Source organism: Anser brachyrhynchus, assembly GCF_964034855.1.
Source record: "Anser brachyrhynchus genome assembly, chromosome: 19".
In the NCBI taxonomy this organism is placed as follows: domain Eukaryota; kingdom Metazoa; phylum Chordata; class Aves; order Anseriformes; family Anatidae; genus Anser; species Anser brachyrhynchus.
The window spans coordinates 10759574-11032903 of NC_137712.1; the positions used below are offsets into that span (position 1 = coordinate 10759574).

Sequence of the window (273330 nt, forward strand, 5' to 3'; positions counted from 1 at the left end):
ATCATAATTACTGCCAGTACAATGAAAAACTGGCGTGTCAAATACCAGCTTGTTAGAAAGGCAAGAGTCAATGCCCTTTTCAGAGGATTACCCTGAATAAAAACAACCTATTCCTTTTGTCCCTTTTTATATTTAAAAACTGTACAGTTCATTTAACTAATTGAACGTTTCCTTAAAAAAATCATCTGCTATAGAAAAGTTTGATTAGGTCCTGCTCAACTTCTTCATACTTTGGGGCATTTTAGGCTGCCTAAACAGAAAAGTTACGGTATAACCAGGAGTCAACAGTTGCAACCTTACAAGGTATCTACCAAGTGCACTGCCAGCAAGGAACTTCAGAGGTTATTTACTAAGATGCTTAAAGGCAAAGTACAAAAACCCACCCAAATACTCATAATTAAGAGCTTCCTGTGCAGATATTAGAAACAGAATAATGCAAGTCCACAGCAGCCTGGTTGTCTAACAGATGGCATACAAGCAAGACCAGCATTGCGACACAAAGTGGCAAAGTGAATCTTGATTGGAAAACAAATTTATCAGCTTTCACAAAAAAAAAAAACAAACAAACTTTTGAACACCTATTTCAATAAGCATTTGGAGAAATGCTCTGCATTAAGAACTCAGCAGCTCACATTCTTCCAACTGCAAAGCAAGACTAACACCTGGTACTAACTTATCCACTTAGTTCTGCAGGAAAATCACTTGACACTCCTTAAGGAAAAATGAGAAAAGAAATCAGATTATACACGACAAAACATCTGGAAAGAAAAACAGGCATGTACTCTGCAACTCAAATCCTCCTCCCATATTATTTTACTTATTACTTCATAAAAAAAATCATAGTGATTCTTGGTTTGATGGTATCTCTTTAAAAACAAATAAATAACTCAAATCACCAAATATTAGATCATTTAAGCGTATCTGCACATCACTATTTGCTATGCTTACAGGGAAGCCACGAAGGCAACCACATCCACACACGGCTGACAACCTGAGCTCCCCTACAGCTACTCTATATACAAAGGTTTTGTAACAAGAAAGCCAATTCAGCTTTCTAAAAATACCGGCCGCTTACAGCACGATCTGCAGCACCCTTCTCCGACGGGAGCGGCACACTACAGCTCGCCTGCACGCCGGGATCCCAGATGGTCCCTACACCGTGTTCCAGTTTCTGGTGCGCTGGTTCCTACTGAGTAGGTATCTGCAACATCCAAGTGTGACTGTGCTCTGAAAGCAACTGGAAGGGAACAGGAGAAAACTAGAGAGTAGACAGTGATTCATTCCAACCTTTACTTTGTTTGCCTTTTTTTTTTTTTTTTAAATATAGCTTCCATGCAGAGTTCTCCAGAGCAAGTGCTGATGTTGGAGCCTGCCTCCTGGCCTTGGCACAGCCACAGATACTTCTAGCCACATGGGAGGAAAAGCTTTTGCTACATGACTTTTTTTTAAAACTTTTAGGCCAACAATGTGTTCTCATCTGCACATTACAGTTAATGAGTCCTATCAAGAATTTCTAACAAAAACTGTACATGAGTTTACAAACGTATTAACATATAAATAATGAGAAGCTTCCTGCCTGGAGCCTCCACAGTAGTCTTTTTGCTTGAGAATATAATACTGGAAGGGTAGACCCAATCCCTTTCCACAGCACCAGTCAGAGCCGGCTTAGTCCAGTCAGCTGTTCTGCTCAAGCATCACAGGGATTTTCTTCTTCAGTGCCTCTGGCTTCAATAAGCAGTCTGTCATTACTGTGCAAAAGCAAGAGTCCAATGCCTTTGAGAAGGAATCCTGCTGCTAAGAGGCCTGTGCCACCCGGTCATCGCTCCGGTCCGAGCTCTTGCTGGAAGGTCCGCTTCTTCTCCCGACAGTGTTTCTTGTGAGCAGGCCAGTCCTTCTGCTGGCATTGTGACCCGCAGTACCTTGCTACCTGGCATCGGCCACAAATGTTGAATTCACGTAACTAGGAAAAACAACACAGTGTTAGTGAGCCTAACTGAGCACTCAACAAATGCTGAGCAGGCCAAAATCATTATCACAAAAGCAAAGCCCTTCTTATACATAGATAAGGATGCGTGTCTGACAGAGGTACAGCCCTCAGACACCTCATTCTGTACAAGCCTTGAACAAGACCTTATGATGCTTCATCTCATCTACCTACAGAAAAGTAGCAGAACCAGCTTTCCTCCCACTGAATAAATGCCATTCAACTTCATCCTCTTCTTATGAAGGGCCAAGCATGGGTGGTGGGTTTGTTTTTTTTTTTTTTTTTGATTCTACTACTGCCCAAAGCCTTACAATGCTTTCTCCTCATAGGAGAAAGGAGCCTCATACAGCTCCTTCAAGTTCCAGGTCACTAGACACCTGGAATGCTTCCACCTGTCTCTTCATACACATTGCAGCAATTATACTCCTCCCAGTAAACCGCTAGGTCATTTCTTGTTCCAGTTCCAAACAACGTTCTCTCAAACTGACAATTAAAGTCTCATCTTTCCTCCACAAAGCCTTGATAAAGTACTTCTTTATTGCATATTCATGAAGAACTTCTAAGAACCTTAATCATACAAGATTCATGCCAAAGAAAACCTGACCTAAAGAGAACTATTGTCTTTAGCAACTCAATGGACTACGCAAAGCGTTATATTTTAAGGAATAAGCCCCTGGATGCACGAGGTAGCCTGAGCCACTACATGCTTACTTCCAACATTTTTGAACACACCTGTTTTTCAATCATTGTGCATGGGGGGTAGTGACATTCATAATATGTGCATGAGTTCTCTTCCTCCTCCACAACATCCCCATTAGCGTTGTAATATCGTGTTACATTCAGTACAGGAAATTGCTCTTCTATAGGATCTGTAGGAAGCTGTTGGATTGCCAGCCAATACAGACTTTGTTCCCTTTAAAAAAAAAACAAGTCCACATTCAGTCCATACATTCATAATAAGCATACAGGGAAAATAATTCCGATTTCGTTAACAGAGTAGGTAAGGTTAACACAAATCCTTTGAGGGTTACTCTAACCTAAAAAAAATATTTAAAAGTATCTCATGAAACTTACACCAAGAAATTTGTATCACGCAACATTGTTTCTGGGTAAATGGCTCTAGGTCTGTTCTGTGCTCTTGAACCCCCAGAACCAGGTGAGGATAGCATCACTGCTATTCAGTACCATTCACTACATATTCTTAAAAGCATTGTAACAAGCTCTTACGGGCACTGCAGGTGTTTCAAGAGAAGCTTCTAGTACAACACAGAAGTTTCTAGTATGGTCTGGGCCTCTCACCAAAAAAGAGCATAGCTGGGTTATATCACCACAGGTGAAACAAACCCACCCTACCATTAGTTTGATGCACTGTGAGTAACATCAGTGCAGTGCAACACGTAGGAAGTTCCCACGATCTACAGCGAACGATGACAGAAGCTGTTCCAAGGAACTCATTTTAGTTTTAACCTAACTAAACTATTCCAAATATAAGCATTTTGCAGCTGCTGGTTTTTACAGGCTGCGTTAGTATGTCAGTGCCTGAGGATGAGACATACGAGCCAGTAAAAACTGCAGACTGAATTCAGCATGCCCAAATGCCACCACTCAAGCAGAAGGGAATGCAGGTTTACTATTTTACTGCGGTGACATCTGGCAGAGCAGGACCTCCACATAACACCATGGGGTTAGATTATCTCTTCATGGCTAGCATGGTCAGCATTAACTCTGGTCCCCAGTAAGAACGCTGAGACAGTGATGCATAGGCAGCCCAAGGTCAAACAAAGAGGCTCTGCCAAGATGAACACCGCTACATGAAAGAGACAAAATAATTTATTTTTTATTAGTATTTTTTCGATGGTGTCCCCCTGCCAAATATTGACATACCTTTGTTTACTAGAGATATCTTCAGCTTTGGGTTTCCACCCCCAAGGAACTAGGCGCAGATTGTCTAGGCGGTTGTCCACGGTCACTGAGTTCAGATGTACCACCTGAAATCCTGGAGCAATGCCTCCCCGGTGTCTCTCCCTGGAGGAAACAAAACCAGCTTGAAGCTCAGTGACGAAGAAGACTCCACAACCAAAAGTAAAGAATGATACCAATTCCAGAAGACATGCTGCCTTCTAGGCTGCTGCCTGGTGTCACTGAAATAGGAACAGTAAAACTCAGGTTGTCAACAGACTGCAGCGGCTATTTCACATGTATCAGCTCCCACAAGAACGAGATTTGTTCCAGGAGATTATTTCCATTATAAATGAGTTGATTCTGTCAAGACAATCATGTCAAGACAATCAATTTTAATTGTAAGAATATTGCAACAGAAGTTCCAGAAACTACCGTTCAAGTTTATGCAACAGCACCTACGTACTTGTTTCAACAGCGCAGACTTGAAAGGAGCTAATAGTTTTATTATTTTAATAGGATTTTCTATCAGACGTTTACATGCAAGTTTGGCACAGGTGTGAGTCAGTTTTTCATTTACTAAGGATGTCTCTTAAGCAACAGGACAGGGGTTTCACCAGTGGGTAGGCAAATGTTCCTTCTTCAGACTAATTATGCACAACACACAGAAAGCCTGCAATGAATCCACAATTGACAAGGAGACATCTACTGAAACTTACCCAAACCAAAGCAGGACAGCTGCACATTAAGTCATACCAATTTTTCCCTATTGCCTTGTAACAGATTTCATTTCCCAATCCACCTACTTCTCAGCTCTCCTCTCCCTATTTAAGTTTCAAGCCCACTGTCAAATGCTCTCGTGCTTAGGCCAGCCCCCATACTGCTTCTTGTGGGGATCCCCATCCAAATACAAGGTCTGCACAGAAATTGCGCCCTGGTACATCTGCTACGCCACAACTAACTTTACAGCACAACGAGAACATAACCAGCGGCTATCAAGAAGGGTAACGTCAAACTGACAGCACTCTCTGAAGGTTACCCAGCATTTCCTTCGAGGAGACCGCTCCAACAGCCACCGACAACTTTACCCAAGCCTCATTCGGATGCTGCTTCCAGCTCAGTGCTGGAATATAAACCAGGAGGAGCTCTCCTGTTTGAAGTTAAAAGGAATAAAATCCTTCATTTGGGAAAAAAGTGTGCACTGTGGAAAGGAGTCCGCTGAAAGGCCCTAGAGGAGGGAGAGCTACTTTTGAGTTGTCGAATGCTCAAAGGAGATCAGAAGCCCCAAAAGCTCAAAGTGAGAAGCACGAAAGCACACCAGCTCAGACAGATGAAGGTAACCACTGATCGGATACAGAGACGGGGAAGGCGTTAATGTTCGTTAGACCAAGACTAGGACAGAGTGCCAACAAGAGACAGGAGGGATAGATACAAATGAGAAATCTGGGAGGAAGAGACTAGCACAGAGAAAGAGCAAACTGGAAGAAGGAAGGGGGGAGACCAAGACCAAGTTCAGAAACTTTTTTGAAATGGATTGGAGAACAAGAGTTTAAGAAAGGTCCAAGCTGCGGAAGGAGAGGGTTACAAGAGATTGTCAGGGACACCAGTACTCCGTGTGCCTACCCCTGCTCCTCCAATGCCTGCATCTGCACCCATGACCCCCCCACACCCCCAAAGTAAATACCAGTAAGATCCACAAGCAGAGCCTGTCTTCCTCTTTGTATAAATCCACATCTACATCGCTGTCAGTTCTTCTACTACCTCAAGTGGCAAAAGTCTCAAAGGGAAAGCAGAAATTGGCCTTGCCGATGACCAGGAAAAGCGTTAGCCCAATAGCACTTGACTGAGATGCCACAATTAGCACTAGCAAATTCAGGACAGTCCCTTTTCTCTGTGCACAATTGAGCAACCTCTGGATGCACAAGCACGTGTCACTCCTCTCCCTCAAACTGTGCTTCACAAGCGTGCAGCATGGACTACCTCCGAAGTTAAGCAGAAATGTGCAGTGCAGGACAGGCCGATGGAAGAACCCTGCCTTCTCCCTTGTGGCTGGGAACACAGAAGATGGGTTCATCAGGCAGCCACCTCTGCCAGGGCCACAGCTTCTGCCTCCCCGGCACACTCAAGTGCCTACAGGATATCAGCAAAGCCACTTAAAGCAAAACTTTTCAGAGAATTAACCGTACACTGCGGTTCTTCTTCCCCCTCGCTAACTGGAGAGCTGAGGCCTGTAACAGAAGTGCCAAGCACAGGCAACAGCAACTCGAGTCAACGGGAGCCCTAACTGCGGAGGTTTCAGGCGCTATAACTGTAAGTACACACACACACACATATATATATATATAAAAAGTCTTGGATTTTTTTGGACACAGCTAGTGATACGTCTGACTAATCTCCTAACACTTCCATTCCCCAGGGAACATTACTACACCCAGACAAAAGATGGCAAGCTAGGATCGCTAACCAGGGAGCAGGGCGGGAAGGCGACAGGCCAACTCTGCAGGTACCCAGCCAGAGACATTCACATCGTGCTTCAGAGGGGCTGAACGCGCACCCTGAAAACAAAACAAGCACAAGAGAGGCTGCAGAAAGTTCTTCCTGAAAGAATATTTGTAGCAAATATGGGTGCATTTCAGAGAGTGGCTCCCATCTCATACTGCAGGTCACTCTGCACGGGTTGGCAGGAGAGCTTTGGGGGAAGAGTGGGTGAAAGTCCCCATCACCGCTGCAGCTTTGGTAGCAACAAGCTTCCAAATGTGGAGGCCTTACTACATGAACAATAACAGCTGCTTAACTAAACTGAAATAAAGAAAACAGCTTTACTTGCAAAAGTATCCAACACATGCACACTCATTGTATCTCAAGCCAAAGGACAGAATCAGGCTTTCAGAGCAAGCACATTTTTTTGAGGGGGGGGCAGGGAGGCAGTGAACATGGGACACACATGGGATTGGTGGGGGAAACACTTAAGTTACACAGTCAAACTCTTCTACCTGCAGTAACTCAGTTTCTTTGCTTTTACCCAGAAAGCCAGGCTGGCACCAGCAGAGCGCACCACTACTGCCCAGCTCTCCTGCCTTTTGGAGGCCTCCAAAACCTTGATCACTGCTCCAGCTCACAAAGGGAAGGACCTTCCACTAAAACACTTCAGGTTTGCTTTCAGAACAGCCCCCAGCACAGGTAAGTAAAACCGAACAGCGTGTGTGTTCTGTTTAGGAGGGCCGGTAACTACACAGCACCCGTAGCCAAAAGGCTTTCTAAAGATACAAGGAATACTAAGCTGCCTTGCGTTACCTTGTAATTAAAGATCACAGCAAAACGTACATCCTCAAAGGGATCAAACTGACTTACAGAAACAGTTGAAATACTCAGTATTTCCTAGCAAACGCGTCTGACTTTGCAGCTTCAGACCTGCAGATCTGCTTGCACGACAGTTACACCCTGCCTCTCTGACTTACAAGAAATCCCTACTGCACAAAATCTCTGTTTTTTAACACACCAGCATATGCTGAAGCACGCACATAATTTTAATTACCTAACTGAACACGTTAGGTTTATTTCCTAATGTAAGTAAAACTAACCAGAAGAGGCAATGACTGGGCTGTGTAATAAGCAAACTGCTGGACTGTCATCACCTACACAGCCTGCAACAGTCAGCTGGAATAATTTTCAGGTACTGTTAGTGCTACTTGCAGACTGCAATTATTACTGTATGAGGTTCACAGTTAGCAGAAGCTGACAGTCTGATTTATCCCGCATACTGTAGCCAACCTCCTAGTAATTTTCACCAAAGTTATGTGTACAACAAGATTAAACATTAACAGATGCAGGTTAAAATCCTTATTTAATGAGCAGATTAAAAATAATAATAATAGTCCCCGACAGTCTTCCCGACTCCCTCCCTCTTGTACGGGGACTAAGTCGGGGAAGAAGAAATAACCTGGAACAACGAGGAAAGCACAGCTAAATCTTGGGCACTGTGACTTCTAGTTGTAGTTTACAGAACTTAATAGAAAGCATGCTTATTTTCTCAGAAAAGACTTTTTAAGACAAATAACAGATCTCTTCAGCATATCCCGTCTTTTCTACAAAGCCACGAAGAACACGCTTAGTGCACCGTAACAGCTCACTGGATGACAGTCGGCCTCTCAATCTCAACGGCAGTTACAAAGGATTACAAGCAATGACTCTTGGAACATGGGAAATAAGACATAGCAGCTGACAGGAAACAGAAAAACTAACAAAAATCCCTAAAGTTTTAGCTTATCAGAGGTTCCCTCTCTCCAGTGGCCTGTCACTTCTCAGACTTACCTGCTTCTCACAGGACAAAAGAAGCCCAGAAGATAGGTCTCCGCCCGTTAATTTAAATGGAGCCAGTCTCCTGTCCACCTCCAACTGAAGCATTTCTCAGGTCTGAGCAAGGGTCCCTCTGAATAATACTCACCTGTAACCGTTTTCCCTGGCAATACTGTTTTTACAGAGCCTCAATAAGACTGTATCAAGATCTAACAGCACCCACTGCGCTTGGTTCTAACAGAGAGCAGCTGCAAGCCTCCTGAGAAGACTTGAAATACCAAAAGCAGAGAAAGACCCCACATACACGACGGGGGCAGCAAGCTGCACCCCGTGGTTGGCTCTCCTCACGATACCCACCAAAGCAGCTCATGCAGCAGGCGGCCGGATCCCCTTCCACGGTTTTTATCAAATGCATAAGCAAATATTTTAGCACCATTTCCATCAGCATCTACCTCCATGCGAGCCTAGAGAAAAGGGAAAGGCTGTGAGAACATCCAATGCCAAGCAGAGGAGCACGGGCTCTTTTGGGACAGGGATAAGGGAAGGACCCAACATTTCACACTCGTCTCCTACAGATCACTTGACCGCCATGGAATCCCAGCTGTTTTGGACCTCCAGCAGAAACAAACCTCTACTACTGCGGTTTGGGAAGACGTAAAGGGAAGGGGAGGACGGAGGCTCTGCACAGCAGGAGTCCCGCTTGGGCTAAGACCAGTGGGAACTTAGTGGTGAGCCCGTGGGGCCATCATCAGTCCTCCGCACCAGCAAACTGCCACGGCTTCGTGCCTGGTGCTGCCCTACACCAACCTCATTAGGGGTTGCTGGTGCAAGCAGCAGTCCTGCCCTCCTTCCTCGTGCTAGCGCTAACGCTCACGGACTGACCCGTGCTAAGGACCAGACCCCGTTAGCGCACTTGTTGCGGTGATACGTGCTGGCAGTGAATCACCCCCAGAGAGGAACGGGTGAGCTCGGTGGTTTCTGGCAGCGGCGCTGCCGCAGCACTCGGGCTGCTGAGCACCGGGCGCTGAGCACGGGGCGCGCCCTGCTCCGACAGGGCCGTGGTTTCGGGGGGCTTCGCAGTCGTGAGCCCTTTCCCTTACTAAGTCTCAGCAGAGGACGCTTCCCCCTGTCTACAGACATCAGAAAAAGTTCCCCGGCCCCACCACGCGTTACCCCAGGAGACGCTCCCCGCCCAGAGCTACGGGAGAGGGAAACCTCCCGGCTCCGGCAGGGCAGCGAGGGCTTCGCGAAAGGTGCGCGGGGAGCGGGCTGGGGGCGACAAAAGGCTGCAACCGGGGCTGCCGCCGGGACCGGCCGGGGGGCCTCGGGGGGACACCGGGGGGGGGGGAATACGGGGGGTCGGGGGGACAGCGGAGGGGCCCCGGGAGCCACCCGCGCCCGGTGCTCACCTCGAAGGAGTAGCTCTCCACCAGCGGGATGTCCTGCTCGTCGATCAGCGTGTACTTGGTCTGCAACACACAGCGCGCCCTCAGCCAGGCCGCCGGGCCCGGCCTCCCCGCCCCTCCCGCGGCCACCGCCACCGCCGTGCCCGGTCCCGCCCGGTCCCCCCCGGTCCCTCCCGGTCCTCCCCGGCCCCGCTCCCGGTGCCCTCCCCCCGCGGCCGATCCCGGTCCCGGTCCCCGCTCCCGGTCCCGCTCCCGGTCCCCGCTCCCGCCCCCCGCCCCCTCCCGGTGCCCGCAGGCCGCGGCCGGGCTCGCACCTTGCCGGCCACCCGGCCGAGCCGCACGATGCCCAGCTTGAAGTCGGTCATGGCCGGGCCGGGGCCGCCGCCGCCGCCTCCGCGCCCCCCCCCCCCCGCGCTCTCCGCCCGGAGCGGGCCCCGCCGCGCCGCTGCCACGCGCCGCCGCCTCGCGCACACCCGGGGGGCGGGGCGCCGCGACCCCGCCCCCCTGCGGCCGCCCGGCCAATAGGAGGCCGCGACGCCTCCGCGTCGCTCTCGCGACGCCGCCGCCTCGTCCAATGGGCGGGCGGCGCGGCGCGGGATCGCGTGGGGAGGGAGGGGGAAGGGAGGGAGGGAGGTGCGGGGAGCGCGCGGGAGAGGAGGGAGAGGGAGGGGGCGGGGGAAAGGGGACGCGGGCGCTGACGTCACGTTCGCGGGAAGCTTTGTGCCGCCAACAGGGGCGAGAGCGCGGGGCGGGGGGGGCCTTAAAGGGGCCGTGCGCCGAGGGGGCGGCGGCTGCTGCCCGCCTCTGACAGGCGGCCACCCGGGGCCGTTGCCTGATGTTAAAAATAAATAAATAACCCCGAAACACCCCCAAAATAAACCCAAACCACCACAGCCCCGTGCTGGAGCGCGCTCACCGCCCGCAGGGCATCTCCCAGGGCCATCTCCCCTCGTTTCGGGGGGCTCCCGGGGGAACTTCTCCTCACCGCGGGGGCTCCCGGGGCCACCTCCCCTCGCCTCGGGGCTCCTCGGCCGCCCGGCTCCCGGCAGCGCCCAGGCCTCAGCGCCGCCGCGGCCCCAGCCCGCCGTGGCCGCGCTGCCCCCGCCGCCACCCGCACCCGGCCGCAGCGACGCTGGCCAGGGCCGAAAGCCCGGTCCCGGTTTCACAAGCTGAGGGAAGCCGCTGCAGGGTGCCTGCCCCCCAAAATGCTGGGTCAAAACGCAAATAAACGCGTGAAGCAGGCGGGGACGGGCCGTTTGCCATGCGGTCGCCTTCGGGCAGGACGGGACGGCCGTGCCCTGAGCACACGAGCAAGGCTGCGGCCGGTGACCCGACCGTCCCCGGGAGACAAACGTTACATCTAAAGGCAAGTCTTGGGGAAAAAAAATGAGTCCTTCGTTCCTGTGGTGGAGCGGTCCCACAGATGCCTCGAGATGGTAAGGATGGACCCAAGAAATCAGACAGACAAAGGTGCGTGGAGCAGTCCGCCACTAGCTGCTTGGCCCACGAGATGCTGGGAGAACCTGACTGCAGCCCCTCGGTTGGGACCACCTCGACCGCCTTCGTCGTGACAGCTAACCGGATACACGAACCTTCAAAGTACGACGTGCCAAAGTCTTTGTGGTTAATGAGAGAGCCAAGCAGGACATTGGATTTGAAGCAAAATGCACGGTAAAAAGAATATTTTGCTTTTTAAAGAATCTGTAAGGGAGAAAAGTTAGTAAAATCCACGATGAAGTACTCTGTTAGCTAGAAAGGAAAAGAACACGTGCAGTGAATTAATGAACACACCGGTTGGTTTATCGGGGGGTGACTTCATTACTGATGATTGTGAGTTTTGATGATTGTGACCATGCTGCTGATGGTCACGTGGGTTCTCATTCACCAGAAGGGGAGAAGAGGTCGTGCCGGGAGATCAGAGCGGTGCTGGTGATGACAATTTCTCTGAGGTTTGCCGGGGGTGGGTAATGAGACGAGGGGCCCCGTGTGGGGGCTGCAGCACCCAAGCAGCATCAGGAGAGCTGGGGGAGCGCAGCCCTCACAGAACACGGCTGTGAGGTCGCCCACAGGCAAAGGGCTCCCCACGGGCAGCCCCGCGATGGAGAGCCACCAGCAAATGGTCAGATACTTGGCCAGCTACTGCAGGAGTCAGTGGCAGCCGACGTTTCATGCCCAGCTCTGTGAGTAATTTTGGGTGCATGAGAGGGGGTTACAGCAGTTTGGGTTCATGACTTCAGCCTGGGGGATGCTATGTGGCTTCCTCTCCCCCCAAAATACCCACAGGGCTGGTAGGACTAGCTCCATTTTGGAGGTTTGCTGTCAGTAGTGCTTGCATTTATCTTCTGCGCGGATGCCAGCCTGCCTGAGCCCTCAGTGAAGCGCGGGGTGCTGCTCTGCTCAGAGGTGAGCTGTGGGCACGAGCTGCCCAAGCCCCATTTCCATCCAGGGTTCTGTCTGCAGCTCCTCGAAAAGCAGGCTCCTCCTTTCCTTCATGCTGGAAAAAGCTCCCTTTCTCGTTGAGGCTTTTTTTGCCCCTTTTAACACTTCCCACATCACCCCATTGGCACAGTTCCTTGCCCTCAGGGACAGGGCAGAAGGACACAGTGACCCCAAGGCCCCAGGAGATGTGGCAGGAGGTGATGGACGGAGACCACCTCCTGGTTTGGAAAAGGGAGAGCCACCAGGACACCGCTGTGCTGCTCGGATGGGACCCGCACCCCCCTGAGCACAGGCCCATGGCTCCCGTCCTCCCCACAGGCGATCCTGGATGCGGCCCTCCTCCGCCCCCATGCCCACAGTAATGAGCTCTCACTTTCACCGTGCACACTGGTATGGCACATGCCACGGGCAGAAGCTGCCCCACAGGGCTTCAGCACGCCACACTGAGCCGTAACGAAATTCAGATTTTCCATCCTAACATTTTACAAAGCAGGAAGATGTGAATTCCAAAGATTTGGCTCTTCAGGGCCCATTTTATCTCAGGGAAATAACACTCAATTCTCCTTAAACTGCTCAAAGCTCTTGTGCCACCATAGTGAAGGTCTCCTGGGAAGGGCTTAGGGCTTCTCAATGTCCCTTTCCCTCTTTTCTTGTGAAGGTGCAGATCACTACAGTGGGAAGAGACCCTGGCGTCAGAGCACAGACCCAGTTATTGGGAAAATGGATTTAAAATATGGAGCTAATGTAGGTCGTTACTATCTTTAACAAACCCTTTGCCTCCTTTCTAAGAAGCCTGGGTTGGGAAAAGATGAATTATTGGCAGGGTAGTGCCCTGCTTCCAAGTGCTGCGTGGCTTCTACCAGAGCACGTGCCCTAAGGTAGCATGGGAAAGGTTACACATCCTGCCCCCAAGAGAATTTCCCTTCAGCAAAAAAGTCCTTTTTCCAATCATTTCCAGGACTGTCAACTGAGGGAAAGCCAGCAGTGTGTGCGCTGCGACACTGGACAGGCCAGGGCACTCCTGAAGCTCTCAAGCTTCACACCAGTGGCAGCTCCACTAACACCAGGATCAGCAAACATTTCAAACCTGTTTAAACTAAAATTGCTCCTGAAAGGGGTGCTGCAGTCCTCTGCCAGGCTGTCCTCCTCTCCAGCAATGTATTTGTGCAGCTTTGTCATGGAACTGCTGCAAGCTGCGGCTGGAAGGGACCCAGCCGTCTGCTGAGCGTGCAGCCAGCCTGCCCAGCGCCGTGCCCAGCTGAGCTCCCCACATCGCCAAGGATGGAGACCCCACCACATCCCCAGTGCAGTCTGCAGCCACTCAGAGATTTTTTTTCCCTCATACCTAACTGAGATTTTTTGGAAGCTGTGTCCCTAGAGGGGCGGGGAACACGCAGGGTTACAGACCGTGAGGAATCACACCTCACTTCAGAGAGCACCAAGGCTGTGCTCCTTGCTTGGAATCCCCAAGCCAAGAAATTAAAGATAGCGAGTGTCTGGGTTTTCAGCCTTGTTTCTACTTTACTCCCTGGTTGCCTCAGAAAAAGGCCCCACAACCAGCTGGAGAAGGAGCAGAAGAAAGAGCAAAGGCACAAGCTCTCCTGCTTCTGTCAGCTGAAGAGGCTGCAAAAAATCCTGCACGCTGACAGCCACGGGTTGGGATGTGCAGTTTAAGTTGATACCTGCCATGAGTGTTTGACTTGACAGAAGTTATTTATTTATTTTTGTCATGTCTTTCCCCATTTCGCTACAGCCTGTCTGCAATATCTGCAGCCCCCAAGTCGCTGGAGCGATGTACCCGCATTTCACCAGGGAACAGCGGACAAAGCTGGATCTTCTCAGGAACCGTAAATACATCGGTCAGCCCAGATTCCTCCACCCGCACATCCTCCCTCCAGCAACCGCCTCCCCTCTGCTAAACTGCCAGCCCAGCCTGTCTCCAAAGATCCTGGCACCTCCCTTGTTGCTGCTCCCCATCCCACTTCTGCCCACGAGCTCAATGTAAAATTACAGAGCTGTTGCTCCATTAAACATTTCAGGCAGCAGAACTACGGTGGAAAATGGACATGATTAGCAGTTTCTTTTGGCTGGCCTTGATGCTGACCTGGCATTCTGGATTTTGCAAGGACAGGCAGGCAGACTCCTCCTTTCCCAGGGTCCACTTTGTGAAGCTTTACCTGCTTTGCTACCAGGTGCTTTAACACAGAAGCAGAGCAGATAAGAGGTCTTGTCGAAGTAGCAGTTAGTTTGTTGTTGAATTATGCACAAACGTGATTTCTGAAGATCCCACTGCTAACATACTGTTATTTATGTATATATGCTATTATGTACATATGCTAACATTTTATGCTGCACAAGCAGCACGAGATGCATTCCTAGGGCATGACTGCTGCATGCTAAGAGGCAGCGTGGCCAAGAAGCTGCATTTAAACCAGAGCAAACACAAAGGTTTAGTTTCTCCAAATCAGCTCACAGTTGCTCTGCACCCAAGTAGCCTTAAACTACAGCTGCTTAGGAATTGTGCAATGTTTCCTGTACTGGAAGGTAACACGGTGCTTGCACATAGTTCAGAAACAAGCCTTACAACAGCAGTGGCTCAGTGCACGCAGCACAGGAGCTTCCCAGAAGTCTAAGCTAGCTGCCACCTTCTCCCATCCGGTTTGGGCTGGGATTCGTTTGGAGGCTTCAGTTTCTTAAGTTTTTCTCCCTTTTTCAGAAGCTCCAGGTCTCAGCACCTGGTGCATGATGCAGCTGCAGCCACTTCCCTGGTGCAGCCGATTTCTCCCTCCTGCAGCACTGGCTGCTCCCAAGGGACTTGGGCAGCTCCTGGTGCTCGAGATGCCATTCGATGCTTTTTAGCAGCCCGGCCGGTACATAACACCATGCTCGCTCCCAGACACCCCAAGAAGTCATCCCCTCCCACAGTCACCACAAAACACGCTTCATACAGCTCTGCTTGCCATAGTAGAGCTCCAGCCAGAAAGTTTTCTTCTTGGGCTTTAAGCGCTCTATAACTTAAGAGTTATTTGCAGAAGTGAAAAGCCAGTGGCAAGAGAAAAGCTGATCAAGTACCAACACTGCTTTGTGGAGGAGGGAAATGTACCTTCCAGAACACTTTTCTGAGAACAAGGCCCTTCCAGCTCAGCACTCTGGGAAGAATTTGATTCCCTTTCTCTCCAGAAAAACGGATCTAAATTAACAGGACTCCCCCCCGGCCCCCCAGGATGCTGTTAGGGCTGAAGTGAAGTGCAGTCATAATACCCCAGAGTCAGCTAAAGCTTTGTTACCAGGCTGAATTCACTTCACTTCTAAAAGAGCTTTCTACAGCCTGAAAGATCATGCATCATCCCTTGTGCTGTGCCACTCCAAAGGAAAACCAGCCTTTGCTGGAAACAGAACAAGGCTTCCCCAGCATCTTTGGAGAATTTTGGTTTCACCCACACCCTCCAGCAGTACCACAGTAACAGCTCTGCAGTTTTCAGGTGTGAGAGCCAAGTATCGAATTCTGCAAAGTACAATGACTTCTAGCATCAAGCCTGAAACACAGGAACCGCTCCAGAAAACCGTGGTTAAATTACATTATAGCTGAGCTTCGAAGAGGTTCTTAACACCTCATCAGATGGGGTGGTTTGGATCAGCCCCCCCGGGGGGTGTTTGCAAGGCCTTCCTCCTTAGTTTTGCCAAAAAGTACATCTCATTTTGAATAAGCAAGGCTAAACCTTTCACTTCCCTCAGGTTTTACAGCATACCTCTCCTCCACCCCCGGTTTTCAGCCAGGTTTCAGGTTGTTCCTTGGCAGGCAGTAAACTGGATTTACAGAACACTCATACAAAGGGAAATACCAACACAAACTGCTTATTTTTCTTTCAGAGACACCAGGACCTGGAACATATGATGTAGAGAGGGGCTACCGAGCTTGCTTACCCAGCTCCCCCAGCATCACCATTCAGGGAGTCAGGAGACCCAAGAGACACGAAACCGGCCCTTTTACAACTTTTTGAAATGGAGAGAACCACAGGATTCCACTCCTAATCAAAGGGCTTGCTCCTCTTCTATGGTGAAGAATGCACAAAAGTTCACGTAATTCTATCATGTACTTGTCCTGGTCACCAAAAAAATCCTGCCTCTGCTCCAAGGCAGAAGAAAAAGCTGAGCAAAGGATCCCATCTGTCTGCAACAGAAACACTCACAAATTCACCTAAGCCAGATGTTCCTAGTGTTGGCTAAATGCCAGGCCACGCTCCACACCATCAGGCACAAATGCTGAGCGAGGAGCTATGGACTTAACAAGGACAGGCCCGGACATCCAGCCACATGTAGGATTTTATTTCTAACAGGGACAGAGCATTTTCATCCCACAAGCGCACACAGCTACTCTTAACTCAGTTATGTGGACAGGCAGCCTTAGGCACAGCAGCACACCCGGCTGTGCTGGCTCAGGGGAAGGGGGCCCCGTTACAACCCCGCTTACCCTGATGAAGGGCACTACCTGTAGCTGCTGGAGCCATGCATCTGGCACTGCAAGAGCTCACACTTCACACGGGACAAGTTAGCAGTTTGCCCTCTACACCACATGGGAATGTTTGCTCAAGGCAACTCTACTTCTGTAAGCTCTGTGTTGCTGCAAGGAAATGATCTCAGAAATGAGCACCCTACAGCTTCCAGTTTGTGCAAGAACCGTCACCGTGGTACCTCCGCACAGGGCAGGCAGACCCTGGCCCAGACCCGCTACGCACAGCATGGGACAAGGACAAATTAAGCCAGTCACACTGTTTACAGACAGCTTGGTGTTTTATTAAGCATTTAAGGTGTTACAAAAAAACCTTAAGGAACCTTCATTCGGCAACTTTTCTGCACTCTTAGCTCTGTTGAGAAAAGCAAATACAGCTCATTAGTAAAGAGCCCTTTAGTAAATAAATTAATACAGCAGTTTCAGCTAGAGATGGATACTTACAGCTGGGCACTCAATCACCCCGTTATTGATGTCATCAATGACATCATGTGGGTGCCTGCCATCAATGCTACAGCCCACAGACTGGGCAGTTCCAAGAATCTCCTTAATTGTCCCTGTAGTTAGAAGAAAGCTCATCAGTGCTTTAAAACACAGGAAAAAGAAAAAAAACAGTAGAGAACTCAATTCTAACACCCTCAGCTGTCTCACACTCCTTCCCTTGGAGGTCTGCAGCCACAGGGTTCAGAACAGGACAGCAGGCAGCTGAAGCCAGTTCTGGTGTGCTCATTTCCAGAAGCATCCAGAAAAGCCCTTTATGTCTGTTACAAGCAAGCTTGGCGCCCAGCTGGTTGCTGCCTACTACTCAGCCTCATAGAGTGATGAGAGCAGGTGCTGTAGCCAGGTCAGGAATGCTGAGGTGAGTCCTGACACACACCCATACCCTGCACTGCCTCCATCAGGAGGTAGGAGGCTGGCTGTGAGGCTGTTCATGTGCTAGAGCCGACAGTTCGGTGTCAGAGCAAACAATGTGTACAAGGAGCTCTAACACCAGAGCCATGGGGCCATCCCAGGAATCAAACCAGAGCCTGAGACACTCAGATCAAGCAGCAGGACTCAGTACAAACCCCTAAGACCAGCACTTACCTGACAGCTCTCGAGCCAGGGATCTGTGCCTCATCTGCCGAGCAATGTTCACTATCTCATCGAAGCTGACACTGCCACTGTGCTTTACTGTGAAGCAAAGCAATGGCACAGTAAGCTCACTGAAGCACAGCACACTTCCAGCTCCCCACACTGTTAGAGAAGCACCATTCCAGCACTCAGACACACAGAGACCAGAGGTTACTAGGTACAGTGGCACTGCCATAAACACTCCTGTTCCCAGCCTTCGGCACAAAGTTACCCACAAGAATAACTCTGTTTCCTAGGTTGGCATTTACTATCAGCTCACCTCTGGACTGTACTATCACTGCATTACAAGGCAGGTACAGTGGCGGGTGGCTATTCTAGTTGTCTTGAAGGTATACAAACTTGACTGTACACAAGTGTACCCTGCTGCCCAAGATAGTTCCCTGGCACTTGTCGGCCAGTTTATGCCAAACAATCTAGAGGCAGGTATATGCTCCCTCTTAGCACCAAATGACATTCAGAACTAAAACCAGAAGAAAACTTACTGTTTTTCTGCTTCTTCCTGTCACGGGGAGGCTCCTTCAGAGCTTTGATAATCAAGGCAGAGGCAGAAGGAACAACTTCTATCTGAATGAAAAGAGATAGATTCTTTTTTCCCCTTATCTCAGCAGGTAAATAATGCAAATACTTGACCTAGCAGTCAGTGTCTGGAGAGCTAGCTGCCCAGAGCACTGCATTTCAGTTAGCTCAGTGGTTAGCACGCAGCCGGGTGTACCAGCCAGCACGTGGCCTCCTCCCGTGAAGCAGAGGCTTGTTCCCAGCCGTTCGGCACAGGCCTCTCCACAACCAGAAGAGAACTGCTTCCTGGGCTGGGGCTTCCTCTCAGCTCACCACTGGAATATACCAGCCACTGAATTCAAGACAGGTATAGTGGCGGGTGGCTGCAGGATGAGTTCAGGATTTTTTTTATTATTATTTCTGTGCTGCTTGACACGTTTTTCTAGGTCAAATGCTTTATATGCATACAGAACTGCTGCGTCACTAAGGCCAGGAGCACTCAGAAGGATGAGACAGCTACATTTCTGCCAAGGTCTTCCCCAGAAGACCCCCACACAGCTCGCCATGTGGAACTCATTTTATCTACCTCGGAAGGATGAAGGGCTGAGTCGACCCTGCCGGGATTTACGCTTGTGGTTCGGGCAAGCAGAGCTCCTTCCTGCTCAGCGCTTGCACCACGAAGCCATCCCTCGTGGCATCGAGTACCTGAGCTTGCCTGTTCTGGATGGTGAGCTTCACCGTGATCCTCAGCCCCTTCCAGTCGCCCGTGGCCTTGGCAATGTCATCGCCGACTTTTTTGGGGGACTGCGAAGAACGGAGACGTTAGGGACACAAAAATAACGCTTGGATAGCAGCAGGGAGCACCGCACCTCACCCAGCCGCCATGCCCGCAGCTCCCCGCACCTCACAGCCCCCCGATCCCCCCCCGTCCCCCTGTCCCCGTCACGTACCAGCCCGAGGGGTCCGATCTTGGGGGCCAGAGCGGAGGTGGCGCCGACCTCCCCGCCGGTGCAGCGCAGGTACACTGCGGGCACAGCAACGCCTCGTCAGACCGGGCCTCGTCAGACCGGGCCGCGCCTCCTCCCCCCCGCCCGCCGCCCCCCGGCCCGGCACGTACCGACTTTCACCTCCGTGGGGTCGAACTTGGGCGGCATGGCGGCGGCGCCGGGGAGCGGATGGCGGCAGATGGAGCCGGATCCTGACGGGGCGGCGGAAAGGCAGCAGGCGGCGCGGGGGCGGCGGATATACCCGCCGGGCTCTCGCGAGAGGCGCCGCCCGCCCGCAACATGGCGGCGGGGGCGGTGCCATGGCGGGGGTGGGCGGTGGGAGGGGCGTCATGGAGGGGGAGGTGGGGCGCGTCATGGCGGAGGGGAGCGGTGAGCGGGGCCGGGCCGGGGGGCGCGGGGTCGTCGGTCCCCCGGGTCTCGGCGGCGGGTGAGGGACCCTCGGGGGTCTCAGGGCGGGGATGGGGTGCCTGAGGGGCGGCTGCTGCCTGCTGCTGCTGCTGTCCGCGGCTCGGGGCCGGCGCTGAGGAGAGGAGGATGAAGGAGGAGGAGGACGAAGGATGCGGGGGCAGCGGGCGGAGGCACGGAGGGTGCCCGGAGCTGGGGCAGGCGGCCCCGCACAGCCCCGGCGGTTCTGCCCCCGGAGGACGCAGCCTGCCTGCCTTCAGCTGCCTGCCGGCCCCCGCTGTGGCACAGCGCCATGCCGCCTCTGTGGGGCCCGGGGCGCTTTAAAAGTCAGGGTTTGGATTGGACCTTTTCGTAGAGCCGTGCTGCTATTCGGTTGCTTTTTTAAAAAAAAATTACAATTTTGTCGTCGTTTTGCTCTCGACGTCCAAGCAGCTGCGGGCTGTAAAACGCACGGTGGGCATTCCCCAGCCCTGTCTCCTGCCTGTGCCTAGGCAGAGCTGTGCCTGCAGAGCCCGGCTGCTGGCGGCCTTAGGGCTGCAGTTCGCGGATGCTCACCTGCTGCAGGGTGGGTGCTGTCCGGGTACCTGTGGGTAGTTTTCTTCCCATGACTAAAATAAATAAAACTGCAGTGCATAAGTTGTAGTCACATGCCAGCTTCTCTTCATTGACTGACAAGTGCCTGTCTCACCGGTCTGCAGGGCCAGTGTCACAGGGAGGAGCAGCTTTGCTGCCTGCAGATTTGATGTGTCTTTTCATTGAAGCAAGTTTTGATGTTTAATCCATCTAATAAGTCTCTGATCCTTCCTCTTCTGCCCAAAGCGGTTCTTTCCCCGTTGGACTATGTATCCTTCAGCCTTCATCTCTTTGCGTTTTCTTGGGTGAAAATTAAATAATGATTTTCCACTGTCTGTAGGATTAATAAAAGATACCTAGCTGTAACAGAGAAAGGTAAGAAGGGTCAAAGAGATGTATAAGTCCTCAGCAAAGTGTTCTTCAGCAATGTTATTGTTACCTTGCTGCATGTACCCTTGTCCTGGTTTCTCATCTTTAAATTTCCTTCTTTTGTTTCCGTCTGTGATGTCGGACCTTTGTTTGTGGCTCTTGATTGCATTCCTGGATTTCCTAACTGCATCTCCTGACAGTTACCTTCCTTTCTTGCTTAATCTTCTGATTTTTTGCTCTTACCCATCCCTTCTGGCTTGCCTTGACTGGTGAGCCTGTTGACTTCATGGTGAGACAGTGGGAGAGGCGAGTGGGCCCCAGTGAGCGTTCCACAGAATCGTAGCATTGGAAGGGACCCGCAAGGGTCATCGAGTCCAGCTCCTAATTTGGGCATTTCAGTAGTCCAAGCTTATTAAGAAGGTAGCAAAGTGGGATGTCAGGGAAAGAATCGTGAAACTGCTGGAGTCTGATTCTAGCACGCTGAAGTAATTTTTTGCCACCTTCTGCTGCATCTCTTGGCTTGTTGTGGTAGACAGGTATGACAGCAGTACAGTGAAACAGGGCAGACCTTTGCCTCCTTGTTTCTGGAATGAAATGGTGGATAGTTCCTTGAAGGCATGTAGGCTAAAGTTATATCTTGCTTTAACAATAAGGATTTATCTACGTAAAACTCTTAGTTTTTGGTAAGGCTCCCCTTGTGTAAGGAACAGCTCTGTATCCTGTGGCTACATGCTTTTCAGTGTAGTTTGAGACCAATTTGTAGCTGCTGAGCTGGCAGAGAACAATCTTTTTTATGTGTAACACGAGCTTTAGTGAACACTAAACCAGCTCCATTGTGAAGCTGTGCCATTTGCTGGTGAACATTTGGGGAATGTATTGGTGAAATATTGACTCTATTGTATTGATTTTAAAATGATGTTTAAAAAAGTTATTAAAAAAAATAAAAAAAGCCTTTCAGTGCAAGTTTCGTAGAGTGTGTCTTGACTTGGGCTTTTGGCAGCTATAGCTCCTGCCTCGGCCGTGCAGTGCTGATCCCCACGTACCCCGGGGCTTCCTGCCCAGCCGGTAGCTCCCCCCTTCTGGGCTCACTGCTGCAGTTCTGCTCTGCTCTGCCCTATCCCACTCTTACTCCCAAGCCGGATTCAGTCCCACCTGTGTCAGCTCTCTGTGAAGCCCTTGTCCAGCAGCACTCCCAACTCTGACTTTCTGCGTTGCAAGTTTTTGCCCAGTCTCCCCATTTTTTGTCCAGCCTTATGTTTCTGCTGGTCCTTCAAAATCTGCCAGCACACTCCCTATTTCTCCCCTGCTGAGTCAGAGCCTTTTTCCAGAATCGACTCTGGTTTCTGTTACCCCTTCATCCACCCCCAGTTGTGATTTCAGGAGGCATCTTACCGCAATCTGCTCTTTCCTCTGCTGGTTCAATTTCTCTTTCCTTCACACTTGCATCAGCCCGCATCTTTGCATACAGTCTGGCTGAATTAACAGAAAAACATTCTCCAGCTCTCAGTCCCATGGTGACCCATTTTGGGGAAGATCTGACTGCCCTGTAAGCCCTGGCCAGGGGCGGCAATTTGGTCATGGGTAGGGCTGCAAAGGGCAGGAGGAGCCCAGCGGGGTGCCGGAGACACGCAGCCTGGGTGAAGCGTGCGAGTCCAGGGGAGGCAGATGGCTCACCCCAGCACGTCTGGGAGACAGCGATCGGCTCTGGTGTGTAGTCAGAGTTTTTCTGAAGTTAGGTTATTTTGGCTTTACAGGCAGCACTTAGACTATTGGAAATCAATTTTGCTTTATAAGCCTATTAAAAATGTGACATTAAGTTGTTAGGTATTTAGGCAGCATCTCCTCACCTCCCTGGGTGACTAAAATAGGAAAAGTGTTGCCATGCAACTGCTTCTGTGCAGAAAGCAAATGAACCAAGTGTTTTGTTAACTCGGGATAACCCCTGCCCTAAAGTTTAAGGTCCTGGCCTCTTACAGTGGAGCTGAGAAGCAAAGCAAGCTTAGCTTGGGTGTCCTGACTCCTGCGTCTGTTCGGAGCCCCAGGGAACCAGCTGCGTGATGTGCCAGAGGGGGCCCTGCTGTAGCCAGTGGTCGTGAAGTCCCCTTCCAACAGCTGCCTGTATTCTGGTCTGTGTTAGGGTCTTGCCTCGTCTCACCTGCCCTGGAAGGTGAAGGCAGCCACGTTGCTCTCAATTAGGAACTGTTCACATTTCTAACCTAGCTTTATTCTATATTATTTTGCAATTGCTTATTATTTTTGTGACTCACGTTAACACTTCTGCTGTGGAGGTGTGATGGCTCTGCCTGTTTGATCAGACCAAAGAAAGGCCTAAACAAGGACAATTGCTGGGTGGTGATTTTCTCTTTTTTTTTTTTTTCTTCACTTACTAGAGCGCAGTTCTGTAGTCCAGGTTCCCTGCAAACACGTGCTTCAGGAACCACTGGCCTTTATTTGTGCTGATAGTTTGTGCCATTGAGACAGAGCTGTAGTCACAGCTAAAGATGCCACTCTTCTTCCGTAAGAAGAAACCCAGTGATGATGCTCGGAAGCGCCTTGAATACCAAATGTGCCTGGTAAGCAATGTCGACGTCTCTTCTGCTCTCTGCACCTAGTCCTGGTGAGTCGGTAGGCCCCCCACATTACCAGTAATCATATTACTGATCCCACCAGGTCTGCAGGTCGTGTTCCTAGCAGATGTCAGAGAGTTCCTGCTTTCCTGGTCTGCTCATGCCTTCCCCTCCACATGTCCCCACTGTGCTACTTCTTTCCCTCTCTGCCCGTGTGGTTCTATGTAACGTCCACCACACCGCATGCCTTGTAACCATCCAGGACCTCATCCATCCTTTCTCCTCCATGCCACTTCACTATGACAGACCTCCCAGTTTGCTTTTCCTAGCAAGGAGCCTGTGCCATCTGCTTTCCCACCATGCTTGGCTTTTCTTGTGCCCGTCTTTTGCTTTTCATTATTATTTCTACCTGTCGTTCAGAGGACTAACTTGTTAGACACAGCTGGGGAGAAGCGCAGCTCAAAGACAGTTCTGGTTATACTGACAGTTTTCAGTTGGTGTCATCACTGAGTTCACTAACTGGAGGATTGCAGATGTACTTACTGATAAGGTACAAGTCTCCGTTCTCTGTTGTTCTTTCCTGGTTTTCTGGTGTCTCTGAATCCCTAGAGATTTGTCCGCTGATACATGAAATTTGGAGTGGTCCACATGTGGTCCACATCTAGTAAGAGAAGTTATGAGTTCAGTGTAAGGTCTCAAAGACAGACAAACACAAAGATTTTTCCTGGACTAGCATTTGGCCAGGATTCTCTGGGGTGGATCCTCAGCAGGTTGCTGTCATGCCAGTCAGGTCAGCAGAACTACCTGTCTGACAGCAGCCACAGGTTTAAAGCAATCTTCTTTTGAATTATTATCCCTATTCTGCTGTAGGAACATTGCACAGACCAGTGCTGTGTTCTACCCCAGAGGCAGCTCTCTTTTAGGAATGACAAAATTATTCCTGTTGGGTGTCAGTAAAGTAGTTTGGAAGGGAAAGCTCTGTTACGTACCAATAATTAAAACAGTTTTACTGTATTTATTCAGTTTGTAGGCTTTTTGTCCAGCTCCTGTGGGAATGGAGAGGGATAACTTCAACTGTCTATTCTAGGATGAGTTCTGTATTGCACATACGTAGTCTTGGGTCAGAATATCAAGTTCTGAAAACCTACTGGAGGCACTACCACAAGCAGGTTGTATTGCCTCATACAGCATCTTGTGTTCTAGGAATAACTCCAGAGATGTAATGCTGCTCACAGCTAGATTTGTCCAATTTCATTGCTGTTAGCAGCTGCGTTGGGTCTGTCTGATAAGAACATGGAAAGCCACTTTTGTCCAGAAGCAGTGAATCCTTGCTTCTTCTTAAACAGCAAAGTTGGCTCTGCAAGTCTACTGGAAGCAGGAAGGCAACAGCGGTTATTTTGTTTCTCCATGCAGTGTGGAAGGTCCATCATCGGGGTGAGACACGCCAATGACACAAAAGGCTCTTCACAGGCTAGGAGGGCACCGCTGTTGCTCGTAGCGAGTGCGTCACTGGTGCTTGAGAACCCATCATTTCCTTTCTGTGTGCTTTCAGTTAAAATTGCAGAATTAGGGTGTGATTTGGTTCTTCATGCAGAAATTCATTCATAGCACCAAGAGTTTTTTTTTTCCTGCAGTTTGGCTTCCTGGTTGCTTTTGATTGCTGCAGTTGTAGCAGCACCCCCTTTGCTCCTGGTGGTTTCATCAGGTTGCATATTTGCAGCAGAGAACTGTAATTACATTTTGTAGGGAGGGGCCAGTTGAGTAGTTCTGTCAATATGCAGGAAGAAGCCATTTATCTGCATGTTCTGACTCTCTGGATACACATCTTCTCTTTCCAGGCAAAAGAGGCTGGTGCCGATGATGTTCTTGACATATCTAAGTGTGAACTTTCAGAGGTATGTTCTCTACAACTTCCGATACTAGCTAACAGGTCTGATTTCTCAGTCTACTCCTTGTTACCAGACATCAGATTTTGTATTATGTCTACGAGCTTCGAGACAGAAATGACCTTGGGCCTGCTTCATTTCTTACTATGTGTGTTGAGTTCTGTCTTTCAGGCATGGGCTTCCTCCTCTTTTTTGTCCTATCCTATTTGATGTTTCCACACTAATTCTGTGTTGGGAATCCTTTTTCATTTGACAAAATGGGAAGGGCAGAGCAGTCTCAAACCCTCCTTGGTATGACAAATTATGCTAGTCACAAGGGACTTTTTTTTGCAAAAAGCTAACTGTTTCTAAGTTAGAGCTACGAAGTCTGCCACTTGCACTTATTTTCTCTGTAAGTGCAAATCCCTGGTTCCAGGTTGCTAGTTGAGGATGGAAATCTCACTTCCAGTTTGGCTTCTGTTATTGTAGCCAACTAAATTAGAAACGAGCTGGCTGCTGGAGTGTGAGTGGTTAGTGACAGATTGCCAGGCCTTCAGTGGAGGTACAGTTTTGTATTCTGGCAGCTAGGCAATCCTGTTAAGCAGAAGCCCATTGCTATTTGACTCTCAATTTTTGTTTATTGTCCTGTGTTTCTAAAACGTTTGTACCTGTGCACCCTTTTGTCACAGGATGCCTTTGCCAAGCAAGCTAATGGTTATTGTATTGCTCTTTGAGGAGAGATTTGGGATCATCCAGGAGAGTATAGCTGTCTACTGTGCAGCATGAAATGGCTTTGCTGTCTTTGGGATGTTTTGTTCCAAGATCAGAAGCCAATGGCATCTTGTGTGTAGGTTTGTGAGCTGTGTGGGACAGTCTGTAAGCCAGTCTGGGTAAAAGGGTGGCAGACAGCACGTGTACTGAATTAGCTCCATTCATAGCTGCAGCTGGTGTTGGATCCCAAGCTGCTTCTTTTGGATTGGTACCCTAAAACGCTGTCTTGCTGTTTCTTTTAGCCTTTGTAGTTTAATAAATAAAGCAAGCCATGAGTTTGGCCTTAAAATTAACTCTGAAATTAGAGCCAAGGCAATGATTTAGCCAATAGCAGTTCCATTCTGCAGAGCAGGTGACAGTGCTCACAGCCCTGGCTGGCACTGGCAGAATTTGCTGGAATATCACTTTTCTGGTTGCCCCTCTCCTGCAGAGCCTAGCACACATGAAGACACTCAGTCCTGATGTTGCTCACCTTTGTCACTTAGCCCACTGCAGCGTGTTTGCCAAGGTTACAAAACCATAGAATACATTTATGTGATGACTAAGGGAAAATATGCCTGAACTCTTGAGTCATCTGTACACTGAATATTAAGTCATGCAGGACCTGGACTCCTGCCTAAGCCTCAGTCTGTTCTGCGCCACGCTGTCATGTTGTGGAGAGCCACTGCAAGCTGCTTAAATGGAAGCTAACCAGCAAGCACTGGCATCCTTGGCCAAAACAGGTGGCAAAAAATTTTAAGTATCATGTGCATTTTCATTAAAGTTAATTATTCAGAGTTTACAGGTGAATGCTGTAGAAGTGCTTAGAAATATAGTATCTTGTGAAGTCTGATGGGACTATTTTTTAATTGTTTTCAGGTTCCTTACGGGGCCTTTGCAACTTGTAAAGTCTTGCAAAAAAAGGTAATGTTACAACCCAGTATTGTTAGATAGTTCTGTTCTTATGCTTGAGTATTACTGTTATATTTGAAATAACTGTATTTAGTTTTTTATGTTGTTTCAGAAGAAGTTTGCTTGTGATGCATTTAGCCATTTGTACGATACTAAATCAAGAGCAATTTGGGCAGAACTAATCCTCTGTGTGTGTTTTAGATATAATTTCTTTCATGAAAGATGAGATGATTAGTTCTGTCTTAGCCTATCTAATGATGTTTCTCATGAAAATAACTAAGCTCTTGTTTAGATCTCACGTTAAATGTTTGACCTGTGAAAATGCATTTGCTATTTTACTATTTTAATATTTTAGATGATACAGAATAAGATACTGAACTCTTATGCAACCTCTGCAATTAAATCTTAACAAATGTGCTTGTCCTAGACTGTGGTGTCTCTTGTGCTCATGTTTCAATGGGATTTTTCCTCCTCAGGTGCTGATTATTCATACAAATAATCTTACATCTTTAGTTCCAAAGTCCTGTAGCCTTCTGAGTCTCATAACTGTGAAGGTAATTGTAACTCTTAACTGCTAATTTGCAACCTCTTTTCCTTGCATTCTGGCTGCATTAAAACACACCCCCCCCCCCAAAATCTTCCTGTCTGACTGTTGTTCCCAGAAACTGGTAACAAAATGTGAAACCTTCCTTTCGTGGGTTTACAGATCAGCCACCTCCAAAGTAAACAGATAGTGGTAGCTGAGTGCTTTGTCTAAAATCATAGGCAGTCCCGGGCTTCAGTTATCTTCTGCACTACCTCACACTTCCCCCCTCAGCAGCCTCTCACAGCGGTGGTCCGTCTTGGTGGAAAAGCCAAGGGTGGAGTGTGTTGTGGGGTGGATCCCTCTCTTTCCTTCACTGGTGGGTCACTTGAATGTGAACAAAACTGATGAAGGGGGACAGTGTGTGACAGGGCAGCGTCGCTGTTCCTGTCATATAAATGGTGAGGGCTTCCAGCTCCACCACCCCTGTGCTGTGGTTCCACAAGAGGCAAGGTCATTCCAGCAGATCACTGCCCCCCAGAGTAGGATATCTTCAGCAGTAGTCCTGCTCTTTCCCTGTGCCAGTGCTAGTGTTGGTATTTCCATGTGCTGGTCTTTCCATGGAGCAGTTCAGCTCAATGACCCTGCAGAAAACATTTTTTTTTTTTTTTTTCTGCCAGGCTGGTTTCATGGGGATAATTTAGCCACTTGGCTCATCCAGTTTTGTGGAACAGTTCCCTTGGTGTCACTCCTCTCCCTAATCATCTGTTTCTTTTTATCAATGTATGGAGGCTGGAGTTTTCATAAGATCTGCAAGAATTAAGAGTTAAGTGCGTGTGTCTCGTTGAAAACTAAAGCCACTTTTTGAAGCCCTATTGGAAGAAAATAACTTTCATTGCTTGATAATTCATGACCTTTCATTCTAGCACCTTAGCGTCTTTCCCCAACATTGTCTGGTGAAATTATCTGCTCTTCCAGGTTCTAGATCTGCATGATAACCAACTGGCATCACTTCCTGTTGAAATTGGTCAGCTAACATCTCTTCAGGTAAAAGATTGGCTGTATCCCAAGTGTCTGTAAAAGGCACAGCAGGGACAGCATGAATATGGGGTTCCACTGCTATTTAGTTTATAATTAGCTACAATTTAAATGGTGATTCTCAAAGTGTCAGATCTGTGTCATTGACTTTATTGTCACTGTGTTGAACTGGCTTGTTGGAGAGGGAGACCAGGAGAAGAGCATGCTGAATTATATAGCCCCTGCTTAGTGCAAGGGCTGTTAGTCCGAATAGCTCACACTGTGCCAAGCCAGGGCTGTGAGCAAGTGGAGCTGGAGTTTCCAATCCAGTTGGATTCCTAAAATGTTCAGATTTTACCATTCTCCCTGGTGTGATTATGTTGAGAACTCAGCGCAGTGTGTCACAGTGCACCTCTGAGAATCCCCTCTGTTTGAGGGCGCACCTTTGGATGCATGGCATCACCACTCAGTCACTTGCTCTCCTGTGTGCACTGGGCTGGGGGAGTGTGGCCTGGGAGGAAGGGACACTCAGATTTCCACTTCCTGCATCTGCATTCAGCACCTACTTTGGCTGTTGGCTGTTAATACGTGCAGTAGCTAGATGTATCCGTATCCAGGGTTCTAGAAAATCAGAAAACTCTCTGGGTTTTCAGCCTACGGATCTAAGCAGTATTAATAGACATGCGTTTTTCCTTGTCAGATGATTAAGGGTTCATTCTAATAGCTTTTTCATTCTTATAACCTAGAAGGCAATATCTAAAATGACTTTCACATTGGCCTTCTGGGCCTGAAGGTAGTCCCAACAGCATAGATGTATAGAAAACCTGAGAACTGTATAAAGAATATCTTGAATATCTTTTCTGTTAATACCTTAGGTCCTAAACCTTGAACGGAATCTCTTAAAATGTCTTCCACAATCTATAGGAGATCTTGCCCAGCTCCAGATCCTCAATGTGAAAGGTATGGCATGTTTCTTCTTGGTGCTCTGGGCAAAGCACCATTTATTTTCTGGGTTGTGTTGAGCTGCATTAGGAATTATACTTTTGAACCAAGGCAGGAACCAAATGGTTTACATTATGAATGTTAAGGAAGAACATGAGACAGATTTCAATTCAAAAATTTCTGTGAGTTAGTAGGAGTAACTATGGTTGTTTGACTGCTTCTTAACAAATATACACACTATCTGCCTTGATTTCCTGGCATATGGTTCAATTCACGGCTCTTGGGTCAGCCAATTATCATCAGATGATAATTTCATTCATCCCACTGCCTTTTTTCAAAGGAGAGTTTGTTCGGTCATCATGCCTGATCTCAAGAGCCAAAAGCTTCTGTGTGTGCCTGCATGTTGCCAGCACTTTAACGTCCAAGCTAACTCATTTCTGCGATGAGGGCTGCTAAGAGGGCTCAAGGCACACGTCTTCCTTCAGAAGCATGAGACCTATACAGAGCTGGGCACCCAGAGCTCACTCCTGTGAGCCTGTGTAACCTTCCAGGTTTGCACAACCCTAAAACTAAGGTCACAATTGTATCTTTTTTTTAAGACTCTTGGACGTTTTCCTGATACACCATGCCATAAATCTGGGAGAAAAAGGAGCCTTTGTTACAGGGAGTTGTTGCTGAAACAGGGAAAAAGATGGAGGGCAAGGAACTTGGAGGTGTGGCTCAGCTTATTGCTGTATCCATCTGCAACATCTGGCCTCTGACCTCTAAATTTGCAGTCCCACATTCAGTTCCCTTTCTCTTGTCTCTGGGATTTACACTGAAGGAGGGAAGGCTCCATATTATGAATATTCTCCTAATAAAGAGCACAGGTGGAGTCTGTCGCAGTGACCTCAGCCGAGAAGGCTGTTTTGGCTTGTGGAAGTGCTGCTGGATCTGTGCAATTGGGCTGTGTACAAGTCGATCCCATTTACCTTGGTTGTCAGTGGCGGCATTTGGAGTCCTGGTGTGCCCTGTGACAACCCCATCCCTGTAGCAGAGTACAGAAAGCGGCTCACAGGTGTCTCTTACAGATACAGTTTGGTGTTCCAGTAGATGAACGTGCTGGGTGCAGCTTTGGCAAGGTTGCATGGCACTAAATGACTTTTCCCCCCGTAGGCAATAAGCTGAAGGAGCTGCCTGCAACTGTGAGTGGCTTGCGGAGTTTGCGCACTCTGGATATCAGCGAGAACCTCCTGCAAGAACTGCCCCGGGTGCTGGCTCACATCCGCACGCTGGAGGTATGCACCCAGCCAGCTGTCTCTGTGTCTCCCCTTCCCAGCTGTTTGTTCTGCTTCAGGCTGCCTTCCTTTGTACTTGCTCTATACAACAATAAATTTAGCATAGAGAATAAATTTTTAGGGCTTGGGCAGCACTCATTGTAGGGGATTGTAACTTGGCTATATGTGGTTCATGGTGTCCAAAGTTAGTTTTGCATATTCTTCTTGCTTTGTTTTTTTCTGATCACTTCTTGCCATGGCTTAACCATGGCAAAAGTAATCCATAGGGAATAAGCCTCCAAGTATTTTCTGCCACAGCTGCCTCTGAGAGCACAGACTGTGCGTGTGGACTCAGATTGACTCAGGCACTTTCCACCGAGGCTGATTCTGACTGAGCAGATTTTCTGAGATGTTTCTGATGAGGTTTTTGCCTCTGTTACCATGATAGATCTCTGACTCACTGTCAGCCTCCGTAGGTTTCTGGATCCCTGGAGAGCACATTCAAAATGATACAAGCATCAGGATTTTTATGGATTTGTTACCTTCTGGCTGCCAAACTTGTCAGCACTAAACTGTGCAAATGTCAGGCAACAGGGCTGACTCGGACACCAGCACTGAGGGTAGGAGTGCTGTCCTGTCTTGAGCACACATCAGGCTTCACTTCTGCTGTAGGCAGTCTTTGAGATTAGGGATCTGTTCAGCTTGCTTCCCTGTGTTTGATGATAAAGGAGTTCCTTTTTGGGCTGTCCTGCTAAACTCTGCTCAACAGGAGGCAACATTAGGTCCTTTTGTTGGCCACAGGAGAACAAAACAGAAGATGGTCCTTCCACTGGTTCTTACTGGTGCTCCTCTTCTCCCAGTGCCCTTTTTGCATCACCATTCTACCTGTGTGTCATGCTTAAGGGCTCCGGCACACAGCAATGTAGTAGAAAATGCATGTAATTGAGAAGCACTGTGCTTTTTTGTGCTTAAAGACAAAATAGACATGTCTGCATGAGGCGGATGTTCCACTGAAGAACCAGCTCAGAATTTCCTAAATCAGGGACAGCGGAATCACCACTGCTCTGAAAGTTGTTAAACACCCAGAAAAAGTTCAATATAACCTTGCATTTATGTCAGTTTTTGGGGTAATGTGAAATTATCACTTCGTAAGTGAAATTCTGGGGACTTGCAAGGCAAACTGGTTCCGCTACCAGCAGAAAAGGTGATCTGGCAGATTTTCTTTCCCTTTTAATAAATCTAGACATTCAACCGGATATGACATTAAATATTCCATCTACCGCTCCATGTTCTTTGAGAAGTCTTAAAGCTTTGCAGAGGAAAACAATAGCACTGTTAACACGCTGAGACAAATGTTCTGTGGTTTGGTTGTTACTGGGTACAAGTCAAATCTTGCAGTTCACTTTCCTGGGTCCCCAGCCTTGAAGCAGTTGGACTCCGGCTGGGCTGTGAGAATAAACTGGAGCTCTGTGTGTTCTGTTTTGGAGATGCTGACCCTGGACGCTTCTTCCATGACCTACCCATCAGCTGATATTTGCAGTGCAGGTACAGAGTCCATTCAGCAGTTCCTCTGCAAAGGTAAGCAAGAAAAGTCTGTGGATGCTGGTGAGAACTTGGGGGACTGTGCTGTGCTCTAATTAGGTGTTGTGGCATATTCAAAGGTTGTGTTTACAAAGCACAAATATCAGGTTAGCTCTGCTTCAGGTGTTTTCTGATGCTCTGCACATGGGGCAGGCAGGTCAAGGAGTTACATGTAAGTCCTTGATGGCAGACAGCAAAACCGGAGTCTTTCACTGAGGCTTGCTTCTCACTTGCAAACTGAAATTTATGATGGTTTTGTTAAAACATCAGAACAGTTGGGTCATGGACTTTCTGAGTGACCGTACAAAGTCATTGCATCTCTCTGTGCTTTTGTTTTCTCGTTTGTATTTTCTCCAGTGGGAGGGTTAGGCATTGCACAGATACAGGTGACCCTGCCTTGGGACAAGGAGGTAGACTCAGCAGTCACTTGAGGTCCTTTGTACCCTCATTTTCTGTGAGAAAGGGCGTGGGGGCCTGTGGGCTGATGTGTTCCTAAAAGAAAGATGGAAGCAGATGGAAAACTCAGAGGACAAAGACAATGTACTGTGAGTTTATAAAACACTGTATTTAATACAGGCAGGAAGGTCTGGCAGAGATTTTGTGCAGGAGAAATGCTTTGTCAGACATTGTCCTAATCCTTGACATAAAAGGATGGTCAGAACTTATTATAGTGTGGGCAGCAAACTCTCTTTTGCAGCTCCATCAAAGTGAACATGCCTGTACCTGTGTAAAGGAAGCTTTTCTCTCCGAGTAGGTCAGCAGAGCACTGGCCCAGCTCCAAGTGCTCAGTCTGTTTCTGGAGGGAGTTCTGTCCTCTGATTTTAGAAGTGGGAACAGCACTCCCAGCTTCTGTGCTTCCCTTCTCCACAACCTCCTGCGTGCTGTTGTTTAATTGCCTTCCCGGTGGGAATGGGATGGCACTATCTCCTCTCCCAGCTTCTTGTTGCTAGACCTGAGCTGAAAGCTCTTGTAGCTACCCATCGATGCTGGGGGAGAGGGAGCGCAGCTGGAAGCTGTCTCACACATAGGCCAGCCCTCAGTCGTGCTGCCAAGGTCTTTAGGCACCAAATGTCTTGTTTTGTGTCTGATCTCTTCCAGAGTGCGGAATTGCATACTACCCTCCCTCACAGTACGTGCTCCCTGCGCTGGAGAGCGATGGAGGAGAAACGTCCGTGGATGGGGTGGACAGGACAGTGCAAAAGTACTTGGAGGAGGAGAGCAAGTGGCAGGTGAGGCTCTCTGCAGAGAACTGTCTCCATCCTTGGAGATATTCAGAACTTGCCAGGGCAAGGCCTGGAGGAATCTGCTCCGACTTTGAATTCAGTGCTGTTGTGAGCAGAAGGTTGTAGTACAGACCTCCAGAGGTCTCTTCTGACCCATTTTTTTCTGTGATTGTGCATATTTTCTGAGCTATGTCAGTTTTAATCATTATCTTGAAAATGACGCATCCAAGGGACAGTAATGACAGTGTGATACAGTGTGTGCAGCATGGTAACACGTTTTTAATAATGTCTTGAGGGACAGTAAACTGCAGAAGCACCTTGTGATTCGCAGCCAAGTGCTGGATATTGCCAGCCCTTCCTGGGAAAGATGAGGCTAGGCCTCTAATTTTGACAAGCTGTGTTAATTCCTGTGCTATTTGTCAACTACAGAGTAAATTTCTCTGCCCCTGGAGAAACATAAATGACTGGGCTTTGTGGATATGTTAATCTTCTTGTGCCTTTGGTTGATGTCTTTACTCAGTTAGGGGAAGATATAAAGTGGGCTAATAATACCTACAAAAATTTGCTCCTGGGAGTAAATATCTGCTGTTTATTTTTCAGAACAAATTCTTGGACTATGAGAAGAAGAAGGTAAGGAAGGACCTTTGCAAGTACTTTGTCTGCACAGTAGGGCCACTTCTATGTCTTGTTTTCCATTTCTTTATCTGTTTTTTCAGCCAAAACAATGTTTTGAGAACTGAGATCTTGCAGAACTCCCCCCAAACTTGCTCACTCCTCGCTGCAGAACACAGGCAGTAGTGTGGGGAAATCTGTGACTGAATTGTCTGACAAATACCGCCAGTGAGCTGCAGAGTCTCTCATGAGCGAGCAGTTCCAGTTCTCTCTGTTTCTGTTGTACGGGTTGGTGCCCTGGGATGTTGGCTTTGTGACTATCAAATGAGTTGTGGGGAGTTTGGAGACTGTCATAAAAAGAACAGCAATCTCTGCTTCACAATTTTTGGGTTCCTGAGGACAGAATATTTCTGTCACCTACTTAAGCCTCCTGTTTTGCCATTTGTCTTTCTCTCTCGTAGTTGAGAGGATTACTGTGCGTTGTTTTACATTGCCAGAATTTGTTCTTGTTTGAGAAGGAGCAGAGCCAGCAGTCTTCTGGTTTCTGGCATTCATCTTTCTTCTTACTCTTCTCAGGAAAAAAAAATGCAGGAGAAGCTCGAATTTGAGCGGCGCCTGAACATGGGGCAAAGAGAACATGCTCTGCTTGTTCAGCAGATCAACAGTCAAAAGGATGAGATACTGCAGACAGTGAGAGAGGTAGGTCTCTTCAGGGCAGGCACTCTGGCCCTGCCACTTGCTGAGGCAGGGCTGTGCTTGTTGCCATAGAGAGACTCAAAGTGGAGTGGTGTTCCAAGTGTCCAAGCATGCAGAAACTTACCCTCTAGAGACAGCAGCTAATTCACTGCATTCAGTGTTTTTCTTCCACTTTCTCTCTGAGGTTATTAGGGACACTCTAACAGAGACTTGACAGGTGGGAGCAGTGATGTTTGGCTGTACAGATTGGAGTACTTCCATTTTTCATCTTTCCCATCTATAGTTCTTTGGCTTCACAGGTTCTCTGCATCTCCTTGAATGCACCTTGAAATGATTCCTCATTTCATTTGGGATTAGGCTGTCCCAGCTGGTGAGAGTTCTCCTTTTCATAAGATCTCCCAGGATCTGTCTGGGTCACTGCAACCAAATTGTCCATTATCTGGCCTTGTACAAGACACTGCCTTTCCTAAACTGACCACCTTTGCATTTTTATTTATTTTTATTTTTCGCTTTGGCCTAGGATCAGATGAGGCTGGAGAAGGGTCTGACAAAGCACCAGCGCCATTTGGAGGAGGAGCGCCTGAAACTGCTGCAGCAGTTGAAACAAGCAGAGCAAGGCATTGCCAGCCGTATCCAGAAGCTGATAGAGGACAATCAGAGGTAAGGCAGCCCCAGGGTGTCCTGCAGTGAACTCTGGCCCATGGGGGCTCATGTTATTTTGTCCCACTCAGAGGTGTTCATTCCAACCTTTCTGAGTTTTAACAGAACTGATCGGTCCTGGTACTTAGGAGATTGGTGAAGAATTGAGGGTAAATCCCTGATATGGGATGTTCTCTTTCTGCATTCACCATCCAGCCTGCAGCCTTTGGACAGACCTTCCCAAAGGGCCTGCAGGCTTGGCTACAGAGCCAGGCTGTCCCGGCGAGCCTGTGTTGGACAGACAAACCCAGTGAAGTTGTATGGACCTCTCTGATGTCCTTGCTGTGGATACGGTTATGTTTCTTTCCCTTCTCAGATGGATTAGCTACACTGGTTTTGGCTGTTTGCACTGGGGTCTGTGCTCACAGGTTTGCAAATAAAAATACCAGGATCAATATCTATAGATGGTGTGTTGCTGAACTGACAAAATCCCACTTAAAGAAAGTGGAATTTAGCATCACAAAAAAATGTGTCACACATATCTGACCTAGTGGGTGGCATCCCTGCCCATGGCAGCGGGGTTGGAGCTAGGTGGTCTTTAAGGTTCCTTCCAACCTGAGCTGTTCTATGCTTCTATGATATCTGTGCTGCTGAATTTTTGCAGTGCTGTGGAAAAATTCCTCACGGAATGTACTTATTTGAACACTGGTTCTTAGGTACCACTGACCTAGATACGCTGAATCTCCCATTGTGCTAGTGCTGACACAAGGTTACCAGCCTGCTTAAGGCTGCTCTTTGTGCAGAAGCAAAGTTGTTTTCTGCCCCTTGGGGGGAACAGGGTGTGCTGCTCAGCCAGATGAAAATCTTTTGTTTTATCTTTTTTTAGGCAAAAACAAAGTTCAGACATTCTGAAATCATTGGAGAATGAGAGGTAAGTATCTTGAAATAAAATTTTCCAGAAAAGGGATGAGGAGCTAGAAGGAGGGTTGAGATTTGTTGCAGAGCCACCAGTATGAATTCGCTTTAAGCTAGGGGAAGTTCATTTCAGACCTGCTATCTGAAAGGTTTCCTGCTGCTTTGGCTGAAGCAGCTGGTTCTGATCACTGCTGGAGGCAAGATTCTGGACTAGATGTGCCTGAGTTCACTCAGTTTGGCAAACCCCATGAGATGGTGATTGCACCTTCTTTTCATCTCAAAAAGGTCCTAGCTAAGTAGTTTGGGAACAAGCCCCTATATTCCACTATCACGGACCAACAGAAATCTTGTATCTGTTGGAAAGCAAAGCATCTACAAAGGTGGCCCAAAAATGTGTACAGGCTGGGAGGAATACACCAAAGCCAATGCTCCCATTCAGCCAACACTTTGAGCTAGCTTTGCCTCCAATACTGGTTTTCCCCAACTCTCCCCCGCCTATATGTTATCCCCTCCCTTCAGCCAAGTGTTTGTGCTATGACACAGTAAACTGACCTGGCTGAAAAATAATCTCATTGTATGGCAGATAGTTTTTCAGTCAAACCAGTTCCTGATCTATTAAGTGGTGTTATGTATAATTGTGCTGGAATAAGAATGAGGAGGTGGGGATGGAGGCCAGGCTCCTGCTTTCGGTGTCATTACTCACATAAGTCAGCTTTGAAGTGACCGTCAAGCCTCAAGGGAAAAGAAAGCCAAACAAGGGGCTGGCACTGTGCTTGGTGACGGTGTGTGGACGTTGCACTGATGTTCTTTTTCTCTTTGTTGACTTTCCAGACCCTTGCTAGGTCTTCTGGGATCAGCTTTCCAGTACAAAAAGCAATTGTTCCCATGGTTTATGATTTCTCCCATAGACTTAGAGGACCTTTACCAAGAACACTTTGAGTCTCTGATGGGCGTGTGGCTTTCCTGCACAGGTTGCTTGGTGAATCTGCCCAGCCTTTGGGCTCTGAGCCGGGTGGGCAGAGGAGGAGTGAGATAGTGCTTGTTTGAAGGAGAGGCTGAATTGTTCTTGTTTACTTGCTAGAATAAGGATGGAACAGCTGATGGCAATAACACAGGAGGAGACGGAGCAACTGCGCAGAAGGGAAGTGGCCTGTAAGTGTGGATGACTCTTTGGGGTGGTAAAAGGTACTAGAAAGACACGGTTCCTTTGGAGGTGCACTGAATAGGTGATAACCACATGGGAGATGCTCTGTTACACACACGTCCTGGGATGTTGCTCGGTGCAGCAGGGCAGAGTGGCAGGGGGCAGCACGTTTACCATAGCTGATCCAGTGCTTCCACCTGCAGCTCACTGCTGGGTCTCCGAGATGTGAGCTATGCTCCTGGCGTAGTCAGAGCGTGTTGCACGAGCAGTCTGAGACTGAACGTAAGCCATCCCGTGTGCACGCAAAGTGCTTCATATTTTAGAGCTACCAAATGGATGTTAACTGTTCACGTTCATGAGGCAGGAGGTTTACCAGGAGGTAAGCAACAACGGAACAAGGGAACCATTTCTGCTCCTTATGAACAGGAACAGATCTGATGGGGTTACAAGGGAAATGGTGTGTGTGTTATCACACTAAGGGACGGATTGTTCGTGGTGGGACAGGCAGGGCTGCAGCCCATCTGAGGGTCAGTGGCAGTGACTTGGCTCCTCCGAGCACTGAAGAGATGCAAGCTCAGGCAGAGCGGAGTTCGCTCATCTAATTTCCCAGTAAATAGCTACGATTCTGGTAGCTGAATGAATCTGCTTGTAAGTGAATGAAATGGAAAAAACTAGGAGAGGTTGAAATGAGAGAGAAGGCACTGTTAATTGCAGGTTATTGTAGCAGCAGTGGCAGATTAGTGTCTGTTCTAGACACCAGCTCCTGTTTCAGACTGACAGCACTTCTGTCTCCCAGCTGCCATGCAACAAATGCTGGCCGAGAGCTACAAGAACAAGCTCATCCAAATGACCTACGAGTCTCGTCGGCAAGACCTTGTCAACCAGGCCTGCTCCAGGTACAGTGGCAGATCTCTGGGGCTGGAGGTAATGTTGTTGTAAAGTCCCTTTCTTGCCAACAGTCCCTGGTGTAATTCCCATATAAACAGCCAGGAATTCCTGCAGCTGCTGGAATGCAGCAGGACAGCTGTACGTGAGCAGGTGACAATACAATTTAAAGAAACTGTCAAACTTGATTGAATGAGCCACCTTTTAACCACAAGAAAATGCCTGTCAATCATACTTTGAATTAACTATCACATTTTTGCACTGTTTATTTTACCTTATACATTCTGCTAAATATGGAGGTCTTTTTTGTTAGCTAGGTCAGTGTCAAACTGTGGTACAGAAATCCTTTTGTCACTTCCCAGGATTGTCTACAGGATAATGTTCCTGTTTTCATTGCATTTAATAACTTCTCATGGAGAAGATAAGAATTATGGTGCAGGACTTCTGTTAGCAGCAGCCAGAGCCTTTCATTTGTTGCACTTAGTGTGGCGTTTTGATAGTTCTCCTGGACAAATTACAGAGAAAATTGGGATTGTCTTTTCTTCAGATCCAAGTCCAGTTCCTCTGAGACAAGAGAGCTGAGATTTTTTCATGGTCAATTACAGAGTCACCTTCTGTTTCTTAAAAACTTGACTCTGTTCTAAAATGTGGTGTTCCTTGCAGGGTCTTTGGGGAAGTGAAACAAATCAAGAATTTTGGAGGAAAAATTTTTGAACTAGTGGAGTTTATCACCCACAAAGCTATGAGACCTTGAGTCCACTGACACATGAAAGTTGAGACATGTCACTTCAGGAAATCACTGTGTAAATGCCCTGAGTTTCATTCCCATCAGCAATGAAATGACAGGTGGAATTGAGCAGTGTTACAACAGGATACCTAAAAATCTCACACTTCGCAATATGTGGAAAAGGCACAGAATATTAAAAAGTCCTCTTGACTTTAAGCATTACATGGAGGCTGTTTGTATATATGTGGATCACTTTTCATTGCTATAGGTGCAGAGAACATTCTGGCTCTTTTTATTTGTAAGAATGTGAGAAATTTTAATCTGGCAGTTTCTGGCAAACACTGAACAGAAATAACCTCATACACCTGTGTCCTGCCCAGCAGAGGGCAGTGGGCAGGCACAGTCCTGCATGCAAGTGCAGCAATACATGACCACATCGTCTGGGTGTCCTTCATCAGCACACCCTTTCCAGTGCAGAATGCTGATGTGCAAATTCACCATCCGAGCAGCTTGCTGGGGCAGCTACAGCCCCTGTTTGCACTTCGAGCTGTGCATATGCAGGCAGTGGTGGTTCTGCTCTGGCTAAGGCTGTCGTGCAGGTTTGCTTTGGTTGTAGGGAAGGTTTTATATCAGAGCATTCAGCTGTGCCGAGTCATGGCTGTTCACCCTTGTTCTGTAACAAATTCCTCCATTTCTAGATTCTCTGTTACCCACTTTTCCTCTTGTTTGTATCAAGAGTCTCAGACCCAGCAGTAACTCCATGACAAATACATCTTCTTGCAGCCTGGCTGAGATGGATCAGAAGTTCCAGCAAATCCTGGCTTGGCAACAGCTGGATCAGAACAAGGCTGTTAGTCAGATCTTGCAGCAGGTAGGCAAGAGAGCAAATTGTTTGCAGGGGGGCTCGAAGGAAAGCAACTGCACGCAAAAGCAGGATTGAGTGGCAGGCATAGGAGCAATGGTGGCAGGACTGGGCTGCTTGCAGAAGTTGTTTTATAGGACAGACACTATTTGCTAAACTTTGAGACTGTCTGGTATTCTAACAAACTGACTTTGTTGGTTGAGAGAAAAATGTATTTATTCTTTAACCAGACAGCAACTTTTCATAAAGGACAGCGGCACAAGTCATCGGAAGCAAAGCTGGTCTGATGATTAATGTAGAGGATTTTGATACAGAAGTCCTGTCTTTATGGCAGATTTCTTGTGTGACTTTAGACAAGCTGCCTATGCCTGTTGAGGCATTTACAAAGCATTTGCTGCTTTTGAATACTTCCTTTTGAACATAAGACCACTTCAGCTCATTTTTCAGAAGAGCTGGCAAGCCACGGCCTATTACACAGACCTAGCAGCCTGGCTGCTGAGTGCTGCTGAAAATGAGAGGTGAGGTTCTTGTGCAGCATTCAGCTTGTGTGTTTGAAGAACATGACTATGACTTCTTTGTCCAGCTGTAAAGAGGGTTTTACCTTTTGGGACTGTGAGGTCTGTCATGGTGCAATGTGGATACTGTCAATGCAGAGTAAGCGCTATTTAGATGTATGTGAGCCACTGCAAGGTAGCAGAGTTTCTTAGCACATCTGCAGCTGAATGAACAACCCTCACTAAGCAGGATGTTGTCTGTCCCTTAGAGTGAGATGCAGAAAGCTGCCTTTGAAGCTCTCCAGCTGAAGAAGGATCTTATGCATAGACAGATCAGGAACCAGGTGAGTCAGCAACAGAGGGAAGAACAAACAGCTACTCAGCTCATACCGTCATTTGATGAGATCCTTCTGAGGAAGATCGAAGTGCTGTGAGCACAGAGCAGGGTCTGAAGGAAATGAGCTCTTGTATTTCTAAGAGCTCTGTAACAAAGCATTGGGCAGTGTTGGCTAAACTACAGTTTCCCACTTCCATAGGAGATAGTATAAAGGCAGATTTTACAGTTGGGGAGGTAGTGGAATCGCCATTGCTTCAGCCATCTCAGCACTAATGTGGATGAAATGCTGGAGGGGGTCACTAGAGGACAGACCTGCCTTGGCTCCGTAGGGATGGTCTGCAATTGCAATTACAATTTCCTTCCGGTTTCCGTAGCCTTAGCAGGGCTGCTGTCTCCACATGAGTCCACTGCATCTCCATCCAGCATATGGGAACTGCACCTTCAGCCATAAGTTCACCTTTTCTTTCCCATTCTCAGCCTGCCTTTCTGAGCTCCATTCTGCAGAAGGTGAAATGCAATAGTCAGGGGGAAGAGCAAGAGCTGGTGGGGAAAGTAGCAGTGGTTGATGCGTGGAGATGGGAAGCTGGTTTCTGACACAGTGCTCCAGGAGTCTTCCCTCTCTTGATCTGACACTAGGAGAAAAGTCTCAGGTCTGGAGTTGGTAGATAAGCTTAAGAGCTTTGATATATTTAGTCATTCAGTGACCAATCTTTGCATTGTGCTAGAAGCCTGTGGATTGTGCACAGACGATCCAGGAGATGATTCTAACAACTCTCCATGGCATGAGTTCCATAAGAGCCCAGCAGTTTGCTTGCACTTGCTTTGGAAACAAAGGGCGTTTGTGCCTTGATACCACAGGGCGGGCCTTTTGCTATTAAAACACATCCCATCCCACCAACATCCTGCACAGCCAGGGAAAGGGCAGGAGCCTTGGGTGCTGCCTGCTGCAGAGCCCCAGTGTCAGCAGGAATTTCGTGGTAGGTGGTGCACATGAAGCAGCATGGCCTGGGGAGAGCAGATAGCCTGGCAGCTAGGTGAGCTGGGCTCTCTTCTTGGCTTTGCTGTGGGGTCTGGGGCAACTCACTTCACCTCTCTGTGTCTCAGTTGCCCTGACTGAAAGAGCATGTATCATGACGGGATTTGCTGAAGCATCTAAAAACCAGGACCCTGCCCCCAGTCCATCTGCAGTTTGATCAGTGGTGCTGTGTGGATTTTGATAACCGGTTGCTGCTTTCCAGAGTGGCTGCAAGGTTTGGCTGAACAAGGTGGTTGCAGTGTGCTTCTAGACTTGAACAGAAGGTGTTTAGAGCAGAGAGGCAATTAGAGAGTGGGGGACATAGCTCTTCAGGCACGGGATGAAGAGCAGCCCTAGAGCATGTGTCATGGAAGGGGACTAGCAGGTTTCCCGAACTTCTGGGCAGCTCTGCAGTGTTGTCCTTCCGAGGGCAGTAGTTAGACCTCATCTTGAAAGGGCATAAATTAAAGTCATTTCAAATGTCAGTAAAAATGTTTCATCTTCTGTTTAGATTAAATTAATAGAAACAGAGTTATTGCAGTTGACACAGCTGGAGTTAAAGAGGCAAGAACTGGACACAGAGACGCTGCAGGTATGTAGGGCTCTGGGGCTGCCCCACCACCCTCTCTCTGCTCTGGGATCGCAAAAGCTCAACTTGCTTCTCTTGCTCCTTGCAGTTTCCAGATGGTTTTATGCTTAGTCAGATGGGCACTTACCCACAGGACACCAAAAATCTCTCTTTGTCTTGGTAACATGGAAGCATTGCTGCTGCTCTTAAACATCTTGGCGAATTTTCAGGGAACAAATAACCTGCCCCGATAGAAGTGGACAGTTCTAGGTTTGCTGGGTGGGGAAGGATTTTGCGATCCAGTTGTTGGCTGTCCCAGAAACACATGCCTGCTGAGCATCCCATGTCTTCTCACATAGCTGTGTGGTGTTTTGGTTTTAAATACCCGCCGATAGTGGCTGTCAGCTCTTCCCCTTCATTTCTAAGCCATGCCTCTCAGGCTGTTCCACCTCACCATCCCACTGTTCAATGGGTTGAATTCCTCCCCAGTCACTCATTAAGAAATCTCAAGTTTGGCTTAAGCAGCTTGGCTTTAGATTTTGTTACTATGCCTTTGCATCAGTTTTTGTGTTGTGTGGACTTTCTGCCAGGCTAGGTCACCTTTTTGGTCAGCCTGAGAAAAGGAGGATCTGTCCTAGTACCCACCTGCATGTCGGTTGGAGGGCAGCACAGTATGTTTGCTGCTTCAGCACCAGACACCAGGAAATAAGGCATGGGACAGCTTCATCTGTCTGCATCCCCTTTGCCATTTGGCAGTCTACAGCCCAAAAGCTCCTGCTGTGATTGAACCCTTACTGCTCAGGCAGTGCCCACAAAGTGCCTCGGCAGAAGCATTTCTGCAGTCACGTTCGATACCTGCTGTGCAGCAGACTGTTGCTCCTCCTCTAAGATACAGGTGCTTTAGTAATGAGCTTGATAAATCATTTAAAAGCAGGAAGAACCGTAAACAACCTGAGAAAGGAAGGTGTTTGCACTGTTCTCTTGCAAGGTCAGTTTGGGAGAGAGCAATCCTGATGGGGTGTCCGCAGCATGGGTGGGTGGGAGAGTTATTCTCAAGATTAGCTGAACCTGCCTGGGTTTTTCTCCCGGAGCAGCTCCCACTTGTCATTAGCCAGCTCCAGGGAAGAGCAGTTTGCTTCCTCCTCCTCCTGAGAAGTGAACTGCAGCGCTCAGCACGTGTCCGGGTTCCTGGGGAGGCTGAGCAACTGCACTCGTCTCTGAAGGCGAAGCCCTGAAATAGTGCAGTGCTTTGCACTGCTGTACATCTTACTGCTTTTGAAGCTAAACTACCACTTTGGGGTAAAAAACTTTCTGCCTCAAGAGCAGAGCTTTGGTGGGTTTCCACCAGTGCAGGTGAACTGGGCAGCTGCTGCTCCTGGCTGGGAGAGGTGAGCATGTGGCGAGCGGTGCTGCCTGCTGCTGCTCCTGCTCCCTCTGCAGAGGTCCCCGCTCAGCAGAGCTTTCCTGCCTCTACCAGGGCAAAACATCTCCGATCAGCTAACGGTGGCCTCTCAGCCATGAGAGGCAGGTGTTTGTGTCTCCTACTCAAACAGAGGGCCAGGCCCCTGTGTGGGGTACAGGTAGAAGTCTTATTTCAGTTGCTGATCAGCCAAGGTTTCCCCAGACCACTCCTGGAGGTCAGCCTTCTTAACAGCCTCCTCGTCCCTTTGCCCGCGGACTTCTGAAGTCCTTGTGGCTGATGCCTATTGGCCTCTGCTCAGTCAGTGATCTTCTCTGCAGGTGTGAGTTTACTTGGACTGAACCGTGCAGAGACGCCCCATGGCCATGAGGGTGTCTGAGGCTCCTGAGTCAATTCCCCTCTCCTCGGGTCTCAGTAGCGTGGCTGCGGAAATGGCTTCCCCTTCCCTGGCACACGGAGAGGTTGCGACCTTGCCTGTGCTGCTTACCTGCAGGCTCCTAGACCTGAAGGGAACCATGAACAATTCTGATGAGCACCACTGAATGAACTTTTAGCGGAGTGATGAACTTTCAGTGGTGTGCTGCAGGCCAGCACGGTCTGGGGCTGTCCTGGGTGCGCTGAGGGTTGGCACTGCTGGCTGGTGGGCAGTGCAGGGCCAGAAGAAATGGGTCTGCCGTGCCAACCCCTGCGAGAGGATTGAGGCCATCTGCTCAGCTATGCTGAGGGCCCCCGGAGTGCAGGGCTTTAACATTTGCTGTGACTGTTCTGGGCATGGTGAGTGCTTTGCTGGCAGTCAGGGCCGGGAGGTTGCTCGCACTGTTGTGGTCTGGAGGTGTGGATGCCAGAGTCCTTCTGTTGCAGGGGGTGATCATGGAGCAACGGCAAGCACTTGGTTACCTGCTGCAGCAGCTGCTCAAAGAAAAGAAGCAAAGGGAAGAAGAATTGCAACAAATACTGGTAACGAAGGCCCCTTGTTATGTGCTGTAGGCAAGGAAGCACGTGGGCTGGCTGCAGGGAGAGAATCCGTGGGTCAGCATGGGGGTAAAGAAGAACAGGGGAGGGCTCCAAGGGGCCGTGTTCAGATCCAGAGACCTCTTTTACTTCACAAAGTGATGATGTAAGCTCTTGGGGCACAGTTAGCCCCAGTCCCTGGTGCAGCATGAGGTACTGCCATCAGAAATCTACCCCATCTGGAAAGGAAATCACAGGGGAGGATGAGCACAATCCTGCAAGGTGTCTGCATGGGGCCTTGTCATTTTGAGGACCTCCAGACTCTCCTGAGCTTCAGGAGACCAGGGCAAAATTCTGCACCCCAAAGAGGGATGCAGAATCCTAGGCTGGATGTGGGATGTGGGGATCAAAGTGGGACCAGCCCGCAGAAGGCCCATCTTACCCTACTGGTGCCCATCTTACCTTACTGGTGCCCACAGCAATGCTCCGAACCAGCTCTGCGCAGCCCAGGCTGCTGCTTTCCCCCCACACATACAGGTCAGGCTGCTCTAAATACCACTTCTTTCTTATCTCAGGCTGTTGAATGAACGAGTTTGTTTTTCAGCTGGAAATGGAGGCAAAGAGTGAAACCAAACAGGAGAACTACTGGCTGATCCAGTACCAGCGCCTGCTGAACCAGAAGCCACTCTCCCTGAAACTCCAGGTTGCTTCTGCATTTAATATTGCCACTGTAGCTGTGCACAACTAACATGGTGCTCTGCTCATAAGGGAGCAGAGCAAGTAAAGTTCTGTTTCAACTAAACCCCCAAACAGCTCCACTGGGCTCCCCGAACTCACATGCAAATCCATCTAAGCACTACAGCTCATCTTGGTTTCTGGTACTAAGCCAGGGACCTTGTGCTGTGAAAATAGCTGCAGGGGTGGCCCCAAGGAGGTTGATCTGAGCTCTGCCCATTGTGCAGACCAGCTGGAGTTGGCAAAGCAGCTGGTGCTGCAGACATCAGCTGGCGAAATGGTTGCTTCATTCTTCCTAAAACACGGTGTTTTGAGTTGTGCTCATAAAACATCTGGGGCCAGAGCTCCTCCAGCTGTTGGGTTTTTGAGCTTTAGAGTCTCTGGGGAAGCAAAATGCTGCGAGCTGGGCCTTGTTCTCGAGAGCAGGAACGTGCATGTTGCCTGTCCTTGCTGCCAGCCTTGCGTGGTGACAGGCAGCAGTGTCCCCGCGCCTTTTCTCCAGAGCGAAGTCTGGGAGCTTGCCTTGTGTTTTGCAGGAGGAGGGCTTGGAGAAGCAGCTGGTGAACCTTTTAATCGAGCTGTCAGCTGAACAGTACGTGCCTGTCTTTGCACACCATCGAATATCTTTGCAAGTGCTCAGCACCATGACTGCCAGTGACCTGGAAAAGGTACGAGACAGCAGATACACGGCACAGGGCAACACTGACTCTGCACTGGGACAGAACCTGCCTTTACTCTGAGCGTGGCTGTGCTCAGGGCTGTGCCCACAGCAGGTCCTGCAGGTGGGAACGTGAGCGCTCCTCGGGTGTCACATCCGTGCAGGGAGAGGTGCCAGTGCTGCCCTGTGCCCTGTCCAAGTAGGTGAAAGCTCTCCCAGAGCACTGGCAGGGTGAGCTGTAACTTAGCTCTGTCTTTCAGTATATGTCCCTCAGAGTTTGCAGTGTCCTCCTGGGGATGTCTCCTTTCTCAGCCCCCTCCGTGCTTTCCCGTCCGAGTGCTAACAGCCCTCCTCTCGCACTGCAGGTGGGTGTTACAGAGACTGGCCTGCAGCGTGCCATCCTCAGGCGAGCTCAGGACATCCTGGCTGTGGCAAAGACGATCCCAGGTAACACCGGCTCTTTTCTGCCTGGTCCTTGGCGTGTTGTGTGGTAGCAGCAGGCCCCCGATCCTTGAACCTGGAGATGTGCAGGGCCAGGTGCCTGCTGTGGGGAGCAGAGCCCTGCGAGGCCTGTGTGCGAGCGGGAGAGGCAGGGAGCGCAGCACCACCAAGCTGGTCCCCTTGGCTCTCGTACTCAGAGCCCTGAGCTCCCATCAGCTTGCAGCTGCCCCCATGAGTGCGCAGTGGGTGGGAGGTGGAAGTGCTTCTGGTGCTCAGACCTGCTGGTGCTTGCAGAGCTGCTGAAGACGGTGGATGCCGAGGTGCCTGCAGCCCCAGAGCCCAGCGCCCCCGAGGAGGAGGCTCCGAGCACCGTGGCCCCGACTGCTCCCCCGCTGCGGTGGGATGAGAAGTCCGAGTGCGTTGTCTGCATGGAGCAGGAGGTGAGGCCCTGGCACATGCGTGGGGCCAGAGCAGGGGTGGAGGGGGGGGCCGGCCCAGATGCAGCGCTTGGCGGCGTTCTTCCCTTCATGTCACCAGTGCTTTCTTTGCACAGCACAGGTGCTTGTGCACAAACAGCGCTGGGCTGTGCCCAGGGACGCAGCGCAGGGTGCTGGCTCTGCCTCCCACCCTGTAACACCTGTGGGTGATGCCCAGCTCCTCCAGGACCGTTTCCTCCTGTGCTTTGCTGGGGTGCGGTGGTGCTGGGATGAGTGTTATGGGGCAGCAGCACTCTCTGTGTCCTTTCTGCTCTCTCTTCCCACAGGCCCAGACAGTTTTCCTACCTTGTGGCCATGTGTGCTGCTGCCAGACCTGCGGCAAGCAGCTGCGCGCTTGCCCCCTGTGCCGCAAGGACATCACGCAGCACGTCCGCATCTTCTACAGCCGCTAGGCAGAACGGAGTAAGGCAAGGCTGCCCAGCACCACCTTCATCACCCCTTCTCAGGACCATGCTCCTCTGTATCAGTATTAAATACACTCGCACAGCATGGCCAGCACTGCCCTCTCCCTGCACGCAGCCCTGGGCTGGCTGCTGGCTGCACCCTGGGCCTCAGCTGCTCTCCACATTCCCTGATGGTTCATCACTGGGTGATGAAACTGGGCAAACTGGTGCCCCCTCCTCTCTGGCTGATAGATTTGCCTTCAGAAATGCCTCTTGCTCAGCAGGGATGCAGTTAGTGCTGCCTCTGAAGCCCCTGGGACTCTGCACTCCCCTGCTGTGGCCGCGGCACTGCTGTGCTCCTGCGTCAAGCACTGTTGCCCGAAGGTGGGTGAATTCTCCTGCAGGAGGACTCGGCCAGGGGTCTGCAATGCTCTGGGATGCTAACAGTGCCTTGCACTTATGTCATTGCCAAAGGCCTGGGGCTTCTGCACGGGCAACCTGTGGGAGTGTGTCTGGGGCAGCTGGTGGGCTGCAGCCACGTGCAGCGGGTGACGGGGCAGAGTGAGGCGCTCCCCGTCCCCGAAGTCATGCTCCCATGGGAGGGGAGTCTGCAGCAGCCCCAGAACCAGGACTCGAGGGACCCGCTCTGGCCAGAGGAGCCCAGTGGGATTCCCTGTTGAAAACGCGCTGCAAGCAGGAAGCGTTCCTGCCACCTGAGAGCCAGCACGAGTCCCGGTGGGCTGGGGCTGGGCCTGGCAGAGCTCTGCCTCACGTCTGTCTGTTGGCATTCGGATAGTTCGCCATTGTCATTAATAAGTAACAGTCCCAGTAAGTCTCTTGTCTCTTGACCTTGACGTATAAAATGCAGAGATAAGCCTGGTCCCACTGCAGCCCTTCCCCCAGGAGAAGCTATTAAAAGGCAGCTGGTTTCTGCTGGTTGTGTGCTCCCTTTTTCCTGTCACATGCCTGGCTGTCCCAGTGTCACCTCCTCCTGTCCCACGTCAAAACGGGGAAGAATTTGAGGATCTTGGAGCAGCTCTGATGACTTCCAGGCAGCCGGAGACCTCGGACACCTCTGCAGGGATCACGTTGTATTTGCTGTGCCGGGGCAGACCGTCCCTGTGCAGCACCCGCGGCACATGTGCGGCCTGGCAGAGGGGCCGGGTGGCCACAGCCACGTGTGCCAGGATAGCCCAGCAGGGGCAGAGCCGCTGGGGCCGTGTGGCCCTCGCTATCTTGGCACAGCCGTGTCCTTGCTGCAGCCTCTGTGCTCGCGTTGAGCTGCGGCCACACAGCTGGCAGGAGCTGGCACGTCCCTTCCAGGGGGAGCTTGCCCCTCTTTGGGCTTCTTGTAGCTATGGTGTTTGGGGCACAGAAGGACGGGTGCAGGTGCTCAGTGTGTCCCAAGAGGAGTCAGGTGCCAGCCTGCCTGGATGAGGCTCAGCGAGGCAGCGGGAAGGCCGGCAGGTCCTGACTGTCCTCTCCAGCAGGCACAGCGCTGCAGGGAGCCTCCCTCCTGCCCCGGTCCCCCGGGGCGGCCAGGACCACGCCAGGCCCCTGTGTCTGGCTGCAGAGGGGTGAGAGACCCGGTGCTGCATCCGGGCAGGGAGGGGAGGGCAGCAGCAATGGTGCAGCCCCACCGTCCAGCTGGTCTCGCAGAGGTGGACGCCCATGTCCCCAAGGCAGCGGTAATCAGTGACAAGCTCTGGGGCAAGGTTCGCTGCCTGCCCATAAACAACCTGTGCTGGACATGCCTGGGAAGCCGGGGGGGCAGGAGGAGCTGCCCACCCTTGTGCCCCGATGCAGGCAGGATGCTGGGGCACCGCGGGGCTCGGCTGCCCTCCTCTGCCCACCCGTGCTGGGGCCACCTGGCCAATTCCTTGCTGGTGCCGCCAGCCTTGGCCACGGACCCCAGAAAACCACCTGGGTTCTGCTGGGCTGGGGCAGGGGCTGGGGCAGGGGCACACTGCTTGCAGCTGGAGTCGGTGGGTGTGGGCAGTGCCGGAGCTCATAACGAGCTGGGTTCAGCCCCTTCCCCAGAACCAGCCCAGCCCTCCCCATGTACACCTTCAGGGCGTGCCAGGCACCTGAGGCCGTGCAGGGCTGGGCTCGCTGGGGCTCTGCTGGCCTTTCTGGCTTTTGCTTGCTGTGGGTCTTTCCCAGTAACTCCCAAAGCCACAAGAACCGCCCCCCCCCCGGCCATAGTGCAGCTGCTTGTCCCTGGGGCACCGGCAGGGCCAAGCTGCCCTTCGTCCCCAGGGCCACCACAGCCCCACGCGGTGCAGCGCCGACCCCCCTCAGCTGCGTGTGGGGACACCGCCATGGCCTGAGCAGCCCCTGGCAAACGTGAGCGACGTGCCCCAGGTCAGGCGTGAAATGAGGCTGAGCACAAACAGCTCCGGGCGGGGTGCACAGGGGCTGCTTCCTCCTGGTGAGCTCGGCCTAAACCAAAATGATGATAATGAAATGCCCAACACATTGCATTTAGGAAATAATTACAGTATCATGGCTCTGTAAAGGAAAAGGAACTTTAAAAAAAGCGTTCTGTCTCGCGAGTCACAGGGCCATGGGCAGAACATGCAGCCACCCCCAAATGCTGCGTGGTCGTGCATTGGGGTTGATAACCCATCCACTGCGCACACCTGGTGGGACCTTCGGGGTCCAGCCCTGCTTTTGGGATCACCGGGGCATTTGGAGCTGCTGGGGCAGCCCCAGGCCCCCACCGAGCCCCTGCCCCGGGGGCGGCTGCGGGTGCTGGAGGAGGAGCGCGCCGCTCCAGTGCCGCCGGGCACCCCGGGGCCGGGCTGAAGTTCAGCCACGCTCAGCCCCCGCCTAGTGGGGCACGGCCGTCGCCCGCCTCCAGCCTTCAAAAGCAGGTGTGGCCGCGTCGCGCTGCCTGGGAGCGCCATGGCGGCGGGGACGGAGGCCAGCGGGGAGTGCGGGATCTGCTACGAGGCGTACCGGGGGGCCGGGGGGGCCCGGGCGCCCCAGCTGCTGCCCTGCCGCCATTCCCTCTGCCAGAGCTGCCTGCGCAAGCTGGTGTGCCGCGCTGCCGCCGTCGCCTTCGTCAGCTGCCCCTTCTGCAGGATGGTGACGCTGGTGCCGGAGCTGGCCTTGGGTGGCTGTGGAGCGACACCGGCCCTGGGGACCCCGCGTGGCGCCCAGCTGCCGCCCAGGGAGGAGGAGGAGGAAGAAGGCAGCGGTGCCCCCGCAGGTGCCCACCGGGCCCCGGGGCGCTCGGTGGCCATGGAGGTGGCGTGTGCGGCCCACGCGCCCGTCTTCACGGTGAGCGGCATGGTGTCCCCCTGCGGCTTCCGCCGCAGCCCTGAGGCGCCGGGAGCCTTCGTGCTGGGGCTGCCGGGGCGGGGGCTGCTGCTGGACACGCAGCCACCCCTCGCCTCCATGGAGAACCTGCGCCTCGGCTTTGCTGCCGGCATCCTCGTCCTCATCGTTGCCACTTTCTTCCTGCTTGTCTTCCTCAAGTAGGTCTGGAGCGGGAGAGGGGGCTCTTGTCCGGCACCGCAGCCCCTGCTGGGGTCCCAACTCGCCTCCAGGCAGCCAGGACAGACCCAGGTGGGACAGGGGCTTCAGGCTTAGCCCCATCGTGCGCTTTGGATCTCAGTGAGACAGGAAGGGAGAGGATGGAGGATGGGCTCAGCTTCCCCCAGGATCCAGCTCAGCTGTGGGGGGGCTGCAGTGCACTCAGCCGTGGCCACTAGCAGCACCGCCATGGGCCCCAAGGCATCAGCCTCTTTAAAAATTAACTTATGTCAGAGCTTGCCTTCACCCCCTGGGGTCTGGCCGAGCTTGTGTTGTGCTTACGACTTTCCTGGAGCCTCTGGACACACTGGTCACAGCTCAGCAGGAGTCGCAGCTGCCTGCTGTGACAGTCCCCAGGACTGGAAAACACCGGCTGCATCCACACTGGGGACCTGAGAGAGAGCCCACGGCCTGCGGGCAATTGTCCCCATGGGGGTGCTTTGAGCGTGTGCGCTCTGCAAGGTGGTGAGGATGATCCATAGGCAGCTGGTGGATACCTTGGTGCACTTCAGCCGTCAGAGCTGGCTGCCATCCATCCCGTCAAGGACTTCAGGACAATGTGAGAGGGGATGGGAAAGGTCCTGCGTTGCTTTCTGTTGGTAAGACATTGTTAAAAAGCAGTTTTTCAATGCTTCTCCTCATGGTGCACAGAGTGGAGCCACAAAGCCTGGTTGGTGCGGGTGTACGCAGAGAGAGGCGGAACCTGGGGAAGGGCACTGCCCAGGAGAGATGAAACATTAAAGATGTACTAAAGGTTGGTCCAGAGCAGTCTCCGGTCATTTATCCACCTGTCTGAGGCAGAGCACTTTGCACCAAGGGTGTTCAGGAGCACAAGGCGCTGTCCCACTCCCAGAAGTGAGGACTGGAGGTGATAAGCAGGGCCCAGGAAAGGAGAGGGGTGTCCCCACCTGCCCCCAGGGTCAAGCCCCATCTCCACCCAGCACCAAGGACTGGAGCCCATCCTGTCCCTCCGCTCTCACTCACCCTCCCTGGGACACGCACCTCTGGCCCCAGACCAGCACCCAGAAGCCAAACCAGGCCCTTCCGAGTCCCTCTTGAAGGTATTTGGTATTGGACTGGTCAAGCGACCCAAGAGCCTGCTGCCCCTACAGGGAGCCCAGAGATTTCTCCCATTCACTGCTCCAGCACCTCACACTAGAGGAAGGTACAGAGGACAAACACAACTCAGCTTAGGTGCTAAGGCTTCAGCAGGAAGAAAAAAAGGGGTAGGTATGGGTGAAGGCACAGGAAATTGCCACCACATAGAAATGCTTGCAGCTGCTTTAAGCCTCAGTTTCTGCACCCCAGTCCCTACAATGTGACATCCTGAGGAGCTGCAGCAGCCAGAGCACAAAGGAAACTCCTTTTGTCCCCCATGAGAGGGGTTTAACAGTAAGAACGGTCCCAAAGGAAGAGTTTTTAGACCAAACTTGAATCCCATGTAAGTCAGTATTCAAGTGCGTACAGATAGATGCATCCTGACTCAAGTAAAGTCCAGGCAAACAAAAGATACAGGTTTAATTGCACTTTATTTTTCAAGAAGTGAAATGCAAATCCTCCAGGTTGTTTATCTGTATCAGAAAACCAGAAGTGGAATGTGTTAGTACTAGTCAGGACCTGCACTAGGACACTGCCCCAGAGAGGGCTTCCAGAGGCCCCATCAGTATTTATGCTCAGACCTGCACATGGGAAGGGAGCCCCAGAAGGGGGAAGCCCCAGAAGGGAAGGAGGCCCAGAAGGTCAGGGTTTCACACCCTGTCACGGTTCAGCACTGAATAATTATCCTGTTCTTTGATTCCTGGAGCAGCTTTCAAGGAAACTTAAGCTAAAGTTCACCCTGTGACACAAGCGGCCCCGTGGCTGGCTGTCTCACAGGCTTTGGGCTCCGCGCTTGGCCATTTGCCACATACAGAGGGCAAAGCAGGGACAGGGACCTGCCAGACTGCTACCCTGACGCACAGGAACACCCAGTACTTTTACTCTTTTTTCCCCAAGACAATGGCATTTAAGAGGGCAGAGATCAAACTCACTTTGGAGAGGACAAGAGAAGGCAGTGGAAACTAAATGGTGGCAGGATTATTTTAAAAACTTCAATTTTTATTAACAGAAGAGGGTGGTGGTGCTATTTGTTTTAGAGACACTGTATGAACTGCTTCTACTAAGTTGCATCAGGTGCCAGTGAGCCTAGAAATAAAGAGTGCCATGAGAAATCCAACTTGGCTGCCCAGCTGTCTGTCCTCACTGCTCTCCCCTCTAGCTCCACCTAGACAGAGAAGTTACAGGAATTTACACCCCAAGCCCTGGCTGCACAGCAGAGCCCAGGTCAGGCTGCTTTATATGTGCCCAGCCACCATCAGGTTAACTTGTGCTATGCTCATCACACCTAAAGCAGCAGAGAAAAAGGCACAGGAGAGGGGTTTGGCTGCCTACAGTAGCTCTTCTCTGAAAAAGAGCACGTTACACATCTGTGTTGCTGCTTTCTCTGGCAGTGCTGCACAACCCAGCAGAGAAAACCTCACCTCTGCATGCAGACAGAGAAGAGATGAGCTGTCCGCACAGGCTGCGCACTGAATCACTTTCGTGAGGCCTCGGTGAGCCTCAAGCTCCTCTGTAAGCCACAGCTGGGGATCTGGCTCCTCACAACAGCAATTACCAGGTGCTACCTGTGGGCTGGGAGCAGCGGCCCAACAGAGCCCGACCTCCAGTACCACTAAAGGGTGCCTCCCCCCAAGCAGGCTGCAGGCCAGCGAGCCCACGTGTGCTGCTCTGAATGTACAACAGCACCGACCTGAACCTGTCAGCCCCTGGGGTTTCCAGAAGCTGCCTGTGCAGAGCCTTCAGCCTCCAGGAAGCATCCGCCTGCATCTCAGCTGGAGATCCCACAGCACTCTAAGCCTATGGAGGTGAGGTGGTGCAGAGGCGTAGAGCCTAACGCTGGGGACTAACAGGAATATTCCAAGATCATCACTGGGGAAGGAGAGGAAATTTTAGTCTGACTTTTATGAAAATAGTTACCTACTGCAGGGTCCTGCCAAACTCGTTCTTCTGAAGCACTTTACATAGCTCATATTTGCATAACGTTTCAGATTAATGAATCAACGGTTCGCAGAAGTAGGACAGCAATACAAACATGCAGAGAGACTGGTCAGCTCCTGCAGCTTGTCCCACCCTCTGCGCATGTCTGTCGGGTCAGAACGACGGGTCTGAGTGCCCAAGAGTGCAAACCAGAGACACTTGCTCTCAGGCCCTGTCAGCTTGCAGTACAATAGCCTGGGAAGTCCCTGGTTGTTCACAACTGTCCCTTATCTGCAGCTTGTTAAGTGCTAAGTGCACAGGAAGAGGCCGTGCCCAGAGGAGAGGGCACACAGGCTCACCAGCCAGCTCTTCATCCCAGCCAGTCCAGATCATCATCATCGTCATCAGCAAAGAGCGGAGCAGGAGGGGGACGCCCCTTCATGCTCTGGAAGTCAAAACAGGGAGAAATTTGTCAGTCTTAACAGCTTCCCAGTGATTAGTAATTGCTATGCAACCCAGGCTCTGAGATCTCATCAACTTCATGGAGCCTCATTATCAATGTTTTTGTATTTCTCATACAAATCTTCCAGGAGATGCCTACAGGCTAAAGGGATAGGAGAGAGGAAGACTAAAAACCTTTCAGTTAACCTGTGAAGAGTTCCTAATGTCATGCCAGCAGGAGTTTGTTGTCACTACCTCAGCCCATGCAACTCCAAGCTCAACAAGAAACAAATCCAGACACTGAAAATTTATACAGAGAATGCATCGAAGCTCCAAGCTCAGCAGGCAGGAGCCAGTGAGCACCTGCTGCCACAGGAAGGATTTTTCAGGGAAAATGAATTAGTTTAGTGTAGTGGAAAGACAAATACATACCACTTCCTCCTCATCCTCCTCTTCAGAGGGAACTTGAGGCTTCAGTGGTTTACGAGATGTTGTTTTAAAGAAGTTGTCATCCTCAAAGAGGCTAGAAGACAAAGAAAGAACAGTTTACGAAGAAAGAACAGTTTACTTGCAGACTATGGGATCTTAGCTTCCTTTTCCACGTTATATTAAGAATGATGTAAAAGCCTCGTCACCCAGACAAACTGCTTACGGTTTTGAGGCACGTGCTACTTGCCAGCGCAGGACAGTTCAGTAACGGGGCCTGGCAGCCATCTATAGCAGATCCCAGAGGGACGGCACACACCCCGCACTCAGCTGGGAATCGTTCACAAGGGACAATGGCAACACCACCTCCAGCCAGCTACCAGCTGGTTCTGCAACTGCCTCCCCACAGAGGGTGCCCAGGACAGCCTGCGCTCCGACAGCAGCCGGTTGTGCCTCCCAGGACTAGCACCGTGATGGCACTCCAGCCCTGCACGCATGCTGTGCCAGCCACTGGTGGGGCTGAACCCTTCCCTCGGTGCTGCCACACCAGTCCAAGCTGATCAGCAGGAAGACAGGACTGTGGTGACCCCCGCAGTCATACCTTACCTGGAATCTTTTTGCCTGGGGCTGGAGCCCAGTTCCTGCTGTTGTGGGATTTCTCTGATGGCAGCTGAGCGTTCCTCTGCCGTGGATACTGAAGCAGGCTCCTGGTCAGAACTAGCTCCATCTGACAGGTCTGTGCAGTTTCCTCCTTCACTACTTAAGGGAGGGGGCTCTAAGCCTCCCACAAGCTCCTCTGCCTTCTGCTCTGCAGATGGCTCCTCTGGAGGCACAGCCACATCCACTTCTCCAGACCCGGTTTCTAGAACAGAAGGTTCCGCAACTTCTGCCTGCAAAGACACTCTGGAGGGACTGCGTTCAGTCTCAGCTTTCTTGATGGGGCTGCTCTCCTGCCTCTGCCCAGCTAGGACAAAGTCCTCATCCACCTTGGGAACAGCCTGTTCTGCAAGCTCAGGCTGCTTATCAGGATTTAGGCAGGACTCTGCTCTGGAAGAGAGGGACTCCTGAGGGACCTCCTCCTGTTCCGACACCCCGTTGCTCTGTGCTGTCTGCTGCTCCTCAGGCATCCTGGCCCCGGCAACCAGAGGCGCAGATTCACCTTTCTGGTCACACACCGGGGAGCCTGTGCTCACTTCTCCAGGACCAGCTGGGCAAGCAGTGCCCTGTGCAGGGCTGTGCTGCACAGACTCTTCGTGGTCTTTCTTTGCTCCAAGCGATCCCTCCAGCCTCCCTGCTCCAGGTTCTTCTGTTTTACTGTCATGCTCTGATTTCTCCTGCTGCTTGTTGAGTAGCTGCAGTGTTACAGTCTAAGAAATTGAACAGAAAGAGTGTAGGTTATACACTAGACAGACAAGCCATCACAGATCCCTGTATGTTCTCCTACTGCCGGGCTGCTTCGCCACCCACAAACTTCTGCTTCAGCTGTTTCAGATTCACAACACTTTTTTTGTTTTAGCCAAAGCCTTAATTTCTCACATTTACCACCTCATATCCCTTACTGCTGTTATACCTTAATAGTGTTCATGACAACACCCAGAACTGTCCTGCCACTGTAGGTCTCTTCCAGTTCAAATTCACCCCGAAGAGACTGAAATACCCCATTCATTATTTTCTTTACCTGGAAAAGAGTAAGAGGGAAAGAGATACAATTCACTAACATGTGAAGCACTTGATTCAAGAACAGATACTTCTTCCAATAAACCCAAGCAAACACATGCTGTTTCAAACAATCCACTACTTTTCAAATCAGGAATTCCAACAACAAAGCAGAACGCATCACGTCATTTAATTCAGAACCATTACCTACACAGCAAACCCATTCCTCCAAAATGGAAGCAGGTTGTACAAACCCAAGGCAGGCACTTCTCCCTTACTACTTCAAGTTATTACTTCAGATTTTCAATCTAAACTTAAGATTTAAGGTTTTAAACTAAAAAGAGCAACAGTGGTCATCAGGAAGATGTCCTTTGCTCCTCTATGGACCCTGTTACCGGAGCCATGGTGCTTTTTTTAATGGAGAAAAATGCAAAGAAAATGGTAAGGCTGTTTTTATCTGTTTTTCCTTCTCATCTCTGCTCAAAGAGAAATAATTTGGGGGTAAATAGATCTGCTCAGAAAGGAGAAAATTTTTATAGTCAAACTCACTTCTTCTGTGAAGTCTGCAGGTGAAGATCTGTCCTGATCCTTCTCCAGTTCTTGGATGCGTTCTTCATAGCGAGCCTTCAGTACTGCTGCATCAGACTGCAAGGCTGAATACTGCCAAAGAGAAACAAAAGTTAGAACAGCTCCATAATGAAATTCAATTCAATAGTAAACCTGGTAAACTTTTTTTTAAAGCAAGGTGCGAATTGCTGAGTGTGGACTCAAAAGCAGGGCTTTTATAGAGTTGCAGAAGACTTTACTGAAAGTAACACCAGCAAAGTAAAGAAATCCAAATATAGCCAAGCACAGACAGACACAGCCAAATCCTTGGAGATGCACAACCAACCATGTAATTAACTCTTCCAGTTCACATAATACCAAGAATGGGCATGGCATTATTAAGATGCCAGTGAAAGAAGGGCTAGGTCTCATCATTTGGCCTGTTCTGGTTTGCTGGAAGCAACACAGAGTTTTTCCTTCCCTCTCATATTCCTGAACTCATGTTCTTGTTATTTAGGACACGTGTCCTGAGGCTAATCATTACTGCACTACAATTTTCATTCAGCTGTGTTATTCCCTTCACCTTCTCTTTGATAGACTCCAGTTGTTCCAAACGTTGCTGAAGGTCGGACAATTTTTGCTCCTCTGCTTTTTTCAAGTGTTTTAGAGCCCCAATCTGAAAGACAAGAACTAGAGCCCATCAGTTTACAGCCCTTTTCAATGTCACCAAATTCAAGACTATTTCAATAACTGGTTTTGAGCAGAAATATAACTGTATAGACAAGCAGAAGAGACTACAGCTGTTGCTTTAGTTTGTCAGCGTTGACATCTCAGGCCTAGCTCACTCAAGGGTTGCAATAGCCAGCTCACCCACCCACCAACCCGGTGTAACAGATGCAAGTCTGGACACATCCTGTGGACTAGATCAAATTCCGCAAGCAGTCAAGAAGTTCGAAGTCAAGCCACAATTGGGTGGCAGAGGACTTGGTTACAGTCACTGGTTACTCAGCGCTGTATTCCGGCAGTAAGGAACAGCCCTTTACCTTCTCTTCCAGCTGGGACACCTGCTGCTGCAGAGAGTCTCTCTGCTCACACACCTCCTGGTACTGCCTGGCGTGCTGCTCCTTGGCCGAGGCCAACGTACGTTCACATCTGGCTTCCCACTGGGATTCCAACTCTGCCTGTATGAGCGATAGCTGCCCATCACGTAAGAGATCATTAGAAACAAACACATTTGATTGGTATTTGCATAGCTGCCTGAAAGCTTAGGGCCCAAACAAGAGGTGGGAAAGCAACATCTCCTGCCCTAGGCTGCAATGCCTACACAAAGACAGCAGCCATCATCAGCTCCTGCCCACACCTCTCAGAGTTCAATTCCAGCCACAATTCTGCAGGCTGGCCTAAAGGGCTGGCCCAGACTTCAGGTCTCTTGGCGTATTTCTAAGCAGTCTTCCACTCATCAGCAGTGATGTGTTCATCTCTACTGGGAAATGAATTTGTCAATCTGAGGAAAGGAGAGACCTCATTCTCTTTAAGACAGTCTAAAGATGCTGTGTGCCAGTCTGCATCACCGCTGCATCAAAACTTTGCAGCAAAGTCAGGAGCCTGTGACTCAAGTCAGAGAATGACTGGGACCCAGCAGCCTACTCAAATCATGCCCTTCCTTAGAGAGACATCAGTGTAAATCCTGGAGTCAGAAGTAGTGTCACACACCAAGGATATTTCAGAAAGACAAAAAAGTGAACCCTATGTTAAAGTTCACCCTTAAAAGCAAGTGGCTAATGTTTTCATTCTTTCACTACCTGAGCAGTTTTCGTGACTATTTTCTACCTATAGATTCCTTCAAGTTTTCTAGACACCCATTGGAGAAGCTCCCACAACTCCTCACCTGCTCTGCTGCTGCCTGGTCAGTCGAAGTCCTCGCCTTTTTCAGCAACTGTCGAAGCTTGTCCAGTTCCTGCTGATACGACCTGCGTATTTCTTCCATCTCTTCCTCTGCTTGAGCTCTCTCTGAAAGGGATTTCTTTTTCCTCTCAGCAAGATTCTGCAATACAGAACAGGACTCAGGCATAGGCCAGACTGCACAAAAGTAGCTTCTCTTCCTTTTGCTTAAAGAGCTTGTTTGAAGAGAGAATCATATTTCAAAACAAAGCTGAAATGTATTTTATAGATAGGAAGGTTAGCATACTATCAGGTAAGAAAACAAAAGGTCATGTAAACACAGAGGATCCACCAGCACATGGATCCTTGTCTGCAGATGATTCACTTAACCTACACATTTACAAGCAAGATCAAGTTTTGTTTTATTTGTTTATTTTTAAGTAGAGAGCTGAAATTGTGAACCTCTCTGCAAGGCTGGCACAGGACATACCCTTTCAAGAGTCTCCTTTTCTACTTTTAGGTCTGCCAGCTCTTCTTCCAGTGCAGTAATCTTCATGTCCAGGTGTTTACGGCTCTGCTTCTCAGCTTTGAACCTAGTCTGAGTGTCCTCAGAGGCTTCTTGGAGCTCTGCAAAAAACACGCTTTACCATGGGTTTCAGCACTACATGTTTCAGATTATGTTTCAGATTAAGACTGATAGAAATGAACAGTGCATCTCTTGCACAATGAGAAAACCTATGGTTTCTATCTGCAGCAGAAGCCTGAATTTATTAAGAGCTTTTTCTGTGAAACGGGACCGTTTATACCTCAGCCTCCATCCGAACTTTTTAAACCAATAGAAAATTTAGCTCCTCTCTAAGATGTTAAGACAGTAAGGCCAAGAGCTTGCTTCTACAAAAGGAACCCCTGTAACACACCGACTTTGTTCATCAATTCAGCCCACTGTCCTGTTAGCAGCAGCAAGGATGCACATACCCTTCAGACATTTCAGTGCATTTATATTCTTTGATACCCTTGTGACTGACCCTAGGGAAAGCAGGAATAAACACCCCAGAAGAAAAAAACCCTATGACTTACAGAAGTGGAAGAAGAATGACATTAAGGAGCTCTCACAGAACAAGCACAAGTCTTACCTGCTAACTGTGCTTGCAGTTTGTTGAGCTGTGTCTCATGTCGCTCTGCCTCCTGCAGAGCAGCAGAGAGCTGTTTCCGCAGGTCCATTTCCTTCTTTTTGTGGGCAGTCAGCTCCAGTTGCAGTTGGGAAACCTGTGCTGTGGCAGCTGCTAACTCCTCCGCAACTTTGGCCTGTATCACAGAGCATGGAAAAAGGGGGAAGAAAGAAAATAACAGGGTAAAAAAGCATGAGGAGGCACCAGAACTGTTCTCACAGGAAGAACTGATAAGGTACAGAAGACCTTATCAGGGCAAGTGCTGAGATCCAGCTCCTAGAAGACACCTCCCTGTTGAAGAGGTACTAATAACCTTTAGCCGTGTTACCAAGAGTCGTTCAGCTGTAACCTGTCCAGACTGACTAGAGAGTTATGTTAGGCCACCAATAACCGCATCATATTAACTTACGTCAGGGAGTTTTCCCAGGAAAGCTTAAACATATTTTTAAGACTATTACCAGTGCTGGTGGCTCTGCTCAGAGTTGTCATGCTATGACAGTATCTATGCAAGTAAAAGCCTGGACTGTAAGATCTAATTATTCTCAATAAGCTTACAAATCATTGAAAAGCCCCACAACACAGGCTTGTTCCAGCTAAATAAGCACCTTCTCTCCCAAGCACACAGCATGTAGTCACCTTGAGGTACCTGCATGTGTAATGCTGCCATTTTGGAGCGTGGTTCTCACAGTAATTTGTTAACCTGTTTAAATTTAGTATTGCTCAAAGTCAGTGACTCATGGAAAACCAGGTACTGATAGAGCTTGTTAGACTACTTGCAAGCAACATGTTAGGAGAGGCTCAGGTCATCAAGACAGACGCAAAAGCTGTTCCCGTTCTTGTTGTGTGGGATACACAAGATTCGGAGGATGCTCTGCAGAGACAGAACTACATCTGTCAGAAAATCTCTCTTGCTGCAGGGAACACCTGAACAGATCGTACATCTATGCTTACATTTGGGTTCCTAACAGGCTTTCATGGTTTTTGAAACCAGTAAGTTCTCCTGAACTGAAGCTTCTCTCAGAGAGATCTCCATGAGAAAACTACAGACTATGACCACCACCTTCTGGCAGAGAAGAGCCGTAAGCAAAATGTTTCCAAACATGGCAAAGATGCATACGTGCTGACTTCGAGAGCTGGGATTCTACACCATTAATTTTTAAGAACCATTTTGACAGAGACTGTCTAAAGACAGACCTGCTTTCTTCTTATGTTTCCATAAACATCTCATCACATTTCAGGATATTGACTTCTAGAATGCTAAAAACAAAATAAAACCCCACAGCATATCTAAAGGCTATTTTAACACCTGCTATTATTTTTAAGGGCACGCAAAAAAAAGTAAAGAGGAAATTCTATGCCAGGAACTATTATTAGACTTACATTTCTGCAGGGAACACTTCATGTCTATACTAGCTCAGCTCCAGCCTCCAACTTTCAAGTAGTGAAAATGTGTGATCCATACTTGATCTGATATGATCACATCCTATTTCTCCCACAGAGGAGGTGAAATGAGCAGCAATGTGACAATGTTCTTCAAAAGGGCTCCCCAAGAACGAGGGGGCCAGTGGCTACGCTGCCAGCTATAAAGCCTTTCTCTGAGTGGAAGATCTGTGCTAATTTAAGATCTGAGGCAATTCTTCTAGCCAGTTCAAGAGGAAGCTGGGCTGGCACTATCTAGGGCACAATCAGCTATCATCTACACAGTCAGCAGACACTGCCTCACCTGGTCCCAGCCCCGATCCACTGGCAGCATGTGCTAGGAAGAGAAAGCAGTGACAGGAAACAGGAAGAGTTAAGAACACAACTTGAAAGGCAGAGACATTCATCATCATCAGAAAAGCTAAATGCTTCATTACAGGAGCCTGATACATGCCAGAGAAGCACTTAATTTTTTCCAAGGACTGTAAAAACTTAGAAAAGCCTGGCTTAAAAAGAAAGAATCTAAAGAGATCCTTACAGATATATTGCACACCACGTGGATTACAGAGGAGCAGTCAGCAGACTGGCAGTCAGCAGGTCCTACACGTGACTACTATTTTGTTGCAGTAGAGAGTGCGGAGCACTACCAATCGTTACGGAACATAAGCCTAGATTGAAAGCTGTGATGTGCTCTGCCAGGGTCAAAGATCCGTAACCCCAAAGCAGCAAGTTACTAATATTTTTCACAGAGACCCTGTCTACAGATGCCTGGCCTTTATTATGAAATAAATGGCAAGTCCCAATTTTTACATAAAGAACAGATAAAACAGTTTAAAATTCTCTTCCTTGTTTCTCTTACCAAAAACTACACGTGCAACTGTCCACAGCAGCAGTCATAGAACACACTATGTTAGATAAAAGACAGAGGAAGGAACATCAGGCTTCAGATTTACAGTCAATCCTCCCTCAAAGCTAGGGAAAAGTTTCTCTAGTGCAAGTCACGGCTTTTCTAGCCTAGTCTAGCCTGAAGTCTCTTCATGTAATAGTATTGTCACCTAGGCAGTGTCTGCTCAGTCAAGTGGAGTCCTACTGCAGGTGATGTCCAAAAGATTCCTGAAGATTTTATCTTATACTTCTAGAAGACGTTCTCTCCCCAAGTTACTTTTCGTGCAAGCAGGATGTTGTGCTCATTGACAGAAAATAATTGTATTTATTGTTTCAGTCTGACTTGGTTAGAATCTCTTACGCTCCCAGTTATAGGTATGCAACCTGGGCTCTCAGTGGAAAAATATAGTCGACCTTCATCTGCTCATATCAGCAGATGTGCATCAGCCATATACTACTTTATTTTTACCCTACATACAGACTTGCTAGCACACTTTTGAGAGCAGCTGTTTCCATCACACTTAGGTGCACCAAGTCATGGTTCTCATGCAGAGCAAACATTTTTATTTGTACTGGAGAGATGCACAGCTCAGCAGGGGAGCACACTGCAAGGCTCAGCCTAGTATAATTTTAAGCTGCTAGAGAAAGCATAGAAGACACCATGCAATTACAGATCTCAAAGCTGGCATACCAGGGTTAGGCTGTTATGAGTGCACTTCACAGGATAAAAAGTTGATTTAACTGGTCTAAGAAGCTCTCTCTCAGTAGCCTCTTACTCAAAAATACAATACTTCATGCTAAAGACAGTGTCTTTTGATTGCTATAAAACATGTACCAAAACCAGAATGAAGAAGCCCTAGTAGGAAATTATTTTTCTTATAGCTACGCTCAATCTTTATGCCAGTTAAACAGAAGAAAAAACTCCTCAGAAACTCTCAGTACAACTAAGTAAGTGATGTGCATTTTCAGCCAAAGCCCCACGGCACGCACAATACCTCAACATGTTGGCCATATACCTATGAAGTTAAAAGAAAGACACTGTTCTTAAACTAAGAATATTTAAGCTGTGAAAGCACAAAGATCTAAATACTCTGTGCTGCTTTTATCATGAAAGCCGTTAGAACATCCCAATTTTTTTTCAAAACTGCTTTCAAAACATCATTTGAGAACTGCAATGGCCTTGTAGAAGATCTGACTTGACTAAAGAGATTTCAGCAGGTTTTACTGCAACAAGCCCCCTTCCTGGCTGCTGACAGAAATCTATGCTGTCACCATGGTTTTACCTTCTCTTGCTCTGCATGCAACACTCTTGCCTGTGTGTTTTCATTCGTTGTTTGCAGTGAATGGTTCCTCTGCTCCATTAGCAAGTTACTTTGTTCGACGTATCTGTGAACAGTTGTAGATGGAATGAGCATTTATGTAAGTAAGGACACGGAGCAAAAGGTGATCAGACAAAAGGCAGTACTTCAAACCAGCTTTCATTAATGAGAAGTCCCAGATGATTCTGCACAACGTCCTGCACCAGGAAGTTATCTTAAAGTGGAATGGGTGTGCCTGGCTTTCAGCCCAGATTATATCTGTTCAGATATGTGCTCCACCTCCCTGATACTAGTTTAATGTTCCTACCGTAGAGTCAAGATTTTTGAAAATCTGGTAACCACTGGCCTCTGCTATTTCCCTGAAGAAGTTATTCCCCTTCTTAAACTTAATGGAATACAACACTGGAACTAGGAACACAGCTTCCTGTACAACTCTTTCCATTTTACTAAAAGGCTAGCAAAAGCAAAATAACTCCTAGGAACAGAAAAAGCACACTCAAAGAAGACGGCTCAAGATCTTTCCCTTTTACATATTCACATTTACTGTAAATCCTGACTTTGGAGATATACCCCACAAAAGATAAGCCATACAAGGACAGAGAGGGCTAAAAATAACATCAGTACAAAAAAAATCAGAACATCTCCATCCTAGAGAAAGGACACCCCCCAGTTATGCCTGTGGGTGTAAGCTAGATACCCTTTGCAAATGCAGACACACCATATCCTTTCACTCCTTACCTCTGATTTCGCTCAATCAGCTCGCTGATCTTCTCATTCTGCTCCTCAATCCGACTGCTCTTCTCAAATATTTCTTGCTTCAGTCTCTCATTCTCCTAAAGTACAGCTTAACATGAATATTCAACTTACTCAGACTTCCTTACAACACCGCCTAAATCTTTGTCCTGTACAAATGGAATACAGCGGTGAGGCTTATCACCTCCTGTGGCAATCACAGGCCATCACAAAAAGGCACCATGCTAAATTCAGCAGGAATCCTGGAACAAGACAGGGGTTGCCAAGCCATGTACTTAGTAATATTGCATCTGGTTGACTTTTTCACCCTCAAGAAAAAAAGATTGTAAAGCTGCTGCCTAGAAAAACTACAAAGCAGAAGACAGGTAGCAACAAATAGAAGTAGATGGTTCTTGCAACATGGTACGTCCTCTGTGGAACTCCCTTCTGCAAGACATGGTGGGTTAAACGCGTACCAGTTTAAAAAGAGACTGAGTTTCTTTCACATGAACTCTCTGTCAAGGGCTATTAAATACAAACATATAAACTCTGGCTCCTAAAGTCCCCAAACTAACTGTTGGGAGGTCAGAATAGCACATGTTTGTGTGCCTACATGTGTGCTGTGATGTAAATTGTTGTATATCACATGCTTTTCCCTAATCAGCTGTTTTTGGCCACACAGAAATAGAACACAAGGATGGATGTACATTTGGGCCAAACCCATATAGGTATCCTCATTAGGAATAATACAGTGGGCTCCAGTTCATGGAGTAAACAGTCACGTAAGGCTGCCTACACTTGCCTGGATTATACGTTGGATGTTGCTCATGATCATAGAGGCTTCCATAGTAACAGAGGAAATACCAGGCAGTAGTGAGGTGTTACCAGCATTTTGTTTCTTCAACTCCTCCACCTGTAGGGATAAATCAAGCCAGATGAAATGAATTTATGGATGTAGGTAAGAGTCAGACATCTGCCAATTCACCTTTCTGTCTGATGAGCTCTAGGGCACATGCTACGACATCATCCTGCACCTGGGACGGGGAAACCCTGGCTGCACATACAGACTGGGCGATGAGACGCTGGAGAGCAGCCTAGAAGAGAGGGATCTGGGGGTCGTGGTAGACAGCAAGTTGAATATGAGCCAGCAGTGTGCCCTGGCGGCCAGGAGGGCCAACCGTATCCTGGGGTGCATCAAGCACGGCATCGCTAGTAGGTCAAGGGAGGTGATTGTCCCGCTCTACTCTGCGCTGGTGCGGCCTCACCTCGAGTACTGTGTGCAGTTCTGGGCACCACAGTATAAAAAGGACATGAAACTGTTGGAGAGTGTACAGAGGAGGGCTACGAAGATGGTGAAAGGCCTGGAGGGGAAGACGTACGAGGAATGGCTGAGGTCACTGGGCCTGTTCAGCCTGGAGAAGAGGAGGCTGAGGGGAGACCTCATCACAGTCTACAACTTCCTCGTAAGGGGGTGTCGAGAGGCAGGAGGCCTTTTCTCCATTAACACCAGTGACAGGACCCGCGGGAACGTGGTTAAGCTGAGGCAGGGGAAATTTAGGCTCGACATCAGGAGGGGGTTCTTCACAGAGAGGGTGGTTGCACACTGGAACAGGCTCCCCAGGGAAGTGGTCACTGCACCGAGCCTGTCTGAATTTAAGAAGAGATTGGACTGTGCACTTAGTCACATGGTCTGAACTTTTGGGTAGACCTGTGCGGTATCAAGAGTTGGACTTGATGATCCTTAAGGGTCCCTTCCAACTCAGGATATTCTATGATTCTATGAACTGTGACATCTCCTGAAGGGCACTGAAGCTCTCCAAACAAAATGCATATGACATTTAAAAAAAAATAAGCAAAACACCTTCCCCAAAGCTAGTATTAACTTTTGCATAGTAGCTGAACTGCTACCACTTTAAGGTCTGATAATATTGGACACTGGAATTTTCATTAAGTTAGGACATGCTTACAAGCTTAATGTAGGCATTTAAACAGAGCCAACTCTCCAGACTATGTTTGGAGAGCACATTGCACCAACTTTGTTAACAAGCCTGTCTATGTCACACATTACCTTTGCAGCCAGATGATCCATTTTATCTACTACTTTGCTAACAGCCATTCGGATTTCAGTGTTATGTTGCCGAGCTTCTGTCATCAAAAAGGAAGTAACATCCCCAGGTGCTTGAATGGAAAGGAGAGAGAGAACTACAGTCACAAGGGAGAATTTTCTGCATACAGATGTACCAAAAGCAATGTTTAGCAGTTTGCAGCCTATCAGATCGGATGACCACTATTTTCCCTCACTGCCCCACACACCTGCCCTCCCCACTCCCCCGTCAGCCTAACATTTCTAGATAGTTATTAGAAACTAAACAGTTACTGTTGTTTTTACAGTTATATTCACAACTGGAAGCATCAGCTATAAAACACCTTTAATAATACATAATCTTGGGAATACACCTAGATATTGCCTCCCCTTTCACACTGCTCAAAGTTCCTTTAGCTAAGAAAAAGTATATTTACTGGGAAGTATTTCCCCCTCATTGGTATTAAAAATAAGGACTTGTGAAACAGTACAGCATTACAGACAGTAAAAGCGTATGTGACCATTGCTGCCCAGATCACCATTATAAAGAGCTCACTATTGGTATTAAAAGCCTCTGTAAAGCATGTACTTTTTAAACATACCTTGGTAAGGTGTGGGATACAGCTGGCCTACAGGCTGGAGCTGAGAAGCAGATGTAGCAGTTTGGGGGTAAGCAAGTGGCATTCCTGGATATGGCTTGCAGAACAAATTCAACAGATAAGAATATATTGTGATATTTTCTCCCCCTCATACTTAAGAGGTCTTCATGTCTTTTTTAACCCCAAAACAAGGATGACATTTGGAAAGAAAAAAATAAGAGTATGGAGCAGAAAGTCAAATTACACAACAGTCATAGTAAAGGAAAAAAACAAAAGCACTCTTCTTTAAAGGCTTAGGTATGTGTTCATATTACAGCTTAGTAAGTTACCTTCTTCACTGAAGCTTAAGCAAAAGCATGTTACCCTGTGTTTGTGGCAGGCAAAGACCGGCACAGAGACAGCTCACTGGATGTGGGGTACTTTGAAGTTGTGCTAACTTGAACATGAGAGTATTTCTAGGTAAGGCTCACAAAGTGCAACACAATTTGACTGCAACTTCCCTTCTCAGTGCTCGTCAGAAGCGGCTAAAAAGATTGAAAAATGCTAGGAGTACTTCACTCATTAACACATTAAACACCTATCAGTTTACTCTCTCAGGAAAGCAAAAAAAGTATCTTGAAACTTGGAACAAGTTGTATTAAGATTTCAAAACAGGGTTAAACTTTAAAATAAAATAAAAAAATACATCCAAATCACTGTGAAGCTAAAACTTCACTTTAATGACTTGTTTCTATTTACTCAGAAAAGTTCATTTTTTTCTACTTACTTGCCACAGCTCCTGCAATTTCAACATGAGGAAAACAAAGCCAAAGCAACACGCCAGTTTTTCTTTACATACTGTTTTTATTCATTATCAAATGTTTTCTCAATCTGTACCTTTCCAAAATAGTGCTTCTACATGGTATAGACCACTATTTGATTTCCAGAACCTCCTGAAAATAGGTTAAATAACTAAAAAAGTGTATGATAATAAGCCTGGATTTATACTTCATAGAACTATCTGTACAATGGCTTTGTTCCAAGTCTTCACTATCTGTTCTAAAAAAACCATGCCTAGTGTGTGTTAAGCCCCTAAGAAGTTTCCTTGTTAGCAAGCAGGTCACACCACAAGCCTTTTAGAAGGATTATTCTTTTGCTGGATGAAAAGTGACCTGCAAACATATTAAGTGTGCAAGTGAGCTCTCACAGAGAAACAGACCATGACTGAGGAAAACCTTAACTAAAATACTGCAGTTTTCACCTGCCCTACAAGTACTTGGAAGTTTGTTTTAGTCACTACAAAAGCTGATATTGAAAAAGGCTAGTTAATTCTTAGTTCATCTTTAAGAAGCCATCAGCATACAAAAACCCTTTCTAATCAAAATCTAAGAGGCACATGACTGAAATTTGAGAATGCCAAATAGTCTCAGGAAGCAGCCTAGGATTCTCATCCTTACGTGTTGCTACAGAGTCCTCGCTCCCAGCAATGGAGAGGACAAGAAGGACTTCTGAGAAGAGACGGAAGTGCTAATATTCTCCTCGATTCGATTTTGGTACCTGAAAGCCCTGTGATCCGCCAGGCAGAACTGAATGGGGTTGGATTGTTGCAGGTATTAAAGCAGCAGAAGATACCGGAGGCACAGAACCAGATGCCTGAGGTACTGAAAGGGAACAAAGAAATCCAGGACATCAGAAAGTAGCTAGAGATAGTTTACCTTCTCATGGTTAACATCACTAAAAAGACAAAAATTTAACACAATCCCATCTGCAGTCTTGTGAAAAATCAAATGCAGCCAAAGAAGAGAGTTGTCTTTCACAGAAATTTCACTCCTAACCACAAATTCCATTTAGGTAAACTTTTTCCACTCAAAGATGCTCTGAATTGACTGACACAAGATGTTACTCAGGCTGACTCTGAAGACTGCTCAGCTGACCAGTAGCTGACATTACTACTTTATCATGGAGAGACAGGTCAAGTCCATGCCAGGACTGCTAGCCTTCTAATGCTCTTCGCTATGATTTCCATCATTTTCAAACAGAAGATTTTTCTGTCTAATGGAAAATGATTTATAACTGTTTCATTTACAATCCATAGAAATCTCAGATGTCCTAGAAATCTCAGTGCCACCCCAGTACACACAGTGACGGGATGACAGGGCAGCTCACACACTTTGCAGCGTGGCTGCTTTTCCTCAAGCAGCGTACACAAGATGACAATGCAGATGCACTCCAAGGGCTTTGGTATCATGCTTTATGAATTAGTCTACCAGTGAAGCTTTGGATCAGCAACTCTTACTAGAAGCTATCTATCAGTTCCTACTGCAGTTCCTGACAGCAATCCTCTACTCAAACAGCCCTTGTATTTGAAGCCTGCAACAAAGATAAATTTCTCTATACAAAACCCAGCCTCACCAGCATATTACCTTGTGGTGACACTGTAGGCAGTACAGCATGAGCTGGCTGTGATGGTCTCATGGAAGATGAAGCTACTGGCTGCGATGCCCCTCTCTGTGTATTTGGATCCTAAAAACATTTCTACGTATTAAAATGAATGTTAAAGAACAAATTAACATTTTGAACTCAAGACCACTTGAGACTAGGTGTTATCCAATTAACCCATTTGAACGAGACAGGAATACTGGAATTGTTAAAGTCTTTTGCCATAGAAATAGAACATGCATTCCCTGTGTAAATAGACATTGCTATGGATTCTACTTTAAGGAAGTCACATAGCAAGTATTAAAAAAGAAGGTCACACTGAAGTCATTAATGTACCTCTATTTCTGAGTCACTGGAGTCAAGCTGACTACCTGCCGTCCCAGCAAGGAAAGGCAGCATGGGCTGTCCCATTTTAGCCATCCGAGAAATTAACTTCGCCTTTGCTACATTTGGATTCTGAAAGAAAATGTTTACAATTACTTTTCCTTTGCCTCTTAGCCCAGTAATTCCAGACAAAATAGAAGAGTCTAATCCTGCTAAGCTTAAAGGCACTGACTTCACACTTAAAGCTCGCCTATACAAACCTGGTTCTTTCAACCAGAAAGTTTTTTTCCACCCAATCACTGACAAGCATGCAAGATAACACTACAGATTTGTTAATCTGGCTTACTTCATATACTCTCCTTCTGGGCTGACATTACTGCCATTACATAGAAAATCCATCCCTGCACAAAACACAGCAATAGTAAGGAAGTGATGTGGAAAAGTGTTTTCTGTTAAGAACAGTTTTTTCTAAATTAAGCAAGATGTTCAGCAGTCCTTCTATCCTCAGACACACAATCTTATTTTCATGTAGCTAAATAAACTTATGTTGAGTGTCCCAATTACTCTTTACTAACCATTCTAAATTTGTCCATTTATCTGAGAAGACAACTGGCTTTGTGAGTATCCACATGGGCAAAGTAACCTCGTACTCAAGAGTAGGAACTGGGGCTGAGGTTCATGTTCTGCTAACCCCTTCAAAAACAAGACATTAATCTACTGCTAATAATGCGAACATTGAAAATACCTTGCATGACACTATCTTCAGCAATACTGAATTCAAAGTTGAAATTAACTAAGCTTCCCTATGTAAGGCTTCAAATTAGTCAGGAAATAAAACACTTACTGCTAACTGTTCACTGATGGAGTTTGACTTGGCCCGAACAGCTGGCTCCCTGAAAAGCCAAACAGATGTGTTAATATTAGAGATCAATCAAGATGCAATTTAGGATTTAGTATTCTGCGTTTATAAATAAGGTCAAATACAGCTCCCCCTGCAGAACTGTTTTCTTACATTTCTTTAGCTTACTTTTGGAGATACTTTGTAACATTACCTGTAGATTTCAGAATGTTATTATAAGGAAGTTGTACAGCTGTGGAATATCTGATTACAGAAAAACAATTTTGTCAGTTCCAGTAAGGGCCACGTGCTTGTACAAACAATTGTATCCAAGTCAAATAACAAACTACTTATTTGTGTCAAGAAAACAACAAGCAGTTAAACTTGAAAACTATTGCCTAAAAAGGACAACTGGCCCATTTAGTTAAAGAAACAAGTGTCAGTGTAAAATTTGTAATTAAACAAGTTAGCCATGACCCAAAACAAACTTATAACTATACTGCCACCTGAGATGAGAAAGCTGTTGTAACAGTACCTATACAGCTTAATAATGCTAGATCACAGTTATACTGTAGATCACTAACATCTTTCAAGTGTGCCCATTTCGATTTCTTTAAGTCTGGAAGTCAGCATTCGAGCAGAAACCCTCCCGCAATACTCATCACACAATACTCATCGGCGAGCATTCCTCTGCCACACTGATGGCACTAAGTTTGCACATAGAGGACCCACGTTTGCCAAGTGATGTGTTAGTACAGCATTGTCTCTGATGTTTAAGAGCATTACCATCTTTTAATGCAGCAAGTTGTTTTTAACCATGCTCCTGCTTACCCAGGCTTTGGAGGTATCGTAGATGGAGGCAATAAAGCAGTATCTGCAGAGAAGCCATCTGAATTGGGTACTGGAGAAGGTGCAGGAGAATCCCTTGAGCTAACACTCTGTCCATCTGAACCAGAGCCTTCCTTTACCAGCTTCACCTTAAGAAGCACATAAATAAGACTTATTCCGGGCTCCCCAAAGGGGTTTTCAGCAACTTACTGACTTCTGATGACTACTCCTTTGTCAAGTTTATTCACTTCAAGTAAGAACATAAAACTGAGTTGGAACTGGAAGAGCTGAGTCTTTATAATTTGTCATTCCTCACAATTTAGAGATTTTTGAAAAAATTGACCCATAAATAAGACAATGAAGAGATCCCAGAACAGTTAGAACAGACACGTCTTAGTAAACAGCCTAGACGGATTTGTGTTGATTTTTTTTAAATTTTAATTTTAAAAAGATATGCATCTTCCTGAGGTATTTGGTTTATAACAGTTTCTGAGCTATAGATCTCATGCCAACAGCTGGTTTTTACCTTGCAGACAGATGCCGCCACCCAACAACCACAAAGTAGATGTAAAATAAGTACTTGAGAGGAGACACTCACCCGCCTAACCTCCACCTCAAAAACTAAAGTAGAGTCTGGAGGGACACGGCCAGACACTCCCTGAGTCCCATAGGCCCAGGCTGGAGGAATAATGAGATACCGTCGTCCTCCTTTCTTCATCCCCACCATTCCTTCTTCCCAGCCCTTTGGTATTCAGAGACACCAGAAAATAGAAAGCAAACAGCTTGATTAGTGACATTACAGTTTCTTTTAATTACACTGATTAAGACAACTCCTCCGGTTATAGGAGATTTCAGAAGACATATGAAGAACTGCTTGTAAAATCTTACTCATTATAGTGTGCAGCATTAAAACTGTATCTTGTGTTGGGTCATAGAGGCCTATTACAAGTTACAACATTAAATGAAGCATGAAGATGCAGACTCTGACATGTTCATAATAAAACCAAACAGATATAGCAATCTCTAACATGAAGGCTGTAGGCTTCCAGGTCTCCATACAGTTCCAGAACCCTGGTTCAAATTTTACATGCCATAACTTAAGCAGCTACCACAGATCACACTATCTTGGAAAAAAACTACACACTGCATGCAGAAATTCTGCAGTTGCACGTAGCTGGCAGGGGATACAGCGGCAATTTCTCTCAAAATTCAGGGAAAGAACAGGATTCTAAGCTGTTGAGAGATCAATTCCTAATTGCTATGGTTAGAATTAGAAAGCACCCACAGAAAACAGTTACAGGCAAGGAGGTTTAGAAGTCAGAGCAATGCAAATTATTAAATAGATGCAAGCATTTAACAGGGTGACTACCGCAGCCAGACAACATTAATAACAAGAGGCATAGTAAAAAAAATAAATAGAAAAATAGCACACCTCTAAAGAACAACTTATTATAAGTCAAATATGAATTATTCAGGTGATGGAAGTGACCTGAACAAGAACATCTCTGATTCACAACCTGATTTTACTGAAAAACAAAAGGGAGTACCTGGGCTGAAAAGTTGTTACATGGTCAGTATACTTGCACTTTGACTTATAGTGGGAAAAAAACCATTCTAGGCAGTGGTATTATCTTTTCTGAAACCATTCTACTATTTGTCAGTTGTCTTGACCTTTCCATGCCCTTCTTCCAGACAGGATAGAGGAGTTATTTGACCTTCTTAGTCATATGGTCTGAATTTTTGGGTAGATCTGTGTGGAACCAGGAGTTGGACTTGATGATCCTTATGGGTCCCCTTCCAACTCAGGATATTCTATGATTCTATTCTATGATTCTGCTTCTGAGGCACAATGAGTGGGGAGAACTAATTTTTTTCTCAAACTTAAATTTTCCTCTTTGGTCTCAGTGGACCCTGTTTCTAAGTAATTAAGTTACGTCTAGAAAACAAAACAAACACACCCCACACCAAAACCTGCTCTTGAAAATGGGAAGCTTCCTATTTTCAAAGCTGGACAACTTCCCAGCATTGCCACGGAGAAGGAGACCTGGCTATCCTGTGCAAATTAAGAAAACACACCACTTTGAGTGAGTCACCATTAGTGTTTCCTACCAAATGAAACATGTAACAGAAAGAGCATATAAGAATCCTGATCAAGGTCTTCAGTAATTCAAAGATTTGAGACAATTTTATTATAATGAAATTCCAGAAGTTCTACCTTGATGACCTTTCCAGATCCCAGCTTAAGGCGCAACAACTTGTCCTTGTTAATGTTTGAGTCAAATACCTAGAGAGTTGAAGAACAAACAAAAATCACATGGATTTCCCAACTCTTGAAAGATTCTGAACACTACTTCACACACTTCATAAGCTTCTATGATTTCTTATGTACTATTTCCCTTCCTGCTACCTTCCAAAATTAACTCGAAACAGAAAACAGAGCATGGCTAGAGTTTCTAGTCTATTGCACAGTACAATTTCTTGAAGTGAATGACAGCTGGAGACTGACTTTAAAATTGCTTCCAGCTTGATGGTCAGTACAGGACTGGTCCAACTAAAACACACTATGCAAACAGAACTGTCTAGACATTTCGTACATTGAACTCAGACATGGGTGGCTGAATAACTCCTACAGGAGATTAGAAGTAAGCTCTGCCATGTGTATCACTGGGTTTATGGAGATAAGCATGCCAATCTCTGAAAAGCAGGCCAAGAAAAAGAAACAAAGTACCCCAAAGATGAAAAATAGAAAGCCTTTTTTTAACTGCTAAAAGATACAACTGAAGGTGGATGCAAATGAAAAACCCTTTGCTACAAATCATAGTAACAGTTAAACCAGAAGTGTTTTAAAAAAGGTAGTGCTTTGGAATATCGAAGTATATCTTTTGCCTTTCTTTACAAAGGAACCGGATAGGACACAGATGCAGAGGTCACAAAAACAATCTATTTATCATTTGCAGATGTGCTTTATGACATACAGTCCTCTTCTTATCCCTTCACCAAGCTGTTTCCAAAGGAGCATAAGTAGCTTCACTGGCCCTTGTCAGCGCTTTGTTTAGTATTAATGTCAGAGCACCTATGAAGTTAAAAGCATTTCAATCACCTGAACGGTAATGGAATCCCTTATTATTCTACAGGTAATACACTTGACCTCAAAAAGTTGCCATAAATGACTAAAAAACCTTTAAAGCACCAATACTATGACAGAGGTGGCAGGTTCCTTCCTGAGACAAATCACACACACACATTAGTAGGTGGCAGAAACATCTTTACCTGTCCAAGCCCATTGTTCTGGAACAGCCAGCCTGTATAGGCAATCTCCAGAGAGTCCCCTCCTTCGACTCCCTGCCCTTCTCCAAGAAGGAGATCCTGGTAGAGGACTGAATCGAGCACTGGGGAGCTGTTGCACTTAGCAATGCACACCTGCAAAAGGAAGGCTTATCAGCATCTCTGGCCATTAAAAGACAGGCAGTTTCCACTGTGACTCACTACAAATCTGATGCATTTCTTACCATACTGATCAAGCCCAGATTATAGCTGCATTCAAGAGGTGTTTCATGCTCCCTTGTGCTGAATTTTGCTGAGCTATGTAAGAAGGAAATACCCTCTGCTCTATAGAGCTCTATAGAACTGGTGGTTTTAAAGCAAACTCGAGCAGAAAATCTACCAGAAATAACAGGCTCCCTGTCTCCAGGAGGCCTGTAGCTAATGAACAAACCTCAGCCAGGCTCTTCACAAACCTGCCTCAGTCACCATTATGCAGATGCTCAAAGCTGAACTTCAATGGAAAAGTAAAACTTTTTCACCTTTCAGCAATAACGTGCTCTTAGAGGTACATCTTCATTTGCCTGTAGTTCAAACAGCAGGCAGCAAGTCATACCTCGCACAGAGCGAGCAGTTACCTGTTTACCGAAATCCATCGCTGCCTTTTCTGACTCAAACATGATTGACCAGTTTTGTCTCTGATCATCATAGAAGGTACTGTAATTGTTGGGTTGAACCTGTGGGAAAGGAAATCAGTCCTACGTTATACATGAAAGATGTATTCAATTAAAATAGAACATCATTAAAAAAAACTGCATCCAACAGAAGCTTAAAATAAAAGCTAATGAGATGAAGTAGAGGTAAAAGAAGAATCCTGCCACATTACCACCCAAGTTGAGAATGCAGATTATTTCTGTGCTCGTTATAATGGAAGAATTGTTATAACTGAAATACTTGAGCAAGCATTACGTTCTTCATAGTTGCTGCAGCTTTAATGCAACGGTTCTTTGAAGCTAGGCTCTACTATACTGACATTACCTGCAAGAAATCTCCTTTTCATAAGCTTTGATTACATTTAGACTTCCATATTCAACCAGAAGAGTCACTCAGTACTTAATCCTAAAAAATTCATTTTACCATTAGTTGGCTACATAACCCATTAATCTTTTAAAACACACTGATAGAACTAAAGAGCAAGCTAGAATCCTGCTCAGAAATTTGGACTGAAGTTCTACTATTTCAGAGCAGAATTTCTACCTATCAACCAGGAAATTCTGTATCGCCTAACGACAAGCTAACAGCAGCAAATCAAAACACCATTTTTATGTAAAACCAGAAGAAAACAGAACTTCCTGAGAATTTACATTTTAAGGCTTACAGTGTTCTAAGTTGCTCTTATCATCAGGAAAATGCTGAGTATCAGGTTTCAGAGAGGAAGCACTTCCTCACCATCATTTCCATCTGCTTGCTCAGCTGTATTCTCTCAGCCACTTAACTATAAATTATTAGCAAGATGAATTTTGTTCTGTTGTAGAACTGCAAAACTCAAAACATTTCAGTGATCTAGAGGCACTAATACAGCTCCTAGAGCATTCGTACTTCCCTTTGGAAATCCACTGATTTCGTAGGGCTCTGCAAAAGGCAGACGTAAGCCTCTTGTGCAACGCATATTAGGAGAGCAGTACTCCCTGCCACCGTGACACCTCTTGCTATGTCAGTGAGGTGTTTGATCCCAAAGGCTATAATCTAAGACTTCAGAAAACATTTCACACCAAACAGAATTTGATTCTGAACACCACAAAGCACTGGATGCTTTTCTAATCCAGGGTCTTACCGTGAGCACGAAGCCTGGATGGATCCTTGCAGATGCGATCTGTTGCTGCTGACTGATGTAAAGGAGAATCCTGTACTGGATTCCATAAAGAATCGTGCAGGAAAAAAAAAAGCAGACAAACTCAATGCTTTCAATTCTAGATTTCAGTGCTTTGTCATATTCTGAGCCTAGCACTACAGTATTGCCAAATACAGCTTGTAGCATCAATCTTCACAGCAAAAGTACTTAACGCTGTACTTAACATAATGTTGTAACACCTATTAAAGATGCTTGAAAACATGCGAGCTTTATTCCTGCAGATAAACAAAGTGGTTCAAAAATAATTCTTGTGCATTAAGCAAGATGCTTCAACTAATTCCACATTTTCCCCCCTTTGCTGCGTAAAAAGATGGTAAACTAACCCTTCAACAAAAAGTGCATGATGCGCAGGAATAATACGATGTAAAAGACAGAGTAATAGTAAATTGGGGTTTTCCAAGCGCTAAGGAATGCAGAGGTAATGCTGCATTGACATGTTTGGCTCCACTTCCCTTTCTGCACATGTAGCAAGGCTTCTTCACTCAACAGCACCACTGCCAGAGACCTGGCAGTAACCAGCGACCTGCTCACAGCTGCGCAGGTTGCAGTAGCACAAGGGCTGCCTTGAAGGGCTGCCTTGCCCTCGTTCTGCTGTCTCCATCTTTCCTAACTCCCCCATGAACGGCACACCTGAAAGCTGCTCGGGTAGTAGCACACCAAAACACTTTTTTTCCATCTTGCCAAAGCAGAAGGAACTTTGTGAGACAATGGGCATAGGAAACGCGCTATAAATAGCGACGTCAAGGATGGATCAGAATATCCAGTGTATGCTTTAAATACATCCCTTTCCTGGGCACTCCAGTGCCATGCTCTTACAGGAGTACTTGGGAAGGAAGGAGTGGGGAAGAGAGATTTTTGCTACCAAAATAACAGGACTTCACCAAAGCATCTCTGTACTACTAAAAGGTCTTGCTTCATATCAGTTTCCATGTGCACAGATTTATGATCCCATTGTCAAAGAGGTTCCAAGCAAATACCAAAAATCACTTCCAAAAACACACGCAGTACCCAAGTCACTGCAAAACATTTTGGGCTTAAGTGGGAAGAATTGTAAAAAAGAAAGATGTCAGCAAGGTAAACGACTGAGCCATAAATAATCCCAGGAGAGAAGGCAGGCATAAGCTGCAGTGGAACTAAAGACCTCCAACATCAAAAGCAACATTCTGGTGGGCTCAGAGAAACATTGCCTCATACCAGCGTACTCTTGGCATGAAAAATATTACAGTGAAGTGTTTCTCACCTCTTTAGTGGCATGGTTCCCCACTACAGCTGCTCCATACTTGCCTTGCTTCAAGTACTGCCCATTTGTACTGGAAGACAAGCGAGATATTCAGCTGCAGAACTGTCCCGTCCCTGCCTCAGGTCTCTCTCTACCATCGCCAAGCTTTTCCTCTTTAGAGTTCAAGTCCCTTTCCCCACGCTCAAACGTTAGGCAACCTTTCTTAGCTTGAAAAAACTACAGCTTCCTCGCTGCCCACAGACTACAGGAACACACATTGTGCAGTTTGAGTTGAAAATTGCTCTTTGCATGGACCCAGGACAAGTAAGCCTTTCCACAACAGCACTCTCAGACAGAAGTTTACTGCTGTCATTCTATGCTCATGCCTCAGTTTTCCACAAGCAATGAGACACAAGCATCTGACAGAGCTGGCCAGAAACAGTGCAGATGTCAGGCCAGCACCCCAGGCTGCAGTTCTCTGTAAGGCAGAGACAGAGCACTTGCTGTTTATTTAACTACATAACCCTGAACCGCAGCACAATAACTGAACTTTCCTGAGCAGAAATTTTCATTGACTTGTGTGTCTGTGAGATGTAAACGCTACGTCCATAAGATGCCTCTTCCTGCTCATCCAAAAATATCTTCCCTTATGATTAGGTCCCAGGCCCCCAGAGACACAGGCTCTAAGAGGCACTGCAGAAAGCCAGTGCCGCACTTACTATCGATAAGCATGAACCGCAGTGGCCACAAAGACCGACGGCGCTCCTGAAGCTGCTGGGGCCACGGGTGCCTTCTGGGCCGCCTGACCTGCTGAAGAGCAAGAAGGAACCTTTCTTGGTGACACAGAACTGCCACATTTACTGGCCACTGACAACGCCACTAAACATTCCTCCCGCCAAGGAAACGTAACTCCAGAAGAGAATTTGAAACAAACAAAGAATGGTTGTCCAATGTCACTGCAGGACACCAGTAACCCAGGTGTACAGAGAGCACTACAGGAAGATAACACCATTAAACAACAGCTCAGTGAGCTGCTTGCACTGCTGCTCCCCACAAGGACGCGTTCAGCCCGCACGACCCATGCTGCGTGGCTCCCTGCCCTTCCCGGGGACCGAGCCCCGCTACTCACCAGCTGCTGCTTGCCCCTTCTTGGGCTGCTTCGGTGCCGTGTACTGGAAGAATTCATTTCCCTGGCTTGAGACTGTCTGGTCCAGCCCAAAGAGAGAGGCCAATCTGGCACTAGAAGTAAAAAACGAACTAAATTCACCTTATTAACCCAGGCTTTGTGGGTACGGACCGCCATTAGTTGGAAGTTACATCACACACAAGGCGCTTGCCATCACTTTAGGCATAAAAAACCGACGCACGTTAAGCGGCTCAATAGCAACCACCGCATTTTGGAAAAAAGCAGAACTTTTAGGTGAAGAGGCCGGGCGAAGCAGCACCACTGCGTTTCGTTTCCCCAAAACCCAGCGTAAGGGACAAATAAGGAACGAAGCAACACCAAAAAACAAATAATAGTTTACTTCAAAGTAACGAGTAGGACTGCCTTTATATTCAGCAGGTCGCTGTCACGTTACTGTAACAGCACCGGGCACACCGCCGCCGCTCCCCGGGCCCCTCCCGGGAGCCGCCGCCCGCCCCCAGCCCCCCGGTTCCGGTGGTCCTGGCAGCCCCGAGCCGCCTCAGGCCCCCCCCCCGCCACCCACCCGCCGCCGGGCGCCAGGAAATCGGCGTCGTCCTCCTCGGCCGCACCGAACATGGCGGCGGCGGCGGCTACAGCTGCGGCCCAGCCGGTGTCGTAAAGGGGGCTGGGGCCAGCGCGGCGCTTTACGGCCGGCGCTGAGGAGGGGGCGGGGCGCTCCGGTACCGCGGGCGGGGGGAGAGGGAGGGGGCGGGGCTTAGCGGACGAGTCCGGGCAGGGGGCGGGGCGAGGCAGCCGCGTCCTCGTGGCGGTCGCGCGGTGAGTGACGGGGTTCCGCGCGCGCCCCCCCCCCCTTAGCTCCCCTCAGGGGGGTGGGCGGGCCACGGGGGGGGGGCGGCGGTATCGCCGGCGGGGGGGGGCTCGGTCGGGGTCCGGGGGGTCCTGGGGGTCCCGGGGGGTCCCGGTGGGGGCGGTACGGGGGGCGGCGGGGAGGGCTCTTGGCGATGGCTCTTGGCGATCCCGCGGCGGGTGCCGGGTCTCGGAGCCGCCCGCCCCTGCCGGAGCCGCCCGAACCGGGCCCTGCAGCGGGCACCGAGCCCCGGTGTGCGCCCAGGCGGTGCCCGCAGACCGGGCACGGCGGCCCCGGGGACCCCGCGGCTGTCAGCGCCGCTGGGGGGCCGCTCGGGGGGCGCCGGGTCCCCCAAAGCCAGAAACCCCAAACCCAGATCCCCCAACGCCAGAAACCCCAAAGCCAGAAACCCCAAAGCTAGGTGTCCGAAACCCAGATCCCAACGGGGGTTTGTTCGTGGTGGGAGTGCGGCGGGACCGGGGGTGGCGGCCACTTCAGCTCTAGGGGAGAAGACCCGCAGGAGCATTAAATGCCCTTCTCGCTGAGGGACGTGTGATTATTTTAGAGTGAAACCTGCAAAGGGACAAACTATGCTTCTATTTAAAAAACACACACACACACGTGATAGATATCTTATAAACAGTTCGGTGTTAATCGCTAATAGAAGCGGAACTTCAGGTGGGTGGGCTTCTTGCGTTTCTGAAGTGAAAGGAGAATTTGGTGCTTTGCCTCCTTTGTTTCTGTCAAGTTTGTAGTCAGGATGTATTTTTTAAACAGTGAAGGCCTGTATGGATAAGGCCTAGTGATGCACTAGCATTTAATTTTCAAGTGACTTAAGAATACTGGTGTTATTAAGTCCTGTTGAAAATATATTATTATTTTTTTTTAGTACAGGGCTTAATTTAGATAGCAGGAAGACTTAGGAAGGTAAAACATAACAGTTCCGGTACAATCAAGGATTTCTGTCCCGCGAACAACCCCTGAGCTGAGAATCCAACGTGCTTTCCCAAACTGGGATTCGGCACAGAGTCTTAATTTCAGCGAAGCGGGGGAAAGTCTCTGGTAGAAATGCGTACTGCAGCACTAAGGCAAGCCTCATTTCTAAGCCTAACCTTAACCACTTACCATTTTTTTTTAATTTAAGCTTTGTTCATCGCCCTCTTCAGCAAATGAGTTTCCAGCGGGCTTGTGGCTGCACACAAATTCACAATCATAGACCAATTTTTCCTGTCCATGCTCAAATACTAAGCTTCAGAATGCTTACTAGTGTTGTATTTTGTGCAAGGGTGGACTAAACTCTCTTCGCAAGTATTTATTAGTTTCTTTTAATCTGTTTGATCTTCACTTGCCTCTGCTAGAGCCTGAAGTAAGTAAAGCTTCTGCAGTATTTTTGTGCGTAACAATCGTGTAGGCTAAGTTAGTTAGGATCGTGTAGGCTAAGTTAGGATTTAATTTAATTGCTCCGATTCTTACTACTTCTGATGTAACATTTTCTGAGACTTTCTGCAGGGTTTGGACTATGTGTTACTTTTCCTCAGCCTTCCTTAAAACGTGGGGCATTGAGAATGATGTGTAAATATTAGTGTTTAAATGCGTGTTGGCTTCAGAGCAGCGTGAATACCTTGGTGAAGCCAGCTGCGGCGGCTCTGCTGCATGACACAAAATTAAAGTGATGCTTTCTGTTAGGTAGATTGAAATCTGCGCTATGCATTTTTTACTTCATTCCCTGCTTTCCCCCCCCCCCAAAAAAAAAAAAAAAGATAGAAAAGGACAATATTCCCAGAGGGGCTGTACACTCCCACGCAACTTTGTCTTACGAACTGCTAGATTTTATACAGCTGTTCTCTACTGAAATTTTGCCAATTGTTGGAAGTTACAGAGAATTATTCTTATTTCTTACTGGATTTCTAATCTAGAGCAGCTTTTGAGATAGGTGGATAATTACAATAATTTCTCCAGGCTACGGTAAAGATGAAGAATTAAGTAAGCTTTTCAGGTCACTTCTGCATGTGTGCTTTTTTGTTTTAAAGGTGTGGTCCCTGACAGTTATTCTGGCTTGCAGTGGTGCAAGGACAAGAAGGTTTCTCTTCTCTTCTCTTCTCTTCTCTTCTCTTCTCTTCTCTTCTCTTCTCTTCTCTTCTCTTCTCTTCTCTTCTCTTCTCTTCTCTTCTCTTCTCTTCTCTTCTCTTCTCTTCTCTTCTCTTCTCTTCTCTTCTCTTCTCTTCTCTTCTCTTCTCTTCTCTTCTCTTCTCTTCTCTTCTCTTCTCTTCTCTTCTCTTCTCTCTCAAAAAAAGGTTTGGAAGGATTCTTTTCTCACTCCCACTTCTACAGAGCAACTTCCAAGTTTTGGATGAGTGAGACTCCCTATTCCTGGATGAGAGTTTTACTCTCGAGAAGGGAAGGCACTGAGAATACTAATCTTTAACAGTCTTCTAGTACAAATAAAGGAGAAGACCTGCCGTATTCGCACAGTAAGTCTTCAGTCAGTGCCCTAAGGAGCTTCCTTTCAGCTATCTTGTTTTTCAGTCAGACGTTAGGTCAGAGGGAAGACAAAAGTTTTTTATTCTTTGAACTAAAACATACTTTTTCCTTTCCTTTTTGGCTTCTGTATTTGCTATAAAGATTCCTCTGCCCAGCAGGAAAATTTCATGTCTCTGAGACCTGCATTCTCCACACTTGACTGAAGGTCACCCTGAAAGTTAGCAGTAATCTGCCTCAGAATTTTGCAAAGTTGAGCTGAAGCAGACTGCCAGCATGAACTTCTCCAGGAATCTGCCAGGAAATTGCTGGAGTCTTGGCAATTTTTCTTAGGGAAGGATGAAAAAGACTCAATCTAGTTAATGTTTTTTTGTTGTTGTTGTTTGTTTGTTTTTTCAAGAAAATCAAATCTTAGTTAATAGAGTACTATTGCCTTTTGTTTCAATCCTAGTTTCTGGAAATATTCCCAGTCAAGTCCCAGGGGACTCAAGACCAATGATTTTTTCATTAACCTTTTCTTCAGCTGAAAGCTGGAATCTGCTAATGCAGAGAATAATGGAACTAGTTATTGCAGACAAATTAAACTGCTGTTTTGTTGCACTACAAATTAACTTTCTAAACCCTTTCATTTTTTGGTCCTGGAACTTGACTTTTCTGGTCTAGAAGCCAATCTAGATGGGGGAGGCTGTGATAAAATATTTTCTTATGTCTTTCCTTCTCTGTTGCTCCAGTCGTGGTTGCCATCTTCTCAGCAAGGATTTCACAAGATGTCTTTTACTCCCTCTCTCTCACCAGTTCATATCTGCAAGAGTCCTTTCCATTTGAGCAACTGATTGCTAGCTGGAACAATTGCTTATATGAAAAAATATTTTAAATTTAAATCTGATTTTTTTTGCTCTTTCACTGTGCACACATATAAAATTACCAAATCCCACAGTCGTTTTACCACAGGTGTGGAAGCCATTTATAGTCTGTTTAAAAAAGGTCTACGTGCATACAATCCATTCGCTCTAATATTGGTGTAAATTAATATAGCTGACCGTGGTATTTCTGGATAACGGACCAAAATGTTGCAAGTGATTGAGCTTCTTCTGTTCTTACTGGATGCTCAGCACATCCCGATATCGGGCCTGCGAAGCTGGGAGAACGCCAGGAAGAGGATACAGCTGTTGTACAGCGAAGAGCGAGAGCACCAAGTGCTCTCCGGTGACTTCAGGGAGCTGCTTCGCTTCACAAAGCCATCTTTTCCCATGCACGCTCAGTAGGGATCAAAGATTCAAATCTCATTCCTGTGCTCAAGGAGCATGAGCTTGGAAAATGAGCTTTTTGATATGTTGAGCTGATCTTTTGGCTAACTTACCCAAGAGAAAGCTTGACGGTGTTAGCTTTTTTCTTTTTGGAAGACTTAATGTGTCTCCTCTTGGTGGAAGGTGTGCGTACACTTAAACTTACAGGCTTTTCTTTGTTATAGGTAATTTAATTGGACTTGGATTTTTAGGATTAGGTACTTTCAGGCCACCTCCAAGATGCAGTGCACTTCCTCATCTTACAGGCTGATGCTCGGTAGCCTGCCGGCTAGCCTGCTGCTTTGTGAGCTTGGAGAAGCAGCTGTTTGAAAAGCAGAACCTCATGGCGAGTGGCTTCAGGCTGCTGAAGGAGGTGCTTGTCCCTGTGACCCGGCCTGCTTCTTGTCTGATTTCTTTCAGACACTGAACATGCTCTGTGTGGGATAGCTGAGCAGCCCGTTGCGGGCTTGGTGTCGTGAGTGCCCGGCCTCAGTGCACGGTGCAGCCCGGCAGCTCCTCGCAGCTCCCGGCTGGGTTTCTCCGTGTTGTGTCTGGACAGAGGCAGTGCTGAGAGCCAGGCATCTGATTAATCAGTTACTACCTCAGTTAACTTTTCCTGCTCTGAAAGGCTTTGTGCTATAGAGATTTGACAACGTATTGTCACAGCTTGCCTGCGTTTTCCAGCTTGCATCCTTTACTTGGGAAAGAAAAACACTAACAAATGGAGCAGGCTCAAAGGCAGTGCTCCCCGCAGGCAGGCGATCCCAGCTCATTCTCCTTCAGCCCTCAGGACGTGACAGCAGCGGCTGCTGTCAGTGCAGTGCTCCGTGGGAGGGCAGCAAGATACCCTGCGGGTTTTCCGATATGGTAAGTCAACCTTTGGACATCAAAGTGATAAGGGAAGTAGCAGCTCAAGCTAATGAGGAACACACCCAGCCATGGAATATTATGGAAGCAAAATGCAACTTAGAGCATTGGTCTGGTTCTCTTGGTTGCCTCTTTTATGGCTCCCATGTTTATCTGAGCTCCTGGTCTAATGGACTTCATGAGAGACTGAGTCATGATTTCTGGGTTCTCTGCCAGGAGAGTTTTATACAAATCAGGTTACCATTAGCTTTGGTGGCCCTCATGAACTTGGGATAAGACATTATCTCACAAGGAAGTACTGAACCTTAATGTTTAAGGTGATGTCAGGTGAGACTCAAGGAGGCCAGAGAAATAAGCTACAGAAACTGTCAAACTGAAGCCTATGCAATTTAAAGGAAAGAGTTCCTCGTGTTCCTGCTGTGTGTTTGGTTGTACTTGTAAAGCCATTTCTGTGTAGCCGCCTTCTTCATACAGAGCATAAACGCAAAGTGATGTCCTTAGTTATAAAATATCGTGCTCTGTGCATAATAAAGTCTAATACTCTTTTTTAGTGGAGAAGCAAAACGGGCAGAATACAAAATAGCTTAAAAACGCCTTTTGGCAGTCATACAACTTTCCTTAGTTTGCTGAATTAAGTAAAACTTTCCAGTGCATCACCATTGTAGGATCATGTGCGCTGCTTGCCAGCTGATTCCTTTTCATGCGGCTCTTGAAACCACTGTGCCTACAATACGGGCATTTGTATTGCAGAGCCCAGTAGAGCTTCTTGAACTTTTTCTTCTTTGTCACATTTATTCTTCCATCGCAATTGCTGATGCCAGCTACTAATCAGAGAGGTCAGAGAGTCGGTGTTTGACTAGGACATGTCATTGGAGACTTTCTGCACATTTTATCATGTATCTGCCTCATTGTCATCTTTTGCCACCCCTCTAAACCCCTAGAAACTGACCTATACCCCTGAAAACTTCACATTTCTTCTTTGTGGAATAGCTACTAAATGAACCTAAGCTTGTTCTGTTACGATATCCAAAAGCAAGCAAAGCACTAATTTCTCTGGCAAATTAAAATCTGAAACACGTTTTGTGCAGTGTGTTTGAAAATCATCTCTACAGCACATTTAATCAGTCTTAGAAGGGCAGAGTTCTAAAATCTCGGTGCATTTTTGCAAAGGTCTTGTGAGGAAAACTCGGGAGTTACTTTAGCTATCGTGGAGCTTTCTGTGAGCATCCCAGCCCTTCATCTGGTCCTGACATGATTGACTTCTGCCTTCTGTGGGCTGCATAGGCAAAGCAGTAAATATTTATCTTGGGTCATATGAAATCTTTGGCTGTAACAATAGGGATTGTCAATATTTTGTGAGAGATGGTTTCACCCAGAGTAGAATGTAGCCCAAATCCCTGCTGCTTCAGCCTTTATCCCTGGTTTTGCCTACGTAGGAGAAGCTGAATTCCCCACTGACCAGATTGCAGGTAATAGGTCTGGCTTGAAATTGGCTGTGGATCAGGCAATAAACAGGTTTAAAGCGGAGTAAAAGTGATCATAGTTAAATCCAAGCAAGTAGTTAATGATTAGCCTTCTTGTAGATAATGATATGCATTCTGCTTGTCAGCATTATCTGAAAGTTTGGAAACTTTGATCCATCTCAGGATTGTAGCCCATTTGGAGAAGACTGGTCTCCTGGAGGCAGTAGATGGAAAATCTGTCCCTGGAATAGTAAGTACTCAGATTCTTTTTTTTTTTAAGCTCTGAATCATTTCTACTTTGGATTAGCAGCTCTGTGGCAGCCCAAGGATTTGAGAGCTAGATGAAAAAGGCAGTGTTAAGGCTTATTCCCAGGGTGGTTTATTGTCACTCAGAGCTAGGATCAAAAATCTGTTGATCGCTATTACTTCTAGCTTTCTATACCCTAGAGGTAATCCTGTCAGAAGAGAGTCATGAGACCAAGACTACTTGACTCTTCCAAAGGCAAGTCCCTTCCCAGAGCACGGCTTGGTTTGACGGCCCTTTCCTGTTTCTTGATATCGCAGATCTTTTCCTCTGCTGAGGTGACAAAGCTTCAAGGTGGGATTGTATTTTTGCATCCCCCAAAGTCAAAACGTGGAGGTGCTCTGTTCTATGGACTAGGGCTATGAATCTGTTTCCCTAACTCTTACAAAGATTGGCGTGACTGTTTGTATGTCACACGTTCCATCTTCTTGCTTGTATCTGAGATGAGAGAGCAAGAGTAGGAAAGTGCCTCTGGAGATGTATATTTTGGTCTTAACCATCCGCCGGATCAGAGATCGACATCCTGGGCTTAATTAAAAGCATAGTAGCATGGATTTTGCTGATGGTGACATATATTCCACCTTGCATTTTGCTGAAAAACAGCTTCAGGCTTCTCAAAACAAACCAGTGTTTTGGACAATTGAAGCCCCAAATAATTTGTTCCTCGGCTCTGGTAGAGCGAGCTTTTGTTTGGAGGCAGAGTCATAGACGGTGGCACAGAGTGAAACGAGCAGGCATGCGTTGCGCTTCTGTAAGCAGGGAAAACTAAATATTTTTCTAAAAGTCTGTTTTGCAAACTGTTAGTTGTTTAGTGAAAAGTCTGCCATGAAAAGGTGACCCTGACATGCCAGACCAGGACTCGGAAACCCAAGCGTGTTCCCGTGTGAGCTGACATCAACCACGCGTGGCTGTTGCGGCAAGGTCTGGCACAGGCTGCAGCGTGACAGCTCCAGGGGAGGCGGACGGCTGAGTGGCCGCCTTAAAATGCTGTGTCTGCATACAGACACGCACCTGAGGAGCAACTGCAGGCAAACAGCCATTTAAGTGTGAGAAGAAAGGGAGGAGAAATTAGGGCGAAATGTGCTCCTGGGATTTTTATTCAAGGAACCTTTCACATGTGGTAGAAGCTAATGCTCGGTGAAGGTGTTGCCCTGCGATGAGTGTGTGGCTGTACTGGAGATGGAAAAACAAGTATGAATTGCTTACATGGGTATATCTCATGTCATATGTGTGGAATGGATTCCTAAAACTGGATTTATGAGGACTTCTGGAGCATGCTTTCCTTCTTGTCCAGATTCTCAAAACATAGCCTGAAAGTCGATTTAGAACTTGTGTGGCTGCTGGCTCTTTCTGGCTTAAGACGGGCTGTGATGGTGAAAAATATCCAAAGGTGAAAACCAAGCCCGTTTTCCGTGTGTGCAGGTTTGTGTCTATGGCTAAGTTGTTGTCAGCTGATCCATTCACTTAAAAGTGTCTTTGTTCCCACTGCAGGGCCTTAGACATGGCCTGAGTTGACTGGAGGGAAGATTTTTCTGCCGAAGGATTCCCAGGACGAAATGTTCAAGAGCAGGAGCTTTTTAGTTAGACTGCTGATCTGGATCCACGTCCATCAGTCGGAGAGCCTTCGCTCTCCAGAGCATGCAGCAGCTCCTCACCATCTCTGCGAGACCTGCTAAGTCCTTGGCACGTACAGGGCATTAAACCACACACGTTGCTGTAGCGCCTAGGTGGTGATGAGGTGCTGACCAGGCAAGCTGCTCTAGCTGAGCAGGGAAGTTAGATGAGATGATCTCAGGAGGTCTCCTAGGCCTCAGCAGTTCTGTGATGAAAAATTTCAACCACAGGCGCTCCTGATGTCTCATCAGGAACAGTAAGGTCAAGTAGAGGAAGATCTGTGAATCTTCTGAATTGCGTTGACGGACTTTTGGCTTCCTTTTATGATGCTATTCGTTTTATTACCTTGTGCATTAGTTCTATCTGCATGAGACAAAGGTATTTATGATCTCGCTAGATAACATCTGTAATCTTTCACCTGTATTAAAGGCCAGCTAGTGCACTTTTAGGGCACGGTGAGTCACACGGCATTTTTGCAACTGCAGAAAATTTTGCTTGCTTACTTGAGAATGTGCTTGCTGGCTCCTAGTTTCATTGTGTGTCTCCTGAGATTATTTTACCATTGTACAGGATTTAAGACTAGAAGGCACCATTTTAGCTGGGTCTGGTCAGAGCTGCTAATAGTGTTTATACTGGTGTGTGTATTCCCACTTCAGCAAACCATGTAGCAGTGCTTTATCAGATATCAGCTTGCAAGCAGTACCTTGTCCAGTGTTTGTTAGGGATTGATTGCATCCGCGTGTGGCCACTGAATGGTCACAAACAATGATACAATTCCTTACCCTCTGGGCAGGGACACCCTTTTTGTGTGAGGCAAGCTCTCTCCTTTTCATACATACCAGTGCTGCAGGTGGCATGAACCTGCAGGAATCTGATTGCTAAATTAGTGAACACAATGGAGAAAGTTGCACACAAAAGGTTTTTTTATTATTTATTTTTTCAGATGTGAGTTTTGCCATCATTAAATTAAAAAAAATAAAAAAGTCTCTTGTAAATAGAAGAATCCATGCTAGAAGCTGTCCTTGATTAGGACGTATAAAATAGGAAGAGGGGTTGAATGTCAGCTTCTTCAGAGCTGGGATCAGGAAGCAGAAGTTATTTAATATCTCTGCCAGAATAAGTTTTCAAATGTAGATTGTGGTTTTTTAGACTAAAAAGTGTTTGAAGTGTATCGCGAGGCACGGGCCCTGCTTCAGTCCCTGAGCACGGGGCGAAGCAGCAGGATGTGTCCGGCTCTCAAGCCGCGTGGATCGCATCTCACTGCTCACCGTTCCCGTGCTCGGTTGTGTAACATCTCTGCAGAAACCGCTGCCGAGGATAAGGAAGTGTCTATTTATTCAAGAAGTTGTGCAATGTTGGAAAGTGCGGGTCATGTGGCACCGCTCTTCTTTCTTCTTCCCCGCTGCCGTCTTGTTGCCCTCCGCTGGCTCCAAGGAGGGCTGGGCCGCTCGCTTTGGCTGACAGCAAGCACCGAGAAGTTTCTAGCAGAAGGGTCCTGCCTGAACGTCAGGCACAGTGAGAAGGCGCTCAGCTCTGCTGGCGTCCCACCAAGGCCTGTTAAACCACTGGGATTTAACCTCTCTGCCTTATCTCTGCTTAAACACAGCTCGGTCCCTGGGGCGAGGGGAGGCCTCCAGGTTTCTGTTCCCTGGGTGTTGGGCGTTTTGTGAGATGGGGACGCGTTTCTGCGCTGCTGTTTCGTAGCCTTGATGATCTGAGGAGGAGAGATGGAGCTGTGATAAAGTGCCCTGCCAGACTGCAGTCTCGGGATAATTGCTTCAGAAGCCTTCGGCATGCACAGGGAGTGCTGAAGAGGTTCTTCGGCAGATGCCTCCTGGGAACGGCCTTTGATGGAAACTTGTTGGTACTAGCTTTGCGTTGGTGCCGGTGCTGGCTGTAAGGAATCCTGGTGGAGGAGCCCTTTAGCCTGGCAGTTTTGTGAAGAAACGGTCACGTAGCATCCTCTGTCAGTTTTTGGCACTTGTGATCCCGTGGCACACCCAGATGAGCGAGACAGCCTTGGTAAGGCAGCTGCCCTGCTCCGGGAGCCGTGGGGCTGGCGCTGATTCCCCAGGCCCTGTGTCTGTGAGGTGCCTCGGTCTCAGGCACGTCTCTGCTCTTGGGGGCATGTTCCTGCTGTTCTCCGGGCACGTCTCTGCTCTTGGGGACCAGAAAAGGGGGGCGACTGCCCCGTGCAGCTTGGCAAAAAGGAGAGGAGTAAACAGTGCAGAGCGAATACAGGACATGAAAGGTCGGTGATGGAAGAAATAGAGAAATGAAAATGGGTGTGGGTCGGTGCTGCCTACGTACAGAAGGGAAGAAGCTGCTCGGGAGGGGCGCGAAAGCTCTGCTGGCACCCGACGGCACTTGCACCTCCTCGCTTTGGGCTGGCCGGAGGAGCTGCGGCTCTGCCGGGGCTGGAGCGGTACCGTGAGGGAAGGGGAAGGCTCGGCGCCCTCAGAGGTGAGCAGGCAGATTTTGAGCTACTGAAGAGATTCTGGCTGCCTTTAAATCTGGCCACCTCTGTCACCGAGTCGCCGCCCCCTGGTGCGGCATCTCCCCTTTTCTGAATGCCGACTGAGATGTTTGTTGGCGTGTGTTAGCAGTGAAAAAACAACGCGCCGCTGACAGCTCTGTCCCTGGCCTCTGCTTCTGGTCAGTGGGTGAGCGGCTCTGGGCCAAGGCGGCCGGGCTTTGTTTCCTGAGCTGCACTTTTGATTTGCTCAGCTTATAATAGTCCCGCTGGCTGGGGTTGCCAAAGAAGGCCAAGGCTGGGATGTGCTCGGATCCTTTAAACTGGCCCACCAGGGGCTCCACATTAATTTGGGATCACTCAGGTTGAAAGTACTGGTGCTTTATCAGGAAGGTGGAAGGTTGCTGGTATACTAGAATGCTTCAGTTGATACTGTTTCTCACGTCTTTTTCTCCAAAACTTGTCTCTGCCTCCTGCCTGGCTGTCCTTTGTGTGGCTAAGAGCCGTGCATGCGTGTGCGCACAGCTCGCCAACCATCGGCAGCACCGTGATGGTTTCAGCATCTGTCCATCACCCAAAAATAGCTCCCTCGAGCCAGTGTTTTGGGGCAGATGTGTGCTCAGCGGTGTCTGCAAAACCAGCACCTGTAGACAAGGCAAGTACTGCGCCGTGTTTTGCAAGCCTTCATCCCGTGGTGCTCGCAGGAGCTGCCAAGTGCAACTCCAGCGGCTCTCCCGCTGTCGTGCCCTTCCTAAGCTTTTGCATTTCTCAGTGCCAGGACGATGCTCTATTTTCAGCTGCATGACTGTGGTCTAGGCAGGAGTACCCGCTGCTGTCTCCTGAGTCCAAAAGCCTGTCGCACACCTTCAGAAATGTTTTCACGTGTCGCACGGCGCAGGGGACCGCAGGGAGCTGCTGTGCTGAAGAGGCGGCGATCTTCTCCGTGTCCCGCAAAGAGCGGGGTGGCGGGGAGCAGGTGGAGGTGGTGACCCCCAGGTTGGGCCCAGCACGGAGAGTTCTCTAAGATTGCAGTCCTGCGTTCAAAAGAAACCTTAATGCAGGTTAGTCCGTGTGAGAGTGTGTCCTGGATTCTCCTGTAGGTGCGGGGAGTTCCTGCTGCTCCCTGTGCTGATGGGCCCCCCTGCATTGCTGACCTAGGTTTGTGAGAACAAGGCACAAAGCCAGGAGTGGCAGCATTAGTGCTGTTGCCTCGTGCTAAACATGGCTGAGATCTTAGTGGAAGGAAGCTTACCTGCTCTGCTGATGGGGCTGAGAGGTGGCCAGCACCAGCAGAACTTCAGCCTGGTGGGGTTTGGGGCTTCGCTGTGAGGCACCAGAGGACCGCTGCTGGTCCTGATGCGAGGTGTGCGTGCTCCAGGTGCGTGAACGGGGCCGTAACCGGCAGACTTGGGTAGCAGAAGCGAGGCTGCAGCCAGGAGAACGTTGGCAAGGACTCCTCAGTTCTGCCGCGCTGCCTGCGGTTGTCCACCATTTATCGCTTTTCCATCTCTCGCAGTTTCGGTGTGGCTGAGCAACACGTTTGTCTGGGGAGGAGTCCCTCTGTTGCTCAGGCTGCCTAACACAACGTTATTTTCTCCATCTGTACAGATCCCTTGCTAGCATTTCTTAGCTTTTCCTCCACTGTTGTGGGTTTTACAGTCAGTGTTTTTGCTATGCAGGATTGTTTTTGCTGCCTTCCACTTCACTGGGCCCATTAGTAATGGCATGGGCAGACTGATACTCTGCTTCATGCAGTCTGGTGCATTGTCCTGTAAAGAACAGCTTGTCCTCAGATCATTTTTTTTTTTTCGTGTTCAAAGATTTAGAGATTTCCTGGGGAGTCTGCATAAGCTGAGAGCTTAGGACTGACCTTCCCCTTGCAGGGAGGCAGATCAAGCAGGGTCTCTAACAGAAGGTGATCAGACAAGTTTGCTATGAAAATAAACTCCCTGAGAGGGACGTGGCTGGGGCCATGTTAAGAGGAAGAGCTGTGGCTCCTCCTTCAGTAACAGGGATCATGCTGGGGGAAGGCAGTCAGTTTTTACCTTCGCTGTATGTGTGGGTCTTGCTTTGGTTCAACACAGAGCACCAACACTGATACTTCATCAGCTTCTGCTAATCTCAATTTTAATTAAAAGTTGACTGATGTATATAGGTGCTCTGAGCTGCCAACTGATTTGCAGCTCCAGGAAGTCTGTGCGAGCCAGCATCCCAGCGGGAATCCGTGCTCCAGTGTTGGACCACTCGTTTTTGTGATGTGCAGGACAGTAACGTGACAGCTTCATCAGGAGGGTGCAGCCTCTGTCTCTTGGCGAAAGAGCAGCCCTAAAACGAGAGCGACAAATAGGTATTGGTACAAGTGTGGAATGTGGGAAAGAAACTTAAGAGTTGGAAAGAAAAAACCAGACAAACGGTGGCAGCCAGGAGCCCTGAAGGATAGAGCTTTGCAGCTCAGATGAAGTGTGAGAAAATTAAAAACAGCAAAACGACTGCGCTTTAGGCATGGCTCTTTGGGGGCTTTGCAAAGACCCCCCCCCGAGTCCCCTCAGGCACTGAGGAAGGGGCGTGTACTTGCAGAGCGTAATCATTGCCCCCAGCCATGGGATCTGGCTGTTCTGCAGAGAGCCTGAGCTGAATGCTGGATTAATTGTTCACCCTCGAAGCTCCCTGCGTGGGTGGCACAAGGTTTTGCTTCGCTCTCCCTGCATAACCTGCCTTAGTCAAGGAGTTTGTCGGGGTGGTCTGAGAAAGGTTCCACCTCAGCCTGGGCAAGCCGTCTGTCTCAGGCACGGTTCGTGAACAACGGAGTGATTTTGGGGTGCTGGGTGCTGTGCTGAAGTGGTTCCAGCTGGGGTCCTTGGTGGAGGTGGTGGCGGAGGATCAGTTCTCCCACGTGGCTTTCTCCCCTCGCTGCAATCTAACAGCCCCCAAGGTTATTTTTAAAAGTCCTTTCTTCCACTTGTGCTTGGTGTCTGCTGAAGAACCGCTCTCCACGTGCTGCTGGTCTGCTGCATCTCCCTCCTCACGCCCTTGCTGACTGCTTCCAGCCTCTGCGTGTTGTGCTGCCCAGGCGCCGTCTCCTCCTGAAGCTGCATGCGGCGTGCTGCTGGTGGAGCTCTTCTTCTGCCCATCACATCCTGCACTCCACCCTCTGGTATCTTGAGCTGGACATCCTCCAGAGTGCCTGTCTTCTTCCTTCTAAGCCTAGTGAAACCCACCTGCACCAACAGCTCGGCCACGGGCCTGGTGCTTGCAGGTGGAAGGTGCGCTCTGTCACGCAGCGAGTGTCTTTCTGCTTGACTCCGCTGATTCAATCCGCAAGCTTCTCCTGTCCTGGACAGAACCCAGGAAATCCAAGCTAAGGCAGCCTGGCAAGCTAACCTTCATATCGGAGCTCGCCTCCTGAAGCTGTTCCCTTCTCTTCCTTGCTCCTTGTCTGGACCCCTTCTAGCGTGTTGAGCTTTTAGGAAGCCCTAAACTTCTGGTGAAAGCTCCTGGGTGGGACTCTGGGGTAGTGACACGGCTCCAGGCCAAGCCACGCATTTTTGCTGTGACCTTGTGAACATCGCTTACATTCTTAATGCACAAGTAAGAGCTCATTCTGCTGGAGTTGTGCAAGGGGAAAGAGGCATGCAGTTCGGAGGTATGGGGGTCAAATGCAGCTGGGGGAGGTGGGGGCTCAGCCCCTCCTTGGGCATCCGAGTTCAGCCTGGGGTTGCTGAAACTGCAACTAGGAGAGCTCCGAGGGGAGTTTTGGCTTTGGAGAGCAGCGGTGTGTATTTGTAAAGCACATTGCAGTAAATTGCAGACCAATCTGTTTGATCCCCCTGTCTTTAAAGTGTGCCCATACAGCTTGGCACAGGAGGGCTCTGGCTGGCGTTGCTGGGTGCTCTTGTAGTAGGAACAGGTGGAATTTGGCTGTCCCGTGGCTGTCCCCCTGTCCCTTTAAGCAGCTCTGAAGCTAAGCCTGGGATCCTGGAGGAAGAGCAGTAAGTCCACAAGTTTGGAAAGGAAGCAGTTAAAGTTGTCAAGTTTGCCAGGAAACAGAATGAAGTGGAAGCAGCGCGCGGGTCCTATGCTGACTAGCTCAGACCATTCGGTGGTGACCACGGCTGGAGCCAGGGAGTGGTGCTGGAGCGTGTGCAGACGCTCGGCTTCCCATCCCACCTCCAGTTACAGCACTTGGGAGGAAAAAAAAAAACAGAAAAGGAAAAGATTGGGCTTGAGGCCACGAGCTCAGAGCCAGTGTAACTCAAACAGTCTGCCAGCTGGAGTGCCGTGAGTAGAGCACTGAAATTTGGGTTGCCTTTTGCATGACTCACGTCTTTCGTATGTAGCGTTCCTTTGTGTCATGCAGGACGGGGCTGTACATGATGTGCAAGCAAGAGACCTTTGCCTTTTCGACTTGCCGTTTTTAATCTTTTTCCCTTGGCTTTCTCTCGGGTTCTTTCGTTTTAATTGCCAGTAAATCTTACCAAATGTTTTTCACCTCTTGTTCAGGAGGAGAGAAGGAACCCCTGACCCTGTTCTCGCTATCAGAAACGCTGTTGGAGACACTTAGGTAAGAACCACGCAGCTGTGCTCGGGCAGAAATCCGGGGGTGCTGTGCAGGAGCTAGCCCTGTAGGCAGGGCTGGCGTGCTTGCTGCACTGGGTCCCAGCAGCCAGAGCAGCCTCTGTTGAACAAATAATTAGTGTAAAGAAAACTGAAGAGGTGTATTTCAAGGCTTTTGGGCAAAATCAGGGGAATTAGTTTTATTTCTTGCTTTTTCAGAACTGGCATGGGAAAGATGGGGCACTGTTTTGAAGGGAAGAGTTTGCTGCTGGAAGGGGTGTTCGTTCAGGGCTCCGTCATTAATCCTGTTAGACTTCTGATTTGGAAAGTGGCTTCATTCCTTTTGAATGTGACTGAGGAAGCTCTGTTCATGCTCCGCGTTTCAGACTGAGCTGACTTGCACAGCGCTTTCTGAGAGCTTGGCAGATCCTTCCTTCCCATAGCCTGTCCTGTTCGTGTATCCTGTATGTTGTTGTGTCCTCTGTGTGAAAAGGTGTGTCTCCCTTGGGTGTCTGGAAGGCTGTTTGCCGCAGAAAACCGTGATTTCCTATGAATTGACAGGATTCTGGATTAACTGTTTCCAGAGCGGAGCCACAAGAGATTGAGAAACTATTGTAGAGGTTATAACGGCAGTTGTCTTGTGGCTGAGATCTGCTTGAGAAGCCTGCTTTGTGTTTGGCTTCTCACCAGGTTCAGCTCCTTTTCCCACTCTTTCTGTTGTGCACTGGCACTACCCGTCTTCCTTCCCTTCTGCGTGCCCCGGAGCCACTGCCATGGCTTCCCTCTGTGCGTGAGGTGAGGCAGCGCTGGTGAAATGTTGGCAGAGGGATAAAGTAAATCCCAGTGCTGAACCTGAGCGAACAGTTTGTTGTTGCCAGGTTCTGTTCCTGCCTGTAGGTTTCTGTGGTTCCCCGGAACCGGCCTGGTTTGCTGAGCTGCCCCAGCGGCACTGCAGTGGAGGGGTACAAACCTCTGTGCGAACAGAGCCTGCCTGCGTGCTGAGCTCCGTCCTGCTGAGATGACAGCTCGAAGCAAGAGAGGTGCTGCACGTAGCTCTGGGCCTTGCTGTTTTCCCTAAGAATTTAAGGGGTCGTGAAATGGAGGCTGTGGTTTCTCTGACCTGGGACGGCAGCACCTCGAGGGAAAGAATCAAGCCCCGGGAAGAACTTCCTCATTCCTCTGCCCCGTTCCACCCTATTTGTTTTCTTATGTGGTAGATGACTGCAGAGGGGAAAAAAAAATTCCTTGTATGTGCGCGTCCCTGGTAACAGAGCAGCGTGGAGGCAGGTACACCGAGAGGTCTTCAGGTGTGCAAACACCGAGCAGTGCCGGGGCCTGGGGCAGCCGCTGTCCGTTCCTGGTCCCCTGCCCAGGGCGTGCTCAGGAACGCGCCCCAGCGCCTCCCTTTCCCTCTGTGCAAACATGTGGAGCAGGCACCGGCTGGGAGATCAAGTCACCCATTCAGACAAAAATACCTGCTGCTGAAATGCCGGGTTTGTTCAAGGCTAAACCTATTTAGAGAGTTTGCTGTAACAGAAACCAGGGTGTGTTTGTTTTTTTCCTAGGTATGGCACCAGGCTTGTTAAAAAGGGTGACCTTCTTTTCGTGACAGGCACAGCTCATGTCACTCAGCCTGTTTCTTGGAGCCTGCAAAAGCAAACCAGAGATTTGCAGCTTGAAATATTAGCATTAATCTATTGCTCCCGCTGTCCAGATACTGCTTTTTACCCTGAGACAAGCGTAAATAGACCTGTTAAGATGTAAAACCCAGAGGCTTACTGTACCGGGTTGTTCTGCTGGAAGTGATTTATTTTTAAACAGCGTTGTGTCCGCACATTGGTTATCTTTAGTAACAGAAAGACGGCTGAAGGGTCGGTCTTGGCTATTTTCTCTTGAGTAACTTAATCCCCCACGCTTTTCAGGATCTCACAAAACATCTTTCAGGGCTGGGTAACCGCGGTGGGGGGCGGGCTCGGTGTCAGAGCACCGGGGGGACTGGGGGCAAGGAGCCACGCAGGTGAGCAGCCAGCACGCTCCGTACGTCGTGCAGCGGCTGCCCAGCCACGTGCAGCTGCTTGAAGTACTGGCCTTGTCGTTTGCAAGGGTAATACACTGTAAATACCTAGAGAAGACGTACGCTGTTTCACTCTTTGTGAAGACCGGTGGCAGTAAATCAGTGAAAAATTGGACCCAAACCAACCACGAAGGGAGTTTTGACCTGGGAAGGAGCCAGGGCGTCCGTGGAGTGCGCTGGGACCTGCGGAGTCTGGTGGCAGCGTAATGTTCTGAAGTGAATGAGCGGTGAGATTGGGCTGCAGTCACCGGTGAGAATGCCAGAGCAAAAGTTATGGAGCAGTCAGCTAAAAGGAGGAGGAGACGAGATTTTGGCCGGGGGAGAGGGGCGGTTCTTACATTACTTCATTCCTCTTGTGGCACGCTTATCTTTGATCCCATGGTATAAACCACCTTGGCTGCTCTTCCTTCTCTGCTGCAAAAGATATTTTGAAGCTTGTGTGCCTTGGCAGAGGATTCCTTTGCAAGCGTTTGTATTTTGGGACTTCAGTTCTAGCTCTTGAACATTTACTCTCAGAAACAGTGAGCTTTAAAGCTATACTATGTGAAAATCACTCTGTTTGCTCTGCAGGCTTCCTTCAGTAATGCCTGTGTCAGGTGAGCTGCTTCTTGCATTAGTCTCTCTCTTTTTTTTTTTTTTTTTCTTCCCTGAACATTTTTCGAAGCTCTTTTTCTGGTCTCAGTATTTAAGCACAGGTTGGAGGGGGAGGTAAGTGGAATAGCCACGAAATACTAGAACTATGGGCAGGGAATACGTTCTGCTTTTAGCCAGTGCCAGTAGCTTATACTATGAGTTATTTTCCAAGCAAGTTATTGTGAAGGAGTCTGGTGCAGTGAGAGGTATGCTGCAAACTTTCTCTGCACAGAGAAGCAGAAAACACCTGAGCTGTGTGTTGGTGTATGGCTGATACCAGCTGACTGGAGCGCATACGGGTGCTTACTCGCATTCATTAATTTCAGTGTTTGCAGGGAGTTTTAATTCTTTCTCTTGCTTTCCTCCCCAGCACTGCTAACTTAGCTTCCTTATCTCCCACAAATCTTTAACTTCCCTCGTTGCCCTTCTGCTTTAACTCCGAAGCCTTCTGAGACCACCTCCTGTCACTGATGTCCACAAGGACACACCGACTGTCATGTCCTGGGCCACCAGTGGTCCCTGCACAGCCCTGCCGTAAGGTCACTGTCACAGACCGAACCAGCTCCACCGTCAGCTGGCTGCCGTTTGGGTGTTTGCGTGCTAGTTCTGCTTTCAGCTTGGAGAGCTTGTCTAGAGTTTCACTTCTGATTTCCGGTCTAAATATATTCACACCTATCTGTTCAAACACCAAATGTATTTTAGTTTTCTAAACTAAAATAGTTAGTTCAGATTTTTAGAGCTTTTTAATAGTTTAGTTTTTTAGAGCTTTTTAAGCTCTTTTCTCTGTTATAAATGTTCCTGATGATTTGTCTAGCAGGAAGTCCTCCTCTTCTCTTTTTTTTTAAATAATTTAATCAGATAAAGTGTCTGTATTTTGATTTGATTTCACTTTATTTTACTTGTGGACTGGACCAGGAGGGTACGGAGTGCTCCAGGCAGGATCTAGCACAGCAGCATCAGTGCTTATCTTCAGTGGTATCTCACCTGGACTGTGCTGGGGCTGTCTTTGCCGGGATCATCACTCTGATGAATCCTGTTGTTTCAGGACTGACTGGTATTCCCGGGTTGTTTTCACTCCTGTTGCTGTTTCCGCTTGGTGAACTTTCAGTGCACACCAAGAATTGTTTCTGGTTCCATCCCAGGTTGTGCTGGGTGCAGAGTGCAGAGGCCTTGGGCACATCTAACCACTAGGTGCATTTTTATTTTTAACGTGGCATGGCCAGACGTACCTCATTTTCAGTAACCTGATTAGGGATTTAGACTGGCAGCCTTCTCAATGTTTTTCTCATTGTGTGTAATGTGATTAGAGGGGAGATGTGACAAAGTAAAGCTCATGGAAATGAAATCGGATCGCCTGTGGCTATTGTAGACCTTTGCCTGGCAATAGGTCTTGTACCACCTAACGTCGTTTCTTGGTTAAACATGTTCCCAATAAAATGCATAACTGTCAATTAAGAGAAATACTGTAATCTGATCCTTTAGTATATGCAATTTAAAAAGGGGCACCAGATATTTTTGCCTCTTGCATGACTGCAATTGAGAAGAGACTTCTTCCCCTTACAGATAAGAAATGTGCCTTTATGCTGAGCACTTGTCTCCATGTGCTACCTCAATCACATTAGGCTGCCCTTCTGGCAAGAATGTTGAGGATGGTGCAGTCAACACAATGATGTAAAGCTGAGAGGGACACACCTCCTTTAAATGTTCCTGCTTGCTTTGCTGTATGTTCTTTGCAGTCAGAGTGCAGGACCATGAGGATGCTCCAGAAGTTTATCCAGAGACAGTTATTCTCAGGCGATACCTTGGCGGCTTAGAGTATTTTCTCTTGCAGCAGCAGTAGAGAAACCATCCTCTGTTTAGAAAAGTGCTTCATATAATTTTTCCCCTTTGTTTGTCTCATTTTTCCACATGTCTTTTTGATTATCTCTGTAGTAAAGATGTCTCACGATTCCCACATGAACAGCTCCATGTTGCCAACCATGCATCCTGATCATCACCACACTACAGCAGCCTCGGGACATGATCATGGATCTGGGATGATGATGATGGTGAGTAGCACAGTCAGCATGAACTGGAGTGTTTTTCCTTGTCTGTGGTTCAGAGTAACTTGTCATCTTGAAGACTGTGGTCTTCAGAACTGGAAATTTAGCTTAGCTTTAGAAGGCATGAATCAGTCCAGTTAAACCCAGGCCCTGCTGTGCTCTCCTGTGGTGAGAGTGGTAGGAGGTGATAAGCAACATGAAATGTATTTCAGAGCTGGGGATCCTACGGGAAAGTGGTCTTCCCTGCAAAAACCTTTCTAGCAGCCAGCCAGGCGTCAGCTCTCTGGCAAGCTAATGGCAGAAATTCAAAGTGAGCATTTTCCTGCAAGAAAAAGAGGCGGATGCAGTTTGCCTGGGTTGTTAGCTAAAACCGTAACGGGCACTGAGAGGATTGCACGCTATTACAGTGGGTTGTGCTGACCTGCAGGCAAGCAAACTCGGTGCCCTTTTTCTCCTGAACTTTAGGCACGCGCTGGGTTTGGGGAGCAAACTGCTACCAGGGCTCTTTGCCACACTGGCAGTAAGGGTGGGCTGATCCTGAGTCCTGCTGCGCCAGCTGGCTTTGATTTAAGCAAGTTCAGGCTTGTGCACGCTGGCATCACTGAAGCTTTGTAGTTCCCATGATGACCGTAGGATCTGTGTCATTGTGTGTAGCCTCCTTCTAGGGCCTTTATCAGCTCTTCCTCCCTTGTCTAAATACTTTTGGAGTGAGTTTGAGATTATTAAAATATAGCTTAAGCTTTTAAGGGAGGGGGGAGAGTGTGCATTTCAATCTAAAATGGGGATGTACTCAGAAATGCATTTTGTAAGCCTTCAGTTAAAGTTTGCCTGGCAGCCATATGCCCCAAATAGCAGCACTGCTGCTACTTCTATTGCAAACAGTATCACAGCAGGAGAGGAGAGGATTAGAGAACCCTTCCCCTTCTGAACATGGCCCTGTACAGAGCCCAGGAGTGCCGGTGGAGCTTACAGTCCTGCATCATCACTGATGACATCTCTGGAAAAGGGTCTCAAGAGCTCCTCATGAAGCTCTCCGTATAATCTTACAGCTAAGTAGTGACATCCTCCAATCTGTTACTTTCTGTATAATTACCATTTCTTTACAAGTGTCACTTGCTTATCTTAACGGATAATTACAGGACCATGCCTTATCCTGCAGCTGAGAAGTCTGATTAAGTGCACGACATTTTGAGTTGACATTGCTCATACAATGGTCAGGGAAGGAAGTAAATAGGTAAAGCATCCTGGGTAATAAACTGGACACATGCTAATGAATGCATATTCCCATCCTCACTTGCACCAAGTATCAATACCTGTTTCAGCTGTGGTTTATGGAATTAGGCTGTAACACTCTTTGATTTGTGGGGTTTTTGGCTTAAATGTAAAGATACTAAATTAATTTTAAAAACTGGTGTTTTATAGTCACTCTGCTCTGGGGCCGTGAATGTTTGTTGTGCTCAAAACATGCTAAGCTGCAATGTGCTTACCTGGATGGGAAGATGACACGTACTGCAGCTGAGCTGGGATCACTGGTGTCTCCCCTTCCCACAGCATTCACTGTCTAGGTCCAGAAGCCCTTGTTTTCACCCAGGGGGAGCTCTGGTCCTTCTCCCTGTATAATACTAGTTATCGTACATGTATTTAGGCCTCTCCTTCTCCCATAGAGTATTAGGGGGTTCTGCAGGGAGACGATAGTATGCTGGCACAGTGCAGGATTGGGCCAGAGGATTCAGCTATACAAGCCCTTCCCCGTGTGAGCTCATACGAGGTTGGGAAGGAGAAGTAAGTGCCCTGTACCCCAACCCATGAGTAGTCACGGGGAGACAAGGGTGAGCTCCATAGAGACATCCCCAATCCCTGACTACTACTGATACTGATGCTGAGGAGAAAATGAGCTCCAAAAGCAAAGAGAAGGCACTTTTCCTCTGCAGAGACCTTGAAGGAATATGCCTTTTGACTAGGGGCACTACCTAAAAGAGCTAGAGATGGAAACTGGAGCATCTTCAGCCATGGCTAACTTGTGTCAGTTAAACTAGATCAACTACAGAGGTTTTTTGTGTCTATCTTGTGAACGACTGAAATGATCTAAATTCTTGGTATAATACAACAGCCTTTGATAAATCTTTTGTGAGCTCCATCTCAGCGTGGACTATTCAGGCTCATTTTGATGTTTTTTATGTCTTGGACAGGCAATGACTTTCCACTTCAGCTATGAGAATGTGCCGTTGCTGTTTTCTGGACTTACAATCAATACTCCTGGAGGTTAGTAACGCTGTCTCGTCCATTCCAAATAAAATGTTTGTGGTTGATGAATGTTGCTGGTATTACCTTTTATTATGCCAAAAATATCCAGACACGCCACAGCAAATCTGTTTTAAATGGCATCTGTGGGGTGAAAGAAGGAGGAAGATGTTCATGTAGTTTGAGTTTTACTAGTCTTACTAGCTAAAGTGACTGATGGTTTCATTTCATGTATGAAATTCCAGTTGGTGTGTGAGTTAAATTCACATTTACCACCTGTATGTGTGTGCACAAGTGCCCTGCTGGAGGCCATGCAGGGTGGCGTTGTTAAATCACACGATGTCTCTTCTGACATGTTTTAAAGCAAACATCTTGTGTTCCACAGATAGAATAACATTTCCTCTTTTGTCAGAAATGGCTGGTGCTTTTGTGGCTGTCTTCTTCCTAGCCATGTTTTATGAAGGCCTTAAGATTGCCCGAGAATGTCTGCTTCGTAAATCCCAAGTCAGCATTCGCTACAACTCCATGCCAGTGCCAGGTCCCAATGGCACTATCTTGATGGAGACGCACAAAACTGTTGGGTAAGAATCTCGCTTCATTATGAGACAAATCTCTGCAGCACCTGAGAAAGGCAAAAACTGGGACAGAATAAACTTTCTCCAGTCAGTATAACTCTTTGTAAAGTATATTAATTGCAGACTTGGACGTTGCTTGACAGTTGAATCACTTGGCCAGCCTTCAGGATGGAGGACAAAAGAGAGAAAGCAGCAAGGAGGCAGATGAGCTTTTATTATTATTATTTCTTTCCAAAGCAGTAAAGAACACATCTGGGGAGCTCCCAGAAACAAAATTTGGGTGTTATCGCCAGCCACCCTGACACAAAATCCTTAGAATCATCCTGTTGACAGCTAGTCAAAGCCTCTTCTCAGAGGAAAAAAAAAAAAAGGAAAGAAAAAAAAGGCCATTTTGCTTATTAATGGGGTTAAAATAAACTTTAGTTTTATTTCTCATCTAAAACTTTTGTCTTCCCAGCAAGTACCGTATTTCATTCACTGTCAGTCAGCTCTGTGGGGAAAAAGAGTTCCAAATGACAAATGCATGCAAAAGTTTATGTCCAGCCTGCTTTATCTCCTCCACCATTTCATACCCACCTTGGCATCTCATCAGCCTGAGCTATGTTTTCCTGTAAGGAATGTGCATTTTCCCATCCGCGTCTCACGGATGCTGACTGTTCTTTGGGTTTTGTGTTGTCAGGCAGCAGATGCTGAGCTTCCCTCACCTCCTGCAGACAGTACTGCACATCATTCAAGTCGTGGTCAGTTACTTCCTTATGCTGATCTTTATGACGTACAACGGATACCTCTGCATAGCTGTGGCAGCAGGGGCAGGGATGGGCTATTTCTTCTTCAGCTGGAAAAAGGCAGTTGTTGTGGATATCACTGAGCACTGCCATTAACACTGGACGCTGCCCAGATGCCCCTCCATCCCACTGCTCTCTTGAAATGCAGCCATCATGAAGACTGGATCATTCCTAAGCTGAAAGAAAAGATACAAAGAAAATCAACTGGAGTTCACCACAAGTTCCTAGCTGGGGTGCAGGGATGTGAGGAGCTGGAATATGCTGCTCCCCCATGCTGCAGGCAGGCAGCTGGTTTGACTCTTGAGGGTCCCGTGGTAGCCGTTGGCTAGGATTTGCTGTAGTCTTAGATTTTGCCATGATTGAAATTAGTTGGCTGACAGAAATGTAGAGGTTATTCTTTTCTTTTTTTTTTAAACATTTTGTTTTTAAATTGTAAATGCACATCTGTGAAGGTTTTATGAACAGTAGGTAAAGATCAGAGTTTCCAATGGAGCCTACATGTGTGAATGGCTATTCTAATTTTTTTTTTTTTTTTAATATGCACATAATGCCAGGGGAGGAGATCTTCCTGGCATTGTGGCTTTTGGGGCCAATGGCACCTTCTAATGCAGAGTTCCATAGGACTGAGCCTCTGAGGAAGACTTGGTGCTGCACATCAGACACACTCAGGTCTGTCCTGGCAAGAGAGTACCTTGACCCCAGTGCTTCAGGGGTCCAGGTGAGTCTGTCCTCCAAGCCCATCAGAGTATGACGAGTGTTGCTAGTCTTCTGATACATCCAGTGGTTTTACTCAGCTTCAAGTGATAACATTTCAGTTTGGCTGCTTTCACTTCCCAATCATGGAAATGTGTGGAGTAGATGCAGAACAAGAATTGTGTATTCACGGGGCAAAAAGATTTTAAATAGACCAATGAACCCATACTGATTTCATGTTGGATGGGTCTAGAGCTAGACTTCTGGCTTACTAAAACTAATTCTGTAAATGAAGCAAGAGCTAAATGATTTCTTGACACTAAAGGCTAACATGTCTGAAAGGTTGTTCCTTGAGTGAAATGAAAAAAGAAAACAACCTTGTTTCTGTGAAAGAGAGATTTAGGAAAGTGAAGAAAGAAAAGATAGGATTACAGCAGCCTTCAGTTAATTCTCAGGTGAAATTTGGAGCAGCTTGGGCTGATTCAAAAAATATTCCTAATGCAAATGACTCCTCTTTGTCTTAATAATCATGCTGTGACTTTGTTAACTTGGAAGTGCAGGAGTTGAGAGTGCCAGCGGTGGATACATGTAGCGCAGTAAAGAACTTCCCATTCGGTGCTATGAGCTTTACACATTTCATGGGCAAAACAGGATAGCTTCCTGGATGGGTGATGTGCAGAAAACACTTTGGGTTTTCCAAGGAGCAGTTTTGGTTTAGCACTTTTATTACCCTGCTCCTTGTTGTAGGGAATGTTGTGCAGTTAGAATATGGCGCAGAGCTGGAGCCTGTTCTGCCCAGGATGCTCTCTTCTTGCCTGTAACTGGCTGAAGGGAAGGTGGTGAGATTTCCAGAAGGCCACTGAAAAACAGACACCATTTTCAGGCTGATGACTAGGATGTGCCACATGAACAGGGAATGCTTTTGAGTTGAAAGTGTCTGGGCACACTCAGTAGCAGTTTGTTGTTTTTTTCCCCTCCAAAGACGCTACTAGTCGCGCTGTTAAGAGTAGGTACGTAAGGAAAGCTGATCTTTGTGAAGACGTTCCTCTGGCCTGTATGCCTTAGGGAGCACAGCCCTTTCCTGTATGTGTGGATTCTTCTCTGTGCTGATGCTACCGCCAGCAGAGCTCGCCCTCTGAATGGCAGCAGGAAGCCTGTTACTGCTGCTGCCTGGCGTCCTGCCGGGTCTTGAATTGCACCACCTAAAGTCAACCTTCCTGTGGATGACGCCAGGTGTTTATTTGGTCATCTTGTTTTCTTTGGGCAGTGCAAATATAGAGCAGAAGGAGATGAATTAAAAGCAAGCTCAGGCTTCTAAATAGCTTCTTTCAGTAACAAATTTGCTTCTGGGTGAAAGAAGTAAAGCTATTTTCATGGAAAAATTGTGGCAATCTCCTGATGAGAGACAGGCTAAGCTCTTCCCCGGTCAGGTCTTTGAAGGGAGTTGTGTCTGTAGCAGGCTGCAGAAGTCACAGGTAGACTGATGCCCTCTCTCTGCATCAGTCACGAAGTGAAGATCTTTTGTGCCCTTTGGGAGTCATGTTTCTCTGTGAGAGGGGAAGACAGACCCTTCCAGTCCCTATGGGAGAGCTGCGAGGACATCTTAGTGCTTGTCAGAGAAACGTGAAGCAGTTACGTGCTGGAGTTGGCTGTATGTGTTTTGAAAGCTTTACGCTGCAGAGACCTCATCCCTGAAGGGTTTCAGAGCCGATGTTCCCAACACCTCTACATTTGGTCTCTGGAACAAGCTGGAGCTGTTGCTGTTACAGGGATGTGTGGTTATAGGGTACAGTGGCTTTGTGTGTTGACGCTAGGTAATTCATATACCTCTTGCTATGTCTTTCTCTAAAATAAAGCCTGTGCTTGGCCTGATCTTGCTGTCACTGGAGCTTTTTAGCCACCTTTCGCATTCAAGTGACCAGATGTGAATTCTCTGATTGAAACGATCAGACAGGTGACTTGAGGATCATGCAATTGCTGTGGCTTTTACGATACAAATTCAGTTCTGCATCACTGTACATGTAACCTCCCTTGAATTGTTTCTCCCTTGTGGATGAACACCTCTGTTTTCGAAGAGTCATCCCTGCCCACCCCGTTACATGGCTTTCTCCAGCGCGCAGAGGGAGGTGACGCTGACTTAGCAGGAAACTGGGCTGAAGTCTCCAAAGCCCAGCAGGTGCCCCAGCTGCCTTCCAGCAGCTTGTGAGCATCACAGCGTGAACATCAGGGGCTTTGGGGAGAGGTGCACAAGGGAAGGCCCGAAGAGGAGGGGGTTCAGGAGAGAAGATGGCACTCTTACAGAATGTGCTGTCTGCAGTGGGGACTCTTGCCCGTAGCTCTGCCCCCTTGGCACCCAGTGGAGAGCTGTGCCCTCTGTGCTGCTGAGCTTGCTGATGCAGGGAGGCACAACTGGGAGAGAGACATCTGTAATCCCAGCTCTGGCCGTGCTTTCTTTGGTTAAATGTTGACAATCCAGACAAGCCACCTACCTCCCCGTGTCCCAGCCTCCCTCTGGTCCTCCAGCTGCCACCAGCTGCCGTGCTCTTGGCCCAGGCTGGTGTTTGCCTTCCCAGACTGAGCAAAACCCGGCCTCCCGGCGATGACTTGCGCTGACTGCTTTTGCTGCAGTCCCAGCCTTTATGCTGGCTGTATTTAAGTTGTCCTGATGTTAACACTAAACTCGCATCGAGCAGTGCTTGGAGGGAGGTGAGGACTCTAATGATTATTAGACTTGAGTAAATTAAATTCATATGTCAACACATGTAGCATGCTTAGAATGTGATGTCCTGTGTCTGTCTTTGATCGCACCCTGATATTCAGTCTCCACACGCTGTGCCTCTGGATTATCATCTTGGAAGAAGTGCACAAAGTATCCAGGCTGCGTTCATCAGCTGGCTTCCGTTGTTTTTCTTGGAGTGCCTTTTCAGTTGGTCTGGAGCCAGTCCCAACAGATCCAACAGGATGTATAGTTTTGTTTACAGTGGACTGTCACTTTTGATTTTACTCTTGCTTTTTGTGGAGGTAACTTGTCTAATGTTACTGTGTTATCAAGTCTCCTGTATATAATTAACCAATAAAATAGATTGCATTTTACTGTGGTGGATGTGTGCTTTAGAAACAATCTTCAGTGCAGAGACTACAGCTGAGGTGAAGGCCAGCAGCTTTTACTGAAACATTCAGAACGCAGCTCCAAGAGTAAGCATCTGCTTTACCAGCGCCAGAAAACTGTGGCCTGGACTGCCCCAGCCCCTTTTCTCTGGCACGACTCTTCTGTGCCTGCTGTGACAGTGCGAGTGAGCAGCAGGGGACAAGTGCCCATCTTCCTGTGGCTGGGGAGCAAAGTAAGGAGCAGCATCCTCTGAGCCTGCCCCTGCCATGATCAGGAAGCCCTGAAGGTGCTAGAATGGCAACGTGGGAAGCTACTGGTGTGAGGGTAATCCAGTTGTTCCAGTCCAGTTAAACTTAGCAGAGCGTGGGGAAAGCTGAGCTAGAAAGTGGGAATTGATGCCCCTTTTATCTGCTTTCTGGTGCAGAGGGAGTCAAAGGATGTGAACTTTAGGGAGCTGTAAAAACGAGCCTGCTTGGTGTATAGCAGGTGTCTGTAGACAGCAAGGAATAGCAGTCCCCCAACCCACAGTATTATTGTTGACTGTTTTCATCCACTCATGAGAAATGAGGTTCTGGGTTGGTTTTTCTTCCCCACTGCAACCAAAGGATGTTTGAATGGCAGAGTAATCCCTGGTAATTCTACGTGGTGTTAGGACTGCTAGTCCGGATTGTGACTTGCCAGTCTGAGGAACAGTGTGAAAAGTTTGAGGCTCTGTACGTTTCCCCAGCCTGGCCTGAAATTTGGCACACCTACAACATGGGAAGTGTGAAGTTAGTGCCAACATCATCCCAGCAGCAGATGCAGGATGCTGCCCTCCCACGGGCCTGGCCGTGGCACGGGGTCATTTGAGCCGAGCGGCGTTTCACAGACCGGGGGCTGCCTCCCCGGCCTTTGCAGGAAAAAACAGGGCAGCGTCTACGAGACCCTTTGCCTGGGGGACCCAGATCCGCGACACCCAGGGCCTTTATTCAGAGACCGTCAGACGCCAGAGGCTGCCCCGCGCCCCCAGCGGGGCTGAAGGGGTCGGGCACCGAGGTCCGGGTCCCACCGGCCCGGTGCGGGAAGGGCCGCGCCACCCCGGGGCCGCATTCCCGGTGCCTCCGGCCCAGCCTGCCTGGCCTCCCCAGCGGCGTGCGTGACTTGTTGGCCTACTAATAAAAAAAAACCAAAGACATTTATTTAACACAAAGCAGCCGAGGGGCGCTCACGGGAGCGCTGAGGAGGGCCCCGGGCAGCCCCCCCCGGCTCGGCGCCGGCCGCTAGAACTCGAAGGTGCCGAAGTGCGCGGCGCGGCCGCCGGCCTTGGGCTGGGGCTTGTAGCCGATGCGGTCGTTGATGAGCTGCTCGCGGCTCTTGTGCTCCGTGCCCAGCGCCAGCGCCGTGGCCGCCGCCGCCGCCGCCTCCTCGCCGGCCGCCGCCTCCGCCTCCTCCCGCTGCTTCTTGCGGCCCTGCGGGGGGGGGGGGGCCGCGTCAGGGCGGGCCGGGGGCCGGGATCAGGGACCCGGGGGCCGGGATCAGGGACCCGGGCCCGTCCCGTGGCGGCCGCCCCCGGCGCGGCCCCGCTCGCACCTCCAGGTCCTTCCGGACGCCCTCGAACTCCTCGATGTCGTCCAGCTTCAGCTCCAGCCGCGTCGGCTTCCGCCGCAGCATGGCCGCCCCGCCGCCGCCACCGCCCCGCCGCCGCCGCTCCTCCCGGCCTGCCCCGCGCCGCCCGCCCCGCCCCGCCCCGGCCTCCGCCACCGCCTCCAGCGCCCGGCCCGCCCCGCCCGGAAGCCGCCGTGAGGCGCCGCCGCCGCCGCCATGGCCTCCGCGCGGGCACCGGCGGCGAGAGGCGGAGCGCGGCCCCCGGCACGGCCACCTGCACCGCCCGAGGTGGGGGCCGGGGCCGGGGCCGGGGCCGGGCCGGGGCCCTCCGGGGCTCCCCGCGTGTCTGCGCCGTGTCCTGGCCGCGCCCCCGGCCCCGTAACCGCGGGGCTGGGGCCGGGGCCGCGCCGCCGCCCGCTGCTCCCCCGGGAGGGCGCTGGGCAGCGGCGGCTCCCCCGTCTCGGCCGGGGCAGGGGAAGGGAGAGCTTCGCGTCCGAAGTTAAAAACACAAAAAACGGAGCCTCAAAGGCTTGGTCCGGGGAGGTCCTGGGGAGAAAAAAGGGGGCGCGATGCGGCCCGAGCGAGTTGCGCCTCGTGGTGTTCCGCTTCTGATCCCGGCGCCTGAGGCACGGCCTCGGCCTGACTGCCCGCACCCAGCCCCTCGAGCGGTGCCAGGGGCTCCTCGGGGCGCTCACGGCCTCCGGCAGAGCTCCCGTGCTGCTCCCCGCCTGCTGCTCAGCCAAAATGTGCCGAAGGGGCCCTAAAACTCTGCCTTTCCCTTGCAGGCCACAAAGAGCAAACCGTCCGAAGAGAGCGATGCGCCGCCCGCCAAGAAAGCGCCCATCTTCTATGGCAGCTTGGAGGAGAAGGAGAGGGAGCGTCTGGCGAAAGGAGAATCGGGTCTGCTGGGGAAAGAAGGGATGAAAGCTGCGATCGAGGCTGGCAACATTAACATAAGTAGCGGTGAGAATGCTTAAACACTTTTTTTCCCCTTGCTCTTGAACTTGACATAGCCAGAAGTCTCTCTGATCAAGTTTGAGCATAATTCAGGGTTGTGAAGGTGAGACCTCAGCCTTGACTGTCTTTTTGTTTGGGTCTGCCTCTTGGAGAGAGATCCCTTGTCCGGCTGCTGTTTTCAATCTGATGGTTTTGTTTTTGGTTCAGGTGAGGTTTTTGATCTGGAAGATCATATGAGCGAGCGGCAGGCAGAAGTGTTGGCTGAGTTTGAGCGCAGGAAGAGAGCCCGGCAAATCAACGTGTCCACCGACGACTCTGAAGTGAAAGCCTGCCTGCGAGCACTCGGGGAGCCCATCACGCTCTTCGGAGAAGGTCCTGCCGAAAGGAGGGAGAGGTGCTGTGCCCACCCTTGTCTGTTGCAAACAGGGAGCACTCGGCTGTACCCAGTTTATCTAATTCCTGATGTTTTCCTTATAGTCGGCATGCGATGAGCGCTGCCAGTCAGTGATGTTACATTCCTACCTGGCAAGAGTTGTGAGGAAAGAATGGCACTCAGTGAGTGTTTGTGAGATTAGATGAGAATTCGCCGAGTGAATGTGACCTAATATCTTTCTTTTCAGATTAAGAAATATCCTTTCGGTGGTTGGCACAGATGCGTTAAAAAAGACTAGAAAAGATGACGACAGGTCAAAAAAATCCAAAGAAGAGGTAACGTGTTCTCAGTGCTGAGGGAGATGTGTATGATAACCTTTTGGGTACCTTATTCTGATGGTCTCCAATATGTCCAAAGCTTTTGGGTTTGGTCGGTCTGTGGATTCTCACGTCATCCCTTCTTGCTCCTTCTTCTGTGTCGCCCATTCTAGCAAAACTGGCGATGTATTATCTGAATAGGGAACGTGAACTCTGGCTTGCACTCCAGACCGAACTCTATGTTGTGTACAGCATATGAATCAGGAGATTAGATGTTTGGACTGTTACATAGTATAGCAAGTCTGTTATTGTTTGTCTTCCTACTCGGGGAGAAAAAACTGTTTCTGATATACTGCATCTGTTTCTGGCTTTGACTTGTCTGTCTTTCTGCTTCTCCTTTCTCCTTCCTGAGTCCATTTTTCCCTTACTGTTTTGGGAGGTTGATGGAAGCGGAAGTCACATCAACTGACTGGAAGAGCAGTATCATGGTAGCTTTTTCTTTGGCTTTGTTCCTTGTCTTACAGTATCAGCAAACCTGGTACCATGAAGGACCACGCAGTCTGAAAACAGCAAGGCTGTGGCTTGCTAACTACTCACTTCCCAGGTAAAGAAAAACAACGTGAATGAAGGAGAGATACAGCCTTTTGTAAGATCTAACTGCTAATCCCGCTGTGGGTAGTGCAGGAAATTTGAGATCAAGAGTGGGGAATAGACTCTGGTAGACAAATCTTAATAGTGACTGACTTTGTTAGCCCAGTATGGGGGAAGTGAGGGTTTCCAGCAGCAGGGCAGGGAAAACTTAGGGACTTGTTACTCCATCTTTGCTCTTCCCAGGGCAGTGAAGCGGCTAGAAGAAGCGCGACTGCTCAAAGAGATTCCAGAAGCAACCAGGACATCGCAGAGACAGGAGCTGCACAAATCCCTGCGAGTAGGTTTGGCATCTACTCTGCTGCCATTTTTAAGACTTTGTGCTGATCTCTAAAGAGATCAGAGAAAGATCAGCTGCCTGGAGGTGCTGTCCACATGCGTGTAGTTTGCTGTGCTTTGCCTGTCTCTGTTGTAGATCTCTGCATTTACTCTCTTTTCTGATGATATGCATGTTCTACCTCTGTTCAGCGATTCAGAGACCTACTTTTGTTGTTCCCCCATGTTGCAGAGGGATGAACAGACACCCCTGTGTTGCCTTGTCACTTGTCTGTGAAGCTAAAGAGATTGCTTCCTGGGTTTGTCACAGGTTCAGCTGGCTAGGAAGGGACTGCTTGTTTAATTCTTCCTGTGCCATGGTCATTATTCCATAAAAACATGGGAAATAATAACCAACACGGTAACGGAAAATGTCTTTTAGAATGATCTTGACACGTCCTTTTCAAGCATGTTAAGTCCGATTCCTAACTTAACAGAATGGCTCAAGCACGCAGTGTGTTGCAGCTCTAATCCTGTTTATCCCCAGATGCATTAGCTGCCAGAGGATTTGCCTCTCCCCTGTGAGCACCGCGCTGCCTGCCCTACTTTTTCTGGTTATGTTCCTTGGCTGAGGTGTAGAAAGAGGCCCAAACTGCAGTGAGGTCCCCGTCAAAGCTGTAGTCGCAAAGCAGGCCTGCAGGATTATTAGTGGCGAGTGCAGTGGGTGACACGGTGAGCACTAAGCTGTGCCACCGAGCCGTGCTCGCTTCCATCGGTCAGACTGTCTCCGTGGCCCTCCTGCTTGAAGCCGGAGTGGCTCTGAGGTAGCTCCTCCTTTTGGAAGTGACTTTCCAAAGTGCCCTGTCTGTTCCTTTGTATGTCTCTCGTCTTCCCCTCAGTTTTTGGCCAGGGCTTTCCCTAGGTCGTTTGTAGTTTACTTACTTATTGTTTTCTTTGCATTTGGTTGCAGTCCTTGAATAACTTCTGCAGTCAGATTGGAGATGATCGCCCACTGTCCTACTGCCACTTCAGCCCCAATTCCAAATTCTTGGCTACTGCCTGTTGGTAAGTGTTTTGTTTTTTTTTTTAAAAAAAAAAAAAAGCACATGTACTTTAGGGGATGAAGCAGCACAGCAGGAGCGCAGGAGAGGGATGTTACTGTAGGCCTGTACATTGTGTGAGTTCAGAAATGCATTTTCTTCCTACTCAGAGCTGCATCTTCACTCCACTTCAGAGCTTTGCAAGAATTTGAATCTGAGCCCATTAGTCCCAAAGCATGCTGGTGTTTTACCCAGCGCAGAACCTCTCATTGTGTTCTTGCAGCTCTGTGTTAGAAAATTTGTTTGATATTCCTGTCTACGCTGACTTCTATTTCTTGTGTTCAACAGGAGCGGACTTTGTAAGCTCTGGTCTGTGCCTGACTGCAACCTTGTTCACACCTTGCGAGGTAGAGCAACTTTCATTGAAATTCTTTGCTTAGTTCTGTTCCTCTCTGGGCCAAATCCCCATACCTGTATTGTTTTGTAACTCAAAAAGTTGTGTTCCTTGGCCATATTTTATTCTAACGAGAGCATTACTCAGGCTTGCAGAGTATGGACACGTGTCAGATAATCCAGAGGAAGTCCCGACCCTTCTCTTAGAGAAAAGAGTTTGTTTAAAACCAGTTTGTTATTTCTCTTTCTGGATGATGTTTTTGTTTTACCTTGTTTAAAAACCTGGATTGAATTATTTTGAGCCAGGTACTAGCATTCTTGGCCAGACAATGTAGTAAGAGTGAGGTTCTTTGAACAGTGAACAGAGGTTTGAGTAAATACAATCTCTTCATTCGTATGTTGAATTTTCACTGCATTTTGAGGGTTGCAAATCTTGGTGTCTGATACTCTTTAAGTGGGCGCTGCTGGAACTGCAGTTTAGCTGTGTGACTTCACCCAAAATGGGAGGACACAGTGAAAGTACGCTCTGGTACCTGCCTAACAAGATCCTGTGGCAGATTCTGAATTTTGATTTTCCTTTCTGTTAAGGACATAACACCAATGTAGGAGCAATAGTCTTCCACCCCAAAGCCACCGTCTCCCTAGACAAGAAGGACGTTAACCTGGCCTCGTGTGCAGCTGATGGTTCTGTCAAACTCTGGAGCCTTGAAAGGTTAGAATGACACTGGACATGCACAGTTGCAGCATTGGTGCTTTGGGGGTTGAGTTATTAAACATTGGTCATTTACCATCCTCCTGCAAATATAACCTTTTCTTGTAGTTATACCAGTGCAATCCCTGGCCTTGGTATATGCCATCTTCTGTGGCAGAAAAAGAGATCACCCTGATAGGGGAATCAAGGTGAGGGGAAATTGTCTGGAAAGAATCAAGTCAGAATGGCTGTTGGGCATTAGCAAACTGCTTCGGGTGATGGATGTGTTTTTCATTCTAACCTTTCATTTGGGAGGGAATTTCTCCTCTTTGATATTAAATGAACTTCTGGGTTATTGGAAAGCACCCATATGCGGAGAGTTACTAGCCAAATACGTAACCATGCACAAAGATTCATCCTGTAAGAAAAACCTTTGGCTCTGTGCCATTGCACAGTGTAGTTTTAGAAAACGTGGAGCATCTATCTCAAGCCTGAGAAGAGAAAAGTGTGAGCCGTAGCATCTGCTGTGTTTGAAAAGTGGAGCCCTGCAGTGCCTCAGGAAGAGGCAGGCAGCTCTGAGGTCCTTACTTCGTTATCTTTACCTGAGAGCCACGGTTTCTAATTGCAGAAGCATACTTGTGCCAAGCAACAGCTGTTTCTTAATCCCATGTGACCACATCTCTATTTGGTCTGTTGGAAAGACGCTCTTAATGCTGTTCAGATCTTCCGCTAAAGGCTGCTGAGCTGCTGCTGTAATTCTGGGAAAATAAATGTTTGCTCTCTCCTGCCTGCCCTGGGTTTCATCAGAATAGCAGGGTTGGGATGAGGTGGTACGGGATGTGTTCTGTGTAGTCACAGTAAAGCTCCCTGCTGTGCACTCTGAGCTTCGTTTCTGCTGTTGAGACTTTCAAATTGCTAATAACAAGGACCTTGATAATTTTTGAAACCAGTTATCCCAGGAGAACTTATAACTGAGGATATGAGTGTGTATAAAGGGGTTAGACTTAGAGCTTTAGCTGGGTGAACAAAAGGCAGAATTTAGAGTCACTGTAGTCAAAACTCGACTTTCCTATCTGGGCAGTGCTTAAGTACAAGCTTTCTTGACATCGTAGCTGCAAAGGCCTGGCTAGAGCCAGCCACCCTGACCAGCGTCTGATGACTTCTGTTTCTCTTTTCCAGTGATGAGCCAGTGGCAGATATTGAAGGTCACAGCATGAGAGTGGCACGTGTGATGTGGCACCCCTCTGGGAGGTTCCTGGGTACTACCTGGTATGGAGATTTGGTTTTTTTGTTTGTTTTTTTTTTTTGCTTTAAGATATTACTATTTGCTGTCAGTGAGATTCCTGAAAGACCTCCTTTCTCACTTGAGACCCAGTTGGTCTCCAGTTGGAAATAAAGCATCCACAAAGTTAGTGAAATATCCTGTTGTTCTCCTTGGAGACTTCCAGCTGCCAGAGAAGCAGCCCACTGGCTGCTGCTGACTCGTGAGCGTGGGATGGGAGATGTGGTGGGCAGACACGAACACTGCTGAGGGAGAGGGAGACTGTGCTGCCCTGGAGCTGAATGGTGCACAGGTCATCTGAAAAGCTAATTCCAGAAGCAGAAATGGATACTACTGCTAGGGGGATTTCAGTGAGATACCTGTGTTCTGGCAGTCGGGATGATCCTTGTAAGCAACACTGTTCCGCTCTATTCTCTTTTCCTTCAAATTCAGCTTTAAAGGCTTTACAAAGTTAACCAAACAGTCCCTGTTCTTGTATTAATCATCCTGTGGCAGTTACTAATAACTGTTTTTTCCTCTTCCCTTTTGTGTGGCTTTCTGAGGCCACCTGGACTCCACGCTGTCAACTCAGAAAGCAACAGCATCTGAGCAGGGCATGTGGTTTTTGTACACTGCATCTCCTAACCCAACAGATCAGCATTGCCCATTGTGTGATCCCTTTGGGGTTGAAGAATGCCACGTTTACGTGGACCTAGGGAAGCCCCCTGCTCCCCCAGGGTTGTGCTGGGGATTTCTGAGGTTTTGGTGTGGACAGTCTCATTCCTGGCATGTTTTCCTATGCGCAAGAAACGGTTTTGAACCAGCCAGTGTGAACGTGCCGACAGCTGTTATGCGCGTGCCCAGTTCAAACAGGATTATGTGCGCAGATCGGGAGTATGGAAAAATATTTATTTGGAGAAATGCTTTGTTTTTGTAGCTATGATCACTCGTGGCGCTTGTGGGACTTGGAAGCTCAGGAAGAGATTCTCCATCAGGAGGGACACAGCAAAGGGGTCTATGACATCGCCTTTCACACGGATGGGTCTCTTGCTGGGACTGGGTGAGTTTGCTTTGCATCAAGACCGTATGCGAAGCACTGTCGAGGTTTTGGTGCTGACTGATGCCAAGTGCCCCGCTGCTGGTGAGGCTGAGTGTGTTCTGGCAGTTGCTGAATCTGATGGGTGATGTTGGTCGGGTTCTCTCTTTTCAGTGGACTGGATGCTTTTGGTCGCGTGTGGGACTTGCGCACGGGACGCTGTATCATGTTTCTGGAAGGTCACCTGAAGGAGATCTATGGACTTAATTTCTCCCCAAATGGGTAAGAAAGGAGTTTGCGTGGTTTACGTGGGAGCTCTGAGTACAAAGCTTAGCTTTCAACGCTTTCCTGCTTGGGACCTTGGCAGCTACCATGTCGCAACTGGCAGTGGTGACAATACTTGCAAGGTATGGGACCTCCGCCAGAGGAAGTGCATCTACACCATTCCTGCCCATCAGAACCTGGTGACTGGGGTGAAATTTGAACGTAAGTACCTCCTGTCTGTTCCTCATCCCTGCCTTCCCTGAGCTGAGGCGGCAGGGGATGGGGCAGTTCCGAACCACATCCTCAGATCAGGAGGGTCTGTACTGGTTAGTGGTAGATGATCTGTCACGGTTTTCTTTGCAAATCTCACTTCTCCCTTTTTCTCATCCTTAACTGCAGCCAATCATGGCAACTTCCTGCTGACCGGCGCTTACGATAACACGGCGAAGATCTGGACTCACCCTGGCTGGTCCCCTTTGAAGACGCTGGCGGGTCATGAGGGAAAGGTGATGGGACTGGATATCTCCCTTGATGGTCAGCTGATAGCGACGTGCTCCTACGACAGAACCTTCAAGTTGTGGACAGCAGAGTAGCTCAGGTGCTGATGGTCAGCTGGGACAGAGATGTTAATGGCTTTGAACTAAGACTTGTTTTTTTTTTTATATTAAATTAAAAAAAAGGCTATTGTAACATGCATTACAATGGCTGTAGTCACTGGCTGTGTCTTTGTTTCCTGGTTGAGGTGGTTTTGAAGCATCTGTTTTTCAGGGCTTGGTTGGAGTCAAAGCTTGGATGATGTTCTACTTTTCAGGACTCTTGTTTTATGCTGCAGATACTGTTTCTCTGACGTAATTTGGAGATGAACCATCTGCTTCCATCTCCATCTGGAGATGAACCTGCTTCCAAGCTAGGCTCACAAGTTTTCTCCAGTCTGTTTTCCACACCTGTAGGTAGCCACACAGCACTTCATGGATGGTGTGCTGTACAGCCTCGATACCGTTCTTACCTTCTGTTTTCCAGGATGCTTTGATAGGAGTCTGTGGCTTCAAAGTTAATTTGCATTCAAAAAATAAAAAGAGTTAGCTGTCAGTTGTTGGAGGAAAAAAGTTCCTCTGCCTCTGCAAGATAGTTTGAACAGAGAGGTCTGTATGTGCTTTGCTACTGCACTTGCAGTAGATGTTAAAGGCCGAGGATTTTTCTTTTCCATACGCCATCCCACTCCTAGCTCCTTGAGCTGTCTCACAAATTGGGTCTTTCAAATCCATGGACGTTATCTCCTGCTGAAGTTTTTGCTGTGTCTCACGAGGTATGATACAAAGAAGGCTACTTCAGTGCAGGATTGTCTTGTTCTAACTTACACTGTGAGGAAACTTCCTAGTTGTTGTTTGTTCCTTAAACTGAAGTTTTGCAAATGTGGTCTGGAAAAATCAAAAGATAATTTGCATGTGCACCCTGACCCCCTGTAAAGAGCTTCAGAGGAAAAGACCAGACATTCATCTCCCCTCTGTCACCTGGAGCTGTCCCTGTTCCTCGGGAAAGCAGACACCCCATTGTTTTCAATATTTGCAGTGTACTTGGGCCCGTGCTGTTTCAACACCAACAGCAAACTACTCATGGGTTATTTTTCTAGCAGAGCTGTGTGCCTTCTCCTTCCAGCAATGTGGTGGCACCTGCCATGTGCTGGGTGCTCTCATTTGCTCCCAGCGAACATGTTAACAGGCTGGAGGCCAGGAAATAGCACAGAAAAATATTTAATTGAAATCTCTCCTTGTATAAGCCTAGATACATGGCTCTGTGTGCTCAAGCACCTCTTGAAGAGTCTGCTAAAGGGACTGTCCGAGCCCAGAAGCACGATCTCCCAGCTGCAGAGCCAGGGATCTCCCTGTCCATAAGGACAAGCTCCCCAAGGGCGTACCTCATCAGGTTGTCATTCATGGGACAGCCTTTGCCCAGCACTTAGCCAGCCTGCTCCCCCTTGAGGCAGCAGCATGTTTCTGGCTGGCTTAGGATGAAATTTTGGACACCAATGAACGATTTGCATTTACACACACATTGTCCCTGGGGTATAAATGCCAGTGCAAGATTTCTGTCACACAGTGTTTGCCTCCACTACACAGGACAACGAGCTGGAGCAATGAGAAGGACGATGCATTCCCTGCTTGATGCCCTGGCAGCCTGCGGTGCTGCCCGTTGGCTTAGCCAGGAACCAAACTGGCCACATGTGAACAACCTGCTCCACAAACAGGAGCCAGATGTGCCCTGAGAGCCTGCTGCATCACAGCAATGTAAATACGTAGATTATTCAGCCTCTGGAGGCGCTGCCATGAGTGGGCTCAGCGAAACAGAACAGCGATGCTGATTTAAATCTCATCCAGGGAAGAAGACGGAGATCCCTGATTTCTCATGCTGACTGATAAAGGCCAAGGTGGTTGTTCTTTTTCCTCCCATTACAAACAGCTTTCCTGCTGTAGGGCAGCAGCGCTCTGATGAGACCTGAGAAACACTGCAGGGATGGTACACGCTTTCTCATAGCTCCTCGGTCCTCTTCTGCTAGCCCACTTCATGTCTGCGTGGAGGTTTTGCAAATCAAGCACCCAGCGCTCTTGCAGGAGTGAGAACTTGGCCTGAATGCATCTACGATTTGGCTTTTCTTCTAGACAGCTCTAATTGCTTCCCACCACCTACAAGCTGTAAGCAGAACACCCCCCAAGCTGCCCCCCCCAGCTCTGCAGGTGCGGCGTTGTCTTGTGCCTGCAGTCAGGGGAAGCTGACGGGGAACTGGCTCCCTGTGGGGCAATCTGCAGGAAAGGTTCTTATGGTCAAAATACTGCCAGCTCCTCCAGGTCGGCACCGTTTCTCATCCGCAGTGAGTGGATCCCTGAGTTAAAAGTGGCGCAGAGCAGCGTGGAGCTGTCGCAGACGGCCAGCGAGGCCAGCGGTCCCGCTCCCTCGAGGCACGCAGTGGCCAGGCAGGCTGGGGAGGCAAGAGAGAAGTCACTCAGGACGTGCGGTTTTCCAAGATAGGGAACAACCACCCCGAGCTCCCACCTCCTGGCTCTGTCCACGTGTGGCCATCTGCCCGTCTGCTCGCCCCTCGGTCGGCAGCGAGGGAGGTGAGCCACGCGTGCACACCCCGTTGTGCCGGGTGAGCCCCCATGGGGTCCCTGCGGGCTCTGCCGGGCAGTGGCCAGAACAGGGATCCAGGCTGAGGCCGGGCACCTCCCCGGAGAGAAAACCAATACGGACGGACAGACAGAGCTGCAGGGCTCACGTGGAGGCATTACAACGTGCCTTTTTCTTCCAGATTGCTTATGATCAAGAAAAATTTTTTCCAAGGGTTTTGATGAACCCCTCACGCAGTTTTGATAAACCTCTAAAAGAGGGGAAAAAAAAGTAAGATTTAGAGTATTCAGAGCCACATCAGCCTTTCTGTTTGTGTCCATTATTAAGAAATCCTGACGTGGTATTTATGCAGGCACCAGCCCCATGGTGAGCTGGTTGCAGAGCCGTGTGACAAGGACATACAGGCAACGGCCCTTCGCAGCGACGTACGCCTGTCAGACAGCACCTGAACTACAGCTGACAGCTGAAGGTCAAAAGAATCGAAGCACAGAGCTGCTGCTGACCCCACGGCTGTCTCAGCGTGCACAGGCACCAGGGTAAAAGGCGAGGTGAGTGAAAAGAGAAGGTGAGAGTTTTACTGTGGGACAACATCAGGTTTCTACTTTTATTCTATTTTAAATAAGTGTGCGTGAAGAGGTGCTTAGCACAGTGCCTAATGCTAATGATTTTTGCTGGACCCAGCACACAGCACGTCTGTGAACCCAAACAGCTTCCCGAAAGGGACTGTCTCTGCCCTCTGCGCAAGGCATTAGATAACAAACCTGCTGCTGTGTCGGGGCTTGGCAGGTAACCAGCCTTTGTGTCCAGCTTACGTGAGGACTTAGCCCTCACCAAATCCTCCAGCAAGCATGCTAACCCCGAAATGCCTGCAGTTCCCACTCACAGGGTGATCACAGCGAGGGCAGCTGCTGACAAGCCCCCAGCAATGCAGCGCAGTCTGTGCTTTGCAACTTTCCACCTGTATCTGAGGAAAGCCCTGGAGTTCCACTGCCCTTTTTCATTTTTATCATTTGCATTTCATTGCTGAACTTGGACACCTTTCAAAACCAGCTTGTCATTGCTTCCTTTTGGTTAGAGGAGGACACCCACCACCTCCAACCTCATGCACCCAAATGCCCTCCTGTGCCGGAGGGCAGACAGAAGCCCCTGGCACAACACCGGTTGCTCTGCTGCTTATCTCCGCCCTGCCCTGTGGCTGCATTTGATTAAAATCCAGAGGTTACAGGCACACACAGGTGTGTTCTCATCACCCCAGGGAGACAGAAACCAAGGAAGCAGTTTTGTTTTCCCAGGGTAGCTAGCACACAGTCAGTGGGCAGCACCCTTCCTCACCTGCAGTGGCTTGGTCCCAGACCTTCACTTTGCTGTCGTACGAGGATGTGGCAATGCTGGGGGCGAGAGCAGGGCCCCGTGGAAGGAAGACACATGAGGTTGTGGTCTGGAAATGCCCTTTGTACTCACGTACTCGGCTCCTCGTCTGCCGCAGGTCCCACAGCTGCAAGGCAACAGGCAGTGCTTAGAGCTCAGGCTCCGTTACTGTCACTTGCCAACATGGAGCTGCTTTATGAAGAAAGGGAGGAGGCTAAAGAGCTCCTTGCCAATCCTCAGAGTGCAACACCTACTGCCTCTATCCCCTGCTTATGCTCACAGTCCTAGAGCACTTCAGACCCCAAAGGATTTTCACCATTTGTCTATTCAAACACATCCCTGCAAACTGAAACAAAATCCCAGTGCTTTAATGAGGAAAAAGACCTCTTATTGCAGAAGACTCACCAAAGAGACAGGCAGGAAGGAACTAAGCTCAGGCCTTGCTGGTGACAGCAGAATAAGGCCAAAGCAGTGGGATGTGTGCTCTGCTGCAGGCAGACCCTTGGAGCACTGATCTGCTGCCCTCTGCTGTGTGCGGTGGAGATTAGAGAAAAATCAGAAAAAAGCAGGACTTGCTGCCCAGCCAACTCACGGTTGCTTCGCAGCCCTCCCCAGCGAAGCCGCTGCTGCTGCTGAGGACGTACCGCCCGTCCTGGCTCACGTCGCAGCACGTCTGGATGTGCTGCTTGCCTGGAAACGTGTGTGCCACCCGCAGCTCCCGGCTGTCCCACATCCTGGAAGCAAGGAGAGTGGGGAAGGAGGACGGGGCATTACTGCCACGAAGGGCTTCCCTCGGTGCCCTCACTTTGCCTTCGATCTCATCCACCACGGGGCAGTCTCCCTCCTTCCTCCCAATGCTGTCACCGCATACTTGCATTTGTCTGTCCCACGCCCTGAGTCCTGAATCAATATTTAGCCAGAGCAGCTCCGTGGAGCTCTGAACCATTTTTCTTTTTACACATAGTTGCTGCCCAGTGCTGCTTACGGCCACGGGTGTCCCCATGCCATCCTTCCCTGGCAAGAGACCACCCTCCAAGACCCAGGTGAGCTGGAGGTGGCTTCTGGCTACACCAGGACTTTATGAAAAGCAACCAACCAACCTCTTGTGTACCGACATTTTCTATAATCCATTGCCATGTGCCCCAGGTTGTAACTCCCTTCTCTGTGGCCACCTGTAAGACTTACTTGACAGTTTTATCCTCTGATGTCTGGATGACGTAGGGCTCCCCAGGAACCCAGCACAGATGTGTTACCTGTGGAGGGGAAGGGATGAGCAGCATGCGGCCCACCTCTGCGTGCAGCCCAGGCTGACATCTGCCTGTAGGTACACAACCACAAAGCTCCCCTGTCCTCGCTCTCCTCCCGCTGGGTAGTGAGCAGGAAATGACGGATGAAGGTTTTTCTGTTTCCCACCAGTGCTGTTGGGACCAATGCTGGTCTGATCCCAGAGAGGTGGCTGGGGTTTATTAGCAGGCAGAGAGGCACCAGCAGCTCAACGGGGCACGGTGCCATGGAAATAAGGGTACCACAGGCACCAGAAGATACAACTCCACTCCCTAGCTGGTACAAGAGGGAATCAATAAATAGCCACATGTCTCTTGGTATCTTTGTGCTACGAGAGGTGCTGTTTCCTGGAGGAGAGGGTAACTAGCCCCAAGCTTTGATCTCCCCAAACATAAAGACAATCTGTGCAGTGCCTCGAGGGCTTATTGTAGTGCCAAGCTCAAGGCAAATTCACTTTACGTGGCTTTACTCGTAAAGTACCCGAGTAGGCAGCGAGTTGCTATTACAGGATGCAAGCAACCAGCGGCTCCTACCAGGTTCCTGGAGACAGCAGCTCTGCCCAGACACCCTCCGGTCTCTACGTCCCACTTGCAAACGGTGTTGTCTCGCGAGCCTGTGCACAGCTGAGTGGCATCTGCAACCACACGTAAACATAGGAAAATTGTCAAGATGATAAACTGTGAAGAAATAATTGTTTGGGGAATAGGAGTGTGCTGGTCCTCACCTGGGCTCACAGCCAGTCCAGTAACAACCAGGTCATGTCCTGGGAAGTGCTGGCTTGGCCCTGAAGTCCTGTGAAGCTCCCACATCATTACTGTCTTGTCCCGGGACGCACTGAAGATTCTATTTGAGTCGAGGGCACAGGTGACCTGCCGAGGACCAGATGGGAGAAGTAGGTTAGCCTTCTGCCCAGCCCAGCCGTGTGCAGGGAAAGCACAATGCTGCGCCATCACGTCAAAGTCTAAGACATGCATAGATGTGATAGAGAAGAGCCTCACCTTCATGCTGTTTTGCAAATGCTGCATTGCTCAGTGCTCACACGGAGGACCTGTGACTCCTGCTTGCTCCTGCTCTGCTAGATCCTGGCCACAGGCAAAGCCCAGTGCGGCGGGGCCTGGGGCTCTGCCTTGCCTTGCTGTGAGCCCCAGACCGGAGAGGGCAGGCAGCAGCTGCAGCTCCCAACAACATGCAGCAGAGGAATGAGGACTTTACCCCATGATGGACCTTGTTTTAGATTTCTGGTACAAGAAGAACGTCAATAGCACTTGGCTATTTTTCATCTTTAGTTCTGGGGCAATAATGACACTGAAAGGCTGCGTCTCTCTTGCCCTGAAAGCTCAGAGAAGGTCTCTGTTTTGCATCCCCCTCCCCTTCAAAAGGAATTTTTCAAGAAGAGGTTAGATCACTAACTTGATTCGTCACCTCCCTTCCCACTCTGAACTAGCACCTTCATGAACACCATCAGACCTCTACAGAGCTATCACTACTCGCGCTTTCCGCACAGACAGTAGTCACGAGACATCAGGATTTAATAAGATCTGTGGAAGGAAAAGCCCTCAGCATCCCCCCTTGTCCTCAGGGATGCCCTGAACTGGAGATGTGGGCTGGAGAACATCTTGGTACTCATCTGTGACACTTAAAAGGAAAAATGCTTGCCTGTTCTTGGCCCAGGCAGATGAATGCCAGATCCCAGCTCGGTGCAGATCCCTTGTGTAGCACTGAAGGGCTGTCTTAGATGAGAAAGACTGAATACACACCGGCTCTTGGGTTCACAGGTATAAATTTCGCTCCCAGGAGTCGCAGGAGAACTGTTTTCATGATGGACCCCAGCTTCTCCCACTTGTGAGGGGATAAAACTCCCAAGGTGCTCAGGGTCACTCTGCCCACCTGGCACTCCACAAGCTGTGTACCTGAGTGGGCTTCATCTCCCAGACAGACTCACCAGAAGCAGACAAGGGTGCAGGACTGTCCCAGGAAGTGGCTGAAGAAGGCTTCCAGCCAAACATCAGCCAAAACTTCAGAGGGGAAAGAAGCAGTGAAGCTCCGAGAATGGATTCTTAAGCCCCAAAGGTGCAGCGGAGCCACAGAGGCAAACAGAGTGATGTTACACTGAGCAACAGGAGCATTGCCAAGGAAAATCCATGGCTGACGGAGGAGAAAACCTCTCCTGTCCTCGAGGACAGTCTGTTTTCCTGACCCCTATAGCACAGTGACAACAGATGCTCCTGAAAAGAAGTGATTGGTGCTGAGGTTGGTTAGAGATCATGGAGCTCAGCTGCATGCTGTCTGGAGGCACTTGTTCCACGACTGCTAAATGCCTCCTCTCCTCCTGCTACCTTCTCCAGCACAAGGGCAAGTCCAGGGGAACAGCGCAGGTTGTTGGCTCTGTACCGAACCTGGACAGTTTCTGATCACCTTCCCTGTGACCACAACTACAGGCAACACACATATTAACCTGCTTTCCCCAAAGCAAGTGGAGAAGCTGGCTGAACTCCCCAGCTCCTGCACAGCGGGAGGTCAGGGATGACATGGGGACAAGCCCAGGCTGCAGACAGGCTCTGTGGCAGTCGCTGGCTGCGGCGGGTTAGCTTCCTTTCCAGGTTGTTATAGTAAGGAAAGAAACTGGAGGCTGAGCCAGGCATTTCTGCGCAGTGCCTTTGTGAGTAGGCAGGGTGGTAATAAATGCGTCTGTCGTTTTCTTGGTTTCTTCTTCATCTTTCCACAATCAAACTGTGAGTGATGGTGAGATCTGCTGGGTTAACAGCCTCACACCCATTCTCCTCCGCCTTGAGTGGCAAAGGGGGTTCCCAGCCTCCACAGCCACTTGAGCTGGGCAATGAAGGAGCCTCCTGGTGAGCACAGGGAGAAAAGGAAATGCTGAAGACCGATTTTCTGACTTGGGTTCTGGCACCTGATGGAACGGTGCAATTACCAGGAAAGCCTGACTCCAGCAGATCGTGTCAGCTCTGCTCTGCGGGAAGGGCACCTCCACAGACACCAACTGTAGGAGGGGGGCATGCTATCAACATATACAAATTGTTGTTGGAGCAAAAAATTGCTCCAATTTTGGATGTATTCTCAGAGGAGTAAGCAAAAGCACATTCCTGGCACAAAGGCACCTCGCTGCTAAATTTGAATTCCAGCTTTGAAGCTCACGTGTGCTAAAGCTTCTGAAAGAAGACGTTGGAATCAATGTAATGCTGCAAAATAAGCCTTTTCCCCCATCCTGTTTTCAGAAACAATTAATTTTATGGGAAAAAACTTCCTTAAAAAAAACCACAAAACACAAAAAAACAACCAAATAAGCCCAGTGCACAGTCACTTTGAGCAGTGGGACGAATGAAATGTGAATTCTGAGTTCTTCCTAGGGCAGCACCACCAGCCCTCTTCATCCCTTCAGCATCCCAGAGCACAAGGGAATACCTGGCTACTCCCAGCTGGGAGGCGCACCGGCCAAGCCATGCACAGCACGTATGCACCCCTGCATGTTTGCTCTCAGAGTAGCGTATTTGGTTTTGTAATCAGGATGCTGGATGGAAAATTAAAGCCCCGTTGTTCCTGGGCACAGCTGTTTTGTAGAATAACAAGTTTAGTGGGATGAAACCTGAAGAAAAGAGAAGAGCATCTCTGAATCAAACACTTGACCTAGTAATTAATTCTGAGTTTTTGCCACGCAGTCTCTTGAAGGGAAGATAAGCAAATAGCCAAGTGTCCTGGTGCCCTGTTTGCTCTGGCTGCAACCAGTGCTTTTTTTCTGGACAGCAAAGTATCAGCTGGGAGCTTGGGAAAAACACCTAACACATCCTGATACCCAGGTAACTCTGACAGAGCAAAGTGAACCCTCTGTGGATGACAAACCGTGCTCCATCATTCCTGTTTTCCCAGTTTCTGGCAGGTGCAGAAGACCCCAGCCAGACTCAGTTGATGCTCACCTTGGTGACTTCATGCTCATGGCCAACGAACCGCCTCAGCACAGCTCCAGATCTCCAGTTACAAACAACCACGCTCTGCAGAGAACCAGGGGAAGGAAATCATCATCAGCAAAGCAGGACAAAGAAGGCTCATGCACAATCTTGGTTTATTTTATACTCAGACCTGTGCACAGACCAAGACTGAAGAGGGAACAGATACTTTTGGTTTTGAGCTCCTACAGCCAATACAACTCCCTTTGGAGCCTGTCTTTTGTCAGGTAACATCAGAGAAGGGTTAGCTCATTGGTTCTAAGCTTGGGTGAAAGTATTTGACATGACCTGACCTCTGGAGTACGTTATGAAATTTGACCCAGTGTGCTTCAGTGTGTGCCCTCATTCTAAGCTCATCTTTTCTTTCTCAATTCAGACAGATCGCTGACAAAGTTGGTAGCAATCACAGAAACATGTAAAACTCACATTTAAACCACATCCCCTTATTTTTCTAACGTCTCTGCCAATATATTTTCCTGCCCGTGACTGCGTTTTGTGCCCTGTGGTGGGCCAGTACCATACCTTATCCTTTCCTCCTGACACACAGAGGTCTGCTTTGAGAGCAGCCACAGAAGTGACTGCATCGGTGTGCACGGGGTTGTGCTGCTGAACACCTCTGCCAGGTCCTGTCTTTTCCACGGAGCCATCAGCCCTGCAACAGGCAGAGGGACAGTGGCAGGAGCTGCAGTGCATTTTAAGGCAAAGTCAGGGTGATGTTACCCGCTTGGACTGAGCTTTAGGAGATTGTGCCACTGACTGGACTGCAGAATGACAACATCTGACTTTAAAAAGCTGAAGGGAAGCTGTCAACAGACAAATGTGTCTCCTGGACTAGGTGAGATGGAGCGTGTCTATTCTATATCTTGAGTTGCTAAATATTTGTGTGTTTGCTCACTCCACACCAGCGCAAAGAAGAGAAGAACACCGCATTTCAATTTTTCCAGTCTCCACTTCCATGAATGCCTTTCAGGCTTTGCTGCTGTCCTGGCAGGCCCAGCACTTCGGCTCTTCCAAACCAGCCTTGCCAGGTGCTTCTAGTCCCCCGCCACCCTGCGCTCTCGGCTGATCCTCCAGACAAAGATCGTCACTTTTGCTGCCAGATAATTATTGCATCTTACCGATGAAAACTGATGGCAGTCTGAAGAGATGATGAAGCAGTTTGGATATTTGGGCTAAACAGCCACTCCTAGACCTTTTAGCCTTCAGAGAGAGCTCTGCCTTAGCAATCACAGAGCATAACCACTGGTCACATTTACACGTTCAGCCACTCCTGTGAGCTGTATTTTAGATTTTAGTCCCCCAAATAAGCTAGGCAGAATTTAGAAGCAAGGGTCAAAAATAAATTATAATTCATAAATTCAGTAATGAAGCAAGTGAACCACATGCTTGCTATATTCTCCATTCATATACATGGTTTATTAAGACATGATCATCTGACATTGCTTTACCTGTATTTGGTGCTGTGGAAGCTGATTTTACTCTGCAGTTTCCCCATCCCACTGCTGAAGAGCACGGCTTCAACTACGGCCAGCAGCACTGAGCGTCACTACATCATCTCAGGGGCTTGCTGCTGGGACGTGACCTGAGGGTGAGGAGACACAGCATTACCAGGAATACAGAGAGATTTTTGCTTCTTGCATACACAGGATAAAGTGCAGGTAACACGGTATCTACATCTTAACTTTGCTTAGAATAAGAGAAAAAAATCTCAGCGTAAGGGATGTCTGGAGCTCCCCAGTCCAACCTTTTGCTTAGAGCAGGGCCAGCTGCAGAGATGTGGTTACTGGGGCCTTTCAGCTGAGCTTTAAGAATACCCAAGCGTGGTGAGGCCACAACAGAGACGGAGCTGCTGCCTATACTTCTTTTTGCGCCTTACTCCTCCTCTTACTCCAGGTACAGGGACTTCCATATTCCTGGGAGATCCCAGTCTCCACAACTTATCCTCAAGGGTCATGTTCTGGGAAATTGGCTGGCTTGGGTGTGACACAACCCCCACTGATTAAAGACACCAGCTACGGTCACAGATGAAGGGCAGTCACCAGCGAACCTGTTTCAATGACAGTGAATTGCCATGTACAGTAATTGGATTCTTCTTAGATCAAGACGTATTAATGGGATTTAGTCTGCACTAGGTGTACGCTAACACTCCCATCTTCTGGACAAGTAGTATTTTGCGAATAAAATATGAGAAAAAAAACACCCTACCCACTTGAGCTAGTGAAGAAAACACATGCTTCAAGTCTCTCCCACAAAATCTTGAGAACCAAATACTGGAAGCACTAAGCAAGAGGGGCTGGTTTTCTACAATACATTCCCTTTCTAGTTTTATCCTGACAGCCTTTGTGATTAGCAATTAGTAATACCCAGTTAATCTCCGCCTGTTCTATCCATGGGTTCGCATCAAAAGATGCAAAGAACAATAAATGTCACAGAACAATAAATCTCACAGCTCAGGGGCAGCGTTAATTTGATAATTTTCTTCTTCTGATCAGATTGAGTTTCTGGAGTGTTACAGTACATTAAGAACAAACATGATTTTTCTGTGATAATAGGAAAACATGGGAATTTGTTTCTCCTGCAAAATAAAATTTCAGGAAAAAGCTAAGACTTAAATCCTGATTTTTTTAAAGTTACGCTGATATTGCAAGACAATAGAATCAGCTGTGTAACCCAGCAGGAAAGACACAGCATCAGAAGTATCTTTTACCATGATTTGCATTCAAATGCAGCATATTTCCACAAGAGAACAACTGCAAATGCTTTGATTCATCAGCTGCTTTTTTTTTTTTTTTTTACTAGGTTTGCCTCACATGAGGCACCCCAGCTCGGTGCCTAACAGCAGCAATAATAACGCGCAACGATTCCGGAAGTCTGAGAAGTCAGATTTGGTTCGTTAGCCGGCTGTAACAACCCCACCGACTCCCATCGTTGCACTCGCACCGGGCCGGGGAATCTTTCCCCACACCTGCGGTCAGCTTTCCAGGCGCACGGCCCTCCCGATCCGGACTTCAGGGGTCGGAGCAGAGAAGCTGCTGGAGACCCCGGGGGGCTCCGAGGGCAGCGGGAGCTGCGTGGTGCCTCACCGCGTCCTGCCCGCTGCAGGAACGAGCAGGTTTTTCGGACTCCTGAACGAACGAACGGTAGTTCTTTGGCAGGACGCGCGTGTCAGGTTTTATTACTTGGCAGGCTTTCCTAGGAGCTTATCATGAACTTGGTCAGTCGCAAATCTTTGTAGCGCAGTGCTGCGCTGCGTTCAGGGGCCCTGCAGCAGGGGGTTCGTACAACGCTACGCCTCAAAGGACCACATTTTGCACCGGCGAATCTCCCGTCCTCCCTTCCCTCTACATGCACTGCTTAAAAGAAATCAAAAACATTTTCTACTTTTTTTTTTTCCTCCCCTAAATACCCCTTACCTGAGGCTGCTCCGACACCGCGGTGACATCCCCACGGCCCAAGGGCGCTGCGACACCCCCAGCAGCAGGCACGGCAGGGCCGCTCGCCCCATCCCCGCGGGGCGTTAGGCGGCCCCTGAGAAGAGCCTTACCGAGAGGTGACTGCCAACACCGGGCAGCCGTAGGAGCGGCCGATTCGGGTGAAATCCCGGCCGGTTTGGCACAAACCCTCGGCTCCCCGTGCGGCGAGGCCAGCCGGCGGCAGGCTCCGCGCCCCCACGGCCGCCTCACGCGTTCACCCCGCTGCCAAAGCCGGCGACGGGGCGCGGACACCTCGGGGCAGAGCCCGCACCGAGCCGGGGGCCGCTTCCCCGAGGAGGTGCCGGGGCCGAGGCTCGCTCACCGGGGCCGGGCCCCCCGCTCCGGCGGCTCCTTGGCGACGGCCGGGGCCGGGCGAGCGGCGGCCCCGCCTGCCAGGAGGGGCCGTGGGGCCGCGCCCCGCCGCGGGCCGGGCCCGGGGGGGCTGCGCTGGGAGCTCGGGGTCACCCCCCCGGGGCCGCGCCGGGCCGGGAGGGGCCGGGCCGGGCGGGGTCGGGATCGGCAGCGCCCGCCCCGGCCCGGCCCCGCGGCCTCCCGCCCCCCGCACCTGCCGCAGGTGCCGGCGGCGGCCGCAGCCGCGCAGCATGGCCCAGCGGGCCGGGGGGGCGCCGGCCGAGAGGGCGGCGGAGCTGCGGGTAAGCGCCGGGGGCACGGCTCGGCTCGGGTCAGGGCTCGGCTCGGGTCAGGGCTCGGCACGGCCCCGCCGAGCTGCAGTGCCGGGCCCCGCGGACAGGCGGCGAGCGGGGCCCGGGGCGCCGCGGCTCCGGCCTGGGCCCGGCCGAGGCCCGGGGGGATCCGGTCCCACCCCGGCGCTGCCCGGGGTCGGCCGCGGGGGCTCCGGCGGGGTGCGGGGGGCCCGGGAGGGGTGCGGGGACCCTGGCAGGGTGTGGGGGTGCCGGGGGCGTGGGGGTGCGGGGGGTGGTGGCCGGCCCCGAGCACAGCCCGTGGCTCTGTGTTTCAGAACAAACTCGTGGACCAGTGCGAGCGGCTGCAGCTGCAGAGCGCTGCCATCGCCAAGCACATGGCCGAGGTGCTGCCCGCCAAGAGCCAGAGCGTCCTGGTAAATCCCTTCTCTTCCCTTCCCTTCGCTCCGGCGCGGTGGTCCCCGGGGGGCTCCTCTGCTCCTGGGGCTTCTCCTCCTCCTCCTCTTACAGCTGCTTCACTGCTGCACGTGGAGGCCGAGCGCCGCGGCGTGTGTGGAGCGGGCGGCACGAGCGTGCTGGCTGTCCAGGCACGGAAAGGTGGTGCGGGTGTGTGCCCGCCCAGTGGCTCAGGCCGTCTTTTCCGGGGAGCTGCGCCGTGTCGCCGAGCACTTTCCATCGCAGTGCCCCACGTCGTGTCTGCTCCGCGAATGCCTTCCCTTTGGGCAGTGCTGAGATAGCACTGCTGAATGCGCCTCTGGTCTGCGCTCCCGCCTGGGGTAATTTTGCAGGCTTCAAGATCTGTTTCTGTTATTTGAAGTTTTAAAAAAGCCAGTACGCGCCGGCGATTCCTTCTTCATTTGCCAAAAAAATAGAAGAAATGTATTTGTGCTGGTGTGCTGCCGTCTCACATTGAACTAGGACCGGTGTCTCAGAGCCCTGTTTCTGTTTGTGCCTCGCTGTCACTGAGGACAAAGACAGTTCTCGTGGTCAGCTCCTGTTTCTTGCTAGTAGTGAGTCCTGGAAGTTCAGAGGAGGGATGGCACTTTGGTCCCTGGCAGAGGTTGTCATTACATGCCACAGTGATTAGTGGTTACTGCACATTTACTCTGGTGGCTGGTTGGGCCTGGAGGCAGTCAGCAGGTTTGGGCCTGGTTATCCCATTCACCTCTGTTTGCATCACGATGGTTACTGTGGCTTGGGCTCATTAACAGGGTAATCTTAAAAGCTGAGCCTACAGAAAGCTGGCGGAAGCTGTTGGTGCTCGTTTGGGTTGAAGCAAGACTGATATTTCTCCTCTCTCCTTGCTCTGGCAGACTGCGGCCAATGGGGCACGGGAGTTGGTCATCCAGAGGCTGATGTTTGTAGGGAAGGTGTGTGAAAATGAAGAACAGCGGTTGCTGGAGAACGTGCACGCAGAGGAGGAGCGGGTGCACCAGAGCATCCTGACTCAGCAGGCGCACTGGACTGAGGCTCTGCAGAAGCTGGATGCCCTCCGAACCTACCTGGTGGACATGATCACCAACCTGGATGACCAGGGCTTGGTGGTGAGTACCCCTTCTCATACCGAGGGACAGGTCCGTCAGCCCAGAAACGACCTAGACAATGACCTGGGTATTGTGAGACTTAAATACGGTGTTCAGTAGCTTGCTGCAGTGACAGCAGGAGATGGGATTGGGCAGGACCTACGTATGCAGGTCTAGCTCAAAGAAGCTTTTTCAACTGTTCAAGAGAAGCCCCCTTGTTTTCTTAGTGGTTCCTGAGTGTCTGCTCTGCCTGGTTTCACCTCTGCTTTGAGTTTTTTTTTTCCCCCACCTTTGCAGCAAGGTTTAGCTGTCAGGACCATTAAGGCTTGGATCTCCAAGCTATTGGCTTGATGCTGCCCACTCAGGTGCCTTCCAGGCTTGACAGCCAGGACAGCCGGAGCAGTTAGACTGGGCCATCAGCTTTCTAGTGTTCTGTCTAGTTTTAATAAAAATGTGATCCTTGGGAGCTCCTGCAGCTCTTCTTCAAAGCCCGACCTGTTGTCTGGCATACCTCTGTGTGGGGTATTTATCATACAAAGCAGCCTGTGCTTGCCTTTGCTCGGTTGCTTTTCTGGCTATTAAGTTGTCGTGCTTTACTAGGTGACTCCTCTCAGGTTAGATGCAAGCAGGCAGGCATTTTACCTCCTCCTCCTTGCTCTTAGCTGCTGCTTTTCACATCTAACTTTGCGAAGAGGGTGGCAGAAGTTCTGCCTGGAAGACAGAACTGATCCGGGGACAGAAGGTAGATGACTGTCCCTTCAGTGGTAAACACGATGTCTGTCCTGCCTCGGCATCTGGTGGCTGCGTTGTGGCCTCACTGTCGACGGTGGAGGCTGGAACGCAAGGTCCATCAGGTATCGATGGGAGAAAATCATGAGGCCTTCTTCTTTCTCCTTTTACCACAAAATGGAGGGGAAATAGAGCTAATACATTCTCCACCTTGGGTTATTGGTGTTGGCAGTTGTGTCCATCAGGAGTAGATACGTGTCATCTCACAGGAAAATGAAAAGGCACGTAGCGTGCCCTGCAGCTCTCTGTTTTAGCAGGGCTCAAAAATTCTTCTCCTCTGATATTTGGGCTGAACCTGGGGAATGGACCATTGTCAGCAGGTGTAGAAACAAGTGGGATGGCTCACAAGGTTACTTGTGTCTTGGCTTTGGTTCTCTATCCCTTGCTGCACTTTTGCCATCTACTGAAAGCTTTCAGGGTTGTTGGCTGCAAGCACTGGATGTTCTTGCAGTGCCCCAGCAGGGTGGGGAGGAGGGAGGGATGCAGAAGAGAGCCTGACACACAGGTGGGGCTGGGGTTTTCACACCTGGGGCAGGGCACAGCACTAAGAGTCTCCCAGATGCAGACAGCCTGGTGTATACCAAAGGGTCCGGGGTCTGATCTGGTTCTTTGTGGTTCCAGGGACCTTCTACCTGTCATAGGTCTCCCCTGTGTTTCCCTTGCACCAGATAAACCAGCTGCGTTCAATCTTCTGCTCACCGCAGCCTGCACGCTCAGCAGAGCCAGGGCAGGCTGTCTGGAAGCTCCCACGCCCCACTGGAGCCTCCGTCACCTGCCCAGTCCCTGGCTCAGCAGAACAGAGCTGTAGATAGAGGGAAGGTGCATCACTGTCAGCCATTCCCACTCATTTTCTGAGTCAAGGAGTGAAAAGTGCTGCAGCCAAAGAAAATGGATATTGGACACTCCCTGAGGTCAGGGCTGGGGTGAGGGGTGTTTTATGTGGGTCAGGAAGGAGAATGGTGCTCCCTGGGGCCCAGGTTTGCTATGTCCCAGCCTGTGTTTGGGATTAATCTGTGGGGTTAATTAACTTCAGCTGTGTTGACTCTCTCTCTCCTTGTCCCCAGCGTGCAGAAAAAGAGATCTTCGAGAGGTTAGTACCTGGCCGCTCCTGGGCCTTTTCCTCACCCCTTCTCCAAGCTTGCCTGCACCTTCTGCGTTCCCGGTGTGAGCAGCGTGCCATAGCTCTGCCAGCGGTGACACCCGCTCTTTCCTCCCTTGTGCTGCTTTTGCTGAGGACAAGGACAGAGCACAGAGATGCCAACGTGTCCTCTGGTCTTTGCTTCACATGCTGCACTGCACCAGAAACGCTGGAGACCAGGATGTGCGATGGCTCTCCAGAGGCACCGGCAGATGCCCTGGCACTTGCTCACAGGAGACCTCCAGCTCCTCAGCAAACAACACGGGGCTCCTAGCGAGATGGAGCAAGCCGGTCCCTGGCCTGGTGGCAGGAGGTAGGATTGGGTTGTCCACCCGAAGAGCTGGCGTGCTCCGGGAGTATTTCTGCCTGGAGCCGGCCTGTAGAGAACAATAAACCTGCTGCAGCACATCACTGGCAGCCAGTGCCAGAGCCTCAGCCTTCGCTCGCAAACATGAATTCATGTGGTGCTGGAAGCCACAGGAACCCAGCAGATCCTTAACCTCCTTGATACGGTGCGTGAATTCTGGAGTCCCGCCTCGCTCTGCTCTAACAGTCAGGCTTTGTCCACAAAAAAACTCACAGGGAAACCTGATTCCCTCCCTACAGCCTGTTCATTATTTTCCTCTTGTATCTCGATGGCCGGTCTCAGAGGCATTTAATCTGTGTGTGCTGAGCGAGGAAGCTGTTGACTCAGGCTAATGGTGCTGTGTTTTAAAACACTGAAGTCCTTTCAGAAGGGACTGTGATCAAAGCCAACCGAAAGTATCGCTGAGGAGGAGAGCTTGTCTAGAAACCCCCACTGTAGTTTCTCTGCAGCAAGTGCCGCCCTTGCAACTGCTCCAGCTCATATTTCTGAACTGCTTCCCAGTGATCTCTGTAAAGACCTCTCAGACTGTCAATTAAGCACTAGACTTCAAAATAACTCTTGCGTTTCTTTGCTAGGACAGAGGTGGCGGAGGGAATCTTGGAGCCGCAGGAGTCTGCGAAGTTAAACTTTAATCAGCAGTGCGTTCAGAGTCCACTGCTGCACCGGCTGTGGGCCTCTGCTGTTCTCTCCTGCATCACAGGTCAGTGTCTTGCTCAGGTCTCATCCTCTCTGGAGATCTGGATTTCTGCAAGCTCATTCGATTTTTGCCTGTAGAAACATCCTGATGCTGCGTCCTGCCCTGGCAGGTGGAGGACCTGGTGCCTCCTGCCCCCTCTGCTGACCCAGGCCCTGCAGGTTGCTTGGCGCTCCCCAGCCAGGTGGGCAGCAGCAGCAGCTGTAGGGGGTTCAGGAGAGGGGGACAGTGGCTCAGAGCAGCTGCTGGTGGCGAAGAGGAGTAGTGGAGTTTGAAAAGACCATGTCTTTTATCGTCTCCATTGCACAACCTCACTTGGTTTCGTTTCCCATTTTCCTGGATCACTTGGTGACACCAGTTAAACTCCTGCTGCCATAAGGAACTTGGCCTTTACTGCTTTCAGCATTGCCCTACTGGTGGTTTTAAAAGGGGTTGAAATCACCTGTGCGGTGTTTGTAAGGCACTCTATAACATGCAGGAGCGAGAATAGAGCAAATGCAGTAGCTTTCTGATCATAAGCAGACCCTGTGGCTGTGCACAAGCTGGTGGTTTGCTAGGAACGTTTGGGGTCTGTGGTCTGGCTCAGCTCTCGCTGTACAGCCGACGTGGCGTCAGAGGCGATTGCCAGGCCAGTGATGTGCTCTGCGTACGGTTTTACCAAGGTACTGCCAGCTCTGAGCAGTCAGAGACAGTCTTCTTCATCAGCGATCTGCTTGAATTGCTGATTGTGAAATGTTTGCTTCTAGTATTATTTACAGGACATCAGTAGAGCGTTTCAAATGTTTGTTTTTTTTTGTTCCTCAAAGGAGGTGACAGCCTTCAGAATGTGAACAGTTTTGTCCCATGTGTCTCCCCGTCAGCAATCCTTTGGGTGATCTTCCCAAAGCTTAAGTGATAACTTTTGATTTTTTCCTGACCTTGCCCTTGACATCAATGAGTGGTTCCCAGTTTTTCCCTCTTTTCAGGTCCCTTTAAATGTGTGTGCTTCTGACTGGTATTGCTCTAGGGTTTTTAAGTATTGGCTTGGGAATCTGTGCACACCAGACAATGCCAGCATTTTTCTTCCACTGCAAACTCTGGTGGTGTTCTCCCTTTGCAGTTAATTCAGTTTGCTGTTTTGAGTCTTTGATTACTGGCATTCATGCAAAATCCTGCAGCTGTACATTGCCAAAGCTAAGCAGGTTCTCAGCAGATGTTCAGAGCTGTCAAGGGAAGCAGGGAACCTTCCCCTAACCCCTTTGTTGTGACGTGATTTTGTTATGGATTCCTTTCCCAGTAATGTCCTTGTCAGATGTAGTGACCTAAAGTCACTAGGTCCTAGCAGCGGGTGCACTGTTGGTGCACTTATTACATGGAAATTTCACTCTGATGCCTTTTTTTTTGCGTGGTTAGGTGTAACAAGTCACTGTCATATGTTGAGGGTGTCTGCCTTATTGTTGCTGTCTCGCTAGTCCATAGTCCACCCAGGACATAGCCTTAAAAATTTAACATTAACTGCGGTGGTCCTAGCTTTCATGAAGACACCGTAATGTTACGTTTTACTTAGTGCTCCCTCCTCCCAGAGACAGTTGAATTAGTGACCATCCTGTTTATCTGCTTTAAAAAGGTTAATCCCAAGCCTTGGCAGTTTGTCCCTGTAGGCTCTCAAAAGCTCGGGACCCAGAAGGTACCAGAACCTCCATTTCACTTTTTCAGAAATAAAAGCGAGTCCTTTGATGCCTTCACGTGGCAGCCAGGCCTTTATCGCTGACGTTTGGGCTTGGCAGCTTCTGCCTTCAACGTGGAGCTCACATAAAGCCCCTGGCACTGTTTGAGGAGGGGTCTGGGCTCACAGCCAGCAGCCCCGGTCCTTCCGCGGCAGGCACTGAATGGTGAGGCCGGCCACGAGCAGCGAGCCCTTCGGAGGTGAGACATCTCGCCCCTCTCTGCCTTCAGAACTCGCAGGCTGCAGCCGTCCTGCTGGCTGAGGTGCTGGGCTCTTGTGCGGTGACGTTCTGCGGCCTGGGGGCTCTGCGTTCATCGTGCTGCCTGCATCTGGGCACAAGGGTTTGGGTTCCAGGTGGGTGAGTTTGGAAATAGGAATTCTGATTTTTAAACGCAGTAAAATGTGCTGCAACTAACACGTAACTACTTAACAGACGTGAACTTACCTACTCAGTGTCCATCGCTTCTGAGAAGTGGCAAGGCCACTCTGAGGGTACCGTGCTGAGGGAGTGACACAAAGAAAGTAGATTTTGAGGTGAGATGACTTCCTGGGGGAGTTGTTTGTCAGAATATGCAGGAGTATCCAGAGGGCAGTTTTAATAGTGACAAAACACTTTGAAGGAGGAAAATTCACTGATCTGAATTATTCTGCTGCTAGGCCAGCGCTTCCCCTCCCTCAGGTGCTCCTCTGGAACCACGTCTCTGCAGCGAAGCTACGCGGGTGTGATCAGGGCAGCCCTGCCCTGGGTGGATGAGCACCAGAAGGCAACGCTGTACGAGGATGGATGCGCGTTGCACAGCACCAGGTTTAGTGCCCTTCTCTCAGCGGGAGCTGAAGTTTGGTGCTGCTCCCTTTTCTGTGAATTCGCAGCAGCGCCTGGCTTCCTGGAAAGCCAGCCTTCGAGCAGGCAACGCGGGCACAGCGTGAGCTGCGGAAACCTGCGCTGAGCGCAGGGTGGCGGGCAGGCGTGCTGCAAAGCGTTTGGCTGGCACTCGGAGGAACAGGCCGTGAGCAAGCGAGGCTGTGTGCTTCAGCTGGAGGGGGTGCTGCCTTAGCTCCTCTTCCTGCTCCCCATTACCTGCGATAGCTCCCGCCTAAGGGGCAGGCCTCTCACATTGCGGGTGCGTGGCACGTCCCTGGTGTGCAGGTTGGGCTCAGGGACGGCCGCGTTCAGGGTGCAGCCCGGTGGTTTGGGTCTCTGAGGGCCTCATCCTGCCGGCTGCTGAGCGCCAGGCAGAGGGTGATGAGGAAACGGCAGGAACGGGCTTCGCGTGGTCGAGATCTTCCTGCAGCCCAACCCAGCGGGACGGTTGGGAGGGCGAATGACTCACCGGCTCCAGCCCTGCTTCTGTGGCAGTTGAGGACATAAAAACGAATGAGTGAGGGTGGGGAAGGCAGGGCGAGGAGGGGCATCTGCAGAGAAACTCCATCTCCCTGGGAGTGGGCAGGGGTGAGTCGCCTGGGCATCAGCCTTTTCCCTTTGCTTCGGGATTTTATGGGGCAGGGGGGATATTGGAGCAGTTGTTCAGTGCTCACACCCTGCTCGCAGACTGCTGCGCGTCCTGTGGGGAGGGGTGGCGCAGGGGGAAGCGTGTGGCCCAGGCAGGGCGAGTGGTGCTGGGTGCTGACCCTGAGGGTGCGAATCGCTGCTTTTGTCCTGTGAATTAAGGACCTGTCCTCGCGTCACAGCAAAACTGAGGCAAGTCGCAGCCCGGCTCATCTCTAATGCCTGGTGCCTCTTCCTGAGGCTGCTCCGAACGCAGTTAGGGCCGACGGGCAGTGCTGGGTGGATGAACAGCTTGGGCTGAGTGTGCTTTGGAGGAGGGAAGGGATTTCCCAGCCCAGCCCTCCTTGTTCCTGTGGTACTGGCTTTGCAAGTTTTCCCAGGCAGCAGGCGGCCCTGACGCACCTGGCTCGGGGAGGAGCCGGCCCCCACTCAGCACCCGGGCAGGGGCACTGCAGGGAACAGGGCTGAGGTTTGGGTTGCCCCTTGCCACGCGTGGAAACTGCTCCCAGCCTCTGCTCGGATCACTGTTCTTCGTTGGGATGACCCAAACCACGGCTTGGCCACGCTGCTGAATTGTCTTTTGTGACAGGATAAGAGAAATGTGTGCGACTGCGAAACATTTAGCGCATGGATGGAGAGGCAGCTGGGGAAATCTGAACGCGGCAGAGCCACAGAGGTGGCTTTGGCAGCCTGGCCGGATGGGGCAGGGCCACCAGGCTGTTGCCTCGGGCATGTTTGTTGGGTTTAACGAGTGCTAATTCCTCTCTGGGTTTGGTCCCTGGCTCCCAGCTGGCTCCTTCCATCCTTTCCCAGGCCACGAGAAGTGGCAGTATGAGTGCTGTCCTTGTCACCGTGTCACCCTGCGGGAGCAGATGGATCTGCAGGGGCGATGCTGATGGCTCTGGCTGTGACTGCTCTGGGGGGTTCGGGCAGGGGCAGCCCGCTCTGTGCTCACTGCTCGCTTCTCTCCCAGGCTCTCAAGAAATTCACATTGACGAGAAAACTGTCAGCCCCCACCTGAGCCTGTCGGAAGACAAGAAAACCCTGACCTTCAGCCCCAAGAAAGCAAAGCTGGACTTGGACTGCCCCGACCGATTTGACCACTGGCCCAACGCTTTGGCTACCGCAGCTTTCCAGACAGGGCTCCACGCGTGGAAGATCAGCGTGGAGAAGAGCTGCGCCTACAAGCTGGGGGTTTGCTACGGCTCGCTGCCGCGGAAGGGGTCTGGCAACGAGGTCCGCCTGGGCTTCAACGCTGCCTCCTGGGTTTTCTCGCGCTACGACAAGGAGTTCAGGTTCTTGCACGCAGGTCAGCCCCAGCCTGTGGAGCTGATCAAGTCCCCGGCCGAGATCGGCGTGCTGGTTGACTTTGCAGGAGGGGAGGTGCTCTTCTACGACCCCGACTCCTGTGCCATCCTCTTCTCCCACAGGGAGACCTTTGCGGCACCGCTCTATCCCGTCTTTGCGGTGGCGCACCACAGCATCTCGCTCGTCCAGTGAGCGAAGCGTTGCGCTCGCTGGCGGGGCATGAATAGATGATTGTATGTGCAGGGATGGTATATGCAACACACAGTGCCTTCATGTGGTGAGAGGTGCCCAGGCTGGGCTACCAGCTCGCGTACAGTGGTCAGAAAAGACCTGCCTTCAACCTCTCTGTTCTCTTGTTTTACAACAGCTTTCCTCCTCCTCGAGGCTACCCCACACCTGATGCGTGCCCTCCGGGACCCCACTATTACCCTGTAGCAGGGACCTTTGGGGAAAACGAGCATCGGTCCCTGTGTCCTCTCCACACAGTGCCAGCCTTCCCGAGCCCTGGGGGATGCCACTGGTGCGTGCAGGTGTGTGAGCCGACGGCCCTGAGCGTTGCAGCTCAGCCACAACCCCCCTGTGCTGGGAGCAGACTGCGCTGCCGCTGTAACGTGCTGCTGACGGCACTGCTTGGGCCAAAGGCTTTTGTGATCTCCCCTTAGCTTCAGTGCTGCTGGCTGGGCTGCCGGGCTGGGAGAGGAGCTGGGTGGTGCAGAGCTCCTGCTCTGCAGCAGTGGTTACTGCTGAGCCCAGCTCATTAGGGGGGGACCTTGGTCCCAACACTGCATTTTGCTCGGTGTGGAGCTAGGAGTGCAAGTGGGGGAGAGCCAAATTGTGAAAACAGCTGTGCTGCAGCATGGGGTCAGCGTAACGCCTGGCTCTGCCAGCCCTTTTCAGGTGAATCATTTAATTCCTCTGCAGAACAAGGTCTTCTTTCCAACCCTGGCAGGGGGAGGAGCACAGGCAGGGGGCAATTCATGCTGCAGGAATGAAAAACCTTTTGTAAAGGTTTAAATTTGATGGTGGGGTTAAAAAATAAAAATGAAAATCAGGGAAATAAGGTAAGTATGAAGAAACAACAGGGAGGAGGCACATAGCAAGGGACACTGTTGGGGACACACTTGGAAGGAGGCGCTCCGTGCTGCAGGAAGGATGCCACCAGGTGGGGCTGTCACCCATGGGGGACCCACATGGGAGCAGAGACACCCCAAGAGGACTGTGGCCCATGGAGGTTCCCATGCCAGAGCAGAGGAGTATAAAAAAACTGAGCTGCTTGTTGCTCACCACAGGGGTGGGGAAGGCTGTGTGTAACGCAGTGAAAACGGGTGGTTGCCATTAGGAGGGGAGAGAGGTGCTGGACTGACGCCGCTGTTGGGTGAAGGGGAAGGAAGATGTTTTCTTGGTGTTTAGAATTTGTCATCTATTTCTCAATGTCCAAATTAATAATTAAAAGTTTTTTTTTTTTTTTGGCAATACATTAGACTGAGGAGACATCCCCAACTCCAGAGTGCTTTGCCTGCAGGAGGGCTGTGACTGCCTTCTGCCATGGTTCCAGGGGAGGGAGGTGCTGGTGAGGTGGCAAACCTGAGGGCCACCGGGGTGTGGAGGGTCACAGTGTCCTCTGGGTGGACTCTGCTGGCTGCCTGTCACCAGGACAGGAGCGGCCACAGCTCTGCGTGAGCAGGGGATGACTGGGAGGGATAAATGTTGATGTCTGCCTCCATCCCTCTAGACAGAATTGGCTTTCTGGAGTGTAGAGATGAAGGACTCTGGGTGAAATGCATCCTGTGCTGCTCCCAGTCCAGTCCCCAGCTCCAGCAGGGGAAGACACCACCACTGACCCTCTCCCATACAGCATTTTGAAAGAACGCAGCAGGAGTGCTGAGCGTGCCAAGTATACTTTATTGTATTAACGACACTATTGCTCTGTGGGCAATGCTTCTCCCTGCACTCAGAAGTGTTTGTTTCTTTTCCTTGTCCCAAACTGCAGCAAGAAATCACAGCTATGAGTGGTTCACTACTCAGCAGCAGCACCGGTCCTTCCCCAAAACGCAGCTGTTGCAGCTACCCCTTCTCGATGAGGGCCAGCAGGTGGCTCAGCGTGGGCAGGACGTGCCCCGGGGGCACCTCTGGCTGCCCACCCTGCCCGGCGGTGCGGAGCAGAAAGCTGTGCATGCCCACCTCTCGGGCGGCCCTGTAGTCCCTGGCGTAGTCGTCCCCGATGTGAGCCGCCTGCTCGGGCAGGACCCCGGCGAGGCGCAGGGCTTGCTCAAAGATCCTCCCGTCTGGCTTGGTGAAGCCCGCGGCCTCCGAGGTGAGCACGAACTCAAAGTGGCGCCGCAGGTCGCACTGTGCCAGGATGTCTTCGAGCCGGTTGTCGAAGTTGGAGACCACCCCCATGCGCAAGCCGCGCCGGCGGCACCGGCTCAAGGTCTCGCTGGCTCCCGGCAGCAGCTCCCAGTTGCGCGCGCTGCAGAAGTCCCGGTAAAGGTTTTCGGCCATCAGCGAGAGGACTCGGTCTTCGTGCACGCCCGCGAGCCTGAAGGTTTGTTTCACCACGTCCAGCCACCAGCGCTTGGAGCTCAGGCCCTGGCCCTGGCCGTAGTTGGGGAAGCGCCTGCTCTGGGCGCCGTACGCCTCCCGGAACGCCTCGCCGAGCGCCTCGGGCTGCAGCCGCACGCCGTGAGCCCGGGCCTCGGCGCAGTAACTCTGCCCCACGGGCTGCCGGAGCCGCAGCAGCGTGTCCTTCACGTCCCACGTCACCAAGCGCAGCCGAAGCATCGCCCCCGCTGCGAGCCACGACTAAGGGCGACCCTACGCAAACACGGCGGCGGCGGCCGGCAGCCGGGGGCCGGCAGCGCGCACCGGGGGGCCGCGGGCACCGCCTCCCGCCCGCATCGCCCGGGGGGGGGGGAGGGGGGGAGAAGCGCGGCCCCGGGGAGGCGGCGGCAGGGCCGAGGTGCGCGGGGGGGGGGCTGGGGGGGGAGCCGGGCCGGGCCCGCACCTACCTCCTCCGCGCTGCCCGGGGCCGGCTCCGCCCCGCCGGGAACCGCCCGGCCCCGGGAGCCCGGCCCCGGCCCCCCCGGCCACGGCTCCCCCCCCGGTCCCGCCCGCCGCGCTCAGGCCCGCCCCGCCGCCGCCTCCTCCTTCAGCCAGCGCAGCAGCTGCGGCGCGAAGTACGTGATGATGGCGTCGGCCCCTGAGGGAGGAGGAGGAGAGGGGCCGGCAGCCGAGCATGGAACCGGAGCCCGACGCCCCCCTCCCACCCGGCCCCATCCCGGCCGGTTCTCACCTGCTCGCCTGAAGGCGGCCATCGCCTCCAGCACCGCGGCCTTGAGGCCGAAGGCCCCGGCCTGGGCGCCGTGCCACAGCATGGCGAACTCCCCCGAGACGTGGTACACCGCCAGCGGGTGCGTGGCGTGCTGCGGGCGGGGAGGTCAGCGGGGGACGCCCGCCGGGGGCCCTTCGGCCACCCAGGGCACGGAGGGGCGGCGTCCCCTCCCCGAGCACCCAGCTGCCACGCCAAGTCGCATCCCCGTAGGTTTTGAAATGATGATGCTGGCCACCCCCCAACCTGCTCCCCTTCCTCGGGGGTTACCCCGAGCCCCCCGTGCCTGCAGGAAGCGTGCGGGCCTTACTCTGTCCTTGACGTCCCGCACGAGGTCCAGGTAGGGCATCCCGGGCTTCACCATCAGCATGTCTGCTCCCTCACGCACGTCCCGGTCCTGCGAGGAGAGCACGCGCGCGATCCCTGCAGCTCACGACACCAGCAAGCGCCCCGTTGGTTTTCCCAGCAGTTTTGACCCGGTGTTTGCTTTTCCCAGGGGACCAGGGCCACACAAGGGTTGGGTGAGCCCCTGAAGGCCACAGGAGCCCATGGACAGGCTGTGATGGAGGAGCTGGCGCTGCCCTCGCCAGCTGCCTGGGGAAAGCCAGGGCTGCGTGTTCCTTGTCCAGGGACATGTCCTTGTCCCCCCAAGCCTCAGCAGGAACAGCACACCCAGCTCCACGGCTCCGAACACGCAGTCCTCAGGTCCCTGCTGTGCACCAGCTCTCTGGTGAGCTGGTGGGCACCACAGCTCTCGCTTGTGGAGGGCGAAGCCCCTCAGCCTTTTCAGCTGGCGCGCCTCCCCCCTCCTGCCTCCAGCTCGTCCCAAGCCCCTCTGCAGTGCTGGGTGTAAGGTTTCTTGCCTGGGCGCCGTGTGAGGGTTTTCCAGTCCCCACAGCGACAGAACCGTGAGGTTTGACTCACCACAGCTCGCAGCGCCAGGCCCCTGGCGCCTGGCGGCAGCTGGTAGCATCGCCGGTCTCCGAAGGCGGGTTTGGATTGCGCAGCATCCCTGGGAACAAGGCAGAGGGCAGAGATCGGTGCCAGCACGGCTCCCTCTGCCTCTCACCCTGCACGGCTTCGTGTGTGAGGACGGGCTGGGTCAACAGCCAGAGCAGCTGCTCCTTCTTCCCCATCCACACCAGGACGTGGGGACAGCCCCAGCAAGTGCAGGAGCCGTGCTTCCAAACCCAGAGGGCTGGGGTGAAGTTACTTCAGACATTTCCCTTTTGCTCTTTTCCGGGCCAGGTCCCTCAGGGACTCTCTTGGGGCCATGCCTTTCTTGGGATGTCTACTAGCTGGATGAGCTGAGGCTTGTCCCGAAATGCACCCTTTGGTGCTCCTGTGACCCCCCTCCTTGCTGCTCCTGGCAGCTGCAGGCAGCTCCCTCTGCCTGCCAGGATGAGCAGACGCAGGGGTGGGACAGGAGATCACCCAGGAATTCACCCAGCACTTTCCCACCAGCCGGCCTCTCCTGGGCAAGGTACGTTTGTTCCTTCTTACACCGAGGAAGTAGGAAGAAGGTGCTCCAAAGCAACCAGGTAGGCTCCAGCCCCGGCTCTGGCTGAGCCCCATTCCCAAGTAGCGAGCTGGGACACACCTGGCCAGCCTGGTGCTGGCTGGGGCCGTTCCCTGCAGAGCCTCACCTGAAGGGACCGTAGAAGCATGAAGCAAACTTGGCGCTGTAGCTCATCACCGAGACCTGCGGAGAATGGAGCCATGAGGGCCAGAAGCTCTGTGCTGCATCCCAGCTCTGGGGCAGTAGTGATTCCCTCCTATGGCTGGTTTATACCCTGCCCCACATCCTCCTTCTGCTGCCGCAGGCCTGGCACCTCGCTTGCCCGTGTGTCTGGCCGAGGACCTTCCCATCCTGCACGCAGCACTGGGGCAGGAAAACGCCTGCGGCATGTCACGAGCACGGTGGGGGGGTTCACTTCTTCCACCCTTTGCCCAGGTCACTTCGTGGCGCGGCCCCCCTGTTGGTGTTGCTCCTGACAGGTCCCACGCTCACCTTGTTGCCCATGTCACTGGAGATCAGCGCCTGCTTTATGGCCGCGATGCGCCCATCCATCATGTCCGAGGGGGCAACGATGTGGCAGCCTGCGGGGAAAGGCCGGAGATACCGAGACCCGCCCAGGGCTCTAACTGCCTGCAGGAGGCGACCCCAGACATCTCCTTCTTAGGGCCAAAGCGAAGGGTCTGGGGTCCCTGCAACTTCCTCAGGGGTGGCATGTGGAGGGCAGGTGGAGGCTTCTGCAGCCCCGAGTGAAAGCACTCCCACTGGAGCCAGGGCAGGGTTTGCTTTTGGGCCAGCTCTAAGTGAGAGGGGGCAAGTTTGCAAGAGCCAAGCGTGGGTGCTGCTGCCGGGAGACTGCTCACCTGCTTTGGCGTAAGCCAGTGCCACTTCTGCTAGCCGCTGGCAACTGATCTCGTTCTGGATGGTGCCGTCTTCACGCAGGATGCCTAGGGGACAAACCTGGAGTCGGGCACTGGGCAGCACAGCTGGGCGACTGCCTCAACCCCCAGGGTGGGAGCACGGCTCTTGGAGCAAGCTCTCGAGATGCTCAGAGCAACAGTGGGGAATCCGTTAGAGAGCTGGGTAAGGAGGGGCGGCGAGCAGGAGGCCAACGGCACAGCCCCCGGGAGCTGGACTCAACGTGTGGGTGCTCCAGGGCAAGGAAGGCAGCGATGGGGGACCTGGGCAGGTGCTCAGACAGATTCAGGGACAGGGAGCGGGTTCTTTATCCACATGCGCCTCCCACCCTGTCCAGCTGCTGCCAGAATCCAGGAGGTCTCCCAGACTTAATGCAAGCACTGGGAAGTCTTGAGGCAGGAGCTGGCCTGGCCCCACCAGCACCCAGAGCTCTTCAGCAGAAAGCAGCAAATCCCCGGCGTCCCAGTCAGGGGAAGGTGCTGCTGCGGGACGGTGCCTGAGCAGCGCCCTGGGACCCAGGCTGAGTGCTCACCGCAGTGCCCGTGGGAGGTGTAAGGGCACAAGCAGACATCGCAGGCAATGAGCAGCTCTGGGAAGGTGGAGCGGATCTTCTTGATGGCCTGGATGGCAGGTGTGTCCTCCGCATCAGCGGCAGAGCCTCTCTCATCCTGTGAGAAGAGAAATGCCTCAGGACACAGAGCTGAGGGCCTCCCACCAGCCCCTCCATGGCAGCAGACCTGCCCAAGAAACACGCTTTGAACAGCGAGGCCGTGTACCACAGAGCGGTGAGATCACCAGTGGTGGAAAAGGGCGACAGAGCAGTGACACCAAGGTGAGCGCAGGTCTTGGGGCCACCCTGCAGCAGCTCCCAGTGCCAGGCAGGGCCAGGAGAGGGAGCACAGGACGCGCTCCTCTCGAGCCACCCATCCTGCTTGCGGCAGTGCAGAGCTCTCTGCTCTCCTCCACCCTGCAGTGTCACACCACGTGTTTACAGGGACAGAGCAGAGGCACCCAGGGTTTCCGGGAACATTTCAGGTGTTGCTGTGGTCTCCCATCCCCATCCTGCTCTGCACAGCGGGGTACCAGTGTGCCACAGCCCCTGAGCTGCCCGTGTTTGATATGGAGACCCCCCTCCAGTCCCACACCGCTCTCCCCCCACCCCGTGGCCACCCCCAGCTCCCTGCCACCACCTGCTCACACACACTGACCTTGGGGACCTTGCTGGGCACCCCGAAGATAAGCACACACTTCAGGCCGTCCTCGACAAGGGGCCGCAGCATCCCTTCCAGCTTGTTGACTCCGTACCTAAAAAGAGCAAAGGGAAGTTCAAGAAGGCCAAGTGCAAGGTCCTGCACCTGGGCTGGGGCACTCCCAAGCACAAATACAGGCTGGGTGGGGAATGGAATGAGAGCAGCTCTGAGAAGGGTGTTGGTGGATGAGAAGCTCAACGTGAGCCAGCACCGTGCGCTTACTGCCCAGAAAGCCAGCTGTGTCCTGGGCTGCATCAAAGCAGCACAGCCAGCAGGGCGAGGGAGGGGACTGTCCCCCTCCGCTCTCGTGAGACCTGACCTGGAGCCCTGTGTTCAGCTTGGGGCCCCCAGCACAAGAAGGACAGGGAAATATTAGAACAAGGCCATAGGAGGGCCATGAGGGGCTGGAGCACCTCTGCCATGGGGACAGGCTGAGGGAGTTGGGGTTGTTCAGCCTGGAGAAGAGAAGGCTCTCGGCTGACCTTACAGCGGCCTGCCAGTGCCTAAAGGGGGCTACAGAAAGCTGGGGAGGGACTATTTGCAGGGTGTGGAGTGATAGGACAAGGGGTAATGGCTTTAAATTAAAAGAGGGTAGGTTTAGATTAGACACGAGGAAGAAATTCTTTACCATGAGGGCGGTGAGGCCCTGGTGCAGGCTGCCCAGAGGAGCTGTGGGTGCCCCATCCCTGGCAGTGCCCAAGGCCAGGCTGGATGGGGCTGGGGGCAGCCTGGGCTGGTGGGAGGGGTCCCTGCCCATGGCAGGGGTTGGAACAGGATGGGCTTTAAGGTCCCTTCCAACCCAAGCCATTCTGTGATTCTCTGGCTCCATAAAGGGAGGCTGCCAGGCACCAGCAAAGACACCGCGAGTGCCCCCAGGGACAGCACAACCCCCCCGGCCTAACAGTGCTCGGCCACCCAGCCGGCCGTTCGCAGGGCCCTGCCTGCAGGGCCGCTCCGATGGACCTGGGCTCATCACTAACTCGGGTGCTGGTCTGTGAGCAGCGCCACTCCGCAAGCAGCAGCGGGAGATAGAGGGGAGCTGGTGCTGGGAGGAACAATGCAGGACCTTATCTGGGGCTACGGGACAGTTATCTACCCGGCAGGGACACAGAGCGGGCTGAGCTCTGCTCTGTCTCTGCTCTGAAAGGACAAGCACGCCCTGCCCTTGAATCCCTTATCTCCGCTTTCCTGTTGCAGCCCCGAAAGCCAAGTCTGGGCTCAGCACGGTGAGCTGGGCAGCAGGCGCAGTGCCTGGCGCGGCTCAGAGCACGCGCTCCGCCGCGCACTCTGCTTGCACAACCGTGGCCACGGGCCCAGGGCCAGCAGAGCAGAGCCGTGAGCAGCGAGGTGCTTTGTACGACTTGGCTGAGGTGCCCGGTGCCCCTCCCACGCCGACCCACCTCCTGCCGCCCCGCAGCAAGGACAGATTTGGAAATTCTGCCCTACACAAGGGAGATCCTGCCCACCTCCCGACTCCCGACGGGAACATCCCCCTCTGGCCTCCGACCAAGCCTTGCCAACGCCGCAGCGAGCGAGGACAGGAGCTGACGGAGCAACAGGACCCAACGCAGGACAGGAGCCGTGTCCAGCTGCCTCTGGGCTCCCCGTTCTCTCCCAACTTCTCTGCATGCCCAGCCCACACCGTGCGAGCGCTCTGCGACGTCGCGGGGCCCTGGCACCCTCCCTGCCAGTGTCGGTATTTTCCAAACATCCCAATCTGATTTCTTTCTCTCCTGAAGCAGAGGGATGCTCCCACCCCTCCAGCTGCTGGGGGGTCCCCAAGACAGGGAATACGGGGGGCTGGGAGGGTCACCCCTGGCCCATGCTCATCTCAGGCCCACGTCAGCCCTGCTCGTGGCAGGGGGCACGCAGCGCCATGCGTCTGTGCTCTTACCTGGCTTGTCCAGGGAGGCTGGCGATCGGCTCCACCGCATCAGGGCTGTCACTGCAGAAGTCGGATGGGACAGAGATGTGAGCGCTTGGTGTGAGAAGGAAGATCGGAGGTGTGCAGTGCCCAGAGAACCCAGCCCCCATCCCAGGCTTGTCTACAGGGAATCTTTTGGGGTGTCTGAACCCATCCAAGCGCTCAGGGAGCGCCCAAGCCTGTAGCTCTATGTGCGGTCAAGCTGAGCTTGGTTTGTCCCTAACCCAGAGACCAGGGCTCACTCACGTGACAAAAATTGGGTAGATGAGGTTGGAGGCATCGAAGGTGGTTGCTGTGCACTGCCAAGAGCGCAGCACGGGGTGGAAGTAGCCGCTGTGAAGGAGCGAGTCCGCCTGCATCTTGGGAATTCACGAGGAAGCCGAGAAAGGAGACTCTGAAACGCCAAAAACATCAGGTTAGTGGCCGGGTGCTGGTAAGGAGGAGGAGGGGGCTGAGGCCGGTGACTGCGAGGTGAGTTAAGAGAGAGCGTGGCAGCCCAGCGTGGTTCTGGTCGGTATCTGGTGAGCTGCAGCGGGGCAGCAGCAGCGAATTCCCCAGGGCATCTGCTTCCCAGGCTGCGGGGGTGAAGCAGGAGCCTCTCGCCCTGTAACCCAGTAAATACCGTAACACCTTGTCGGTGCCCAGCCGCGGGCTCTGTACCACCTCTGCACGGTCTCAGGGCTTGCCCAGCGCTGCCTGGAGCTCTGTTTCAGCTTGTGGAGCTGGAACAGCGATCTTCTATGATGAGATGCTCTTTGCTTAATTCATTCTACTTTTGCTTAGCTCTGTGCGATTGTGCGATACAGCTGTGTGACACACAGACAGCGGTCGAAAATTGGTCTGTGTAGCACAAAGTAGTCACGGCCACAGTGGGAAAGGGCAGTTACAGGAACGTATGGGCGCTGGGTGAAGAAGAGAGGCACGGGATGGCGCTGGAGCCACGAGGCTATGAACGCCGCGGTTACACAACCCCAGTGCCCACTTACGTACCGCCTGATAAAGAAATGCAAACGTGGGAGTTGGGCAGAGGTGCTTACGGGGTAACAAAGGGCAAGTAGTCAGCATGCACAAGCCAAATTCTAGCTGTGTTATCATTGAAACTTCTTCCTTTAATGCTTTCCTTTTTTTCCCTGCAATAACTAGGTCTCACTAATAACAGCTGTGACTACATAAGTCAGATTTAAGCTTCACAACAATAAATCCTTTGCTTTGCTTAAGCCACGCTGCCTTTTGCCCACAGAAAAACCTGGGGGGTACCACAGGGCTGGCACCAGCGCACCCAGAGCCGGGGGAAGGAGCTGGCGTTCCCCAGGGACGAGGCGCTCGGCGCGGCACAGGAGCGGCTGCTGCGGCCAGGACGGCCTGGAAAGCACAGCCGAGGGGCAGGCCGCTCCTTCGGGGCGGCTTCGAGCACTTCTGGCTGAGCGCAGCTGCTGTGAGCCATGGGATAACCCCAGCAGCGCCAGCACCTCATCCAGGCAAGGTCCTGCAACCACCCCGAGCGGAGGAGCCTCGAGTAGAGGAGCCGGAGGGGCGGCAGTGCTGGCCCCGGGGCAGCAGCGCAGGATTTAGGGCCCCCGGAGCACGGTGAGGGCGTGGGGCCCGGCCAGCTCCCGGGCAGAGGTCATGGCCTCCCCCAGCTCTGCCTCTGCCCAGGAGCCGAGGTTCAGCTTCAGGAAACAAACCAACCGTGCAGCACGGACTTTGTTTTGAGAGCTTGAGGGCGGAGAGCTGGGGACTGGCTTCTGCAAGCAGCAGAGGTTCCTCCTCAGCCTGGCGGCCCTGGGCTGACTGCGGGACCCATCCCGGGAGCAGCCCCCGTCCCCAGTCCCACCACGGCCCTCCTGTTTTCTGCCGTAAATCCAGGAACCAGGAGGGATTTCCCCAGCAATAAGCCTCACTGATCCTCTCTCTACCCACGCCCACCGTGCCCGGCTCTCTGCAGGACACAGAAACCTCTGGGTCTGCCCGCCAGGACCGTGGTCCAGGGAAAGACGTCTTACACGGGCACTTGCTACAGCAGGCAGCGACAGAGCTGGTCAGGAGATGGCTCCGTTCCTCTGCAAAACCTTTAATTTGAGGTGTTCACCTGTGCTACGCTGGGATAAGCTCAAGACCCTTCAAACATTCCCACACAGAGCCAAGTTCCCAGTCTGCAGCAGACCGCCCCACTTGTAACAGGGGCATCACGTTCAGGCCGGGCTTGAACCGAGCCCTCGCATTCCTAGCTTGGGGATACAGAAAGGGCACCTCTCGCTTACTTGCCAGCTTACATACATGAAAGCACTATAAAAAATTACAGCGGTGTTTGCGTGGGATGCAGACGAGCTGACGGCGCGCTGGCAGCGTCACGGCGCCCCTTAGGAAATAACTGAGAGACCGGGGCTGCTGCAGCCCGTCCCTGCTCGCCGAGAGCCCCCGGGCGCCGCTCGGGCAGGGCTCCAGGCAGGCTGGCAGTGGGCAGCCACCGGGAACAAAGGGTTCAGTGAGCAAAATGCACCTCGAGAATCCAGAAAATGCTCCGGCAGTTAATCCCGTGGGAGGCAGGGGAGGGGGACGGGGTGGGATGGGAGGCAGCCGGCTGCGGCTGTGCTGTACGGGACAGATAGAGGCCACCACCCTTGGTGGGGAAGGTCCCAAGGGCCTGCGGAGCGGGGATAACAGCCGCAGCTGGGGGTACCCCGCTGCCTGGGGCCCCCTTTGGCAGAAGCTGAGCCGCTGCATGCCCCGAAACCGCCCGAAAGCCAGGGCAGGGCTGCGGCGGGCAAAGGAAGGGCAGCGCGAGCGGCTGCGAGGTGCGGCCCGGCCGGGAGATGTGTCCCCATGTGCTGACGGCCCCAGAGCCACGCAGATCCCCGCACGGCTCCCACCCTGCTGCAGCTTAATTAACAGCCACTAACAAAGGTCAAGGCGTTAGGAAAGATTTCATCTTCTGTCTGGAAACCAGTGCACTCTGAGATGCCGAGGGAGCATCCATGTGGGAATCGGCAGGGTGCCACCACTCGCTGCTTTGCACCTTCCCCACGGCCCCAAAACCCGGTACAGGTCCCTGCGGGGCACAGCCGGGCTCGAGCTCTCACAGTGCCTCAGTGCCGGGGTCCTGGCACCAGCAGTGGGCTCAGCACCGCGTGCCAGCTGGGTGCCTGCCACCGGCTTCGTCATGAAGCACAGCCACGGAACGGCCCGAGCTGGAAGGGACCCACAGGGGCCATCGAGTCCAACTCCTGGCTCCACACGGGACCACCCCACACCAGCCCCTGTGTCTTGGAGCTTTGTCCAAACGCTCCTTGAGCTCCAGCAGCCCGGTGCCGTGCCCACGTCCCCGGGCAGCCTGTGCCAGCCCCGGACCACCTGTGGGTGCAGAACCTCTCCCTAACACCACCCTGACCCTCCCCTGTCCCAGCTCCATGCCGTCCCCTCGGGTCCTGTCACTGTCCCCAGGGAGCAGAGCTCAGCGCCTGCCCCTCCACTCCCCTCGGGAGGAGGCTGCAGGCCGCCAGGAGGCCTCCCCTCAGCCTGCTCTGCTCCGGGCCGCACAAACCGAGCCCCCCCCGGCCGCACCGCGCCCCCGGCCCCTCGGCCACCCCTGCAGCCCTGCTCGGGGAACGCTGCAGGGGGACGCGGACGGGAAAACCGCCGGGCGCCGGGCCGGGCCGGGCCGGGCCGAGCCGGGAGGGCGCTTCCCGGCCGCGGAGCGCTGCAGCAGCCCCGGGCACAGCGGGGGGGCACCGGCACCGCCACCGGCACCGCCACCGGCACCACCACCGGCCCGGTGCCGCCGCCCGCGGGCTCCCCTCCCCGCCGCCCCGGCCCGCGCTCACCTGCTGCCGCCGCTCCTGCCGCGCGGAATTCGCCTGGCCCCGCCCCCTGATTTGCATAGCCACGCCCCGCCCCCTCCTTCCCGGGGAAGAGGCGGGAAGTCTCGCGCGGCGGGGCGCGGGAAGGCGGCGGCCGCGGCCCCGTGCGCGCTCCCGTTCCGTCCTGCAACCCCCCCCCCCCCCCCCCCCGCCGCTGCCCTCGGCCCTGAGCCCAGCCCGTCCTGTGGAAATGAAGGAGGCAGCGGCTGCAAAGAGTCTGGCTTTTATTTAACTGTCGGTCCCGCCAGAGCACGCGTCCCACACAGGTACGAGAATATAAAAAAAAGCTAGAAGCACCCCTTCGTTGTTAGACCTCGGGAAGACGTTGTCAGTGCGGCCTTGTCTCCTGTTACTGACTGTGTGCCAGTGGAAACTGGATGGCAGAAGATCGCTGGTGATTCAGCTCTCTCCGGGAGCTGGGTCTCTGCGCGTTGTCACTGTGCCATAAAACTGGCAAGGCTGGGGAGCTCTCAGGGGGGTTCTGCATCAACTTTATAAAACACAGGACGTACTACTCCTCCCACGTGCTCCTGTTTAAGCTGCACATCAGCAAAACCGGGGGGTTTACTTAAATGTACCTAAAATGTTCATTTCCTTTGCTAGCTCTCAGTTAAGTTGAAATATTAGGTTTATTAGTCTTGAAAAAAGATCGGTCAAATAATAAAGCACTGCGTCCAAAAGAAGCTTATTCTAACAGGTAATTCTGCTGGTTTGACCCCATTTTCTCGATGGGGATATGTAAAAAATTCACAGACTTGAGGCTGGCCTTCCTACATAGGACTGCACTGCCCTCGCTGCACTCCTGGAGGTAGGCTGCACACCCTGAATGTCTTCTGAAGTAATTAGTCCACTCCAATTCAGGAGGAAAAAAAAAAACAACACACTGCTATTCTAACACTACATTTAGACTTGCAGAAAAACCACCGACCTGCCTGCAGGAACTGCAGCTCTGCGGAGGAGGGAGGTGAGACCACCAGATCCACTGCTGCCCTGCAAACGTCCCACGTGAGCCAGCCTTCCTTTTACTATTCCTCATACACACTTTTCCAGTTAGTTTTGCTTCAGATTTTTCATAAAAAAAAAGTAAACCCTCTTCATCTCCAAGGGTTTTAAAGACACAAAACAAGCACTTTTGGTATTTAGTTTGCATTGTAAGTACGGTGAGGTTTTTTGATTTAGATTCGTTTAGGGGAGAAAACCAGCTCAGTTCGCTGGCCCTTGTACAGCTGTGCTGCGTTGCTGCACACAGCTGGTAAGGCTGAAAGACAGAGCATCACTGTCAAAGAGCAAAAAATAGAAGGCACAGGCAGAATGCAAGAAACTAAAGAAAAAAAACGTTACATAGACGAAAAGCTTAAGCGGTCAGCTTCTAAGGCTCTTAAGATCATCGTGTAGTCTCTAAGCCCCAATGGGTTAACAAAGATTCAGCCTCTGACTTGGCTTAACGAGCTTATTCAACAATTCTCTCAGGTTCTCCTGGGCAGCTTCTATTTTTTTTTTCATTCTATTTCAGAGCCAACCCAGCACAAATAGCCCATTGCTGCCGGCTCAGAACCTGGGGAGGCTGCCAAGCCCCCTGCGCGCAGGGATGAGGTGGTCCACCCGCTAAAAATGTTTTAGCCAAATCCTTTATATACAAGCTAAAGTCAAAAAGAGATGGACCCCAAAAGAACAGTACAATGCTCTACTGGAAACAAGAGGGGACACAGCAAGATTTCTTTACAGCGTTTATATCCCTACAAAAACCCAACCCCTGCACGTCTCATCAGCAAGCTCAGTTGTCCACCTCCTCCTCCTCGTTTTGTTCTTCTTCCTCCATCCTTTCATCATCATCATCATTCTCTTCCTCTCGGCTCTTATCTTGTTCCTCTGAATCTGTCTTTTTGTCTTTATCTTTTCTTGCTTCTTTCTTTCCTTTCTGTTCACGTCTGTAAACTAAAAAGAAAACAGTGAAAAACTGCAAGCCAGCCACTGCATGAACATTACAGTAGCTCAAGTCCAACGTCCACTAGCTCTCCAGGCTTAAAGCAGGAGCAGTGAACTCAGAGCAGCAACTCACCCTATTATTTGAGCTGTGCTGACCAGCTCCATAGGAAATCACGTTAAGTTTCAGCAGAAAAATGCTGAAAAGGTCGCAGGAGTTCACATTTACAGGCAGCACCTAAGACTTTCCTTAGATAACATAATAGGGGATTGATACCAGATGAGACTTTCTCAATCCTCATCAGTTGTGAAATAATGTTATCCCAGTTCTGCTAAGGTGCACATTATTAATCCCCAGGCAACCTGCAGTGTAGGATGCTGGGCAAAGAAAAGAGAAACAAGACAGGCAAGTAAGTGTTGCTTGTCCAATGTTCAAGGAAAACAGGACTTGCTGCTGCTTCATTTCCCTCGACACGAGCTGAGGACGATACCTTCCAGGGATTCTTTCAGAGGGCCTACAAATCGCTGAAACTCCATTTCCTCCATGGCAGAGAGAACATCGCCAGCATTCAGGGTTTTCCTCTTCCCCTTCATGGCAAAGTTATTTGCACTAGGCAAAAACAAGAAGAAGACAGATAATTGATAACTGTCATCAATTTATTCTTGTTTATCAAAGACACAAACAACTTCAAGAAAGAAAATCTCCTAAATATTCAGGGCTTTTAAATCACTTACTATAATAGTTTAAGATGCCCTCTCGCTTACACTGCCTGTTAGTGTTTTCATCTAGTTGCATTGCTTTCCCACATCTTTAAGTTTTCTGCTTGCGTGAATCTTTTCTATGAATAGCCGGGGGAAAGAAGGAGAAAGTCTGAACACGGGCTACAAGGCAGTAATTCCAGAAAGCCATGAGTACTCAACACCAGAAAAGCAACTGCTGGCAGAGCATTTTCTGGGCAGACGCCCACCCGCATGCTCCCCACCCCCCAAAGATGTTGCTGTATCCACGTGGCCAGCTCCAAGGCTGACTCTGCTGGCTCACATCTGCCCAAATGCAGCCACATGGCGAGCCTGGAAAGTCAGCCAAGGGTTCTTGCCTTCATCAAGCTGTAAAAGGCAATCCAAACCAAACTATGGCAATCTGGTGGCGTGGATTATGCTAAAGATTATTTTATTTAGTCTGACAGTACCAACACACAGACTGAAACAGATCTCCAGGACAGCCAGCATAGAGGTGAGTTATAAACCAAGTGCTCTGGTTATGCGATGCAATAAATTCTTACCAGGATGTTGCATAGAGCACGAACACGCTTGCTGCTCGAGATATCGCACTCCGAGCTTCTTTGGAAATGTTCACTCCATCAGGAAGCTAGAAAGCAAATTCAAGTTTTATCAGCAGCTGCTGTAAGTGACTTAAACTTGCCTAACGCACGTGTCGGTTCTCTGACAGCATTCAGAGCACTGAGCAGGACTAGAAACTCTGTGCTGATCTCAGACGCTACCGCAGGAAGTTTGATGCCAGCCGAAGGCCCCCAGAAACGCAACTGTTTTCTCTCAAGCACAATAAGCCGTGCAGAGGCAAAGACACTTCGGCCTCAGCAGTGGAGGCGGCCACCACCTCACCTGGTGACCGCCACGCTCCCAATACCCTGCGAGCCCCCGAGCTGCTCGCTGACGGCCCCAAACCGAACACCCCCCGCTAAGTGACCGACGTGGGGAAGGCCCCTGCCCAGGCAGGGCGCGGCCTCTGCCCTCTGCCCGACAGGGCCGGACCTCCCCGGGCCTTTGGGCGGCAAACCCGCGGCACGGGGAGCCCCGGCGGGGGCGGGCGGGCTGTGCGGGTGTCCGTCTGTGTGTGTGTGTGTGTGTGTCCGTCTGTCCGTCTGTTTGTCCGTCCGCCTGTCCGCCCGCAGCCCCCCGGCCGGCACCCACCGCCTCCTTGATGATGCGCGTGATGACGGCGTTGGGCAGGTTCAGGTCCTCCGGTCTCTCCGCCATCCTGGGACCCCCCCCTGCAAGGCAAGGACGGCGTCACGGGGAGCGCGGGGCGAGCCCAGCCGGGCCGGGCCGAACCGAGCCCAACCCGGCCCGACCCAGGCCCGGCCCGGCCCGGTCCCGGCCCCGCGCTGCCGCTCACCTCCGCCCCGTCCCGGCGTGCCCCGCGGCCCGCCCCTCCCGTCCCGTCCTGCCCCGCGCCCGCCGCTGCCTGGCGACGAGGAGGCGCCGGAGGGGCGGGGCGGGGCTGTGGGGGGGGGCTGTGAGGGGACGGAGCTGGGCGGGGCAAGGCGGAGCCGTGGCGGCCTGAAGGAACCTGGGGGGGGAACTGGAGGGGGCCCGGGGGGGCTGAGGGAGTTGGTGGGGGCCTGACCCGATGGGGGCCGGGGGGGCAGAGGGCGAGAGCGAGAGGTGTGGGTCTGGTGCCTGTGGGGCAGGGCTGGTGTCTATGGGACAGGGTTGGTGCCTGTGGGGCAGGGTTGGTGCCTGTGGGGCAGAACAGGTGCCCATGGGACAAGATGGGTGTCCGTGGGGCAAGGCTGGTGCCCATGGCGCAGGGCTGGTGGCCATGGGACAAGATGGGTGCCCGTGGGGCAGGGTTAGTGTCCGTGGGGCAGGGCTGGTGGCCGTGGGGCAGGACAGGTGCCTCGCCCCCTCCATGGCTCCCTGCCTCTCCCTGCAGCAGGAGCCCCCACTGGGCCTCCGCGGCACCCCCGGGGCACCCCCGGCCTCACCCCCTGGGCCTTCGCCTTGCGGCCGCCAGCAGCAACAGTGAGGAGCCTCCGGCGGGAGCAATTCCTGTGCTGGCACCTGGACCTGGCACAGAATCACAGAATCGTCTAGGTTGGAAGAGACCTCCAAGATCATCTAGTCCAACCTCTAACCTAACACTAACAAGTCCTCCACTAAACCATATCACTAAGGGCTACATCTAAACATCTTTTAAAGCCCTCCAGGGATGGTGACTCAACCACCTCCCTGGGCAGCCCATTCCAATGCCTAACAACCCTTTCAGTAAAGAAGTTCTTCCTAACATCCAACCTAAACCTCCCCTGGCGCAACTTTAGCCCATTCCCCCTCGTCCTGTCACCAGGCACGTGGGAGAACAGACCAGCCCCCACCTCTCTACGCCTCCGTTAAGGTACCTGTAGAGAGCGGTGAGGTCTCCCCTGAGCCTCCTCTTCTCCAGGCTGAACAACCCCAGCTCCCTCAGCCGCTCCTCGTAAGACTTGTTCTCCAGACCCCTCACCAGCTTTGTTGCCCTTCTCTGGACTCTCTCGAGCACCTCCATGTCCTTCTTGTAGCGAGGGGCCCAAAACTGAACACAGTACTCGAGGTGCGGCCTCACCAGAGCCGAGTACAGGGGGACAATCACTTCCCTAGACCTGCTGGCCACACTGCTGCTTATACAGGCCAGGATGCTGTTGGCCTTCTTGGCCACCTGGGCACACTGCTGGCTCATATTCAGCCGACTATCAACCAATACTCCCAGGTCCTTCTCTGCCAGGCAGCTTTCCAGCCACTCATCTCCCAGCCTGTAGCTCTGCTTGGGGTTGTTACGCCCCAGGTGCAGGACCCGGCACTTGGCCTTGTTGAACTTCATGCAGTTGACCTCAGCCCATCGCTCCAGCCTATCCAGATCCTCCTGCAGAGCCTTCCTTCCCTCGAGCAGATCGACACACGCACCTAACTTGGTGTCATCTGCAAACTTACTGAGGGTGCCCTTGATCCCCTCATCCAGGTCATCGATAAGGATATTAAAGAGGACTGGCCCCAGCACTGAGCCCTGGGGGACTCCACTAGTAACCGGCCTCCAACTGGATTTGGCTCCATTCACCACAGCGCGGGTGTCGGGGCGTGCAGGGCACATGCACTGCCTTCAGTGAGGCCGTGCCGCCTGGCAGACCCCTGCCCCATAACTGTCGTGCCTGGCCTCAACTTCTGTTCTGTTAATTTCACGGGATTTTCCCTCTTTCGATAACCTGATGAGGTAATTAAGTAAACTCACAGTGCGAGAGGGTAATAGGTTGGTCGTAGCACCGCGCTGTGTTGGGGTGGTGCTTGAAGCTGGGAGCGGTAATTGGCAGTGCAGCCTTTTTCCCCAGAAAGCATGCATTTTCCTGTGGCAGGGGCAGTATCGTAATGGGGATAGTTTGCGGGCGTTCGTGAGACAAGTTTATAGGTAACGGTTATAGCTTGCATTCCGTGTAATAGCATGCTGGGGATAGCGCGTGGCATTTGGAGCACACAGAGGTCAGACCTGAAGGAAGGCTTGTGTGCGTGACAACTTGATTACTTTTCCACTTATAGTGATTGAATTAATAAAAGGCTATCACTGTACATTCAAATCACGTCTCTCGAGTCTCATTTCCAGCACGCTTTGTTCTGCTGTTAACTCTACGGTCACCCTGTGGCTCTCGGAGGTGAGGTGCTGCAGCAGGTGTTGCATTACTTTTTAATGAAATAACAACTGATTGAGCTGGTCCGTTTGTAACTGTAACAGACGGTGCTAATGCCGGCCTTGGACAGGCTGTCGACTTGCTGTTGTTAGAAGAGTCATCAGAAGCTTGGTTTGTTTTCTGTTTTGCCAGAGGGCGAGGTTGTTTCCTATATGCCTAATTTAAGAACAAAGCAAGGCAGAGTTGTGTTATTGTGTGGCGGAGGGGGTAGGCTGGAGTTAAAACGGAGATGATGCTGGCCCAAAGCCAGGGGCACGACCCAAGGCTCCTCTGCTCGTGAGCAAGGCTTGTTACGACGGACCCTCTTTCTTGGATGCAATGGTCACTAACAGAATAACAAGAGTGCGTGTGCTTCACTGTAAGCTGTAATTCATGAGCTGTAAGTCATGTTTTATATGTTTTATACGTGATGAGACCAGAAAAGGTATTTGAGTATGGAAGCTCTGGAGCCGTGGGATGTGATGCCAGCTTGTCAGCCTGTGGTGGCCTAGGATGGGTATACCTGAGGAGAACCCACAATCTGATTCCCTACAGTTTTGTGCTGTTAACTTTATTTTACAGTGTATATATCCTCTTTATTTATTTATTCATGTTTCCCGCTAAATTAATTTGCACAAATTTTCTGTTCTGCAGACTGTTGAAACAGATGATACCATCCTCCTGCTCTCCCTACCAGGGTGGTTGCAAAAATGATGCCTGCAGGTGTGAGCCAGTGGGGTGAAGCCATATGTGGCATGGTTACTTGAAAATATCCGCAGTGCTGGGATACACCATAGAGAATTGGAGAGGAATGTGCTTAGATCTGTTTAGAAAACTGATTCAGGTTTTACAGCCTTAAAGAGAAAATAAAGTTATAGTTAAATTCTTAATTTCACTGAAGGAAGGAAAAGAGCATTCTTACTCTTGGAAGAACTAACTTGGAATCCTCGTGAAGTTAAGGCAGTTCTTGTTTTTCACGTGAGATAGTTGGTCGAGTTGAACACTTCTCCCAGATTATTTTGGTTTATTTTTTAAGATGGAAATGATCATTAGGTTGCCCAGTCTGACCTATATAACAGGTGTCTCCACCAGAATTTATCTCAATAGCTTGTTCAAATAAAGAATCTCTTTGGTAAGGTAAACTTGACTCCTGACCTCAAGGAGAAGATCATTTATTGCTTTTCTTGGCAGGTGGTTTCAATGACTTGTTGTGAAGTTTAGGCGCTCAATTTTCAACATGATTTTTTTCCTCATTTATATACATAAAACCTCACTCATTAATGATTTAATTCTACGTGAGAACCTCAGCAACTTGCTTTGGTTAGGTCTTTGTAAATGAGTTCTGTATATCAGACTACCAGGAACTTGCTTTACGAACTCATTGATCACCGCTTTCCTAGTGATTGCCTGGAGGTGTGATCTCCGATTTAACCAAGTGATTCATCAGTATTAGACAAATCTTGTGGTTCTGTCCTTAAAGGGTTTTCTTCTGGCTGTCCTCAAGAATTGGATCACCACTGACAAATAATCAAGAAGAAGGAATTGCTGTGCTTGCCTTCTGTAATTTCTCAAGGTAGCGCTGTGCACAGGAGTCTGGCTGTTGTGGTTGCAGTAACCTTCGTGCTCTTGGAAGGGCTGAGGGCCTGCAGGTCTCCTGCGTGGCTCAGCAAACACCGTGGTGTGGGAGATAGCAATTTCTTGCTTTTCTAGCATGTAGGCCCTGGGAGTGTGGTCTGCATAAAGAAAAATTACAGTTGCTATCAGGTGAATTCTTGTTTGCCTAGCTGGAAATGCTGGCTGCTGTATAAATGGGGTCAGTACACCAACGGAGCTGCTGTGGCAGTACACTGCATAGTCTTTAACCATTAGGTCCCCAGTGCTCCTCTTAGGTTTGCTTTACTTTTCTCAGATTAATTTCTGTCACCAGAACTTGTGAACATCTCCCTGAGCCAGTCTTCGAGGAGATAGAGCAGATGTTCCAAATGTCACAGGGCTCTTTCCACCTCTGCTGCACCTCTGAGCTTCTAAAAAAGCTCAGAAGAAAACACTAATGTCAGGTGAATTACTCTGAACACCCACCTTCTGTGAGTTTTAAGCCTGTGGTAAGGGTGGGCAGGAGGCTGGTAGCCTGCTTGTTTTTCTCAGAATTTCACAGAAATATTACGTCTATGTTTCTGTTGCAGTGGACAGAGAGCTTACCGAGTGCCTTCTGTACTGTGCGGAGCACACCGTTAGTATAGATGGTCTTGAATCTTGCTTAACTTCTGTGAAAATGATACTTCAGTACCATCGTGACCAAATAAATGATTTTAAAAAATTACAGACTATTCTCATGTAGAGTAGTTACCGGGGAACAAATATATAATTTCCATTATTGTTGAAGCCCTGCTGTGATAGATGTGATACAAGGAATGCAGGTCCTGTAATATTGAGGCTGTCAGTGACTCAAATGACATCTGGTTTAACCTTTTCCCCTTCTCAAAACTGGGGAGGAAATATGCTGTAAAGTGGTTCACGTACCCGCCGAAGCTCCGATCCATGCAACCTTTGCTCTGTGCGCTGAGCACAGCCCCGCTGGTTCTGCCAGGGTTGCTCTCAGGCTGCAAGGTAGGTGTAAGTAAGGCTCTGTTAGTCCCTGAGCCTGCAAATTGTTGAGTGTATTCCTACCCCGGTAGGCTTGTGAACCAATTCACACCCCTTCCCCCTCAATGACACGAACCCAAGCCCGTGTCTTATTGCCTCTGTCGGTGCTTGTAACAAAGAGGAGACCAAATGTTCACAAAGCTGAAGGCAGGCACACAGCTCAGATCAGAGTGACTTCAGTGGTATGGGATATTGTTACAGGCATTTGTTTTTACTAGTTTCTAGTTTAAATTTGTCTTATCTTAGAGACTGTCCCTGGCTGCTCTGCTTTTTTCGTTTGTTCGTTTTTGGTTTTGAAAGCAAATAAGTTTATTATTTTTATTTTTAATATCTTCCAAATTGTCAAGTATAACAGTCCTGAAATTTGATTCCAATGTTTCCAATCATTCCTTTTTCTCCATTTCCTATAGAAAAAATAGCTACCGCAAAGAGGAGCCCAGTTCCCAGTGCAGCGTGCTAGCACGTAGGTGCCACTCACACACTTCTCTTCCAACCTCAGGTCTTGTAAGGGTAGATCACCTCTGATTAAGGTTCTCAGATCCAGTTCTTTCATCCCTGAGATATCATTCGGGGATCCTCTTTTACCATAAGCCAATTCAGTGGTTTTGACTTTGAAAAATGACCAGCCTGAAGTTCTGCTGATTGAATAGATGTTCCTATCTGACCGAAGAAAGATATTTGGACAAATTATGTGTACAAGCTAAGGAGCTATTTTCAGCTGCATGTACCAATTATTACATTAATGGTAACTTTGTTAATTCACTTTGGAAGGTTAATTCACTTTCCTTTCAAAGAGGAAACCTGTAGGGTAACCTCTGATTTGCCTTTCATACTGCTTGCTTGCATTTGTTTCGCCATGAATCTTGCTTCTGTTTGTACTGCAGCTCAGAAAGACCTATTTTTCCAGGCCTGAACTCTGCAGCAGGGTCAGACATTATCTCACCTAGACAGATGAACCTCGTGCTCTTTAATAGCATTGGAAAAGTGAATGTTTTCAGCCTGGGGGAAGGAAGAACCCCTTGCTGACTACAGAGAACAGAGCTGTCACGAAGTGAGGTATGTAATAATCAGGCTATGCTCTGCTAATTGATCCAGAAGGCAAATGAATCTAGAGAGGTGGCTTAAGGTGGCCACGTTAAGGCTGAACTAATGGTATGTCACCACCCAAATGGGACAGTTTTCGGTGACAGTAAGCTGTTGGACCTGCCTGGCAGTAACACACACCTTCATTCCTGGGGTTCGGTTTCCAGGCCAGAAAGAGTTCATTTTCCGCTGGATCAGTGAGCTAAGCTGGCTCACGGAGGGGTCGGGTAGTGCCAGACGCTGGGCGAAGCAGCACGAAGCAGAGCCCAGGTGCCCAGTGCCTGCCAGCTGGCAGAGCAGCTCAGCCGCCGAATGTGAGCACAGCGTCGGGCTCTGCACACAATTCAGCTCAGGAGACGGGCAGTAACTTTTTAAGCTGTTTCGGCTTAATTGCTTTGGTCCGTGTGACCACACCAAGGCAAAAATCATAATTCCCGTGGACCTTTTACTAGATTAAAACTTATCTTTTATGAGAAATGTTTTAAAGACTGAGGTCGATCGTTATATCATTTTTATTGCATTAAACTGAATAAGCAACAGCTTAGTACTTAGCATTTGTCCAAAGCCAGTAATCCACAGCAACACTGCAGGCTCAGAATTGGCTCAGAAAAACATACCTCTAGAAGTGTCTAATTATGCTGTAGCTATATACTAGCTGTGAATGTTAAGTTTAATCCCTAGTGTGATAAGGATTCTCCCCTGCTGAGAGGTGCAGATTTGCAGGAGCATGGTGCCTCGAGTGCATCCTGCCTACGGTGTGAGCGGACACGGAAGCAGCTTGGCAAAGGCAGCAGCGAGGACCACGTGGGGATACGGTGCTGGTGCCGTGGCTGGCTCACGGATTTGAGCTCCAGTGGGACACGCAGGCTCCAGGATGCGAGCAGAGCCGGTGAGGTGTTTCTAAAGATACCCTTGCAGCAGGGGAAACCTGTCTCTTGGTCCCAGATTGGAAAAGGATTTAGTAATCAGCCAGTCTGTGGCTCTGCTGGTTCCTCACTGGCATTTTTCAGGGAAAGACTGCTGTGCTTGCTGCAGAGATGGTGTCGGGGAACTCCTGCTACGCCCTGGACTCGATGTCTGCTGCAGACCCCAGGGAGAGAGGGTTGCAGCAGTTCCACTGCTGGGAGAGTGCTGAGGTTTTGCGTCCGCCCGTTATGGCAGACTTTGGCAATCCCAGCAGGATTACCCAGAAATAGCCTTTCTGTTCCTAAAAATCCTCTTGTCGTCTGGGAAGGCAGGTAATTTTCCCAGCCTGATTTAGTTTTGTTGTTTCAAAGCCAGCTTTAACCTTGGAAGTTTTCTGTGAGTGTGTAGCACCGTTTTGCCTGGCATAACTGTGCGAGCACATGTTTGGATTTGAATATCCAGCCAAAGGCAGATCCTAGTGCTGACAAACTGAAGTTTGTGACGGAGAACTGTGTTAAATTTTAAAAGAAAGTCATTAACTCCCAAGCCAACCAGCTGAATGTGCAGTTTGCTGGGGACTGTAATAGAAATGCAGGTTAAGGTCAGTCTCCAGGGGTCTGAATGTTAAGAGGGAAGTTAGAAAGAGTTGGTAACTCGCTGTTGGGAGCCTCCAAAGAGCGGGGCACGTCTCCACTGTCTCTTCCTGGCACGCAATTTAATTTGTGACTTCTAAGTCACAACCTCTGCTCCCTTTGGACATTTCTGCGCTGTTTTTTCCCCCTCCTTTTCAGCAGTGCCAAGGTCAAAGGCTCGTGGCAGCTAAATCACAGCGTGAGCGCCGGGTGCTGGTGCTCGGACGTTGCTGGGGCGAGGGACCGTCCTGCGTGGGAGCGATGGAGCAGCTGGGAGCGCCGCTGCTGGCAAGTGAGTGCTCGGGTGGTTCCTCCGCGGAGCGCGCGGTGCTGCTCTGCCTGCTGTGCGAAGCGTGCGTTACAAGCGGGCAGGTGCCTGGTTATCACCGCCGAACCACATCCCGGTGCGTGGAGGAGACGAGGAACCGTATCTCCCGCAGGCCCTTGGTGGGGTGTCGGAGACGCCCAGCTCCTTGTGGGACTGCGTTTGCCAGCGGCAGACCGTGGGGCTTTCTGTTAGTGCCATGCGCTGCAGGATGGAGTGGGCTTGAGCCTGCTGGGTTTGAGAATTAGGACTGATTTTTGCAGCTGATGAACCTCAATCCCTCTGCATGTGTGGGGCTCCCATGGCTTTGAACCCTCAGAGTCCCACAGGGACTCTTCACCTCTTCTGTTATTTTGTTTGGATGGGAAAAAACCTCTCTAATGGGATTCTTTTACCCAAATCTGTGAGACCGGCTGCTTTAGAGAAACTGTGCATTTATTTTTTTACTGTCCTGTTTGTCTTTCCTTTGGCCTTTTAACAGCATTTTGCAATAAATACAGGGAGAGGGGAGACTTTGTGTGAGCCTGGGGAGCTCCTAGGAGACAGGATGGCCCCGTGAGACACCTCCAGCTGCGTGTGGCCCTGTGCCAGGGACTGCTGCAGGCTTGGCGGTGCTGGAGAGGAGCAATGTAAGCTGCGGTCTTGGTGCTGCCGTGGGGATGTGAAGTAGGCAAGGACAGGGCAAAACTGGGGCTGGTGCGCGCTCTGCTTGTGTTAACAGAGATTCAGGGAGATCGCTGGGGCTGTGGAGTGGGTCCCTTGCTTGTTTCCCCAGTGGGACTGCTTGGTGTTGTGTGTTCTGTGGGTTGAGATGTGCTGTGCTGGTCACTGATAGCTGGGATGCTGTTCCCTGAAACATGCAATCCCACGTGTCTTTTTTCAAAGGACTAGTACATTTGTTGGGATAAATTCTCAATTTGGATGGTTCGCAGATGGAGATCACCAGGAATGTCAGCAAACGGGTTCAGCTGAACAAAATGAGGGGAAGAGTTTTTATAAGTGTGAAGGGAGAAATGTTCTGAAGTGCCTGTTCCCCTTAGAAATCGCTCTGTATCCCTGAGCAGTGCCCGTCCAACCTGATTGCTGGTTCCTGATTGCCCAGGACAGAGCCTTGACACCATTTACCTGTGAACTGCGTGTGGTGCTCCAGCATCAACAAGGCTTCTGGGGGACGCGGTGAGGGATGGATGCTGGGGCTGGTGGCAGGGTCCTTCTTCAAGCCTCCCGTCCCAGGGGGTGACAGCAGCTCTGCCTGTGACCCAAGGCAATCGGGAGGCTGTCTTCTGGGGACCTCCATCTGTGACCTTGCTGTTGGAGCTGTAAGAAAGGGGCTTTGAGTCTTCACGAGGTCTGTCTGCACCCCCTGCGGCTGGGATGATGAGGAGTCCCCGGACCCTCCCTGTGGGGAGGAAGGGAGAGCTCCTGTAATGCTCCGTAACGTCAAGACATCTGACTTGGTTCCTCTCCCAGGTGCTGCCTGCGAGGACTGAAGGGGTTCATCCCCCCAGCTTGTCTGCTTTAATCCCTACCCACGCAAAGCAGCCGTGCCAGATGTGGGAATCCAGGTACTTGCTAGGGCAGAGATGCTTTAATCGCTGAGCCCCAAGAGCTGGGTCAGGCCTTTCTCCACCTGCACCCACTGTGCTCCACCAGACCTGGCCCAGGTCCGAGCTCGCTGCTTCAGGTGCCTGTAGGAGAGGCAGGAGCCAACAGTGCCGGCTCCCCCATGTGTCCCCAGGTCACAGGGTCCTGAAGGACTGGGGAGCTCCAGAGGCTGCAGGTAGCACGGGGAGCTGTGGGGCCTCCAGGTAGCCAAAGGAGTTAAATTGGTGGCCCAGGCTGCAGGGCCTGGACCTGTGTCACTGGGCTGCATCTCCTGCTCCCCTCACTTACGTCTGACAGCGTCAGCCTCACTGGGAAACAGGGATCTGGCTTTCCTCTGCGCTCACATCCTGCAGTGTCATGGGAAAGGACAGGTGTGGGGGAGCTGCAGAGAAACCATGGAGCATGTGGGAGCTCCTGGTGCTGTGGCTCTGCCTGTCCCACGGGGTTTCTGCTCGCTGAAATAACCTCTGCTGCTTGTGCACCCTCTGCGTTTTATGTAGGGTAGCAACTAAAGAAGAAAACACATCTTTTTAGGGTCCTCTTCTTCATCCCACTCTGATCTCTGGGTCCCTGTGGAGGGGACAGGGGACAGACCTGGAGCCTACTGAGTGCAGGAGGGCTGCTCAGGTGCTGTGCTGTGCCATGCCGTGCTGTGCCATGCCAGCAGATCATCTGTGGATGGTGCCTGGTGCCTCTTCCTCTGTCAGTGGGGATGGATGTGGATCCCTGAGCAGGTCAGTGGCTCCCACGCAGCCCGTGTGGACTCGGCTCTGGGGCTGGTGCCATGCTTGTGGCTTGTGCTGCTGTGTGCAGAAGGGATAAGGAGGCACCTGGCACCCTGCCACTGTGGGGCAGGATCTCTGCACGGGAGCTGCCCGCAGAAAGTCCAGGACCTTGCAGGCTCTAAATATCTTAGGAGGCAAGTAAAGCGGTGGGCGGCGTTAGCTGGCTGCTTGGCCAGGCGCCTTCTCAAGGCCTGTGCAGATTGCCAAGGTTTGGGCTGAGCCCTGTGGGGGGCAGGCAGCTCAAACGGGGCTGAGCTCTTTGTCTGGGGCCTTTGGAGACTCCGGGCAGTTATCTGTCTCCTCCTGATGCCCAAAGGGGCTGTGATTTATGGCAGTGGTACAATAGGTGTCTGTTGGCAGTGATAAATTGGGCTGTCCAGAGAGCATCCCTCCCTTGCTCACTCTGTTCCTTCTGTTGCTTTTCCTGCAGTTTCAGACAGTTTTACTGGTGTAAATCCAGCTGGACCTGCCCAGCACCCCTGCCAGAGGGGAAATTCCCTGGTGGGGGAATTAACCTGTGACTCTGCAGCTCAGGACATCCCACGGGACGTTAGCACTGCCTCTGCGTAAGGGCAGCGTAAGACGGTTGTGCTGCACTAGTCCCGTGCTGCTCAAATCTGTGGGAGACACATAGGTGGATATTTATGACTTTGAGTAGTTAAACTGGGCTGTGGTGGTTCCTCTGCTGTGAGCTGCGTTTGGGAGGTACCTCTCCATCATGGCTCCCATTTCTGGGTCTTTGCCCTTTGGTGGTGTGACGGCTGTGACCAAGGAGGGGCAGGCTGGGGCTGCTGTGCCATGCGCAGGGTGCTGGCCACAAGCAAACCCCGCGATGCCTCCTCGCACGGAGCCTCCTTGCTGCTTGGAGCCTGAGCTCTTCAGCAGGTTGTGGGCTGGGTGCTGGGTCCAAGCTGGCACCTTGCAAAACAGTCCTGAACACCAAGCAGTGTCACGGCAGCATCTCCAGCGTCCTGGAGAGCTGCCCATGGGCTAATAAAACCTGATGGGGCCAGTAGCCTGTTTTAAATATAATTGAAGGTAACAATTGACCAAAGAGGCTTTGGTGTTGACCAAAGCCTCTGGGATGCACTTGGTGCGCGGCACGGTGAGGGCTGAGGCTGCAGCTGAGACGTGCATGGGGGTGACTCCCTCTGAGCATGGGGCTCTGCTCTGGTGCAGCACTGGCTGTGGCATATCGCTGTCTCTCCTCTCCACCCTTCCTGGGCAGGGGGTAATGGTGTGGGAGAGGGGCAGCGCTGCCGGCACTTGCGTGGAGCTGGCCAGGGGAAGCTCGGCACAGACCTGGCAGCGTGGTGTCCTGGAGAAAGTTGGGGGCAAGGCAGGCACACCCTTGTGGCTGTTAAAACAAGGGGTACTGCAGAGCCTGCGACGTCCCCTGTGTCCCCGCTCCGTGTCCTGGCCCTGCCTATTCCCATCTCCTCTTTTCTCTGGCAGGGACGGGGCAGAGCCCCTGGATGCTGGGGCCAGAGCACGTGGCGGCGCTGCTGGAGGGGCGACGTGGGGCTGCACCTTCCTCCCCAAGGAGGCAGAGGGGGCCATCGGGGAGCAGGAGGAAGATCAGCCACGCACGGGTGAAAGGGAAAGGTAAGTGATGAGGGTGTGAGCGCGTCTGCAGGTGAGCCTGGGGCTCAGCCCTGGCTGGGAGCGTGGGGTGGAGGGCAGGGTGCGTGTGTCCAGCGTCCTGGACTGTGCAGGAGATGGCGTCTGGACTTCTGGAGATCGCCCCCCCCGTGCAGCCCTGCTTTGTGGAGCAGGGCTGCATGGAGCTGTGGGTGGGAAGCAGAGAGCTCTGGGCCAGCCCAGGCACCGGGGAGAGGTTTTGCTCAGAGAAACCACCTCCACCTTTTCTCCACACGCTGCAGAGCTTGTGCCCACCTCTGGGTCCCTCCCAGTAAGCTGTGTAACCAGTGCCTGCAACTGGTGGGCGCGTTGCCAGCCCCCAGGGGCTGGGAAGGGCTGCTCTGGGGTCTGCAGACCTGTCCCCTGCAGGGCTGTGTGCCTCTTTCCCTGTGACAGGACAGCACGCACTTAACCCCTGCCCTGCCGCCCCTTCCCTCCTTGGTTAATCCCCCAGAGGTGAATTCTCCTGCACCCCTTCCTTGCCTGTGGAAATTTCCCCGGGGAGCTGTGAATGCCACTGTCCTGAGCTCACGCTCGCCAGCCCGATGGCAACCAGCAGAATTACAGCCTGGCACGGCGAGCGGGAGAAGAAACGTTGCGAGGTTTTCCCTTTTCCCAGCAGTTTGTTCTCGGCGCGTGGGCCGGGGCTGGCCGGGGAGGGCAGAGGCTGCTCGCAGCCCAGTGCTGGGGCCTGGGCCTGTTTGTTCACCCAGGTGCGGTCTCCATTCAAATCCGCGGGGCCAATGGGAGCTGCGCCGCTCAAACGCCCGGCGGTTGGACCGCGTCCCTTGGAAACCCGGCTGCACGCCCGCCTGGCCCTCCTGGCTGAAACGGCTGCACGGCTTTCCCAGGCGAGCCGGGGGGGCTCCAATTGCTGGCTAATTAGAGGTGTCCTGCCATGGAGCCCGGCAATGTCCGCAGGGTCTCGCTCTGCACCCGCCGGGCTGAACCCCTGGGAGCTTCCTTCTACCTCAGCACCTTCGGTAAGCGGTGAGCCCCCGGGGTGCTCGCGGTGCCGGGGGGGCCGTGGCTGTGGCCCTGGGTGGCACAGCACAGGGAGCCGCAGCAGCCTGTGGCCAAAGCCCCTGTGGCTGTAGGAATGGCAGGCGCTGCTCCCCCAAGGCGTTAACGCTGAGCAGCCCGCTCGCTTCTGCCTCGCTGAGCTGGAATAATGTGTGGCTCGATCGAGCAGGCACGCCGGGCAGCGCCCTGAAGCCTGGCTGCAGCCGCCGAGCAGTGCCGTAGCGCTCGGCCAGAGGCTGAACACCCGGGTCGTTTCGCCCCCTGGATGGGCACAAGCTGGGATTGCTCTGTGGGGCCGGCCAGAGCCGCCACAGAGCCCCTATTTCCTTCCTTGCTATGTGTGGGTGTTTCTGTGGCCGTCCTGGTGCTGCCGTGTGGGCTGAAGAAGCCCGCGGGCTGCGGTGGGCTCTGTGGCCTGCAGCCGGCCTGGCGGCGAGCCCTGTACGGCCACCCTGAGCGGGTGACTGCGGCAGCAGGTGTCACGGCCTTTGCTCGTGGTGTGCGGCAGCTTGTCAGAGAAGGAAGCTGGGTGCCCTACACCACCTTCTAAAGCAGAAGTTTTCTTTCAGAGCTGCTGCTTGTTTCTGTAAATGAGCAGTGCACACAGTCACATGAAAGAGCCATGGGGGTGTGGAGAGGGTTACGTGAGAGGCCTTGGGCAGCCAGGGCTGCTGCTCCTTCCCCTTTTGGATTTTAAGCGTCAAACTTCTCAGGACAGCATGGAAGCTGAAATCCTCTTGTGTTTGAGCCAAAGACTTTATCCATGCCCAATGTTGTGAGTTTTGTGGTGCCTTTTGCACCTGTAACTGAGCTGGGGCCAAGCATCGTCTTTGCAGCCACAGCTCCCGTTGCAGGCTGACCAGGGCTGGCGAGACGTGGTGCTGCGAGCGGGAGCACCCAGGCAGGGCAGGGCCAGCACAGCCCCACTCTGTGGGTCACTGAGGTCACTTCAAAAGGGCTGGTGGCAGGGCCTAAGGCCTTGGGGTGCTCTGCCTTGTGCCCATGGGGACCTCCCGCACAGACACCGCTTTCCCCTGCTGAGAAGGCCCCCTTTTGGGTAGGACACCCTGCTCGTGCCCTGTGGTTCTCATCTGTCCTGGCCTAGGCAACACCTGCATTTTCCCTCAATGAAACCAGAAAACCACTTTAAGGAGCAGAAACCTCATTTTTCCATTCACCAGAGATGACCAGCAAGGACAAGATTTTCCCTCCTGCTGAATCTGCTCCAGACAGATGCCATTCGTGTGTGCCCTCCTTTAGCCCAGCAAACTTCTCTCATGGGTGGGAACTTGTTCAGTTACCAGCTCCGCTTGTTCCTACCTGCTTTATCCCTGTTCTCCTTGTGCCGGCTTTGTTCTTCAGCTTGAATCGCCTCTTTGCCAGCTCCTGGGGGCCAGAAGGACGGGTGCTGGGTGCCCTCTCAGCAGCGGTGCTGCGAGCCTGGCTGAGCCCTGCTCCCTGTGATGGGGCGTGCAGCCAGGAGCTGCGTGCGGGTCCTGATGTGGGATGAGCTGCCTGCTCTTTCCCCTTCCTCTGGCTTTTCACTGCACCTATTTTTATTTATACTAACCTTATTGATCCAGGCGACTTGGGTGAGCTGTGCTGGGCCCCCCTGCTAAAACTGTTTCCCTTGGCTCATCTTAGGGGTGCGCTGAAAAAGGTAAACCAGGGGAAAATCTTTTTCTGACCTTTTCCTTTTGGTGAGTGGTGGAAATGCAGCCTAAGAGCTTGCCTAGACAGGGGTTGTGTTTCTGCTCACCCAGTCCTGGAGGAAGGTTACTGCTCTGTGCATCTCAGAAAATGTGACTGCTGCCACTGAGCCGATCTGTCCAAGTGCATGAGTTGGTGCAGCAAATCCTCTCCACCAGCTCAGGCTGGGCCGGCTTCTTCAACAGCAGCTTTGCTGTCCCATCCTGGCCCCATAGAAGCACCGGAATTGCTGCAAACCCAGGAGTGCTTCCCCTGCATGAGTGGGCTGGGACACCCTTGGGGTCAGGCAGGCTGGCTGGGGCATGTGCATGGGGTGTGCGATTTGCCCTTTGTGGCTTTAGAGATGCTTGGTAGCAAAGGCATTGAGAGAAACATTTCCTGCCCCTCATGGGAAGGAGAGGACCTTTCCCACTGACTGTCCCACATCCTCTCCTACTGCGGGCCAATATTTGGTACTTCTGGTGAAGGCAAACTTGCTCATTTTCTCCCTGCTCTCTTCAATTTGGTGCTGGTGTCACCAGCAACAGAGGGGCCACAGGCACTGCCCCTGCACAGCTAAAACCAGAAGCAGCGGCAATGCACCCGATGCCCAAGGCCACAGTCCCATCTGACCCAATCCCTCGTTCCTTGGCCCTGGGGGCTGCCCCCGGATCTGAGTGGCCCCAGCCACTCTCAGGCCAGGGCTGGGCATAGGAGCTTCCTCCCCCCGAATTACCCAGCACAAAAGCTTCCTTTCTCCTCCCCAGGGCTTATTCATTACTGGCCTGACTCCTCGTCATGCTTGGTTAGACAGGGCGTTCTGCTTTTGCGCTGCAGTGGCTGTTAAATGCTAATAGAGGAACAGTGAGATGGTTCCCACCGCGCTGGAGATCTGGAGATAGCAGAAGGGTTAAAATCTTAAAAGGCTGAGGTGGCTCTGGTGGCATGAAACTGGAGGCGATATTCTCATTGTCATAAGTTGATATGAGATAGAACTGCCCTGATTTACCCCACCTGAGGAAGTCTGTGTCCTGTCTTTATTTCTCGCCTTGCTTTCACTTGCACGTGTACACAGGCATACATTTCCACATGCACACATAGGTGTGCACTCTCAAACACGTACACACACGTGAGCTGGAGAGAGATTTGAAAAATTTCTGTCAACATTCTTTTATTGAGTGAAAAATGAGGTACAAGTTCTGTTAATTGTTTCAGGTTAAACAATCCCGTAAGATAAGATATCCCCACCCCAGTAAATGCACTCCTTCGGTGTGTCTTTTACAAAATGGTTTTGTTTTGTTTTGTTTTGTTTTTTAAGTTGAAATGATGTCTAGATGTGTGCAAATGATGTCTGCAAGTTAGTTTTGTGTGTTTGTTTGTTTGTTTGTTTGTTTTTTGTATGCCAGGGAAAAGAAGCGTATCTGGGCTATTTTGCTTTGGACTACATAAGATGTTGCACCAGAGATATTTTCCGTCTGTTTGATTCTCCAGGAGTGTTTGAGAATGTTTGGTTTTGGGTTGGTCCAGAGCAATTACACAGATGTCAGACCCTGCATCACCCCCAAAATCTGCACCTCGCACCCAGGCTGGCACGGCGGCGGGCAGCACCTCCCTTGGGAGCTTTTTCAGGAAGCCTCTTGGGGGGCAGAGCCTGCTCCCAACACCGGCAGCGTTTTACCAAGACCCCAGCAAGCGCTGCCAGCTGAGCCTTCGTGCCAGTCCGGGTGCTGTGGGCAGGCTTTGGGGCTGATGCAGAGTTGTTGGTGTGTGGGAATAAGGACACGTAGGGGTGAGATGGCGGAGCAGAGCTGCTGCCCGCAGACCCAAGCCCTTGCTCAGCCAGGGGGGGTTGCGTGCGTGGCCCTCCCAGGCGCTGGGGCTGTGACCGCTTGGCTGTTCAATGCTGGGAATCAGCTGCCTGCGGACAGGTCCAGGCAGTGCCAAAAATCACAAATTGCAGCTCCAGATAAGAAGCGGGAGCTTGAGGATCTGGCATGGGTGTTGTGAAAGGCAGCAGGAAATGCAGGTTGGGTTCACAGCCGCGAAAGAGCTGGATTTTATTCTCAGCTCTGCTGAAGGGCCATCACCTGCATGCCGAGCGGGCTGTAGCAGTGTGTTCTCAAGGTGTGGATGCTGTGTTTGCAGATGGTGACTTTACTGCCAGCCAAAGGTGTATTTGGGATTCTCCTTTGTTGGTTTGTTCTTTAGAAATAATTCTCCCATCTGGTCCTTGTGTCTCTGCAGAAGGCTTTCAGAGGCCGAATCCTAACCACTAGACCACCAGACCATTCAGAGGCCGGCCTGGGTCCTCCAGCCTTTGCACTTGGGTTTCAGCCGGCCCTGTCCCTGACAGACTTTGAGCTCTCTTCTAGTTTATTTCTCCACCTGCAGGGGGGCAGAAATGCTCTCAGAAGTGCTCTCACTCTGCCCTCACCAAGATCTGCTCCCTTGGCTCACTACCTACCGCTAAGGGCAGGCATGGCCGCCCTGGCCTCGGCCCTGCCAACCCCCTTTGCTTTTTTATCCTTGCCAGGGCTCCTGGGGCCGTGCCCGGATCTGGTTCTGACGTGTCCCACCTCCGGGCAGACCCGCTGCTCTCCCCCTGTGGGAGAAGGGAGGCAGTCCCACAGGAGGGAGCAGGTCCGCCGTGTGTTATGCGGCTCACTTGGCCCCATATCTTGTCGGTGGGTTGGAAGCACGATCTCCTCCCTGCTCTGGTCTCCAAGCCCTGCAGTAATGCAGCTTGAAACTTCCTCCCTTGTTTTTGTCATCCACGGCCAGAGGTGCTCGGTGGGTGTCTGGCTTGTCCCCTGCTTGCTCTCCCCACCCCTCTGCACAGCGTCAGGCACTGCTGTGTGACTCCTGCCACAGACTCGGTCCCGGCTGCGGTGGTTTTAGCAGCTTGGGTGGATCCCGATGGTCCAGCCGGTGCCGTCTCCCTGGTTTGCTCCCTAACTTCCATCTTTTGGTCAGTCCGATTCTGCTCCTGGTGCAGACCCTCAGAGCCCAGGGTCAGCTTTTTAGAAACGGTGTTGGACTTGGAAAGTACGACTCTCGCTTTGGCGTTGTGGTGGTCACGTCTCACCCCCAGGCTGCCGGAGCCGTCCTGCCTGGGATCTCTTGGCCGCTCCTCACTCTGCTCACGGCGATGAGGGGCACCGGGCCCACAGCCTGGCGGGGGGCTGCAGCCGAGCCAGGGCATTGGGGCTAAGGGTATCTCCGTCCAGTCCTGCTGCAAAGTCACGTTGTGTTCATGTAGCTCCTCGAGGCTCTCCCCGACCCAACCTCCCTGATCAAAAGCCCTGGGCTGCAGGACAGCGCGGCGCTGCTCGGCCTGGGGTTGGCAGCTGCTGGCCTCGTTGGCCACCTGACAACTATTCAGTGTCAAAACACGTCCGAAACCATTCTTGTTTAATCCTAGATTAAAGCAGGCATTGACTCTTGGTTTTAGGAGATTACCTGTCTGCTACCAGCCCCAGCTGGCTGGGATCCCCATGGGACGCAGCCCCGCGGGGAGGCTGCGGTGTGGGTGCCCTCCCCATGCTTTGCTGCCCGGTGGCTGGGCTTGTGCAGCGAGCTGTGTTGTGCTGGCCCTTGTCACCGCGTCCTCTCTGCTTGACAGTACCCATGATAACGAGCTGTTTCTGGATGTGACAGCCACTGAAGGGCTTTTAAAGCTTCCCCATTTCCCCCGCACCACCCGGCTGGGTGAGGCGTGCAGCAGGGCAAGCAGGGGGGAGGTGTGCGAGGAGCGCGGTCCCGCAGCAGCGGAGGCATGACACCGGGTTAGTGCCTCGGCTGACCCTGTGCAGGCACCTTCCTGCCACCAAAAGCCACTGGTTGTCCTTGGCCTTCGTCCAGGCCATCTGCAGCTTGGCCTGCTGGCACCTCTGCGGAGGTGACAGCCCCGTGACCACACAGAAGCTCAGGAGAGAGGTGCAGGGGAAGTTGAATGCGGGCAGGGGGAGGATTTGAGCACGCTGCATCCATTGGCAAGGCTAAGCTCACCCTCTGCTAAATCCAACTATTCGCCTTGATGCTCTGCCTTCCTTTCTGCCATGGACTCCTGCCTCATGCCAGCAGCTTACTCTGTGCTGAGAATACGGTATTCAGTTTTTGTTGAATGCTTTTTGCATCTGAAGGTGTAAGAGTTTTTTGATAGCAGATGTTCTCACCTCTTTTCCCTGGCTCCCTGAGCGATGCCCTGTGCCCAGCGCAGAGCAGGACGCCTTTGGCCCTGCACAAGCCTTGGGGCTGTGAAGTCTCCATCCTGCTGAGCGCTGGTGCGAGCTCTGTCTCACTCACTGTCTCCCCTCTCCTTCCTCCAGGCCAGCTGAAGCTGTCCATCGAGCTGCGGGGCCGGATCCTGGCACTGCATGGTGAGTGTCACCCTAGGGCGTGTGGGGAGGTGGCCCCAGAGCCATGGGGGACTAGCGGTGGGGACAGCACTGCCATGCCCTGCCTTTGAGCTCTTTCAGGCCTGGAGGGATTTGTGGTGCCTGTCAGGAACAGCTCCACAGCACAGCAGTTCTTTGGTTTAGTGGCCAAACCAAAATTTCTGGAAACTTTCATTTTCAGGTGACCACAGTGTGTTTTGTGTTCCAGTTATATAAAGTTTTTATTTTGCTCTGTATGAAGACATAAAAAGACCAAAAAAAAAAACTGGAAGAAAATCTGAAATGTTTTGTCTCCTCTGAAATGTCCTTTATATTAGCCAAAAATATTGGCAATAGCCAACTTACGGCCAGCCTCGCCCCTGCCTGCTTGTAATGAAATGGGGGCAGAGGATGTTTTGAGACTGGTGGGGCCACGAGGACCGGCTGAGCCATGCTCAGCCCCTGTTCTTCTCCACTTGCTGCCCTTTTCCAGCTGTGCACGGAAGCTTTGTAAAGACACAACAGCAGGAAAATGTTTTTTGGCTCCCACCAGCCCAGTTCTGACACCAGCTTCACCCCAAATCCCTCCATCTGGAGCAGCCTCAGCATTGATGCGAGTCACTGTCTTATTCTGGATGTTGTCCCTCAAAGTGGGGACTGGGAGACGAGAAATAGTCGAGCAGAGGCAGAAGTGCGGCCCAAGGCCTGGGACCCAACATCCTGCCGCATGCACTGGGTGCTCAGGGTAGTCAGCGTGTGCAGGAGGAAGCTGTGTGACGGCGGGGTGATCCATCCTATTTCTTCATTCTCCACCCCAACACCTTTAACCCCAAAGCAGGTCTGTCTGGAGCAGGAGGCTCCTGGTGGAGCCTGTCTTGGCAAACCTTGCAAACTGCTTCGGAAGGCACCAGAGGGTCTTGCAGAGCCCCTTTCCCCTTGTGCATGGGGCTTTCTGCCCAGATTACCATGTTTCTTAGGAACACATCTCCCTCCCTGACAAAGGCATCATTGCCTTGCTGGGAATGTTAGGAGCGAGCTTAGCATCACCCTGGGAGCCTGTCCTGGGCTATCGGGGCTCTGCAGCTCAGATATTGCCTCCAGCTGCATTGGGGAACGGCAGGGCTCCCCACTGCTGGCAGCAGGATGGTGCTGAGTCCCTGCTGGCACGGCTGCCTCGGGATGCAGCCCTTGGTGTTTAACCTGATGGGGCGTTTGGCTCCAGGGCAGGGAGCACAGAGGTGTGTGAGGTCCGGCAAATGAAATACAACTTGCCATCCGGACGCTGAACTAAATCTGCTGCCATCCTCACCACAGGTGCCAGCAGAACACGGCTGTGTTAAAGAAAAATTACAGCACAACGCCTGCCTGTCTGTGGGTGCCTGGCGAGGCCGGGCTGCGGGGAGCTGTGCGGGGTCCGGCAGTGTGAGGCAGGTTCGGCCCCGCAGAGCAGAGCGCTGCGGTGCCGGGAGATGCCTTCCCCGGTGCTTTGGGCCTTGACTGCCTCGTTTCCTTTCCAGTCATGGAAGCGAAAGGTCTGCTGGGGAAGGAGTGCCGGCCGTGCAACTCCTACGTGAAGGTGGGTTCTGCTGGGGCTCTGTGTGGGGCGCTTCGCGCTCTCTTGGGGTTTTGGGGTTGGCTCCTCCAAGCGTGCTCTGGGCTGCCTGTCTCTTCTCTTTCCTCCTTGGGCTTCTCTGTCCTGCTCTGGCTGAGCACCCGCAGCGTGCAGGGAGGTGGCTGGCCTCTTCCCAACCTCATGGGGTTTGTTGGCACAGCAGAGAAGGAAAGCGGAGCACACCCTGGTAAGGGCTGTGGTAACCATTCGGTGCAAGAGCCTCGCGCTGGGTGACCGAGGGAGAAGCGCGTGGCCAGCACCGCGTGGCCCCAGGCTCTCCTGGGAGGCTGCTCCCACCACAGGGCACGCAGCGCAGCGAGCATCTGCCCTGCGCGGGGGCTGCGGGTCGGAGAGCAGCCAGCAGCATCTGCACACGTCTGCCCCTGATTTTCTGCTGTTCTCCTTCCCCTGCACTCTAAGGAGTTTTGTAGTACAATTGCTTGGCATACATAGGGTAGAGCGATCTAAGCCACCCGTTAGCACGGGCTCAGTTGGATCTTCGAGGCTTAGCCACCCGTAAAAGTGGCTGTGCCGTCTCCTGCCACCGCAGCAGCAGGGCTGCCAGCCGCGTGCTTGCTTTGAGGTGGCTGATGTGCTGCTTGTTTCCTTGCATAAAGATGTCGATCGTGCCAGATGCCGACTGGAAATGCAGGCAGAAGACGAAGACTGTGCCAGACAGCAAAAATCCCGTCTTCCACGAGCACTTTCTTTTGTGAGTATGACGGGGCAGCGGCAGCTCCGGCTCATCGCCCAGCTCTGTTCCCACTGAGTGGTGGGGGACCCGTGTGGCTGCTGTCCTGGGCACCCTCGCGACACCAAGACGCTGTGTTTGCTTTTGCATTATGGTCTGTAATAAACATGCATCATGCATGAGCAGGTCTGCTGCTGAGATGAGGAGTGACAGACGTTATTCTGCTGTTTTTTGTAGCTGAAATGCCTTGAACTTTTGGGCAGGGCTTTGTGGAGGCTCGTAAAGCTGTCAGCACACAGCATGGCAGTGGCGCTCCCGCACGGTTGGACTTTCTTGGTGGGCAGGATTTGGGCAAACACACTCCATTTCCTAGACTTTGCACCTCTGCAATAGTATGGGCACTGGTACGAAGGAAGAAGGTAAAAGGATTTGCTATAGCTACAGCATGTTTCTGCATGGGAAAGGAGCTGTATGGCACATAATGTTTCTGTAGAGCTTGTTATTGCTAGCAGACCAGTCTGTCAGTCCTCTGTCCTAGTGCAACATCTAATCTGGGTCAGAACAGTTATTTCAGAGCATGAACTGTTCCTTGTACTTGCTCTTCAATGGTGGATGTGTGTCTTTCTGCATGACGCTTTTTTTCTCCTTAAACCACCTGAACAGTGTCCCCAGCACCTGCCCAGAAGAGGTCGTGTCCCTTTGTGGCTGTTTTTTCAGGGATGAGTAAATCAGGGCAGCAGTGGCTCATGTGGGGAGATTGCCACCCGGGGTGATGCTGCAGTGCTCCGTGCAGGGAGCAGAGAAGACCTGGCTCTGAGGGGGCCACGAACACGGGGGCAGCCCTTGCTGAGCGCTCCTGTGCAGAGCAGTGCTCATGGGCTGTCCCCTCTGCTTGTTACAGCCCAGTGCAAGAGGAGGATGAGCAGAAACGTCTCCTGGTCACAGTCTGGAACCGAGAGAGAAATTCCAGGTATGGGGCTCCGAGGTGCATTTTGGTCTCTTTAAAACGGGGCCGGCACCACGGTGAACCCATCATCTGCTCTGGCCACCCCACATGAGCTCCTCTGGTGCCTCGGGCCTCGAGCGCTGTCCCTGACGTCAGTGCAGCACGTGCAGGCTGGGGAGAGGGAGTCCTGCGCTCGGCACTCTCTGTCCACATTGCGGCTGCTCAGTGGCTGTCACCGGGGCCAGCATTTAAACATCCCGGCTGCACCACTGGGTAAAGCCAAGTGGGGCTGGGGACTGGGCCAGGGACTTTCCCTCCCTCCTGGGGCGATGCAGGGAGGAGGAAAGTGCAGCAGCAAGGGGCCTGGCACCCTGCAGGCTGCCTCTGCCTCCTTGGCCAGGCTCTTGCCAGCAGCAGGGAGGCTGGAGGTGATCATCAGGATGCTGCTGCCCAGCTCCTCCCTGCCTCTGCTGCAGCCAAGCCGTGTGCTTACACCACGTTTGCTCAAAGCACGGGGAGAGGGGCACGTCCTGGGCACTGCCCAGCTGTTGGTGTGGGCAGGGGTACCTGCGGGGTCCCTGCAGAGATGGGCATGGGGGAGATGGTCCGCGGGGAGGTTTCAGCAAGCACTCACTGATGGTCTCTGACTCTCTGCAGACAGAGTGAACTGATCGGGTGCATGAGCTTCGGCGTGAAGTCCCTCCTGGCCCTGGACAAGGTACCGCTGTGCTGGAGTGCCGCGTGTTGGGCTGGGGCTGACCCTTGCAGGCCGGTGGCTGGATGTGGTGCACCTTTGGGGCAGGAGCAGGGAGGAGCCGGCTCCTCGCACCGTGGGGCAAAGGTGCTCGGAAGGTGCCCAGGAGCTCCGTGGTCCCGCTGCCAGTATGGGCAGCCACTGGGAGACTGGTATCGGTGTGACGGCCGGAGGCAGGGAGGGGGAGGCTGCTGGAGGAGGGGTCCGAGGCAGGGGACAGTGGGACAGTCGCTCCTTTCTGTGGGGACACAGCAACCAGGGGCTTCACCAGCTGAGGTGGTGCTGGGGAGGGCGAACGTAGAGGTGGCCGCATCTCGAGATGTTCCTGGAGGCAGCGGTGCTGCCAGGTGCCCGTGCTGGTCTGTGTCCCCGCTGCGACCACTGCTGCTGCCCCAGCCTGGCTGCCGCCTGCTAATACAGCTTTCACACCGCCCGGCTTTGCCTTCCTAACGAAGCCTGCAAGGCTCCTGCTGTACACGGCTCCTGCTGACCCCTCGAAACACTGAAATGTTTCATCCTAGCCACCAGCGGTTAGGGTTTTCATCCCTGGGCAGCCCAGGCCTGGTGCTGGCACATCCGAGAGGACCTAGGGAGGCTGCAAGGGCTTTGTGGAAGTGTTAAATTCATCCCCCGAGGTGTGGAAATGTGCTCCTTAGCAAGAGGTTAAAAAGGAGCTATTTGTTGCAATTACCTGAGACAAGGATAAGAGGTAGGCTGAACAAATGAGATGCAGGGTGTTTTTTTTTTTTTTCTTTTTTCTTTCTCTCCCAGCAGTGCAGATAATTAGAGCAGCTCTGAACTGCAGCTGTCCCCAGGAGCAGCTTCTGCTCTGGTCATGTTTGTCCCCTGCAAGATGTCCCCTCCTTGTCAGACTTTTTTAGACAGATCCCTCTCCTCTGGCCTCTGGGAACGTGGGTCCTGCAACCCCATCTGACTCCGAGGCTTGGGCCGGGCTGTTTTGTCCTCTGTTTTCTGCTGGCTGCCAGGGGGGCAGTGGGAGGCTGCGGTGGCTCCCTGGCAGAGATGTGAGGGGTCCCCAAGGCCAGCGCTGCGCCCCCGCAGCACAAACATGGGGCAGGGGCAGGGGGAGCTCCGCTGCGGGGCACCCAGCTCTGCTGCAGGTTGGTCTGGGCACCCAGCTCTGGTGATGAGGCCGGAGCCGTGGGCTCCCTGCGAGGCTGCCAGCAGCTGCAAACACGATGTGGGTGGTTTACTTGGGACCAGCAGCTTGCCTGCCCCGTCTCTCCATAACACCCTAGGATCTCATTACTGTTGTGCTGGTTGGTCACTCCTGCACGGGCATGGGAGTTTAGCGGTCCACGTCTCCTAAGAGAAGGGCTCCAGGCTGCGCCTCCATGCACGAGCGTGTCCGGGCGGCCTCACGGCTCTGGCCAGGGCAGCTCCAGCAGCAGGACCCCTCTGGAGCTTTGGGCAACCAGATTGAATTAAACGGGGCTGGAGTACCTGCATCAAGCAGCTTCTCTCCTCCCGCCCAGGAGATCAGCGGCTGGTACTACCTCCTCGGGGAGGACCTGGGCAGGACCAAGCACCTGAAGGTAGCTGTGCGGCGGCTGAAGCAGAGCAGAGGTGCGTCTCCCACGGGGACTTGGGGCTGGGCTCTGGCTCTTGGGGTCCGTGCAGGCTCGTGGGGAGCTTTCTCTCCTGCCTTGGTCTCCTTGACATGCTGCCAGGGCTGGACAGAGCAGGGTGAGGGGGCATCGCCTGTTCCACAAGTGCAGACCCCCTGGGGCTTCCGTTCAGGCCTGCCCTGGCCCAGAGATGTCCCCCTAGCACATAAAGATCTTATTTATGGTGTGTGGATGTGGCATGGGGGGAGAGGGGCTGTCAGGAGCTGTGTGCTGTTGGGTTGATGTGGCTTTATTATTATTATTATTATCATTATTATTATTATTATTTTCCTTAAGAGCCAGTGCCGGGAAGTCAGGGCGCAACGTGCGAAAGCCAGGACACCGCCAACATGAAGCAGCTGATGGTAGGTGCGGCGGGGCTCTGACCCACGAGGTGCGTGGGGATGTGGGGCTGGGAGCCGCCGGGAGCAGAGCCCATGTGTGGGGCTTTCGAATGAGCTGGAGGGTTGGCGTATTATTGAGGATGGTGCTGAGGTGGGAGCTGCGTCATCCTCCCTATTGACACCATGGTTTTTGTAGGCAATTAGTGTTCCCAATCAAGCACTGATTGGCGGAGGTGGGTAATGGGGCTGGTAACCCCACACTCGCTCCCTGTTGCTATATAAGGACCTCCTTGTTTTCCAATGTATCACCACAGAAACAAAGTACCAGCCGTGTACTGGGAGTGACGGGAACCAGGAGCGATGAGGACAGGGCTGGCTGGCTGCCGGCAGCACAGCCTCGGCCCCTGGCCGGCTCCAGGGCTCCACGGACGGGTGCGTCTGCTCCCCTCCTCCTCCCGGGGCCGTTTGCTCTGGGAAGGGAAAGGCCCACGGTGGAGCCTCAGTGATTTATAGGAGAGGCGAGGATGGGAAATGGGAATGCGAACACATGGCCTGCATCGGAAATGGGGCTCAGCCGGCCCCGTGATTTATCTGTGCTGAATTCCGCTTTGCTGCTTCCCTCAGCTGCGTTTTCAGTTATTTGTTTTAAAGCGTAGGACTGAGCAAGACAAACAAAGCCAGCGCCCCTCTCCTCCCTTCCTCTCCGGCAGTCGCCGCGGACTTGAAAGATGGTGGCTGGGAAGGAAGACTGATCCTCCTTCCAGCTCCAGCCCGGCGGCTGGGACAATGCGCCCCGAGCGGCTCCGGGAGCGCCTCCGGCAGCTCCGCCACGCTGCCGGGTCCCCTGGGAGCACCGGAGCTCCTTGCACACCCATCCCAGCCGCCCTCAGCTCTGCCACCCTGGCTGCTGGGCAGGGGAGTCCAGGGTTTGGGTTTCCTCGAGCCTTTCCTCTCCTTTTCCATCCCCACGTAGGGGTGTAGAAGGTTGTGCTGCAGCGCTGCCAGTTGGGGCTGTGCCATGCAGACTCGGTGTGTCCTGCTTTGTGCCCTGCTGCTGGCTGGGCTCGGAGTTTCTCTTTGTCTTTAATTTTGAAATTACCCCGTAGGTACAATTCAGCTGACCTCTCTGCTCCCCCTCTGTGACTCTGTGAGCACAAAACATTGGGACGTGCGTGTCCTTTGGGTCTGTGCTTCCAAAACCAAACTTTTTCTTTTTTTCTTTTTTTAAAAATTAAAAAAAAAAAATCCTCTCTGTTGTCCTCTGTGAGTGTAAGGAGTGCAAGCTGTCTTTTTAATGAAGTGAAGCTCGCACAGCCGGTGCCTGTGAAACGCCGCTTAAACATCCTCAGAGTGTTTGTGAGAACATTGCAATAACAAAGTGCTCCGTGCGGCTGAAGAATGCCGCGGGAACAAAAGCCACATCAACAGAGCGGGGACTAGGGAATACTAAATAGTTGACAGGAATTTTAATATAAAACTCTCTCTCTTCCTTGTCACTTAGGGTTTTCAGGAAGCCCTCTGGCTTATCGTAAAGCGGCATACAGCGCAGACAGGGGCTGGGGAGGTGAAAGGTGGCTTCCTGCCATTCTTCTCTGGAGCTGGGTTCCCATGGGCGGTCATGCCAGTTTGACTGTGGTTTGTTCCACACTGGTGCGACACGAGGAGATCGGGATCACGGCTGCTGCGGGGGACTGGATTTTCATGGGCTAGCGGCGAGTTTAGGGTTCCCAGCCATGAACCGCTTCAATGGACTCTGCAAGGTGTGCTCGGAGCGGAGATACAGACAGGTCTGTGCGGCCCCGCGCCCGCGCGGAGATCCGTGTGCCACGGCGTGCGCGCACTGCTGCAGCTCTCGCTTGAGTTCACGGCTGTCTGGGGGCTTTCTCCCCCTTAGGGGCTGCGTGTGTGCTGCTGCTACTTGTTGATTTGCTCTCGTTTGTAAATGGTAATATTAGGAACAGAAGGAAAACGTCTTTGGCCGGGCAGCTCTGGCTTATCTCTGCGCATTGCTGCAGTGTGCAGTGGGGGTAGATGCAGGGAGCGTTCACCGTGTAACTTAAGGGTCTGACTTAGCACGCTGACTATGAAGGTGCTAACCTGAGAGGTGTTGCCTTAATTTAATGCTTATAGAGGCACACACGCAGCCAAGTCTCTGCCAGGCTGCTGCTCTCTCTTTTAAAAGGTACTTTAGCATGAATGCGTACGGGAACGAAGCGTTGCGTGAAGCTGGCTGCAGCCAGTGGCGGCCTGCTGTGTGAGAGGCAGGTCTCTGTGCCCTGCAGAAGCTGCTGTGAGTTCTCTCGGACCCACTCAGTGCGCGACGCTGGTGCTGGTTTTGCTTGCGCAGGTCCCAGTCTCTTGCACTTTCAAACAGTTTTTCCACTGCAGTCTGGGCTGGGGCTCCCAGCTCGTGGTCAGCTTTTCTCTGTGCTCCCGTGTTAATCTTCCGTGTCATGGTTTAGCTCAGCGGGGATTGCACGAAAAATTAGCTTAATTAAAAATGACCACTTCTTATTGGGGCTATAGTGACTGCCTCACGCAGGAATGCTGCTCTGTTTGTATTAGTGACAACAGTGATTTGTGTCTTGGACCTCCTCATTTCGCTGTTCTGGCAATTTCTGCTTGCACCTTCTGATGAAGTTTTGGGCACAGCGAGTCTGTGCCAGCCGTGGTCCTGGAGTCTGCACCATCCTGTTGCCCACCCTGCAGCTTGTGTCAGGCGCTCGTATTACTTAGCTCTGTGCAGCGGCAACAGTGTATGTTCAGCTCGCTGTTATTGGGCATGGTGGTGGGAGCTGAGGAAAGCGAAGATCAGCGGTGAGAAGCTGCTGTGTAGGGAACACAGGGAAGGTGTCTCCGTTGGTGGGGGGCAAGAGCCAGCCAGCTCGCGGAGGGGTGGGAGAGCTCTCGGCACGCGGAAAGCTTTGGGCTGGGAAGTGGATGTGGAGGGGAGATGCTGGGCTGGCTCCCACGGTGCTGGTGGTGATGCTTCTGCAGAACTCGGATCCCCCAAGCTTTGCATTTAAGGTGTGAGGTTGGTTTGGAGGCACAGAGCCAAAAGCAGTCGCTTTGCTATTTGAGAATCCACCAAGCTCCAGAGAGAAAAAAATATTCAGCGTAGTGGGACTGGACCTATTTTATGATCTTGTCAGAGAAAGACAGTTTCTCTTTTGAAGCCTCCTCCCCACCCCCTTTTTTTTGTGTGTGTGTGTGTACGTGCTGAGCAATTAGGCAGGGGAAAGGTGCAAAGAAATGAAAGCTTGCTGGATTTGCCCTCCTGCGGTAAAGGAGTGTGGAAGCAGTTCTCCTTGGCTGCTTCACTGGATTCCTTCTCTTCTCTCTGACCGCTTGTTCTCTAAATAACACGGGGCAGAGATGTTGGATTTTTTCTTTTCTCTGTCCGTAAAACAAGAATCTTGACAAATGTCTTGGGGATAATCAGGTATTTACAGGAACCATCGTGTTGAGCTGCTGCTGGAAGCCAACATGAAAAAATAAATATAATTTTATTAATAAGCTCATTGTTTCTAGAATCAGGAGGAGAAATGAACCTAAGTCAACACAGCATCCATCCTATTCAAACTCAGCAAGAGAAAACATACCCCAGCTAATGGGGTAGTACACGAGAGCCCGCTCCAGCACAGATGCCTTGCAGACAGGAGTGCACTGATCCTCACGGCTTCCTCTGGAGGAGTGCTGCTGTTTGTGTATTGCCCAGCTGGAAATGAAATGTTTAAGTGACTTGCTTGGAGAAGCTGTGTTAGAAATCAGTGTCAGAGTCAGACTGCCAGGTTTTCCTTTCCAGTGGCTTGTCTGACCTTTCCTTACGCTTGCAAAAGCCATGAACGGAGACTTGCATGTGCTCAGTAAACACTTGCTTTGCGTCGCTCATCTCCATTGGTCTTTGGACTTGATTTCACATTGCTTTTTAGTGCTCTTTCCATCCCCTTGGCTGCAGCGGGGGAGAGACCCATTGTCCGTGTGGGGTCACAGAGTGACAGCGTTCCTCACGGCAGTTCCTTTGGGCTCTGCAGCTGCTTCTGGAAATGCCGTGTGTCTGTGTTTCTGAAAGCAGCGTGTGGCTGGAGTGAGGGATGCTCGCTGATCACATACGGTGGGTGCTTTCCTATTTAAAAGGGTGACTCTGGTATCTCTTTTCAGATTACGATCCCTCGAGGAAGCGATGGGTTTGGCTTCACAATCTGCTGTGACTCCCCAGTCCGTGTGCAGGCAGTGGATTCTGGTAAGAGATTGGCTCATTTTAATCCCTCTCGATTTGAATGACTTTGCTCCTTTTTGCTTCCCAGAGCAGGCTGTGGCTCAGAAGCTCCCATGCTTTGCAGGACTCTGGCTACCTTGAAGAAATTTCACTTACTGAATTCTCTGTTGCCTCTAATGAGGACAGAGGCCACTGGGTTACTATTTTGGCAGTGAGTTGCTGTAACGTGTAGACATTTTGTTCCCTCTCCAACCTGAGAACTGTCTGGGTGGTTGGGAGACCTGTGGGAAGCGTCTGCAGGGGGGAGCCAGATCAGCACAGAAGGAACAGGACTGCAGGAGCCCTTGGTTGCCTGAATGGATCCTCCTGGTGTGAATCTCCAGGACTCAGCGTCCCCCTGGTGCTCCCCACTGCACACCAGGAAATCCCCCTGGCTTCCCGTGTCGGACTATTGGCAACACCCTGTCCGTGAGGAACAGTGTCTCTGGTCACAAACTAGAAGCAGAGACCCATCTGTTCATGTCCTGGAGTTTCTATACAAAAACAACGCATTCATATTCTTTTCCTAATTCCTAATGTTAACATATAATGCGTATTTAACATAGCAAACTGCCGAGGAGAGCATTGTGCCCAAGCGCTGTGAAATTCATGAACTTCAACAGATTTCTATCAGTTCCTCGGTGATATATTTAACACTTAAAAAATACAATGCATAAAACTGAAAAACAACCTTAGCTCTGTTAGGGGAAGCAGATTAGTTTTGTTGCAGTGCGTGGTGCAAGCTGTGAAGCTGTGCTACGTGGGTGTCCCCTCACCCCAGGGCACCCCCTGCCCCAGCACGCTCAGCTCCGTGTCTGGCAGGTGACTGACACCCACACATCCCTTCCCTCCGCAGGTGGCCCAGCCGAAAAGGCCGGTCTGCAGCAGCTCGACACGGTGCTGCAGTTGAACGAGCAGCCTGTGGAGCACTGGAAATGTGTGGAGCTGGCACATGAAATCCGGTGAGCATCAGTGCGGGACTACGGGGGAGAGAGCTCGAGGGAGCATGGGGCAGGGGAGCAGGAGCTTTGGGTGGCTGTGGGAAGGGAAAGGCTTTGAGGGATGCAGGAGTCTGGGAAAGGACTCCTTGAAGGGGAAGAAGAAAGGATGCAGGGGCTGGGGAGGGAAGGGCAGAGGCATTGCAGGGAGGAAGGGCTCGTGGCTGTCCGGCTGTGCCTCGGGGTGCCTCACTCCCCGCTGCTCCGTCTCTGACTCACCTCGTGCCGTCTCTTTCAGGAACTGCCCCACTGAGATCATTCTGCTGGTCTGGAGGCTCGTCCCGCAGGTCAAATCAGGGCACGATGGCATGATCCGCAGATCCTCCTGCAAGTCTGCCTACGACCTGCAGTCACCGCCCAACAAGCGGGAGAAAAACAGCACCATGCCCCCGCGGGCCGAGCAGCGCCGGAGCTGCCACGTACTGTACGACGGGAGCGACGGGCTGGTGCTCAACGGCTGGGAGAGGTACACGGAGATTGGCAAGCCGAGCCCGAACACCATGCCGCCCCTGTCCCGGGTGCCCTCTGCTGCTGACCAGAACTACATCATCTTAGCACCCTTGAACCCCGGGAGCCAGGTAGGGCGGCCTTCCAGCCCCGCGCTCGAGTTACTGCACGCGGCTGTTGGCTGTGCTTGCTGGGTTCTCGCTTGGCCCACACTTATGGGGCGTCTCCTCTACATGTCTGCTGGAGCACTTGCCATGTTTCTAAGCCAGAGCTACCTTGGGGAACCTTCCGCTCTGCTCCTAAAGCATTTACCACTAGGACTGTAGAGCCGAGGCCAGTGACCTGCTGCCTCTTCTCAGGGCTCCCTCAGAGGACAGGGGTATGGGAAGTGCTTCCACTGTGCAGGCCACAGCACAGAACATTGCTCTCATTTTCTGGTGGGCATAAAAGATTTTCACCTCTCTGGAGTGCTTTGGCTTTGCTGGGTTGGGCATGCTGAAATTTGCTGTTTGTTGTTGTGAAGTCTGCCTTGAGCCCACTTCAGGTGACGGTCTCCTTTCCGGGTTGTGTCTTACAGCTGCTGAGGCCTGTCTACCAAGAGAACAATGCTACTGTGGGTAAGTTGCTGATGTGCTGGAAACTGCTCAGAGCACCCAGCAGAGCTAGATGCAGTCTTTCCAGTGCTAGCTCTTGCTCTTAGCCCCGCATTGGAGTCCCTCGCATTTTGAGGACAGTGGCAGGAGCCTGAGGCTCTTGGCTGCGGCATCTTCCCATTCTTTGGGTCAAACATAAAAGCAAGAACCCTTCCACCAAGCCCAGAGGAGAGCACTGCTGCTGATGTGACTGAGTGAGCCTCATGGTGAGAAGGGCTCTGTGGGTGCTCACAGCGCGGCTGAAGAAGGGAGGCTGGTGGCAGGGGCTTTCCGCTGGGGGATGATGAAAGCACGAAGTGTGAAAGTGCTAAATATTTATGATACGGCAGTTCCCCAGGCGTCTGTGGGTCTATCCGTGACGTGTTTCCCTTCTCAGGCACGATACTGTACCTGGGGGTGCTAATAGTGTCCCCCTGCTTTGCAGTTCATTTTATCTCTAGGGGAGTGAGGATGGCCATGAGCTGGATTTGTGCAGACAGCAGTGCAGGCTGAAGGGCCAGGTTTGGGGAATATTCATTTCCTGGGCTGCTGCAAGGTTGCTGGCAGTCTCTGGACCAGCTCTCCTTGAAAACCTTTGAAGCATAAACTCACTTTTTGCAATGGATCTGCTGGAGAACCATGCATGGCTGGGCTTGCAGGGAGAGTAGGGTGGGGTGTGCGTCAGGGCTGGGGGGACTGCATGAATCCTGGGCTGCGAAAGAGGGAGCGGGGGCCAACAGGAGGTCTTCCTGAGCAGGACAGCAACAGGTGACTGTCACTTGGCGTGGGAGACCAGGGTCACAAGCAACCCAAGAGTAGTGAGTTCTGGGGATACTCCCCAGTGTGTTCACTGGGTGCTGTTGACTTTATTAACGAAATTGCAGTTTTCAGCATGCTCAGCTCCTTGCAAAAACACCTTTTGCCTGCTGCTTGATTCAGGAACTTTGGGAGGCAGCACATGCGCTCTGCTCTGTTCGGATGCCCAAGGTTTATCTGTGTGTCCGTAGCAGAGCCGACCTCCTAGGTATGATCTTGCAGGAGACTTGCAGGGGACTCAGCTGTCCCTCCCTGGTGCGGGCACTGCTGTCAGTGCAATTTCCAGCTAGAAAAGCTTGTGCTGCCTATAAAGGTTGGGCAGTGCCCCAGGATGGTGAGGTGTGGGGCTGGCAAAGCTGTGATGGGGACGCTGGGGAGCAGGAGCGAGCCCCGGTGTTTGAATGCCCCCATCCTTGGGGCTCTGCAGCTGGAAGAATTTCCCACGGCGGAGCTGCAGGGGCTGTTCTGCACCGGGGATAACTGCAGCTCTTCCCTGCCGTTTGGGGAGCCTGTGCGAAGACGAGCTGAGCCGCGGGGACTTGTTCTCACAGCAGAGTGGAATTTGAAAGACTCAGGCTTCTTCCCATAGTAATTTTTAATGATTATTTTCAGTTTATTTAACTCTAAGTCTTCAGAGAGAAGAACGCAGTAGTTATCCTGAGCGATGATTAAGCGTGGCAGCGCGGAGGTGGCCACCAGTCACACTGAGACAGGAGCTGATGCTTCGGGCAGGCTGGATGTGTTTCTGTGCCAGCGTGCAGAAAACGGGACCTGTGCAGGTGATGAATGCCTCAAATGAAATGAGGTGATTTAGGGATAAGTGGAAAAGCAAACCATGAGTGGCCCAGACAGTTTATATCTGTCCTGTGTTGGGCTGTCTCTTGTGCTTTGATTTTTATCTGGCAGTGCAACCATGAGAAAAGGAAGGAGAAAATGTCAGAATTATTGTACTCAGAGGTGGAAACAACCCCTGGGTCACGAGAACTGCCCCCCTGCAAAGGCAGGCTGTTAAAGCAAACAGTAAACAGCGGGTTTGGATTGCCAGCAGAGCGTGGTCTGGCTCTGCTGGCATTTATCCGAAAGTAAACACACTACTTCCTAATACTTAGTGGAATATATGTTGGGTAGGTTCATATGTTTGCTTTGGACCAGACCCTATCTACTCTGAGCCACGTTCAGAAGTGTTTTGGCCCATTTCTGCTCAGGAAGGCTATGGGTGTTTGTTGTGGTGCAGAGGCAGAAGCTACCACGCTGAAAGCTGCTGTGATGGGAGGAAGGGCACGGGGCTGCTCGGGGGTCTCTTCTGCGGCACCCCTCTAGTGTGGGCTGCAGGAGGATTTGCTCCTCATGGTCCTGAGACATTGCCGTGGGTGAGGGTCCTGGGCTAATGCTCCAGCTTCTTGCCTGGTCTACCTGCTGGACCTGAGCTGCTCTGGCTCATCAGCTGTTGGAGGGAGGAGATGCTGTAAGTTTTCAGAGGGGCTTCTTCAGAAGAAAGCTTGAATTTTTGGTTAGAGACACACTCATTTCCCATGGGAGCTGTTGCCTGTGAGTTTTAGGACAGAGCAGGGTTGACCAGAGGGTGCTAAGGCTCTGGGACCTGATGGATCTTGTGCTCTCAGGAGGAAGTGTTGCAGAGCTGCTCCCTGCTGGCAGCCGTGCTGTCCTTGTGCACCAGAGAGCAGAGCAGCACAGAGGGCTGCTGGGCACCTCCCATCTGGTTCTGGTCCCGTCTGTTGGTCTCCCCTTGTCTCCATCTAATGGGTCTGGGGAAGAGGAGATATGTAAAGGCATCCTCAGCACTGCTGCCCACTGAACTGTTTTGGTGCTCATAGGTGCTTGTGAGTAGAGGAACCAGCTCCCAACAGCCTGTGATGCTCTCACCTCAACGCAGAGGTAGTTTCTGCCCAGGGACAGCATCCTCAGGGCACTCCGTGTCCTGTGCCTGCACTCATGAGGCAAAATGCTGCTGGGAGCTGGCTGGATGTATTCAAAGGCCGGGAGGAAACGGTTTAGAAATCCTATACAGCAACCATTACCCAGCAATAGGGGGAGGAAGGGCTCACTCAAGCAGCAGGTAGTATGGAACAAGAATAATCCATAGTGCTTTTAATCAGAGAGTTAGCAATTATTTTAGAGATTCTGGGACTGGTGTGGCATATCACCTAATGTCTCCTGGCCTTGAGCGATGCAGGCTGCAGGCGTGGAGTGGCCGTGGGAGCTGGAGTTGGCTTGCTGGGAGAAGTCATAGCTGTGCTCGCCCAGCTGAGGCTGGGTTACACCGCTTCTGTGTAATCCCTCTATTGAGTGAGGGTGATGGCTTTTTGTGGTAAAGTGGGACAGAGCGAAAAGCCAGTCAGGCTGCTCAGACTTCTTCCAGCACCAAAATGTGATGCTGAAAGACAGTGGATGATGTTGTGCCAGCCTCATGCAAATTGGGGTCATCCTTTTCAAAGTCACCCCCATATCTGAGTAACCATCACATCCCAGAATGATTTGGAAAGACATGGCTTGATCCCTTGTGCATGAATGCGTTCATCGCTTCTGTCCCTTTCTCTAATCTGAATGTCTTCTAAAAGCTGTGATTAAAAGCATCAACCCCACCCCATGATGTGAAATTCCCGTACTTTTCTAACTGCCATGCCCTGAATTCAGCACAGGCAGGACTTCTGTGCATAAAAATGTCCCAGGGCTTACATTTCCAGTGTTCTTTCCCCACCCAGAGTTAATCATAGATGATTTTCCCCCACTGGAAAGGGAATGGCTGTAGTTCGGTGGTGCAGGCAGCTATTTCCTGATGGGGGGAAAGGGGAACCTCCTTGGTGCTTGTGTGATTCAGGTTGTGTTTGGGGTTGTTCTTTTTCTTTATTTTTTATGTTGTGCCCTCGCTACTGCATAGGGAGGTATATATAATCGCACCACGTCTCTTTCTCTGAAGCACTGTATTCATAAACTGTGCAGAAGACAGCATACACCCAAACGCAGGAAGATGTGCTGGCCTGCAGCTGGGGTGGCTGTGACTTTGGGTTCGTGTTTGTGTGCACACGGATGTGTTGGTGCTGAGGGGTAACCCAGTGGAGTCCTGGTCCAGCAAGAACGTAGCTCTTGATTGTGCGTAAACGTGACGGGGCATCTCATTTTGCATTAGGAAAAATGAAGTCAGCGCTGTTATTTCATGAAACCCCAAGAGACTTTGACAGCAGAGTGATGAATGTCCCTGCAGCTCCAGGCTCCAGCTATTCCCATTAGATTTTGTGCCATCCTCCAGCCTGTGAGAGCAGGAGCCGCGCCAGCGACGTGCGGTAACTCTGCGAGAGCTCTCTTCTGATTTTCTGTGCGCTTCTGCTTCCTCTCTTGGTCCAGGAAATGGATGCAAAGGGAAGTCACACATGGGCTCTGGGAGAAAATCCAGGCTGATGAAGACTGTGCAGACAATGAAGAGCTATGGGAACTACCAGAACTGTACCATAGTGAGGCCACACATCCCGCACTCCAGCTACGGCACGTACGTGACGCTGGCTCCCAAAGTGCTGGTATTCCCCGTCTTCGTGCAGGTGAGCGTGGCTGGAAGTACATTGGAAGTACGTACCAATATACCAATGCGTTGATCCCCTGTCAGCCTCAGCTCTCTTCCCCAGAGCTGGCTGTGCTCAGCACGGTGCCAGGTACTTTCTCTGAGGGAGCTGTGTCCTGCCCGAGCTGGACTTTCCCTTTTCAGCTTTCAAGTCAGGCCCTTGGGTGCTTGCTTGAAACAGGAGAAGGTATACCAGTGTTCAGGCTTCAGCAACCAGCTTGGCGCAACTGAAGATCAATGTGGGTTCTTCGTGCTGTTATTAGTGTGTGGACAAAGGTTTTGTAGTCCAGTTGGTGGCCAGCACTAAAATAATTGACAAGGATCCAGAGCAGTAGTGTCTTGGCAGAGGATGTTCTCGCTCCCCAGTTCCACAAATGACTTTCATGAAATCACACCCTAAATGTGGTGGTGGTAGCTGTAACTACTTCCGTGCCTTCCATTTTTGCCCTTCATATGGCCAAAACCCCAGAAGGTCTGTATATTTGGGGACATTGCTGATGGATGCAGCATCTCTGAGGCTGTGGGAAGCCATCGATCCTCCTGTTAGCAGCGATACTATCGTGTCAGCTCAGGCCATCTGCTTTGGGCTCAAACCCATGATCTCTGTTGTCTGTGACTCTGGCCTGAGATGAGGAACTCCTCAGGGGCAGACGGGCTGGTGTTGGGGGCTGGCCTCGTGCTCACCTCTGTCCTCCCCAGCAGCACCTGGGTGGCCGCTGACCTTACCACCAGCCACGGCTGCGCGCTCCGTTTGGTGTTGGGTAGGAACACAGTTAGCACTCCTGGCTATGTACTCATCGGGCCAAAATTTGTCTTAGGTTGAGTCTGGGCCGTTTCTGCCACTTCAGGAAGTGGTTTTTATGCTTTGCACGGTCTCGTCCTACACGGCCCCCGTGCAGGGTTCCCTTGCCCCCGCCTGCTGGCCGTGCGGCTCCGGAGGATCCTCCGAGGGCTGCGCTGGGCTGCCCGGGCTGGGCAGCAGCCGGGACAGCTCAACCTCTCCTGCTCTGCTCCGGTGTGAAACCGAGACGAGCTGGAGGCGCTGACCTGCGAGCTGGATGTGGCATGGGAAGGCCAGTCTTCTTAAAGGCGCTTAAACTTACGTGAAAGGCATCCATAAAATCGTGTAGCAAACGTCTGAGGGAGGTGGGAACCTAACGTGCTGCTGCTGTGGTTGTGCTTCCTGCTGAAGAGCACCCATAACCCAGCCTGCGTGGTGCAGAGCTGTTAAAGTACAAAGCAGCGAGCAGCTGATTATTGTCTTTTTATAGATGAGCCTGACGTAGGTGTTAGGTGTAAGGTTTTCTTTTCTGTCGTGGCACTGGACTGCAGGCTTTCTGTCCTTTTGAGGGCAGCGTGGGGCGGCTCTCCCTGAATGAGTTACAGCTTGAAGTGAAGACAAAGTGGGTTTGGTGGGTGGAAAGTTTTTCTGGCAAACCACACTTCCAGTGGAAGGTTTGACTGTTTCTTTCTTTTTCTTTTTTCTTTTTTTTTTTCATTTTCCTTTCAAATGTAGCCCTTAGATCTTTGCAACCCAGCCCGGACTCTGCTTCTGTCAGAGGAGCTGCTTCTTCATGAGAGCAGAAGCAGGACTATACAGGTAAGACACTTTCCATGCTGTCTGAGCTTTCTAAACTCGCTTTTCTGCACACATGTAGTAGATTGAGAAGGGAAATGGTCTACTGTGCGGTACTTCTATTACCATGATATTTGGAAAAACTTGTAGTCAGTTTACCATGGGATAAATTAAATGTTGATATGTCCTTTTTGGTAGAAATCAGCTCTTTCTTGTCTTCCTTCACACTCATGAAGGAGAAACTGTGCAGGGCAAATTCATGCCAGTCTCAGACCCAGGAAGAGGGAGTTTAAGAATATTTTGTGCCAGTTTAGAGATCTAGCCATAGAACACATCACAGGGCTTTTTAGAAATTTAGTTCATGAAGCAGGTCTCGTGTCCTTTCCAAAATCCTCTCCTTTGTGTTATTTCAGCTTCTTTTCTGCAACATTATTAGAAAGCTATTAAAAATCTGGGGAAACAACTAAGTTTTGTTTGCATGCTGAACCCATGTATTTGACAGCTCTCAGCATCCAAACTGGCAGAGTTTGGAAATGTTGAGTACATTTTCTGTTGGCTTTGCTCGCTTCTAGCTGTAAAGTCTGCAAACTGTGCAACGTGGGACAGAGAAGGTGTCTCAGTGAACAGTGCAGCCGGGACAACCCACTCGTGCACTGCTCACAAGTGCTGAAGGAAACTACAGTTTCTTTTGGGGCCTTTTCAGTGAATCTCACTACTGTACAGAATATTTTGAATTTAGTTGGACTGAACAATGTGTCATCTTCACAGAACCACAGAGGAACTTTTACTTGAGTAATCTTAGTTTCTGTGTAACACCTTTTGGGTGGCAGAATCCCAGAAATGGTTTGCTTGAACAGTACAAAACCGTTCAAGATTGCATTGAGTGACTTCTCTCACTGTCCCTCTGGTTTTCAACATGTAATTCATCTCTTATTTTGACTTGATTCTTTTTTTATTTTTTTTTTCCTGCCAAGCTCTGTGAAAAATTGTATCACCCATTAGGGAACTTGTCACTCATTTGTAAATAAAACTCTTCCCCTGTCTGTCCTGCTGTTCTTTGCTGTTCAGGGTCTTCTGGGCACCTGCCTGAATGAAAAGTCAGATAAACGCATGGCTATGCAGCACAGCTGTGCTGCGATGGCTTGGAAATGTGGTGGCTAGCTTGAAGTCGGGATGCTTTTCCTGGATGGTTTGGAGTTACTTGCCTTCTGGTCAGACTCAGAGGTCTGAAAAAGCAGCCAAATGTAAAATAATTATGAGTAACTCACATCATTTTTTAGCTGGGGTGAAGCATATGTGCATGAGGATGTCCATATTTAGATGATGGAGAGTCTCAGGACAAGCATGTTTGAAGGAGGTGTGCTGCTTTGTCACCAAATGGCCACTTTAGCCATTTTGGAGACCTATTTGCGGACGGGATTAGGAGGAGGTTGTCTCAGGGAAATGACTCTGTTTGCTTATGATACCCTAAGGATGAGCGTGAGGCTGGAAGAGGATTTCCCAATTGGAGCTGCTGCCAGGAAAGGGCAGGATGCTGTACACTGGCCAGGAACGTGAGACCGCCTTTGAGAATGATGGTGCCTTGAGGCTGTAGTGTCTGTGAACGCCTGGCAGAGGGGCAAGGCAAGAAGCTGTGACTAAGCGCAGAATAAAAAAATAGAAGCACTGAATGGGAACAAGCATGTGGCAGCATCTGCTTTGGAAGGCAGGAGTCTTTCCCTCAGCATGAACTGGGGTGTGGTGATGAGCTTGGTACTGTCAGGAGCCAGCAGCTGTAGGTAGGACCCCGGGACATCAGCCACATCCCTGGGAATGTCTGCAGTGCGTCACTTACAGCGTCACAGCAGGGCTTTGCAGAGCTTCAAGGAATTGGTGTGTACTTTTCTGGAAGGCCAGAGACCTCCCTTCTCTGGTGGAGCAAGGCAAGGGTGTCTGCTTTAGTCCTGACAGGCTGTGAGAGAAACTTCTGAGGCCAGCAGGACCTAAAGTAGCCTGGCCACAATGGAGATTCCCTGGTTCAGAAGGGCTCCGACTTCTCTCTTCACTTGAGCTCACTCCCGTTCCAGGCTTCTCTGCTGCCTCAGCAGAGGCTGTCTTGTTTCTGACGGGTCCTTTCTACCTTGTGCCTTGTATCTTCCCATTTTTCCATTGCTTCTCCCATGCAGCCTCTCTCAAACTGGACCACTGCTCCTGTGGTTTGCAGGACTGCGTGTTATTCTGCTTTGCTTGAGCGGCTTGAGAGAAGAGAGCCCAGGTGAAGGGGCTGGAAATGGAGATTGCGTCTCATTTTTATTCTTTACACCAGAATCTTTTCCCCTTGGCAGTTTCCATGCCTGGCAATGCATCCTTGTCACTGAGCAAGCTCTCTCCCATCTCCTAAAGGAGTCAACCTATCTCTCTGGAGGCTTGCCAGAATCTGTCCTTTCCCTGACCTTACCTCTGGGGCAATCCTTGTTCAGGCCTTAATCACATCCTGTCTAGACTTTGTTGCAATTCCCGCTTTTACAGTCTTCTGAAACCCCTCCAGCCTGCGGAGTGCCAGAGGAACCTGCGTGATGCAGGCGACTGCGCTCAAGGTGTCGAATGTGGGTTTTGTCCTTCTTGGTGCCTTTCTAACATACCTGGAGGCAATTTCCCAATGCCCTGTGGTACTTTCACACCACAGACCACACTCGACCCCTTCTCAGCTCTCTGCCATCCTGGCAGGGTCTGCAGGTCAGGACGGTCCTCCCTTGAACCCCGAAAGCCCCAGCTCTGCCAGGAGTCTGGTGAACAGAGACCAGCACACCCAGGCTTTAGGCCCTTCTCTGCAAGGCAAGGGCTTTTTGTTGTTTTTCCTAGGTGTTGAATGCAAATTCTTGGCCCTCCTGGCCGTTGATGGAGTTGCCAGTTCCTTGTTTCAGTGGGTGGCTGGGTTTGGCCAACACAATGGATTGACTAAAACCCTACTCCCTGGCACAGATGTTTCAAGATCCTATTTTCAGTCTTTTTTTAGACAGCTTTATTTGGCTGACAATATCAGAAGCTTGTGTTCACCTCCTCCCTCCACCACATTAGTCCTACACACTCCATTCCTTCTTCTCCACTGCCTCTTTATGTCCTCATCTTCATCATTTCTGATTTGGGTGACACCATTTCCCCATCTGCTCGGCCACTGCTTATACTTGTGCTTGAGCATAGGTGCACAACCCTTTGAAGCCTTCAGTGCTTGCTCTCCCCAAATGCTCGCAGTAGAAAAGGGTTTGATTCCAGTAAGCCAAGGTGAGGCTCAAGATTGACAGGTGAAATCATCACCATGGATCTGCTTTGGGCAAGTGTGGTGTTGTGTCTTCATCAAAGTCTAGCTGAGCGTATAAACTCCTTGCTGAGTTTATAGCCCCCTTGCCAATAATCTTGACAGAAAAAATGCGTGAGGTTGTAAAAGGGTAAATGCATTGTGGGCTGAAAGGCTTGGGATGTCTTGGTAGGAGAACATCTATTTAGTACGGGCCCATTCGGAAGTCAAAATCCAGGATTAGAGGGCTAGGGCTGTAGCATGGCAAACAGCGTCTCAAAGGCTTTAGCATATACTGAACCTGATAAAGTTTCCCTGACCTGGGAAGTTCCTGCCCATCTCCAAAGCACCGTGCCCAGTGTGTGTGCACCTACCCTGCCCACAAACTTAGACCGCTTCTGTACTTAGACTGGGGCTCAGCTGACTGATGCCGATGTACTAAGCTGTGGAAACTTGATTATTTTTGTTTGTGTGCTCCCATTCCTGTGGTCTCTGTGAAAACCAGGTGAATTACTGGCTGTGCAGAGCTGTAGCCCAGAAAGCTGTGACTTTGAAGCATGTGATCGGGGAGCAGCAAATAGAAGTGAGTGGGTGTTAGCAGCCTATATGCGGGGAGCAGCGTTATTTGTGGTCTGGTGAGTCCACCAGTCATGTCTGCTTCCTAGAGTATATGAGATTTGCATGGGCCCCCCAGACAGCCCCGAGGATAACTCTAGATTTGGAAAATTTGAGGAAGATTAAGAAAGCTTCATTCATTTAGGCCATCCCAGTGACTGGGGACACGTGAGCCTTGCAGATACAACCCTCCTGCTGTTCTAACTGGACTTTGAGGTTGCACCCATTTCTTTTGGAGAAGAATCCAGTACTAGTAAAGGGATACAAAATATGTGTGGATCAGTCCTAGGGAAAGATGTTTGATCGAGGTACCTGGGCTTGCTCTAGCCAACTGCAGACAGCAATCTCTGGCCAGAGATGCAGGCGATCACCACTGTGTGATCAGCATCTGAGAGCTCTGTCATGGAAGATCTCTTCTTCGCTTTGCCTCTGCTTCACTTCGCTTCCTCAGCTCCCTCTGCTTTGCTGGGCATGGCTGTGAAACTGCTGCTGGAGAGGGGGAGCTGTGTCAGCAGGCAGGGTTGGCACTGACCCGTCCTGCCGGGGCCGTGCTGATGCACCGCTGCAGTGACCGGCTGCAGACCCCTCCCTGCCCTACCCCAAACAGCAGCGGCCGTGCGTAGGTATGCAGAAGAGGACAGGCTTAGGAGGAAAGCTCTTAAGCCTGACTGCGAAGGTGCTTTGGCTGCAAGGCTTAATTCCTGAGCACCTTTTTGTCATGTTCTTTTACCATGTTTTGCTTGACGAGGCACGGCCATCGCTTCCCCCTTCCTGCGGCAGGGCTCTGCAGCGGTGCGGCGCTGGTCCCCTGTTCCCCTCCTGGGGAAGCACATAACCCAGCACTTCCCACCTCCCCTCCTGGCTTTCATTTTCTCATGTTTTCTTTTATGAAACTCTTTAAATGTACCTCTTCCTTCTGTAACAATGTTTTGCTAGTTAAGTTCTGTAGTTAGTCAAATCTATCCGCAGAAGGGTCTTTGGGCTTGCTGTGGAGCAAGCACACACTGATGCACGGTTTCTGAGACATCAGTGTCAGCCTCTCCAAACGTTTTTTCCTGTGAAATCTACTCACTCCCACTGAAATGTTGGTGTGATGACTGCCATGTGGCCATGCTCCGCTCTAGTAATAACACAGGTGTGCCTGTCTCCGCCTTCAGAGGAGTCCTTTCATCATCCCATTCGTTTTCTTTCTCATTTTAGAGTGTGAAGTTAGTTCTGGAAAACAGACAAAGATACTCGAACTCTCTGAGGAGCAGCTCTGGTGGATTCTGTGCCATGCCTGGATGAGTGCAGGCGCTGTGTTTATTTTGTTTGCTCTTTGGGTTTTTTGAGCCCCGTGGTGCATCGTGGCAGGTACCAGACCTGTCTGCAAGGGGCTGTTAGGGGCACGCTGCACCTCGGTGGCGGCGTGGGGGCAGCCCTGGGTGCATCCCTGGCCGGCTGCCTCCAGCCCTCGCCTCTTCTCCCACCTCCCGGCTGCTGCCCAAGGGTCGCCAGGGCTCCAGGCTCCGTGCTCAGCCCTGCAGTGGGGTCTTGCTCCCACCTCCACCAGCGGGGCCAGCTGGAGCCCTGCCTTGCAGCACTGGGGTGCTGTTGGTGGGCTTTGTGCCGTGCGTGCCTGCGAGGGGCACCCTCGCATTGTGTCCCCCCCCAACTTCTGTAAACCTCCCTGCTGTGCGGAGCCGCTTTGATATCAAATGTCTTCCTGGAAGCAGCATCTAATAGAGATGCTCTTACTTAACCAGCACCAACTGTGCTTTTATCTCCCCTGCATCCTGAATTCAATCAGTCCCATCTTCCCATAAAAGCACAATGGTACCCGCGAACACTTTGCATGTGTTTGTGTTGCCATGATTCCCCATTTAAATCCGTTTGGTTTCAAAGTAGTATTTTTTCCCTGCTAGTTCTTCTGTCCCTTTTTCTTTCCCTTTAAAATTCCTTGTGTGTTAGGTGTGCGTTTTCTTTCCTCCATTTCTACTCTTATCGCTTGCTGGTCGTGCTTTTACTTCCTTGGCTTTGCTGAGCTGCTCTTCTCAGAATGCCTGACCATCTCATTGAGACCGAGGGTCCTGGGGTGGCCCTGAGGCATGCCCCAGAAAGGGTACTGCGTGGAGCAAGAGAGGCATGGGAGAAAGTTTATAGTGTGGTTTGTACTTTGTTGTTCCTTGTATTAGTAATAATAATGTCAGAAGTAATGAAGAGGGGAAATGTGGGCACTAGGCCAACGCTGTGTTGAGAGCAAGGGGAAGGGATTTTCCAAATAATACAGAGAGAAACAGACACTCCCTGGTTTAATTGTCCATTAAAGCTATGCTGGTAGCTTTCTGCTTATTAAGAATCCCACAAAAACGAATTTGCACAGCAAGGAGAAATCATGTGGGAAGGGCCTGATTTTGGTTGCAAAGTCAGATGCGCTGTCCTGACACGCGACTCAGCGCCGTGTGATAAATTGCTGCCCAGCTCGTCCCCCTCCTGACATGTGCCCGTCAGCCGCCGGGCACGGAGACAAACTGTACCGGGAATGCGTCCCCATAAACAGTGACTCAGACCCTGTCCTGGGCAAAGTCACCTTTCAGAGGGTGACTTGGTGGTGGCAGTGGTGCCAGCCCCTGGGATGCTGGGTTGTTTTCTGCTTTTGCAAATGAGTTGCTAAAAGGCCACAAAACCCTCCTTGCTGCTGCTCGGTGTTGCAAAGTGCTCTCCTTTTGTGCTGGGAGGCATTTGGGAGCATCCTGAGGAGTAGCTAAAAGCAGCTGTGCGCTCATGTGCTGTGTCCTGAGACCAGAGCAGAGCATGGTTCGGCGTTATGCAGAGGGTCCAGCATCACTGTGCCCCCTGGCATGTTGCAGCCCCTTCCTGGCATCTTCTAAGCTTTGCCGCATGCCCCCACCTTCTGCTGAAGAGCTGGACAGGCTCAAACCTCAGCTCCTGGCACAGCGATTGCACCAGGCCACTCACCCCAACCAGGCTTCTGGGTCAAGGATCTCCAGTACGGCGGAGGAGCTGATTCTTCCATTTTAAAAAACACAATAATCTGTACTGATTGAACGAGCAACCTCAGGCAAGAGCCAGAAACAGAACAAAATCTGCCTTTTGAGTTGTGAGCACATACTACTGCTCTGGAGTAGCTCCCAGCTTCTAGGACACTTGAGTGGCTGTTCAAGCACAGAGCTGGGCAGACGTGCAGTTCAGTGTTTGCTTTCTACCTGTCAGTGGTGTTTAAAAGGTATCAAGTTTGCTCCCTGCAACTGCTCTTGTGGATTCTGCTTTTGTTAAAAAAAAAAAAAAGTGTTTTTTTTTTTTTTTTCCCCCTCAAAGGGAACAAAAGAGGGCATGCAAAGAGTGAAAACAGGGAGAGGCTCCTCCGAGAGTGTGTTCAGGGAGACCACATTTGCTTTTAGGCTGCAAATTCTGCAGTGTGCTGGGATTAGTTGGTAACTCATTCTCTCCTCCTGCTCCCCTGATTTATAACTTATGTAAATGGGAAGTGACACGAGAGAGCAGAGAGGGTGTGTTTGCGCGGCGCTGCACTGTCGGGCAGGTTTATCCCTTCTGTCACGGGACTCCACAAGCCTCGGTACGTGGCTGCCAAGCTGGGGGAGCCTTGTCTGAGGCTTGCTTGCAGCACCCCGAGGGGTGTAGCAGCAACCAGACCCTTAAGGCAGGGGTGTCCAGGCTGCCTCTCATGGCTGGTGCGTCTCCTTGGGGTGGAGGACCTTTCCAAGACACTGAGTGCCAAGAGATGAGTTCCTGATACCTTCTTTACTGCTCTTGTGCCATCCAGGTGACTCTCTTCGTGTACTCAGACCTGCTGCTCTTCACCAAGGAGGACGAGCCCGGGCGCTGCAACGTGCTGAGGAACCCTCTCTACCTGCAGAGTGTGAAGCTTCAGGAGGGTGAGTGTCTGCGGCAGCAGCTGGAGGTGTTCGGGTCATTTTCTGGGCTGCTAGCTGCAAAGCCACCTGGCCAGCAACAGGATAGCACCCCCCTGTCCCATTACTTCCAGTACGCAGCAGTGCTGGCCAGCTCATGCCGCCAGATCGTCCTTTGTTGGGGTGCAGGTACAGCAGCACCCTTCCCAGCCCTGCATTAACCCAGTCCCTGGGAGCTCCATCCCCTGGCATGCCCTGGGGACACTTGGGTGGCACAGCTTCGGAGCCCTGCCTGAGCAATTTGGGACTGGCGCTCCCTGGGGTCTTGCTCTGCTGGGCTGCTTCCCTCACCGCTGTTACCCTGCCTACAGCGGGGGCTTGCTGAGAAAGGAAACGAAGTTTTGAGGTTTTCACGAGCGGTGCCTCGAGAGAGCTCAGAAGTTGTCTCCAGGAGAGGCTGGCTGAGCCCTACTGACCTTTGCTTCGCTACTTCTCCCTTCGGCCGCCCACGGTTTCCCTCTGCTAGCATCGCTCCCCCCGCACACCCCGTCAGGGAGGAAAGAGCAAACCCTGGCTTTGGTGGGAGGCTGTGGGCTGTGCCCTTGCTCACTTCACCTTGGTTGGGCTTTCACATGCAGTTGAGGGTTCACGGAGGGCTTTTAGGGCAGGGGCATGTCTTGAAATGAGTTATTTTGAGATGAAATTTTGAGGCTGTGTGGCTATGATGGCCGTAGCTACTCGGGGTCAAAAGAGGAACGAGCAAATTGCTCTACCACATCCTATTTCCTACAGTGGAGCCACTTCTTGGCCACAGGCCCAGTCCCACCTTGTTCCTTCTTTGGTGTGGTCGCTCTTTGGCCACGGGCTCCTCTTGTGCATGGCCGCCCGCCTCCGGCCGCGCATGGCTCTGGCAGCCCCAGGCAGCGGGTTTTGCCGGATGGGGCTTGTGGAAAACTGGGGTTAGGTGTGAGGAACAGCTTTCATGTGATGAGGGTGGTCAAATGCCCAGAGAGGCTGTGGGACCTCCATCCTTGGAGGTGTTCGGGACTCGAATGGACACAGTACTGAGCACCCTGACCTGGGTGCTTTGGGCAGGGGTGCGGAACGGAGATGGCCGGAGGCTGCTTCCAGCCCAGACTTACTCTGTAGTTGTGTGAGCAGACAGCTCTGCGTTTTTCTGTGGCTCTGAACAAGAGGGATTAATCCAGAGCGTGGCTGCTCCTCCAAAAGAAATAATTTTCAGGATGACTTTTGTCACTTCCCATGATTTTCTCCAGCCGCACAGGGAGCTCTGGTGTTGAGCTGCGGCTCTCCACCTGCCCCGCGATGCGTGAGCCTTGGTGCTGGGGATCTGCAATGGCACTGCGGGCTGCCCATCTCTTATTTCCCATTTCCAACAACTTTTCTGCGCCCAGATTCATTCACTGACCTGTTTAGTGGGGGCAGAAACAGTGAGGAGGAAGAGGGACACGGAGGGCACCAGCTGGTTAGAAAAGCCATTGAGCTTCTCTGGGATTTGTTGAGTTTGTTCTCAGCAGCGTTTGTTTCTAAGAAAAGGACAAAAGAAATTGTTCCTTACTGAAGCACTTGTCGGTCAGCGTCTGCTTCGTTGCACGTGCGGTTCCTGGCTGCTCTCAAAGGCTGCTGAACAGCCCAGCTCTTGTTCTCCTCCTTGAAGAAATCACCTTCGTGCTGCTCGTCCCGGCAGCGCAGCGGCGGCTCCGTGCACCAAGGTCTGTTTGCAGCTCGGCACAGGAATGTGCCTCCTAACCTCAGGCACAGCAGTTGGATTTCGTGAGCAGTTTTCTGCCACTTATTTCCTTGTTACCATAATAACTTGGCTAGATCACATCTGGAGCAGCTTAGGGAGCCTCTCCGAAGGGGATGTTTGTGTCCGCCGTGCCGGACCGCCCCCCGTACGCCCGGAATCCAGCGCAGTCAGTTTTCAGGCAGCTCGCCCTCCTGGTTTGGGTAGGGCTGCTTCAAAGGTGGGTGGAACAAGCGAAAAGATGCCTGTCCCTTTTGCCAGAGATTTTCTGTTGGTCTCCTAAATAACTGAATGGCACATTAATAGGAACAGGCGTATTGCTGAGTATAACAATTGAGACATCTCCGGTACACTGAAGACCATTGTGATGTTTCCTGTTTCTGCCGCTCGCTGCACTGTGCGAAAGCAAATCAGTATAATCTGCTTTACAATGCTCTGTCTTCCTGCTTTAGAAGCCGAACATGGCTGATGAGCACCACGCCGGCCAATGTTTCCAGTGCGACAGGGCTGGCTTCCTCACTGGATACTGTGGGAATTTCCATGCTACCACTGCTGCCTTGCTGGGATCCTGCCCCCCCCGGGGGTGTGTGCTTGGCTTGGGGACAGAAGAGTGATCCCATTTAGCAACCCGAATGAGGACCCCCACCCATGAGCCCCATCCCTAGGCTGGATCCCGTTGCTCTCCCCAACATCCCAATGCACTCTGTCTTGCAGCCAACAGCTTCATGATATCCAGAGGCCCAGACTCTGATTTTTGAGGTTTTTGGCATGCCTTATGGGCTCACACCCAACTACACCTCCCTGGGGACACATGCCACAGAGGGTGACACGCTTGTCCGCTCTCAAGTGCTTGGTCTGGATGTGCACAGCAGCCTTTCTCTCTCGCCACACACCCAGGGCCCCCCAGCACCCTGTGAGCTCCTCTTAGGGTACTGGATGCAGCCCTGCCCTCGCTGGGCAGATACGATGGCTGGGGAGCAGGGTGCCCTTGTTGTGGCCATTGTCACTGTCCCCTGTGCCACGCAGAGGCTGTGGAAAGGAGCAGGACCATTTTTTTTTCCATTTTCTCCCATCTTCTTGACCCAATACCTGGTGTGCACCACCCGAATCCCACGAGCGGCGCGTGTTCTCCTTGGGTTGCACAGGGGAGGTGGGCAGAGGCAGGGTGGCGCTGGAGGCTGCTGCTGTGCCGGGAGCTGCATAAATGCCTGCCCCACATCAGCACGGGCACACGGGGCTTAGCCAGGGACAGGGACGTGTCCCCGCAAACCTCGCAAACCTCGCGTGCTCCTCTTGCCTGCGCTGAGCCTGTGCAGCAGCCCAGCCCCGGGGCAGGGATGGGTCGAGTTACCCTGAAAGACAAGCCAGTCCCTGTCACAACGCGTCATGAAGAAACGGAAATATCTTAAAGTGAGTTTTTTTTTCCTCCTGCTTATTTCCTTTTAGCATTTCAGGGTATTTGGCTGAAGGTGTTCACACTGTTCGGCTGTCAAAAAAAGGCACAGTGTCGGGTGGGGACGGAGCCCTGCGCGGGGCTGCGGCTGCCCCCTTGTCCTTCGTGGCCTTGGTGGGCTGCAGGGCAGGGGACGAGCAGCACGAGCTGGGCAGCTCCCGCCTGGCCCTGCGGAGACTGGAGAATCCCCAGGGAAAGAATCCCAGCAAACCTGGTTTGTGTTGAAATCTGCGCTCGGGTCTGTCCTTCCTGGCACTGCTGTTGCTCTCCTGCCTCCTGTCATGCCTTGCTGGGGATCGGCATCAGCTGGAGCCCAGCTGTGGGGCTGGGCAGCGTGAGGAGGAGTCTGTTAGTTCCTAGTTTTTCCCAGCTGAAGGCAATTCTTCATGGAAGAATGGGATTGTGGCAGCTCCCGAGTCTAGGCTGGCTCCCTGCTCTGCGTGTCCGATAGGCGCTGTGCTGCCTGGCCACGTGGATTATGAGGTGGCGAGCCTCAGGGATGGGGACAGGACCTGCTGGCTGCGGAGGTCACTAGCACTGAGATACACAGAAGGGAATTCAGAACAGAACTTAATTCTGGTGGTTTTGGGCTTTGTTGGATTCACTTCTTACTGTGGAAAGCCAGAAGGAATAAATAGGGGCTCAAAGAGCGGGGTCTTACCCCAGGCTGTTGCACTCCAGCATCACCTTTCCCTGCCAAGGGTGCACATCTCTGGGGGTGGCCTCTTCCTCGGGTCAGACAGGGTTAAAGCTCCTGAGGACAAGTGGCTGGGCCATTGCTTCTCCTGCAAGCTGCTTTGCAAGATGGGCTGGAGAGCTCAGGAGCTGCTCTCTGCTTGCTGCCTGGATGCCTCCCCTTTGGGCCTCTCACCTCTGCAGTGAATTTGGTCATGGCTGATGCTGTGCAGAGCCCAGCTGAGAAGATGGGACGTCTGGTGCTGTTGGCCACCATGGGAAGCAGAAGCAGCAGAAAGGGTTGATGTGTGCCAGCAGGAGGCTCGGATCCTGTGTCCAAACCCTCCCTCCGTGGGAAAAACTCCAGCTGAGGGGCTCCCATCGAAGGCTGTGGCTTAGCAAGGAAAACGCTCCCTGATGGTCCTACTGGGCTTTGTGGGTGCTGGGAGAGCTTGGGCAGAGCTGTGGAGAGCGGTGGATGGGTTTTGCATAATACAGAGGTGGGCAGGTGCTCCGTCACCACTGCCCTCCTGGAGGTGAGGATGCAGCGGGGCGGTGCTGGAGCCTCTTGACCAGGCTGGAGCAGGGGGGGACCCCCACGGAAACACCCAGGAGCTCCTCATACAGGAGGTCCTTGGCACCGGTACTGTTGGGGCTGGGTTCCAGCAGCGTGTTATGGCACAGTATCCCTTTAGTGACTTTCCAGCCTGTTTGCTGCAATGTGCTCTAAAAGCAAAGCTGGCAGCGGAGGCAAGCCTGCCGTCCCCCAAAAGGCAGCTGGAAGAGACATCCAGCAAACGGCTCCAGGCTGTTGCGCTTGTTCACGGGCTTCTTGTTGCCTGCAGAGGGACTCAAGTGACATCTGAGCCCTTCAGTGGGTCGCAGCCCGTATCTGTACCTCTGGGCTGCTGCCTGTGCAGGCAGGAGAATCGCTGCCCTCTGGGAGCGGGGCGTTTCCACCGCTGTGCGGAGCCTGTTCCCGTCGTGGGCACAGCACGGGCTGTTGAAACGAAGCAGAGCCTGCGCTGATGCTGCTTTGGAAAGGATCTGCAGCCGTGCCCAGACTGCGGAGCTGATCTCACGGCAGAGATAACGTTGTTAAAAGGGTTATGAAAGCTGCTGCCCAGCAGTGCTGCACGCTAGCGAGGACAAAGCCTTGGCAGGGCACGCTGGTGGGAAGCGCGGTGACACAGCGGCTCTGGGAGGTGGGTGTCCTGCTTCAGAGCCGAGGGGACCCAGTTGCGTGGTGGCTTCATGTCCTCCTCCTGTGAGGCTGATGTGTGCCTGGAGCTGGCTTCCCCTGGGCTGGGCAGACTTGTGTCCCACCAGTGGGGATCAAAGACCAGGGAAACCCTCAGCAAAGCCTTTGTGCTGGGGACAGGGAAGGCTGGGCCTGCAGGAGCCAGCCTGGTGGAGCAGCCGGAGCATGACACATTCGTCCCCAGGGACAGCTGGCGGCGAGGCGGGGAGGAGACCGGGCTGCTCTGTGATTTAGCACGACACGGGTTGCAGCATTGGCCATTGCATTGCCTCCAGCACCTTCTCCCTTCCCAAAGCTGTGGAAGGGGAGGTCCCTTGGACATGTCTCCTGAGTGGCACCTTGCTGGCAGGACCTTGGGGAGCTGCCCTCAGCCTGGTGGAGCAGGGTGGGCTCTTGCCACTGCCCCACCTCAGTCGCTTCCCTGTGCTCTGGGGTTTGGCTCCAACTCCTTGGAGAAGCACCGACCCCAGCTCCTGGCTCTGATGGAGGCTGGGACAGGCAGCACTAGGCAGAGCTGCCCTTTCTGGGGGCTCTTGCGGGGGGAGAAGCTGGGAGTGAGCAAGGACATAAGAACGAGAGCTGCTCTGGTGAGTCCTCCTGGGAGCAAAGCATTTGTGGAAATGTGGAGAGACCCGACCCTGGTGCCCAGGACAGGCACCCAAAATGAATCGAGCTGCACGTGCCGTGGCACACCAGGCAGGAGAGTGCACACGTGGCCTCTGAATGAATCAACCCTTTTCCCAAAAGGACAAGCCCAAAGGAGAATCTGTGATAGCGCAGTGAGTTGATGCAAGAAACCATGCAGGCGCAGCCTGCCCGGTGCATGGCCCCGCAGATGCAGCATACATCACTCCCAGATCACAGCCTGGTACTGTAGGATGACAACAATAAATATTCATTAAACGCTGTCTCTTAGCCAATTCCTCTGTCAGTGTCTCCGCTTGCAGAAATGCAGTTGTAGCTTAATTTTGATCCTGTTTTCTCTTCTTTACAGGTTTGGAAGATCGGAAGTTCTGCATCCTTTACCTTGCAGAGGTGAGTGTTGCTGGTTTCCAAATTAACTTTCCAGTGGGAGCTGAACACGTACTAACAACTCTGCTTCTGTCTGCTGGGGCAAGAAGCACAGGACGGGTTGTATTTAACTTCCTTTTTAATTTGTTTGCCAGAGGTCTGGAAAGGAAACATAATGGCTGTAGCCAGAATATATTAGTAAGAAGCTGCTAAAAGGAATCTGAGAGCTGGGAGAGGCTGGGCAGCACCGAGACAGGCTTTCTTTCCCCCCCTGTGCACTGCAGGGGGACCTTCCTCGCTGCATCTCACCTTTGATTTCTCCTGGGGTTCTTTCACCCAGGGATTCCTTGCCAGCTGTGTTCACTTTATTTTTCAGGAATCTTGCTTTTCTTGTTTTCAAGCGCCCAGGTTTGAAGCCCTCTAATAAAATAAGGAAGCTCAGTGTAAGACAGACACAATCATAGCTCTAAAAATGCGCGTGGCTGGTGCACGGCTAAATGCTCTAAACAGATTTGAGATCGCTCAGACGTTGGCACGGTTACTTTTGTGTCGTGAAGCAGCCAAGGAGACTGCAAAATTGGTTCACAGTGACTGGTCCTGCCTAATCACTAAATGCTGCAGCTGTTATTTTTTTTCCTTTCAACTGACTTTAGCGTGTTCCTGGTTTCAAGGCCTTGTGTTTTCAGCGTGGAAGTTTGGGTCTGGGAAAGATCCCCAGGGCGCTGAGGAGAAAGGCAAACATTGCTCAGCAGCACCACGAAATAATAAGCTATTGTGAAAGTTGGATGAAAATGTCCAGGATGGAAGTTGTTCACCTTGAGCGGCTGGGACTTGGGCCAAAGCCTGACTTGCTGCGCAACCGTGGGCTGTCGAGCTCTCTCTTAGGTCCCCCTCTTGTTCCTTCCCTGTCTTTATTTCTTCTCGGGGCGGTCGGGCAGGACCTGCCTCCTCAGGGCCTTGCTCAGCGCGGGTGATGTCTCTGTGCCCAGCTGCCCCCATGCTGTGACTCAAATGCTGCGGCGGCTGCCTGCCGGTGCCGTCCCGGCTGGGCGATGGGGCGCTCCTGCCTTCTCTTGTGTGCTTGGAAAAATGCCTGTGGATCTTGGAGTTTAATTCAGAGCTCCAGGCTCCTAAGTAGGAGTAACTGAACAAGAGATGGCTGCGTTTCATGTGGCCCTGTGAGGCTCATCTTTGAGATGCAGCAAGGGCTTAGCTTTCACCTTCTGCTGGGCTTAGGTGGCCCTGGCTCTCAGGGCTCTGCTGAGCCCATTGCACTTGGAGCATTGCAGTTGCATAGAAAATGTGAAGCATTCACCTTCCTCCAGGCATGCTCCCCTGTAGAGGACAGTACATCTGGACAGGCCACGCTTATGGGTCTCTGCAAAACCCTTCTTGTTCCTCCTGTCCGCCCATGGTATTTCGGAGCAGGCAGCCTTGTGCCTGTAGCCAGCAGTGGGTGCTTGCACCCTGCACTGTGCAAGCCCCAGCTTTTGGCTGTCTTCAGGGCAGCCCGTAGCTTGAAGGTGGCATCCTGCTGAGCAGGAGATGCCCTGTGCCACCCAAAGGCCTCCTCCTGGACCCCTGGGGTTGCTTTGGGTCCCAGTGGTCTCACCAAGGTGGGGAGATTGGGTTTGATGTGCCCTAGCCTGCGGGGTATGTGTGGGGATCCCCCAACCCCATGGCCTTTGTTGGGTCTTTCCTGCAAAGACAGGAGAAAAAGGCTTTTCTTGTGGCTCACTGAACCGTCCTCAGTGGAAGGGGACCTCAGGTGGATGGAGATGGGCTCTTGCTAAGTGACGGGATGCTGTTCTGGGCACCAGCCTGGGGGTGTTCAAGCATCTTCCTGCAGGAGAGCTAGGAAGAATGTCACAATCAGGTCACCCCTCTTTTTTCCCCCACATTCGCTTCCCAGCAGTGAAGCTTTAGTTGCAGGGACCTGGGGTTGTCATCTGGAGGCTTTAAGACTTGGTAGCCCCTGAGAGGGAGGGAACGGTCCTTTTTAAAGGCATTCCTGTGGGATGGCTGTGCATGGAGGCCTTGCATGGGCTTGGACGCTTTGCTGGGCTGGTGGGGGCATTGGTTTGTCCTGTTGAGGGTATTTCTGTGGAGGGCTGTGTTTGAGACATGGCCTGCTGTTAAATAAAAGCAGTGACCGGGACCCACCGTAGCACTCCTGTGTTGCAGTGGCACAAGGGGGCTGCGCTGGGGGTCTCCAGGCCAGCCCAGCCCCATTGCCTGACGGACGTGGGGTCTGCTGGGTGCCAGGCTCCTGTGTGTGACCTCCTGTTGTGCTGGTGCAAAGCTCAGCATCCTTGTCTGGGCAATGAGATGGTTTCCATCTGCAAGGATGGCTGCCTGCAGAGAGCGGCTGGCTCTGCTTCGAGGCTGCACTCGGGGCAGTGGGAGGCTCACGAGGGTGTCCCCAGTGTGGTGGTGGCCCTGGCACACTCCCGGCACCCTCAGGGTCCCAGCACTGTGGTGCAGCATTGCCCTGAGCCTGCGTCCTGCTGGCAGATGCTTCTGTCCTGCTGCCCACCCCTGCGACAACCCTTGGCAGCTAGAAAGCTCTGAGGAAGGGTGCAGAAGGAAAGGACACTCGTGTGGATGTGGCTCTTCTGTCCCGTGTCACCCACGAGGGGTGTTTCTCCCTCCTGACCTGCTCCCGGCCTGCCCTTTGCAGCCGGTGCCCCGTCCCTGGGCTGGTCAGCAGGGCCTTGTCCTGCTGGGAGCTATCCGTGGGCTCCGCTCTGTGGGGGCCTGGCTGGGGCATTAGGGTTGGTCCCAGCTCCTCCGCCACCGAGACCTGGGCAGACAGGTCCCTGCGCTGCCGTGACAGGGCCTGCGGGTGGGTGGAAGCACTCGTACTGCTGTTCCTTACCCACAAATCACCCGCAACGAGCTGTAATGTACTTAGTGCTGCTGTGAGTTGAAAGGGAGCCCACGGGGCCGGGCCGACTTAACATTTGCCACAGGAATATTGCTTTGCTGAGGCCTTGAGCAGCCTGCGCGCCTCCTGCTCCTTTCTCACCCAGAGGGGTGATGTTGTGGGTGATGTTTTGCCCCAAAAGGTGGCATTTGCGCGTTTGGATCCAGTGCGATCTGAAATGAAAGTATGTTTCAAAATGTCTAGGGGTTGCCTAATTAACTTTCAACAAGAAAGAAAACTCCAACCTTCAGGGAAACTGGTGTGTCATGGAAAAGCTGCTGTTAGTCATCCTGCCTAACCACGTGTCAATAAGACACTCACAGGGCTTAAATCCTGTGCATTATAGGCATTTGCAGGCTTATGGTAAACTGCGATCTTTATAGCCCTGTGTAGGTTACAGCAGGAGCAGTGTTTATTTTACAGGCTCTTCAGGGTGTGAACTGTGGTGTTTGGAAGTCCTTGTGCAAACGGCCCCGATCCCGGTGGAGCACATGGCCTCCTGGGTGGGAAATGCTGAATGTAGGTTGGTGCTGGAAAGGGTGCAGGACCACAGGAGGGTCCTGTACTGAGCTGTCCGCTCTTGGCTCCTTGTGGTGGTCGTGGGGTAGCTGTGGTGGTCCCAGCAAGGCAGGATTTGGGTAGTGAGGACGGTACCTTTTGGTCAGGTAGACCTGGAAGCTTGTGTAACTTCTCTAATTGCCAGCTGTTATATGAATGTGCTACCAACACATACAAACCCAGTTCCGTGTCAGTATTTTAAATCCAAATGAAACGGTTTAAAGTCAGTTGTGCAGCCCCTGCTGGCAAAAGCTTTGGGTTGAGTCAGTGTGGGCCCCATTTCTCCACCCCACAGCACTCTGCGTGTGGGTGACTGGCCCCATCGCCCCCTTCCTGCAGGGCACGAACAGCCCCTGTGATGACACGTGTAAAACCTGTCAGAGAAAGCACCTATTGTGCGGTGGGAATGGATCGCCTCCCGGGGAGCTGGTCCAGAGACGTGAGCGTGGTCCAGGACCATATTCACACCCTTTCCCGCTCCGGAAATATCCCACTGATAGGAAACCGCAGATCAGTGTTTTATTGCATTGTTAGAAATTTTTGATTCAAACCCAACATGTTCAGACCAAACTGACTTAAAATCAAATAGCTCGTTAAGTTTTTCATTGTAGCAGCACTAGCAAAATCGATCTTTTTCTCTGGAAGTTTTCATCTGCAGACACTGGTGTTTCTCTGGGGAAATTGCTCTGACAGAAAATCTTTCCAGTAGCAGCTCCTTGGCCTGCTGCGCTGAGCACGCTTACAGACCCGAGCAAATTAATGCTGTGGATCTGTGCTTGATCTCGTTCTGCTTCAGAGATCTGCATCGTCCGCACGGGAGATCCTCTAGGCAAGCCTCAGAGAACTGACACCGTCCCCTCAGTCCTGGGTCTCTGCGGCCACATCCCTGCTCCCGTGTGGTCCCGTGGGCGCTGCTCCTGTTCGCATCCCCCGGCGGGGATGGAGCTGTGTCGCAGCTGCTGGCAAGGGCACCCCTTGAACAAATGCTCCTTAACCTGAGCCACTGCTGCAGTGAGGGCCGATACTGTGCCTTGTGTAACGTGCACACCTCCGTGGCCTTCCTGGAGATATCCCGGCTTGCTCCATAGGATAATTAATTTTCCCCATGGTGTCCTCTGTTCCTCCCAGGAACAGGGCTTTGCTAAATTTAAATCACTGTAGGCCCCAGTCTCCATGCAGGGAATCTGAACCTAGAAAAGCAGTTTACTTATGGTACAGAGGCCTTAAAGGCTCAGGGACTCACTCCAATGTGGTAGACTGGAGCAGATGCCCTCAGAGGCACTTGGTTTGCCATGACGCAACACGGCCTGGAAACCTAGAAAGACAGGAAATTGCTGTGGTACCTAATAAATAGTTAAAAACCCTGGTCTCAAACCTCAACAGCATCATTTGTGAGCATTGCTCTCTCTGGGAGAGCTCGGGAAGCCTGGCTCTTACTTTATTGCATCCAGAATAGCTGTTGACATGGTAGAAAAGAGCAAATCATGCCTGATAACGTGTGTGTATGACTCAAAATTTGGGGAAGTAGGAGGTGATAAAGAGGGTAGTTAAGAGACAGGGCAGTGGGGGTTAGTTGTTAAGGTGGGTCAAAGCTAATGCTGCTTTCACAAATCAGGAGGGTGAGAGGACTGTACACACAGGTCTGCAGGGGTAAGAAGTGACTGAGGAAGGTTTGTTGGGGAAAGAAAGGGTAATCCGCAGCCACAAGCTCCTGCAATGTAAAGATGGAATCAGTAACGATAAAAGTTTGGGATTCAGTTCGGGATTTTCCCCATTCCTCTCTTCTCTGACCCAAAAGTAACGGCCAGAAGAATTGCATTTTGGGATGAATTTGTTTCCACTCCAAACAGGATGTTTTTGGCAGTCAAAGCCAAGGAACTCGTTTCCCTTTTCCTTTTTCCTGGCATTTTAGAAGACCTGGTACCCTGGGTTGGGCTCTGCAGTGTGATTGCCCCTCCTGGTTCCTCTGCTCCCTGACGAGGCTTGAGCAGCCTCCACGATGTCTTGGTCCCTCCTTCTGAAGTGCTCCATTTCTACTTCTGGTGTTTAATACAAGAAAACACCCACAAATGGCTCCAACTGAACGCCAAAAAGGCCAGCTTAAAGAGATAGGCTCAGAAAACCTCAAGGCTGTGCCCGGCCCTGACTCCAAGGCAGCCAGAGGGCCCGGTGTGTGAGCCCCCAGCACAAATCCCTGCGGGAGGGCTTTAACTGCAGCTGCTGGACAAAAAATAGCAGTGATTTAGGAGTCCCTCAGCCTCAGCTAAACACGAAATCCTGAGCTTTGTGCTGTGGTGTCCTCCTGATGCTGGAGCGACACGGGGTGGAGGTAGTTGGGGTTCTGGTGCCTGGAAAAAGAAAGTCAGGCGTGTGCTGGCACCGGGTGCTGCATGCAGGAAGGGAGAAGGTGGGAGATTAGCGGTTATCTGTGGGGTGGATTATGTGCTCAGTTCAAGTTGTATCTCATTCTCTCAAATTTGTAATAGGAAAAGAGACGTTTGTCAGATTTGTGGGCAGTGTTATTTGTCAGATGAGCTCGTGGCTGGGGCTTGTTGTGCTGCAGTGAGGTGGAAGATCCCCTGGGATTTCAAAGTTCATTTATCCAAGGGGCTGCAATGGAGCATACACCTCAGCCAAGGCTAGAAATGTTGGAATAGGTCACACTTAAGGGCTTCATTAACAAAAATCCAGGCACACTCCTTGCTGCCTGCTCCTGTCAGTTTTATTACATTAATTTGAATCACATTTAGAGAAGATGTGGTGTGCTCCTCTGCCTCCCCCTTCCTGCTCCCAGTCCTGTTTGGCAAAAAGGATGATTCCCTCCCCTACCCACCGAGCTGGTCCTTCTCAGGAGATGTTGCCAGATGAAAAATCCCTTCCTGCTCTTTGACATTTCCTTTGATTCCTGCATGTCTTGCAAGTGGTGGCTCATTTCTGGGCTGCCGGAGCCGCACACCAAGCGGGGCTGTGGCGTGCATCACCTTGAGTCACCCAGCTCACGTGAAAGCTGGATGCTCGATCTGCACAGGCTGAATCTCTGCCGTCTCACGCCTGCAGCAACAGCTTAACTCTTTCCTGAACGGAAATTTCCATTTTCCTCCACCCAAAGGATGGCAGGTCTCAGTCGCTGGATTTCTCTGGGCACAGTGCTGAGAAGTCCAAACTGCAGGCACGGGGATCTAACACCAGAGCAAGGCTGCCAACGTCTTGAAAAGTGCTTCTTAAGGATGTCATGATGTGAACCCATGCACAGATTACCCCAAATGCTGATGCATTCCTAAAATACAGCCCTGCCCTGCATCCCCAGGATGTGCCCCACATTTCAGTGCAACTGGAGTGCTTGCAGTTGTATTAGAGGGTCTCTCCTTCAAATAACGTTCGTTTGCTTCAAGCCAGCACTCTCCTGGCATTTACTCTGGGCCAGAGCACGCAAAGCCGTGGCTCTGGAGCTGGTGGCCAGGCTGCTCCTCTGTGCAGACAGAGCCCTGGGCTCTGTCTCTTCTGCCAGTGCGTGTTCAGCCAGGTTAGATGATATGAAGTGACACCAGTGGCAGAAGCTCTGGGTTGGCATAATGCATGGCCAGATGTTAGGACAGCTCCCAGTTCAGGGCAGAGCAGGGAGGGCTCATGTTCCTCTTGGAGAAACAGATAAGCAGGGGAACTTTGCTTCCTTGGTTCTGTGAGTCTTTCTGCTGTTCAACGTGAACCTGAGTTTTGAGATGACCACAAAATGTACTGTTAGGAGAAGTTCTTAATTTTTTTATCCTGGTGCTAATTCTGTGGTCTAATTCCTACAAGTTGGCAAAAAGAGCAGCTGATATGATGTGGTTAAAGTCTCGGAGAGATTTTAAAAAAGGCTCAGGCACTAGCCTCCCTTCCTGCCTGAGAGGGAAGGGTGCTTGCAGAGCAGGAAGGTGCTGGACCTGATCTCTGTTTGCCCAAGCAGTGTTTGCATGGGGAGCTCAGTATCTAGCTAATCTTGGGGCTGGGGATTCCCGCGAAGGCTGTCACCTTCACCATGAACCACTTAAGGGCAGCCTGCTGCTCTGCAAAAACAAATCGAGCCCTGTCTTCATTGGCTGTTCTGAACATGGGTGAAAAAAAGGTGCTTTGTATTATCTTATCCTCCTGGAGGCTTAGCATCCTCCAGGCTCTGCCCCTATGCGGTGTCCCTGCGGCATCATTCCTCCACACATGCTCGGCAGCAGCATCGCTGTGCCAGAGACCGGCCCGGGGGGAGCTGGGGTCACGGGTGGCCCTGCACGGGTGGCTCTGCAGCGTGCAGTGGCAGTGCTGCCTTAATGCTGGCACCGCTCACTGTCCATGGGTGGCTGTAGGACAACGAAAACCCATTTCCAAGGAGCCAGCCCTTGGTGTTGCAAGCAAGGATGGGATGCTTCTGTTCTTTACCTTCAGCTATAGAGCCTCCCTGGCCGAAAAATAAGCCGCACAGCCACAAGCTGCTCTTCTCTGCAGAGATGGCTGTGCTCCATGAATGGCTGCTCCATGCACGTCTTCTGCTCAAGCACCCGTGAGCTCCTTTGGTTATCCTGGCTGTCAACAGGACCCGTGCTCTTATCACCAGTGTTTGATTTTTGGGCACCACCGGTGTGCCCAGCAGTCCAAAAACCACAGGAAGAGAATGGCCCCCATGGCCCCCCCAGCACAGGAGCAGACTGAACTTTCTCATCAGACCTAGGTCTGCGGGTCATGAAGTAACCAGCCAGCAGTTGCCCGTGTTTTGTGCACAGGATATTCCCAGGGCTTGCTGTTTCGCCGGTGGAGGGTTTGCTCTGTGATTTGAAAGCTATTGTAGTCTGGAGCCCATTTCCGAGGTACTTCCCCTCTGGGATCTCTGCTGGCTTTGGCCATGGACCAAGGCTCAGAACGATCGAGGCCAGGGGCCGGGCAGAGCTGAGCTGGGCTGTGAGCCGTGGCCCCGCAGCACCTTGCCATGAACCATGCAGGGGGTTTATGGAGCTGGGGAGGGGAGCCGAGCACATCCCCTGATCTGCTGGGGAAAACAGGGACCTGGCTGCCCTGGGATTGCATCTGCTGGTGTGAGGGGTGGTGGCAATGAATGGACTCAGCCCCTGGGCTGGGCCGGTTGCTGAGCTCAAGGCTTTGAAGGTGTTAGGCTGAGGCTGGCTCGTTATTATTGCATCTTTGCTTTGCAGCGATGTGTAGAGCCGTGCTTGTGCACACGATGCTGTTGTGCTGGGTCCTGCACCGAGGGACGTGTCTGCAGCACAGGGGCTTGGTGTGTAGGGTCTGGGGGCCCCTCCTGCGACATGGTGCTGCTCTCCAGGAGGCCCTCGGCTGATCTATGGGCTGTGGAGCCGGTGTCCGCCGGGGCACCCAGGAGCTCTGCCTGCCCTGACCCCAGTCCTGCCGTCTCCCCGCAGTGGGGCTGGGGCTCAGCCCGGGGACACCGGCAGCAGAGAGCTTTTCCCATGTAGCAAATGGGAATCGTCCTTTGGGCAATCCCTGGCCGAAAAACGGCACATCTGGGGCTTGTGTTGACCAGTCTGGGTCCTCCTCCACCTACACGTGTTTTACTTCTGCTCTCCTATGGGTCCTTGCCCTGGTGCGGGGTCCGGCACTGCCCCAGAGCCGGGGGCTCACCGGAGGCTCCCGTGTGGCACCTGCAATAACATGTTTTTCGAAACACTGGGGTGAGCGCAGTCAGAAAGCAACTGGCAGCCACTTCAGTCGCTCACTTTATCTGGTCACAAACGCCCCCTTCACGCCATCTGCATCCTCCTTTCCCAGCACTGTGAGATTAAACCCTGTTTTCTCTTTGTAAATATTGGCAGGCGAAGCGGCAGCCTCCCTGAATGAAAACAATAGCGGGGAGGCCGGTTCCCAGAGCGGCTCCCGAGCGCGGCGGCTCGTGCTGCAGCCCTGCTTCCCTGCTCCGGGCTGTGCTGAGCTGCTCAGCTTGGTCCCTAGGCTGGGGCTGGCCTCTGGGGACATGTGCCGTTAGGTAGAGCTCTGTCCCACGTAGCAGTCGGTCTGTTCTCCATCTGGCCGGATCCCAAAGCACTTTGCAAGCCGGAGCCTGTGCTTTAGCAGCTGGGAGTGCTCAGCCCTGAGGTTTGGGCTGCGTCCTTCCCCAACACAGGTGCACCTTGTCTGGGGGGAGCAGTTTGATGAGAGATGGTGAGACATGGTTCTTCTCTTTGAAAATGTGTTGGAGAGGTTTAAGATCACTGTAAAGGTGCTGAGACCTCACAGCTGTAGAGTAGAAATGATAGCAAAATGTGTACAGATCGGGCAAATGCAATTTTGGCAATTCACATCGCACCTCAGCCCTGCCCACGGTGCCTCAGGGATCAATCAGCCTGTGCTCCCGGGTTGGATAAAACTGAAATACAGCTTGGAAAAAAAAAAGGGGGAGCAGTTGGCTTCCCCATCTGACTTCTTGGACCGGACAAAAGGGTGATCTCCTCTCCTGGCCTTAATACCACCGGGCTGGGGCCGGGCAGCCTCGCCGGCTTGCTGAGGCTCAGTGGGAGGCAGAGGGGCACTTTGCTCTCGGCAGCCGGTGGCGGCTGAGCATCGCTTTATGCCAAATTCAATCAGAGAGATGGGGACTGTAATCAAATCAGCGAGGGGCTGCACAGCAGGGGTAGGTGAGCTGTGCATCCATCATGAGCAAGGGGAGATGAGACGCCCTTGGAATCGCTTTAAACCTTGCGCCCGGGGAATTGCAAAAGCTTGGTAGGGAGCGGAGCGTACATTAGTTACAGCATCATTGTGGCGCTCGACTCTTAGCAGCTGTGCTGATATTTTTTAGGCTCCATTGAGTCCTTGCCATTGTTTGCTTCTGCCCCAAGAGCAGGGTGGGTAAGTGCCAGCCTGGATTTCCAGCACGGCAGATGGGCACCCATCCCCTCCTCTGAAAGCAGAACCAATTAAGTGCCTTTTGAGGGACCAGTGGGTGTCAGGGGTACAGCCTGGTGATCTGCCGGCACGGGACTGGGAGGAACCAAGACATGTGGGAAAGAGCACTGTGCTGCGCCAGCGGGTGCACAGGGCATCAGAGCAGTTGGGATATGGGGCAAGGGGAGACACAGCACCTTGTGTCCCTGAATCACAAACCTCTGTTTGATTTTGATGGTTTATAAGCAAGCCCGAGTATGCATTTTCAATATTTAAGCCCATTTCTGCTCCAGGAATAGATGTTGTGATGCACAGACGTAAGAAAAATCAAATCTTGTCTCTCTGGAAGTCTCCTTGGTGGGGCAAAGAGCTGGACTAGAGATCTGTTTTTCTAGAGCTGACATAGGAGGCTGGTTTGTTTACCTCTTTAGCAGGAATTTTGAATTACACGTGAACGAGTTAGCATCCAATGCAAACAGAGTCTTAAATGGTGTGACTAAATGGCATTTCCCCTTTTGGTTGTGTTGTCTCTGGAGTCACAAAGTGCAAGTTCCTTAGTTCTGTCTGACCTTTCTGGGAAAAACAGGCTAGCAGAGTCCTGCCCCTTTGCAAGGAAATCCTAGGGGGAAATGAAAGGCCTTTTTTATCCCCTTTTAGTGTGTGACTTTTTTCTTCCTTTGCGGTTCTGTCCCAAAGTTCTGCTCTTTTTCACATCTGACCACACAAGGAGGTAACCCAGCCGTGGGCATTTCTGGACCCTTTTTAAAGTGAGACCTGCAAAATCCCAACGGACATCAGTTGCTACTAAAGCCTAATTTTTTTTTTTAGCACAAGAGATGAGCATTTTAAGCACTGAGAGACATTTGTAAGAGAATTTGGTCAGAAGCTTTCTTAAATGAGAGGGACCTGGCCCAGAGAAGACATGTCAAAGAGGAACAGGTCCATATCACAACAGGGCTGTGTAGGGAAGGGGCTGGGGCGGTGGGCAGGCTCTGAGGCTTGCGATGGGCTCAGCTGGGCTGGGTTCCTGTCCTTTCTCTCCATTCCTCCCTTGCTGCACATTGCTCACAGGCGGCGCGTGACCAGAGCTGGAGCATCCTCCTCCAAACGACCCCGATGCGTGCCTTAATGAAGGAGCGAGGGAGAGCCTGGCCTGCCCCTGCACCCCTCCCAGCCCTGCCCAGCCCAAAGGCACTTGTTTTCATCAGTTCGCGCTACAGCCCCTCACTGATGTTTGCATACAGCAAAGAGCAATTTCCATCATCTAATTTAGCTGAATTAGCAAGTTTGCACTGTGATGGCACAGGGTGCAGAATTGCTGGTGCTCTGCCCGCGCCGTACTGCTCTGCTCCCACTTATTATTGCAGAAATCTGCTGCTCTGCACCGCAGCAGCCTTTCTCCCTCTGTCTGGAGGAGATGCCACTGTGCGGCTGATTTCCCATCTGTTTTACTTTCTCATGCCCAGAGCGCCGGACGCTGGTGCGCGGTCTCCCGTTACACTCGCGTTCATCTGACAGTGTGTTGGAAGCGAGTAGTTTGCAAACAAAGCTGGGGCCTGCGACACACAGCTAATGACCTTCTCTCTGCCTGTGTTTCCTTTACGTCAGAAGTCGGAGTGCTTATTAAGTTTGGAGGCTTACTCCCAGGAGCAGAAGAAGAGGATCTGCTGGTGTCTGGCTGAGAACATCACCAAGCAGCAACATCCGGCATCGGCTCCTACAGAGAACAAGGTAAGCGACCCGTGCGGACGCAGCCCTGCTGCTCGAGATCCCTGCTCAGAGCATCACGGGGCTCTGCCTGCGGTGGGGGCTTTCCTCTGGTGATGCTCCTGCCAGGCGGCTCGCTCCGGGGGCTGGTTTTTGCCAGGTGAGGAGTGAGTCTGCATTCAGGCGCTGCTGCGTCTGCAGCTTCCCGCCCTGCTAGGGGAAGCAGTGGCTGCATCTGCATCCGCTGACCCGAGTCGAGGCAGACTTCAGCGAGCTGCCAGCTCCTGACGCCTCCTAGCATCTGTATTTGGACAGCTGAGACCGTGCAACCCAGTGTACAGCCTCTCTGGAGAGCCTGGCTGTAGGGCAGGACTCAGTCCAGAGGGAGAGGTCGAGGCCGTGATCTCTGGGTCCTGATTAAAAGGCTCGGGTCATGGGAGCAGTGGTGCGGAGACGTGTCCCTTCTGTGCACTCAGATGGACTCTGAGGCTTGGTCCGGCCCCCACTGACGGCCTCGAAGCACAGAAAGGCCCTCTGAGCGCTGGTTTTCCTACCTAGCACGGCTGCACCAGCACTTTCCCACACTGAAGAGATTCAGCCTGGCCTGGGAGTGTGGTCTCGGCAGTGCTGGCACGAGAAATGTGTGCGTGGAGTGGGTTTGAAGCACTGTCGGGCATGCGTGCCTGGTGTGGATGTGGTTAACACCTCTGTCCACTTGCTTCGTGGCCGGGGATGCCTCTAAGGGGAGGTGTGTGACAGCGGCAGTCTGTGCTGGGCTCCTCTGGTCCCCCAGGGGTTGGGTTCGGATGGCTGGTGGGTGACCCACAGCTGTGGGACTAGGGAAACACACTGTGCTGAGCAGTTAAAGTGCTTTAAGTGATGCAAATGCGAATCTTGGGGGCAAAACACCCAAATACCTCCCTGTGCCTGGTGATGAGCAGCTCCCGTGCCCAGGGGAAGTGTGGGTGCAGCCTTGGTGCTGGGTCTGGTCGGGCTCGGGGGCAGGCGGCTTTCACTCTCGCCATGTGAGCTGCGCTGCTGCCAGAGCAATGCGGCTTGTGCCCCGCAGCGTCCCACGCTGGGTCAGCCCAAACATCAGCTCTGCAGGAGACAGAGCCTCCGGATTCCTTTTCCTGCCTGTTCCAGACCTACCAAAATAGCAACAACGCAAAAAGCCTGAGAACGTGGTTAACAACCAAAGCTGTAGCCATGCGAAGAGCCCCGGGCAGCTCAGTCCGGTGACAAGGCTCTGCCACCTCTCTCGCTTGCCCGTGCTGTGGCTTGCAGGCATGACGCGGTGCCGTGGCTCTGCCCCGGCCTGGGTGCAATCCAGCCTGGTCTGGGAGGCCATCCGAGATGAAGCCCTGCAGGGTCTCATTAAATCTGAGCTTCTCCAATGGGGGAGATGTTGTCAGCTCTCCATCACAATATGAGCTCTCTCTCCCTCCCCACCCCAGGCTCTGCGTCCAAGGCAGGGTGTGGGGTTATGCCTCAGTTCTGGCACTCTGCTGGACCTACAAGCCCCGTGGCTCAGAGCAAAGCTCTGGGGAGTGCCTGCTTCCTGGGCTATTTCAGGGGCCTGGCCACCAGACAGGTGAAAAAAGGCTGTAAGAGAGGGCACAAACCTTTCTAAGGCTTTTCTGTGCCTCTGTGGAAGAGGGAAAGCTTTGGAGAGTGGAGGACAGCCAGGGTGAGCCCTCCAGGGTTGTGACAATGGGAATTTGTCTACACTTGCTGAAGCTGTTGGAAATCCCACTGGTAGGATATAGGGCTAGAAGGGAGAAAAGAAGCAGTGGGAGCAACTGCCCGGTGCTTAACGGAGTCCATAGCGCCATTTTCCATCCCAGCAAGGTAGAAACTGCCCTGTCTACAAGTTTAAAACAAACATGGTCCTGAAGGGCGAGAGGAAACAGCGCGGGGAGCAGCTCCCGAGCAGCAAGAGGATGCTCAGTGTGGCATCAGAGCACGCTAAGTGCCCGCGCACGTGGCCGGGCTGCAGCCAGGGCTGCCGCGAGTGGTCTGCGTCAGGGTGGGCATCCCTGGGGACACCGGCACTGCGGGAGGTGTGCGGGGGGCAGGAGCTGAGAAAATGTGCCAGAGGACATGGAGAACATGTTCTAGAGACCAAGTCTTATGTCTACTACTACTGCAAAGGGGCTTGTGGCGGGGTTGGGGTCGGTCTCTTCTCCTGATCAACAAGCGGTAGGATGAGGAAATGGCCTCAAGTTGTGCCAGGGGAGGTGTAGGTTGGAAATTAGGGAACATTTCTTCACTGAAAGGGCTGTGAGGCATTGGAACGGGCTGCCCATGGAAGTGGCTGAGTCACCATAACTGGAGGTATTCAAAATGTGTGTAGATGTGGTGCTTAGGGACATGACTTAGTTGTGGACTTGGCAGTGCTACGTCAAGGGTTGGACTCGATGATCTTAGAGGTCTCTTCCAACCCAAATGACTCTGTGATTCTGTGATTCTAAAATCGGTTGCTTCTTGAAATGGAGAAGTGGTCCATTAGCTTTTGCTTGTTGCTTGCAAGCCATTTGATATTAGGGCTATTTAGGGAAATCGGCTGGTGTCTGTGCTCTGTGAACAGGAAAATTAGGCTGGGAATATCAGCTTCTGCATGGCTGATTTCTACTCCAAATGGAAATCTGATTTTCAAAGCCTTCGAAACTGCTCCAGCTTGGCGAGAGGCAGCTTGTCTGGGGACGTGGGCTTTGCTGGGCGTCGGGAGCCAAGAGCCGGCGTGGCCTCGGTGCCAGGCAGAGCCGCGCGCTGTGCCAGCTGCGTGCTGCCGCCAGAGGAGGGGACACTGCTCGGGCAGGGAGCGGCTCCTCCGCAGCCCCCACGGAGGGAACGGCTTCTCCCCCCAACACGGTAATGCTGCTGCTAATCCTGCACCGAGCACATGGTGTGTGGTGGGGCAAAGACGCTCCTGCAGGACGGTCCCATCTGGAGAGCAGGGGCTGGACTGTCTGAGTAAAGCTGCGTGGTGGTGTGGGAATTCAGACAGATTTGGCACTTTGGGATGGCACTTCTTGGTTTTCAAGGCCCCCGGGGCCATGTTCTTCTGGCTCAGGGACATGGCTCTGCGCAGCTGCCGTCACCACCTCGGGGAGCATCTCTTGGGAGGCGAAGCTGCTGCGTTCTGGGAGCCACCAGCACTTGGTGCATCCAGCTCTGGAGGTGTAGGGAGAGAAATCCCTGAGGGATAAACCAGCTCCAGCCGTGGTCCTGATGAGCTTTTCCTGCCAGTCATTGCAGGCTGAATGTGTAGTCCTGCTGGCCAGTCCCTTGGTGGCTCCTGCAGAGGTGATGGGATGTGGGTGGAAGTGAGGCTCTGGTGGCCTCTCTGCTGCCACTGTAGGACTTGGCTGAACTTCCTTGAGTGGCGAGCCTGCCCTGTGGGCTGCAGCAGCTCCCAGGAGTTGTTTTGTTGGTATTTTCTCCATCCACAAACCCTTCCCAACCTTTGTAATCAGATCCGGGTCTGCCCTGGGCAGCTGCTCCCTGCCCCATGGTTGTGCTGGACAGGGATCTGTGGACCTGCCCCGTAAAACACATCACTGGGGGGACCCCATTTGGTGACAAACGTCCCCAAACAGGGAGGTGCGGAGCCGGGAGGTGGGCCAGTGCTGGTGAGGAACCACAGCCACGGCAATGTGATTACAGCAAAAGCAGCTTTATGAATTAATCGAGTTAGCCAGGCTGCCTCCTTGGGCCAAATAATGGCCATCTGTGCAGAGCACGGTGCTTTTTTTAACCCTGCATTGCTGCACTGGTCCAGTTTCCACATTAGCAGGACTGACGAGAGGGCAATCTGCAGAGCAGGGGTGAGGACAAGGCACCAGGGCTGGAGCTGCTCCAGCTGCTTTGGCTGCCGGGGCTGAAATTAGTGGCACAACACCCTGATGATAACGAACCTGCTACGACCGTCTGATTCTCACTGCTTGTTTCTTTGTGTCTTCCACACTCAGAACGGCTGATTACTCTTCCTTCTGACTCCGTGACCTGAGATCACCTCGGAGATGATGGCTGGCTGTATCTGAAAGATGTAGATTATCCTTAAGCTAAATAATTACGGACACTTTGTGGTGTGGACTTTGGGCCGTGGGAGCCCAGGACGGGCGCTCCCCTTGTTTCCCGTGGGAGGTGGTGGATCCGCAGCACTTTTCAGATCCTGGCCGCCGCTCTCTGTCCCGTGGCTGCCGACGGTGCGAGCAGGCGAGGACCGATCCTGCGCCCCGGCTCTGGGGCTGAGCCGCCCGCGGGAGGGCCGGGCCGGCCCCATCCTGCCCCTTCCTCTGATCAGGAAGGGCAGGGCTGATTCTCTCACTATTCACAGCGTGCTTGACAAGTGCAAGTAAATGTGCTGTCAACAAAAGCAAACAGCGTGTAACTGAGGGATGATTGAAACCAGGGCCGGAGCGGGTGCGGGAGGGCTCCGTGCCGAGGCGGTGGATCCGCAGGCGGAGGGGCGGCCGCACTCCCCAGGCGCCTATTCTGCAGGGAGAATAGGTGGGGGCAACCCCTCCCCTGTCCCCCATGCCTGCCCTGCCTCCTCTTCCTCACCCCCTGGGCCCCCGGCGTGCCCCTTGCTGTGTGCCTGCATCCCTCTGCCCTCCCCGTGCCCAGCAGCTCGCTGCCCTCAGCAACCCGTTTCTCTTTCTTCCCCATCCCTTTGGAGGCTCCCCGTGTGCGCCCTTGAGCTGGCGCGGCCAAGGTGTTGGGGTGGCTGGGACAAGCACTCGGCTGGGGGACACAGGGGAGATGCTCTCCCCGACCCAGCACTCATGGGGCACTGTGCTCAGCGGGGGCATGGTCAGCACCATCAGCTCTCTGAGGGGGAAGGAGGGGAGGAATCTGCACCTTGCGCTGCTTTTGGACCAAGGTTTCAGTCCGCATCACGCAGTACCCACAGGGCCAGCCCGGCCCCTGCCACGCGCCCTCCCAGCCCCCTGCTCCTGCTGTCAGGCTGCTCAAATGGAGGAGAAAACATCGGGGTTTATTCTGCCTCAGTAAGGGTTAAAGCCTCAGCTGGCAGCGCTTATGAGCCAGGTTACAAAAGTAAAGCAAATAATTGTGTTGTTCCAAGCCAGCGAGCACAGCCCAGTCTCGCCCTGGGCCGGAAAAACTTGTTATTAAGGACAGCCAAAGGCTGCTCTGGTAACACCGTGAATCTGGGAGGCTGCAGGAACGGAGACCCTGTCCCCCTACCAGCAGGGTCCAGCTCAGCTCCGACCACTGAGAAGTCTGGAGGAAAACATCGCTGCCGCAGGTCCCTGTGCCACCAGAGTGAGCGGGGCCCTGAATCCACGCTGGTGACCTCGATGCACGCTGACATGGGGAGCTCGCCCTCGGCACCCGCTGGGCCAGGAGGACAACACGTTGACTCTAATTCAGCTGCGATAGGAGTTAAATAGATAGCAATGTGTGTGAATGTGAGCATAGAAGAAGTAGACGCAGCTTGAGCCACCCAGATCGAGCCATCCCGAGTGTTTAGTGTGCTCCCTTTTGCGGTCAGCTCTCCCGGGAGGCTGGTAGCCCTCTTCCACAGGAGCGAGCCCCAGACACAACCAGGCCATTGAAGGCTATGTGGGGGGATGCTTCAGCTCCCTGTGGTGCTTCAAAGCATGTCCCAAACATCCCTTTATGAACATAGGGGTGCTCTTTATGCAGGGTCTTGTCCTGACCTGGCTGTGAGCTCCCTGCAGTGCAGGCGAGCCCATGTGGGTGCTGAGGGCTCCTGGGGCTCCTCCATCCCCCCGACCCCTTCGTGCACAACAGTTGGCTTCCACTCCCAAGCACAAGGATGTGGTGAAAAGCGCAGGGCGGCAAGGGTTCACCTGGGCAGGCTTTTCAGCATTTCCCCCCGCACCAAGCCCTGGCTCCATCATGCTCAGTGTCCACCACTTGATGGTGGCACGGAGATGCGATTGGGGCCACCAGCTCGGGACAGCCGCTCGCAGGCTCCCAAGGCACGCGCGTACCGGGAGGGGCGGCAGAGCAGATGGGGCCAGCTGAAAGCCCTGGCTCCAGCTTTATTTGTTCGTTTGCTTAGCTGGACTCCAAAGCCATTAGACGAGCAGACCTCTCCCCTCCAGCAAACACCAGCTCCTGTTTCTCTGGCGCCATGCAATGTGCTTCTGTGTGCAATGTGCTCCTGCGTGCAATGCCACGTCCCCCCGAACAGGAGGACGTGGTGGTGGAGTGTGGGCTGAAGCAGCCGCCGGCACCTCTATCGCAGCCAGGGGCATTTTTAAACCCTTGAAGGTTGTTTCTCGTGAATCCCCAGAAGGACTCGTAACAGCGAGCATGCTGGAGGGAGCAGTGCCAGCAGCCCAGGGGGGGTTGAGCATCGTTGAGATCATTTGCACGGGGTTGTCAAAGGCACAGACTAAGTGGTTGAAGCCAGCGCTGATGTGATTTAATGAAGGCGCTGGAAGTGCTTTGGCGCAGCGCTGCCTGTGGGGGGGGGATGCTGGCTGTGCGAGGCAGGGCTGGCACCGTCTGCTGGGCTGCAGCGCTGCTCTCCTGCACCCAAACAGCTCCTGGTTCGGGAAGCTGCTCTTTCCTTCTAGCAGGGGGCTGCGAATGCACAGCCAGGCTGGCTCTGAAGCTGCTGGTGTCTGTGCCCCGTGCTGCACAGCTCCCTAAGGCATCATGTCCATGCAGTGCCAAGACGTTGATGGGGGATATTGGGGTGGTTTCGCACCAGCACCCTCGGGGACCCACTGGTGCCCCAGGGAAACAAGGTGGCCCTGGGGAGGAGGAGGGGGGTCACCGATGCCATTGCAATAGTTACTTGAACCCTGAAATTTTTGCACAGCTGAAGGATGTTATGTTTGAAGTGCTGGGGGGCTCTGGGTGGTGATGCCCAGAGTGGCGCAGGAGTTGGAGACAGCTTCATCCTGCTCCCTCCGGGAGCCTCAGCATCCTGCCCCATAACAGGCACCTCCTGATGCAGCTGCAGGGGAAGGTTTGGTGACCGCAGGTGGGTTGTGTTAGGCTTTGTAGCCACCCTTGGGGTCGTCGGCACCATCGGGATACCTTCAGACATGGCCCTGTCGGTGCTGGTCACAGCCAGAGCTGCTCTGCCAGATCCCTTCTCTAAGGCGGTCGTTTCCTTGCCACCATCCGTGCCAGCAGCAGCAGTGGCTTTCAGCGCCGACCTTGTGGTCCTGTTGTGAGCGCCACTGGGACGAGTCCTTTGCAACAGCTCTGCGGTGGCTGAGTGCAGCAGCTCAGGCTCCTGCCGTCACCTCCCTCATCCTGCGCAGGGGGACAGTGCTCTGCCCCTGCTGATAACACCACGGAGAGGTTCCCCTCCAGCCAGCACCACACCACGTAACATCTGCCTGTTGCCCCTGCAGGGGAGGGATGCTGAGGGCTCAGCCCTTGGGATGTGGGGACACATTTTGACAAACTGGGTTTCAGCCTGGCTGCGCTGGGTGCGGGAGATGGCTCTGCATGGCCGTCAGGTGGCTCACCTGTACCTGTGGTGGGGATGCCAGCCCCCACAGCCATCCCCGTCGAGCTGTGGGGCTCTCCTGGGGACACGCTAGGGGTGGCAGCAGTGGTTGGGCTCTCCCCGGGCAAGCTGTGACCTCTGGGATCACACGGATAAGGGAAAGAGTTGGGATCTTGCTCAGGGCCAGGACAGGACTGAAGATTGGATGCTACAGGGCCTGCTCAAGTCTGTGTGCTGATCCGTGCCCCTCTCCGAGCCCCGCTCTGCTGCTGCTGCTGGGATCTGCTCCTTCTTTCCCCTTCCCCACCCTGCTGCTTTCTTACTGCCAGGGATATTTATGACCCAGACATCATCTCACTGCCTTCCTGCGCTGGGTTACCTGGGTCGGGGAGGCTGCAGACCAAGGCTGGTGCCCAGCTTGGGCAGACTGGAGCCGTATCTCCAAGTACGGGGCTGGGGGTGCTCTGAATCCCAGGAGGCACCCCTGGCATGGTGACACCCTGGGCTGTGCACCCCCGATGAAGGGGAGCTGAGCACGGCGTGCCCCCGCGGCCGTGGGCACCCATCAGTGAAAGGTGGCGGTGGTGCAGATAACCCCTGGCACGCCGCGCCGCAGAGCATCCCCCTCTTCAGAGCTGCCCCTTTTCCATAGAAAGTACTTTGGAAAAAACCCAACCGCCCACCTGCAGCAGGGTTTCATTAGCAGCACCGAAATTGGTCTGCGGCTCAGCGTCGCTCAGGGGCAGGACAGGGCAGGAGAAGGGGAGAGCTGCGGAAGCCGAGGCGGCGGGTTTCGGTGTGATGCATGGCTCTCCCTCCAGGCAGAGCGGACGTCCACTCCTACCAGCAGGTAATGGTGCCCCCAGGGATGGCTCGCAGAGCCGTAAATAGCACGCGGGGCACGAGGGAGCGGTGTCTGGGAGAGGCTGGGGCGGCTTCAGCTGCTGCTTGACACAGACATTAATAACGGCAGGGGCAGAGCCGCGCTGCGCCAGCGTCCGCCAGACCGCGGCCGCGGGCACACGTCGGGGCTGGAGGGAGATGCTGCTCCAACTGGGATGCATCTGAAAGCCCGCGTTTGGTATGTTTTGCTTGCCAAGTTTGCAGCCTGAGGGCTGTAGCCTTGGTTGGGCGGGATCTGGCAGGTCGGGGAAGCTGTGCCGTGCCTCGGGAGCACTGGTGTCCTTTTAAATAACAGGTCCCGGTCCCCGCGGGCTGTTCCTGGCAGTCTCCTGGGGAACCTGCTGCTGCCGCCCGGCTTTGTTTGTGGCAGCAAGGGCTGGAAGGGCTGGTAAAGAGCAGCACTGGAGGGCACAAGGGGGTGTTTGCAGTGATGGGGACTTTCTGAGGTTCCCTTGCAAATCTGGGCTGTGTGTGGCTGTGCCGTCGGCTCCACGTCGGCTGGCTCTCGCTGCAGAGAGCGGCATCGCAGCGCGACAGCGCACCTTCTGCCCCAGGGCTTTTGCAACCTTTTGGAAACTTTCCGTTTACTGGCACTGGGGACAAGAGAACAAATTCAGACCTTGCCTCTGAATTCAGAGCTGGGTGCGTGTTCGTAGCCTCGGTGGGGAGGGAGGCACTGGGCTGGGGACAGGTTGGGGGCTGGGGTGGCCGAGGCTGTCTGGGGGCCAAGTGGTCGGTGCTGCACTGGCATTAAACCTACATTAACTGGAGCACGTGGCACAGGGAGGTTTTGTCCCATGTCGTTTGCCGACACCTTCAGCCATCTGATCCCAAAATGCAGAGTGCAAGAGCCACCCGACCTGGCTCCATCCTGCGTGTAGCGGGACCTGACCCCTGCAATGTAAATCCCGGCCCCCGCCACGTGCCAGGCTGCTGCCCTTGGCACGGCAGCGGCTCCTGTCCCCTGCCGCGTTGCAGGGAGCGGGCGGCTCCGGGAGAGGCGCAGAGTGCGGCCGCAGGGCTGGGCAATGCCCCAGTCAGGGCCCATTTCCAGAGCCATCAATTGGGGATGGCGGTAATGGGGTAATGGGATTAGTGCAGGCTGCTGGCGTGGGATCATTTCCTCCCACGGAGGGCAGCTTCTCCTTCCAGGACTCTGAAACGTTTCAAGCCCAGTTTTTTTGGGCATTACGGGCACTCACACCCCCGTGGGTGTCTCACTGGAGGCATACATCCACCCTTGCCACCCCGCCACAGCACGCTGTTGGATCCTGCTGTTTGGGATTATACATTCCCGCTTGCTTCTGCTGTTACGTTAATTGCTCTGTATCAATTATTCATCGATGCAGTAATGAAGCAGCGAATGGGTAGAGAACCCTGCTGTGCAATGTGCCCTTGGCCTCCGGCCACGCTGCGCTGAGCCTCTGCAGCTCAGGGACGAGGAGCGGCGCTGCTGGGGGCTGATGCTCGGGAGCACTTTCAGAATGACCAAAGAAAATTTACTCAAGTTTTGGTAGTTCTGCTTCGAGTTTCTGGCTTCATTTCGTTCCTGTCAATCCCGTGCTGTGTCTTTAGATGCTGCTTCCCATAGCTATGTGTTTGATTGGTCTTTAATGGCCTCTTTTTAAGTTTTAAGGAGCTCATCATCAATGATTTTGGTAGCGTTGCAGAGGGCCAGTTAGAAGTTCCTGATCTGATGGCTCTGCACACAGTCTGTCCCATGCTAAGACCCCTGAAATTCTTTTTTTTTTTTTTCCCTACTACTTTGGGAAAAATGTATTTTGGAAACATTGGTGTTTCCCTGGGGGATGTAGGTGCTGCTCCTGCATCCCATCTGCCCTGGGGAGGGGTGTTCCACTGCACAGGGAATGCACTGTGTCCTCCCCAAAATCTCCCTGGAGAGAGATGTGGTCTCATTGCCATGGGGTTAAATGCTTTTAGGGATGGGTGAGCTGGGGGCACCTTTGAACAAGGGTAGGATTAGGGGGAGCAGGAACCAGAGCAGTTCTTCCATGGGACTGGAGGAGGACAGGGATGCTGCAGACCAGGGGCAGCCCATGGGAGCAGCTCCTCCAGCAGTACCTTGGGAGCTCCAGCGCAGTTGGAGCAGCATGTTCTGTGCTCTCCTGCTCTGCTCAACGTCCAACAGTGTAGTACCTGCAGGGACCTCCCTATTTTCCCAGCCCTATTTTTGCTGAGGAGCTGCCTGGGCACAGGGCAGTGCAGTTACGGGCACATTCAGCCTCCTCTTCCCCAGTATCATCACAAGAGAAAGATGCACATCGCAAAATCTGAGCATCCACGTCACAAATGAGGAAAGGCTGAATTCAGTTTTCTTATGTCCAGGCTTTGCTTGAGCCACAGCATCTCCATTGTCATGAGGAGCACAAGGTTTTGAAATAAGAAGCTGAGGCCCCCCAAAAAATCCCCTGACCTCCCATAGCCGTGGATTTAGGGCTGTCAGATATCACGGCACTTCTGGCAACGTGTGAGAACAGGCAGCACAAGGGGAAGGCCAGCACAGGCTTCATCTCACATCTGTGCTGTCACTGTGGCCAGTATTTTCCCAGCTGGAAGTCCCAGCCATGGGCCCCCACAAAGGGCATGTTATTTAAAGAAGTGCTGGAGAAGTCGAGGCCGCGCTGACAAACCCACATCTGCTGGTTGAAGGTTGCTCTGCTGGCGTCAGAGCAGCAGCAACCAGAAAAACTGGATCAAATTGCAGACCGAAGAGCAGAGGTTTGCAGTCGTTCTCCTCCGTCTTGGCATCAGGAAAACCTTCGTGGCAGTGACTGATGAGCTGCCCAAAGGCAGAGGGAGTCCAGGCAGCAGGTAGAGGTGAAGATGCTGGAGTAGGCAGGACAAAGTCTGGCTTTTTTGAGGTGTGTTGAGGTTTGGTCAATGGGGTAATCAATATTAGGGACTCAGTAGATCTCAAAGCAAGCCTTCTTCTTCCCTAACGCTACCCCAGAAAGCTGTGCTGGGGTTGGAGACAGCTCTTTCTTCTACTTTCTCTTCCCCTTCTTGGGACGTGCTGCCTTGGCAACGAAGTCTGAAGCAGAAACTGAAAGAGTGATGTGTGAGGCCCCCTGGGGAGGAGGCAGGGAAGCTCCTCAGCCTCCCTGGCTCAGGACAGGGAGACCCAGATACGGAGGACAGGAGGATGCAGACCTTAAGGATGGAAGACCCAGATGTTGAGGGCAGTGAGGCCAAGTTGCTGAGCAGAGGCCAAGTGCTTCAGCAGAGTCCTTAAGTTGTAAGGACAGATGTCCCCTTCACCTCCCTGCTGAGGCAGCAGCAACACTGCCTCCGTCTCCTGCCTCCTCCTGGAGCCCCTTGGCTACGATGATGGTGGGAAGGAAACCTGGTCGTAGCCCTGTCCTCACTGGCCCAAATTGGCCTTGCCTAGCAAGGTGTCCCTTGGCTCCATGCTGATGAAGTCCCTGGTGCCTCCAGCCCTGGCTGGGCTCATTGGCCAACCATGACCACGTGCCTGTCCCATCCTTCCCTGCCTTTCCCCACAACCAGGTGACATCCAGCAGAGCTCATCCATGGCTCTTCTGCAAGGACAGGATTTCACAGCCCCGGTGATGCTTTCAACCCAAGATGAAACCTTCACTCGGTGGCAAGTCTCCTGCTCACATCCTCTGTGCCGCTGAAGAGCTGCAGATTCTCTGATTGAATTAGCGAAGGGATTTAATTTAATCCCCAAATGTCTCTCATTTTAAAGGAGCCTGTTCGTTTCCTTCTAGGGCCTTATCAGATGTGGGCAACCAGAAACGTTCAGCAGAAGGACAGGACAGATAGGGAGCTGTCAGGGACAGGGAGGGCTTTGCAGGGGTGAACTGAGGGCTGCGTGGGTTTCTCCTCTAATTATTTCATGAAATAATGGTGACAGTGATTGCAATACAAGTAAGACGTAAACAACATCAGTAAAACACACACTGGTGCAAATGGCATCCTTGCACGGCAGGTCTGGAAACATCCCCTTTTGCAAGAAATTACACTGGGGGAGTGAAAGAGCCCCAGGGATGGGCTGAACCCAGCGTTTGCTTTGTGCCTCCCGCCACATCCAGCTGTTCTGGGGCAGGTCGGATGATGCCAAATTGCTGGCTGCTGCATGCCAGGCTGCAGGGGATGGAGCCAGGTCCTCTCCATGGTCGCTGGTGTAAGGGGGCACCTCTGGGGATGACCAAGGCACGGGCAGCCGTGGGCGAGCTGCCCTGTGTGCTGCCCAGGTGGCAGCTGGCTGTGGGCAGCTGAACCTGAGCAGTTTTTGGAAACCTGGCCCGTTTTTGGGGCCCTTTAGGAGGTCCCTGTGGGTGCTGTTGGGTGCTGCATGGTCTTTGCACCCTCACCTCTCTTTGTACTGGGATGTGAGGCTGGACGGGCTAATTCCCAACTCCTTTTGGAGTAAACCTGATTTATATGGGGGTGGTGGCTTTGCTAACTCTGACTTTCTGCTTTCCATTGGGATCTTGAAAATGCCCGGATTTTGTCTGGGGTACGGTAATGGTTTTTGCTGTGCGACTTGTTACCTGGGGTCCTGTATAACAACACCTGCCCCAGCACACCAGCGTGGGCAGCGCTTTCTGGGGTGGGGGCTTTCTATCTGCTTCACCCCATCTCCCCTGCCGAGCTGTTGCTGCCCCTTTGGCTCACCCAGCATCCGTGCCAAGGGAAATTCGGGGGGGACAGGATCAGCTCTGACAGGGAAGCTCGTCACAGGCTCCCCCCGGCTCATGAAAAATCCTTGGGGTTTTTTCCCTTGGGCTACCCCAGGCTTTTCCCTTTGAAAGGGCAACGCTTGCTGGAAGAAGACGGCCCCAAAGGCTTAAAAAACTGACCAGAGCTGGTAGGAGCGGCTGTGGTTTTGCAAGGACACAGCGCATGGCCATGGGGCACCCCGCGGCCGGGGGGGGCCGAACTGCTTAGGGCTGTGGCCAGGCTGAGCCTTGGGCAATCGGCCGATGAGCAGAGCCCAGCACTTCCCTCCTGCCCTTAATAATGCAAGGCAGGAGGGGCTGGAGCTGTTGGGTGAGTGTTTCTGGGTTTTCCTGCCTCTGCTGAGCCCCTCAGCTGCTCCCAAAGGGAGGAGGGAGCTGTCGGGGTAAGGATGCTGCTCTGAGCTCTGCCTCCGTGGTGGAACCACCGACCCCATGACCTCTGGTTTCCTTCAAACCCGCTCGCCCACGGTGCTGCTGGAGCACAGAGCTGGGTGGCTCCGTTCTGCTGCCACCCCATAGCCACAGCGGGGACGTGGTGCTCTGGGGAGCAGGAGTGGGACTGGGTGCTGGGGGGGACAAGGCGACAATGCCGTCCCACCCCACTGGAGCACTGTTAGGGCTGTAGGGTTTGGGGCCAGCCTTGTGGTTGGGATGTTAGGAGTGGAGAGGCTGCGTGGGAGGGTGGCCAGCGAGAGATCTGGGATGCTCCTGCCTTCATCCTTCTTTATCTCCTGGGCAGATGCTGGAGACGGACGCTGAGAAGCCGGGGCAGATGCACTCAGAGGACGGGAAGGCGGCTGCAGGCGAAGCTCCTCCGGCCGCAGAGGCCCCGGCTCCGGCCGAGGCACCGGCAGCCGCCCAGGGGCCTCTCCCGGCAGAGAAGCAGCCGGAGCAGGGAGAGGAGCGGCACGGCGCCCTGCCGGCCTTCGTCATCCCCGAGGTGCGGCTCGACAGCACCTTCAGCCAGAGCGCGGCGGGCACAGCCGGCGGCACCACGGACGGTGAGGACGAGGAAGACGAGGAGGAGGATGAGGACGAGGACGAGGAGGAGGAGGAGGACGACGACAGCGACGAGAACTACCTGGAGAGGAGCGAGGCGAAGCGCAGCAGCATGATCGAGACGTCGGGCTGTCAGCCCGTCTACACGCTGAGCGTGCAGAACTCCCTGCGGCGCCGGACCCACAGCGAGGGCAGCCTGCTGCAGGAGGCCAAGAGCCACTGCTTCACCTCCGACACCACCCTCAACTGCTCGGACAGCCAGGGCACCAAGGGCCACTGGGCCCTGCCCTCCCCCAGGACCCTCAAGAAGGAGCTCACCAAGAACGGCGGCTCCATCCACCAGCTCACCCTGCTGTTCTCGGGTCACAGGAAGGTACGTGGAAGGTGCTGGCTCCGCGGGGCGGCTGGGTCCTGCTTGGCCCTGGGGATGGGTGATGTCCCCAGGGTGGAGGTGTCCCTGTGTGGGGCCCCTCTTTCCATGACCGTGGCAAAGCTGGTGTCCGACAGGCCAGGGAGGTCCCCAGTGCCAGCTCTGGGGGACACTCAGCACCCTGGGGATATCACCATGTGCTGGTGCTGGGGCGGGCATCCCCATGGTGTCACCAGAGCCCACAGCGCCCCACAAGAGCTACCATCTGCCGAGATCCACAGAGAGAGGCTCACACGGGTGTTTGCACGTGTGAAATGCTGCTCACAGTGGCAGGGACAGGACAGTGCTGTTCTAGCTACAAGCGCAGAGCACAGCCCCGTATGGGCTGCTGCAGGGAAAGTTAACATCCCAGCGGGTGAAAGCGCTGAGAGCGGCCGCGTGCTGTCCTGCCTGCCTGAGCCCCTGCCAGCGGCCGTGGGTAGGGCCCTGCTCAGGACTGCATCGCGTGTTTTGAGGCTGTGTTGTGCTGCCTGGCACTGCGCTGCATGGCTTAAGGCCATGTTGCGTGGCTTGGGACCTTGCTGCACAGCTCAGGACCACGTCACACTGCTTGAGAGCACCGTGCAGTGCTCAGGACCACATTGCATGCTGCTTCACCTCAGCTGGCTCCTTGGCAGGAGGTGCTGGTGCCGAGCCCTGCACGCCACCAAGCACAGCAGCACGATGGGGTTAAACCCTTGATGGGGTTAACCCTCCCCATGCCAGCCACCTGCTGCTTCAAAAGCCACCTCTGAGGCTGTCTCCTGGAGCGTGATTTGGGCTCAGAGGCCCTGGCCAGCTGGTGAGAGCCCTTACAGGGCTGACAGAGCAGCCAGATGGGGCTGCTGTGCAAAAGGGAAGCCCAGACCCTCTTGGAGGTGGTGGCGGTGCTCCTGAGGTGCCGGCATGGCACGAGGCAGGTTTCACGGTGCCGCTGTGTGTGCAGCCCGCGAGCACACAGCTCGGCAGCGAGGGGCTGCTGCAGCGCCGGCTGCCACCAGGCTGCAAGCTGAGCTCCCCCAAAAGAAACAGCCCCGTTGCCTACCAGACCAGGCTTTTTCAGAGCAGGGATGGGGACAGACAGTGCTGGCAAGGGAACCTCTGGCTGTCCCTGTTCCTACAGTGGCTCTGTCCGGCTCTGGGTGGCTGCTGCCTCAACCCGCCTCCCCCCTGGGTCCTCCAGCCTGCTCCCACCGCGCTGCCTCTCCGTGCACAGGGCTTCGGCCACGGCCATTCCCCCGCCTACCCTTGGGAGGGACTTTTGCAGCTCTGTGCATTTTGAGGAGTCCAATGAAACCCTCTGAGCTTCCCAGACCAGGACGCTGCGTACAATGTACAGTTCCCGTTTGCATCCCCTCCCGCGGCAGCACCGAGCCCCAGCAATGCCTGCAGGACTACGGCACCCAGTGGCCTTGCTATGTCCACCAGACCGTGTTTTATTCCCCGGCAGCACTGCAGAGGGGCTCATGTTGTTGTCCCTTTTAACACCATCATGCCCACGGATCCCTGCTCCCCTCCTTCCCGCGGTCGGGGCCCTGTTGTTCTAGGAGCACATTGTGGCCGGGAGCACTGGGACCCCTCGGGCCGAGGTCTGCCACTGCTGCCTTTTGTCCCTGAGCGCGGCGGGGCCTCTCCGGACAATGGCAGGAAGCGTGCCCCGGCTGCACGTCGCCCTGGCCGGCCCGCCCGCCGGGCCCTATCTGCGGGGGGAAGGTGCTTTGCAGGGGCCGCATTGTTTGGGGCTGATAAACTCCGGAAACCCGGGCGCAGAATGGAAGGAAGTGTCAAAAGTCTCGAGCCCAGGGCCGCTGGGCTGCGCAGCTGGTTCCCACGGCACGGCTGCGGGACGGCGATCCTGGAAAGCGCCCTGAGCAAGCGGCGTGGGGCTGGGCTGGATGTGGGGCTGGGTGTGGGTGTGGGGCTGGCCGTGAGCCCCTTCCAGCCGTGCTCAGTAACGGGTGAAGTAGCAAAGCCCCTGAGCTAAGGTGGTCCAAGGGTTCCCCATGCCTGGCCCTGGGCTTCACAGCTCAGAGGCTGCACTGGTGCCACCCCAACCTTGCAGCACCTCCGAGGTGATGCCACCTCGCCCACCTTGCCCAGGCCACCCCAGGGTGGTGGTCAGGGAGAGGAACCCCTGGGTGCTCCCCAAAGCTGCCATGATGTGGTTCAGTTCTGGTTGAGCCTCTCTGGGGGACCCTGAGTTTCTTTTGGGTGCCCAGCCCAGCTGGGATAGAAGCTTCGGGAAGGGGGATGTGGGTGTCCTTGCAGGAGGTGCTGCTGTCAGCACTAGAGGGGATCCCGGGCCACCACCTGTGAGGTGTCCACTGTGGGCTGGGGGTGCCGTGGGACAGGCAGGGGGACCCAGGTTCCCGTGGTGGAGGGGAGAGGAGCTTGGCTTCCCTCACTTTGCTGCAGCCAGATGTGGCTGGGGGAAGGAGCCACGTGGCTGCTGTGTGGGCACGGGGACCCGTAGGAGATGCTGGCAGGGCTTTTTGGTGGCACTTGGCACCTACACGGTCATGCACCAGTACGGTGATGCAGACGCTGTTTTTCTCTTCCCTACAGCTGAGCGGAGGTGACCCCGAATGCAGCTGCGATGAAGGGGACGAGACCTCCCGCAAGAAAAGGAGCAGGAGCCTGTAAGTGTCACGCTGTGGTGGCATCGGACTGTGCCATGGCTGCTTCCCATGGTCAGATAGTCGGGCTGAGCCCTGCTCATGTGGGAAACCTTTGGGGTCCCCCCCCCCATCTCATTCACCCAAGCTTTGCCAGGAGGAAAGCAGCAAAGATGGGCACGAGCTATGGTTTCACATAGTTGTGATATTCGGGGAGGAGGTGGGATGCGCTCCGGGGACATTGCCCAGCCTGGCGGGGAGCATCCGTGGCTTGGTGTTACTTTGACGGATGGGACGAAGGAGCTGGGGGGACGGGGATGCAGCTCCCCGGGGCCAGCAAAGCTCCTCTCCGGCCACGCCGGGTTCGGTGAGAGGACGTGTGAGTTGTGAAACGTGACCTGGGGGCCTCCTTCCTGCTGGCCCCATGCCGGGAGGAGGTTTCGCCCTGCAGGGACAGGCTGTTGGGCGTGTGCATCGCAGCACGCTGGCAGCATGGTGGGGGCAGCCCCGAGCATGGGGGCCACCAAGGGACACCCACAGCCCTGCCACTGCCGGTAAGGATTTGGGATGCCCCGGAGCTGGTCTGGGCGAGGGCAAGGAAGCCGTGGCCTTTGCTTCCCACGATCACAACTGCAGCTTGCTGGAGGCTGGCGTGCCGGCAGGGCTGTTTTGGAACGAGCTGCCTCCGGTTTTGCAAGGCAGGATGCGTCGGGGCATCACGGCCGCAGGGTGCCGGGGCCCGGGGCCGTCCCCGCTGCACGTGGCTGGGGCAGGTGGAGCAGCCACACGTGTTTGCAGCCGCCCTGGCTGTGCAGGCGGGCGGCTGCACGCGCCGGCTCGATGGCTTCACGGCCGCGCAGCCTGCCAGCGAGCGGCACTGTTGTCCCGCGCGCTCCCACGCATCGCTGCAGCTGGCTATTTTTAGCTCTTTTCATTATACCCCCCCCCCCCCCTTTACTCCAGACACTTGAAATTAAAATAAATCCCTTGCCATCTGCAGCAGGGACATCCCCCATGTGAGCTGGGGGAATCGGGGCGGCGGGGGGCCGGGGGCGGGTGCAGGGAGGGTTTTGTGCTCACCTTGAGGCAGCCGCGGACGCGGGGAGCGCGGCGCATCGCACCGCCCGGCTATTGGCTGCGCGGCCGGGTGGCCAGCTGGCCACCAGGAGTATTTATGGTGCAAGTGGCCGGGGTTCGGCACTCGCCTCTCTGGCACCGTCTCTGCTCGCAGGCGGGCACTCCCCGATGTACCACACCATGGTGGACTTTTCCGAGAAATACCTGGAAAGGTAGGAGCGGAGCTCCCCACGGGGACGGGCGATGCACTTGGCAGGGACAGGGCTGGATGTGGCATGGGGAGGCAGGGCTGGACGGGGCCTCGCAGCTGTGCTGGGGGCAGATCACTGTATAGGGGTGACTGCAGACATAAACCGGCAATTCCTTATGAAACGTTATTTTCGCTGTGGCACCTTATGCTGTAGGTTGGCTGCACCTGGGCGCTGTGCATGCCCACAGCTGGTGCTACCACGTTTTGAGCTGTTTGCTATTTATTTACAAGCATCTGCAAGGGGAGCAGTGAGAGAGCGGTGTCTTGCAGGTTTTAAACGTGGGAACTCCTCTGGGTGTTGCTTCCTGGCCTGTTGCAGCTGGCAGATCTGCCGGTGAGCACCTGCAGCCCGGCGCGCTGCGGGGCTGCCCGCTGCGGGTGGCCGGCGCCTTGCAGAGGGCTGTGCGGAGCGGGCAGCCCACGTGCGCTGCTCCCTCGCACGGATGTGCGCACACAAGGGCTCCTCAGTGCTTTGCGAGCCCTGCCAGGCTCCCAGCTGCGGTGGCCGTGTTGCTAAACTGGGAACAGTGCTGAAATTGTTGCTCAGAGCTGTGTGGGGTGGCTCATCCCGCGCGGTGGCTTGCTGGTGGGGCGGTGATGGGATGCAGATGGGGTTTGGAGTGTGAGGCTCCTCGCCTGGATCCATTTGTCCCGTGTTAGGGCTGTGATGGTGCCTGGCAGCAGCTGGGGACAGCTGTGGGTTCAGACAGCATCAGTCAGAGTGGGGCAACTTAAACCCTCCTGTGTCCTGTGTGTCCCCAGCCAGCCCTGGGCACACTGTGGGGCTCAGGCCACATTCAGGGGTGGCTCCTCTGGGCACCCAGCGATGTGGGACCCGTGGGAGGTGGCTGGGGTGGCCCGGCCGTGCCCCCCTGAGGCTCCATCCACCCTGGTGGCCTCAGTGCCCTCTGTGCGGGACAAACACCCTGTGCCCTGTGTCACCCTGTGTGTCCCCTGCGTGTCCCCAGCATGCTGTGGTGTCATGCAGGAGCTGTGCCACGAGGGGACAGCATCGTCCGCGCCCGTCCTGGCCCCGTCACCTCTGCCACCTTCCGCTGCCCGCTGGGAGCCTTGGCAGGGCTGGGCCCTTTCCCATGGCAGCTGCCAAAATTTGCTGCTTCGTGCTGGTGGCAGCTTCCTGGGGAAACGGGGAGCTCCGTGCCCAGGTGCACGTGTGTCTGCCTCTCCAGGGACAGCAGTACGGGGACCCAAGGAGGGTGGCGGTGCTGTGGGTCACCAGCATGTCCCAGCCACCCCGTTACAGAGACGTCCCCATGGCCGTGCCCACCCCAGGCTGGCACCAGACAAGTGTGAGCACCAGAGGGTTCCAGCCCCGCAGAGGGGACATGGCAAAGCGCCGCTGTCCCCGCTCAGCTCCGAACCCTACTCAGCCCCGCCGCCGGCCCCGCCGCATTCCCCAGGACGCCCGCGCTCTATAAATAGCGCTCGTAAATCCCCGCCGCGATTATTTTCCCCGCCATCCCTTGAAAGGCCCCAACTCTCCGCCCTCGGCGCTGCTTTTTCCACCTTTCCTAGAGTTTCCCCAGCAACGGCGGGGCCGCCCGAAGCAGCGGTGGGGCTGACACAGCCCTTGCTCACCCACGCCTCGTCCACGCCACGCAGCGCTCGCAGCGCCCGCGCTGAGCCCTCCCACTTCCGCACCCGCTGCCCCGGGCAGGAGCACGGCCCCGAGCCGGCGTCAGAGCGCCCGAGCGCTTGGCCGGGCCGGTCACGCCGGGAGCCGCCGTCCCGACAGCCATGCCCTTTTTCCGTGACCTTTCCAAGCCGCAGCCGTTGGAGTTTCACGCCGAGATGCTGCTGGGCGTGCAGCGGCCGCACAACGGCAGCCTGCAGCGCCGGCACACCATGAAGGAGTAGGTGGCGGGCGAGACGAGGCTGCCAGCGGGTCCCGGCACCCTTGGGTGCTGTGTGCGTCCCACCTTGCCTGCCTCCTAACACTCGCTCTTATTCTCTAGAGCCAAGGACATGAAGAACCGGCTGGGGATTTTCCGGCGGAGAAACGAGTCCCCAGGAGCCAACCCCTCCGGCAAGCTGGACAAAGTGCTCAAGTCGCTCAAGTAGGTGCCGCGGGTGGGCGGCGTGGGGCACGGCACCGGGGAGCACCCAGGTGCACGGGGGCTGGGGACAAGCCCTGGCTGGGCTGAGTGTCACCTCCGGGGTGGTCACCCCGGCTGGGGGGAGGCTGCGGGCAAACAGCTCGTGTAGCCAGAGCTGTGTTAAAAGCATTTTTTTGGCTGAATAACCCCCTCAGGCAGCGGGGAGGTCCTTGCCCTGTGCCAGTAGCACAGCAGCAGCTTGGGCTGGAAATTTCCCTGCTTTTGCCCAGTACGTGAAACTTTCAACTGGCTGGAGGATGCTTTGGGAAACCGCTTGGCTCTGGAGGTGCTCCAGCAGCCGGAGACGAGCCCTGCCCGGCCTCGTGCCTGGCGGCTTGAATGGGGTGTCTGAAATCCCTGCTGTCACGCAGCTCCTGAGCATTGCCCCGAGCTTTTCCAGTGCTCGCTCAGCCACGGCTGCCCAGCCAGCCCTCTGTATATCAGATTTTCTTCCTGCCACTCGAAAGGCAGAGCTTGCCTTCCAGCAGAGCTGCTGCCTGTGGCTGCTCGTGTGCTGTGGGTGCCGGTGCCGGCCGTAGCAGGGCGCGCGGTGATACTGCTGCTGCTGGAAAGGTTTTTGCCCCCGGGCAGTGGGGGCAGCGTGTGGCAGGCAGCAGCCGCAGCTTTGCCAACGCACGGCCCTTCTCCTGCAGGCCTGCGCCCGAGGAAGCTCTCAAGTGGGGGGAGTCCCTGGAGAAGCTGCTGCTGCACAAATGTGAGTGTTTGCCCCTCTCGTTTGCCTTTGCCACCAGGGGATGTCCAGGCATGTGCATGGGGAAAGCTGCGATTTCCTCTGTTAATCCCTCCTGTGCCTGGGGGGGAGCAGGGGGTTGGCAATGAGCTGCCCTTTTCCTGTACCCATTTTTCTCCTCCCAGGCTGGGGGGGACTTTGCTATAGGAGTTGGGGGGGGGGGGGGAGGTTCTTGGGGAGGGAAAGGCTCTGATTCGCATGCAAGGTTGGGGTCTGCAGAGCAGGAGCTGCTTTAGACCCTTTCCCCTTCTTGCCCTACCACGCATCGCAGCTGGGGCACCCCACATCACGCTGACATCCCCGCAGGGATGGCAGGGGGATCCTGTCCCCATCGCTGCCCCCGCTCCCCACCGAGCCTCCGCTTCTCGGCTCTGTGTGCACGCCGCTGGGCTGAGACCTGGGCATTCAGCACTCGTGTGGCTCACATTGGTGCTCCCAGGCCAGGCAGTGCTGCCTGCACCCTCTGCTTTGCACAGGAATTTGAGAGGGATTTTTTTAGGGGGTGACGTAGGGAGGGATTTTAGGTTGCACCTCTGTGAGTAGAGCCGTGTGTCTGTCCGGGAGTAGAGCCGTGTGTCTGTCCCGCAGATGGGCTCGCAGCCTTCAGGGCCTTCCTGCGCACCGAGTTCAGCGAGGAGAACCTGGAGTTCTGGCTGGCGTGCGAGGAGTACAAGAAGATCAAATCCCAGTCCAAGATGGTCTCCAAGGCCAAGAAGATCTTTGCGGAGTACATCGCCATCCAGTCCTGCAAGGAGGTGAGGCTGGCTCCTGCCCTGGCGCGTGGCTCCGTGCCTCGTGGCCGTGCAGAGCTGCTCACGGTGCTGCTCTCCCTTCCCACAGGTGAACCTGGACTCATACACGCGGGAGCACACCAAGGAGAACCTGCAGAACATCACCCGCGGCTGCTTCGACCTCGCGCAGAAGAGGATTTACGGGCTGATGGAGAAGGACTCGTACCCCCGCTTCCTGCGCTCTGACTTGTACTTAGACATAATTAACCAGAAGAAAGCCAGCTCCCCGCTGTAGACCCAAGGACTCTCTCGGGGCAGACTGGGAGCTGCGTGTTTACATGGAACCGGCGGTGGTGGCCTCACCGAGGGGACGGCGGGAGCGTGCCTTCCTGCTGCTGGTCGTGCCCCCGAGCCATACCCCTGCGGCCGACGGGCGTGGGGCAGCCGAAGGCACCGAGCACGAGGCTGAGGGGACCAACAAGCCAAGCAGTCTGGTACTGCTCCGTCACCCACCCCATCTCACCATCGCTGGTACGACGCCTTCGGGGTGGCTCCGGCATGGATTTTAGCCAGGAGGGAAGCTCCCACAAGACTACTGTGAAGCCTGAGCTGTGAGCATCGCTGGAAGGCGATGAGAGATCCTGACTCGGCAAGGAGGAGGGAGGAGGAAGACTTTTGTGCAGGGCTCCGGCAAGGGGAAAACATCACCGAAGCGAGCACCATCCCTGGACAAAAGACTTCTGAACTGGAGCGTCCCCACGGTGCTGCTGCGCTTCCCCTGCCAGAGGTGCCTCCTGGCTACCCCGGAGCAGCCAACTTGCAGGGGCCTGGCGCTTCCTTCGCTCGTGGCAGGTCCTTGCCCTGCGCCTCAGGGGTGCAGCCGACCCTCCTGCTCCCACCCCTCGCCTCCTGGTTTATTTATTGACCTCCTGTAGCTGGACGCATTGCTGTATAATAGGAAATCCTCGTGTCCTTTCCCGTTCCGAATTACAAGTGCAATATTTGTGCGTGTCGCGGCGGCGTTCTCCCATGGAGCGGAAGCCTTCTCTTTTATGAGTGCGTGCAACATTTTCTAAGTTTGCAGGTTTTATCTGAAAAAAAAAAAAGGAAAAAAAAGGAAAAAAAACATTCCCTAGCAGCGGGCCGCTGGGGGAGCCTGGGTGTACATATCCTGCCCTGACGACAGAGGGTTTGCTGATGGAGATAAGCAGCTCTGTGAATCAGATGCTCTCCCTACTCTGGATAAAAATATTGCGTTTTGAGACGCGGGGGTTGTTGCTGAACCTGGCGGAGCTGGACGGACTGCATGCGTCCGGGTGCCCAGTTTACAGTGCGAAGCATCTCTGCAGCTAGCAAAAATACATTGTCATGGTCATAGGTAAATAAAAGGAGAATATAATTTCTTGTAGCCTTTTCTTCATGGCATGTTTCTCAGTGCTGGTGGAGCCAGGCTTGCTCTGTTTCACCAAGGAGCGTAAAATCCTGTTATTGCATAGCTAAAGATGGGAAAAAGCTAGTTCCATGAATTTCTGAGCTGCTTTTTATGATGCAGCAGCTGCCAGATGCTCCTGGGTTAAAGGCTGAGGCCAGAAACAGAAAGTTTTGCCCAAAATGAGTCTGTTCCCAGGGACAGCATTTGCTGTGTATACACAGCGGGGCACGAGCCTCTGAATGAGGAAATGCCCAGAAACGTAAGTGACCTCGTGTAGCACCAGGTCCCTCTGGGGACACACCAAAAGCAGCAACAGAAAGCCTGGCATCACTATTTCAGGTCCGGGCTGCGTGCCTCGGCAGGGCTGCTCCCCCCCGGCACAGCTGGGGTCCGTGATGGGGACGTTCTGCAGGGGCCGGTCACGGCGCGTCCCATAGTTAAAATGTCTCGTGCCCGTCGCTGCAGCCGCTTGCGGTCAGGCTCGGGTGGCTCGATGTGCCCGTGGCATCGCGGGGCTGTGGCTCAGGGAGCCGTCCCTTTCGTGGTGTGGAGGGGCTGCTGAGGATGCCTGGGGGTGGAGGTGGCGTGGTGTCCCTGTGTCCTGTGGGCACAGCTCCCCCAACATGCACAGTCCCTTCTGGGGATCCATCCGCGCCTCCCTCCTTATCCAGCCAGTGGGTGATGCCCAGGTGGGGAAACTGAGGCAGGGCTGAGGGACCCTCCGGGGCTGGCTGAAAGCAGAACGCCTCCAGAATGCCTCCAGGCTGCAGAATGCCTGCGGGGCTCTCATGGGGCTGCTTTTGACACCCCTGCTATGGCCCCCAGCTGTGACCTGGCCACAGTTGCTGGTGCAGCCTCCTTGCAAGCACTGCTGGCCCTGGCTGGTGTAGGGATGTCCCCTGGTCCCCATCGCCCAGGCAGAGCTCTCCTCCCCAGGGCAACAGTGCCAACGGTCCTGGCATCCCGGCTGTTTTGAGCCCCAACACGTGGCCCAGGACAACCCCGTTGCCCCAGGATGTCCCCATAGCCCCATGAACCACCCTGTGCCCATGTCTCCTGTGGGGCAGGGCTGCCCTGTCTGGCTCCTCTGAACTCTCTCACTGTCCCCATCCCTGAGAGCCTTCAGCCCTTCTCCTCCCCCCTGGGGCTGCCCTGCTTGGGGGGGGCTGCGTGGGGACAGCGTGCGCAGCTCAGTGCCTTGTGCCACCTCTGGCTGCCATGCGCCCCCTCCTGAGGCTCGGTGATGCCCAGGAGCACGTGCCCCAACCACGCTTGCTTGTGTGAATTGTCTGAACCCATCTGTCAGGGCGGGCAGCAAGGGCTGGAGCTACTCTGGGACACTTGGAGCAGGAATCTGGTGCCCAGCTTTGCATCACCACCACTGAGCTGCCCACAGACAGTCCCCTCAGGGACTGAGGCACCGGCGTGTGTGAAAGACGAAGATAGGGGCGCTCAGGGTCGCTCCCTGGAGAAGACGGAAATAGCCCCGCATTAGCGACGGAGGTTTGGTTATTGCTGTAACAGAATTTATTGCCAGCAGCTCAGGTTAGCGTGAGTCATTCTGCAAACACCATCCCCACGTGCTTTGGAGATGCTCTGATCTGTCGGAAAGGTGAGGCTGGGGTGGGAGGCGGAGACATCAGGTGTGTGTCCCTTGTTCGGGGACTGGCACTGCCCCTTGCTGGCCCACGGCAGCAGGATGTGTCCCATCACACACCCTGCAGTGACGCCAAAGCTCCAGCTTTGTCCCCTCCGTGGTACAAAGCAGATGAGCTGCCCCATTTTCTTCAAGGCCTCATGCTCTGGTGTGAAGGGTGTGAGGAACTTGGAACAGCTGGGTGGGAGATGGATGGGGGACATCGGGTCATGGATGGGGTTGTTGCGGGGGTCACCTGGTTTGGGGTGGCCCTGGGGAGGAAAGAGCAGCCTTTCACAGAGAAAAAAACATTACCTGTGCCCAAGACGTGTGGTGGCACCGTAGATGCTGTGAAAAATCGCTGCTTCAGGCAAATCCCCATCGGGGAATCTCTGCCTCCCAAAAAGGAGGGATGCTGGAGCAGGCCTTATCTCGGCAGATAGCAGGGATTTATCCTGGGGCTAAAACCCCGTGGTTGCGCAGCTGCTGGTAGTCACAGCTCTGCTCTGTTTGCTGTGTGCACGCAGGTTAAAGTCCGCCAGGTGCGGGTGCCCTCGGCGTGCTCGCGGGATGAAGCTCACCAAGGGGACGGCAGCCAGGGGGCAAAGGGCTCCGAGGAAATGCTTTAAAGGGGAAAAAGGGGAAAAATGATCCGGAAGTCCTGAAGGGCTGGTTCAAAAAATGCAATGACCCCAAAGGTGAAAAAGGTGAAGACTGCTGGTAAAAATGTCCTGAGGCCGTGGGTTTGTCACCATGGTTTTCCCACACTCTCAGCCGTGAGGAGGCTGGGGTGAACCAAAAGGGCTTGGGAGGCTGATAAGTCAGGTTTAGCAGGTCTTCATGTGTCCCTCAGATCAGGACTTCATCAGCTGAAGCGGCCGGAGAAGGGTGCTGGGGTCATCTGTGATTTACAGAAAAAAAATTAAGTTCTGAAAATAGAAAATTAAAATATTTTTAGTTGCTGAGCACGTTGTGGATGAAGGTTTGTTGGGAGAAGGTAACAAGCAGCGTGGCCATCCCACAACAGCGGGGCCAGGCGCGGTCAGCACCGCTCCTCGTCTGCGTGCAAAGGAGCAGCCGCAGCACGTGGGGACGTGCAGCGCTTTGTGCGCTCAGGTTCAGCGTGTCAGCATCACGTCAGAGCTGCCAGCAGCCATGAGCATAAAGCCTTTCTCTTATTTGTGCAAAATCAGTGAAGAATTTGCCTTTTTTTACAGGTGTGCACTGTGTCCCAAGACACTCCAGCACCACACAGACTTTCTTGGGCTATTCCAAGGCACCCATCCTGAGGCATAAACTTATCCAAACAAACATAGCTTTCTACTGAGCAAAATAATTCCTTGGACCCCTGATTAGACAAATATTCTCAGAATAGAAACAAGGCTACTTTATAGTCATAGACTAAACACAACTCAATAGCTAGATACTGAAACTGCAGACACAAGAATTCCCCTGCCCCGGTGAAACAGCTGACTTTCTGTGTGAGCCACTTAGCCATGCTCAGCAAATTATTTAGGTGGTCAGGAGCACGTTGAAGTCTTTTTTGGGTGTCTGAGCTCCCCGGAAGGTGTCTGGTGACCTGCTGCAGGAGCACCCAGCCTAGGATCGCCTGCGTGATGGCGCTGGAAATGGGGTCTCTGGGTTTGTCTGGGGACTTTTGCTTCCCCTGGGATTGCTAAGGGCCAGGGGCTGCAGGGGAGCATCGTGAATTTGTGCCCTTCCCAGCTGTGACCCTGGGGGGCTCAGTGCTGCCCTGCCTGGGGCCTCATCCTGCCCAGGGGAGCACCCTCCAGGTGCATCCTTGGATTTGGGGCTGGAAGGACAAGGGCCACCAAGCTCTGGGGCTGGCACTCACAGTGCTGATCCTGCAAAAATCTGGGGGAGCAAAAAAGGAGAAAATAGCACACTCCTGAAGTAAAAATAAAAACAGACTCAGATGCTGTCTGTCAAGGAAATAAAGTAAGCCCGGCTGGGCTGCTGCCAGGACAGGAAATCCAGCGGCGGTAAGAGTCCCCTGGGTGCTGCTAACTCATTCGGGAAGCATTGTTATGACCCTCTCATTGCTCATTTTCTGATTCTTCTCTGCATTAGGTCATTTTTACTCAGACCATCCAGCTCACACATTCCCTGGCGTGGGGGGAGGAAGGCCAACAATGCCGACTCTCAGCTTGCCCGGAGGCGCTGCGGAAGGCAGGAGAAGAGGACGAAGGATGAACGAGGCTTCCCTTTGCGGCCGAGCGCTCTGCAGGGACGTGACATGGAGAGGACAGGAGGGACCTTCCCCGCAGGGTGACCCGCCACCAGCATCCCCTGCTGCCCTCTGGGGAGCTGTGCAGGGGGTGTGGGCAGAGCTGGAGGTGGCAAATGGCATCCCCATCACGGGAGCACCCAGCACCCCCCCCGCCCCTTCCCTGCCTTCATCCTTGGGCAGAGGAAGAGGAAGGTGGGAGAGGGGGAAGAGCCAAGCGGGAGCAGGTGGGGACCAGGGACGGAGTGTTTGCACAGGAGCCATGTGTAAGTCATTTCTTGTCCCTTCCTGAACTAATAGGGTAATTATTTTAGAAGCGTGCACGTGTTTCTAATGGAAAGTTCCACGCAGGCTGTGCGTCAGTTTGTTGGTGCAGCAGCCCTGTTCTCCCCGATGCCTTGCAGCACTTCTAGGCAAAGACAAATGGGTGAAACCTCCTGCTCATTGGACCGGCGATGGCAGTGACCGGTCACCGAGCACCAGACCAACCTCCTGGCCCAGTTCTGCAGCAAACAGGCTCACGTGGCACAAGCTGGCTGGCAAAGCAGGACAAGCACTGGTCTGCTCTTTGATGTATCTCCCATGCATGTCCCCAGGTGTTTGGACTGGTGTGTCTGATTTTGTGGCCTGTTCCCTGCAAGCAGCTCAAGAGGGAGGTGGAGAATTGGAGAAGTTCCTGCAGAGGCTACCGAGGTGGACATGGACTTGGGCACAGGACCTGTGTGGAGGGATGGAGGAAGCTGGGCTGCTCCAGCTGGGGGACAAGGAGGCAAAGGATACATCTGGCAGCACCCTGCTGCCTGGGGAAGGACCATTACAAAGGTGATAGACCTGAACTCTCCTTGGTAGCACCAGGTGACAAAACAAGAGGCAAGTCACAATGTGTAACAACTTTCAGACCTTCAGGTTGGACATCATGAAAAATATTTCCATGATAACACTGAAACAGCAGAGAAGCAGGTCTCCAGAGACGCAGGGGTCTCCATCGTTGGCTGTGGTCAAGACTTGTCCAGACAAATTCATCCCTGACCTGACTGAGTGTTGATGAGGGGCTGGGCTGGAGACCCCTGGGGATGTGTTCCCCTGGCACACCGAGTCTGCCCCTCACTTCACTGGTGAATGTGGGCAATGTCTTCCAGGACATGCGCACACAGGAGGTGTGGGATGGAGATGTAGAAGGCCAAGATCCGAATGGGACTGAGTAGAGGCAAGAGCTCCTTCCTTTGCCATCTGACCGGCTCTGAATCTGTTTTGTTCTGGGTAAAAAAAGGGGGCTGGGTGCCAAAGATCAGCCTGCTGAGGGCCTGAGTTGGGCTGTAGGATGGTCACATGGAGCACAGGTTTCTGCCCTGTCCACTAGCTGGGCAAACTCATTTCCATAAATGATAAGACTACAAAATTTCAATCCCCAGATTACCCTGTTTTCCAGTACTAATTTTAAAAATATTTTTGGCCCCACAGATGTGCCGACCAGATAACACCTGAGCAGCGTCCTGATACCTGTGCAGGAACCAGACACGGGATGGAGATCCTGGATGGGGATCCTGGAGGGCTCTTGCAGCTACTACCCAACATATTTCATTTAATCTGTCATTTGAACGCAAACAATTGACTTAATTAACTAGATTATTTTTCAGGAAACCAAAAGGTTGTTACAGGTGGGAAGCCTGATAAGGTAATGCAGACAATCTTTCCTTTTCTAAGATAAATAGAAAGGAAGGAAGCAGAATGGGAGCCCTTGCAAGTCACGTTTCAACGCAGTGTCAACTTTTATCACTAAGCCATAAAGTAGTAGTTACTGAAGCACTGGCACAGCATTAATTAGATGAGAGTTATAGACACACTCATTACTGCAGCTTCATTACAGCCCAGGAATTGACTCCGGCAGCGAGCATAGCGGGTTCTGCTGTACCAGCACCCATCTGCTGCCAGGTGTCCGCGTGTCGGGGAAGTTATTTCCCAGGAGCGCTCAGCACCGCGCTGAGTGTGCTTCCCACCGGCTGAGTGTCAAACCAGGGGGTTCAAATCGGGATGTTGTTCTAGGTCCTGTGGGTGTTTTCTGGATGTGTGGGAGCTTTGAAGTGTGCTTACAGACAGATCTCGCAGGAGGCAATCTGTTTCTGTCCTCCATGCAGCGCAGAGGCTGAGGAGCAGTTTTAGGGTCACTGCTTGAAGAGCCAAATAGGGCCCAGCTCGGACCTCCTGGTCCATCACCACAGCTAAAAAGGCTTCAGGGGAACTGGTCCCTCTGCAGAGGAGAGTTGTGGAGGGACGAAAGTGTGCTGGGAAAAGTAGCAGGCCTCATTCAGACACACTCCCCTTGTCCAGAACATACAGGTCTCCACCGGGGCTGGCCTGGCTGCCATGTGGCTGCCAGTGCTTGTCCTCTTCTTCCTCCTCCTGCTCCTCTTCCCACTGCCCAGGACCCGGTGGTTCCCCTGCGCACCTCTTCCTCCGTCTTTGCCCACACATATGGGCTCCCAGCCTCCAATCAATAAAAGTAAAAAAAAAAAGACAATAAAAGTAAAAGCTGGCAAATCCTGGGACATGTCATGTTGGCAAAGCCTCCTTATGTGGCTTTGCATCTGGTGGATATTCTCTGGGTGCTGGGTGGGATGGGGACACTGCTGAAACTGTGCCACCAACTTTTTGGCTGCACAGTTTGTCTTTGCACAAAAATCACAGCCAAATTTCAGGTGGAGTTCAGGAAAAGCAAAAATCATCTGGGCCAGACAGGAAGGCCTCAGAAGTCCTTCTTCATCTGGTCTGAGGCTGATCATCCCCAGGCACCCCAGCTTTGAAGCCCTCTGCTGCCTGGGCCCCATCTGCTCCTCTCTGCAGCCAGCCTCCCGCGGTGCCGCCTGCCCGCAGCTGCATGGGGTCACCGATGCGTGTGTCAGCTCCCCGAGCACAAGGACAGGCAAAAATCTTCCCCTGCCCCCCATGTCCGCACAGCGCAGCCCCCACGGTGCCAGGCCAGGTGAGGGACGTGTTTCCCGGGCTGGAAGCTGTGCAGCGCAGCGCTCGGTTCTTTCCAGCTGCGGCTGCTGGAAACGTTCGGCGCCTTCGCCACTTTTAGCTCTGGCGGCTCCTCTTCATTTTCTGGAAAACCTTAGAGTGCTCCAGAGTGTCAGAAGAATGGCAGGCTAAAGGAAAACAGAAAACAGAAAAACAAAACACAACATTTTTCCAATCTAGCTACAGTGGTGGGTGTTTTTTTTTGTTTTCTTTTTTTTTTTTAAAAAAAAAAACATATCTGTTTTCTTCCTGGACCAGACTGGCCCTGCAAATGCACTCCCCACTGTGCTGCGCTCCTAAAATAACTGCAGTTGTTCATGGAAATAAAGCCCTGGGAGATTTGCTCATTTGCATCTCATCAGCCTGACGTGTTGCAGACCCTGCTCGGGGTTGCAAACTTCTGCAGGAGCAGTCCTGCTCACATCTCCACGGCTGGCATGAACCAGATGCAACACTGGGACGGCCGATGCTTTCACGGCGGCTTTGCACATCCCAGGGCTGTGCTGGGGCTGGGGGTGTTTGCTGTTTGCCCATCCCAGCAAGCACAGCAAGTCTTCATACAGCCACTGGTTAAGCTGGGGTTAAACAATGCCCAGACTAATTTGGACATGGGAGAGATGAAGATCTGGATGTTCCAGGTCAGGAAAATGAACAGTCATGGCACTCCATGTTGGAAATCCCTTAAATAGCTTTTTTAAGCCCTTTTCACAAATCTTTTCCTAATCTGCTGTCTCTGTGGACAACAGCTCTCCAGATGCTGATTCAGAGCAGGAACCTCAGCATCTCCTGGTGGCCTCTGACACTCTCTGTTGGCCACCATTGATCAGGAGCCAGCAGGAGCTCTGGAGTTATCCTGGGCACCGGAGCTGGGGCATTGGTGTCCCCAAGGACACCCGCAAGCCCATCCCTGCACCCCTCTCTGGGCATTGCAGTGAGGGCAGAGCCAAAGCAGGTGGCCCCAGAGGTCCCATCCTCAGTGGAGGTACCAGGATTAGTGTCAAACCTCCCTGACAGTGGAGGGGAGAGGAAAGGGAGAGCTGTCCTGCTGATGGATGGTAAAAGTACCATCCTACCTTGCAATGACCCTCCTGGAAAATGCTCTTTTGTGGTGGCTCAGGTCTGCAGCCTTTCTTCTGGAGATGTGCTGCATGAGCAGGGCTCTCTTCTGCTTGCTGTTCCACCTGGGTGCCAAGTCCACGGGGACCCCCTGCCTGCAGCCGCCTGCTGCATCTCAGGGGCTTTCAGCGCCTTTCTCACCATGTGGTGGCCTTGTCCCACGGTGGCAGCAAGCGTGAGAACCCCAAGCACTGAACTGGGGATGGCTCCAGCCCTTATCCTCCCCTCCCGCCTGGCCTCACCGCCAGCTCTTGCACAGCCACAGATATGTTTTGTGGGGACCACTCTGGACATATTTTGCAATAAACCACAAAAATCCTCCAAAAATACAGATTCAAGACCAGCCTCTCTGGGGACGATGCCTTGGTTCGGGGCCACAGTGGCTGCCGGGCATGGCTTGGATTTCCTTTGAAATGACTGAGCTCTGCCAGGGCTTTTGCAACAGGACCCTGCTGCTATCAGCAGTGCAGGCTCACATCAATCGCGGTGTGCTGGCGCTTCTCCGCCTCTCTGCTGCCTGCCCCAGCAGCTTATCAGTGCTCACTCCTCAGCTCGGCTTTTCCCATCCCCATCCCGCAGCCAGCTGGGAGGGCAGCTCTGCGAGGAGCAAGCTTTGGAGGAAGCACAGTCCGTGGGCAGAGGGGTTGGGGTCGAGTGTTGCTGCCTCAAGACCTTCCAAAGGCAGGGGTACTGCTCCCCAGAGCATCAAATTGCTGAGTTTGCTGCAGAGGCTGGCTTCATTTTAATTTGAGTGTCTGTGGGTCACCTTTTCCAATATTCTCTGCTGACCCGTGTAACTGGGAAGCCGGCACGTGGGCAGGAATGGACGTACCTCTTCCAGACACTAGGGAAACCCCAAAAGTACTGGGAAGTGGAGTGGATAGAGAAGACTTTGCCCCAGCCATCCCGTGCAAGGACACCCTTGTGTTTTGGGAGTCCTCACCCTGAGGGGGCTGAACACCAGCCCTGGCCAGCTGCAGCACCTCTGCGCTCCCTGGCCCCTCTGCCTGGTCCTTTCCTGCCCCCTTCTCACCCCACAGAGGGTCCTGCAGTCCCAAACAGCATCACGGCATGAGCGGGGTGAGTTTGGAACTTCTGAGCCTGAGTTGCTCCAACCCAGATGTCTCATCACAGCCAGCACCGAGGCCCTTAGCACACATCCTTCCGCAGCAGGTTTTGGGCAGGCCACCCATGTCTTTTCCTGTCCTCTGGCCAAGGTCTTTGGGAGAACAGGGCACATGGCCACGGGCCAGAGGGCTCGCTGCTCATTTGGGGCTGAGGAGCCACAGGAGCAGCGCTGGGGACTCCACTTCTCTGCCAGTTATGTTTCTCAACAAAAGGCAGGAGAACCAGCTGTGTTTATCACAGCTGACCCCCTCTGGGGGTGCTTGCCTGGGTGGCCACGGGGAGGAGATCTGGGTGGCTCTGTCCCCTGCCAGCGCGAGGACACGGCTCCCCTGCCCCTCCATTCATGCCCCGAGCCTTCTGAAGCGCTCGTGGTCCTCCTGGGAGCAGTCTCCAGTTTGGGACTGAATCCAGTTTGTTGCAGTGTTGTTTCTTAGAAATTGACTGAGCTTCTGTTTTAGTCATTTCCCTGGCTGCTTCGCTCCCGCCTTCCAGCCCAGCTCCTGCCACGGGACTATTTTCATTTCACACACACTCTCATTTTTGCAAGCCGTGAGCTCTTCTGCTCTTGCAATAGCTACACAACAGGCTGGTGCGTGGGTGAGGAAAAACAACAGAACGGGGTATTAGCCAGGAATGTGAGAGTAAAGGGCTTTACCCATGCTCTCCTCCAGTGCTCCTGTCCCCAGGGTGATGAGGCACCTCCTGCGCACGATGGAAGGTGAGCTCACCTGCTGCCCTAACCCTTCCCATCCTTTGACCCTGCCCTTGGGGTGGCTGGTCTGTGGCAGGATTCCTCCAAATGTGGAAAAAGGTCCAGGTTAATATTGCTGTGAGGCATAGCTGCTATCGCCCAGCGCTGGGAGGGGAAGGGAGTGGCAGCCCTGTTATGTCCTACGTAGTGGCACTGTGGGGTGAGTCAGGAGTGGCGCGGCATGCCCACATCTGTGGGGTTTGGTGATTCAGCTAAGGAGGACATCGCAGAAACCATGGCCAAAATGGTTCAGAAACAGGATTTCTATAGCATGGGCCAGGAGCTTGTGGCTGGGGGGAACTTGTCCCTTGGGTCACAGCAAACAGCCTGGGTGCAGGAGGGCAAGGTCCCCTCTCCTGCAGCTGTGGGGGTTGTGCTGTCTAAGGATGGGCAGGACAGGGTGTGTTTTGTGCACATACCCTCTGAGGGGCATGTGAGGATGCTGAGAAAGACAGACCTGTCCTTCAGCTCCTCCCTGTCCTCGAGCAGCTCCTCTGCATGTGGAGTGTGTGCATGCTGCCTCCCAGGGACGGGCTCTGAGCTCCTCTGCTGGATGGGTCAGACTCGCAGGACCCAGGGCTCCTGTGTACCAGAGCTGGAGAAAGCAGACCCCAAAGAAGCCTCTACCCAACCAGGGCCCCTCAAAGAAGGAGGGCTGGCTACATTTGCACATCCCAGGAGGATAACCCTGGTCTGCACTGGTATTGCCTGGGCCAGCCCGGGTGGTCCTGCAAGTGTTTCCAGGGCATGGTGTGAAGAGAGGAGCTTTAGAGCATCTACCAGGGCATGTGCTTGTGTGATGGATAGGCCATGGCCCATGAAGACACCAAGCAGACAGGGCAGCCTGCTGTCCTTCCTCGCAGGAGCAATGGGATTTTCCTAAAACATCCCTTTTGATGTCCAGTGTAGGCTGGTTGGACAGAAGAAGGCTGAGGGAGAGGGTGTTGGCAGACACTTGTAGCACTCCTGGATCTAATCCAGCCCTGAGTGTGTCTGGCGGGCACCCCCAGTTGACCCCAGCATGACTTGGAGGCACTTACCTCCACTGACCACATGACAGAGTTCCTAATTCTCCCTGGGTCTGGACCACTCAGCAGGACAGGAGAGCTGTGTCCGTGTGTCTGCTAGCAGAGCCCTGGGAAAGCTTCCCTGCACAGCTGCTGCTGAGCGAGCCCCTCGCAGCAGGCAAATGGAAACCCATGTCCCTTGGCTTCCCTGCACTCAGCATTTAGGTCTTTGTTCATGCCAGTCAGGCTCAGAGAGACAAAAGGCTTGGGTGGTGCCTGCAGGATGGGCACCTAGCAGGGCTGGGGGCAAGGACATGCACCAGGCTCCCAGTGGGGCATGGACAGAATCACAGAATCACGGAATTGCAGAATCACAGAATGGCTCAGGTTGGAAAGGACCTTAAAGCCCATCCACCTCCAACCCCCCTGCCATAGCAGGGACACCTCCCACCAGATCAGGTTGCCCATGGCCTTGTCCAGCCTGGCATTAAACACCTCCAGGGATGGGGCACAGCTAATCTAAATCCCATCTTTCAGCTTAAAGCTGTCCGCCCTTTTCCTGTCGTTGCCTGCCCAAGCAAACAATGCTCTCAGGTGAATCATATTGGAGGTCAGCACCTGACCAAGCTTCAATGGAAAGCACTGATCGGGTGCTGTTTTGCCTTAAAACGACAAGGTGTAGCCTGGGGGTGATGCAGCAGCTGCTTAGCAAGAAAGTAGTGCAGGGGCTGGGCTCAAGGTCAGCGGTCCTGAGAGAACCTAGACGGCCCTGACAAGTGTGTGAGGAACGCTGCTGGGATCTGCACAGCACAACCCAGGGGAGAGCGGTGTGGTCCCAGGGGACCCCGTCTGAGCTGCACCGGAGCAGCAGGCTGCGGTGATGCTGTAAGCTGCTGTGCAGGTTTCCTTCCAGGGCAATCCTCCTTGGACCCAGCAGCATGAGTGAGACCTGAGCCCACCTCCGGTGACGGCCTGCTCTTGCCACCATCTGTTCAGCTGATCCTTCCTCCACTTTCCACTGATTTTTGGTGGTGCTGCTGCCTCATGCTCTTTTCTTCAGCCCACGGACTTCTTGCCCCATAGCAGTCTCTGCTGCCAACACCTTGGTTTCTTTTTTTTTTTTTTTTTGGCAAATACAAACCAGGCTGGAGGCTTCCAGGTTGTTTCTGCAGGGTGAAGACTATAGCACATCATTTTCTCTTGCTGATGGCAAGTTTTAAAGCCTTCAGGGGTGAGGTTTGTGTTTGAGTGTTTTTAAAGCAGCTGAGGGTGTTGTTTGTCTGTGGCTGCATCTGTTCGCTCTCTGTTCCTGGGGGGTCGGTACCCGAGGATTGGTCTGGGCTGCAGCATGGGGTTCTGCTCTGCAGGGCTCCCTTCAGAGGGATGATACCTGGTTGGGGAGCCAGCAGATGGCCTGAGTATTTGGTTCCCCATCTGCCCTAGGGTTTGCCACAGGCTCTGGAAAGTGAGTTTACTGAAAAAAAAGCTGAACTCAACTCTACCTAGGCACAGGCAAAGGGAGCAGGGCAGTGCTGGTCTTGGATGGCCTGACCCAAAAGCTGGTCACAGCAGAGCTGCTGCGCAGACCTTACTTGCAGTTGGCTCAGCGTCTTGTAGCAGCCATCTGGACTTCCTCGTCAGTCCTTCCTCAGGACCTTGATGCTGCATTTGCAGCAGTTTCCAAAAGAAATAGCCTTGAGCTCTGCAGCTAAGCTCCAGCTGGGCATGAAATGGGAGTCACAACTGGGCAAGAGGCCAGCACGAGGCTCAAGAGCATCCTCTGATGCTTGCGCAAGGGAGATGACTGGGAAGTGGCACTGTGAGTCTGGGTCCATTTGCATCTGGGCTTTGTGGGGGAAGTTCCCTGCAGTTAAGGTTTCAAAAAGAGCCTGCAAGCAGCACAGGCCACTGTGCACATGCAGAGATTGGTCCCATGCCTGTGTGTCCTGTGTCTGCAGGGCAGGGACAGCCCCATTCCTTTGCCATTGCAGTTCCCAACAATGTGGAAGCGATTTAAAGCACATGCCACGAGCTGCTGAGGCTTGCCCGTGATCGGGATGCCAGGGTGGGACTGGCTCTGTAAAGCACTGTCTGTCCTGTGCCAGTGGAGACCTCCCCAGCGGTCCCACAGCTCTGGGCTGCCTCAGAACTTCCGTGGATGACCCCAGGAGATGGGGCTGGTTCCTGGCTTGCAAAGCAAGCAGGGGTGTGTAACCCCTGTTGGGCTGGGGAGAAAAATCCCTGCAGGATGGCTGTCTCCATGCTGCACACCGAGCGGGAGGAGGGCTGAGCTGCACGCCCTGCCTGCACTGTCCCATCTCTGGGGCTGCTCCAGAAAAATGTGCTGTGTGGCCAGGCCAGTTCCCTGGGGCACAGTCTCCCTTTGCTGGCCTTCAAAGAGCAACATTTCTGGTGGTAGAAAAAGTCCTCAGCAACGCCAACCTGCATGGGCAGCAAGCGGGATGTATGGCAGGGGGTGCGGAGGGAGGAACAGACGTGCTATCCGCAGCCACTTTCAGAGGAAGATTCCTCAGATACTTTGCGAGGGTGGAAATATTCTAATAGCTGCATCTCAAAGAGGTACTTGTCTGTGATGTGAGCCTGTGTGTAAGCTGGAACCAGAGAACCACTGGAAAGGAATGATTATGAATTTTTAACACCAGAAACTCAGGGGAGTTTAAAAAAAAATCCCTCAATTTCTTTGGGCTCCATCCCAACCTATAAGGATTCACAGGAACCAGCCAGGACATTTAATTCTACATTTCTCCTGAACACACTGGATGTTCCCTCCTTCCTCAGAGACTGCTGGAGATAAGAGCTGTGACCTGGCACCAGCTCTGGGAGCTCAGGAATTTCTAACCTCATTTTCTGATAAGAGCCCTGACAAAGCCCGCCCCAGGATGTTAGAAACAGTCGTTTTTCATGGGTACTATGCAAGGTCAAGTCATCTAGCAAGGACCACCCTGCGCTTACGCTGAACAGACTGAAATAATGGTGGGGAGCAAGGCTGTGGCACAGCAGACCCTGCGCCTCACGGCAGGGCACAGACCCCCCACTTGTGGGTTAAGAAACATGCAGATCCTGCTCACCCAGGAGAAGCAAGGAGGGGAAGGGCATTAGGAGACCTGAAGCTGCAGACTGAGATGCATACGCTGTCCCTCTGCGGTGGGAAGGGACCGCTACCTGATGGGTTTGTGTTGCCCACCCTGGCCAGCAGAAATGCCTCCGTGTCTGGAGTACCATCTCCAGTGAAGAGCATCATCTTCTGGCTTTAGGTTTGATTAGAATTTGGAAACTGCGGAGAAGCAGTGCTTCCCCCACCATTTTGTGACCAAACCCAGCATTTGCATCCTCATCAGGGGAGCGAGCCTCCTCACCTGAGCAGGGCGAGAAACCAGGCTATATCTGAGCAGAGCTGGCTGCCTGCCACCGGCTGCAGATCAATAACCCTGCTTCCAGCTCAGTGTGCCGTATCAGTGTGATGGCCCTGTGTGATTTGGCTCAGCCCAGCAAACTGCCTCAATTTCCTTAAATTGGAGCAACTTCAGGATGCCCTTGTTGCATTCAGCTCTGTTTCACAGCCCAGCTGATTGCTCTGTGCTTTCTGTTGGGTTTCATGGGGCAGACGACTCGCGCAGAGCACTGCGATGGCTGTGATATCAGGACGAGATGTGGTGAGTGTCAGGAGATCTCTAGGCTGGGTATGGCAGGACAATTCCTCCTGCTACCAGATGCAGAAGGGAGAGGCCAGGGCAGGCAGGACGAGCAGGACACGTCAGGGTCTTGCACCACCTCCTGTGCTGTGGTAGCATTGAAAGGTGCTGGAAAAATACTGGTGGTTGAAAACTATCAAGCAGCTGGGCCTATTGCTGCCTGGAAAATGTGGCTTCCACCCCTCATACCTGCTCATTGAGCTGAGAAGGGCCTTTGCATCCCCAGAGGATGGGCTGCTTGGTGGGAAAGAGGTCTTGTTAGAAGAAGGCAGGCAGTCACACTCATCCCAAATACCTCATGTGTTTGCCAAAGGGGAAAGTGAGGAGATGGTAGGCGCCTTGACCTGCTGAGCAAGCAGGCCTCCACGCAGGAGGCTGTGCAGGCTGGGTCCCACCCTGCTGCTGGTGGCAGCCACAGAGGGAACACCTGGGTCCCCGCGAGTGGTCCTGCAGGGGTGGTGCATGGGGCTTTGGTGCTGGCGGCGCTTTCTCGTGCGTGCAGGCTGCTTATTTAGGAGCTGATCCAGCAAAACTCTTGAGCACAGAGGTACCATTGAGTTCAGAGGGGCTGCTCACCTCCTTAAAGGAGGTGCTTATGTGTTTGAGGCTACGGACCCCTGTACGCTGTTTGCTGGATCAGGGCCTTAGGGTGTAGCACAGACTGCAGGATACTAAAATGCTTCAGGGCTGAGATCACTCTTGGCTCTGTGAAATGAGTGTGGAAGATTTATCGCCATTTATCTTCATTGCTGTAGAAAAATGAGCAGTGCTTGGGCCAGAAAGCAAAAATCAGGCTCTTGGAAAAGGAACACAAGGTGGTTCCAAAGCTGCTGTGTACTTCAATGCAGAGTTTCCCCCAGCCTGGCCCGTGCAACGCTCCCGCAGTAAAGCCCCAGCTGCATGCCCATGGGAGATGTTCCTGGAGCCAGGGCTGCCCAGAGGGGCTGAAGCTGGCCATGATGGGTGGCTGTGGGATGTGGAGGCTTGGTGAGAGCCTGTCCCTGCGGAAGAGGGGCCAGGATGCTCTGGTGGAGCTGTTCTGGGGAAGGAAGTTTCACCCTTGGTCTCCCAGGTCACCGTGAAGGGTTCGCCCCTCAGTCTTGGGGTCTGGCCAGGTCAGAGCAGCACTAGCACCGTGACCTGGGGCAACCTCTGCCCACCACGACAGGGTTTGGAGCAATTCAGAGACTTCTGGCCATGTGAAGTGATGACCTTTAATTACATGCAGCTAAACAGTGTAAAGGAACAGCTGGGGAAAGAGGGAGAGTTAGGAGTTGCTGATGTGAGGCCAGAGTTGTAGCGGGCACTGTCTGTAGGTTCACACGGTTGTAGTGTGCATCTCCTTGAACTGGAGAGGTATTGAAGGGAACCTCTGAGACCTTCCTAGACACTGCTAATGCTGACCTGGTTCCTCGGTCTCCCTAGCACCAGGTATGGAGCAGGGCTGGCTCCCTGCATGGGTACTGTGAGGGCTGAAGGCCCTCCTGTGGTTAGGAGATGTTGGACCTTATGCTCGGAGGTTCTCTGGGGAGTGGTGAGGACCCCAGGGTCTGAGCACTGTGGCAGATGGAGAAGGTGGTTACAAGGAGGGTGGCCGTGTGTCCTGCACAGCCAGTTTGGTCTCCCAAGGTCCATCCTGCATCCAAGCAGCAGAAAAGATACTTGGGCTGTTTGGGAGGCACAGATGCTTTGTCTGGGTGCACTGGGATGGCCAACTGAACCAGAGCAGCTGGTGGCTGCTTGGCTGGAGGCTGTTACTGCCACACGGCTAGGTTTGGTTGGGCTGTTCTCCACCTCTGCGGGGAGAGCTGAGCATTCCCCAAAACACCAGGACCCACCCAGAGGCAGATGAAGGCAGGGCTCTGCATGGGAAACCTGAAGTGACTGTCCTTGGGGGAGCCAAAATGTGCTGCCGGGTGTGGGGTGTGAGACTGCCCTTCCGAGCAGAGGGTCTTCTCCCCCATAGACACACCACCCTAGACCTGACATCCTTAGCAAACATCTGGAGATGCTCTTGAAACACGGTCTTTTGATACTGCATGTCTGAGAACTTTGCTAATGCCCTTTGCTACTCTTGCGATGTCTCATTTTTTTTTTCCTTGCTCCAAGGCATATTTTTAGCAAGGAGCTGCATATGCTCTGGCCGCGGCTCTCCTTGTGAGTCCTCCAGCACAGATAAGGAGGCAGGGAGGAAACAATTGTGGCCTTGGTTATTTTTGGCTATGAGAAGATCCTTATTAACAGCATAACTTCTTAATAAACAAAATACCCCTTCATTCAAGGCAAAGGGGAAACAATCGGTCCATTTATCCCCTGCACTAACGAGGCTGCAGAAAAGGAGCTAATGGGAGCTCAGTTGACTAAGCAGAGAAGGGGCTGCAGAACAACAGAGCTATTCTGGGAAGGGCAGGAAAGGCTGCCGGGACGGGAGGTGGTTTCCTCTCCACCAGTTGCTGTCCCCGGGTCTGTTCCCATCCGCTGGTGCTGCCTCTGTGGCCAGCTGGGAGAGGGCAGAGCTGTGGACGCTGGTGGGTTGGAGCCCACCTACCCACCACTGCCTAGTCTTTTCCTTGAGGAGATGTCCAGCCCCTCTGGAGGGGCTCAGCCATCCCGTGCTTCCTTCAGGGGTGGTTGTAGGTTTGGAGAGCCCTTTGGAGCCTCTTTCCTGGCTTGGCCAGACCTCGCTCCCTGCCCAGACCTGGGGCCACATCTGGGTGCTTGCCCCTTGGGATGTCTTGTAGCAACCTGTGGTGGGAGGCAGAAGGACCTGAAATGCAGGAAGGGCCCAACAGCCAAGCCTGGTGAGGGATGGTGGGTTTTTTTTTGGAGGCTGCAGAATGTATACCCCCCTCTCTGCTGCCCCTTGAGTGCTGCATGCGGTGGGTGTGGGCACCCTGGACTTGACTGGTGGGGCCTGGCAGGGCTCTCTTAGTCCCTCTAAACCAAGGGTCTCACAACGTGTGGGCAAGGGAGCTGGAATCTGCAGCCTTTCCTGCTGATGTTTCCTTGAGCACAGCTCTACAGCAGTGGTGTGGGCAGTGGCAAAAGGAGCTGGGGGTGCCCTCTGGCGATGGCACACCATGCTGGGGACCTGGGCCACCAGCTGGTGTGAGGTGTGGAAGGGTGTCAGGTCAGGTCTCTGCAGCTTGCTTTTGGGATTTCAAATCAATGTGCATGTCCTGGTTTGATCCCTGGCTGGTCCCAAGGGTGGGAAAAGCAGCAGTTTCTCCCTTCTTCCTTTCTACCTACACCCCAAAGTCCTTAGGGGACAGAGCCGGCACTTCCCCAAGCCCCTCTACCAGCTGGGGCTGCACCATCCCACCCTGGTTGCTTTTGGAGTCCTGCAGGGCAGGAGGGACCTGTGTCTTCTGCAGCCCCTGGGCCGTGATTTGGGAGATTTTCTCTGCAGTGAGAGCAGCCAAAGGCATCTGGGCGCCTGCTGCGGGTGGCACAGGGACACGTCCAGGAGAAGGCTGGCCCAGCACAGGACGTCCCACACCGCTGCCTCCCGCGGGATCCTGCAGCTCCCACGCTTGTTGTGCCCTTAAACACTGGGGCAGCTAAAAATTATTTCCTGGCATTTCTGTCGAATCAGGCAGCATCCTGGAAAACAGGACCGCAGCCATGCTCAGAGCAGGCAAAATCACCTTGTCTCTGTGCTTGCTGGCCTTGGTTGTCTGGAGACTTTTGGGTACCCTGTGGTTTTGTTTTCTGTGCTGCTCCATGAGGGAGGCTGGTTCACTGGGAAAGGGGCATGCAGAAAACATGAGATACGGATATCCCATAAATCCCATAAACGTACTTTAAGGTGAGGAATATACCTTCTGGAACCAGGCTGTGTGGTCCTCGTGAAAGTCCTTGGGAGATGCCCTTTTTGTCAGTCCCCAGTCTGGCGATGAGGTGACATGGGGCACTGGCTCTGCCACAGGGGCCGGAGCAGCAGGAGATGGGGTCTCTGCTCCCAGCATCACACTCAGATCTCTGCTGAGTTTCTCAACTCTCTCCTGTGCAGTTGGCCAACCTTAAAAAAGAATTAAGTCTCCTCTGGAGAGATGTGGCAGGCTTATTTATAAACACTTTCAAGTACTCTGAACTCTGCAGATGAAAGGGGCTATTAAATTGCAAAGCATGGTCTTCTCATAGATGCATTAACCTTTTGTCTGATATACAGCCCAATTTACTCTGCCATGTGGAGCTTTCCAATTCATTTTGATTGCTGTGACAGCAGACCATTGCAGTCAGAAGGACGTATGTAAAATCTCCTGCAGCAGTAACAACACATTGCAGCAACCAGCCCCTTCCTTGCAACCTCCATTCAGCAGTGGTGTCAGGAGAGATGACTTTCCTGGGAAAGCGTGCACCTTGGAGCAAGAAAGGCAGACTGACAGGATGATAAAAGCAGGTTTTGCTTTTATTTACAAGTCAGAAATGGAGCAGTGGGTGTTTGGGCTGTATGGGCTCGTGGTCAAGTTGATTTAACATAGACTTGGCCTCTTTGCTGGAGGAACAGGTTGACCCTGGATTCTCAGGTACGCCACGTGGCAGCATGAGACCACCTCTCATGAGTTCCCAGCTGTGCCATCCAACTTCTCCCCACATTTTCTGTGTGCTGGTAAACCTGCTCCTGCTATGAACAGTTTTGGTGAGTGACTGCTCCTCCAGTGGTGACTTCCTTCCACGAGATGTCTGTATGACATCTCCACTGAAAGCTGGGGTCCGCCACAGTGGCTGGAGGAACAAAAGAGCAGAAAAAAAATTAAAGTATTGCCTGAGCTGTTATCTGTATGAATCTGCTTAGTCTTGCACTATTCTGGGAGGCTTAGATGTGGTCAGGGCTCTGGCTCTGGAGGAGGTGGGGAGAGCTGGCAGGCAGACAAGCATGACTGGAGCTCTGGGGATGTACTTTCCAATCAAGTGATCCCCCACAAGCTGGGTAAACATCCTTTGATTCCAGCAATGCTCCAGCAGACAAAGAGATCCTGTCATTGTGCTCTACTGGCTCAGCAGGTCCCAGCACCATCACGCTGTTGTCCAAGTTCCAGCTGAACCCAGATCTGACCCTACCAGTAAAATCCACAGAAGTATCCCTGTTGGGCCCAGGGTTGATAGGTTAGCTCTGGAGGGAAGGGAGTTTTTTGTTTGTTGGTCTGCTTTTCTCTGGAAGGGATGATGAATGGCTTGATGGCTTTCAGGGACGTGGCTGGTGATGTTGCCTTGGTGCAAGGGGTCTGAGCCCAGGGGTCCGTGAGACCACAGCCCCACAGCATCTGCCTCGTGGCTGCTTGTCCCCAGAAGAGCAGATGTTTCCCCTCAAAGGTTGGGGTGCTTCTCTGGGACAGTCTTTCCTCCAGGTTCCAGCTCCAGTGTCCCCTGATCTGAACCTGGTGCTGGGTGTGAGCCGGGGGAAGCCCAGCTCATCCCCACCCTTGGGGCTCTGATTTTGGCCATTCTCCTTCCTGGAGGTTTCTGGTTGGTTTGATGGCCAGAATAGGCCGTACTAAGCTATCTTCTGTCAGTTGTGAGGTGATCTGTGGCCATCAGGATAGGGGCAGCCTGCTTTTGCCATGTTTTGCCCTCAGCCGGGGATATTTGTGCCTGGAGGTGCCCCTGCACCAGGCTGTTTTGCCTGGTGGATGTTTCTGTGCTGCTTTCTACCTCGCCAGTTGACCTTCACACCAGGCTGGGGAAGAAGCTGCGCCGCGAAATGGAAAATAACAGGTGGGAAGTAAGGCCGGGATAGGAAAACCACCCCTGCTCTGTCCTTGGGGGAGCAGAGTAACGCGCTCCCTCCTCGGAGGCCCTGGCGAGAGGCCACTTCTGCAGAAAGGAAAACGTCCAGGGTGAGACCTGGGGTGGCGATAGAGCCACCGGAGATCAGCCACCCTGCAGTTAAGGCGAATGGCTCGGGCGCTGCTCCCTGTGCCTGAGGTGGCCGCCCTCACAGGGCAGGGTCTTCCCTGGGATCTGAATGCCACATCGCCTGCTCCTCCTGCAGCCCACAGGCTGGAAGGGATCAATGGTTGCAGAGGCTGGGCTCCTGCATAGCGAGGCTTCAGCAGCTCCTTGATGATCACTCTACATCTGGTCTGCCTACATTAGGTACAGATCTTGGCAAAGGTCATCTGGGGAGCTGTGTCCAGGCCGGGGTCTATGTTTCTGCCCTTCCTGCCATATAGCTGGGGCTCAGCTTGTGGTTCATGCACATGGACACTGGCATCTAGTGCCTTCAGAGATGGCCTGGCTTGTCCTACCTGAATTCCATCTTCAGATCAGGACTGCAGGAGCCCCGGGCTGGGTCATGGCTGTTTAGGTACTCTAACATGTCTCAAACAGAACTTGGTTCCCAAGTCCAAGCACTTGACCCCCACTCCAGGTTGCTGGGCTGTGGGTGCTGCCATACAGTGTCCTTTGTTTGACAACAGGGAAAGCTGGAGAAGTTGTTATTGAGGCAGGTCAGAGTCTGGAGGTGGCTTGGTCCATCCTGCCATCCTGCTTCTGACAGGAGCAGAAGGGCTCTCCTGGAATGAATGGGCAATAAATTTAAAACACACAAGAGGAAATATTTCTTCCCTCAGCATGTGCACAGCCTGAGGAATTCACTGCGGGGGGGGGGGGGGGGGGGGTGTGGGGGCAGTGATGGATGTCGTCTGTGGATTGGAAAGGAGGCTGGAGCCTTTAATGCTACGCTGCTGGTCTCAGGGGCTCCCACAGGGTTAATTCATCTCCTGCTCAGGACTGGGGGAAGAGGTGGCCCTGGGAGCCCTGCAGTCCTGGCTAACTGGATGCACAGTGAAATGCCATTGCCCTGAAATAATGAAGTGCCAGCACCATGGCACCCGCCAGAGGGGGGCTAAGAGTCAGAGCTGTCACCCCAGGTCCCCAGAGCGAGCGAGTGCTTTCAGGGCTGACCTCCGGACTGTAGGAGCTCTCAGGTTTAGTCCTATCAGCAGGAGTGCACGAAGTGTGGTTGCTGAGTTACAATTTTTGTGTGTGAAAGGTGGGGAAAGGCTGGAAGTGGAGCATGAACGTGGTCACTCAGGTGGAGAGGGATGTTTCCAGCCAGCTTGTTGATGTGTCTAGTGAAGCATAGCTGGATGCCTGAAGGCAGGGAGCAGTGCTTGAAACATCTCCTAATTAATCAAGGAAACAAGTTATCCCTAGGGGATGTGGGAAGACATTTCCTAAGTCTTTATTCACTCATCTCAGAAAAGGGACTTTATATAAAGGCAAACAAACAATCTTAATCCTGCTCAGCATCCACAAGCGTGAAAGCAGAAAGTCTGCACAGGAGCCCTGGCCACGTGCTGGTGCACAGCAGCCCAGAGGAGAATGAAAGAAACCTTTGGCTCATCTTGGTAGAGCCAAGCCTGTTTTCCTTTAATTTCTGCTATCTCTTTTATACCGTTTCTGAATGTGTTGCTCCTATTTGACTCTTGGGAATAATAGATGCTTGCTTGCTTACACCATAACCCTGGCTTGTGTTGATGGTAATTTCCCAGCTGGCTGCTAGACTGTGAGTCATTGCATCTTTCTGGCCACAGCAGACGCAAAAACCAGGGACTGAGCCTCTCCTGCAGCCCCAGCAGGCCAGAGCAGAGAGGCACATACCCTGCCTGACTTCCACTTTGCAACCACCCTGCTTCCATGGGAGCTCTTGGTGGGCATCAGCTGCACTGTGGTGCTGAGCAGAGCAGATGGATGTTTTGGTCTTGCTCAGGATATTGGATTCCTTCTGTGAAAGGCTTTTGGAAATCCTTCAGCTCAGGTGTAAGCATGTGGGTGGCAGCAACAAGTGGGTGGCGGTGGGGCTGAGGCTGTTGCTGCTGTCCCCATGGGTCCCCGCAGTGGTGCACGGAGCCTATTGCTGCTTGGCCTCATCCTGTCTGGTGCTGGGCACATTTCATGGGGCTGCTCAGAGGTGCAGGAGTGAGAAGGGAGCCACTTGCTCCATGTCACTGCTTCCAGCTGAGCACCCTGTGCAATGCACAGGTGATGCTGCGTGACCGATGTGGCCCGTGGATGTCCCAGTGGCCACAGGGCTGGGTGAATATAGGCCCCAGGCAGGAGGAGGTGACAAATATCTAGCCCAGTTCCCAAACCCTGCCTCTGAAGGTGTTGTCCCATAGGGAATGGGGGGACTGGCGAGGCATCCCAGGAGCATGGGACGTGATGCCAAAGCAGCCAGTTCCTGTAAGGATCCCAGTTTTAGGCATCTTGTACCACTCCAGCGTGTTTGTGAAACTGCAGACTTCCCAGTACCTTACCCTAATCCTTTATTTTATAATCAAGGAGACCGTTTTAGCAGCAATATAATTCTGCAATTTCATGTTTTCTTCCTGCATCCCATGTATCATGAGGGCAAATCTTCCTCTGCCATCACGAAACTGGAAACAGCATCTCTGATGAGGGATCAAGCTGACGCTCCCATGTCACAGCTTGTGCTCCCATCAGTGCCTTTTTCTCCACATAAAGATGGAGGCATAAATTACTTAAAGACATGAATGCCAAGGATTCCACTGGATACTTCAATTCCCATTAAAAAAAAAAAATCCCAGGAAAGAACTTGAATGATGCATATTGTAAGGCACCAGTGGTGATATGTGAGTAATCCCGGGTTTGGGGCTGCCGTAGCAAGCTGCTTGCCTTGTCAGGATGTTGCTCAGCCCTGTGTGCTCAGAGCTGTGCGGTGCTCTCGGCGGTGCCTGGAGCTGACTTTCCAAGCACAGAACTGCTAACGCGTGGAGAAAGCCCCTTTCGTACATCTTTGCTCACTTACTGCTCCTCTGGCAATTAAAACTAAATGAAAACCATAATGCCTTAAAATCTGGGAAACATCCAGAGGAGGAATTATGAAATCATTTCCTCTCGGTGCAAGTAAGTAATCAATCTCTCTCAGCAAAACTACTTGTAATTCTTATATAATTACACTGCTTTTCATGATGCTAACTAATGATCCACAGCATATTTCCTACCATGATTCTGAATTATTACTTTTTTTTGATGTGGGAATCTTTTCTATTTCTTTTAAAAGCAAACAACTATAATTCCACGGTTTATTTGATAAACAAATTCTAAACATTTATGTATTTCAACAGTAGTATGTCGTTTTTCCTAAACATTATATCATTGCAAATCATGATTCCCCTCTTACATAGCCCCTGACTGCTTTCTACACAAGCAAGATAGGCACTTCTACCATTTTTTTTCCTGATGAATGGTCCAGAACATGCCTAAAAACTACTGATAATGCTGAGATAATAAACACCTAAACTACTTAGCTTTCATAATATAAACATTATAGTGGCGATAATAATAATTCAATATATAACAATAATATAAAGCAATAAATTACATTACAGTGGAAAGGAAAGGACATTGACACACCAGGACTACAAATTCAACCCCTGCTCTTTACAGGTCTTATTTCTTCAAAATTATTGGGCTGTGGAGGAGAAGACAAGTGCCTCAGAGATGAGCACCTCTTATTCTGGAGAGTAGGATGCAGGGCTGGCCGTGGTGGTTCTGCTAACACACTGCAGACTCAGGGTGGGAGCGAGATGTTTGCTGCTTTCTAAACTCAGAGCTTGGTGCAAGAGCAAAGGTAGGACATGCATGAGGATGCAAACAATACTTTGTACTGTATTTAGGAAGATGATGTCTCAGACTGCTGGCAGCATTTACTTCTAAAAAATAAATGCAGATTTTATGCTGCTCTGCTTCCCTGGGCACATCTCACGCTGTGGACTTCATCAGTGAAATTTCTACCTCTTTTCCACTGCTTCAAGTTTCAGCCTCTTTCCTTCACTGAAATCTAAGGGCTGAGATAAAGGAGAAAGAGGGATTTGGAGAGAGAAAAGGGGTGTGAAATGGACCCAAACGATCCCATAAGTCTCTGGAGCAGAGGCAAAGGGGTGGATCTGAGGTCTGGGAGCTTGGAAAAGCAGGAAGAAGCTGAACCTGACCAGAAATGATAACTGTCGATAAGCATCAGCCAAAAATAAAGGTTGATTTTCAACCAGATCTTGCCAGCCCTAGATGCAAGCACACTAGCTGTGATTGTGGACTGTGCCAAGCAGTGTTTGCTCCAAATCTTGACACGATGCCCTTGAATGGTGTTTGTGATCAGCCTTGGCCTGTCTTCCAGAGGAGGGGATGGTCCCCCTGCCCTGCCAGCAGCTCTGAGGCCACCACCCTGATGGGTGCTCAACCCGTTGTGGGCAGCCCATGGCATTTCTGGGTCCATTTTTGCTATCTTCTGCCTTTTCCGAGTGCTGGCAGCCCATCTTGCTCTTCCTCCAAATGACTCTTACTCTTCATCCTCTTTGCAATTTATTCCAGGAGACTGGTTTGTGGTTTGGGCTTCTTGTTGCCTTACATAAATCACGATGTTCGGAAAAGCTGCTTGGCTCCAAGCTGGGGAGTAGACAGTAGACGGGAGTGTCCCCCGTCTCATTGTTTCTTTTTAAGCCAAGATATGATTTTGATTTTAACCCATTTTCTCTTTAGAAACAACAATCAGAAAAGGAGGGAAAATCATGGCACAATGAATGAAAATAAATGTAAGAAATCTTTCTTCACTGCATCTTTCTGCAAGAGCATGAGGAGCACAAATAAAAGTTAGCTATTTTCCCTTCAAAATGCATCTAAACTGCCAATTTTTCTGATGCTGTGCATTGCCTACCTGTAGCAACGTGATGATTTGTTTTGTGTCTTTCAGCCTGAAGCATTAAACCCAGGCACGTTGCACATTGTTTTATCTAGAGGAATCTTGTGGGCAAGAGTGCATGCCAGTGCATTTTGTTTTAATTAGCTTGTCCCTGAAACTGCATAGATGATGAACCTGATTAGTCCTGTTTAAACCAGAAGAGAGAAATTCTTCAAGACTGGACACCTGAATCCTTCGGATTGTAGATGATGGCCTGGAGTAATAGCCCTGGCTCACAGTGCTCTCATGCCTCCTGCAGCAGGCTTCAAAAATACCATCAATACTTGGATGGCACTTGATGGTAATTACAGCTTCATAAATCTCAGTGGTCTATAAGCACCAAAAATCACCATGAAATTCTGCCCACTGCACCCTGGAGAAGTGTGCAGGATCCCATCTGTGTGCAGAGACTTCCTGGGGCTGAGACCACCTGTGGGTGGGGGAAGGCAAAGAGATGTTTTCAGTTGCTTTATTAGGACAATTAAGAAGCAATTCAACCTCCTGGACAGATGTGTCCAACACTTTTGGATGCTATGGGTATCCCACCTTGCTCCAACCATCTCCAAGGGATGTCAGCGTCCTACAGCTTCTATGCCATACATGCCATCCCATGGGAATGTTCCTGCAGCATCCAGGCTGGCACAAGACACTGATGTTTCAGGAAATGAGCTCTTCCTCTCATTCCCAGCAGATCTCTGCTGCTTGAATGTGCCCTTTGCTTGCTCTCTGTAGATCTCTTGCACAAGCTGCCACAGGGAATAGGGAGGAGGTTGGAAGAGTGTCCTGCAGATGTGGAAATCCCATCTTTGTGGATTTTCTTCATCCATCTTTGGATACAGCCCTGCTTGGAGCAGGGAGGTGGACTAGAGACCTGCAGAGATCCCTTCCAACCTCAGTTACTCTCTTCTGTACAGCAGAAAGTGTGAATAAGTCAAAGACGGAGTGAAGTTCTAAATCTGAAGGAAAACCCAAAATGTCGGCATTCGCCCCAGAACAGATAACAGATTTCCACTCTGTAACACTGAGGTGTTTCTTTCTGTTAACATCAGAATATAGACATTAATATAATCACAAGACTGTTTAGCATCTGTCCAGAGCATCAAATTTAATATGTTGCATTACTTTTGAATTAGGACATTATTATTAAACCATTAATTTAAATCAATGAAATGCACAGCCTGTAAACTACAAATGAAACTGCCCTGGCAGAAGCATGAAATTAGAAATCAGACATTTCATTTTGGCCTGCTCTTATGAAAAGTTTTGGTTCCAGTGTGACCACACTCTCCAGTGGGAAACTCGCTCCCAGAACAGCTCTGTGGCGAGGTTTTATGCTGAATTTTCCCATGTGCTCCATTTCCTGCTTTGTGGCTCCTCCTGGGCCTCGGGGAGGGTCTCAGCCTGGTTCACTCTCTAGTCCTGGCTCAGCTGCACTTGGAAGACGTTTGTGTGCCTAATAACACGTGGCTAAACATCATGTGCCTCCTCTGCAGAGCTTGGCACGTCCCCAGGGTTTGATCAATATTGTCTTAGTTCATGGTCACCTTTCACTGCTCATTGCTATTCTGGGGTAAAACCTGAAAAACAGATTATTTTTTTCCATGTGTTCCTGATCTGTGGAGGAGAAACCTTTGCAGTAAAGACACAGAGCAAGTGCCTGCCCTTCCTTGGTGACAGCTAAATTTGTCAGGTACCAGCCTTTTCTTCTGGCTGCAGAAGTCAGGACAATCTCCCCACGTTATCGTCATCCCACCCTGCCTTTCGTGGCTGAGATGAGCAGTCAGTGGTGTGGGCTGGCAGCAGGAGCAGACCAAGCGAGTGTGGACACCTTAGACCTGCCTCTTCTCTGCACAGCAAGGGTGGGCTCACGCTGATTCCCAGGCAAGATGAGACTCGAAGAAGCTCTTTTTGTTACAGTGCTGGTCATGGGGAGAAAGATCCCGGACTCAGTCTTTGGTGGTGGAGTTCACCAGCTGCTTTGCCAAAGGGCTTGGCTGGTTTGCTGTAAATAACTTCTGGAGCCTGACTGTCGTGTCCCAGCCTGTGACGGCAAAAGATGATAATCGACTTCTGGGCACATGATCTCGCTGGCTCCTGTCCATTGCAAAAATACCTCGTGAAGGACCCATTGATCAAGAACTGCCCTGTGTAGCCGGGTCACTTACAGTCTCTAACAATGTACATACAAGAGCAGCCAGGAATTATCTGGCCACAAAGCACTGCTGCTGAGGGAGGTTTGGAGTCCAGAAGAATCCACATGATCAAGGAAACTGAGAACTGAGGCTGGAAGCTGGGCTTCTGCTTCAGCCCCAAGGAGCATCCCAAAGACAAAACTTTCAGACCCTTACGCCAAACAGCAAACACTGGCCAAGGGTCTCCTTTCCTTGCTTTCTCATCCTCCTTTTGGCTTCAAGATCTTATCCACCTTCTGTAGATGCTTCCTGCCAGGAGGCCTTCTTCCCACGGCCCTCAGATCTCGCAGCAGTCATCAGCTGCACTCCTGATGCTGAAGGTAGTTTGTTCTGGTTGTTTCCTGTGCTGCTGCTCCCCTCTCTGATCTTTTCTTTTCTTCATTGTCGTCCCATTAGTTGCCCTCTCTTGCAATGAGTTGCTGGACAGGCTTGCTATCTACTGCCCTTCCCGTGACACGCTGGGCAGGCAACCTTCCCTCCTAATGTTCTTCCAGGTAGCAGAAAAACATCAAAATACTCTTCCAGCCCACACTCAGCTCACCTCACAGGGGCTCAATGGGAGGCCTATGTCCATCTGGGGAGTTACCCATTCCCAAGTACAGGAATAAGAAGGACTAGAGGAAGGACTTCTCTTCTGAACCAACCTCACCTCATCTCCCATGGATTAATGTGAAATTCCTTGCTTTGGTTTTCATCAGTCTAGAGGGAAGCAGTTCTTGAACAGGATCTTAGGGGGTGCCTGTGGAAAGGGGAAAACAGATTTGGAGGAGCAGGAGAGCTGTTCTGTTCTCCACCTCCCTTTGATATCTGAACTTCACAAATATTAGAAAAGTCCACTTGCTGCAAAGGAGAGCCTGAAAAAGCCTCTGCAAGCCCTATATAGGCACTGACTTGTCACAGGTCTGGAGGAGGAGTACTGATCTGTATGGATGGACTGCAGGGGAGGGGGGCAGGACAAAAATGACATATGAAGCCCAGAGCAAGGTTAAAAGATGCTTATGACTGGGGAGAGGGGGTGTTTCCACGGTGCAGTCTTGCACTGCACACTGCCTGTGCTCAGCCTGGGATATTAATCACTCGCTTTCACCAACATCAGAAAAAGTAAATCCCTCCCCCCATGATATAATAATCAGAAAATTCAACAGCCCCAGTTTAGCCAGAGCCAAAAAAACTCATTCTGGAAATATCGCTCCATTTTTCAAAGTCTGTATGCCTTTGAAACTAGCTCTTGATTTTATTGGGATGACTCTCCCTTCCCAAAGAGAGATCCAGCTCTGTCTCTGCAGCCCTTCTTCCAAACCATATGAATCACTCTGGCCTCAGGGAACTGCCACAAGTCACTTGAGCGGCTAAAAATATCTCAGAGGAAGAGGACAAAAATATACTTATGCGCTGCTGTAATGCTGGGCTGAGGAGGGCACGCACTGAATTAACTTGTTCCCTATTCTGGTGCTTCGCTCCCTGTAGGTTTGTTAGTGAAAGCAGATCTGAGCAGACATAGAGGTTTGTAGTAGATATTTTGAGAAAGCTGCTTTTTTTCATGGGGGAGGAGGGTGGAAAAAACACATATTTCAAAGATGGCTCTCAGCTCTGATTTCCAGGGTCTTCTGGCTAGGGGGTCTGTAGTATGGGGGTTTTCTCCCAAGTCGGGAGCGGAGCAAAGCAAGGGGAGCTGAAGTGCTTCTCCCGAGGCCTCCCCTGGGTGGCTGATGGTACACTTGATGGCCTGCACTGGTCTTCAGGGCTGGGTGTTGTGAAGTGGCAGTAGTGATTCACCTCCGCCATAAGTGCCTTCCAGGACTGTGTGCTTATCTAAACTGTTCCCACCTGGAAAATTTCATCCCATCAACAAGAGAAGCCACTGGCAACAAGGGGCCAGAAGGAAAATGCACTGAGTGCCTCTATCTGTTAAGTGTGATGAGTCACCTAGCAGATGCTTTACCTATTTGCTGGCGTGTGAACTTGCAATGGGTTTCTCTGGGGGCTGGAGATGAGTCCTCAGGCCCTCCACAGAGAAGCAGCCATGGGGATTCCCAGGCTGCCCTATGCAGCATGGCCAGGAAAGGACTCCAATATCCCATGTATCTCAGGAGGTGAAAATACCCAGAAGTAAATCAGTCTGTATGGAAAACGTACTCTTCTTTTCTCACAATACACTTCCTACAATGTCCTTCCCCAGACCAGACTCAGCTATGTCCAGCAACATCCAGTCTTGGAGCAAGGACACCTAGAGCGTCAATGGCTGTAAGCACACGTGGGCTTTTGAGCCATCACACTTGGCAAAATGGGACTGATCTTACCCAGTGCCCACAGACAGACTCCAGCTGAAGCCAAATATCTCCTGCAATCGTTTCTGTTCCATCATCTTATACCTTGAATTTATGGCATTGAGCTGGTTTCCTCTCCACTGTTTTTAAGGGGAGCCTGGATGCGTAGCTCAGATGGAGATATCTGCACGCGATATGTTTGCAGTCAGAATGATGAGTCTGTCCCTGCGTATCCTCAGGGGAGTCTATGCTGTCAGAAGACAATATGCCGTCACAACCAGCAATCCCACAACAGCACTGGGAAACTGCCAGTACAATGTGAAATCAAGTTCATAGAATCCAACTGTCCTACACGCTCTGAGAAACGTCACCTAAGTGATGAGAAGCTAACCAAACACTGAAGTCAGATGCTCTATGTGTAAACACATTTAAGAAAATGTTTCCAGCCTGAGGATGGACGTGGACTATTGTTACAGCAGCTATAATGTGTGACTACCTGTGCCAAAGATAACAGATGCTCTCAGTGCTGGTTGCTGTATATAGAATACTTAGGCTTTATTACAACTTGGAAGAATGTCATGTCCTAAATGGAAACTAGTTATTTCTAAGTAAGTTGGTTGTTTCTCAACTTCTGAAGCAAAAAATGCTGAAATAGTAGGGGACAGACATTTAGCTTGAAAAAAGTATTTAAAAAATGGTGAATTAGACTGTATTGTCCTGCTTCAGATGAATGTAGATACTGAAAACAAACCAAAAAATAAAAAAAGTTGGAAACAGTCAAATAAACATCCTGCATGATGATACTTTCAGACTCTAGATCTGTAATCCAAAACCGGCCTGGATTTGTTTATGCTGGAAGCAGTCATATCCGAGTTGAGGATTATGCCATTCGCTTTCCAGAAACAGCCAGAAAATACAACCACTAAACATCATCTCCTGTACAAAGGTTATAGCTGCCGATAGGGCATACCAGAGATCCCCAGACAGCTCATGCCCATGGGTTGATGTCACGAACATCAGTGCTTTGCTTGGCATTGTGGGAATTTATCTTTGAGCAGAGGATACCCAGTATCTAATTAACTTACAGAAATTTTGGGCAAGTGATTTAAGTAAAGTTTATTTCACCGTGTTCTAGATGATTCCATACATCCTCCATCTAGAATGCTGCAGTTATTATTTCTTTTCCCGAGGTCCCTTTTAATGAGATGAGGTCTGAGTACCTGGGGGCAGACTGCTCAGATGGAGAGCTCCAGGCTGCTGCATCCTCGGTTTCTCCAAGAAAAGAGCACCAAAATAGAAAGCAAAGGAAAACAATCCATTTAAGCCCTTTTAACTCATTAGCATTTGCTTTATTTAGGTAGTACTTGATTTCCCCTTCCCAA

At 52.3% G+C, this 273330-nt stretch overlaps 13 protein-coding genes and 2 long non-coding RNA genes across 45 annotated transcripts; 6 read left to right on the forward strand and 9 right to left on the reverse strand.

Annotated features, from left to right (window-relative positions):
* Positions 1 to 1276: 1276 nt before the first annotated feature.
* ZMYND19 (zinc finger MYND-type containing 19) lies at positions 1277 to 10070 on the reverse strand. Its single transcript, XM_080561514.1, has 6 exons — positions 9900 to 10070; positions 9589 to 9648; positions 8537 to 8643; positions 3869 to 4009; positions 2717 to 2897; positions 1277 to 1960 (listed from the first exon to the last, which is right to left on the reverse strand). The coding sequence occupies exons 1-6, from the start codon at positions 9948 to 9950 to the stop codon at positions 1817 to 1819; spliced, it is 684 nt and encodes a 227-aa protein (XP_080417640.1). The 5' UTR covers positions 9951 to 10070; the 3' UTR covers positions 1277 to 1816.
* A 6726-nt stretch (positions 10071 to 16796) lies between these two features.
* On the reverse strand, positions 16797 to 19448 carry RPL12 (ribosomal protein L12; the record flags this gene model as incomplete). 2 transcript variants are annotated; one of them, XM_080561516.1, is made up of 7 exons in its annotated part: positions 19281 to 19448; positions 19114 to 19187; positions 18869 to 18967; positions 18151 to 18232; positions 17621 to 17707; positions 16979 to 17091; positions 16797 to 16889 (listed from the first exon to the last, which is right to left on the reverse strand). In XM_080561516.1, the coding sequence occupies exons 1-7, from the start codon at positions 19315 to 19317 to the stop codon at positions 16884 to 16886; spliced, it is 498 nt and encodes a 165-aa protein (XP_080417642.1). In that variant the 5' UTR covers positions 19318 to 19448. The 2 variants fall into 2 exon arrangements, with proteins under 2 accessions (XP_080417642.1, XP_080417641.1); XM_080561515.1 differs by lacking the exon at positions 16797 to 16889 and having other exon boundaries at positions 16961 to 17091; positions 19281 to 19446.
* Positions 19449 to 19497: 49 nt separating this feature from the next.
* On the forward strand, positions 19498 to 51434 carry LRSAM1 (leucine rich repeat and sterile alpha motif containing 1). 6 transcript variants are annotated; one of them, XR_013940849.1, is made up of 26 exons: positions 19498 to 19539; positions 22908 to 23090; positions 24923 to 24979; positions 26579 to 26623; positions 27088 to 27165; positions 28113 to 28181; positions 29027 to 29111; positions 30249 to 30370; positions 31837 to 31927; positions 33029 to 33159; positions 33754 to 33783; positions 34342 to 34464; positions 34982 to 35121; positions 35987 to 36031; positions 37097 to 37167; positions 37956 to 38055; positions 39555 to 39642; positions 40397 to 40471; positions 41991 to 42071; positions 44329 to 44424; positions 45023 to 45121; positions 45690 to 45821; positions 46177 to 46258; positions 46547 to 46692; positions 47016 to 50417; positions 50619 to 51434. XR_013940849.1 is itself a non-coding variant. In XM_080561524.1 (25 exons), exons 2-25 carry the CDS (start codon positions 23019 to 23021, stop codon positions 47139 to 47141), a joined length of 2184 nt encoding a protein of 727 aa, XP_080417650.1. In that variant the 5' UTR covers positions 19498 to 19539; positions 22908 to 23018; the 3' UTR covers positions 47142 to 51434. The 6 variants fall into 6 exon arrangements, 5 of the variants coding, with proteins under 5 accessions (XP_080417650.1, XP_080417654.1, XP_080417652.1 ...); XM_080561524.1 differs by having other exon boundaries at positions 47016 to 51434; XM_080561526.1 differs by having other exon boundaries at positions 19518 to 19597; positions 47016 to 51434.
* A 752-nt stretch (positions 51435 to 52186) lies between these two features.
* On the reverse strand, positions 52187 to 79489 carry FKBP15 (FKBP prolyl isomerase family member 15). Of its 3 annotated transcripts, none has more exons than XM_080561522.1 (29): positions 79353 to 79489; positions 78773 to 78882; positions 78363 to 78450; positions 77665 to 77734; positions 76347 to 76421; positions 75151 to 75249; positions 74522 to 74671; positions 73467 to 73535; positions 71850 to 71993; positions 71255 to 71400; positions 70430 to 70478; positions 69598 to 69717; positions 69246 to 69345; positions 68380 to 68483; positions 66847 to 66940; positions 66230 to 66339; positions 64964 to 65074; positions 64168 to 64262; positions 63394 to 63496; positions 59771 to 59942; positions 59128 to 59264; positions 58645 to 58800; positions 57800 to 57952; positions 57340 to 57432; positions 56760 to 56870; positions 56125 to 56232; positions 55161 to 55921; positions 54561 to 54651; positions 52187 to 54132 (listed from the first exon to the last, which is right to left on the reverse strand). In XM_080561522.1, the coding sequence occupies exons 1-29, from the start codon at positions 79403 to 79405 to the stop codon at positions 54058 to 54060; spliced, it is 3747 nt and encodes a 1248-aa protein (XP_080417648.1). In that variant the 5' UTR covers positions 79406 to 79489; the 3' UTR covers positions 52187 to 54057. The 3 variants fall into 3 exon arrangements, with proteins under 3 accessions (XP_080417648.1, XP_080417649.1, XP_080417647.1); XM_080561523.1 differs by having other exon boundaries at positions 57800 to 57937; positions 78363 to 78453; XM_080561521.1 differs by having other exon boundaries at positions 78363 to 78453.
* Positions 79490 to 79499: 10 nt separating this feature from the next.
* SLC31A1 (solute carrier family 31 member 1) lies at positions 79500 to 106812 on the forward strand. Of its 7 annotated transcripts, none has more exons than XM_080561550.1 (6): positions 79500 to 79606; positions 94623 to 94683; positions 99316 to 99431; positions 101615 to 101687; positions 102079 to 102247; positions 102921 to 106812. In XM_080561550.1, the coding sequence occupies exons 3-6, from the start codon at positions 99321 to 99323 to the stop codon at positions 103120 to 103122; spliced, it is 555 nt and encodes a 184-aa protein (XP_080417676.1). In that variant the 5' UTR covers positions 79500 to 79606; positions 94623 to 94683; positions 99316 to 99320; the 3' UTR covers positions 103123 to 106812. The 7 variants fall into 7 exon arrangements, with proteins under 7 accessions (XP_080417676.1, XP_080417674.1, XP_080417673.1 ...); XM_080561547.1 differs by lacking the exon at positions 79500 to 79606 and adding an exon at positions 85915 to 85981; XM_080561551.1 differs by lacking the exon at positions 79500 to 79606 and adding an exon at positions 86086 to 87718.
* Positions 106813 to 107985: 1173 nt separating this feature from the next.
* CDC26 (cell division cycle 26) lies at positions 107986 to 108559 on the reverse strand. Its single transcript, XM_080561553.1, has 2 exons — positions 108398 to 108559; positions 107986 to 108276 (listed from the first exon to the last, which is right to left on the reverse strand). Exons 1-2 carry the CDS (start codon positions 108476 to 108478, stop codon positions 108088 to 108090), a joined length of 270 nt encoding a protein of 89 aa, XP_080417679.1. The 5' UTR covers positions 108479 to 108559; the 3' UTR covers positions 107986 to 108087.
* On the forward strand, positions 108544 to 116361 carry PRPF4 (pre-mRNA splicing tri-snRNP complex factor PRPF4). The gene is made up of 14 exons (XM_080561530.1): positions 108544 to 108700; positions 109198 to 109375; positions 109577 to 109763; positions 109990 to 110077; positions 110584 to 110663; positions 110894 to 110987; positions 111933 to 112027; positions 112351 to 112409; positions 112984 to 113107; positions 114266 to 114355; positions 115285 to 115407; positions 115558 to 115665; positions 115751 to 115869; positions 116047 to 116361. The coding sequence occupies exons 1-14, from the start codon at positions 108629 to 108631 to the stop codon at positions 116238 to 116240; spliced, it is 1611 nt and encodes a 536-aa protein (XP_080417656.1). The 5' UTR covers positions 108544 to 108628; the 3' UTR covers positions 116241 to 116361.
* Positions 115240 to 129242, reverse strand: WDR31 (WD repeat domain 31). Of its 3 annotated transcripts, none has more exons than XM_080561537.1 (10): positions 128929 to 129242; positions 126833 to 126966; positions 125907 to 126036; positions 125355 to 125429; positions 122147 to 122291; positions 121956 to 122056; positions 121324 to 121391; positions 120731 to 120872; positions 120103 to 120265; positions 115240 to 118621 (listed from the first exon to the last, which is right to left on the reverse strand). In XM_080561537.1, the coding sequence occupies exons 2-10, from the start codon at positions 126877 to 126879 to the stop codon at positions 118467 to 118469; spliced, it is 1026 nt and encodes a 341-aa protein (XP_080417663.1). In that variant the 5' UTR covers positions 126880 to 126966; positions 128929 to 129242; the 3' UTR covers positions 115240 to 118466. The 3 variants fall into 3 exon arrangements, with proteins under 3 accessions (XP_080417663.1, XP_080417662.1, XP_080417664.1); XM_080561536.1 differs by having other exon boundaries at positions 128798 to 129218; XM_080561538.1 differs by lacking the exons at positions 125355 to 125429; positions 125907 to 126036; positions 126833 to 126966; positions 128929 to 129242 and adding an exon at positions 122421 to 122585.
* Positions 122538 to 124706, forward strand: LOC308180262. Its single transcript, XR_013940850.1, has 2 exons — positions 122538 to 122676; positions 123066 to 124706. It is a non-coding gene; the product is annotated as an uncharacterized lncRNA (long non-coding RNA).
* A 61-nt stretch (positions 129243 to 129303) lies between the features above and the next one.
* BSPRY (B-box and SPRY domain containing) lies at positions 129304 to 140025 on the forward strand. Of its 5 annotated transcripts, XM_080561534.1 has the most exons (8): positions 129386 to 129510; positions 129837 to 129935; positions 130833 to 131063; positions 132896 to 132921; positions 133066 to 133282; positions 133374 to 133481; positions 133912 to 134036; positions 138216 to 140025. In XM_080561534.1, the coding sequence occupies exons 3-8, from the start codon at positions 131047 to 131049 to the stop codon at positions 138740 to 138742; spliced, it is 1020 nt and encodes a 339-aa protein (XP_080417660.1). In that variant the 5' UTR covers positions 129386 to 129510; positions 129837 to 129935; positions 130833 to 131046; the 3' UTR covers positions 138743 to 140025. The 5 variants fall into 5 exon arrangements, with proteins under 5 accessions (XP_080417657.1, XP_080417659.1, XP_080417660.1 ...); XM_080561531.1 differs by lacking the exon at positions 133374 to 133481 and having other exon boundaries at positions 129304 to 129510; positions 133134 to 133282; positions 133917 to 134036; XM_080561535.1 differs by lacking the exon at positions 133374 to 133481.
* Positions 140026 to 140429: 404 nt separating this feature from the next.
* HDHD3 (haloacid dehalogenase like hydrolase domain containing 3) lies at positions 140430 to 141337 on the reverse strand. Its single transcript, XM_080561540.1, has one exon. It carries the CDS (start codon positions 141329 to 141331, stop codon positions 140615 to 140617), a length of 717 nt encoding a protein of 238 aa, XP_080417666.1. The 5' UTR covers positions 141332 to 141337; the 3' UTR covers positions 140430 to 140614.
* A 273-nt stretch (positions 141338 to 141610) lies between these two features.
* On the reverse strand, positions 141611 to 151428 carry ALAD (aminolevulinate dehydratase). The gene is made up of 12 exons (XM_080561539.1): positions 151308 to 151428; positions 147733 to 147880; positions 147457 to 147507; positions 145521 to 145617; positions 144845 to 144980; positions 144258 to 144341; positions 143890 to 143978; positions 143525 to 143580; positions 142803 to 142890; positions 142189 to 142275; positions 141843 to 141972; positions 141611 to 141749 (listed from the first exon to the last, which is right to left on the reverse strand). The coding sequence occupies exons 2-12, from the start codon at positions 147843 to 147845 to the stop codon at positions 141670 to 141672; spliced, it is 1011 nt and encodes a 336-aa protein (XP_080417665.1). The 5' UTR covers positions 147846 to 147880; positions 151308 to 151428; the 3' UTR covers positions 141611 to 141669.
* Positions 151429 to 151550: 122 nt separating this feature from the next.
* POLE3 (DNA polymerase epsilon 3, accessory subunit) lies at positions 151551 to 155469 on the reverse strand. 4 transcript variants are annotated; one of them, XR_013941039.1, is made up of 6 exons: positions 155404 to 155469; positions 155199 to 155278; positions 154550 to 154635; positions 153758 to 153876; positions 153403 to 153644; positions 151551 to 153278 (listed from the first exon to the last, which is right to left on the reverse strand). XR_013941039.1 is itself a non-coding variant. In XM_080562535.1 (5 exons), exons 2-5 carry the CDS (start codon positions 155262 to 155264, stop codon positions 153118 to 153120), a joined length of 432 nt encoding a protein of 143 aa, XP_080418661.1. In that variant the 5' UTR covers positions 155265 to 155278; positions 155404 to 155456; the 3' UTR covers positions 151551 to 153117. The 4 variants fall into 4 exon arrangements, 2 of the variants coding, with proteins under 2 accessions (XP_080418661.1, XP_080418660.1); XR_013941040.1 differs by lacking the exon at positions 155404 to 155469 and having other exon boundaries at positions 155199 to 155397; XM_080562535.1 differs by lacking the exon at positions 153403 to 153644 and having other exon boundaries at positions 155404 to 155456.
* Positions 155470 to 162917: 7448 nt separating this feature from the next.
* On the forward strand, positions 162918 to 242143 carry RGS3 (regulator of G protein signaling 3). Of its 8 annotated transcripts, XM_080562536.1 has the most exons (25): positions 162918 to 162932; positions 163123 to 163255; positions 167134 to 167283; positions 174360 to 174410; positions 175925 to 175983; positions 176637 to 176731; positions 177612 to 177680; positions 178314 to 178374; positions 179907 to 179997; positions 180336 to 180403; positions 184544 to 184625; positions 185497 to 185602; positions 185877 to 186216; positions 186663 to 186702; positions 190897 to 191087; positions 192624 to 192707; positions 200357 to 200468; positions 206596 to 206636; positions 218590 to 218712; positions 232526 to 233158; positions 235760 to 235833; positions 239113 to 239214; positions 239907 to 239968; positions 240593 to 240759; positions 240845 to 242143. In XM_080562536.1, the coding sequence occupies exons 1-25, from the start codon at positions 162921 to 162923 to the stop codon at positions 241028 to 241030; spliced, it is 3132 nt and encodes a 1043-aa protein (XP_080418662.1). In that variant the 5' UTR covers positions 162918 to 162920; the 3' UTR covers positions 241031 to 242143. The 8 variants fall into 8 exon arrangements, with proteins under 8 accessions (XP_080418662.1, XP_080418663.1, XP_080418664.1 ...); XM_080562537.1 differs by lacking the exons at positions 162918 to 162932; positions 163123 to 163255; positions 167134 to 167283 and adding an exon at positions 167921 to 168302; XM_080562538.1 differs by lacking the exons at positions 162918 to 162932; positions 163123 to 163255; positions 167134 to 167283; ... (5 more) ...; positions 179907 to 179997; positions 180336 to 180403 and adding an exon at positions 181982 to 182169.
* Positions 242144 to 265827: 23684 nt separating this feature from the next.
* On the reverse strand, positions 265828 to 273150 carry LOC308180288. Its single transcript, XR_013940867.1, has 2 exons — positions 271248 to 273150; positions 265828 to 270420 (listed from the first exon to the last, which is right to left on the reverse strand). It is a non-coding gene; the product is annotated as an uncharacterized lncRNA (long non-coding RNA).
* Between the last annotated feature and the right edge of the window lie 180 nt (positions 273151 to 273330).

What these genes read in the sequence shown, in the direction of transcription:
- ZMYND19 (XM_080561514.1), bottom strand. Translation starts at nt 9,950, where the DNA reads ATGACCGACTTCAAGCTGGGCATCGTGCGGCTCGGCCGGGTGGCCGGC. An exon ending in TGGAGAGCTACTCCTTCGAG is followed by an intron (nt 8,644 to 9,588) that starts GTGAGCACCGGG and finishes CCTTTTCTCTAG; the next exon opens with GCTCGCATGGAGGTAGATGC. An exon ending in GCACAATGATTGAAAAACAG is followed by an intron (nt 1,961 to 2,716) that starts GTGTGTTCAAAA and finishes TGTTTTTCCTAG; the next exon opens with TTACGTGAATTCAACATTTG.
- LRSAM1 (XM_080561524.1), top strand. Translation starts at nt 23,019, where the DNA reads ATGCCACTCTTCTTCCGTAAGAAGAAACCCAGTGATGATGCTCGGAAG. An exon ending in TGAGTCTCATAACTGTGAAG is followed by an intron (nt 27,166 to 28,112) that starts GTAATTGTAACT and finishes CTGCTCTTCCAG; the next exon opens with GTTCTAGATCTGCATGATAA. An exon ending in CACTCTCCCTGAAACTCCAG is followed by an intron (nt 45,122 to 45,689) that starts GTTGCTTCTGCA and finishes TGTGTTTTGCAG; the next exon opens with GAGGAGGGCTTGGAGAAGCA.
- FKBP15 (XM_080561521.1), bottom strand. Translation starts at nt 79,405, where the DNA reads ATGTTCGGTGCGGCCGAGGAGGACGACGCCGATTTCCTGGCGCCCGGC. An exon ending in ACGATACCTCCAAAGCCTGG is followed by an intron (nt 70,479 to 71,254) that starts GTAAGCAGGAGC and finishes TTGGCTTTTCAG; the next exon opens with GGAGCCAGCTGTTCGGGCCA. An exon ending in GTATCCCACACCTTACCAAG is followed by an intron (nt 66,340 to 66,846) that starts GTATGTTTAAAA and finishes TTTCCATTCAAG; the next exon opens with CACCTGGGGATGTTACTTCC.
- SLC31A1 (XM_080561550.1), top strand. Translation starts at nt 99,321, where the DNA reads ATGTCTCACGATTCCCACATGAACAGCTCCATGTTGCCAACCATGCAT. An exon ending in TACAATCAATACTCCTGGAG is followed by an intron (nt 101,688 to 102,078) that starts GTTAGTAACGCT and finishes CTCTTTTGTCAG; the next exon opens with AAATGGCTGGTGCTTTTGTG. An exon ending in GAGACGCACAAAACTGTTGG is followed by an intron (nt 102,248 to 102,920) that starts GTAAGAATCTCG and finishes TTGTGTTGTCAG; the next exon opens with GCAGCAGATGCTGAGCTTCC.
- CDC26 (XM_080561553.1), bottom strand. Translation starts at nt 108,478, where the DNA reads ATGCTGCGGCGGAAGCCGACGCGGCTGGAGCTGAAGCTGGACGACATC. An exon ending in GCGTCCGGAAGGACCTGGAG is followed by an intron (nt 108,277 to 108,397) that starts GTGCGAGCGGGG and finishes CCCCCCCCGCAG; the next exon opens with GGCCGCAAGAAGCAGCGGGA.
- PRPF4 (XM_080561530.1), top strand. Translation starts at nt 108,629, where the DNA reads ATGGCCTCCGCGCGGGCACCGGCGGCGAGAGGCGGAGCGCGGCCCCCG. An exon ending in GGCCACCTGCACCGCCCGAG is followed by an intron (nt 108,701 to 109,197) that starts GTGGGGGCCGGG and finishes TTTCCCTTGCAG; the next exon opens with GCCACAAAGAGCAAACCGTC. An exon ending in AAACTCTGGAGCCTTGAAAG is followed by an intron (nt 113,108 to 114,265) that starts GTTAGAATGACA and finishes TCTCTTTTCCAG; the next exon opens with TGATGAGCCAGTGGCAGATA.
- WDR31 (XM_080561537.1), bottom strand. Translation starts at nt 126,879, where the DNA reads ATGGGGAAACTGCAGAGTAAAATCAGCTTCCACAGCACCAAATACAG. An exon ending in TGTCAGGAGGAAAGGATAAG is followed by an intron (nt 125,430 to 125,906) that starts GTATGGTACTGG and finishes GGTTCTCTGCAG; the next exon opens with AGCGTGGTTGTTTGTAACTG. An exon ending in TCAGAGGATAAAACTGTCAA is followed by an intron (nt 120,873 to 121,323) that starts GTAAGTCTTACA and finishes CCTTGCTTCCAG; the next exon opens with GATGTGGGACAGCCGGGAGC.
- BSPRY (XM_080561531.1), top strand. Translation starts at nt 129,460, where the DNA reads ATGGCCCAGCGGGCCGGGGGGGCGCCGGCCGAGAGGGCGGCGGAGCTG. An exon ending in TGGATGACCAGGGCTTGGTG is followed by an intron (nt 131,064 to 132,895) that starts GTGAGTACCCCT and finishes CCTTGTCCCCAG; the next exon opens with CGTGCAGAAAAAGAGATCTT. An exon ending in CCCTGGCCTGGTGGCAGGAG is followed by an intron (nt 133,283 to 133,916) that starts GTAGGATTGGGT and finishes TTGCTAGGACAG; the next exon opens with AGGTGGCGGAGGGAATCTTG.
- HDHD3 (XM_080561540.1), bottom strand. Translation starts at nt 141,331, where the DNA reads ATGCTTCGGCTGCGCTTGGTGACGTGGGACGTGAAGGACACGCTGCTG.
- ALAD (XM_080561539.1), bottom strand. Translation starts at nt 147,845, where the DNA reads ATGCAGGCGGACTCGCTCCTTCACAGCGGCTACTTCCACCCCGTGCTG. An exon ending in ACTGGCTTACGCCAAAGCAG is followed by an intron (nt 143,979 to 144,257) that starts GTGAGCAGTCTC and finishes CTTTCCCCGCAG; the next exon opens with GCTGCCACATCGTTGCCCCC. An exon ending in GGCCGCCTTCAGGCGAGCAG is followed by an intron (nt 141,750 to 141,842) that starts GTGAGAACCGGC and finishes CTCCTCCCTCAG; the next exon opens with GGGCCGACGCCATCATCACG.
- POLE3 (XM_080562535.1), bottom strand. Translation starts at nt 155,264, where the DNA reads ATGGCGGAGAGACCGGAGGACCTGAACCTGCCCAACGCCGTCATCACG. An exon ending in GTGCTCTATGCAACATCCTG is followed by an intron (nt 153,877 to 154,549) that starts GTAAGAATTTAT and finishes GTTTTTGCCTAG; the next exon opens with TGCAAATAACTTTGCCATGA. An exon ending in TCTGAAAGAATCCCTGGAAG is followed by an intron (nt 153,279 to 153,757) that starts GTATCGTCCTCA and finishes TTTTCTTTTTAG; the next exon opens with TTTACAGACGTGAACAGAAA.
- RGS3 (XM_080562536.1), top strand. An exon ending in GCGGCTGAAGCAGAGCAGAG is followed by an intron (nt 179,998 to 180,335) that starts GTGCGTCTCCCA and finishes ATTTTCCTTAAG; the next exon opens with AGCCAGTGCCGGGAAGTCAG. An exon ending in GCATCCTTTACCTTGCAGAG is followed by an intron (nt 206,637 to 218,589) that starts GTGAGTGTTGCT and finishes CCTTTACGTCAG; the next exon opens with AAGTCGGAGTGCTTATTAAG.